The sequence below is a fragment of the Stegodyphus dumicola genome, chromosome 5 (genome assembly GCF_044657685.1).
Source record: "Stegodyphus dumicola isolate Sdum_Otavi_A_Nest chromosome 5, ASM4465768v1".
NCBI classification, from domain to species: domain Eukaryota; kingdom Metazoa; phylum Arthropoda; class Arachnida; order Araneae; family Eresidae; genus Stegodyphus; species Stegodyphus dumicola.
In genome coordinates, this window is record NC_140772.1 from 194992514 (window position 1) to 195277579 (window position 285066).

At 34.2% G+C, this 285066-nt stretch overlaps 1 protein-coding gene across 1 annotated transcript; it reads right to left on the minus strand.

The window, feature by feature from the left end:
* Positions 1–80210: 80210 nt before the first annotated feature.
* On the minus strand, positions 80211–234098 carry LOC118197063 (uncharacterized). Its single transcript, XM_085817858.1, has 10 exons — positions 233710–234098; positions 229511–229753; positions 194156–194299; positions 189455–190903; positions 186092–186223; positions 175933–176142; positions 118394–118537; positions 101921–102214; positions 93512–94507; positions 80211–84860 (listed from the first exon to the last, which is right to left on the minus strand). The coding sequence occupies exons 2-10, from the start codon at positions 229722–229724 to the stop codon at positions 84712–84714; spliced, it is 3732 nt and encodes a 1243-aa protein (XP_085673984.1). The 5' UTR covers positions 229725–229753; positions 233710–234098; the 3' UTR covers positions 80211–84711.
* Positions 234099–285066: the final 50968 nt, after the last annotated feature.

Below are 285066 nucleotides of genomic sequence, written 5' to 3' on the forward strand. Positions count from 1 at the left end.
TGTCAACAATAAATGCTATGTTTAAACAAGACATTTATTTAGAGCATAATGCTTCAAAAATGTATGCTGGGATCCCTAGACAAAAAATATCGCCGGAAAATATATCTCCGAAAAAATATTTAATTATTCATATTCTTATGATTAATTATTAAATAATTAATAACTTTTATAATTATGAAATGAAATGCTTATTTATACTTTACCAAATGTACAGCAACACTCTTTCTTTACAAAAATACCATATTGAATAAATTATATTGTAAGCTAATAAGTAACAACATTGCTTTGTTTAATTAAGATACAATAACAAGCCGAACAAACATTAAATTGGAAGTCAAACAACAAAAATCAGCGTTATATTTTCAAATTTTCACAATGTAATTTTCATTATATCTTATCTCGTTCATTTGCGCTTTTGCAGCTGAAGATGATGGTTCGGTAAAACCATCGAAACTAGTCCTGTGAAAATTTGAAAATATAACGCTGATTTTTGTTCTTTGACTTCCAAATTAATTGCTTTGTTTGTTATTAATATGTCTCATCCTTCCTATTTCAGATAAAATTTACTAGTGTTTCTTGGACAGAAAAGCAAGAATTTTTAATTTGAATCCATAAATTTATGATACACTGAAAACAGTTTCATGTTATAATTCCCTTTCTGAATATCTTGAATGTATATGAAAAAGTAAACTGCAAATTTAATATTAATATTACCACCCTTAAAAACACCCAAATATTTCGTTTATTACTCTCTTAAAACTACGTAATAATTAAGGAAAAAAGAAATTATTTAAAATAATTATTAGTTACCTGCAGTTGAAGAATATAGGAAAATGCAGAAGGTTTTAAAGATTTTTAATTAATGACAAAAATACAGAAAATCGGAAATAATACGAAATGTTTCAGCAATATCTCAGAAGGAATGAAAATTGCACCAGATATTTGTCAGAATATAATTTTAGTGATAGCAGTTTAATCAGTCTGCATTGAAATTCCGGTGATAATCAGTGACATACAGATTTGGGTTACTTAGGGTTATTTGGGTTAAAAATGCGTAATAATTTGAAATTTAATCGGGTAAATTTTAAAACCAATTTATTTGAAAACTATCAGCTTCGCTGCGAGCCTTCGTCTGGCTTTTAAATGTACCGGAAAAATGGCTGAAGGGAACTCCAAACGTTAAATTTAAAAACTGTGTAGGATTTTACTCTGCAGAACAACTTCATAAGAAAAGTTATTACGTATAACAAAATTACAATGAAATAAGCAATGTCCTTTAATACAAATATTAATTATCCTAATAAATAAATTAACCAAATTCCCTTTGCAAAATCTTAAGAACTCAAATGGTATAAAGGAGGTTAATAACTTTGTTTCCTAAAAAAATCAGTCAAAACTTTTCAATATCTTAAAAACAGTGAAATGAGCAATAAATAAAATAAAGGAATGCAAAAAACAAAAAATTCTGAAAAGCAAAGTATAATTAATGATATTTTATCTTATGTTTTCAAGGGAAAAAATTACAATGAAATAAGCTATATCCCTTAATACAAATATTAATTATCCTAATTAAAAAATTAACCAACTTTCCGTAGAAGAACAAAAATCAGGTAAAACTTTTCAATATCTTATAAACAGTGAAATAAGCAAAAAAAATGACATGAAAGCTACTCAAAAAACATAAAATTCCGCGCAGAATTTTACTCCACAGAACAACTTTATCCAAAAAAAAAAAAAAAAAAAAAAAAAAAAAAAAAAAAAAAAAAAATCAATAAAAATATATTATATTTATATAAAAATGACAATGAAATATGCCAATCTTTTAAAAACAGTGACATAAGAAATACGATGAAAAATTGTTGCCAAACCCATATTTCTAAAAGAATGAAACTATTCAAAATGATGCGATTTCATCAAAAATCTATCAACAACAATAAGACAGGAAAATTGTTGCCAAAATCACATTTTTAAAGATGTGAGATGTGAGAAATGTACTCGGAAGCTTCATTTAAAAAATCTTTTAAAAATACAAAATATTATCATTTTTCCAAAATTCTTTTTGTAAAAGCATTCGCAAGGATGAAAGTTTAAGGTGTCCAAAAATGAAAGAAAAATAATCTGTACATTTTTAAAAAAAAACTTTTTTAGAAAAAATCCCATTGAAAAAGTATTAAGCTCCCTTTGTTAAATAAATTCGTATTTAATCGATTTATTGAAACACGAAATTTATTTTAAGTTCGTAAAATAGCTAAGTGCCTACGTTTCATGACGATTTGAAAATGGAGTCTGTAGAGTAAAATCTCACTTTCCTATAGCCCATTATGTTTCAAAATGACACGATTTCGTTACAAAACATGAAATAAAAAAAAATTCGAATTCGAATTTCGAAAAAATTGCTTCGAAGTGCACTGGCTCTTGTGTAGATGTACCTATGTACCAAATTTCGTAGCCGTGGGTATATTAGCTTACGCGCAATGCGAACGAAAGGCGCGCACACACAGACAGACTCTTTCTTTTATTATATGTTGAGAAGATATGTAGAGATAAGATTGTTTAAGGGAAGGAAACTTTCAAGTTTCGCAGCTGTACCCCCTGCGTCATTAAGACGATCATCACGGAGAGTCTAGCCTTTTGCAATTCTCTTGAGAGCTCACAGGTGCTGAACAATATATAGCAATCAATCTCACTTAGCGGAATCATTGAAGTAAAATTCTGGGAAGGATGGGAAATAACAAAAGAACTGCTTGACAATTTTCAGAGGTTTAGGGTTATTTTCGCGACATTTTACGGGAAGTTCGGTCCAAAACTAGCGACAGTTTTAAAGAGATTCGCAGATAATCACTCGACAGGCTAAGGGTTAATAAAATAACCGTTACTAGTCTGTTCATGTTCATTTTTACTGCGATCTGTATATATCCTAACAGCTCAAAATGTATTTTCTTAGAGATTGCAGTTTTAAGTATTCAAGACGTTAAGAGGGTTTATTAGTTACGAACCCTGTCTGAAGAAACACACTAGGCAATGAGATGAGTCTGTAATAGATGTGAGAGGTGTTAAAGAATTAAATTCAACACAAGACTGCCCTACTTCCAATTTTTTAGAATTTCTCAGGGCACTGTTCTTTTTCATCTTTGATTTCTTCTCCTATCATTCAAAATGTTAAGAGTATGATGTTCATGACGAAAATTAGAGATCTTGCTAAAATATATTGTAGGATTAAAGATACTTCCCAGCTTCAGGCATTGTAAATCGGATTGGTAGAGAAAGAGTTCAGCTGTAGTAGTCTTGGGAAGTCGCTTAACAAGGTGTGCTGCAGTCAGTTGTAACGTTTCCAATTTTAAAAAATTGGAAAATTCTTTTAAAATTTATATCCGAGGCTACATGTAGGATTTGTAAACCATATTAGAGAATCGGTCTAATAGATTTAAGAGGATTAAAACTGAGTTTTGATCACCAGCAAAATCCTGAATATTCAACATTAATTCGTTGATACTGAATTCGATATTGTCAATGGTAGGAACACTGCACCAAAGTTGAATATCGTCAACAAGTAAGCCAATTATGAAATCACGAGTAATAACAAATTCCAGTCCGGAAATGTATGATGCAAAGTTGCTGGGACTAAATACAATGAAAATTTTGTTTCGACAACTAGATTCCGCCATCTTCTCTGAATTTCTTCCTCCTTTCATAGACGCGTGATGTTTTAAATTTTCACCGCACTTCTTCAATTTCAAGAGTTCACTTCATACCAGATTTTCGTGCAACTGTCCAGCTCTTCCAATACCTACGGGTTCTTCATGGCACTATAGCTTTGTGAGGTTTTCGCCTTTGGTTGACCTTCTACTTAAGAAATTTAAATGGAGACATAGTTTGAAACTACAATATCACACTCGTCATTTTGCGACTAATAGTGGAAATGACTCTTTTCGAAGTTACACAGTAACAATGGAAGAAAACGCCACTCACATACTTTCCAATATATTGCCTGATTCTGGCGATAATTTCCTTAAGAAAGACAAACATGAATAGACTGAACGAAACTTAAACGGTGACGAAGGACAAAATAAGACGGATCTTTCTGTCGACAAATATCTGCAACAACCAGAAACTGACCTATCGACAACGAAAGGTAAAGGGAATGTTCCAAATGATTATTAAGTTACCTCTCTGAACAGAAGAAATAATGTTATTTTTAAAGCAAAAGAAAGACATGCACCTCTAGTTCTTTCTCTGTATATCACTGGCATTTGAATTTTAGGATTTAGTAAATAGGTCTTATTGCTGCCATTAATTTCAAATAAATCAAACTGCCACTCATGTTTTATTATCTGAGAATCGTTCATTCTCTTCTTCTCAACTACATTCCATGTTGGAAAAAATATCGTGTTCATCCTACAACTTTTTCGCGAATGCTGATCATACTGGTCCTGTCCAGGCATATTCTTCTTTGCCGCCGATTTTCGCTATCTTTCTGTGTTGTGTGGAGCTATGGAACTATTCTTGGGAAGCTATTGCGTTCTTCTTCTTCTTTCTACTAATCCCTCTTATCTGAACAAGTTCAAATCCCAGAGTTCATTTGTCTTCATAACTTCCAACACAAATTTATGTCTCTTGAGCAGATCTTCACGCACCAATGCAGTACTACTAAATGGACCTTAGGCAGTAGCTTGCTGATTTTCTACATTTGACGCATCAGGCTAAAAAAATACCCTGAAAACAACCAAATAAGAGCTGTTTTATCCTACCTCTCGCAGGTGAAACCAAGAACAGTACCAGGACCTGCATTACGATACCATGAGTCTGTCGGAACTTGTCTGGAAGAATTCTTAATTAAAGTATGTCTTTTAAAGCATAGTTCAAGGCATGTCAAACCTTCAGCATAAACCTGAGGCTTGAAAGTCCCCTCCGTTTCTAGTCTAAGAGCTATATTGTTATATTGTAGATTTACATGAGATGAAAACCACTGTAGATGGAGGAATATGGAATGCGACAAAATCTTGACTTTTCGATACCTCTAAATCATTTCAGCTCTGTAATACTTTTCCAACTATGTAGGTATTAGATTACACTTCGGCTGTCCAGATTTCCCTAGATAAATATCGGTCTAAAACACAATCCAGACCCATAATAACAGCTATCAATTCACATCTGAAAACGAAACAGAATTTGTTATTTCCGCCCTTGAGAGATATTACCTGCCCGCGAAAATTTAATAAGATAACCGTTACTAGTCTGTTCATGTACATTTTTACTGCGATCTGTATATATCCTAACAGCCTCTAAATGTATTCTCTTAGCGATTGCAGTTTTAAGTATTCAAGACGTTAAGAGGGTTTATTAGTTACGAACCCTGTCTGAAGAAACACACTAGGCAATGAGTCTGTAAAAATGTGAGAGGTGTTAAAGAGTTAAATTCAACACAAGACTGCCATACATCCAATTTTTTAGAATTTCTCAGGGCACTGTTCTTTTTCATCTTTGATTTCTTCTCCTATCATTCAAAATGTTTGGAGTATGATGTTCTTCACAAAAACTAACGTTTCCAATTTTTGAAAAGTTTTATTCCTGCCTACGTGTAGGATTTGATAACCATATTAGACAATTGGTCTTATAGGAATGATACGTTCTCTTTAGGATATCAGGACTTGTGTTCCTGTTTACTTGCTTTGGAAACATTAACTGTCCTGACTCGGAACAGGGAGCTTACTAAAGGCATGTTCAAAAAATTGTGAAGTAGACAATACACACAGGAAGGGTATACGAAACCCTTTATTTTTTCTATCTTTACAGAGATTTCCGGACTTCGGAATACAGAGACCAACCACTTGTGGTCTGAATATAAGAATATAAAAATATTAACTAAAACTCTAACTAAACTAACTTTGGATTAATAAACAAGTGCCTAACTCCAAGATTGGCCGTTAATTAACAAAAAGCCGTATGTAGTACAGAGAGCTGCTAAAACTACGATACGTTCAAAATTATAAAGAGGATTAAACCTCTGGCCTTGAAGGCAACCAGCAAACGAGTAAAACTACTATGGCAAACCGGCCTGCTTCTAATAACTCCTTCCTCTCTCTTGCTTGGCAAAAAACCACAACTTAAGTACTTGGCGTTAGCAAGACAAATTTGCATAAATAAGTTAAAGCTTTTAATTTTGGCCGGAAGTAGAAAATAAGAAGTGATAGTAAAGATTTAAAATAAAATAAACGTTAGTAAAACTTAGGATCCTTACAAGGATCTTGTCGTCAGTTTCAGCCAACAGTAAATTTCAAAATATTTACTCCCTTTCTAGTTTTACATAAAAGTCGATCAATGGGCTTATAACACGCGATTTCAGAGTCAAGGGCAAAACGAAGGATTTTGGAATTCCTGTCGGCTTGTAAGATGTGACCATTTAAGGAAATGTGTCGGACTCTAACTATATAGACGTGTTTTTGTTATAAACAACCCAGTAATAGAGTTAAGAGGATTAAAACTGAACTTGTGATCATCCAGAAAATCCTGAATTTCCAACATTAAATTGCTTATACTGGACTCGTTATTGTCAATGTTTGGACAACTACACCAAAGTAGAATGTCGTCAGCAAGTAAACCAATTATGAAATCACGAGTAATAACAAATTCCATAATTCCATAAGTATAATACAAAGGTGCTGGCACTAAATAGAATGAAAATATTGTTGCGACAACTACATCCCGACAACTTACGGCTAAAATTCTTCTTCCTTTCATAGATGCGTGATGTTTTAAATTTTCATCGTACTTCTTTAATTTCAAGAGTTCACTTCATAGCAGAATTTTTTGCAACTGTCCAACTGTTCCTATACCTACGGGTTCTTCATGGCACTGTTGCTTTGTGGGCTTTTCGCGTTTCGTTGGCCTTGTACTTGAAGCTTCCTTGGCCTTGATTTGAATGGTTTTGAGTGGATTTGAGTGGGTTTGAATTCCTTGGCTTGATTTGAGTGGCCTAGATTTGAGTGGTCTGCTAAGTACTTGCTCTTCCCTCTGAATCCTTGAACCTCGTTTGGAGCCTTTCATGCTCTCTTTGACATCTCCACCTCGTCTGAAACTCCATGACTAAATATACGGTATATCCGTTACCTATTATTGAAGAAATTCTAAGGAACATAACCTCTACCAAATACATGACGACTTTAGACTTAACGACTGGTTATTTTCAAATAGGGGTTAGACCAGAGGACGTGCCTAAGACTGCTTTTATAACAAAGTCTGGCACTTATGCATTCCTGCGTATGCCGTTTGCCCTTTCAGGGGCACCGGCAACATTTCAGCGATGTATGGACATTGTGCTAAGGCCTGTTCTTGGAATGTTCACATTTATCTATTTAGACGATATCATTATTACTAGTGATAATCTGGACCAACATGTACAGGATTTAAGACAGGTGTTTTCATTATTAAATGAGGCCGGTCTAAAAGTTAATGTCGAAAAGTGCAAATTTGCAGCCCCTGAATTAAAATATTTAGGTTACAAAATATCTCAGAAAGGAATCGAGACAGACGAATCAAAAATAATCGCTGTGGAAAAGTATCCGCCGCCAAACACGGCGAAGAAGCTCTCTTCTTTTCTAGGAATTTGTTCATATTATAGGTCCTTTATAAAAGATTTTGCAGCTATTGCTGAAACATTGTTAAAATTAAAAAGGAAAAAGGCAAGATTCTCGTGGACGGCCGAAACCAATAGTGCTTTCGAAAAATTTCCTGAAAAGGATGAGAATTTAGAAATTTCAGCGGATGCTTCGTATTATACGGTAGGAGCGGTACTTTCGCAAAATCAGCAGCCCGTGGCGTTTTTTAGTCGAACTTTAAATGAAACACACAAAAATTATTCCGCGACCGAGAGAGAGGCACTTGCAGTTCTGTTAGCAGTGCAAAAGTTCCGAGTCTATTTAGGAAGGGCGCCAATAACAGTGTATTCTGATCATGCGGCGGTAACTAGATTGTACTCAGGGAAAAACTTATCCCCAAGGTTAATAACATGGGCACTCAAGCTACAAGAATATAATCTGGTAATCAAGCATACCCCCGGAAAGGAAAATATCGTAGCAGATGCCCTATCCAGAATAAAAGTAGATGAAGAAGGTAATACTGTAAAGGTGGCAATGCTCACAGCATGTACAATAAATTCCCGAGAAACTGTAATAACCGAACTGGGTAAGGATCCTGAGTTTGGAAGCATTTATGAGTATTTAAAGGATCCTGAAAATTTTAGCCACCAAGATATTGTGGCGATAAGAAATGGGGCGGCCCATTACGAACTAACAGATAATCTATTATTTTATGCAAAAACTACAAATTCCAACAACGAATTTCGACCTGTTATCCCAGCTAGTCTTAGATTAAATATCCTGCAGGAGTTACACGACAGCCCATTAGCTTCACATGCTGGTATTCGAAAAACTATCCAACGCGTACGCGAGGCAGTCTATTTTCCTGAACTGCAAAAGTTAACAAGGGCGTATGTCCAGTCCTGCCCAACATGTCAAGCAGTTAATTATATTAATTTCCGCCCGGCCGGGTTTCTAAATAGTATTAAATCCGAATTTCCAAATGAAATAATTGGCATCGATTTATTGGGCCCTTTCCCTAAAAGTCAGTTAAATAAAAGTCGGTATCTCCTTGTTATGGTTGATCATTTTAGTAAGTGGACCGAAATTATTCCCTTAAAACGAGCCTCCGCGAAATTAGTTACTGATTCTATTTTAAATAAATATATTTTAAAATACGGGGCGCCCCTAAAAGTTATATCGGATAATGGTCCTCAATTTGTAAGTAATATATTTGAAGACATGTGCCAAAAACTGGGCATACGTCATTTAAAAATGGTCCCGTATCGGCCGCAATCAAATATAGCGGAACGGGTCAATAGAAATATAGTGAAAATTATCCGTAGTTATGTTAAAAATTTTCATAAAAGCTGGGCTATGTCAATGAATTAGCTTTCGCCCTTAGGATCGCAAAACATGATACAACGGGCAAAACTCCTGCTGAGTTATTTTTAGGCAGAAAGATTATAACGCCGTTAGATAAATTATTTTATGTTCAACAAAGAGCCCAGAATTTAAAATGGGTGATATAGAAAAATTAATTAAAGAAGCAAAAAAGAACACTGAAGTAGCACAGAGAAAACAAAAGCTCTATTATGATATGAAACGACGGGGAGTAACTTATAAAGTAGGAGATGTAGTATTAAAAATTAAGCATTCACTTTCTTCAGCACCAGAAGATAAAACCGCCAAATTTTTTCCACGATTTGAAGGACCATATGTCATAGAAAAAATAACTCAGGCTGTAGTGGTGTTAAAAGCCAGGAATGGTGAAACATGCTCCGCAAACATTGACCAGATAAAACCATACTATGACCGTAATAAAATGCAAATATTTAAAGATCTTTTGCAGGATCCGGCACGGCAGGCACGGCTGGCACTGCAGGCACAAGCTCCAGAGGTGGAACAACGACAAGCACAAGGGCAAGCCATTAGGACGCAGGAGCAATTTAAAAGAAAGTTTCCCCGTTGGAAAATTGAAGGTAACAAAAAAAAGAAGCCGTTCCACCGACCAGAAAAGAGAGCGCACGACCACCCCCAGAATGAAGAAGGGAGAAGTACGACGAATGCAAAGAGGGTCAGGAGAAATAACGGCAACTATAACCCGGCTCCCAAACCGAAGACCTACCCATCGGACAGGACTCTACGCAGCAAATGTCGACGAATTGCGGAAGGAACACCAGCGGCGGAGGCAAAGATACAAGGAAAATTTGAACGGCCAGCAACGAGATCCAACCAGGAACGAGAGAGAAGTGTCCCGGTTCCGCCAAGACCACAGGCAGAGGCGATAAAGAAGGTATTCAAGGGTGACCAAACTGGAGGGAAAAGAAAGCTCCTAGAGCAAGGTACTGAAGGGCGAGCCCGCACAAGAAGGAAGATAAATCAAACACGAATCTTCGCTACCTTCCAGGACTGGGCAGAAAAAAGAATGTCCGAATATCACAAAGATAAGTAAAACTTTATGTTACTTTGCAAACTTAAGTTAATCTTTCATTCTTACTGCAAGTGGCAGATTTCAAGACGTTTTACCTCATGTGATGTTTACCTTTATCGCCAAAAAGGCGAGAAATGAGTTGTTACCTATTTTGGTATTATGTTTTTCAATTACTCGCGAGTAAAACTAAAGTTGATGTATAATAGGAATGTGTAAATACTTGAATGTTGTAAAAGTTATTGTATAAATTTTATTTAAAACATTCTGGCAAGAAAGAAGTTTTAGTCTGAAAGACTTTTGAAATGTAGTATTTCAATGTAGAAGAATTGGCACTTGCTTGGAAAAGAATAGAAGTTAACAATGTACTACTAATGTATGTTTTAAATTGCGTAAAATTAACGGCATGTTAATATGTCCTTATATACAATGTGAACTGTTATTTTAAATGTTAAGAAATACTATGATATGGTAAAAGTGAAAGTAATGCCAAAAATTTTAAACTGATTCGTGTGACTGTAAAAAGAGCCAAATTATTGTGAATATGTGTTAAAGGTTGATTGAATGTAGTTAGGCTCTCTGACGCTACACTTCAGAGTTAGCCACTTTCAGAATAGTACCTCAGGGTTTAGAGATGAAGATAAGGTGTGTTATGAGGTCTTGTTATGTTGAATTTTAACACGTTAGTGTTTTGATTGAAGGCGGTAGTGTTGAACACTTGTACATAAACACCTACGTGTTTGGTGTTTTCTTTTACAACTCATGTCAGAGAGCACGGAGAGAGATAATTAAATAAAGTCATGAATGAAATAAAAATGTTAATAGAAATATAAATATTCATGTTACTTGCCATTTAATTGTGTAACATTTCATTAAACTAGTTTTCCTTCCAGATCACTTGAAGGAACCAGATTTGAAATAATAGCTCCTGTTTAGATGCAGTACAGATGAAAAGTAATTGTCCATGGAATTGACAATGTAAAAAAACGATTTTTTTAATTTCTAGTTTCTAGTGAGAAATGTTTGTAAAAGATTGGCCTCTTGTAGATTCTAGAGCTAAAAGTTTTCAACAAGGTCGTTTTAGACCTCAGTTTCAAACTAATTAACTCTGGCGGGAAGTATGCGAGGAACTTAAGTTTTACTAACGTTTATTTTATTTTAAATCTTTACTATCAGTTCTTATTTTCTACTTCCGGCCAGAATTAAAAGCTTAAAATTATTTATGCAAATTTGTCTTGCGAACGCCAAGTACTTAAGTTGTGGCTTTTTGCCAAGCAAGAGAGAGGAATGAGTTAGTCGAAGCAGGCCAATTGCCTTAGCAGTTTCACTCGGTTGCTGGTTGCCTTCCAGGCCAGAGGTTTAATCCTCTTGATAATTTTAAACGTCTTGTAGTGTTAACAGTTCTCTGTACTACATACGGCTTCCTGTTAATATACGGCCAATCTTCACGTAGGCCCTTGTTTATTATTCCAAAGTTAAGTTAGAGTTTAGTTAATATTTTTATATTCTTACGTTCAGACCACAAGTGTTTGGTCTCTGTATTCCGAAGTCCGGAAATCATTGTAAAGAGTGAAAAATAAAGGGTTTCGTATACCCTTCCTGTGTACCTTGTCTGCTTCCCACATTTATGGAAAATAGCTTTAGTAAGCTCCCTGTTCCGAGTCAGGTCTTTGAATGTTCCCAAAGCAAGTAAGGCGGAACATTGAACCTGATAAACTTAGGATCCTTACAAGCATCTTGTCGTCAGTTGCAGCCGGAAGTAAAGTTCAAAATATTTACTCCCTTTCCAGCCTTACATAGCCTTCCCTTTCTAGCCTTACATAAAAGTCGATCAATGGGCTTATAACACGCGATTTCAGAGTCAAGGGCAAAACGAAGGATTTTGGAATTCCTGTCGGCTTGTAAGATGTGACCATTTAAGGAAATGTGTCGGACTCTAACTATATAGACGTGTTTTTGTTATAAACAACCCAGTAATAGAGTTAAGAGGATTAAAACTGAACTTGTAATCACCCGGAAAATCCTGATTTTCTGACATTAAATTGCTTATACTGGACTCGTTACTGTCAATGTTTGGACAACTACACCAAAGTAGAATGTCGTCAGCAAATAAACCAATTATGAAATCACGAGTAATAAGAAATTCCATGAGTATAATACAAAGGTGCTGGCACTAAATAGAATGAAAATTTTGTTGCGACAACTACATCCCACCATCTCGGCTAAAATTCTTCTTCCTTTCATAGATGCGTGATCTTTTAAATTTTCATCGTACTTCTTTAATTTCAAGAGTTCACTTCATAGCAGAATTTTTTGCAACTGTCCAACTGTTCATATACCTACGGGTTCTTCATGGCACTGCTGCTTTGTGGGCTTTTCGCCTTTCGTTGGCGTTGTACTTGAAGCTTCCTTGGACTTGATTTGAGTGGTTTTGACGTCTGCTAAGTACTTGCTCTTCTCTCTGAATCCTTGAACCTTGTTTGGAGATTTTCGTGCTCTCTTTGACCTCTCCACCTCGTCTGTAGATTTTCTTTTGAAATAAATCAAATGTTGAATTTTTGCTCTATTTACTTCCCTGGCCAACATTTTTATTTCTCTAGACGGTTTCTATAGACATAGTTGTAACTACTGCGGCCACCGTTTAGATAATTTGTTACATAATGGCAGATGAATTGTAACTATATCTCTATGAACGGGCTCTGTAATATTTTCCTGTGATCGAGAAGGGAATCATTTGGTCAGTAACCAACTGTTGACCGTTTACGGAAAAAAATACATTTGAATTCCGAAGTCAAATAGAAATTTACTTAAAATGAATCTGGAACAAGTTTCTCGGATGCCCTTCAAAGAAATCCTAATTAACCACTTTCAGAAATGGCAAAGTAGCCCAAAATATAAAGGCCAAACTAAACATATCCCGATAAAAAAGTCTAGGACCAAATAGCCGATGACAAAATAACCGATAAATTTAGCATAAGTCCAAGCCTTCAGAATTTGGTTCGGTGAATAAATTTTAGATTGTTTTGTATCTAAATATATGCCGGCGATATAAAAACGTGCCACGACCTCTCTGCATAAATCAGAAGTTATATCTTGCACGAAAATACATCATAAAGTAAACTTACGTGGACAACACACAACTTTCTAATACGGCCTACTAAATTTTACACCTACTTTGCTGTACTACACTTTCCTCGATTTGCTGGAATTAATTTAAATGTTCCTTTGAGGCAAGTTAACAATCAAAACTATTGAATACACTGTTCCACTTTTCTCGCAAGGTGGTCAAAAGTCTTGGCAGTTTTTATTTATAATAAACAGAGTAAATTTCCCTGGGATAAAAATACAGGTACTGCGAGACTGCATAAAAATCTAGACATTTCAGCAGTTTTGAAAACATATTCCTGATTTCTTAGAATTTTCAATTCAGCCCTGATTTACTACTTGATGAAGAGAGTTATTAGCTTTGGCTAAAATGCTATTTTTACAAAATACCGTTCTAATGAGATAGCTGTTTAAGATTCTGATAAAACGGTTTATTAAATTTTCAAGAAGCCTGAAAATGTATATTTTATTATTCAGTGACAGAGTAAAATATACAGTCACACTTTTAAATTTCTCTTTTTTTTATTTTGATAAATATTTATGAAAGAGATTTCTTGTTTGCGTTGTCTTGAAAAACATCGTAAAGTATTACATCAACGAATGTGAAATGTGTTTATAATCTAACTATAAAATTCTAAAATAGCTTTGTAAATTTTCATTTCCTGGTTACAGGTATAATTCCGGATTTATGTACTTCTGCACCGAAAAGTTTCGTATAGCAGTAACATATTAAGAAAAAGGCATTAAAATATTAATTAATTATTATTATACATTAAAGGCTGCAACAAACCAAAGGGATTTGTTTATGAAGTTTCCAATTTTTCAACAACTCTAGCTTTTTGCATTGTTAAAGAATTCTTGGAATGAAAGAGATCAATATTGTTGGAAAATTATTCTGAAGAATACATTTAAAATAAAGATTTATTTTCTTTCTGGAGTGAACTGCTTTCAGAAAGTGTTTTAATTTGCTAATTTAAAGCTTTATAGAAAAGCGATTTGATACTTAGAAACTGTGTTAGGTGGTAAGAGAGAGCCGTAAAACGGCGATTGCAGTGCATAATGCATGATCTGAAAAGTAAAATAATTTTCGTATTTTTTTTCTTGATACCAACAGCGATTGTGGTTTTCGTGCCAACGAATGCTTTGGCTCCCAGCGTTTTTAACTATCTTGGATTGAAGGCAAGTTGTATGCTTATATTGTTTTATATGGCAATGTTTTATGTATTTACTTATGCAAATAGAAGTAATAAAACTTATACATATAATTTTAAACCCAATGCAAATAGGAATTTTGATGCAACACACAATATTCTGGATATATCAATGTTTTCAACTAAGAAACGTATTAGACGAGAAAACGATATTCTTCTTAGTAACATTTCTACGGAATGTGATGTATATTATCAAGATAGAAAAATCTCACAAGAAATTTCTGCTGTTAATGAAAATGAAGACAATTTTGATAAAATACTCTGCGGGAACGAAATGAAAACTGATGAAAGTGCAAAACTAATTAATGTCGATTCAAATGATAGCATTAGAAGCTTTTTGATGGAAACAAGAGAAACACTTGTAGGCCGATATCCAGAAATTTCGGATGAAAAGAAATCTCGTATCCAATGTAGGATTCCATTGGGGTATAAGGAGATAAGCATGAGCCCAATCTGCATTAGTAAAATGAACCAGCAAGATGACAATTATTTAATAGATCTATGGACAGAATGTGATACAACTCTTTCCTCTGCAAACTGTCCAATTCCTCCAAATAGCAAGATTGGATGTTCTGAAAAAAGCGTATTAACAACGATTAAAGAAGACATTAGACGTGAAATCTAGAATGATCTACCGGACTTTAATGAAAATGTTATCAATGGCGAAGGATTGAAAAATAATTCATTTGTTGGATCTGACTATACTGAATCGCAAGAAGTCGCTGATATAGATGCTGAAAACTGTGAAGTACCAAATAATCAAGACGCACAAAATGAAACATCCACTGAGAGTGAATCTGATAGCACAGGAGAGAATTCCCTTGAGAAATGTGAGAAGAGCATCAACACAAATAGTGGTAATACACACAATCAAATTTCTAGTAATTTAGCAGATCTACCGACAGATAACGTTAGAATGGATTCCTGTGACACTAGTCATTTTACGACCAATAGTGGAATTGACCCTTTTCGAAGTGGCACAGTAACAATGGAAGAAAACGTCAATCACGTAATTTCCAATATATTGCCAAATTCTGGCGATAATGTCCTTAACCATGAAAAACATGAATACACTGAACGAAACTTAAACGAGAACGAAGAACAAAATAAGACGGATCTTTCTGTCGACAAATATCTGGAACAACGAGAAACTCACCTAGCGACAATGAAACGTAAAGGAAATGTTGCAAATGTATATTATGTTTCTTCTCAGAACAGAAGAAATAATGTCATTTTTAAAGCACTAGAAGGACACGCACCTCTACTTCTTTCTCTGTATATCACTGGCATTTGTGCTGGATACTGCATTGGAAGCTTGTTGAAGAAATGAAATGACTTTTAAACTACCATTTTTATGTACATAAAATACCTCTCATTAATACTTTCATAGCGAAAAAAAAAACAAATTCAAGAAAATAAACTTTTTAAAACATACGTATTGACGGAAAGTTTTAACTTTTAATGTAGTTTTCTTAAATATATTAGAATTGTTTTCTCAAAATTAGAAAGAGTTCGGAATAAATGCATTTATTAATAATTGTTCGAGATTGTTATTTACGTATTTGTGTACCTTGCTCAATAGAACATAAAATTACATTTCATTTAAATTTGTCTTTCATAAAAAAGTAGATGCATATATGGTTTACACTATTTCTCATTAAATTCACAACTTTCTTCTCATTTTACAGAAAGAAACGTTTTGGTCAAGAATAAGTATAAAATATGTGAAATACAAATTTAGAAATATATGAGGAAAAATGTCTAATATTTTAAGTGCTAATTTAAATAGAAATATGTTATGTTTAGGAAAACGGATTTCAAACTTAGCGGATCTTATTTTCAAATTTTAAACGGATTCAAATTTAAATTTATTTTAATTTCAAAGTTAAAATTATTTAACCCTACTATTAAGATTTAAGCGAAGTTTCGCTAAATCTGTGCATTAAATACTTAGAAGGTTTTAAATAACCTATTTATTAGAGCTTAAAATAATGTACAGATTGCGGCTTCAAATTTAATTCTCCGCCATTTGTATGATTTAAATAAAAGAAATATAAATTAAGAAATTTAAGTGGAGACATAGTTTGAGACTACACTATAACATTAGCAAAGGCAATGCAAATATGCGTACATTTCGTGTCATTATTTTCAAAAGCACTCGTGTTTTATTATCTGATATTATTTTATCCTGTTCTCCACAACTACATTAAATGATGGAAAAAAAATACCGTGTTCATCCAACACCTTTTTCGCGAATGGTGATCATAGTGGTCCTGTCCAGGCATATTCTTCTCTGCCGTTCCATGCCTGATCCGCACCGATTTTTCGCTATATTTCAGTGTTTCGTGGATCTATGGAACTATTCTTGATAAAATGTTGTCTTATTCTTCTTCTTCCTACTAACCCTTCTTATCAGAATAAGATCAAATGCATAAGTTCATTCGCCTTCATAACTTCCAATACGAAATTATGTCTCTTCAGCAGATCTTCACGTACCAATGCAGCACCATTAAGGGGACCTTATGCAGTAGCTTGATGGTTTTTTACATTTGACGCAAGTTGGAGATATTTTAGTACTACGGAAATACCTCAGGCAAAGAAAATACCCCGAAAACAACCGAGTAAGAGCTGTTTTGTCCTACCTCTCGCAGATGAAACCAAGAACAGTACCAAGACCTGCACTACGATACTGTATATTAATACTACAAAACTGTGGGAACTTGTCTGGAACCATTTTTAACACTAGAACAGCCGAATTTCAAACTAACCGAAAACCGCTATTAGGGGTCAATTTGACCCTCATAAGAAATGTAAGTAGAAACACAGCAAATGATTAAAATGATGCTGAAATGACAACGTCTAAGTGTTTTAAGAGATTTTATTTATTTTATATACTTTAGAATTTTTTTCGTGTAATTATTCCGAATTAGCACATGTCTTTCAATGTAAGATTACAAAAACAAAAACAAAATCTTTGAAAAACAAACAAAAGATACAAATGCAAAAAGAGGAAAATAGAACATGTGAAAAAAATTACAAAGAAACATAAATTGGGAATAAACATGCAATGTTTTCCAAAGTTTGTTATACATTACCGCAGGTGATACAATATGAACGCTTGACAGTGACAGCAACACATTTACCACAAATTTGTTTCTGGCATCCCTTACAGCTGACAACAGTCTTGTTTTGTCCCTTGCAACTTTAAAATGCACATTTCTTTCCTTTAAGTGTCTGTATTTGAGCAATTGGGGGGCATCTGCTGCGTAGTGCACCAACTCGTAGTTCTTCCACGAGTGCAAGAATAAATTCTCGACGGCAAATAGAGGTGCCCAAGGATTCTTTGAATATAATCCAAGCATTGAGTTCAGCAATGTCAAGGACGTTGTAAAAAACATGTACAGGCCACCTGCGACTTCCACTACTGGTACTATATTTCCTCAGCATCTGATCTGCGACATCAATGCCACATTTTGTACTGTTGTAGTAAGTGACAGTGTTCGGTTTTTCTTTATGCTGTCGTCAACAAACACGTTACGGTGCGTCGTGCTCAGAATCATGACATTCGTTTTGCTCTTGCACCTATATACTGTGAGTGTTTTGTCTCCATTTTTCACTGCAAAAGATGAATATCGTGCCGAAGAAGTTTCACGAGCAATGGGGGTAATTCTCGCTTATTCAGAAGCATCGTCCCCTCAATTGTGGTTTATTTCGCTGAAAGTTCATCTACAAGTTTCACAGAAGTAAAAAAATTGTCAGTCCGGAGTTTAGATGTGGTTGCAGTAATTTGAGAACTACACTTTCTCCAAGTTCTAAATTAGTTGGTCGTTCTTCATCCTTGCCCAGATAAGGATAACCATTCAAAACATATTTGGATTTTACATCAGTTGTTAGCCAGAATTTGATGCCAAACTTGTCCGGTTTATTCGCCATATACTGAATAAATCTACATCTTGATTTACAAGGCAACAATTGTTCATCAACGGTTATTTCTGATCCAGGATTATAGCATAAATAACAGTTTTCCATTAGCTTGTACCAGGTTACAGAAGCGAGAGCAAATTTTTTAGTGGCGAGACGATCAGCTCTGGTGCTTCGGACATCTGAGAATCTGAGATACCGCATTATTTCACGGAACTGATTGCGTGACATTGTTTCTTTGAACACAGGTGGTCCTCAATTCTTGTTCCACAAATCATCTGCACAAAGTTTTGAATGGCCTAGTGCTCCTAGTGTCGTTTTTCTTATGAGGGTCAAAATGACCCCAGTTGGCTGTTTTAGGTATATCTGCGATTACTTGTTTAAATAATTAAAGTACAAATATGAAAAATTGGCATAGTATACTTGGAAACATTTTAGAAAAAATTAAAAAAATATCAGCTTCGAAGGTCAGCTGTATGTTAAAAAAAAACGCGTAAAATTCGAAAAAAAGATCGAAATGACCCCAACGGCGCTTCTGGTGTTAATTAAAGCATGTCTTTTAAAGCATAATTCAAGGCATGACAAAGCTTCAGCATAAACCTGATTCTTAGAAGCCCCTCTGTTTCTAGCCTAGCAGCTATATTATTATATTACAGATTTACATGAGATGATAACCATTGTAGATGGAGGAATGTGGAATGGGACAAAGTCTTGATTTTTCGATACCTCTAAATCCTTTCAGCTCTCTAATTCGTCTCCAACCATGTAGGTATTAGATTACACTTTGGCAGTCCGCATTTCACTAGATAAATGTCGATCTAAAACAAAGCCATATAAATAAAGCCCTATAAATAGCATTCAAAAGCGATATCAATAGCTATTATTTCACATCTGAAAACGAAAGACAAATTGTTATTTCCGCCCTTGAGAGATATTACCTGTCCGCGAAAATTTAATAAAATAACCGTTACTAGTCTGTTCATGTTCATTTTTACTGCGATCTTTATATATCCTAACAGCCTCAAAATGTATTCTCTTAGCGATTGCAGTTTTAAGTATTCAAGACGTTAAGAGGGTTTATTAGTTACGAACCCTGTCTGAAGAAACACACTAGGCAATGAGATGAGTCTGTAATAGATGTGAGAGGTGTTAAAGAATTAAATTCAACACAAGACTTCCCTACTTCCAATTTTTTAGAATTTCTCAGGGCACTGTTCTTTTTCATCTTTGATTTCTTCTCCTATCATTCAAAATGTTAAGAATATGATGTTCATGACGAAAATTAGAGATATTGCTAAAATATATTGTAAGATTAAAGATACTTCTCAGCTTCAAGCATTGTAAATCAGATTGGTAGAGAAAGAGTTCAGCTGTAGTAGTCTTGGGAAGTCGCTTAACAAGGTGTGCTGCAGTCCGTTGTAACGTTTCCAATTTTAAAAAATTGGAAAATTCTTTTAAAATTTATATCCGAGGCTACATGTAGGATTTGTAAACCATATTAGAGAATCGGTCTAATAGATTTAAGAGGATTAAAACTGAGTTTTGATCACCAGCAAAATCCTGAATATTCAACATTAATTCGTTGATACTGAATTCGATATTGTCAATGGTAGGAACACTGCACCAAATTTGAATATCGTCAGCAAGTAAGCCAATTATGAAATCACGAGTAATAACAAATTCCAGTCCGGAAATGTGTGATGCAAAGTTGCTGGGACTAAATAGAATGAAAATTTTGTTTCGACAACTAGATTCCGCCATCTTCTCTGAATTTCTTCCTCCTTTCATAGACGCGTGATGTTTTAAATTTTCACCGCACTTCTTCAATTTCAAGAGTTCACTTAATACCAGATTTTCGTGCAACTGTCCAGCTCTTCCAATACCTACGGGTTCTTCATGGCACTATAGCTTTGTGAGGTTTTCGCCTTTGGTTGACCTTCTACTTAAGAAATTTAAATGGAGACATAGTTTGAAACTACAATATCACACTCGTCATTTTGCGACTAATAGTGGAAATGACTCTTTTCGAAGTTACACAGTAACAATGGAAGAAAACGCCACTCACATAGTTTCCAATATATTCCCTGATTTTGGCGATAATTTCCTTAAGAAAGACAAACATGAATACACTGAACGAAACTTAAACGATGACGAAGGACAAAATAAGACGGATCTTTCTGTCGACAAACATCTGCAACAACCAGAAACTGACCTATCGACAACGAAAGGGAAAGGGAATGTTCCAAATGATTATTAAGTTACCTCTCTGAACAGAAGAAATAATATTATTTTTAAAACGAAAGAAAGACATGCACCTCTATTTCTTTCTCTGTATATCACTGGCATTAGAATTTTAGGATTTAGTAAATAGGTCTCATTACTGCTATTATTTTCAAATAAATCAAACTGCCACTCATGTTTTATTATCTGAGAATCATTCATTCTCTTCTCCACGACTACATTCCATGTTGGAAAAAATATCGTGTTCATCCTACAACTTTTTCGCGAATGCTGATCATACTGGTCCTGTCCAGGCATATTCTTCTTTGCCGCCGATTTTCGCTATCTTTCTGTGTTGTGTGGAGCTATGGAACTATTCTTGGGAAGATATTGCGTTATTCTTCTTCTTTCTACTAATCCCTCTTATCTGAACAAGTTCAAATCCCTGAGTTCATTTGTCTTCATAACTTCCAACACAAATTTATGTCTCTTGAGCAGATCTTCACGCACCAATGCAATACCACTAAATGGACCTTAGGCAGTAGCTTGCTGATTTTCTACATTTGACGCACCAGGCTAAGAAAATACCCTGAAAACAACCAAGTAAGAGCTGTTTTATCCTACCTCTCGCAGGTGAAACCAAGAATAGTACCAGGACCTGCATTACGATACCATGAGTCTGTCGGAACTTGTCTGGAAGAATTCTTAATTATGTCTTTTAATTATTATTAAGTATGTCTTTTCATGCATAATTCAAGGCATGTCAAACCTTCAGCATAAGCGTGAGGCTTGAAAGTCCCCTCCGTTTCTAGTCTAAGAGCTATATTGTTATATTGCATATTTACATGATATGAAAACCACTGTAGATGGAGGAAAATGGAATGCGACAAAATCTTGACTTTTCGATACCTCTAAATCATTTCAGCTCTCTAATACTTTTCGAACTATGTAGGTATTGGATTACACTTCGGCTGTCCACATTTCCCTAGATAAATGTCGGCCTAAAACAGAATCCAGACCCATATTAACAGCTATCAATTCACATCTGAAAACGAAACAGAATTTGTTATTTCCGCCCTTGAGAGATATTGCCTGTCCGCGAAAATTTAATAAAATAACCGTTACTAGTCTGTTCATGTTTATTTTTACTGCGATCTGTATATATCCTAACATCCTCAAAATGTATTCTCTTAGCAAATGCAGTTTTAAGTATTCAAGTCGTTAAGAGGATTTATTAGTTACGAACCCTGTCTGAAGAAACACACTAGGCAATGAGTCTGTAATAGATGTGAGAGGTGTTAAAGAATTAAATTCAACACAAGACTGCCATACATCCAATTTTTTAGAATTTCTCAGGGCACTGTTCATTTTCATCTTTAATTTCTTCTCCTATCATTCAAAATGTTTGGAGTATGATGTTCTTCACAAAAACTAACGTTTGCAATTTTTGAAAAGTTTTATTCCTGCCTACGTGTAGGATTTGATAGCCATGTTAGACAATCGGTCTTATAAGACTGATACGTTCTCCTTAGGATATCAGGACTTGTGTTCCTGTTTACTTGCTTTGGAAACATTAACTGTCCTGACTCGGAACAGGGAGCTTACTAAAGGCATGTTCAAAAAATTCTGAAGTAGACAAAAGCCGTATGTAGTACAAAAAGCCGTATGTAGTACAGAGAGCTGCTAAAACTACGATACGTTCGAAATTATCAAGAGGATTAAACCTCTGGCCTTGAAGGCAACCAGCAAACGAGTGAAACTACTATGGCAAAGCGGCCTGCTTCTAATAACTCTTTCCTCTCTCTTGCTTGGCAAAAAACCACAACTTAAGTACTTGGCGTTAGCAAGACAAATTTGCATAAATAAGTTAAAGCTTTTAATTCTGGCCGGAAGTAGAAAATAAGAAGTGATAGTAAAGATTTAAAATAAAATAAACGTTAGTAAAACTTAGGATCCTTACAAGGATCTTGTCGTCAGTTGCAGCCAACCGTAAAGTTCAAAATATTTACTCCCTTTCTAGCCTTACATAAATGTCGATCAATGGGCTTATAACACGCGATTTCAGAGTCAAGGGCAAAACGAAGGATTTTGGAATTCCTGTCGGCTTGTAAGATGTGACCATTTAAGGAAATGTGTCGGACTCTAACTATATAGACGTTTTTTGTTATAAACAACCCAGTAATAGAGTTAAGAGGATTAAAACTGAACTTGTAATCACCCGGAAAATCCTGAATTTCCAACATTAAATTTCTTATACTGGACTCGTTATTGTCAATGTTTGGACAACTACACCAAAGTAGAATGTCGTCAGCAAGTAAACCAATTGTGAAATCACGAGTAATAACAAATTCCATGAGTATAATACAAGGGTGCTGGCACTAAATAGAATGAAAATTTTGTTGCGACAACTACATCCCACCATCTCGGCTAAAATTCTTCTTCCTTTCATAGATGCGTGATGTTTTAAATTTTCATCGTACTTCTTTAATTTCAAGAGCTCACTTCATAGCAGAATTTTTTGCAACTGTCCAACTGTTCCTATACCTACGGGTTCTTCATGGCACTGTTGCTTTGTGGGCTTTTCGCCTTTCGTTGGCCTTGTACTCGAAGCTTCCTTGGCCTTGATTTGTGTGGTTTTGACGTCTGCTAAGTACTTGCTCTTCTCTCTGAATGCTTGAACCTCGTTTGGAGCCTTTCATGCTCTCTTTGACCTCTCCACCTCGTCTGTAGATTTTCTTTTGGAAATTATATCAAATGTTGGATTTTTGCTCTATTTACTTCAATGGCCAACATTTTTATTTCTCTAGACGGTTTCTATAGACATAGTTGTAACTACTGCGGCCACCGTTTAGATAATTTGTTACATAATGGCAGATGAATTGTAACTATATCTCTATGAACGGGCTGTGTAATATTTTCCTGTGATCGAGAAGGGAATCATTTGGTCAGTAACCAGCTGTTGACCGTTTACGGAAAAAAATACATATGAACTCCAAAGTCAAATAGAAATTTACTTAAAATGAATCTGGAACAAGTTTCGCGGATGCCCTTCGAAGAAATCCTAATTAACCACTTGTAGGGTTTATATTTATTTTAACTAACATTTATTTTAAGTTTAAACTATCTTTCCTGTCAAGCCTTACTTTCCCCTGGAACTGCCAATGCCAGAATATGTAAATTTGAGTAGAACGCGCAAGGATTCAAATTATCAGCGGAAGTATTCTGATTTAAATAGAAGGAAACGAGTTCGGTGAGAGATATTCTTACTTAGCGAGCGCGGAGGTAGTTAGCGAGAATTGAAGAACCCCGCGTTGCGGCCTATGTGCTTGGCGGGAAGTAGTGGAAATTGTTCCAGTGAGCTTCAAGTCTGCTGAATTAGTAGCGGTATTGTAAAACACGGTGAGTTAGTTATTTTAGAGAGCCTCGTAGTTAGAATCTTGTCTTTACTTTCTTTTCAGGTTATTATTTTTATTTGACTGCCAAGTAGGCACAGTCTGTAAGCGTCAAGAGGACGCAATTGTAATTTATTACGTTGAATAAAAAGGGACTTAAACCTTTCATAAGGCTTATCTTTTATACAAGTTTTCACAGTCACCTCTTGGTTGCGTGCAAGTTGGAGGCGCGCAACGTTATATTGGCGCCCGAACACTTATCGAACTGAAATGGCCGAAAATTGGATGGAAGCCGCTGGACAACACCAAGAAATGACAACGCAGTTAGAAGGATTTGGATACCTGGTCCAGACTTTGACAGCATCAATCAAGCCAAACGTCTATTTCGACGGAAAAAATTCGGTGTCCGTATTTTTAGAAGGTATAGAAAACCACTTTCAGCTCTACCCTGTGCCTGAAAGACAAAAAGTTGCCATCGCCACATCAGCACTAAGAGGACAGGCCGCGCTATGGTGGAAAATATAGGCAAATTTCTTGTAGGTGAAGTTGGAAGCCCGACGTATACATTTGAAAATTTCAAAAAATCGTTAGTAAAGGCCTTCCCCATAGTGAAAGATCGCGCACGGCTGGAAGCCGAACTATATACTTTCTACCAACGGGATACAGCAGAATTGACGGACTTTATTTTACGAAAAATCAAGCTAACAGATATGCTGTATGGAAAAAAACCCGATGCGGAGATAATTGAAATAATATTACCAAGATTGTTACCCGCTGTCCAAGACTACTTTGAAATTAGAAACCCAAGCACATTGCAGGAACTTTTCGAATTGGCGGTGAAGTTTCAAAATCGCAGAATAGCGGAAAAAGCGAGAGGAGAAACATATTCTCAACATACCCGAAGGAAGGAGGAAACCAGAATTGGAAATCGCTCATACGGGGGAAAGAACTATCAAGCTAACGCATCGAAACTCGAAGGTCAAGGCCCAAAAAGAAAATTTGAAAATAAACATCCGCGCACCCAGAAGACACAGATTGAAAGGAAAGCTTTAAATGACTAGAGGGGCCTGTGAAAGGGAGGGTCCAGACCCCGGAAGTTTTAAAAAACCCTCAAATAGACATTTAAATACAGTCATCGTAAAAAACTCACAGCTACCAATTATACAAGTCCTGGTTGGCGATGTACCAGTAGAAGCCCTCATCGATACAGGAGCAGAAGGAAATTTCATGAGTGAAAAGTTCTTCAAAAAGAATTTTTATAGGATACGACTCTTTAAAACCAGAAATACGGAAATTATAGCGGCGCAAGGAAAAACATGTCACTGCATCGGGAAAGTATCATTAAACGTACAGGTAAAAGAGGAAAATCTCAAAGTATTAATTTTTGTGGTGAAACACCTGCAACACTCTCTTATTTTAGGTATGGACTTTTTAAGGGCCGCGAGGGCCAAATTGAATTTTCAAGATAGTTCCGTGGTGCTGGAGATGGACCAGAGGGTGGTGGAACCTGTGGAGACACCTGAATTGGACCTTAGCCATTTGAATGACCAGGAAAGTAAAGCAATACAGCAAGTGGTGAGTAATTTTTCTCATTTGTTTTCAGAAAAACCAGGAAACTGTCAAATCGTGACTCACAAGATTCAATTAAATGCCGAAAAACCTTGTAGGACTAAACCGTATCGCTATGATAAACAAAAAGACTTAATCATCGAAGAACATATTCAGGAGATGTTAAAGAATAAAATAATAACGCCCATAAACAGTGAGTACGCGAGTCCAGTCGTACTATGTAGGAAAAAGAACGAGTTTCCTCCTTCGGATAAAAGGGCTTGGAGGTTTGCTATTGATTACAGAAAACTAAATAGCATTACTAAATTTCCAGTTTACCCTTTGCCGGTTATAGACGAGATCATTAGACAGATCAAATCGACAAGATATATGTCTACTTTGGACTTAACGTCTGGCTACTATCAAATAGCTATGAGACCCGAAGATATACACAAAACCGCGTTTATAACAAAATCGGGCACTTACGCATTTTTACGCATGCCCTTTGGGTTGTGTGGGGCCCCATCAACTTTCCAGAGAGCTATGGACATTGTTCCAAAGCCTGTCCTAGGAAAATCAACTTTAATTTATCTAGATGATATAATTATAACGAGTAGTACGTTGGAACAACACATTAATGACCTCGAACAAGTTTTTAAATTATTAAAAGAGGCCGGTCTTACAATTAACGCCTCAAAATGCAAGTTCGCAACTAAAGAACTTAAATATCTCGGTTATAAAATTTCGCAAAAGGGTATAGAAACGCAAGATTCAAAAATAAAAGCTATTAAGAATTTCCCACCGCCCAACACCGCCAAGAAACTTTCGTCTTTCCTTGGACTATGTTCTTACTATCGATCTTTCATAAAAGATTTCGCTAATATTGTTGAACCACTCTTAGTAATCAAAAGAAAAAAGAGTAAATTTACGTGGACAGCGGAAGCTAACACAGCTTTTGAAAGATTAAAAGAAGCGCTTATTAATGCCCCTGTTTTAAAATTCCCTGAGGGGGACGAAAACCTGGAAATTGCGGCAGATGCGTCAGACTATGCGGTGGGTGCGGTTCTTATGCAAAATAACCATCCGCTGGCATTTTTTAGTAAAACATTGAATCAGACACAAAGGAATTATACAGCTACAGAAAGAGAAACATTAGCCGTATTAATGGCTGTACACAAATTTGAGTTTATTTCGGCAAATCTCCAGTAACAGTCTTTTCGGATCATGCGGCTGTTGGTAGACTTTACTCGGGAAAAAACCTAACGCCCAGGTTAATAAGATGGGCTTTAAAACTCCAAGAATATAATATCACAATAAAATATAAACCGGGTAAGGAAAACAATGTAGCTGACGCACTTTCTCGTATAAAATTGGACGACGAAGGAAATGAACTTAAATGCGCTCTGTTGACTTCAAAAATTTTAGATTCTAGAGATACGGTTATTACTGAACTGAAAGCTGATCTTGAATTTGGAAATATCTATGCTTATTTGAAAGACCCCGAAATCTTTGAGCACACAGATATCGATGCGATAAGAAATAGAGCAAAAAACTATGAAATAATAGATAATTTATTATTCTATACGAAACCAACAAACGAAAATCTTGAGTATAAGCCAGTCATCCCAGCCTCGCTTCGATTAAGCATTTTGAAGGAGTTGCACGAAGAAAAAACAGCGGGCCACCTCGGGGTCAGAAAGACTATAAAAAGGGTACGCGAGGCGGTATATTTCCCGCAATTATACAAAATAGTAACGGCGTATGTCAGGTCCTGCAATCAATGTCAGTTAATAAATGATATTAATTACAGCCCGGCCGGGTACTTAAATAGCATTCGTGCTACATTTCCGAATGAAATTTTAGGAATAGATCTCCTTGGTCCCTTCCCCCAGAGCGAGTTAAATAAAAATCGTTTTCTTTTAGTAATAGTAGATCATTTTTCAAAATGGATAGAAATTGTTCCTCTTAAACGCGCGTCAGCCAAAACAGTCGCAGATGCATTCTTACACAGATACATTTTAAAATACGGTGCACCGATAAAAGTCATTAGCGATAACGGAAAACAATTCATTAGTCAAATATTTGAAAACATATGCAATGGACTTGGCATACGCCATATCAAAATGATTCCGTATAGACCACAGGCTAACATAGCAGAAAGAATTAATAAAAACATTGTAAAAATAATTCGTAGTTACGTTAGCACACATCACAAGCGCTGGGATGGCTACATAAATGAATTAGCTTATGCTTTAAGAACGGCACATCATGATACTACGGGAAAAACTCCAGCAGAATTATTTTTAGGCAGAAAGTTAATTACGCCTTTAGATAAATTATTCTTTGTGCAACAAAGAGAGCAGGAGTTTAAACAACAAGATGTGCAAAAGTTGATTGATCAGGCGCTTAAAACCTCGGATACGGCAAGAAATAGACAAAAGTTATATTATGATAGAAAACGCCGTGAAGCAGATTTTAAAGTTGGGGATAAAGTATTGAAGCGGAAATTTTCTTTATCAAGTGCCCAGACAATTTTATGGCAAAGCTAGCTCCAAAGTTTGAAGGCCCCTATGTAATTCAGGAAATCAAAGGGGTAGTATTATATCTTAAGAACGACAGAGGGGAAATCTGTAAAGCAAGTCCCGACCAGGTGAAAAAATACTATAATCCAAATGATTTTGAAATCCTTAAAAGTTTCTTGCAGGACTCAAGTCTAAACGAAATAGAAGGGCCAGAGACTGCAACAACTATTCCACCACCCAAGAAACGGAGAACTGAAGAGAGACCTAGCACTTCTACAACCCGGACGTCGGTATCAAAAAGAAAAAATGATTTTCAAACTCCGGCGTTTAAGAAAAACAAAAATACAGATGAACCGGGTAAAGAAACCGTGGTAAAGACGAAACCACCACCTACAAAGGATGGCAGGAGAAATTACACATCAAGGAGAACGCGCACACGGCCACAGAGTCAGGTGCCAGCAAGGCCGCCGTTCCGGAAACTGAAACGCCAACACGAGGCACAAAAATACGACGAACAGAAGAAATTCACGAAGGACTCCAGACCGGAGGACGTCAAGACCAGCCGTCCCAGGCAGAAACGCAAAGCCTAACAACCAGACGATTACTCCGTCAAGAGGCCAGCATGTAGAGGACGCAAAAGAAAAAGCAACGGGGACGACACTCGGAGATCAATAAGGAGAAGATTGACATCCATGACACCTCTAACTTGGGATCAATTTTGCCAAAAACGGATGACGGAATTTCAAGCATCGAAAACTCAAAGATAAGTTAAAACCTTCTATAAATTTTTTTTCTCTTTTGTTCCGAAATGTTATGCATAAGTACGAAGTTCTATGTTTTGACGAAAGTCAATATGTCTCGGTTGAGACTTAGTTTTGTTTTACTTTATTTAGCTAAGGCAAAAGTATTATTTTCTTTAAGTGTAAAAGCTAAAAACAAGCATTTTCTGTTGGTCGAAAGACTAATTCTGTTATGTTAAAGCCAAAATTTGGCCGAAGATAAAAATAACTTCGTATTCTTGTATTAATAAGAATTTTACTTTCAGTGCCGCCAGCTTGGCGAAGAATGAGTAAAGTAAAAATTTATTTTCTCTTATTCATTTTATGGTAAATTGTAAAAAGCATATGTATTAAATTTTGTAAATATACGTAAATACTTGAATATTATGTAAAAGCAGAATTTAGTCTAGAAGCATAAAATTGTAGATGCTAAAAGTGAATGCTTAAAAGCAATGAAGTCAAAATTTAAGCAGTAAATTGTAGATAAAGTCATGCTTTAGAGCGAAAGCCTGCATGTTTAAAGATGAATGAGGGGGAAGTTAGAATGAATGTGTTTTGTAGGGTTCTCCACCTACATTTGAATTTTTAAGACTATTAAAGTAGCTCATTGAGTTGTAGAATGTCGAGTAAGGTGTGTCTATTTGGTCGTTGAATTCTAACAAATCATGGTGGTTAGGGGAAGTGTTGTAAGACTAAAACACGAATATTCCCGTTTGACACCACACATGGTGGAGAGCCAGGGTAAAGTTAAATTAATGTTTGAAAAATTGAATGAATGTGAAGTAAGCAATAACTAAGAAAAACGAATCGTTTAAAAACAAAAATTTATTGTGTCAAGAAAGTGTAAATTATAATGTATGTAGAAAGATACTGATACTTATTCCTTCCAGATGCTGGAAGGAAAGACCAAGATTGATTGATGAAGTCCAGGAAAAGTTGCTGTAAGAAGAAAGCTTTGTAACGAGTAACAGAATTTTAATATATAATTGTTACATAAAATTTTTTTTTTGTGTAAACGAGGTTCTCGCCAGTTAGTTCAGAATTAGATAAACTTACAGCAGGTCGTTTGTAGGACCTGCTTCCAAGTTTTCCAAATTCTGGCAGCGGCAAATGTAGGGTTTATATTTATTTTAACTAACATTTATTTTAAGTTTAAACTATCTTTCCTGTCAATCCTTACTTTCCCCTGGAACTGCCAATGCCAGAATATGTAAATTTGAGTAGAACGCGCAAGGATTCAAATTATCAGCGGAAGTATTCTGATTTAAATAGAAGGAAACGAGTTCGGTGAGAGATATTCTTACTTAGCGAGCGCGGAGGTAGTTAGCGAGAATTGAAGAACCCCGCGTTGCGGCCTATGTGCTTGGCGGGAAGTAGTGGAAATTGTTCCAGTGAGCTTCAAGTCTGCTGAATTAGCAGCGGTATTGTAAAACACGGTGAGTTAGTTATTTTAGAGAGCCTCGTAGTTAGAATCTTGTCTTTACTTTCTTTTCAGGTTATTATTTTTATTTGACTGCCACGTAGGCACAGTCTGTAAGCGTCAAGAGGACGCAATTGTAATTTATTACGTTGAATAAAAAGGGACTTAAACCTTTCATAAGGCTTATCTTTTATACAAGTTTTCACAGTCACCTCTTGGTTGCGTGCAAGTTGGAGGCGCGCAACGTTATACACTTTCAGAAATGGGAAAGTAGCCCAAAATATAAAAGCCAAACTAAATATCTCCCGATAAAAAAGTCTAGGACCAAACAGCCGATGACAAAAAAACCCATAAATTTAGCGTAAGTCCAAGCCTTCAGAATTTGGTTCGGTGAATAAATTTTAGATTGTTTTGTATCTAAATATATGTCGGCGATTTAAAAACGTGCCACGACCTCTCTGCATAAATCAGAAGTTATATCTTGCACGAAAATACATCATAAAGAAAACTTACGTGGACAACACACAACTTTCTAATACGGCCTATTAAATTTTACACATACTTTGCTGTACTACACTTTCCTCGATTTGCTGGAATTAATTTAAATGTTCCCTTGAGGCAATGATAGAATGCATCTAAAATGATAGAATGCAAAGACAGCTAATATTACTTATTGGAAATGTGTTAAGAACTTTATTCCATTTACAGAAAAAAAAAACGCTTAATATATTGAGTAAAAAAAATTTTAACTTAAAAGAGTGAAGCGATATGAGTTACACATCACGTTTTGGACATATCCTATTTTTACAAAATACCGTTCTAATGATTTAGCTGTCTAAGCTTCTGATGAAACGGTTTATTAAATTCTCAAGGAGCCTTAAAATGTATATTTTATTATTCAGTTACAGAGGAAAATATACAGTCACAATTTTAAATTTCTCTTTTTTTTTAATTTTGATAAATATTTATGAAAGAGATTTTTTATTTGCGTTGTCTTGAAAAACATCGTAAAGTATTACATCAACGAATGTGAAATGTGTTTATAATGTAACTAAAAAATTCAAAAATAGCTGTGTAAATTTCCATTTCGCGGTTACAGGTATAATTCCGGATTTATGTACCTCAGCACCGAAAATTTTCGTATAGCAGTAACATATTAAGAAAAAGACATTAAAATATTAATTAATTATTACTATACATAAAAGGCTGCAACAAAGCAAAGGGACTTGTTTAGGAAGTTTCCAATTTTTACAACAACTCCAGCTTTTTGAATTGTTGAAGAATTCTTGGAATGAAAGAGATCAATATTGTTGGAAAATTAATCTGAACAATACATTTAAAATAAAGATTTATTTTCTTTCTGGAGTGAACTGCTTTCAGAAAGTGATTTAATTTGCTAATTTAAAGCTTTATAGAAAAGCGATTTAATAATTAGAAACTGTGGTAGGTGGTGAGAGAGAGCCGTAAAACGGCGATTGCAGTGCATAATTGTGAGAACAGTGTGACTACATCGATTCTTGTATCGTTATCACTTGCGTCGAAAGGTATAAATACTGGAAGGACTGGTTTGTCTCTCTTTTTCGTTTTTCCCCTCTTGCTGCCTGACGTCGAGTTTAGCGAGTGTGTGGCCCTCGGGCCACACACACTCAGCAGTCGCCATTTGTTCCTGTCTAATTTTGCCGAGAAAGAAGCAGAATGAAGAAATCCAGTACTTAAAGTAAAAGTTTGATTTGTGAATAATAAAATATACGCGCAAGTGTGTGGAATTTGTGAATAAAATAAACGCGCAAGCAGAATATAAGTAACTGTTCGACTTCAAGATGTGCTTGATCAGCAATGTGTCACCACGTGCGATGTGTGTAAAGATCATATGAATGTAAAAGGAAAAAAGAGGAGCCTATAAGTGTGTAACCAGACAGCACGATAATACGAAGACAAAAATGGACCACGTTTCAACCGCAAAATTATTCGATGGAACAGGATTGCGCGAATAGTCACGCGTCGGCACTCCACGGACATTCCATTTGAGTTATCGCATTGCGAGTATCTAAGTTATGATATTTTAGTATGTATATGTGTGTGATAAATGTGTCTTATTTAATCCAGAAAGTATGTGTATTGAAATAAATGTGATTGGAAAAAGAAAATAATCGGCTCATGCATGCATCAGTGGGTAAGTCTTGTTAATCTATTTAGTAATGATTAAGCAATGTACTAAACACCAAATTTTAGTTTAAGTATTTACGCAAAATTAATTTGTACTTGATATTCTTAGTATCGACACTTTATACGATCAAGGCCAGAAACACCACATTTATGGTGCCGTGACCAGGATTATAATAATAAAGGCACATTATGGTGCCGTGACAAAAAAAAAAAAAAAAAAAAAAAAAAAAAAAAAAATGGGAAATTCAGTTTTAACTGTTTCATTTCAGGTAGAGAACCATTTTATGCTTATGCCTAAAAATATAACTACACATGTGATTCCAGTTTGATAATTGCTTAAATATTTTGAATTTTGTGATGATGTCTGATATCAAATAGGTGAATATTAGTAATGATTGGATAAAATTTTGAATTTTGTGTTTATCTGATATGAATCATTAAGAAAAAGTTGAAAATTGCATATGTAAAAATATATATATATATATATATATATATATATAGAATTCCATATGACTGTTTCCTGCTAATGTGAAATAATTTAATGATAAAAAATAGATATGGGAAAATGGTAATATCAATTCAAAATTGGTCGGTATTTAGGAGATTATTCCTGAATGTATATCATATTGTGTAAGGAGTATGTAATAACTTGTATCCATGTGAAAAATTTCGATAAGTTACAATAGTATATTTATGAATGTACTATACATTAGAAATAATAATAATAGTAATTTAGAGTGGTACTAATGTATAGTAAATTGATTCAGAATGGCTAAGAAAAATAATGTAATGAATATGAGTCTGGCTACTGCTCTGCCTACTTTTTCAGGGGAGCATGACGAAAATATAACATTTTTTTTAGATCAGTTATGCCAAATGGCAAATTTAGAGAACTGGAATGAGAACAGAAAAAGTTTGGTGTTAAAAATTCAATTGAGGGGTAAAGCATTAAAATTTGTAATTGATAATGAATCGTGTAAAGATATGTCATTTGATGATTTAAAAGCATTACTAAGTAAAAAATTTGCAAAATCTCAGTCATTTGACACAATTCAAAATAACTTTAACTCAATTAGACAGACCCCAGATCAGTCAGTCGAGGACTTAGCGGAAAAAGTGAATACTTATGCCACAAAATATTTTGGGTGCTATCCTAGTTCGAGTGAAGAGGTACATAACCTCACTCAAAAAGCAATGCTTTCAAAATTCTTAGAAGATCTCAGACCAGATTTAAGACTGGAGGTTAAAAAACTAGGACCTATTGATTTTGCTACTGCTGTTAAACAGGCAAAGAACATAGAAAAAGCATTGGAGGATTCTGGTAATAGCTCACAGACACATGATTTTTCACCTGAATTAAATACATTAATTATGCAACAAATGCAAAATAATAGAGCCATTGAGGATTTGTCAAAAAAATTCAATGAAATTTTACCTAATGGTAGTGTAAACAATGTAACTAGCCTAGAAAATAATGCTACACAAAGTAGTAGTAATAGAGAGTCTTGTCATATTTGCCAACAGAATCATTGGACTACAGAGTGTCCTTATTTTCCTTCAAACAATAATTTTCAATATTATAGACAGGCTAGAAACAACCAGAGAAGAAATTTTTATTGGGGTAACTTTATCAATAGAAGGAATAAATTTATCAATAGAAGGAATAACTTTATCAATAGAAGGAATAGATATAATAGTCGGTATGCTTTCACGCAAGGTAATAGACTACAGAACAGTGATAGAAATAGGCCACAATACAGAAGATACAATACTCGTACAAATAATTTAAACTAATGAAGGGTACTTGCAGATCTCCCAGATACACAAAGTATTACTCAAGTGCCCATAAAAAAATTTGGGGGAAACAAGACAAAATAAAAAAAATAAGGAACTCAAATAGGCCAAATACACATGAAAGATTCCGACACAAAATTAAAGAAAGTAATGAACAAAAATTGGTAGCTTCTTGCCAGACTAATAGTATCACAGAATTACCAGTAATAGAAATCAAATTTGGCAGCTTTGTGATAGAAGCATTACTTGATACAGGTGCAAATTTAAGCTTAATACAGCCAGACACCTTGCAAGTAATAAAAAATTACACAAAGATTCATTACTTAAGCAGATCTGTAAGAATACATACGCTAAATAATGCTACTATCCCATATGTATCTGCTGTAAACTTAAAATTTCGTTTAGGAAATAAATGGCTTGCCAACCAATTTTTTGTTACACAACATAATTGGAACACAAATTATCAAATGATTTTAGGGTATGATTTCATTCAAAAAAATAAGATACTTATAGATGCAGATAAAAGTCAGTTAATCATTGATAACACATATTTTGATCTTTTGGACAAAAGAAAAAACTGTACTAATATTAATGCAAAAAAGGTAGACAAGAATAGTAGACCAGAGGAGTCGGGTATTGTAAGAGTAGTATTGAATACCAGAATTGCGCCAAATACAGCAGAGATAGTAAAGTTAAGCATTCCAATTAATATGCAGAAAGAAAAGCAAATAATGTTCTCACCAGACAGGCGAAAAGTGGGCAAGATAGGTGTGACTGATTCAATTCATGAGATAAGTGACAGGCAATGTATATTCACCATAATTGAAAACAATTCCAATTCCACAATTATTCTAAGAAAGGGTGAAAAGATTGGTAAGGTATATAAAGTCGAAGAAAAACAATTTGAAAAACCTAGAGAGCAACAAAATTTGCAGATTAACCATATAACTTTAAAAGAAATTAAACAATTAAGAAAGGAGGATTTAAGCCCAGATGATTTTGATTTAAGTCATTTAGAAGCAGAACAAAAAAATAAGATGATTGAAATGCTCATGAAAAATTTAGCTGTGTTTTCAAAATCTTACACCACTGGTGAGACTGATGCTGTCGTGCCACAATTTAATTTATGACATAACTTTCCAATTCAAACTAGACCATACACCATTCCTCGCATTGCTAAAAAATATGCCCAAGAGGAGATAGCCAAATTGTTAGAAGCAGGTATTATAGAGCCATCGACATCGAGTTACAGTTTTCCAGTAATTTTTGTCAAAAAGAAAGCACCACCTAATACTGATCCTAGCAAATTAAAATTTAGAATGGCAGTAGATTATAGATTGTTAAATTGCATAACTGAATCATATCAAATATGTCTACCTAAGATTTCAGATATTTTGCATAATATAGCAGGTAAAAGTTATTATTGTGTGCTAGATCTTAAGTCAGCATTTTTTCAAATAAAGTTAGATCAGAAAGATAAAGAAAAATTAGCCTTTTGCACGGAACTTGGCAATTTTCAACCAACTCGGTTACCTTTTGGTGCAAAAAATTCATCTGCTTATTTCCATACTCTAATATCAAAATGTTTAGGTGAATTGCAGGGTCCAAATTTACAATATTTTCTAGATGACATATTTGTTGCAGCTAACAGTATAAATGAACTAGCAATTATTTTACAAAAGGTGTTTCACAAGTTAAAAAAATTTAATTTAACATTAGACCCAGCCAAATTGCAGTTATGTAAACAAGAGATTACGTATTTAGGTTTTTCGGTTAATAAGAATGGTTTTACTCCTTCAGAGGAGAATATTCAGAAAGTAGCCAAATTTCCGAGGCCAAGAAATGTGAAAGAGGTTCAAACATTCATAGGCATGGTAAATTATTTTCGACACTTAATTTTTAATTATGCAGAAATTGTCAAGCCAATAGTAAATTTAACAAGAAAGAATATACCATTCGTGTGGAACGAGAGATGCCAAACTGCATTAGATAAAATACAAGAATTAATTTTAGAAAAACCCACAATAAAAAACATAGAAAATGATAAACCTTTATATTTAGTAACCGATGCTTCTAGATCAGCCATTTGTGGCATATTAATGCAAAAAACTGATGAAAAGTTTTTCCCAGTACAATTTTACTCAAAAATTTTAACACCTGCTGAGGCTAGATATCCTTCAATTAGGAGAGAACTTTATGCAATCTTCAGATCAGTAAAGCAATTTCACGAACATCTGTATGGGAAAAAATTTATAATATTAACGGATGCTAAACCTCTGACTTTCCATATTAGTCTTGACAAACAGCCAGATATTGTAGCACGTTGGTTGTTATATTTACAGGAATTTCAATACACGATGGAGCATATTCCTGGTTTAAAAAACCCAGCAGACTACTTGTCAAGAGTTTCAGAGGATGTAGTGGTAAACAATGTAAATATATTTAAGACCAATGATAATTTGTCTATTCAAAACATAATTAGTAAACAGCAAAGTGATCCAGACATAAAATCAATCATAAAAAAATTACAGGATAACCACAAAGAAAGTGTAGAACAATATTTTATTGATAGTCATACAGATGTAGTAATGATAAAATTAAAACCTGTAAATATGAGAAAGAAAGACAGAAGTATCCAGAATAAAATTCTAATTCCTAAGGCATTAATTAAAGATGTATTACAGACAGTTCATGCTCCTCACTTTGGTATTCAAAAGACATACGAGTTTGTAAAGGCAAAGTATTATTGGAAAGGTATGTACAGCGATACGAAAAGTTTTGTAGAAAATTGTTCAGATTGCTTACAAAATAAGTCTAGACCTCACAACACTCTGCCACGTCTAATTCCTAAGAAAGATCTTGCTCCTAGAGAGATGATAGCTATAGACATAGTTGGTAAACTGCCAAGATCCATAGATAATAAGTTTTATGTACTCACTATCATTGATCATTATTCCAGATATTTGGAAACAGTTCCGTTAAACAACTGCACTTCTCAATCCATCATAAAATCTTTAAATGATTATTTTGCCAGATTTGGCATTCCAAAAATTTTGTAATCAGACAACGGTTCCTATTTTTGTTCCACAGAATTTACTCAATTTTTAAAATCGCTTAAAATAGAACACAGAAAAAGTTCAATTTATTATCCACAGTCCAATGGGTTGATTGAAAGAGTTCACAGGGTAATGAAAGAATCAATTGCAGCAATATCAAACAAAATATTTGAATGGCCACAAAAAGTACTGATGTTTAAACTGTACTATAATAATGCTAAACATTCTGTAACTCAATTTTCACCAGCAGAACTATTTTTTGGTAGAACATTAAATACTCCCATAGATAGCAATGATCCTCTTAAATTAGCAGAAGATTTTCAGGAATATTCCAAAAGGATAAAGGAACAATTGAGTAGAGATAAGCAACAAGTAAAATTAAATGAGGATGAATACTTTAATTGTGCAAAAAAATATTTGAAAGGGAGAAAAATTCCAGAATTGAAATCAGGGGATAAAGTTTTTATGCAGGAATTTACTGATCGAAGGGTACTACATCCAAAATACAAGGGGCCATATGAGATCATTAAAAAGCTACGAAATAATAATTATATAATACAATTAGAGAATAAAACCACTAAAGTTCACGTAAGTAAATTGTTTTTACAAAAGCCTTCAAGAGTAGATTCAACACAAAATGAGGATTAGGAGTGTAACACAATTGTAAATTGTCGATCAGCAAATCAAAAAAAAAAAAAAGTGTAAAGAAGTTGTGATTATAATAAGAATGTTGTATGTGTACAAACTAGATAATGGATGATGATCATGTGTGGTATGGATCAATTTAGTGTAATAAAGCGCTAATTGCACGATTTTGGTAGTGTTGGCTGGTCCACATACCAGAAGAATTGAGTTATACTATGCAGGGTCTCATTGATTACTAGGTTGCAGATTCAAAAAAAAAAGTGTGGTTCAAATCTCCTTGTCTTACTGCTGAATCAAATTGAAGGTATGTAATTTAGTAGTGGATCTAATACAAATGTAGCTGTAGCTTGTAACAATGTCATGACATATTGGTATATGTAATGTATATGTAAAATGAATATGATCAAATGATAAAAGTAGCTATGTAATGAAATAATGAATGTGATTCTAAAATGTAAAGAATGAAATAAGGTAAACAATGGTTAAGAGGAGTTCCATCAAAATTGATAATGCAAATGTTCTTAGTTTAAGTGATTGATTGGATATTTAATCATATGTGAATTGTAAATTATGTGTCTTAAGTGCCAAATTTTCATTGCCTGGAATCGCATCTGTGGTGATATTTTAGGAAAGTAGACATGCATGAGTACGTAAAAGAATAATACTAATGTAAAAAATATATATTACAAAATCTTTAATATGCTGTTTTTTTTCCCAAGCAATGTGAAAAATTAATGTCAATTATGTGTGTATAGTGCATACAAAGCTCAACTATGTTCATAGAATGAGGAATGTATGGAGTGCCAACGAAATGATAAAGTGCAGTGCCTTTGCAAATGATGTAAAGATTGGTGTGAATGTCTAATGCAGACGAAAGTTCAAGTGTGTCCAGCAGAGAGGGATTTCATTTGTCCAGTGATGGGACAAAATTTTTTTTTCTTCGGCCGGAGGGAATGTGAGAACAGTGTGACTACATCGATTCTTGTATCGTTATCACGTGCGTCGAAAGGTATAAATACTGGAAGGAATGGTTTGTCTCTCTTTTTCGTTTTTCCCCTCTTGCTGCCTGACGTCGAGTTTAGCGAGTGTGTGGCCCGAGGGCCACACACACTCAGCAGTCGCCATTTGTTCCTGTCTAATTTTGCCGAGAAAGAAGCAGAATGAAGAAATCCAGTACTTAAAGTAAAAGTTTGATTTGTGAATAATAAAATATACGCGCAAGTGTGTGGAATTTGTGAATAAAATAAACGCGCAAGCAGAATATAAGTAACTGTTCGACTTCAAGATGTGCTTGATCAGCAATGTGTCACCACGTGCGATGTGTGTAAAGATCATATGAATGTAAAAGGAAAAAAGAAGAGCCTATAAGTGTTTAACCAGACAGCGCGATAATACGAAGACAAAAATGGACCACGTTTCAACCGCAAAATTATTCGATGGAACAGGATTGCGCGAATAGTCACGCGTCGGCACTCCACGGACATTCCATTTGAGTTATCGCATTGCGAGTATCTAAGTTATGATATTTTAGTATGTGTATGTGTGTGATAAATGTGTCTTATTTAATCCAGAAAGTATGTGTATTGAAATAAATGTGATTGGAAAAAGAAAATAATCGGCTCATGCATGCATCAGTGGGTAAGTCTTGTTAATCTATTTAGTAATGATTAAGCAATGTACTAAACACCAAATTTTAGTTTAAGTATTTACGCAAAATTAATTTGTACTTGATATTCTTAGTATCGACACTTTATACGATCAAGGCCAGCAACACCACAATAATGCATGGACTGAAAAGTAAAATTATTTTCGTATTTTTTTTCTTGATACCAACAGCGATTGTGGTTTTCGTGCCAACGAATGCTTTGGCTTCCAGCGTTTTTAACTATCTTGGATTGAAGGCAAGTTGTATGCTTATATTGTTTTATATGGCAATGTTTTATGTATTTATTTATGCAAATAGAAGTAATAAAACTTATACATGTAATTTTAAACCTAATGCAAATAGGAATTTTGATGCAACACACAATATTCTGGATATATCAATGTTGCCAACTAAGAAACGTATTAGACGAGAAAACGATATTCTTCTTAGTAACATTTCTACGGAATGTGATGTATATTATCTAGATAGAAAAATCTCACAAGAAATTTCTGCTGTTAATGAAAATAAAGACAATTTTGGTAAAATACTCTGCGGGAACGAATTGAAAACTCATGAAAGTGCAAAACTAATTAATGCCGACTCAAATGATAGCATTAGAAGCTTTTTGATGGAAACAAGAGAAACACTTGAAGGCCGATATCCAGAAATGTCGGATGAAAAGAAATCTCGTATCCAATGTAGGATTGCATTGGGGTATAAGGAGATAAGCATGAGCCCAATCTGCATTAGTAAACTGAACCAGCAAGATGACATTAATTTAATAGATCTATGGACAGAATGTGATACAACTCTGTCCTCTGCAAATAGTGAAATTCCTCCAAACAGCAAGATTGGATGTTCTGAAAAAAGCGTATTAACAACGATTAAAGAAGACATTAGACGTGAAATCTACAATGATCTACCGGACTTTAATGAAAATGTTATCAATGACGAAGGATTGAAAAATAATTCATTTGTTGGATCTGACTATACTGAATCGCAAGAAGTCGCTGATATAGATGCTGAAAACTGTGAAGTACCAAATAATCAAGACGCACAAAATGAAACATCCACTGAGAGTGAATCTGATAGCACAGGCGAGAATTCTCTTGAGAAATGTGAGAAGAGCATCAACACAAATAGTGGTAATACACACAATCAAATTTCTAGTAATTTAGCCGATCTACCGACAGATAACGTTAGAATGGATTCCTGTGACACTAGTCATTTTACGACTAATAGTGGAATTGACCCTTTTCGAAGTGGCACAGTAACAATGGAAGAAAACGTCAATCACGTAATTTCCAATATATTGCAAAATTCTAGCGATAACGTCCTTAACAATGAAAAACATGAATACACTGAACGAAACTTAAACGAGAACGAAAAACAAAATAAGACGGATCTTTCTGCCGACAAATATCTGGAACAACGAGAATCTCACCTAGGGACAATGAAACGTAAAGGAAATGTTGCAAATGATTATTATGTTTCTTCTCTTAGCAGAAGAAATAATGTCATATTTAAAGCACTAGAAGGACACGCACCTCTACTTCTTTCTCTGTATATCACTGGCATTTGTGCTGGATACTGCATTGGAAGCTTGTTGAAGAAATGAAATGACTTTTAAACTACCACTTTTATGTACATAAAATACGTCTCATTAATACTTTCAAAGCGAAAAAAACCAAATTAAAGAAAATAAACTTTTTAAAACATACGTATTGACGGAAAGTTTTAACTTTTAATGTAGTTTTCTCAAATATATTAGAATTGGTTTCTCAAAATTAGAAAGAGTTCGGAATAAATGCATTTATTAATACTTGTTCGAGAATGTTATTTACGTATTTGTGTACCTTACTCAATAGAACATAAAATTACATTTCATTTAAATTTGTCTTTGATAAAAAAAAGTAGATGCATATATGGTTTACACTTTTTCTCATTAAATTCACAACTTTCTTCTCAATTTACAGAAAGAAACGTTTTGGTCAAGAATATGTATGAAATATGTGAAATACAAATTTAGAAATATATAAGGAAAAATGGCTAATATTTTAAGTGCTAATTTAAATAGAAATATGTTATGTTTAGGAAAACGGATTTCAAACTTAGCGGATCTTATTTTCAAGTTTCAAACGGATTCAAATTTAAATTTATTTTAATTTCTAAGTTAAACTTATTTAACCCTATTATTAAGATTTAAGCGAAGTTTCGCTAAATCTGTGCGTTAAATATTTAGAAGGTTTCAAATAACCTATTTATTAGAGCTTAAGATAATGTACAGATTGCGGCTTCAAATTTAATTCTCCGCCATTTGTATGATTTAAATAAAGGAAATATAAATTAAGAAATTTAAGTGGAGACATAGTTTGAGACTACACTATAACATTAGCAAAGGCAATGCAAATATGCGTACATTTCGTGCCATTATTTTCAAAAGCACTCGTGTTTTATTATCTGATATTACTTTATCCTGTTCTCCACAACTACATTAAATGATGGGAAAAAATACCGTGTTCATCCAACACCTTTTTCGCGAATGGTGATCATAGTGGTCCTGTCCAGGCATATTTTTCTCTGCCGTTCCATGTCTGATCCGCACCGATTTTTCGCTATATTTCAGTGTTTCTTGGAGCTGTGGAACTATTCTTGATAAAATGTTGTCTTATTCTTCTTCTTCCTACTAACCTTTCTTATCAGAATAAGATCAAATGCATGAGTTCATTCGCCTTCGTAACTTCCAATACGAAATTATGTCTCTTCAGCAGATCTTCACGCACCAATGCAGCACCATTAAGGGGACCTTATGCAGTATCTTGATGGTTTTTTACATTTGACGCAAGTTGGAGATATTTTAGTACTACGGAAATACCTCAGGCAAAGAAAATACCCCGAAAACAACCGAGTAAGAGCTGTTTTGTCCTACCTCTCGCAGATGAAACCAAGAACAGTAACAAGACCTGCACTACGATACTGTATATTAATACTACAAAACTGTGGGATCTTGTCTGGAAGCATTTTTAACACTAGAACAGCCGAATTTCAGACTAACCGAAAACCGCCATTAGGGGTCAATTTGACCCTCATAAGAAATGTAAGTAGAAACACAGCAAATGATTGAAATGATGCTGAAATGACCACGTCAAAGAGTTTTAAGAGGTTTTTATTTATTTTATATACTTTAGAAATTTTTCGTGCAATTAGCCCGAATTAGCACATATCTTTCAATGTAAGATTACAAAAACAAAACCAAAATCTTTGAAAAACAAACAAAAGATACAAATGCAAAAAGAGGAAAATAGAACATATGCAAAAAATTACAAAGAAACATAAATTGGGAATAAACACGCAATGTTTTCCAAAGTTTGTTATACATTACCGCAGGTGATACAATATGAACGCTTGACAGTGACAGCAACACATTTACCACAAATTGGTTTCTGGCATCCCTTACAGCTGACAACAGTCTTGTTTTGTCCCTTGCAACTTTAAAATGCACATTTCTTTCCTTTAAGTGTCTGTATTTGAGCAATTGGGGGGCATCTGTTGCGTAGTGCACCAACTCGTAGTTCTTCCACGAGTGCAAGAATAAATTCTCGACGGGAAATAGAGGTGCCCAAGGATTCTTTGAATATAATCCAAGCATTGAGTTCAGCAATGTCAAGGAAGTTGTAAAAAACATGTACAGGCCACCACCTGGGACTTCCACTACTGGTACTATATTTCCTCAGCATCTGATCTGCGACATCAATGCCACATTTTGTACTGTTGTAGTAAGTGACAGTGTTCGGTTTTTCTTTATGCTGTCTTCAACAAACACATTACTGTGCGTCGTGCTCAGAATCACGACATTCGTTTTGCTCTTGCACCTATATACTGTGAGTGTTTTGTCTCCATTTTTCAGTGCAAAAGATGAATATCGTGCCGAAGAAGTTTCACGAGCAATGGGGGTAATTCTCGCTTATTCAGAAGCATCGTCCCCACAATTGTCGTTTCTTTCGCAGAACGTTCATCTGCTAGTTTCACAGAAGTAAAAAAATTGTCAGTTGTGACATTGAGTCCGGAGTTTAGATGTGTTTGCAGGAATTTGAGAACTACACTTTCTCCAAGTTGTAAATTAGTTGGACGTTCTTCATCCTTGCCCAGATAAGGATAACCATTCAAAACATATTTGGATTTTACATCAGTTGCTAGCCAGAATTTGATGCCAAACTTGACCGGTTTATTCGCCATATACTGAATAAATCTACATCTTGAATTACAAGGCAACAATTGTTCATCAACGGTTATTTCTAATACAGGATTATAGCATAAATAACAGTTTTCCATTAGCTTGTACCAGGTTACAGAAGCGAGAGCAAGTTTTTTAGTGGCGAGACGATCAGCTCTGGTGCTCCAACCATGTAGGTATTAGATTACACTTTGGCAGTCCGCATTTCACTAGATAAATGTCGATCTAAAACAAAGCCATATAAATAAAGCCCTATAAATAGCATTCAAAAGCCATATCAATAGCTATTATTTCACATCTGAAAAGGAAAGAGAAATTGTTATTTCCGTCATTGAGAGCTATCACCTTTCCGCGAAAGTTTAAGAACATCACCGCTACCAGGCTGTTTATGTTCATTATTACCTCTATCTCTATATCTCACAACAGCCTCAACAGGTATTTTATTAGCCATTTCCGGTCAGAGGTATTCAAGATGTAATGAGAATTTATTAGTCCATAATCCTGTATGAAAAAACTCACCAGACAATGAGTCCATAAGAGTTGCGATAAGTTTTAAAGAATTAAATTCGACAGAAGATGGCCATACTTCGAATTCTTTATCGTTTCTCAGGAGACTGTTCCTTTAATCTTTGATTTCTTCTCCTATCATTCAAAATGTTAAGAGTATGATGTTCATAACGAAAATTACAGAGCTTGCTAAAATATATTGTAAGATAAAAGATACTTCTGAGCTTCAAGCATTTTAAATCGGATTGGTAGAGAAAGAGTTCAGCTGTAGTAGTCTTGGGAAGTCGCTTAACAAGGCGTGCTGCAGTAAGGTGTAACGTTTCCAATTTTAAAAAATTGGAAAATTCTTTTAAAATTTACATCCGAGGCTACATGTAGGATTTGAAAACCATATTAGAGAATCGGTCTAATAGATTTAAGAGGTTTAAAACTGAATTTTGATCACAATTAAAATCCTGAATATTCAACATTAATTCGTTGATACTGAATTCGATATTGTCAATGTTCGGACCACTGCACCAAAGTTGAATATCGTCAACAAGTAAGCCAATTATGAAATCACGAGTAATAACAAATTCCAGTCCGGAAATGTATGATGCAAAGTTGCTGGGACTAAATACAATGAAAATTTTGTTTCGACAACTAGATTCCGCCATCTTCTCTGAATTTCTTCCTCCTTTCATAGACGCGTGATGTTTTAAATTTTCACCGCACTTCTTCAATTTCAAGAGTTCACTTCATACCAGATTTTCGTGCAACTTACCAGCTCTTCCAATACCTACGGGTTCTTCATGGCACTATAGCTTTGTGAGGTTTTCGCCTTTGGTTGACCTTCTACTTAAGAAATTTAAATGGAGACATAGTTTGAAACTACAATATCACACTCGTCATTTTGCGACTAATAGTGGAAATGACTCTTTTCGAAGTTACACAGTAACAATGGAAGAAAGCGCCACTCACATACTTTCCAATATATTGCCTGATTCTGGCGATAATTTCCTTAAGAAAGACAAACATGAATAGACTGAACGAAACCTAAACGAAGACGAAGGACAAAATAAGACGGATCTTTCTGTCGACAAATATCTGCAACAACCAGAAACTGACCTATCGACAACGAAAGGTAAAGGGAATGTTCCAAATGATTATTAAGTTACCTCTCTGAACAGAAGAAATAATGTTATTTTTAAAGCAAAAGAAAGACATGCACCTCTAGTTCTTTCTCTGTATATCACTGGCATTTGAATTTTAGGATTTAGAAAATAGGTCTCATTACTGCCATTATTTTCAAATAAATCAAACTGCCACTCATGTTTTATTATCTGAGAATCATTCATTCTCTTCTCCACGACTACATTCCATATTGGAAAAAATATCGTGTTCATCCTACGACTTTTTCGCGAATGCTGATCATACTGCTCCTGTCCAGGCATATTCTTCTTTGCCGCCGATTTTCGCTATCTTTCTGTGTTGTGTGGAGCTATGAAACTATTCTTGGGAAACTCTTGCAATATACTTCTTCTTTATACTAATCCCTCTTATCTGAACAAGTTCAAATCCCTGAGTTCATTTGCCTTCATAACTTCCAACACAAATTTTTGTGTCTTAAGCAGATCTTCACGCATCAATGCAGTACCACTAAAGGGAGCTTACGCAGTAGCTTGCTGATTTTCTACATTTGACGCATCAGGGTAAGAAAATACCTTGAAAACAACCAAGGAAGAGCTGTTTTATCCTACCTCTCGCAGGTGAAACCAAGAACAGTACCAGGATCTGCATTACGATACCATGAGTCTGTCGGAACTTGTCTGGCAGAATTCTTAATTAAAGTATGTCCTTTAAAGCATAGTTCAAGGCATGTCAAACCTTCAGCATAAACCTGAGGCTTGAAAGTCCCCTCTGTTTCTAGTCTAAGAGCTATATTGTTATATTACAGATTTACATGAGATGAAAACCACTGTAGATGGAAGAATATGGAATGCGACAAAATCTTGACTTTTCGATACCTCTAAATCATTTCAGCTCTCTAATACGTTTCCTACTATGTAGGTATTAGATTACACATCGGCTGTCCACATTTCCGTAGATAAATGTCGGTCTAAAACACAATCCAGACCCATATTAACAGCTATTTTTTCACATCTGAAAACGAAACAGAATTTGTTATTTCCGCCCTTGAGAGATATGACCTGTCCGCGAAAATTTAATAAAATAACCGTTACTAGTCTGTTCATGTTCATTTTTACTGCGATCTGTACTGAGAAACACACTAGGCAACGAGTCTGTAAGAGATGTGAGAGGTGTTAAAGAATTAAATTCAACACAAGAGTGCCATACATCCAATTTTTTAGAATTTCTCAGGGCACTGTTCTTTTTCATCTTTGATTTCTTCTCCTATCATTCAAAATGTTTGGAGTATGATGTTCTTCACAAAAACTAACGTTTCCAATTTTTGAAAAGTTTTATTCCTGCCTACGTGTAGAATTTGATAACCATGTTAGACAATCGGTCTTATAAGACTGATACGTTCTCCTTACGACATCAGGACTTGTGTTCCTGTTTACTTGCTTTGGAAACATTAACTGTCCTGACTCGGAACAGGGAGCTTACTAAAGGCATGTTCAAAAAATTGTGAAGTAGACAATACACACAGGAAGGGTATAGGAAACCCTTTATTTTTTCTATCTTTACAGAGATTTCCGGACTTCGGAATACAGAGACCAACCACTTGTGGTCTGAATATAAGAATATAAAAATATTAACTAAAACTCTAACTAAACTAACTTTGGATTAATAAACAAGTGCCTAACTCCAAGATTGGCCGTTAATTAACAAAAAGCCGTATGTAGTACAGAGAGATGCTAAAACTACGATACGTTTAAAATTATCAAGAGGATAAAACCTCTGGCCTTGAAGGCAACCAGCAAACGAGTAAAACAGGTAAAAATAAAATAAACGTTAGTAAAACTTGTAAGGATCTTAAGTTTTACTAACGTTTATTTTATTTTAAATCTTTACTATCACTTCTTATTTTCTTCTTCCGGCCAGAATTAAAAGCTTTAAATTATTTATGCAAATTTGTCTTGCGAACGCCAAGTACTTAAGTTGTGGGTTTTTGCCAAGCAAGAGAGAGGAAGGAGTTAGTAGAAGCAGGTCGCTTGCCTTTGCAGTTTTACTCGGTTGCTGGTTGCATTCCAGGACAGAGGTTTAATCCTCTTGATAATTTTAAACGTATTGTAGTGTTAACAGTTCTCTGTACTACACACGGCTTCCTGTTAATATACGTCCAATCTTCACGTAGGCCCTTGTTTATTATTCCAAATTTAAGTTAGAGATTAGTTAATATTTTTATATTCTTACGTTCAGACCACAAGTGTTTGGTATCTGTATTCCGAAGTCCAGAAATCATTGTAAAGAGTGAAAAATAAAGGGTTTCGTATACCCTTCCTGTGTACCTTGTCTACTTCCCACATTTATTGAACATAGCTTGAGTAAGCTCCCTGTTCCGAGTCAGGTCTTTGAATGTTCCCAAAGCAAGTAAGGCGGAACATTGAACCTGATAGTTGCGCCCGACGAAGAAGAATAACCATGGCCGAGTTTCAAGAACAACCTGTGCTGCCTGCAGAAACGGCTCAGAATCCAGAAATGCCAGCTGCCACCGTGGAAGGATTTGGTTACATCGTCCAGACCATGCGCGCAGCGATGAAACCAGAAGCAACATTTAATGGAAACCCACCGGTAACCAGTTTTTTTGGAAAAACTAGATGACCACTTCAAGATGTATCCCGTGCATGAGTTCCAAAAAGTCACCTTAGCTACCAGCGCTTTGAGGGGCCAAGCGCTTAATTGGTTCAAATGCATAGGCAGAAGTCTCTTGGGTCAAGTCTCTTGGGAAGTCCCACCTATACTTACGAAAATTTCAAGACTGCCTTAGTAAAAGTTTTCCCTGTCGTAAGGGATAGTGCGAAATTAGAAGCGGAACTTTTCAGCATATACCAGAAACCAAATGAAAATCGCTCAAGCTTTATTTTAAGAAAAATTCACGTCTTCAAACTTTTGTATGGAAACCGTCCGGATCCTGAGATAATTCAAGTCGAAAGTCGAAGAACGGCGGACATTGAAAGAAGACGCCAGTATGAAAAGCGAAACAAATTTGGTGCGCCAAGACCACAGCAAAGTCAAGAACACGGCTACGGAAGCAAAGCGAATCAGTGGAAAAGGAAACCCGAGTATCAAAAAACAACCGGCGAACGTCGGCAGTTCAATAGTAATCCAGGAAAAAAGTCTGAAGGCCAGTGGAAAAAGAAGGAAAGCACGGAAAGGAAAAAACAAGATTTAAACTAAAACGTATTTCTGCTGACGGGGGGGGTGAGGAAATCCGAAGGCCAAGAAAACCCCTCTTCCTTCAAGTTAAATACAGTAAAGGTGAAAAATTTGACTCTTGCAAAGATCGAAGTGTTGGTGGATAACATCCCAGCCACCGCACTCCTGGATACAGGCGCGCAGTGTTCCTGTGTGGCAGAAGATTTTTTTAGGAAGTATTTTCGTAAATATCGCATATATAATTCGGATAATACGACAGTGTTAGCTGCGCAAGGAGAAAGATACAAGTGCATAGGTAAATTACCGCTATACGTCCGTATCAAAGACGAACAAGTAAAGGTTATGTGTTTTATAGTAAAGAATCTGCAAGCACATATTATCTTAGGGGCAGATTTTCTTTCAGAGGCAGAAGCAACGTTGGACTTTAACGGAGCGTCCCTTAAGCTGACGATGAAACCAGTTCGAGAATAGAAAACAGAACCGCCAATGTTAAACTTTGACCACCTGCCTAAGGAAACGCAACGAAAAATTCGACAAGTGGTAAGTGAATTTGCATCGTTATTCAGTGATATTCCAGGATTTACTCAAGTTACTAACCATAGTATCGACACCGGAGATTCACTGCCAGTTCGCCACAAATCATACCGGTATGATAAGAATAAAGAAAAAATTATAGAATGGCACATTAGCGATATGTTACGTAAAAAGATTATAACGCCCATCTCAAGTAGTTATGCTAGCCCGGTGGTTTTATGTAAGAAAAGCAATGACTATCCATTAACACATCCAAAAGGGTGGCGTTTCGCGATTGACTATCGTAAATTAAACTCCATGACTAAATATACGGTATATCCGTTACCTATTATTGAAGAAATTCTAAGGAACATAACCTCTACCAAATACATGACGACTTTAGACTTAACGACTGGTTATTTTCAAATAGGGATTAGACCGGAGGACGTGCCTAAGACTGCTTTTATAACAAAGTCTGGCACTTATGCATTCCTGCGTATGCCTTTTGGCCTTTCAGGGGCACCGGCAACATTTCAGCGATGTATGGACATTGTGCTAAGGCCTGTTCTTGGAAAGTTCACATTTATCTATTTAGACGATATCATTATTACTAGTGATAATCTGGACCAACATGTACAGGATTTAAGACAGGTGTTTTCATTATTAAATGAGGCCGGTCTAAAAGTTAATGTCGAAAAGTGCAAATTTGCAGCCCCTGAATTAAAATATTTAGGTTACAAAATATCTCAGAAAGGAATCGAGACAGACGAATCAAAAATAATCGCTGTGCAAAAGTATCCGCCGCCAAATACGGCGAAGAAGCTCTCTTCTTTTCTAGGACTTTGTTCATATTATAGGTACTTTATAAAAGATTTTGCAGCTATTGCTGAACCATTGTTAAAATTAAAAAGGAAAAAGGCAAGATTCTCGTGGACGGCCGAAGTCAATAGTGCTTTCGAAAAATTAAAGCAAGCATTAACGCAAGCCCCTGTGTTGAAATTTCCTGAAAAGGATGAGAATTTAGAAATTTCAGCGGATGCTTCGTATTATGCGGTAGGAGCGGTACTTTCGCAAAATCAGCAGCCCGTGGCATTTTTTAGTCGAACTTTAAATCAAACACAAAGAAATTATTCCGCGACCGAGAGAGAGGCACTTGCAGTTCTGTTAGCAGTGCAAAAGTTCCGAGTCTATTTTGGAAGGGCGCCAATAACAGTGTATTCTGATCATGCGGCGGTAACTAGATTGTACTCAGGGAAAAACTTATCCCCAAGGTTAATAAGATAGGCACTCAAGCTACAAGAATATAATCTGGTAATCAAGCATACCCCCGGAAAGGAAAATATCGCAGCAGATGCCCTATCCAGAATAAAAGTAGATGAAGAAGGTAATACTGTAAAGGTGGCAATGCTCACAGCATGTACAATAAATTCCCGAGAAACTGTAATAACCGAACTGGGTAAGGATCCTGAGTTTGGAAGCATTTATGAGTATTTAAAGGATCCTGAAAATTTTAGCCACCAAGATATTGTGGCGATAAGAAATGGGGCGGCCCATTACGAACTAACAGATAATCTATTATTTTATGCAAAAACTACAAATTCCAACAACGAATTTCGACCTGTTATCCCAGCTAGTCTTAGATTAAATATATTGCAGGAGTTACACGACAGCCCATTAGCTTCACATGCTCGTATTCGAAAAACTATCCAACGCGTACGCGAGGCAGTCTATTTTCCTGAACTGCAAAAGTTAACAAGGGCGTATGTCCAGTCCTGCCCAACATGTCAGGCAGTTAATTATATTAATTTCCGCCCGGCCCGGTTTCTAAATAGTATTAAATCCGAATTTCCAAATGAAATAATTGGCATCGATTTATTGGGCCCTTTCCCTAAAAGTCAGTTAAATAAAAGTCGGTATCTACGTGTTATGGTTGATCATTTTAGTAAGTGGACCGAAATTATTCCCTTAAAACGAGCCTCCGCGAAATTAGTTACTGATTCTATTATAAATAAATATATTTTAAAATACTGGGCGCCCCTAAAAGTTATATCGGATAATGGTCCTCAATTTGTAAGTAATATATTTGAAGACATGTGCCAAAAACTGGGCATACGTCATTTAAAAATGGTCCCGTATCGGCAGCAATCAAATATAGCGGAACGGGTCAATAGAAATATAGTGAAAATTATCCGTAGTTATGTTAAAAATTTTCATAAAAGCTGGGCTAACTATGTCAATGAATTAGCTTTCGCCCTTAGGACCGCAAAACATGATACAACGGGCAAAACTCCTGCTGAGTTATTTTTAGGCAGAAAGATTATAACGCCGTTAGATAAATTATTTTATGTTCAACAAAGAGCCCCAGAATTTAAAATGGGTGATATAGAAAAATTAATTAAAGAAGCAAAAAAGAACACTGAAGTAGCACAGAGAAAACAAAAACTCTATTATGATATGAAACGACGGGGAGTAACTTATAAAGTAGGAGATGTAGTATTAAAAATTAAGCATTCACTTTCTTCAGCACCAGAAGATAAAACCGCCAAATTTTTTCCACGATTTGAAGGACCATATGTCATAGAAAAAATAACTCAGGCTGTAGTGGTGTTAAAAGCCAGGAATGGTGAAACATGCTCCGCAAACATTGACCAGATAAAACCATACTATGACCGTAATAAAATGCAAATATTTAAAGATCTTTTGCAGGATCCGTCACAGCAGGCACGGCTGGAACTGCAGGCACAAGCTCCAGAGGTAGAACAACGTCAAGCACAAGGGCAAGCCATAAGGACGCAGGAGCAATTTAAAAGAAAGTTTCCCCGTTGGAAAATTGAAGGTAACAAGAAAAAGAAGCCATTCCACCGACCAGAAAAGAGAGCGCACGACCACCCCCAGAATGAAGAAGGGAGAAGTACGACGAATGCAAAGAGGGCCAGGAGAAATAACGGCAACTATAACCCGGTTCCCAATCGGAAGACCTACCCATCGGACAGGACTCAACGCAGCAAATGTCGACGAATTGCGGAAGGAACACCAGCGGCGGAGGCAAAGATACAAGGAAAATTTGAACGGCCAGCAACGAGATCCAAGTAGGAACGAGAGAGAAGTTTCCCGGTTCCGCCAAGACCAGCTGCCATCAAACGGCCAAGACACACAGCCAGAGGCGATAAAGAAGGTATTCAAGGGTGACCAAACTGGAGGGAAAAGAAAGCTCATAGAGGAAGGAACTGAAGGGCGAGCCCGCACAAGAAGGAAGATAAATCAAACACGAATCTTAGCTACCTTCCAGGACTCGGCAGAAAAAAGAATGTCCGAATATCACAAAGATAAGTAAAACTTTATGTTACTTTGCAAACTTAAGTTAATCTTTCATTCTTACTGCAAGTCGCAGATTTCAAGACCTTTTACCTCGTGTGATGTTTACCTTTACCGCCAAAAAGGCGAGAAATGAGTTGTTACCTATTTTGGTATTATGTTTTTCAATTACTCGCGAGTAAAACTAAAGTTGATGTATAATAGGAATGTGTAAATACTTGAATATTGTAAAATTTATTGTATAAATTTTATTTAAAACATTCTGGCAAGAAAGAAGTTTTAGTCTGAAAGACTTTTGAAATGTAGTATTTCAATGTAGAAGAATTGGCACTTGCTTGGAAAAGAATAGAAGTTAACAATGTACTACTAATGTATGTTTTAAATTGCGTAAAATTAACGGCATGTTAATATGTCCTTATATACAATGTGAACTGTTATTTTAAATGTTAAGAAATACTGTGATATTATAAAAGTGAAAGTAATGCCAAAAATTTTAAACTGATTCGTGTGACTGTAAAAAGAGCCAAATTATTGTGAATATGTGTTAAAGGTTGAATGAATGTAGTTAGGCTCTCTGACGCTACACTTCAGAGTTAGCCACTTTCAGAATAGTACCTCAGGGTTTAGAGATGAAGATAAGGTGTGTTATGAGGTCTTGGTATGTTGAATTTTAACACGTTAGTGTTTTGATTGCAGGCGGTAGTGTTGAACACTTGTACATAAACACATACGTGTTTGGTGTTTTCTTTTACAACACATGTCAGAGAGCACGGGAAGTGATAATTAAATAAAGTCATGAATGAAATAAAAATGTTAATAGAAATATAAATATTCATGTTACTTGCCATTTAATTGTGTACCATTTCATTAAACTAGTTTTCCTTCCAGATCTCTTGAAGGAACCAGATTTGAAATAATAGCTCCTGTTTAGATGCAGTACAGATGAAAAGTAATTGTCCATGGAATTGATAATGTAAAAAACTATTTTTTTAATTTCTAGTTTCTAGTGAGAAATGTTTGTAAAAGATTGGCCTCGCGTTAGATTCTAGAGCTAAAAGTTTTCAGCAAGGTCGTTTTAGACCTCAGTTTCAAACTGATTAACTCTGGCGGGAAGTATGTAAGGATCTTCAGTTTTACTAACGTTTATTTTATTTCAAATTTTTACTATCACTTCTTATTTTCTACTTCCGGCCAGAATTAAAAGCTTAAAATTATTTATGCAAATTTGTCATGCCAACGCCAAGTACTTAAGTTGTGGCTTTTTGCCAAGCAAGAGAGAGGAATGAGTTAGTCGAAGCAGGCCAATTGCCTTAGCAGTTTTACTCGGTTGCTGGTTGCCTTCCAGGCCAGAGGTTTAATCCTCTTGATAATTTTAAACGTATTGTAGTGTTAACAGTTCTCTGTACTACATACGGCTTCCTGTTAATATACGGCCAATCTTCACGTAGGCCCTTGTTTATTATTCCAAAGTTAAGTTAGAGATTAGTTAATATTTTTATATTCTTACGTTCAGACCACAAGTGTTTGGTCTCTGTATTCCGAAGTCCGGAAATCGTTGTAAAGAGTGCAAAATAAAGGGTTTCGTATACCCTTCCTGTGTACCTTGTCTACTTCCCACATTAATTGAACATAGCTTTAGTAATCTCTCTGTTCCGAGTCAGGTCCGAGTCAGGTTCCCAAAGCAAGTAAGGCGGAACATTGAACCTGATAAACTTAGGATCCTTACAAGCGTCTTGTCGTCAGTTGCAGCCGGACGTAAAGTTCAAAATATTTACTCCCTTTCTAGCCTTACATAAAAGTCGATCAATGGGCTTATAACACGCGATTTCAGACTCAGGGGCAAAACGAAGGACTTTCGTATTCCTGTCGGCTTGTAAGATGTGGCCATTTAAGGAAATGTGTCTGACTATAACTGTATAGACGTGTTTTTGTTATAAACAACCCAGTAATAGACTTAAGAGGATTAAAACTGAACTTGTGATCACCTGGAAAAATCCTGAATTTCCAACAATAAATTGCTTATACTGGACTCGTTATTGTCAATGTTTGGACAACTACACCAAAGTAGAATGTCGTCAGCAAGTAAACCAATTATGAAATCACGAGTAATAACAAATCCCATGAGTATAATACAAAGGTGCTGGCTCTAAATAGAATGAAAATTTTGTTGCGACAACTACATCCCACCATCTCGGCTAAAATTCTTCTTCCTTTCATAGATGCGTGATGTTTTAAATTTTCATCGTACTTCTTTAATTTCTAGAGTTCACTTCATAGCAGAATTTTTTGCAACTGTCCAACTGTTCCTATACCTACGGTTCTTCATGGCGCTGTTGCTTTGTGGGCTTTTCGCCTTTCGTTGGCCTTGTACTTGAAGCTTCCTTGGCCTTGATTTGAGTGGTTTTGACGTCTGCTAAGTACTTGCTCTTCTCTCTGAATCCTTGAACCTCGTTTGGAGCCTTTCATGCTCTCTTTGACCTCTCCACCTCGTCTGTAGATTTTCTTTTGGAAATTATATCAAATGTTGGATTTTTGCTCTATTTACTTCCCTGGCCAACATTTTTATTTCTCTAGACGGTTTCTATAGACATAGTTGTAACTACTGCGGCCACCGTTTAGATAATTTGTTACATAATGGCAGATGAATTGTAACTATATCACTATCAACGGGCTCTGTAATATTTTCCTGTGATGGAGAAGGGGATCATTTGGTCAGTAACCAGCTGTTGACCGTTTACGGAAAAAAATACATATGAACTCCGAAGTCAAATAGAAATTTACTTAAAATGAATCTGGAACAAGTTTCGCGGATGCCCTTCGAAGAAATCCTAATTAACCAATTTCAGAAATGGCAAAGTAGCCCAAAATATAAAGGCCAAACTAAATATATCCCGATAAAAAAGTCTAGGACCAAACAGCCGATGACAAAATAACCCATAAATTTAGCGTAAGTCCAAGCCTTCAGAATTTGGTTCGGTGAATAAATTTTAGATTGTTTTGTATCTAATATATGCCGGCGATATAAAAACGTGCCACGACCTCTCTGCATAAATCAGAAGTTATATCTTGCACGAAAATACATCATAAAGAAAACTTACGTGGACAACACACGACTTTCTAATACGGTCTATTAGATTTTACACATACTTTGCTGTACTACAATTTCCTCAATTTGCTGGAATTAATTTAAATGTTACCTTGAGGCAAGTTAACAATCAAAACTATTAAATACACTGTTCTACTTTTCTCGCAAGGTGGTCAAAGGTCTTGGCAGTTTTTATTTATAATAAACAGAGTAAATTTCCCTGGGATAAAAATACAGGTACTGCGAGACTGCATAAAATTCTAGACATTTCAGCAATTTTGAAAACATTTTCCTGATTTCTTAGAATTTCCAATTCAGCCCTGATTTACTACTTGATGAATGGAGTTATTAGCTTTGGCTAAAATGCTATTTTTACAAAATACCGTTCTAATGAGATAGCTGTTTAAGATTCTGATAAAACGGTTTATTAAATTTTCAAGAAGCCTTAAAATGTATATTTTATTATTCAGTGACAGAGGAAAATATACAGTCACAATTTTAAATTTCTCTATTTTTTTATTATTTGCGTTGTCTTGAAAAACATCGTAAAGTATTATATCAACGAATGTGAAATGTGTTCATAATCTAACTATAAAATTCTAAAATAGCTTTGTAAATTTTCATTTCGCGGTTACAGGTATAATTCCGGATTTATGTAATTCTGCACCGAAAATTTTCGTATAGCAGTAACATATTAAGAAAAAGGCATTAAAATATTAATTAATTATTATTATACATAAAAGGCTGCAACAAACCAAAGGGGCTTGTTTATGAAGTTTCCAATTTTTACAACAACTCTAGCTTTTTGCATTGTTAAAGAATTCTTGGAATGAAAGAGATCAATATTGTTGGAAAATTATTCTGAAGAATTCATTTAAAATAAAGATTTATTTTCTTTCTGGAGTGAACTGCTTTCAGAAAGTGTTTTAATTTGCTAATTTAAAGCTTTATAGAAAAGCGATTTGATAATTAGAAACTGTGTTAGGTGGTGTGATAGAGACGTAAAACGGCGATTGCAGTGCATAATGCATGGACTGAAAAGTAAAATAATTTTCGTATTTTTTTTCTTGATACCAACAGCGATTGTGGTTTTCGTGCCAACGAAAGCTTTGGCTCCCAGCGTTTTTAACTATCTTGGATTGAAGGCAAGTTGTATGCTTATATTGTTTTATATGGCAATGTTTTATGTATTTATTTATGCAAATAGAAGTAATAAAACTTATACATATAATTTTAAACCCAATGCAAATAGGAATTTTGATGCAACACACAATATTCTGGATATATCAATGTTTCCAACTAAGAATCGTATTAGACGAGAAAACGATATTCTTCTTAGTAACATTTCTACGGAATGTGATGTATATTATCAAGATAGAAAAATCTCACACGAAATTTCTGCTGTTAATGAAAATGAAGACAAGTTTTGTAAAATACTCTTCGGGAACGAAATGAAAACTGATGAAAGTGCAAAACTAATTAATGTCGATTCAAATGATAGCATTAGAAGATTTTTGATGGAAACAAGAGAAACACTTGTAGGCCGATATCCAGAAATTTCGGATGAAACGAAATCTCGTATCCAATGTACGATTCCATTGGCGTATAAGGAGATAAGCATGAGCCCAATCTGCATTAGTAACATGAACCAGCAAGATGAGATTAATTTAATAGATCTATGGACAGAATGTGATACAACTCTTTCCTCTGCAAACAGTCAAATTCCTCCAAATAGCAAGATTGGATGTTCTGAAAAAAGCGTATTAACAACGATTAAAGAAGACATTAGACATGAAATCTACAATGATCTACCGGACTTTAATGAAAATGTTATCAATGGCGAAGGATTGAAAAATAATTCATTTGTTGGATCTGACTATACTGAATCGCAAGAAGTCGCCGATATAGATGCTGAAAACTGTGAAGTACCAAATAATCAAGACGCACAAAATGAAACATCCACTGGGAGTGAATCTGATAGCACAGGCGAGAATTCCCTTGAGAAATGTGAGAAGAGCATCAACACAAATAGTGGTAATACACACAATCAAATTTCTAGTAATTTAGCCGATCTACCGACAGATAACGTTAGAATGGATTCCTGTGACACTAGTCATTTTACGACTAATAGTGGAATTGACCCTTTCCGAAGTGGCACAGGAACAATGGAAGAAAACGTCAATCACGTAATTTCCAATATATTGCCAAATTCTGGCGATAATGTCCTTAACAATGAAAAACATGAATACACTGAACGAAACTTAAACGAGAACGAAGAACAAAATAAGACGGATCTTTCTGTCGACAAATATCTGGAACAACGAGAAACTCACCTAGCGACAATGAAACGTAAAGGAAATGTTGCAAATGATTATTATGTTTCTTCTCAGAACAGAAGAAATAATGTCATTTTTAAAGCACTAGAAGGACACGCACCTCTACTTCTTTCTCTGTATATCACTGGCATTTGTGCTGGATACTGCATTGGAAGCTTGTTGAAGAAATCAAATGAATTTTAAACTACCATTTTTATGTACATAAAATACGTCTCATTAATACTTTCAAAGCGAAAAAAAAAATTAAAGAAAATAAACTTTTTAAAGGTACGTTTTGACGGAAAGTTTTAACTTTTAATGTAGTTTTCTTAAATATATTAGAATTGTTTTCTCAAAATTAGAAAGAGTTCGGAATAAATGCATTTATTAATACTTGTTCGAGAATGTTATTTACGTATTTGTGTACCTTGCTCAATAGAACATAAAATTACATTTCATTTAAATTTGTCTTTCATAAAAATGTAGATGCATATATGGTTTACACTATTTCTCATTAAATTCACAACTTTCTTCTCATTTTACAGAAAGAAACGTTTTGGTCAAGAATAAGTATAAAATATGTGAAGTACAAATTTAGAAATATATGAGGAAAAATGGCTAATATTTTAAGTGCTAATTTAAATAGAAATATGTTATGTTTAGGAAAACGGATTTCAAACTTAGCGGATCTTATTTTCAAATTTTAAACGGATTCAAATTTAAATTTATTTTAATTTCTAAGTTAAAATTATTTAACCCTACTATTAAGATTTAAGCGAAGTTTCGCTAAATCTATGCATGAAATACTTAGAAGGTTTTAAATAACCTATTTATTAGAGCTTAAGAAAATGTACAGATTGCGGCTTCAAATTTAATTCTCCGCCATTTGTATGATTTAAATAAAAGAAATATAAATTAAGAAATTTAAATGGAGACATAGTTTGAGGCTACACTATAACATTAGCAAAGGCAATGCAAATATGCGTACATTTCGTGCCATTATTTTCAAAAGCACTCGTGTTTTATTATCTGATATTATTTTATCCCGTTCTCCACAACTACATTAAATGATGGAAAAAAATACCGTGTTCACGTACCAATGCAGCACCATTAAGGGGACCTTATGCAGTAGCTTGATGGGTTTTTACATTTGACGCAAGTTGGAGATATTTTAGTACTACGGAAATACCTCAGGCAAAGATAATACCCCGAAAACAACCGAGTAAGAGCTGTTTTGTCCTACCTCTCGCAGATGAAACCAAGAACAGTACCAAGACCTGCAATACGATACTGTATATTAATACTACAAAACTGTGGGAACTTGTCTGGAAGCATTTTTAAGACTAGAAAAGCCGAATTTCAGACTAACCGAAAACCGCCATTAGGGGTCAATTTGACCCTCATAAGAAATGTAAGTAGAAACACAGCAAATGATTGAAATGATGCTGAAATGACCACGTCAAAGAGTTTTAGGAGGTTTTTATTTATTTTATATATTTTAGAATTTTTTCGTGCAATTAGCCCGAATTAGCACATATCTTTCAATGTAAGATTACAAAAACAAAAACAAAATCTTTGAAAAACAAACAAAAGATACAAATGCAAAAAGAGGAAAAAAGAACATATGCAAAAAATTACAAATAAACATAAATTGGGAATAAACACGCAATGTTTTCCAAAGTTTGTTATACATTACCGCAGGTGATACAATATGAACGCTTGACAGTGACAGCAACACATTTACCACAAATTGGTTTCTGGCATCCCTTACAGCTGACAACAGTCTTGTTTTGTCCCTTGCAACATTAAAATGCACATGTCTTTCCTTTAAGTGTCTGTATTTGAGAAATTGGGGGGGGGCATCTGTTGCGTAGTGCACCAACTCGTAGTTCTTCCACGAGTGCAAGAATAAATTCTCGACGGGAAATAGTGGTGCCCAAGGATTCTTTGAATATAATCCAAGCATTGAGTTCAGCAATGTCAAGGACGTTGTAAAAAACATGTACAGGCCACCTGCGACTTCCACTACTGGTACTATATTTCCTCAGCATCTGATCTGCGACATCAATGCCACATTTTGTACTGTTGTAGTAAGTGACAGTGTTCGGTTTTTCTTTATGCTGTCGTCAACAAACACATTACTGTGCGTCGTGCTCAGAATCACGACATTCGTCTTGCTCTTGCACCTATATACTGTGAGTGTTTTGTCTCCATTTTTCAGTGCAAAAGATGAATATCGTGCCGAAGGAGTTTCACGAGCAATGGGGGTAATTCTCGCTTATTCAGAAGCATCGTCCCCACAATTGTGGTTTATTTCGCAGAATGTTCATCTGCAAGTTTCACAGAAGTAAAAAAATTGTCAGTTGAGTCCCGAGTTTAGATGTGGTTGCAGTAATTTGAGAACTACACTTTCTCCAAGTTGTAAATTAGTTGGTCGTTCTTCATCCTTGCCCAGATAAGTATAACCATTCAAAACGTATTTGGATTTTACATCAGTTGCTAGCCAGAATTTGATGCCAAACTTGTCCGGTTTATTCGCCATATACTTAATAAATCTACATCTTGATTTACAAGGCAACAATTGTTCATCAACGGTTATTTCTGATCCAGGATTATAGCATAAATAACAGTTTTCCATTAGTTTGTACCGGGTTACAGAAGCGAGAGCAAATTTTTTAGTGGCGAGACGATCAGCTCTGGTGCTTCGGACATCTGAGAATCTGAGATACCACATTATTTCACGGAACTGATTGCGTGACATTGTTTCTTTGAACACAGGTGGTCCTCAATTCGTGTTCCACAAATCATCTGCACAAAGTTTTGAATGGCCTAGTGCTCCTAGTGTCGTTTTTCTTATGAGGGTCAAAATGACCCCAGTTGGCTGTTTTAGGTATATCTGCGATTATTTGTTTAAATAATTAACGTAGAAATATGAAAAATTGGCATAGTATACTTGGAAACATTTTAGAAAAATTAAAAAAATATCAGCTTCGAAGCTCAGCTGTATGTTAAAAAAAAACTCGTAAAATTTGAAAAAAAGATCAAAATGACCCCAACGGCGCTTCTGGTGTTAATTAAAGCATGTCTTTTAAAGCATAATTCAAGGCATGACAAAGCTTCAGCATAAACCTGATTCTTAGAAGCCCCTCTGTTTCTAGCCTAGCAGCTATATTATTATATTACAGATTTACATGAGATGATAACCATTGTAGATGGAGGAATGTGGAATGGGACAAAGTCTTGATATTTCGATACCTCTAAATCCTTTCAGCTCTCTAATACTTCTCCAACCATGTAGGTATTAGTTTACACTTTGGCAGTCCGCATTTCACTAGATAAATGTCGATCTAAAACAAACCCATATAAATAAAGCCCTATAAATAGCATTCAAAAGCCATGTCAATAGCTGTTATTTCACATCTGAAAACGAAAGACAAATTGTTATTTCCGCCCTTGAGAGATATTACCTGTCCGCGAAAATTTCATAAAATAATCGTTACTAGTCTGTTCATGTTCATTTTTACTGCGATCTGTATATATCCTAACAGCCTCAAAATGTATTCTCTTAGCGATTGCAGTTTTAAGTATTCAAGACGTTAAGAGGGTTTATTAGTTACGAACCCTGTCTGAAGAAACACACTAGGCAATGAGTCTGTAATAGATGTGAGAGGTGTTAAAGAATTAAATTCAACACAAGACTGCCATACATCCAATTTTTTAGAATTTCTCAGGGCACTGTTCTTTTTCATCTTTGATTTCTTCTCCTATCATTCAAAATGTTAAGAGTATGATGTTCATAACGAAAATTAGAGAGCTTTCTAAAATATATTGTAAGATTAAAGATACTTCTCAGCTTCAAGCATTGTAAATCGGATTCGTAGAGAAAGAGTTCAGCTGTAGTAGTCTTGGGAAGTCGCTTAACAAGGTGTGCTGCAGTCAGTTGTAACGTTTCCAATTTTAAAAAATTGGAAAATTCTTTTAAAATTTATATCCGAAGCTACATGTAGGATTTGAAAACCATATTAGAGAATCGGTCTAATAGATTTAAGAGGATTAAAACTGAGTGTTGATCACCAGCAAAATCCTGAATATTCAACATTAATTCGTTGATACTGAATTCGATATTGTCAATGTTCGGACCACTGCACCAAAGTTGAATATCGTCAGCAAGTAAGCCAATTATGAAATCACGAGTAATAACAAATTCCAGTCCGGAAATGTATGATGCAAAGTTGCTGGGACTAAATACAATGAAAATTTTGTTTCGACAACTAGATTCCGCCATCTTCTCTGAATTTCTTCCTCCTTTCATAGACGCGTGATGTTTTAAATTTTCATCGCACTTCTTCAATTTCAAGAGTTCACTTCATACCAGATTTTCGTGCATCTTACCAGCTCTTCCAATACCTACGGGTTCTTCATGGCACTATAGCTTTGTGAGGTTTTCGCCTTTGGTTGACCTTCTACTTAAGAAATTTAAATGGAGACATAGTTTGAAACTACAATATCACACTCGTAATTTTGCGACTAATAGTGGAAATGACTCTTTTCGAAGTGACACAGTAACAATGGAAGAAAACGCCACTCACATAGTTTCCAATATATTGCCTGATTCTGGCGATAATTTCCTTAAGAAAGACAAACATGAATACACTGAACGAAACTTAAACGATGACGAAGGACAAAATAAGACGGATCTTTCTGTCGACAAACATCTGCAACAACCAGAAACTGACCTATCGACAACGAAAGGGAAAGGGAATGTTCCAAATGATTATTAAGTTACATCTCTGAACAGAAGAAATAATGTTATTTTTAAAGCAAAAGAAAGACATGCACCTCTAGTTTTTTCTCTGTATATCACTGGCATTTGAATTTTAGGATTTAGAAAATAGGTCTCATTACTGCCATTATTTTCAAATAAATCAAACTGCCACTGATGTTTTATTATCTGAGAATCATTCATTCTCTTCTCCACAACTACATTCCATGTTGGATAAAATATCGTGTTCATCCTACAACTTTTTCGCGAATGCTGATCATACTGGTCCTGTCCAGGCATATTCTTCTTTGCCGCCGATTTTCGCTATCTTTCTGTGTTGTGTGGAGCTATGGAACTATTCTTGGAAAGCTATTCCGTTATTCTTCTTCTTTCTACTAATCCCTCTTATCTGAACAAGTTCAAATCCCTGAGTTCATTTGTCTTCAAAACTTCCAACACAAATTTATGTCTCCTGAGTAGATTTTCACGCACCAATGCAGTACCACTAAAGAGACCTTAGGCAGTAGCTTGCTGATTTTCTACATTAGGCACATCAGGCTAAGAAAATACCCTGAAAAGAACCAAATAAGAGCTGTTTTATCCTACCTCTCGCAGGTGAAACCAAGAACAGTACCAGGGCCTGCATTACGATACCATGAGTCTGTCGGAACTTGTCTGGAAGAATTCTTAATTAAAGTATGTCTTTTAAAGCATAGTTCAAGGCATGTCAAACCTTCAGCATAAACCTGAGGCTTGAAAGTCCCCTCCGTTTCTAGTCCAAGAGCTATATTGTTATATTGCAGATTTACATGAGATGAAAAACACTGTAGATGGAGGAATATGGAATGCGACTAAATCTTCACTTTTCGATACCTCTAAATCATTTCAGCTCTCTAATACTTTTCCAACTATGTAGGTATTAGATTACACTTCGGCTGTCCCCATTTCCCTAGATAAATGTCGGTCTAAAACACAATCCAGACCCATATTAACAGCTATCAATTCACATCTGAAAACGAAACAGAATTTGTTATTTCCGCCCTTGAGAGATATTACCTGTCCGCGAAAATTTAATAAAATAACCGTTACTAGTCTGTTCATGTTCATTTTTACTGCGATCTGTATATATCCTAACAGCCTCAAAATGTATTCTCTTAGCGATTGCAGTTTTAAGTATTCAAGACGTTAAGAGGGTTTATTAGTTACGAACCCTGTCTGAAGAAACACACTAGGCAATGAGTCTGTAATAGATGTGAGAGGTGTTAAAGAATTAAATTTAACACAAGACTGCCATACATCCAATTTTTTAGAATTTCTCAGGGCACTGTTCTTTTTCATCTTTGATTTCTTCTCCTATCATTCAAAATGTTTGGAGTATGATGTTCTTCACAAAAACTAACGTTTCCAATTTTTGAAAAGTCTTATTCCTGCCTACGTGTAGGATTTGATAACCATATTAGACAATCGGTCTTATAAGACAGATACGTTCTCCTTAGGATATTCAGGACTTGTGTTCCTGTTTACTTGCTTTGGAAACATTAACTGTCCTGACTCGGAACAGGAAGCTTACTAAAGGTATGTTCAATAAATTGTGAAGTAGACAATACACACAGGAAGGGTATACGAAACCCTTTATTTTTTCTATCTTTACAAAGTTTTCCGTACTTCGGAATACAGAGACCAACCACTTGTGGTCTGAACGTAAGAATATAAAAATATTAACTAAAACTCTAACTAAACTAACTTTGGATTTATAAACAAGTGCCTAACTCCAAGATTGGCCGTTAATTAACAAAAAGCCGCATGTAGTACAGAGAGCTGCTAAAACTACAATACGTTCAAAATTATCAAGAGGATTAAACCTCTGGCCTTGAAGGCAACCAGCAAACGAGTAAAACTACTAAGGCAAGCGGCCTGCTTCTAATAACTCCTTCCTCTCTCTTGCTTGGCAAAAAACCACAACTTAAGTATTTGGCGTTAGCAAGAGAAATTTGCATAAATAAGTTAAAGCTTTTAATTCTGGCCGGAAGTAGAAAATAAGAAGTGATAGTAAAGATTTAAAATAAAATAAACGTTAGTAAAACTTAGGATCCTTACAAGGATCTTGTCGTCAGTTGCAGCCAACCGTAAAGTTCAAAATATTTACTCCCTTTCTAAAGCCTTACATAAAAGTCGATCAATGGGCTTATAACACGCGATTTCAGATTCAAGGGCAAAACGAAGGATTTTGGAATTCCTGTCGGCTTGTAAGATGTGACCATTTAAGGAAATGTGTCGGACTCTAACTATATAGACGTGTTTTTGTTACAAACAACCCAGTAATAGAGTTATGAGGATTAAAACTGAACTTGTGATCACCCGGAAAATCCTGAATTTCCAACACTAAATTGCTTATACTGGACTCGTTATTGTCAATGTTTGGACAACTACACCAAAGTAGAATGTCGTCAGCAAGTAAACCAATTATGAAATCACGAGTAAAAACAAATTCAATGAGTATAATACAAAGGTGCTGGCTCTAAATATTTCATAGATGCGTGATGTTTTAAATTTTCATCGTACTTCTTTAATTTCAAGAGTTCACTTCATAGCAGAATTTTTTGCAACTGTCCAACTGTTCCTATACCTACGGGTTCTTCATGGCACTGTTGCTTTGTGGGCTTTTCGCGTTTCGTTGGCCTTGTACTCGAAGCTTCCTTGGCCTTGATTTGAGTGGTTTTGACGTCTGCTAAGTACTTACTCTTCACTCTGAATGCTTGAACCTCGTTTGGAGCCTTTCATGCTCTCTTCGACCTCTCCACCTCGTCTGTAGATTTTCTTTTGGAAATTATATCAAATGTTGGATTTTTGCTCTATTTACTTCGCTGGCCAACATTTTTATTTCTCTAGACGGTTTCTATAGACATAGTTTTAACTACTGCGGCCACCGTTTAGATAATTTGTTACATAATGGCAGATGAATTGTAACTATATCTCTATGAACGGGCTCTGTAATATTTTCCTGTGATCGAGAAGGGAATCATTTGGTCAGTAACCAACTGTTGACCGTTTACGGAAAAAAATACATTTGAATTCCGAAGTCAAATAGAAATTTACTTAAAATGAATCTGGAACAAGTTTCGCGGATGCCCTTCAAAGAAATCCTAATTAACCACTTTCAGAAATGGCAAAGTAGCCCAAAATATAAAGGCCAAACTAAATATATCTCGATAAAAAAGTCTAGGACCAAACAGCCGATGACAAAATAACCCATAAATTTAGCGTAAGTCCAAGCCTTCAGAATTTGGTTCGGTGAATAAATTTTAGATTGTTTTGTATCTAAATATATGCAGGCGATATAAAAACGTGCCACGACCTCTCTGCATAAATCAGAAATTATATCTTGCACGAAAATACATCATAAAGAAAACTTACGTGGACAACACACGACTTTCTAATACGGCCTATTAAATTTTACACATACTTTGCTGTGCTACACTTTCCTCGATTTGCTGAAATTAATTTAAATATTCCCTTGAGGCAAGTTAACAATCAAAACTATTAAATACACTGTTCCACTTTTCTCGCAAGGTGGTCAAAGGTCTTGGCAGATTTTATTTAGAATAAACAGAGTAAATTTCCCTGGGATAAAAATACAGGTACTGCGAGACTGCATAAAAATCTAGACATTTCAGCAGTTTTGAAAACATTTTCCTGATTTCTTAGAATTTTCAATTCAGCCCTGATTTACTACTTGATGAATAGAGTTATTAGCTTTGGCTAAAATGATAGAATGCAAAGACAGCTAATATTACTTATTGGAAATGTGTTAAGAACTTTATTCCATTTACAGGAAAAAAAACACCTAATTTATTGAGTTAAAAAACGTTTTAGCTTAAAAGAGTGAAGCGACATAAGTTACACATCACGTTTTGGACATATCCTATTTTTACAAAATACCGTTCTAATGAGATAGCTGTTTAAGATTCTGATAAAACGGTTTAATAAATTTTCAAAAAGCCTTAAAATGTATATTTTATTATTCAGTGACAGAGTAAAATATACAGTCACACTTTTAAATTTCTCTTTTTTTTTAATTTTGATAAATATTTATGAAAGAGATTTTTTATTTGCGTTGTATTGAAAAACATCGTAAAGTATTACATCAACGAATGTGAAATGTGTTTATAATCTAACTATAAAATTCTAAAATAGCTTTGTAAATTTTCATTTCGCGGTTACAGGTATAATTCCGGATTTATGTACTTCTGCACCGAAAATTTTCGTATAGCAGTAACATATTAAGAAAAAGACATTAAAATATTAATTAATTATTATTATACATAAAAGGCTGCAACAAACCAAAGGGGCTTGTTTATGAAGTTTCCAATTCTTACAACAACTCTAGCTTTTTGCATTGTTAAAGAATTCTTGGAATGAAAGAGATCAATATTGTTGGAAAATTATTCTGAACAATACATTTAAAATAAAGATTTATTTTCTTTCTGGAGTGAACTGCTTTCAGAAAGTGTTTTAATTTGCTAATTTAAAGCTTTATACAAAAGCGATTTGATAATTAGAAACTGTGTTAGGTGGTGAGAGAGAGCCGTAAAACGGCGATTGCAGTGCATAATGCATGCACTGAAAAGTAAAATAAATTTCGTATTTTTTTCTTGATACCAACAGCGATTGTGGTTTTCGTGCCAACGAATGCTTTGGCTCCCAGCGTTTTTAAGACTTTCAAGACCAAGCGGATAGCCGTGCTGGGCAGCAGTGCACCTGTTTTCTGTTATCCAGAATTAAAGTAGCTTCGTCGTTATGGAAACCAGTTACCTGCGTGTGTGTTTCGCCAATAGTGCCAGGACAGGACGATGTCTTCTGAAACTTCCATTTGTGACCGTAAAAATGAGCCCCGCCGACGTCAACGCTTATTAGGATACGAGTCCTCCACTTCAAGACCAGATAAGTCAATTTTTTTTTTGTGTTTGAACTTCAAGTAAGGTTTCAACGATTTCCCTTGGAATGCAAATAACAACGTTGAATCTTAATTTAATTCACAAGCTTTCAATTGTTTCCCTTTCCCCTTCTAAATTACCAAGACAAACCTTAAGGTTTTTATATGAATTTAAATGTAAAAAAAAAAGTAAATGACAAATTGAAGAATTCCCCTTAGACTCTCTGATGAGGATAAGATTTTAATATTTAATATGTTTTTCCTATATATCTTGTATATGTTTTCTTATGTTTACGATCCTCTCACGGCGCGGTCCCGGGATGCAATTTTTACAACGCAAATGCATTAAAAATTCACTATACGATCACTAAAAGTTTGGTAATTAGCAAATTCTTAAGAGTTTAGTTTCCTCCCTAAGAGGAAGTAGAAACCTCTCACGGCAAGTAGTTTCTTATTTAACAATGGGGCCGTGAAGTAAGCATCATAACAACACAAACTACAGGTCTTTCAGAACAAAATATTCAGACAAATTGTTGACTCCCCATGGTTCGTACGTATAAAGAACTAAAAATAAGACACATAGCTGATCAAATTCTCACCACGAGCCACAATTTCTATGCTAAAATAGAACTTTCTCAATATGCACATATCCGTGATCTGATAAATTACGATCCTACTATAGAAATTGCAGCAAAGCGCCCAAGAGGCATCTTCCATAACAGCAAATGGTGAAATGTGTATATATTGTACATAGTTATATTATCTTTATTTTATCTTCATTGTGTCATTTTACCAGTGTCTTTGAAACTTTATAGGCTTATGGACATGATCCGTGTACCTGGATCTTCAAAGCACTGATCTTATATTTGTCATTTTCGTAATCTTCTTATTGTTATATCAGAGATTTTGTAATATTGTGGACTTATGGACATGATCCGCGTACCTGGATCTTCAAAGCTCTGATTATTTATTGCTAGTGTAAAATGTTTTTCACCATTTGACACGTCGCTCAAATACCGCCGTCGTCCCTATATATACATAGTGTATAGTTTCAGTAACTCATGTGCCTCAGTGTTGTACAACAACTTTAGTGTTTAATTTCTCAGACCAAGACTTCACTGAATTGTGATATCTACTATTTCAAGATGCATTGGCTGTGGACAGTTCACGGGAGGGTGACTCCCACGTGACTACCACTGTCCAATCTGTGTTTTACAGAAAGGATGAATTTGAATATTTTGTTTAGCTAATCTGTTGCACTTAGTTGTGCCATTTGTCTTCATTTAGATCGCCATATTAGTTTAATTATTCCAATCTGGATAGCCTGTTTCAAAACTTGATAATTATTAATATATCCAATATTTCTCATTGCACGCGTAAGCTGCTTTGCTCGGAGTCTGAACTTGGGTGGGTGACCACCCACGTGACAGGCTCCTGCCAATCATCTCCCTCCACTCCACCTACATTTCACAAAATTTGACAAGTTTCACCTAGTTGGCGCGGCGTAAATCGCCTTAATTAAAAACTTAAGTACCAACGCCTTAGGGCAATTTACCAACAGAGACGGTTAATGTAGCGGTTAGCTACTAATTGCCGCCTAGCCATTCACTCGATTTCGATTTCGATTTCGATTTCAATTCAGTTAGTTAGATGATTAGTTAGTTTGTTGTTTAGAAAACTGCTCTTGTTGACTGTAGCGAATTCGCGGATTAGCTTTCTTTAGCTGTTTTGTATTAAGTTCTACATCAAGTATTACCAGATGTTATTAATATCACAAATGACTATTGCTCTCCACTATTTGAAACGCTTTGTGAAGAAATGGGTTCCCAGTATACTCACCTTCTTCTTCACACTGAAGTGAGATGGCTTTCGAGGGGCAAAATACTGGCATGACTGTTTGTCCTGCTCGAAGAAATCAAATTATTTTTCAGCAGCAAAATTATCCGTAATTTCAAGAACTCTTATTCGGCGATTTGAGTGGGTATCCAAGCTTGCATATCTGGCAGATAGTTTTCCTCTGTTAACTGAACTAAGCATATGCAAGGACAACTTAAAAGCACGTGTTTACAGTAAGAGTGAAATAGATGCTTTTCAAAAAATATCACTGTGGCAAACGCCGTAGGAGGAAATCTACAAATGCTTATAAACTTTAATGAAAATATGGGAGAGAACGATCTCAATCAGGGATGCCTCTCTATAAAAAATACCCATCACTGAGTGGAAAAGCTATGACAACTTTAATTTAATTTTCAGCAATATATTTGTGCGAAAGGGCATTTTCTTCTGTAACAGCAGTTAACACTCGGTACAGGTCTCGACTTGAATGAAACGTGGCTCTTCGTCTTGCAGTGATATCACTAGAACCAAAAATCCAAAAATGATTTCAAACGAACAGGAATAAATATCTAAAACTAAAATAGTGTAATATTATAAGCCTAAATTTTTTTCTTTAAATAATTACTCTATAAATCTATCATTAATAAAATAAGTTTTCTGATTATTATTATTATATAAATGTATACAAATTATGAATCTAATGATGCTGGAGGCCCGGAAAGGTCACTGATTGGCCGGCCCGTGGGTCTGGCAAGTTCTAGAGCTGAGGGCTCTAGTAACCAGGGGTGGCATCCCGGGTACGCTGGGTGATGTCCCTCTGCAACGGGCAACCCGAACGACTGGCAGGTAGCACATCATAGTCAACGATTGGTGTTGCAAAAGTGATGCGTCCAAGGTGTGAGGGCAGAGGTTGAAACTCTGAGCCTAGTTATGCGAGGTAAGGGGTCTTACAGTGCGGTTTAGTCTCGTGGAGTGAGAAATGCCGATACTCTGTAAAGAACTTTAAAAAAATATAAAACAAGCCAATATTTTTGCTTTTATTTTTCATGAATTTTTTCTGCATCGTTTTGTCTTACGGCATTATTTTCTCCGATGTAAATAAAATACAAAAATGAAGCTTCGTAATCATGACAAAGCCCTACAGCAACATAAGCACTGTAACATCGTTTAATATAGTGCAGTTTTAAAACTGGTAGCTCTGTGAAATCTCATTTAATTCTTCAAGAGTACCTTTTTCACAAGTCTGTGTGATATCGAGTATCTCACTGGAATGCAACTTGCAGCAAACAGCTAATTTTTAAAGCAATTACTGATCATATTTGATGAATCTTCATTCTGTACTTCTCTGTCAAAATCATTGCATCAAAAAGTCATACTTAAGTAATGCAATACGAGATTTCCTTCAACATTCTGATTTTTCAATTCATGTTACAGAATTATTCCTGTATAGCAAGGTTATAGTTGCCATGCACAGTTTTGCATGGAAGAATAACTTTAAGTCGCCAAACTATTTACCATTCGTAAGCAGGTATCGTCTCCCTACTAAAGATGAACGATCCGCTCCGGAACCGATTCACTTTACTGAACGAATGTTCGGCGCTCCGGCGAAAACAGAACGGCAGTTCTTTAACAGTTCACAGAGTGCTGTTGTTGGAAAGCATGGACAAAAGATTTTACTCCTCTTAATGTAAACGCTAGCATTCTTTCCTTTATTATCTAACGGAAACGTATTTAACCCATTTTTATGTGTGTAACAATAAATTATATTTTTATTTATTTACTTATTATACTTTTATTTATTTGCTTATTTTGCTAGAAAAATTATGCATGATCTTCATTTGGTAAAGAAAACTGTCAAATCTGGCTGTTCTTTCTATGGAGCATGGATTAAGTAATCAAGTAGGTTTTAGCAGTGCAGTACGCTATATACTCATTACATGACTATTTGTACTTCTTTTCAATGTTACTTGATATTTATCAAAAAGGTATTTTTTAATTCTTTCATTAAAAAACTGTTAAGTATAATCAATGTTGTTTTTCTGAATATATAATGTTGCAATTTAAAATATTAGGATTTAAAACAACTACCTTTAATGAATATGATATTGTATAAATATAGTTAAGTTGAATTGCAAACAGAGGCGCGCATTTACCTCTTAGACTAAGATAAAAAAAAAGTATGCATGGGTCTGAAGAAAGCGCTGTTCTTGTTATGGTAGCTTAATTTAATACAATAACGTGGACTAACAAAAAAATAAGCCGATTTATAAAAGAGAAATTTAATCTGACCTAAATTTGAAGTTAAGCGTATTGTTTCATAAACAGATTCACGATCATGATAATGCTTGCTTTATAGAATGTAAAGTATACTTGACCTAAGAAAGGAATAGTTTTATTTCTCCCTCCCTCCCTCCCCCCAGAATATTAATTTTACTATAAGGACTGTTGCAAAAAATAATAATTAAAAACATAAAAGGATGTATGAGAAAAAGCAACTTAAAGTAAAATAATAAAATAATAATTTGAAAATATTTTCCGATGCATTAGCTATACCACCTCGGCCAATGATTAGCTATACCAATATTAACTATCAGGGCTTAATTTCTAAAAGTAGAAGTGCCGGAGCCCTGTGGAAGACCGTCAGGATAGAGCCGCAATAAAATAAATATATTAAAGACTATTAAAGTGAATAAAATGACTGCTAAAATCATTAATAATTTAAAAATTAAATTATTAATATGTATCAAATTAATTAATAATCATCTAATTGTATTAACAATTAATATTTATTAATTAGTATTTGGTTTATAATTATTATTTAATTAATTCACAATTAATTTATTAAAATAATTAAAGATTAAAAAATTAAATAAGTAAAATTAAATAAAATGTAAAGAGATAAATTTAAATTTAATAAGCGATTTTTTATGTAATTTTATTGCTAAAATTAAAATTTTTTAAATCAAATTTCTGCTGAAATAATTGTTCAGTTACATAAAAAAGGTGCCGGAGCTTTCTTATTTAGGGTTCCGGTGCGCTCCGACTAGAATTAGAATATATCCCAAAAACTAAGAGGTACTGGAGCTGGGCTCCAGTGGGCTCCGGCGCAATTTAAGCTCTGTTCACTATTGATAAACCGTATTAAACTTTAGTAGAGCCTTTTGGGCTAGCGTTAAAATCTAAACCTTTTGAGCTTTTTTTATATTTAATTGTATTAACTTTTTTGCATCTTATTGAACTTAAATTTAATTATTTGTTATTTTATTTATTTATTTACTTTCTACCCCCTTTCTGACAGCCTTCCATAGGGTTCTGACACTTTTAGAAATTAGGCTTATTTTCACCTATATTTGAAGTTTTACTGCAAATTGGTGGTAGAAAAGGATATAATCGTGCCGCCGTCTAGCGACAAGAAAAAGAGTCTCCCCAATTCCATTAATTTTGGAAATAAAATCATCTGTCATGATGTCCAGCTGGAGACGTGATCTTCATCTAATCTTGTTCTCTCGATATCATAACTATTTCAGCTGCGTTGAAGATAATAGTCAATATTTGCAAGAGATCTGGCATTCTTTATTTCTTTTTAGGATCAAAATAGTTGATCAATGCTAGTGAAAGAGTTATTACTTGGAGAACTTGTTGCATCTTGCTTTTCAGCAGAGGTGTTATTTCTCAATATGTCACTTTGGGTTTGATGGCTAAAAACTGTTCCTTATGGAATTTTCATGAGTGCAGGGAAATTTTCGTTAGTCATCTGTATCTTTTTTATCATCTTCAGCCCATATTTTCGTTGTTTAGGTAAATTCTTTAAATACCCTGCAGCTCTTTATGCGAATCCCACTGTAAAAAAGGCAGACGGGTTTTTTCTCTTTCTCCAAGGGACGTTTTCCACTTTTAAGGTTTTTACCACAAACAACATATTATGTAGCATTGAAGCATGAGCGTGGCCAACCCTCTGGCATTTAAAGCACTGGATTGGGGCCTATTTTTCGGCTTAAATTCTTTTATTAACACATTAATTGTCGTGATGGGGTTAACATTGTATTGTTAAAAATGCTATTTATGAGTCTTCACTTTTCCAAATATAGGAATCTGGCAACAGAAACTGATTTATAGTTCTGTGTTAGGCCCACCAGCAGCGGAGTCCTAAAGTCGCTCAACACGGATAGTTCGTTCGGGTTTGAATCCCGACGAACGAGCTGGCTGCATGGGCGATTTTGTGGTTCTTCCCCACGTGTGACGTGTATACGAATCCGTTTTTCCTAGAATGTCCTTCACGAAGGCATCCCTTACCTTAGGCGGATAACCTTCGTATGCTTTGCCATAGTTAAATAACATAAACTAATTCTGATTTAACTTTGTATGTTTATATCGCCTTAAAAAAAAGGGTGCGTGTTTTCATTGAAATAAAGCTATCTTAGGTCCAAATGTGCAGCGCGCTATTTGGAAAGCAAAACATTTGCGATATTATACCAGATATTGAATACAAATTAAGAAAATACATGTGATATGATAACGACGTATCAGAAAGAGCTTACTTATTTACAAACTTTATTTGTATTTCAGTATTTAATTGAAAAAATGTTTTTAAATGAATTTTTAAATGAAATTAGGCTTAAAGGGGAAAATCGCCCCTTAAAAAAAATAAATAAAAATATATTATTTTCAAAAAAATTATTCTGATTAATTTAAATAACAATTCATTTAATTCATGTGTATTTTTAAATAAAAACATTAAATATTTTGTACTTTTTTCAAATATACAAAAGATATGCAACATTTCCTATTTTAAGCTAAATGTATATTCATCTTGTACACTATAAAATGTTTTGCTGTTCCCCATGGGCGATCTCTAGGATAACTCCTACTAATAAACCATATTAAACTTTGATGATTATTGAAGAAATTAATTTTATCTTGATAAACTTAATGAACCTGAAATGGAAAGGGATGATCTTATATGAATATGAACAATCAGATCTTAACAAAAGGAAAAAGTATTCATTACGTGGCTTAAATTAAAAAAAAGAAAGAAAGAGAGTTTTTCTAAACATGAATTCAATTTTAAAAAGAAACTCTTTAATCATTTATTTCCGATGATCTTACTGCTCAGACGGTAGAGTGGTTACAGGAGCCTGACTGCGATACCAAAAAGGCGGGTTTGAATCCCGGAGAAGGCATGGATGTAAAATTGTCTGTCCCTTTACAGGAGGTCGTGTGGCCGTTTATTAGGTGCCTCCACAATAAAATGGCCACCACTTCTGGCCTTAGTAGTGTCCAATGCCAATTTAGAGAAGTGTCCGCCATTGTGAAAAAAAAAATCGGTTATTCACCTTGAAAAATCACCCATTATCCTCCAGGACACTTACTCCTTAAGCAAATGCCCAATCATCAAAAGTGGGTGAACTCATTGGTCATTTAATTGTCTCATCACCAAGAGCATTTATTCAAAATTTATCATAATTCCAAAGGTAAAGGCTTATATTACATTCAGGAAGACGGTGTCTGTGTGTGTGTGTGTGGAGGGGAAGATAACACATACACCCAAGATTTAACGGGGGTCAAACCCATATTTTTAGTTTCAGTTTGGCAATCAACCTCCGCTAACCACTTTACCGTCCAGAATGGCTTACTCAAGAAGTTGATTAAATACAATTAATAAGAAAATATATAGAAAATTGCCCAATTCAACGACATTTAGAAAAACTTAAGAGCTGCTATAGCTGTAACTTTTTAATTCAGCTTTTTAATGTGTGAAAATATCTACTAGTTTTACTGTCATCATTTTCTTAAGTTTCACTTACTACTTTTATTAGTACTGTTGAATGTTTATAGTTTTTTAAAAATGAAAGTATTTTAATTTTTTATATTTTTAACTTTAGTTTTATTAATAAGTATACGTTTATGATATTTAAGCAGATTTGCAAGACCAAGTTTAGAAGAAAAAAAGGTTTCTACAGTTACATTTTTTATTACAGCTGGGCAAACATTTAAAATATCTAAACCGTTTAAAATATTTAATGGTTTATATTAATTTATTTAAACTATTATTCATAAACGTAATCAATAAAATTAATTTAAAAAAAAATTCGACTTGATCACGTATTTCTTCATATAAAGATATGTGATCCCCTTTTTAAAAAAATGAAACTTGGAATTCATTGAAACATATATTTATTGGCGATTACAAAAATTTACATTTTTGTCAGGAAAAAATTCATTAAAATTGCTGTAAAAAATCTTTCATAAAAATTTGCAGCAGAGAAAAAAATTAAAAACTTAAAAAAAGGAACAAACATCCTCAGTCTTCCTTTCGGCTAACAGTTGGATGTGTTAAGACTTCTGGAGTCATTAAACTGTTTTTATTTATATTTTTTCTTTACTGCACAGTAATGACTCAGTAATTACATATACGAGGTCTTTCGAGTTTTAATTTTTTACACTGTGTACTGCTTTGGCACAAAAATCAAGAGAGAAGCGTGTGCATCAAAAGAGATGCGTCTTATTTTACCGTGGTGGAGAAGAGGAGTTCATAATTCTATAATTTAGAATTTATAGTTTATCCGTAATTTTTCTTCTAATGTTTTCTGTTAGTCGTCTCGGTATTGTAGTAATACTAACGATTCATTTTTTCTTATGCCAGTGAGTCACTGTTTGCACTTCGTAGTTTAAAAAAAAAATTTTTTTATTTATTTATTTACTTTTTTTTTATCAAAATGGAAAGGTTTCTATTTTTTTAACAAAACAAATTTTTTTAACTAAATTTTAAATTCTTATTTACTAAATCTGCATCAAAACATACATAAATAATAATAATAATGACGCAAAAGAAAAATTTCAGTTTATATTTATTTCCTACGTTGATATCTGCAAGAAATTTCTGTTGTTTGCACTTTTCAATTCAAGCGTACTACAGCTGAATATTAAATTTTCATACTGACATTCATTCATTTCTAGTAATTCCAATATGCCAACCATTAAATAACTTACTTAAATAAAAAATAAACCAATTACGGAAACTTTCCAAATGGGTCAGAACTTAAGGATATATAATGAAAACCTATTTTCATTCTTTTATTTACTAAATGTTTTGGATGCATTAATCGATTTATTAACCATTGTAATAAAAGTGCATGCGTTAAATTCTCACTCTAAATTATTTAACTGATAGCGATATGATAATTTGTTCCTAAACCTGAAAAGGCGGTATATGTTGGATGACTATCACTTGGAGGATTTGTAATTAGTGCAATTACAAAATTGTATATAATGTAAAAAATAATTGTTTTCAGACTTTTCAAAACTTTTTCAGACTTTAGCATTAAAAAAAAATGCTAAAGCCTATTTCATACTCTTTAGTCTGTCAAATAGCTCGTTGACAGTGAAAATTACTTTTTTCTCATTCTTCTTTTCTTCCTCGTTCCGACACGGCAATATGCCAGAAATTAATTTCCATTTACTAGTTAGTATATTCAAAATTTTAACAGACGTTTTCACTCACATAAGAACTCCGCAACAAACGTCCCTCAAACATTCCTATTCCCTCCCACGTCCCATAAATACCTTCTCAAAAGTTTCACCGCCTGTAATAATTCAAAGTATCCCCACTGCCGATAACGGAATTTCGGACACACACTTCTGAGTAAGACACAGAAGAAAACACTTTACCGATATCCCACTAGAAAGAATATAAGTTAATTAATGCATTTTCTGGCCTTTATATCTTCATATACATTTCACATTTTACTTTCTTATTATATATATTTCAATTTTTCAATTTTTATTTGATTTGTTTTTGCAAAGATAGCATTGTTATGTTCCTTATTTTTCTCATGTTTATTTCAATTACTTTGAGTTCTATTTAGTAATTCCAATTAAGATTACTACTGTTTATTATGTTTATTTTTATAAAAATAGTCTTGAATTAACATGCATAAAAGCGAAAGTGTCGGGGGACATTTACTCAAGTATTTTGTAAATTTTACTACATAAGTTGGCTTTTCACTCAAAATTTCTAAAGAATCATGTATTAGCCAAAATGCTTCATTCAGAATGAGTTCTTTGGTACTCTGGTTATAAATCCCATCACTTCACGGAACTACAATTTTGGCCTAACTTAATTTGACAGTTTGGCATCATCATACTTTTTTACTCAAGTAAAAGACGAAAAACCTTCGTATTTATTAATTATTGTTCATTGAACGGGAGTAGGTTTGTTCCCCTTGAAAAGTCAACTAATTTCCGATCAATAGCGATGATTACTTGTTTTTTACTTTCTTTTTCAAAATTTGAAATTTTGTTATTTATGATTTAAATTCAAGTCACCTTAAAACGTTTTTTTTCATGATTTACATTCAAGTTACTTTAAAACACAATTTTCGGAATTAAACTTCCTACATATGGGCTTCCTCTTTTTTGATACATTCTACTAAATTTGTGTTAGGAGATAATATAATCAATATTTCTTTGTAAATAATTTATTAGTATCTTACTTTGCAGCTATTGCGCAAGTATTATTAGAAAAACTTGTTTTCGAACTCAGTGAATTTTAGATCATTCAATATATATACATATATATATATATATGTATATATATTGAATAAAAAAGTATATAAGTACTTTAAAGTATATTTGATGCAGCTAATTCCGAAGTTGACATGTAACACCAAGTTATAACAATTACATTAAACAAAAGCAGTTACATTTTTTACGAAAAATAACCTACTGATAATACTACAAAAATTAATAAAACCTATGCAACAAAATCAAAAATGGTACATTAAAAAACCTACTGAAAAAACTAAAAATTTTATTAAAACCTATACAACAAAATCAAAATTGGTTCGTTTAAAAAAACCTACTGAAAATACTAAAAATTTTTTATATAAAACCTATAAAACAAATTAAAATTGGCTCGTTAAAAAACCTAAACTTTTTACAAAATACTGAGAAATTTTATAAAACAGGTTAAATTTAATAAATAAAATATTTGAAAAAAATTATTATAAATAAATTAATAAATACATTTCATATATTAATAAATAAAATATGTAAAATAAATGAAATTTTATAAATAGGTTAAATTAAAAAATTTGACCAAATAGGTCTCGCAACCTTTTAATTTACTTTCTACTTATCTTATTTCTTTTCTATATTATATATAAGTTTATGCGAATACTTGTAAACTTCTTTATTTCTTGCTACAAATTTCAGCTACAAAATCTCATAGCGTTCCGATTTTGATAACGATTCTAACCTTGAGAGCCCACCAGCGGCCGAGCGGTAAAGACGCTGAACACTGGTAGTTCGGTCTGAGGTTCGAATCCCGCGAACGGGCTGGCTGCATGGGCGTTTTCGTGGTTTTCCCCATGTGTAACGTGTATACGAGCCAGTTTCCCTTAGAAAGTCCTCCACGAAAGGCATCCCTCCCTTTAGGCAGATAGCCCTCGTGTGCTTTGCCATAATTAAATACACACCATCTAACCTTGAGAAGAAAAATTACAGAAACTATTTTCATCACGAATTGTAGATGATCATCGGTCAATGTGGTTTTTTTTTTTATTAATTTTTAACGATGTTAGCTGTTCATCTATCCAAAAAGGTGATTATTCTTATTACAAAAATTCGCAATTATCTTTTAGCAAATACGAAAAAAATTAATCAAATCTATATCTTCAAATCTTTAAATAAGATTAATACTGCTTCATATGTAGATTTTCTGAAGCGTAACTCAGAATTGTTTTAATGGTAATTAAAATAATGTAAAATTGGACTCCAAAGCATTAAAATCTTAAACATTTTCTTCTGTTTCTTTTCATAATAAGTGCGTCATAATGATGCTATGTATTTTACTGGAAATGCATTCGGGAACCGTATAAAATTGCTTCAGAGACCGCATGCGGCCTTCGGGTCGCCAATTTGAGACCACTGGTTTACGCAATTCATAACACTGCATACTGCTTAAGCAATGATTATTAGGAATTTGTTTCAATATTTGATAGGTTTACGTACATTTGTTTCGAAGTTTAATGCAGAATTTTAGTTTAATATGCTTTCATGAAATAGATCAATTTTGAAAACAGAATAGATGGAATGAGTATTAACAAAGCAATGTAATACAATGATTCGTCAAATTTAAATACTCGATAAACAAGGAGAATCTTGCCAACGTCTCTAACATACAACATAACCAACCAGACATCGCAGTGAACACGCACTAGAGCATTATGAAAAAGTTCAGGAAATTGAACAAAGCTCTTAGGTAATTACTTTTCCTGAGGAAATATTGCTCTAATCACTTTCATAAAGATCTTTATCTACAGCATTAATTTTTTTAGGAGTTATCTGTACAAAATCTAAACTACTTCACATTTTGTACTTATATTCAGTCTTCAACTGAATACATATTTTCAGGAGTTTGACTGCTTTTGTTGTTTGTTCTTACTTGATTAATCATAAACTCGTTCTTTGTTATAAAATGTTTAATTAGAACGAAATTTACTTCTAACGTGAGCGTTTTCATTCTAACGGTCCGCTAAACTAACAATAAAATCCAACGTAACCAAGAAAGTGAGGTTCTCTTTATGATTAAACTAAATTAATCTGACCTATTAAGGAGACATCGCAAATTAAGCATTAAAAAAGTTAACTAGAAAATTATATTTTTTTAATACAAACAGTTTTCAATAATACAGGCATAATGCATGCTATGCGAAAAGACGTAAAACTAAAAATAATGTTTCAAGTTGTTAACACTTGTCCCGCTGTTAAACTGAAACACTTATGGAACTTACGAAGGGCAAATTTTTATGTAAACCAGTTTCCTGATACTTCTATAAGACTGAAATTTTTTAATTAACATATTTATACAATTAACTCTTGAAATGACAACAATGAAAAAAATGTCATTTCCGTTTAATTACAATCAATCATGTCAATCATCAAGTAAAAGACAAATGTAATTAAAAATAAAAATTTATTAAAGATAGTTACAGAAATAACTTGGATGAAGCAAAGAATAATTTAAATGCATACTTCAATTATTAAATTCTTCAAAGTTTTATAAAACTTTTAAACATTTTAAGGACGACAAAAGCTAAATAAATAAAAGAAAGCTAAGCTAAATTCGTTCAGTAGCACGTTGTAAAGTTGCATTGTACTGGTAAAGCTATTTATATAAAGCCGGTATAAATAGCTTTAAAAGAAATTCAGATGAATATTTACTTTAGGCCAAAACTTTATTGAATTTTTATTGAAATTTCTGAAAACTAAGCTACAGCCAAAAAATAAAACAATTTCTTGAATTAATAAATTAATATATATCTCTTGTTTATTTTCTTAATCCAGGATTCCCGCGGTTTACAGCTAAGGCTTCAAAACGAAACTATAATTAGAAAATAATTTATCAGTCCATTATTTTTTTAACATAAGTTCCGTATCACAAGAAGTTTGATTCCAAATCAAAACTTTCTAGTATACGCCAGAAAAATACTTTGTTTATCAAAGAATAAAGGACCGTAGAAGAGTTTGTCATCCAAGACTTGCAAAAAGAAATGCTCGGTGCAGGTATTCTAAATAACTTTGTGTCTGTCTCCATTTACATAAGACGCTTTTCACAAATTGAGAGCAAAAATGGTTGTACCACAATTTTGTGAAACTTTGAGCAAGTAATAAAGGCACATTTTAAGCTCCATGTTATTAACCAAATACAGAAAAACCTCGGATCACGAATGCTTCAAATCACAAACAGATCGATTCACCAATCTGGAAAAAAAAAAAAAAAAAAAAAAAAAAAAAAAAAAAAAAACTGTCTCGGATAACGAATATTGGTCTCAAGTTACAAAAGCTCGAGTCAGCAACAAATAATTTTCAATAGTGTTTTGAAGTAATCCTCTGACAAAGAATGGACACTTAGGAATTTCTAGAAACACTATTTTAATATCTTACGTTGCTTAGCTCTCAGCAACAAAGCCTGGCAGTAAATGATTTGCAGGACTATCTATGACTATGGCCTGAAGGAAATTATGGACAGATTTTGAGGCAGAAATTTTGAGGGCTTTAACACTAAGGGGTTTTTGTTCCTAGGATACAAGTCTCTAGCAAAAATCAAAAATATGGAAGTTAAAAAATGAAGATGTGGATCACAAAATTGGGGTTCTAAAAGCAAATTGTGGAGGAAGTGTCTCTAAAGAAAGAGGAATCAAAGTAAAATAAACCTAGCTTTTGGGTCTGCGAAATTTGTGCAAAATTGAGATCACATCACCCTAATATACCAATTACAAGCTACAGCAAAGCACTTTAGTGACAATGCCGTCTCAATTTACGACCCTTTTAAAATACCTACAACAAATTATATTGAAAATATTTTGAGTGAGACGGAGGCTTAGTTAATCTCAAGCCTCCGTCAAATGGCGCTCAGAGCCAAAAAAAAGACAGAAAGATAAAAGACTATATCTCAGAAAGACTTTTAGTTACATGATGATTTTATGGAACAAGAGTTTTCATCCACAAAAAGAAATCTGTCTTCTTTATCGCTTTCCATTTATGCTATCCACTCTCCTTCTTATGAACGTAGTAAAATTAAATTTTTACTTAGTTTACCTATTTTCTTCTGTGTTTACTTTTCTGGGCCTTAGATTTAATGACTTCAATTTTTTTTGTGCTATAAATTTGCACGCAAAATACTAGTGCAAATTTTAAATAAGCGATTATTTGTGGTTCAGGAATGCATTAATCTGTCTTACACGAATTCCTTTGACGAAAAATGACTTGTGAACATTTTGTATGATGAACGGTCCTTAAGAACGAATTAAATTCTAGAACTGAAGCTTCACTTCACTTGAAAATACTTTTTTTTTTTCCATTCACTTATTATATCTTCTGATAAAATCATGTTTACTTCCCTTCTAAATATTTTTTCTCAGTGTATACTTACTCATACGATCGTCGTGTATAGCACATTTTAAAAGCATTGCTACAGGCCTTATTTCCTTAAATACTGGTCTTAGACGTATAGAATAAAAATTCTAAAACTTCGATAGCGAATTTTATATAAAAAAAAGTATTTCAACGCTGTCGAGGGGCATTCTGTGAAGCCTAACATTTTATACTGCTCCCATAGAGCAAAATTTCATTACTAGTTACATATCTCATTAGGTAAGGTGCAGGATGTTATAATGACTTTCTAATAGTATTGAAAATATTATTCACTATTTAGTGCAAGATTTCTTGAATATACTTAAAACATCAAAGCATACAATGACGTTTTCTAATGAATCATAGCCACCAAACTATTTCTCAAATAATTCAAGTTAAATCGCCTCATGTATATTTAAGCTCATGATCACTGTACCTGTAATCACTCACTGCTAAGTTTGTCGAATGTATATTGCATTGGGATTTTTTTCGGCCTGCTATACAGCTAACATGCACTCTAAAAGAAGATTTTTGAATAATATCGGAAAATTCTAATTGGCTAAAATCCGATAATTGTAATGATTTGATATCATGTTTGGCAATATTTAAAACATTTTAGGTTCAGAATGTTGTCAAATTCAAAACGATGTCTTTTTCTAGCAATGGGTATAAAATTTAAATAGAAAAATGCAACAAAAAGGAATTTAAAAAGTCTTGTTAAAATTCTTTTGCGTAAAAATTACTTAGTAATTTGACTGGATTCGAATCTGGGTGGAAAGGGTGGATGAATAGATGTTTACGTTGATTTTCTCATATATAACACGAATACGAGACAGTTTCCTTTAGTGTCTGTCCTCCGAAGGAATCTCTCCTGCTAATAAGATAGTCTATACGTACTTTGACATAAACAAGCAACAAATTAATTTGGCTTTCACTTAGTCTTTAAAGTAATTTTTTAACATAAAAGGATAATTTTGGTAACTAGCAAAAATTCAACTTTAAAAAATACAAAGTTACGGTTTTTAAAAATTTTTAATTTTAAAATAAATGTTTTAAAATTTATTAATAAAAAATTGAATCCATGAGCATTAAATTATGAATGAAAATTTCATTAAGTCATTAAGAAAATCATTTCCTGAGCCAGATTCTAAATCCAAAGTGCTAAATGCAACATTTTGCATTGAATTTCAACATCGGTTTCATTAAATATTTTAATTTTAAATTTGCCTTTTCATATTAAGGATAAATATCTAATATTCCCTATAAGGGGCGATATTTCATTTGCATTATGGTGTTAACGATTTGAGGCGATATTAGAAATAGCTATAAAAGATGATGCAAAGAATCTTTTGGTATATGATCTTAAAAATGTTTTTTGAAGCTCGCTTTGATCATCAGTAATTCCTTGTAATTCAAATGCAAAATTCTTTAAGACCAAGTATTTAAAAATGCAATTTATAATATACGACATTTAAAAGGTATTGCACTTTCGGTGCTAAAAGTATATACTTCCGTCAATATTGTAAAAGTTCCATTAAAATAAAAAATGAACAGCATGTGAAATATCATATACACCATATAAAATGCAACCAAATGATTAGCATTCTATAAATATGAATTAGAAAAATTTCTTGTTTCTCACTACAATTCTTCTAATAGCTGACTATTCAATGGTCATAGATAGCCCAAAATAACAATTTAGACTGATAAGCAACTGGATAAAATAGAAGGATCTGAATGGCTATGTAATTAGATAAAACATCAGAATAGAAAATGGCCCGCGAATATCAGGAAATGCTCTAACATAAACACAGAACCATATCGCACTTTTGGAAGAGGACAATTGAAAAGGATCAATCAACATTGCACTATATTAATGGAAAAAACACTTTAGTACACGAAGTTTTAGTCATTATTTCGTCGGCCAACAGGGGCTTTATTCTCGACCGTATCAAAAGTTTTTCGTTAGGACCCAGCTTTAAGAAGTGGCTTATGACAAAAAGCTTTGAATTCTGGAACAATTAAAGTTTAAGCCAGAAGAAGCTGCGAGAAATGTTTAAGCACAAACTTCAAATAGCTAAACATATTGTGCAAAGACTGAAAGCTTGTATTGAGGAAGATGATGTCTATTTTTGCCGTTTATTGTGCCTATTTACGTATGCAATACGTTTATTCATGTATACTTTAATCTTTAAATATACGTAACTTTAAAGGATAGGCTGCGTTTTATATGGGGAAAACTTATAATTTCTATAGCTTATAATTTTTATACCTACTATTTATACAAAATGATAAAAGTTTCATTCTATCAGCCATTAAATTCGAAATATTACGCCAACCTGAAAATGTTTCTTTTGCCATAAATAAATGATGCACTATAAAATGCACTTTGGGGCTCGGATTTTCACTTTACCCTTGCCAATAGTTTAGAAGGATGTTAATTATTTTATTAGCTGCAGGCACGTCTCATTAGATGACTGCATCATTGAAATTAAATGCAGATATTCGTCAATACAGTGGAATTCAATAAAACTGTGTTTTTGATTAAGATGGTTCTTGCTCTTCAGTATTCGAATGTTTCTTGCAGGTGCGGTAGATGGGTTCTAAAAACCATAAGAGACCACACAAGACAGCTGCACTTCCCAAAAAGTGGAACAGATGATCGTAACTGCCCATGGTGTCGCGGAAATAACCTGTAAACAAAAATAACATGTACAGTAAGTTAAAGAGATGATGAATACGTCATTCAGTGTATATAATACATAGCGATATTGAAACTGGTTATTATAAGGAGCAAAAATACATGCAGTTTTATTATTTTAGGATCATATCTAACAGTCATAAAAACACAGACTGGAGCATTTTTGACTAGCCATTTTGAAAGTAATATAGTCCGCACTAGAGACATTAAAACTCTTAATATTTTGTATTACCTTTTTCGTTACACTTGCCCATTTTCATACGTGGTACGTGGACTTAAGCACTGTGCTTAATGTGCATTTGTTACAGTTATTTGTGAAATACTATGTGTATCAAATGACCACCTCGTTTAGCAATGCACTGCACAAGACAGTTGCGGACACTGCATAACACGGTTAGGTATTATTTGTGATTATGCATTCATTTACCTCCTGATTAGTTGCTTCAGTTTTTACAGGCTTTCCACTCTGGTTGCATAAATCATACCATTCAAGTGTCACCAAAGGAAAAAAACGGGGGATCTGGCAACTGAAATATCAGCAAAACGCAGAAGTCTGTTTCTAGAGAACTTCTGTCATTTTCCAGCCACGCATTGTAGCCAAATCTCAATTTGCAAAAATTATTCAATTGACAGTTTAGTGCTTCACCAATAACTGCAGCAAATGCACACAGAACGAAGTTCTAAAGCCTGCGTGGCATATACAGGGTGTTTCATAGATCATGGGACAAACTTGAAGGGGTGGTGGAGCGTAATAAAACATGCATTTTTGTATAGGAATGTAGGGTCTAAAGTGACGGGTTAAGGCAGGAACGAAAAAAAAAAAAAAAAACCACTACAGGGAAAATGTGTTTATGTACAAAATCAACGCAAAGTGATTCTTTGTAGCAATACAGTATTCACAATAAATGTTCAAAATTGCGACCACCAGCAGTAACGTCGCAGAAGGGATTGACGAACATTTTGAAAAACGACAGGCATTTCGCGCACGCTTGCAACTGCAATGGATAGTCGTGCAACGAGGTCCTCCAGTGAGTCAACGGGAGTTTCGTAAATGATGCTCTTCAGATGGCCCCATAAAAAAAATTCCAAGCTGGATAAATCTGGCGACGGGGTGGCCATCGAACGGGTCCACCATGGCCAATCCATCGGCCCAGAAATGTCCCATCCAAGTAATTGCGTACCCGCACGTGGTTATGGGCTGGTGCACCATCATGCTGGAACCACATGCAATCACGAACGACAGCCGGAACATCCTGCAGCAATCCCTGTAGCACCTCTTGCAGAAAAATATGATAACATAAGCCATTTGTAAGTATAGGTAAGAGGTATGGGCCTATGAGGTAGTCGTTAAGAATACCCGCCCTCACATTCACGGAGAACCGGATTTAGAATGCACGTGGACGTGTGCCATGTGGATTATGAAGTGTGGATTATGAGTTGCCCACACGTGCATGTTGTGGTTATTGAAGATACCGTCCTGTGAGACAGTTGCCTCGTCCGTGAATAGCACATCCGATGGGAAATCCGACTGCGCCGCACACTGCTGCAAGAACCAATGACAGAAATGAACTCGAAGAGGGTAATCTGTCTCTTGCAAGGCTTGGACTCTCTGCAAATGGTATGGGTGCAAACCATTTTCATTCAATACTCTCCAAACGGTGGAATGACTCAGCTGCAGACGGCGTGCAATAGCTCTTGTACTTGTCTGAGATGATTCATGCACAATGTTCAAGATGGATTCTTCAATGCGAGGTTAACGTGCACTTCTTCTTCCACTCCTAGTGTCAGAGGTGGCTTCAAATGACCCGTTTTCACACAGAAACCAATTCAACCTCTCGAACATTGTGTGCTTCGGCATACGCCTGTTCGGAAACCGTTCCTGGTACAACCGTAGCCCTGCTCTGCCGTTCTCATTAGCAGCGCCATACATGAGATACATGTCAGCTTTTTCCCTGTGCGTAAACTCACCCATCACGCTCGACATCAGAGTTGCGAGTGATCCTCTGATGCATCGGATCGTGGTTAGTCCGGCTCACTACCGCTCTCTACCGCTGCATTGCCAGCCAATCACAGCTGTAGTTCCTATAACTGTTTGTGTTCCCTTTTTTGAACATTTATTGTGAATACTGTATTGCTGCAAACCATGTGACTGTGACGCTACCTGAACTTTATAACCATCCTGCATACCCTGGTCACCTGCATAATTCCTTCGCTTAAATATGGCATACGTTTATTGTATAGCGTATATCGTAATGTATGTGTAATTCCAATGTATTTATAATGTAAGAATATTGTAATGCATGCGTATTTACAAAGTAACTGTAATGTATGTGTAATTGTAACCACGTAACATGTGATTATAACGTTACCTGTACTGTAAACTACCCTGCATACCCTGGTCATCAGCATAATCACTATGCTTAAATATGGCATACGTCTTTTATATAGCGTACATTATAATGTATGCGTATTCCTAATGTATTTATACGATAAGAGTTCAGTGTGGACTGTGCAAAACCATGTCATCAGCATATTCATAAGGCATAAATAAGCCATTTGCACATTGTAATGTGCATATATCTATCAGTGGACACCTGTGGCGCATTATGCACAACAATGTCATCTGCACTGTAAACTGGAAACGTCTAAGTCCTTTGTAACGTTACTATATTCTACACTCCTTCCTCTGGGCCGCTCCAGATAATGGTGGACGTGATGCTGTACTGATTAACCATTATGGTAAAGGGACAGTGCCGACGTCCTCCGTTGCTTGTCGCTTGTATTGCTGCAAAGAAGCACTTTGCGTTGATTTTGTACATAAACACATTTTCCTCTGTGTCGTTTTTTTTTTCGTTCCTGCCTTAATCCGTCACTTTAGACCCTACATTCTTATACAAAAAAAATGTATGTTTCAGTACGCTGTACCACCAAGTTTGTCCCATGATCTATGAAACACCCTGTATGTAAATGGGACAAAGATAGCGAAAAAGATGGTATAAAATATTTGGAGTTTCATTAGCTATGTGGCAAAATATATTATTTTCAAAATGAGTGATCTAAAATGCTCCAACCTACGTACCGGGCTAGAAATATTGTTTATTTTCAGTTTTAAGCAAAGAATGCTATTGGCTTTATTGAAGTGCCGAAGCCTGCCATTGTTTTCAAAACACAAATTCAATAAGTATCTCTCTAGAATAGTATCTCTCTTTTAGAAGAGTTTTTATTGATCAAAATGTTTTTCGACGTATATACAGCTATGCCCGTCACTTTATTCATATCAAAAACCTATTTCGAAACTGATATTTTATTTTTAGTTACGTAAAATTTAAATATTTCATTTTTCAGTTTTGCCAGGACCCCTGAATTGATTTTGAACTTATCCCCTGAATTCCAGTTTTGCCAAGGACCCCCGAATTTAAATATCTAGGTTAAACTTATAGCGTTTCATTTTTCAGAATAAATATAAACTTTTACTAATTATAACTACAGGTGAAGGGTAACTATATAAAAATTACTAGATTTTGCAATTATTGTAAAACTAATTTTTAAAATTTACATATACCACAATATGAATATTTTCCTTGTGTCTGGAAATGTAATCCACGATCAAGAGTTATTAAAAAAGAGACTGCTTAGTGACTGAACTCATATGGACACTGTATAAACACACAAATTAATTTTCAAATCTACGATTTTGTGCTATGAGATATGGCTTGGGAAGTTGTTTATTTTAGTTATCTATTATCCTGATAAATGTAATTCAAATAATATTTTCATATGCTTGTAGAGATATTAAGTTATTTTTAAGCAAGAGACGTGAAAAATAAGCAATGCCCTCGCCGGGACTCGAACTTGGACCTCTCGAATACGCGCCGAATGTGCTACCTCTACACCACGAAGGCATGCAGGAAGGAGGGGGAAAATATAGCATTATTACTTCTTTCGTTTTGGTTTCAGGCAGAATAACAATTTTTCATACTCATTTTATCAAATTCAATTACTCATCGTTATAGCCATTAGTACGGTAAAATCCTCTCGCGGCGACCATTTACACAACCACCTCTAAAAATGACTAGTATATTTAAGAACATAAACATCGGCATTAATAATTACACTACTATTCTTTCTAACCCAAAAGAGATCATGGGATACGGGTTAAGGCGATGCATTAGTTTTGCCATAAAACTGCTTTATGCATTAAAAATATCAATGAGCTACATTATCAGTTTTTACTAAAACAGATTAACTATTTTTATATAAAAAATTTCTTAATAATTTCTAAATCATTAGTTTAATCTTTTTTATTTCAGCCCGATGTATAATTTATCATATAAACTTCATTCAGCGATTGTGATCAGTATTCTTCAAAGCAGCCATCACATTTCTAATTTGTTTACACTAATTATTTCATTCTCTGTCTTTAAAGCTGCCAATAAAAAATTACTCTTTAAAGTTGGCAATAACAAATTACTGTCTGAAGTTGTGCCCAGCAGGTCCTTAATGTTACTGTAATAGGTCGCCGCCTTTCATTCGAAATTGAACATTTCGACGCATGTACGAGTTTATTTTAAATTTTGTCAATCTTAGGAGATGAATCTTGGATTAAAATCTCAGCAAAGCAGAAAAACAAATAAAAGCATAGAATTTAGACATAAGATTAAGAGTTATAGAAGATACTGCTTACGGTATGCAGAAAAAGAAGTTGGGAAGGGAATACGACTGATGGTTGATAGTATTAAGATAATTAACTCACTTTGTGAAGTTCGCTTATAAGGTATTTTCTTCCTTTTTTTTTTTTTTTTTTTTTTTTTTTTTTTTTTTTTTTTTATGTCTTCGTGGTGTAACGGTACCACAGTCGGCGCGTATTCGAGAGGTCCAGGTTCGAGTCCCAGCAAGGGCATTGCACATTTTTCATGTCTTCTGCTTCAAAATAACCTAATGACGCTACACGTTTACAAAAGGAAGCGATTAATGAAGAAAAAAAATAAAATAAGCAGACCTCATTGGATGAATATTTTTATAATCAGTGACTATGTTAATAATTAACTCACTTTGTGAAGTTCGCTTATAAGGTATTTTCTTCCCTTTTTTTTTTTTTTTTTTTTTTTTTTTTTTTTTTTTTTTTATGTCTTCGTGGTGTAACGGTACCACAGTCGGCGCGTATTCGAGAGGTCCAGGTTCGAGTCCCGGCAAAGGCATTGCACATTTTTCATGTCTTCTGCTTCAAAATAACCTAATGACGCTACACGTTTACAAAAGGAAGCGATTAATGAAGAAAAAAAATAAAATAAGCAGACCTCATTGGATGAATATTTTTATAATCAGTGACTATGTTTCAAATACTTAGCAAATTTATATTGTAAGTTCCTTGATTTTTTTTTAACACATGTAAGATCTGTTTCTTGTGGAAAAATAAGCGCTGGGAGAAAGCTTAGATTCGTGCAGCCATTATACAAAACTCAAGTGAATTTTACGTAAAATTTACTCCAAAGAGAAATGCTTTGCCAAGGGGAGGAGTAGCCTAATTTTATACTTAGCTTGCCGTATAGCTTTTACATTTGTCTACGTCATTTAAACTTTTATTCACTTAAAATATTTCATAGTTTTATATAATTAATGTAATGGTATTAATAAAATGATATATTAACATACTTTAGAATTCGTTTTAAAGAACTCTCAAATTCTCGACTAGGGTAAATTAATGCAAATTCATAAATATCATTACCGACAATCTCTTCTCACAAAAGTCTAAAATCACCTGGACATTTAATGGATCATAATAGAGAGGTTTTCAGTTGTTCATTTGCATATTCGTTTTTCAAATGACTGTCACTGTACACTAAAGGATAAGTACATATATTACATATTTTCTGATTTAGAACTCGTCTTCAAAAACTTTAAAACATCAATCCGTTCAAGAAACACAGCATAGCCAACAACTCTAGCTACAATTTTGTAAGAGGTCCTTATGAAAGAAACTATAGTTTAATGTCTGAATAACATATTTTATTTCATGGGAAAATGCGTTTTTTGTTACATCAATCACAGTTCAGCTTTATTATAAGAATTAAAATTTCTGTTTTTAATTCTATTCTGTAATCGTGAAATGAGCATTTCTTAGTGTTAAAATATATACTTATGGTAAAATTGTATAAGCCAACTTGTATACGGTCACTGAACCTAAAAGAGAAACAGTCAAAATTTCACCTAGCATTGAAACCGGTTTTAACATTAATCGAAGGATTCAAACTTCACTAAAATTTATTCATTTGTATCTATATATACATAGAAATAGAATACGTATTACCATACATTTTTAACATTACACACTGCAAAGCTAGGCTATTTATTTTGAACTATATAATTTTAGTACCCAAAACTTTTAACACTAGACTGAAATATTTTATTGCCACTGATGGGCTTTTACGTCGATGTCTAAGAGTATTAATTGTAAAAGAAAAAAAAAATGTTCTTTTTCAAATTTTTCACAGTGATTATCATGATAGTATAGTCTCCTTCAGCCGCATTTTGTGCTTAAGACACCTAAGCTCTTAAAATATTGTGATATGTTGCAGAAAAAAGAAGATAGAAGTACGTTACGTATTTTATAGAATCATAAATTTTTATTTAACCTTGTAATTTTTGTACGTACGAGTTTATTTGTGACAGAAGTAAAAACAGCATCAATCGACGTTCGTATCTAGCAGGCCTTCTGCATTATTTTAAAAGCAATTTATATCAATATGTTTCTTGAACAGAAATTATATATTTATATTTTTTTTTACCTTAAAGAAAACAGTATATCTGTCATAAGGTTTGATCGATATATTGCGAGGAATACCCCGGAAGGTAGGAATCCGCTATATCTCAGCCGAGATCTATTGGAAAAGCCAAACTTCAGCAATTATAAAACAAAAAGGTTATCAGATAAACAGTTCTAGAATGCCGAAGAAAGCGAGACAATTTCTGAAGTGGCCAGAAGGTATAAGCTGGGTAGAAGATTTTTCTGCCGAAAGAAAGTGAAGTAAACTATGAAATTCAAGACCGTAAAATGGGTTTTATTCAGCTCAAGAGATTAAATTAGCTTCACATCACATTTGAAAATTATGGTTAAATGCAGATTGCCATTAAGCAAAAGGAAAGTAACAGAAGTAATTCCTGAGTTTATTGAGACTAATGGAACTGTAGTACGATCAAGGAATAATGTGCTTGATCATCAATGGTTCAAGAGCTTTTATATGCGTAATCGAATTAAGCTTGAATATGCTTGATCTTTGGAGCAAGGAAGAGGAACGAATCTAGAGACTGGTTGTTAGAATACGGATTTCAAGACATGTACCAACACGGCTTGGTTAAATGTTAAAACTATTCAAAGACAAGTGGAAATGAAAGTTGTAGAATGGCAGTGTCTCAGTCGGAGTTAAAATTCGTTGAAGATTTTGTCAAAATACGAATTCATTGCTTTGTTCGTAACATTATTGACTAAGCCTGCAAAATTTAGCACCCTGCCTTGAAATGAATACAGTTTCAAATTTTCGTGTCATTGGAATTTTTCCATTTGCCAGAAGTCGATATTAAAAAACAGATTAGATCCAGTTAAATTAAAGAAATAGAACTTAGACAGAGAACTATAAAAGACTGGATGCATCATTCCCTTGAGATTTCTTCTGAAGAAAATGATACTGCTGCTGACATGACTGTCGAATCCTCAAACGCTATTCTTGGTCCATGATATGGAAATGCAAGAGCATCCAGCAGTAACACTTTATTTGAATGAATCTTGTAAATAAAATTAAAAGGCCTCCTTTGAAATGGAGAAATATACACCCAACCAGTAAAGTAACTATACCAGAAGATCATATTAATATGATCGCATAGGAGGAAGAAGCAAATTAGGGAAGAAACAACAAAGTTGAGTCAGGAAATGAAGAAAAGAAAGATGTTAGTGGCAGAGATTATACAACTGGATAGTGTGTCAGTGATTCACAAGTACAGAAACGGGTATCGAAGTCTTTTAAGAACTGTTATTTTTCCCAGTTTATTTTGCTGTTGAATGTTGTTTTCAAATCGTAGAAATTAAGTCAATAAAATTTAGCAAAAGTTAATACTGAATCATACTGTCTCACGTATATTTTCTAATGCCTTAAATGCTACTCACTTTGTTTATACAGTTTTTCTACCATTTAAAAACATATAACCATAATTCCTCAGTTTTACGGGTAGTGTGCCTCATACTCGTATATTGAAGAATTTATCTTTAAGCATGAGACACGGTCTTTATCCCTTATCACATTTAAAGATTATATCATTATGTCACTGTTTATCTTCATTGTACTGACAGATAAATATTTTCATTTGTTATCATATAACACCTAAAACACAGAAATAGTCTTAATTGCACTTGAAATGTTACACAATTTTTAAAATGCGTCATTTTTAGGTTGAATGACTATACACATTTTGTCAATAAATTAGCCCTGATTCTGAAAACAGCTTGTAAATTTTTATATTCATTTTCCAGAAATGAATATTTAAAATTCTTCAACTAGCTTTTTTGTTGATCTATCAATATTGTAGTAGAACTAAGGAAAAAATTGTAAAAAATGCTTTTTGTAAAAGCAAAAGATTGTGATAATACTTTACCTGTTAGGACAGGTGTGATCAAGGACACAACACCAATGGAGAAATTCATGAGTCCAATGGCCATTGGTAGTTGCTTCAGCCCCAAATACTCTTCCAGAATAGCGTAGAAGATAATTAAGTTTATGCCTACTAGTAAGCCAGTGACTGCAGATACTGCCGTCACTGCTGCATAGGAGGTTGTGAACGAAGTTGTTATCAGAAGACCACCTACGGCTAACATGTTTCCCATCATGAGATGCTTCCTTTTCAGAATACCGCTATCTGTGATCCACCCAGATCCTAAACGTCCACAGAGATCTGCTATTGAGAAAGTGGACACTAGGAAAACTGAATCTGTCCTGTCTACGCCCAAATCCAGCGAATAGTCCACTATCACAATTAAGTAAGTCATATAAGATAAAAAGAAAATGCAGTAGTTGGTTGCGATGATTAGGAACATCGGATTCTTCAAGATTTCACCAGCAGCTCTAAGCGGTTCGGTCAAGCTACGAAATTTCCTCTTAAGTTTTTGCTTTTTTTCAGATTCACTGGCTGTCAAATGAAGATCCGGATGTCGCTCCGATGCAATATTCTTTTTTGAAGGTCCATGAACTTGCTGAATGTTAATGTGAGGGTCATACTCTGATTCAAGGAATTGGAGTTTACCATACTTTTGGGCATTAGATGATGATGATGATGACTGCAATACCACAGCATGCTTATTGCTCGAAATAAAAGCCACCGCTTCATCATCCGTGTCCAGGTCTCCATTAGGTGAAATTAAATGTTCATCCGGTACGCACACAGAAATAAGTTCATCTCTCTGACTGGAATGTGCTGCGACAAGAAGACCGTGCGTTACAGTTCCGTTTTCTATACTTTTATTACTTTCTTCTGAGACATGGATTCCATTAACAGAGGCTTTACCATCTTTAGCACCACCAAGAAGACTTTTGACTTCTTCCATTCCCAAGATATTCGTATTTTTTGAAGTCAAGAAGTTTAAATTTTGATCTCCTGAAAAAATAAAAACAAAATATTATCATTCGTATCATTATACGAAAACAGAAAGAATGAAAAACCTTACAAAACAGGTGGCATTAAATTTCGGCAATAAATAATGTTTTACCGAACGTCTAGAACAGTGTTTCCAAACCTTTCTTGTGCTATGCCCCACTTAATCCTCTCTAACATTCTTATGCTGCCCCTAACACATACATAATTTTTAATATAAAAAATTGAAATTTTCACGAAAGAAGCATGAATGATGGGATTTAGGAAGAAATCACTAGGAAATTTTGTGAGCAGACCAGTAAATAAACTTTCAAAAAATATAATGGAGAACTGAAATTCAAGTACAAAAACATTTTAATGGAAGTTTTTTATGTATTATTTTTAGTAATTATTTATTATTTAAATTTAGCGAGACTTGATGCTTGCTGCAAAGAGATTTTATGTCAGGTTGCAATTTAGTTAACTTCAGCATCTTGTCTCTCCGTTTTATTTTATCCAACCGATTTTTTTAGCAGCAAATCATTTATGACACTAAATCCGCATTCAACTAAATATGAAGATAGAAATGGTAACAATAGTTCTTTTGTACATTCTGTTGCATTTGGATATTTGATTTCTGTTTCATCACAAAGCTGTGTCATCGCTCCTTTTACATTAAATAAAGTTTTAATTGACTCATCATTTTGCATTTCAGCGAGTCTTGATACTGCATATTTGAAACATCAGCCAAATCCAGTAACATTGGCTGCATCATTAAAAATGGAAAATCAATTTATTTCAAATCAGAAAATGTTTTTTTTTAAAATAAGCCGGTAAAAATTTCAAATGATCGACAATAACATGTATAGCGGCATCAGTCACTTCACATTTTTAGTGCCAATGAAATTTTTCAAAATTTTTGCTGTAAATAGTATATGCCTGACATAATTCAATAAAGGTAAAGGTAATGAAACCAAATAACTTCGCTTTTGCATCAATAAATTTTATTTGATCCTTGAAAGTTGCTTATTTAATATACTTAGTTTCTCAAAGATATCAGCTAAATAACTCATAAATGCCTTACCATCAACAGTTAACAGATTTTTCTTTTCAGGTTGGTCACTTAAAAAATAACTAAGATATCAATCAGTTCCATAAATCTTTACAAGCAGTTCCCTTTCGACAGCCATCTTACTTCAGTATGAAGTCTCATATAGTCTTCATTTTGTTCTTCACAAAATAACTTGAAGAGACGTTCACATTTGGTGCTAGCTTCAATAGCATTGATACACTTTATAACTGAATTTAGAATAGGCGAAATGTTTTTAGTTATCAGGTTTTTTTCCCCATGAATAGCCTAATGCACAAGAAGCATTTCTTCCATCTTCCATCAGTTTTAAGCAATCCTTTTTTTCCCAATATATTAGAAGCACCATCTGCAGCACAAGATGTTATATTTTCCACTATAAATATCTTTAGAGGCAGTGATACTTTCTAATGATTTACGGAACAACATTTCTTCGGCAAAATCACTTTTATCAATATATCTTACGTAAGTACGGTCTCACTATCTCTCAAAGTTGATTCATCCATTTGCACCGAAATTTTTCCTGTTTTCAGCTTTTCAACAAGTTGTATTTCAATATCCTCACTCATTTCATCTATTCTTCTGCTAACATTATTGTTGTTTAGTGGCATAGCTTTAACGTCTCTGTCATCGTTTTCTAGAGCCGTTTTAAGAAATGTTGATACTGATGGTTTGATTAAATTCTCTTCTATAGTATGACTTTTCCCAGATTTAGCAATGAGTAATGAAATTTGCTAACTAGTCTCAAGAGCACGAGTAACAGCTGATTAACGATTATGAGCAGTAAATAGAGACTTTAATGTTATTTTTCTTTAACGTTTGAAAATAATTCAAATCTGAATGAATATGAGCATTATGTTTCGTCTTCAAATGTGCCTCAAGACGACTTCGTTTCATTGATTCATTGGTCAGGCATTTTTGGCATAAAAGACAAAAAGTTGACCGTTCATCGTGTACAGCGGGTATGTGTGTGTGTGTGATTATGGCAAAGCTTCGAGGGCTATCTGCCAAAGGGGAGGGATGCCTTCGTGGAGGACTTTCTAAAGGAAACTGGCTTGTATACACGTTACACATGGGGAAAACCACGAAAACACCCATGCAGCCAACCCGTTCGCGGGATTTGAACCTCGGACCGAACTACCAGTGTTCAGCGACTTTACCGCTCGGCCGCTGGTGGGCCCCTACAGCCGGTATGAAACCAAATTTTAAGTCTTCTAAACACTGATGAACTTTTTTCTTGCTTGCACCATTTATTTGACTAAGGACTGAAATAAATAAATAAAAGATCAATTAAACTTCCTCACACAGATAAATATAAACAAAGCGGAAAGCAGCTGCTGTTGCCATTCAAGGGAAGAATATTTGTTGCAGTTTCTGCAATAAAAATAAAATGAATTCGTTCGATTTTTCTTATGATGACAGTTGCTTGTACTCAGTGTTTAAATTAAAAACTGCATAACACTTGAAAACTTATGATTACGTAAACTGGTCTGAAAAATATGTTTTCGGTATTAATATTTAAAAGAAAAATTTTAAACACTTGAAATAACGAAGTTAAAACAATCATTCTGAGATTTTCTTTTAATTCAACAGATTTTATTCAACTCTTACAGATCGTATATGTCATTTATCCAGCAAGAATTATTCATCTTACTCTGCTAATAATGAAGAAATGTTATATGCAATGATTATTTCATAACATACTTGTAATACAGAAATGTCAAGTTCAGAACAAGTCCATGATTTTTATACGTCGGACCTAAAAGCATCCAGTGATATTCCAGCACAAAAATGGCACCCAGTGACATTTACCAATAAATGAACTCATTAAAAATTTCTCAGTGACATTTACTAATTAAGAGAACTTATTGAAAAGTTTTTAAATTCCGTTATTTACTAAAAATACTTTTTTAATATTCTTACTCTGTTTAACTTAGAAGAAATGAAGGAGTTCTTTGGTACTACAGCATGTTCAAACATCTTGTGATTGCTATTCCAGGTTAAATAACATATTTTTCACTTCATCACAACTGGGAATTTCCCATCTTGATTATTACTTGATGAGACATCAGCAGTAAAAATATTACTATACTATATTGTGCAATATGGTACACTCATTAGTTATCTTCATGTCTGTTTGATTGATCACAGAAAAGCAAACGAAGTCCATCAGCCTCAGGAAAGATGCTTTTGTGGAGGACTTAGTACGCCTTTGAACTGTGTGGAACAGAATCTGAGACGGACATTTAGTGTTTCAACGATCTTCGTCCCTCGGCTAACAGATACACCTGCATTAGTTATTTAGAATGTTACTTGATATTCAGAATGTTTTAAGTTACTATATTGCTTAAATTTCAAATTAATAGGTAATTTTTAATTAGTATATTTTTCGACATTTCTGTTTGAATTAGTATGCAACATGCTTTTTTAATAATTCTAGAATTCCTTTATAAAGAACGTTCGTGATTCTACATTAAACTTCGATATAACGGAACAGAAAAAAGGCTTACAGAATATGCTCATTTACATGAAAAACGCATGTCCAATATGAATAGAAAAATGAGGTATAAGGGAATAAACTAAACAAAAATTTAACTGTAAGTAAGAGTTATTTTAGCAGATTCTATCGATTTCGAGAAAATCAGGCAACGCAATTATTACACTAGGCAGATTACTTTTGTTCTTTAAAGGAAAAACCTCTTTTTTTGGGAGGGGGCAATGAAAATGCTTTCCTAAGTAAAATATTTTTTATTCTTAGAAAGTTTTCCAATCTTGAACACTCAATTTTTCTGAAAAAAAGTGCATATGCGCATATTCATCTATAAATACATAATAGTAAAAGAATTAACTGCTAATATTCTATAGATATAAAAGTTAAAATACTGCAGATCTATACTTGACAAAATTCAAAATTTTCAAAAGTTCAGTTTTGAAAATTTGGTTTATAGTTTATAGTTTTGCAACAAAACTATGAAACATTGAATGAAGAGATAAAAGCGAAAGATTAATATTTTGGCTGTCAAAAATAGTAATTAAAAATGGAAAAAATAAACAGATCTAAAAATTTAGGATATCATTCCTTTGTGGAAATTTGACTGGAACATCCATTTTTAGTAAATCTAGATATTTTAGCACGATACAGACATTACACACTTTAACATTATAATAGATGCGCTGATTTAATACTAAATATGTAATCTGTTCTACAAAGTTGCAATTAACGAAATAAGTTTCAGCAATACAAGCTTACTGGTGATCGAGTGGTATAGTTCGAAGAGAGTTCAAATCACGGTGAACATATTCCCGAAGAAAATGCTTTCGGGCTTAGCACGGCTAACATCAATACATTTTAATTTCTCCCAATAAAATGTGCTGCAAATTTTTTGACCTGCCTATATTCATTTTGGACACATTGCACACTATATTTTTCTTTGTGGGGGAAGGGTTCTTTCTCACAGATTCATTTATGATGAAACACCCGTGAATTCTCTTTCAGATGTATTATATAATTCATTTACAGGTTGATAAAGCGAGGTTTTTAAAGTTAGGATTAGTTAACCTCTACAGTGGTTTGATGGGAAAACAAAAATTAAAATACTATTTGAGGTGTGCGCGATCCAAGCACAGACAACAATGTTTGAAATGGCAAAACTTTGTGAGAATATTTTCTTGATCCAAGCTTATCGGACGAAAGTAATTCTTAAAACTGGAAAATCTCTACATAAAGATTGCCTTTCGTAGCTAAAAATGTTCTGTTTCTTTATTTTATTTCATCTACAGGAAATCATTTGTTAATGTTCACGCAATAGCTTTCTTTCTGAACGCAGGAAATCCATTGCATTCTTTTCCAAAATAGGCTTCATGTAAGTGCAGATTGCAGTTTTACTGAAAAATAAGGAACCTTTTCTATAAAAACAATTGTAATTATTGGAAGTAAAGGAGTACATAAAATAACTAAAAATGATTTTCCTCAATTAAAAGTATATAATATTAAAAAATTTGACTGCTAAATCAATGTGAATGGGAAATGAAAATGTATAAGTCTTGCAGCGCTGTCTATGACATTTCATGAAATTTTAAACGTTCGTTGGAATGCTTTCTACTGGTGATCAAAAATCCCATCTTTGACAATTTATTTTGGATATTTTTATAGAATTTTAACAGATAATTTTTTTACTGTAACGTATTTTTTGAAATCTTTGAAAAGTACTGAGATTTTAAGATTCAGCATTTATTCAAAACGGTTAATTCTGCTAATTTTCTTGTAATATTTAATAAATAAATTTTTATTTTATAAAAAAAAAACTTACTAAATATATTTCTAATTCGTGATAAAATTCACTTTTTATTTTCTGACATCTTCATACTATTAACTTACATTCTCCAAACTGATTTTTCAAAGTCGTTAAGTATTGTATATTACCTATTTAAAAAACATGTTTTTAGTTTGCATAAACTATTTGCTTAATTGAAATGACTAATTTCGACAAAATACTTTTGAAATAGGGGTTTATGAAATATGTTGTTAAAATTTTGAGCACAATAGATATTAAATTTTTAAAGCATTTCGTTAATAATTCCTATAAAAAATCTAGTATTAAATTTTATAGATTCTTCAGTTGAATTATTTGAATGAACAATAAGCTTTCACTTTCTTTTGTCTCTTTCTTCCATAACCCAAATAATTCTTCTAAGCTAAGCACACTGCTTTCTTTTCTTTCTTTCATAATTACTTAACTGAACATTAAATATTTTAATAAGAAAATTTTGTCAGAATGATACACCAGACACCATATTCTGGGCAGCCCTGTAACCTTGTTTTGATATTCTTATAATGCAATTGAAATTCATGGAGCTAAAACAAATTGTGTGAATATATTATAATAACCGAATGAGTCTTGAAATGTTAGAATATTTATGTATTGCATCGATAAGCTACAACATTCAAAGATTTAAAAAGAGTTTTTTGGCATTGCAAAAAGAAGCTGGTACTTACGTGTTATTGCAACCACCTCAGTAGCGTGTTATTGCAACCACCTCAGTAGGAGTTGCCAAATTTTCAGAATGTGCCAAACTCTGGCAACCATGTCATTTTCAGGCAACCATGCTTATAACACTCTTTCAATCAAGAAACGTCGCCATTTCGCATGCGTATTTTTTGTTGTATTTTAACGGCTTGTATAAACAAATGGTGGCAGTCTACGCCTTAATTTTAAAATATGAGATTGTATAATTTACCAACAATGGAAGAAACTGCGAGAAAATTCCTGCAGGAATACAGAATTTTTCCCCTCAGTATCTCTAAAGGGACCAACGAGGAGATGCATTTAGTAGATAGGCAGTGATGTCGAGATTTGAGCGATGTCAAACCTTTGTAATTCTCCGATGTTTGTTCAAGCGAAAGCAAATCACTGTAATTTCGAGGAGAAGAACAATGTAAAAAAATTACAGAAAGATTTAGAGACGAATGTAAAGTGTTTCATTTTTTAAATATATTAAGTAAGCCTTATTTAAAAATTCAAATTTTAATTTTAAATGGCTAAAATATGTTGACTTTTCATGTGTTGATAATGCTTGCCGACTTACAGTAATCATCAGTACTTCGAAAATCATTTTGAAAAAAGTCGCGAAAACAACTAGCACGCACCCGATAAGTAATTTATACCTTTTCATCCGTAAAAAATCGCGAAATTGCGCAGTGGTTGCGCTAATATGTAAGTATCCGGAGATTTTTCGAACCTGCGGTGAACTAGATATAAGCTTAGTTCATATAATAAAAAAATAAATAAATAGACTGAAATGATATTGCGAATGGAAGATGAAAAAAAAAGGTGTTTTCATTCAAAGCGACTAGCATCCGAATAACAGGCAAACTCAAATTCAGGTAGGATGGCTGACTTGAGAAAGACACTACTGTTCTCTGCGCCACAGTCCTTCAATTTTTGTAATCAAGAACTGGAGAACAGTGGCTAAGAATACATCAGCTTGGATTCAGAAAGCCGTGGTCTACCTCGCATAATCACACAACGTAAGGTTAGTTTTTAAATTATTGAAGACACAAGTCTAGAATCAATATCTAAGAAAGAAATATCTACTACGAAAAAGTTACCTTTTTGCAACAGTCTATATAATTTAAAAGTCAAACAACAAAAATGTTATTTTAACCTAAATCTATATAATCTCAAACTATTTGTTTAATGCTGATATAAATATAATAAAATATACAGCATGTGTATGTAGGCAAATATGCTCACTTGAACATTTTGGATATTCATTTATAAAATCGTACCATTTAAAAGATTTACATCATAAAACATATGTCAACTGTCAAGGTTTTAATGAATAATTACCGCATTTGTTTTCTAAAGCAGGTCTCTTGCTATTTTTTCGTCCAATCGTCGTCAGCCAGGCTGCAGGTCGCATCAAGGCACCACCTAGAACACCATGAAGTGTGATACCTGCCATCATTAAGAACGCACCCCTTAGTCCAAATTCTTCAACAGCTAACTCGACTATGGGAGGCAATGCAAAGGATCCCGCTGTGGCACCAGCGCAAGCTATGCCAGCGCCGGTGCTCTTGTATTGCACGAAGTACTGGTTGATGATGACTGGAACTAAGGTAACAGCCAAACCGACTCCGACACCTAGACACAGAAAAAAAATTAATTGGTAGGCAATTTTTATTCGGGGGGGGGAGGAATAATCAAATATACTTTTAAGTAAATTTTAAAGACAAATGAATATTAAAATAAAACTGGATATTGAAAACTCGCCCTCGTAACCTCGTTGTTAGCACTTAGAAGCAGCGCCGTACTATATAGGAATCGAAGACATAACTTTATTTCGTTAAACAAGAGCGAGGTCAGTAAGAAATGCAGTTTAATAGTTTTTGCCAAACTGAATGTATGAGTATTAATTGCTTCTCTTTAAGAAACTAACTTTCCTCCTTGAAGACATCTTCCCAATGGCCGTTAGCTTTCATATGAAGTTACTGTACTTAATTAATTACTTATGTACTTTAATGGCATGCTATGTACGACATGTACGGCCTTACTATGTACGGTATTGCTAATAATGTCAAGTTGAATAGTATAATCGCCAACTAATTGATAATATCCAGTTTTAGTTATACAATATATAATTATTTCTTCCAATTCGAAAATCGATATGTACTATCTAGACCAGAGGTCCTCAAACAATTTTGCCCATTGTACCCCTTTAATCATCGCTAGAGGATAATTCTTCTCCCTCTTTCCAAAACTTGAGAAATAAATATATATATTTATCAAGATTATTTATATATTATTTAGATGATTTTTTAAATGAAACAACTACAAAAAGAAACAAATTGTAAGAAATGTTGATAAATACCAAAACTTTATCAAAATTAGTAATTTTTGTTCAAGAACAAAAACTAAAACTTCACAAATAAGTAAAAGCTTGAGCTCATTCCTCTTAAACTATGAAATTCTCCCCAAGGCGGGAATTCCTATCAGTTTGAGAACCTCTGGTCTAGAAAGTTCTATTAAAAATTGTGGACATAAAGATTGTTGAAGACGGTTTAGGAATTTTTACTTTAAAAATATATCTATTGCAGTTCTTAGTAAATTAATTTTTTATATGATTTCGTCTCTAGAGTAACTAAAAATATGCATCTTCATTGGAACAACAAAGCAAGGGCTTCAGCATATCAAATGATTTTTAACCCTTCAATAACTGTAATGTACAGTGTAGATACGCTTTTGCAGAAATTTTTATAAACTGCGCATAAAATTTCGTTGCAAATATCCACAATTATTGAAGCAAATAGTTTATTGCTTCTTTTTTAATTGAATGTCTATCGCAATTTATACTATTAAAAATACGTGCGCGTCTGTTTGTTTGTTTGCGGCATCGTCTCCTCTGGAGTGGCGAGGAGTTGAGTTTTGAGAGAGGTACCCCCGTATTCCAAAAATTCGTGGGAAGTCATTTCGACGATTCTCATCTTCGTACGATTTTAATAAGCCGGGATATTAATTAAAACCTCTGAAAATGCTAATTTTAGCACTCATTTTTCCGAGTGGCAACAGTCTCGCGTGCTGGAGATAACTTGTTTCATTTAAAAGTGTTGCCATTTTCAAATCGTAGAGTTTATTAATGAAAAATTAATTAATTATATTATTATTTTATTAATGAAATAAAAATAGCATTGCCAAACATTAAACATATTATTATTATTATTATATAATGTCATATTCTGAAGTAGAAGAAAGCACGCGATTGCATGTGACGTCATTGCATGTCGAACATGGACTTTATAAGAGATAGACTAACCCAGTGGGCGGGGCGCACGTCATCGACATGTCGGCAAGAAAGAGTAGGGACGATCTGGTTTACTTTAACACTGAAACCTATGGCGTTTGTATCATATAACTCTTTTTAATTATTGTTGTATAGTGATGAGATTATGAAAGCCAGAGTTTTTTCCAAATAAGATTTAATATATCTCATTAAAGCACTTTTTACTGCATTTCGCGCATTTTTTTCACGCGTAATTCTTGTTTACTTTGGTAAAACGGTAAAAACTCTAAGCACAAAATTTATGAACTTAATTTTGCGTACAAATAACGTAAAATTAAATAAGTGTGTGTGTGTGAGATTATGGCAAAGCCTCGAGGGCTATCTGCCTAAGAGGAGGGATGCCTTCGTGGAGGACTTTCTAAGGGAAACTGGCTCGTATACACGAAACAAACCGCCATGCAGCCAGCCCGTTCGCGGGATTCGAACCTCGGACCGAACTACCAGTGTTCAGCGACTTTACCGCTCGGCCGCTGGTGGGCCTTAAAATTAAATAAGATTGATAGTACGTGATGCTTTGAAATAAATAAGGTAAAAATTAAACAAGTTCTGATTTTTTTTAACTTAATGACCATTTTCAGGCTGTGATTTTCAAAACTATAATAACATTACAAAACAATAATTTATTTGATTATATCATCATTAACTTATTAACATTAAAGTGGAATATTTATTTTAGTAATTTATAAAATTCGGAGCATAAAATTTTCTGAGTGTAATGAAGGGAGAAAAAAGGTAAAATAAAATCTAGAAGCACCCATTCTATATTACGCTTAAAAGGAACCTTTTTTTAACATTTTATGTGCTACTTATATTTATTGAATATCATGTTCTTCGCCAGTAAACCACATACATTTGAAAACAGCATATCTTTAGAATTTCCGCACTGGAGATAAAACTGTTATTTTCCGTACAGTGCTCGCTCTGAACTCGTTGAGTTTGTTAATCGAAAATTCGTTAAAGTTTTACAAAATATGAAATAGATTAAAACAAATTCGAAATTCGGCCGTCCAGATGCCAATGTTCGGGTGGAGGATTACATTATTCAAAATTTGATGTCTCTAAATACCGTCATTTTTGTCACAGTGCGAGAAACATACATGTATTCATGCAGATTCTTCATTATTTAATTTCTTTAAATATAATACAGGGCGATAGTATTTGGTAACAACAATTTGCAAGGAGACACACATTTATAGTAAAACAGCGCAAAATGCCGCTTCGAAACTAACAGCCTTTCTAGGCTACCGCCCCTTTGGGCTAATAAATTAAATTAACAGTAAATAAAAAAAAATCTTATGCAGAACTAAAAATAAATTTAAAAAATAATCACTATAAAATACAAGCAAAATTAATTATTACGGTTAAATACAATTTTAATATTAGAATTAAATGTATAAAAATTTTTAAGGAGGCAAAAGTGTTATCACTATGATGTATTATAAAATATAATTGAAATAAAATTCCTTTACAGAAATTGTGCTATAATACTCATTTATAATTTTGAAAAAAGCAGCACAATTTAGAATTTTAAACAAAACTTTCAAAAATTCGTTTTTAAATATTTTAGTATTTTTTACTTATTTACACCAATAAAAGCATAAAAATTGCAAGGGAAAATTGCTTGTTTGAAATTTTCTATTAGATCAGATTAAAAATATTATTTTCTAAAAGAAGTAGTTACAAATTTCCTTACAGAATAAAAAAGCTAAAAATTATCCAGCCCTGAAAGCATGCAATAGCTTTATAATTATTTGGAACGTTAATTATGCTTGATAAATACGCTAAATTTTTAAAAATCAATCTTAAATTCAAAAATAAAAATATGTAGAAATTCTAATTTGTGAAATGAGGCGTTACAACCAGCTTTTTCTGGACAATTATACACGCTGCAATAGGTAACCACTGTTAAATTTCTGCAAGTCGTCCCTACTCCTCCGGATGTGATCAAGGTGACATCCGGGAACGCCTCAGACGAGGGAGGAAACCCATTTGGGTTAGTCTATTTCTTATAAGGTCCAATGATGTCGAAATGTTTTCGTTAATATCAGCGTTTTAAATAAATAGTTGCTGTCGGCAACACCTTTGTTTCAGGTTAGGATAACTGACACGATATCAAATATATACTGCCACGTTATTTCTTTTATTGATACTGAGAAAAAGTTGTTATATTACATTAAATTTGAATCAAAATATACAATCAAGATATCATACATATATGATAAATACATTATTGCCATAGGTCGTACATCACAAATTTATTCAACAAGTGTGAAAAGTTTTTGTTTCCTGGTCTGTCAACGAAAAAATTACTTACGAATTGGTTGTTGCTTGGAAAGACTGAACTGATTGCATTCATAATGAAATGCTTTTATACATTTTTTTTTTCGTGTATACGAGCCAGTTTCCCTTATAAAGTACTCCACGAAGGGATCCCTCCCCTTAGGCAGATAGCCCTCGAGGCTTTGCCACAATCACACACACACATTTTTTTTCAGGTGAAGGTAGATATTATAAATTTTGCTTTGGCCATAGCCCGCTAGTTAAATGATAAAACCGTTTAGTCCATGCGTCAAAGAAGAATTAGATCGAAAAATCCTATAATTATTATCACGTCTATTTCTATAATACGAAATTCACCAGCAAACATATTTGCAGTTAAGCAATCGCTGTCTCTTTTGATAAATAAATATTATATAATTTAAGCTTGCAGACATTAACAGATTGTTAACTTTTAAATGCATTTAACTTTTTTTTTACCCTAAAATATATTTCTAAAGATCATTTCCAGAATTAATTTGCATAAACATATACATGCTATAAAATGTTTTAATAAATTAAAAAATTTGGAATAATCCATTTAATGCATATTGTGCATAAGGTAATTTACTCTAAACAGTTATTACGCTATACAAATTAAATCTCTTTAATTCATTTAAAGCATAATATGTATACCAGATTTATAGCAAGCAAGGTATTCCTTTTGTAGCGGAATTTTAAATTATTGCATATCGCCTCTGTTATTGCAATAGGTCATACATCACAAAATGCCTTCTTTTAACATCAAAAATACACTCAACAGGCAAATAACGATATCTAAGATATCTTCAGCTCTTGCAAGAACGTCATGTGCATCAGGAAATTAAGAGAATAAGTACGAACATGCACTAGTGTTTCAAGTTGGCTAAACACCTTTTATTTATTGATAGTCATAAATTATGAACAGCCTTTTACAATGTTATTGAAATTTTACATTTATTCTTCCTCCTTTTTCTTTTCTCGTTCTTTCTCTCTATCTGGTTGTTATCAAGGTTTTTGATTCTGGTGAAACCATCTGTATAAAACAAATAACGGTACAGAAACATGCCGCAATTACATATAAACTATAAAAAACTCTGACAGCTAGTGAAACTTGAGGACATTGAATATTAAACAATTATTTAATGTGCTAATGACAGTTTTTTAAATAACATTTTATACTGTTTTGCTTTATACTCTGTTGACACCAGTAATATATACTGAAAAAAGTTGTTTTTTATGCAGTAAAAATATCCTTGAAACAAGTGAATTAACTAATTTTGAATAAACAAGATAAACTTTTAATGACAAGAAAATTTAAGTTTTAATTACTTTTTTTGTATTTAAGGAAGAATGTAAAATGATGAAAATATTTTCAAGATTTTATACAAGGTTTGTAAATATACATCTAATTACTTAATAATTAATTATTTGAAGTATTGTTATAGATTTGGGAACAGGCTATGTGATATTATAAAAACAATTAAGTGTAGAAATATTGTGGTTGTACACTTGGCGGTTTATAGTTCGACGATTTGAAAAACGCCCTCAAACTACAGATTTTTCTAGAATTTTATATATTCTACAAAGACAATCAGTCAGTCTTAGAGTATATAAAAGCTTTAAACCATAATCAAATGTGAAGGTTACTCTGATTAAAATAAAATTAATATTAGTGGTAGTAATTATAGAAATAATATTATTGTTCATTCGGGCATATTTCTGAGTTTTATAGAAGTTGGAGATTTTACTTTTAAACGGTTACAGGCAATTAAGTCCTATTTCCAGAAGTACGATATCTTCAAAGCTGAGTTATTCAAAATTGCTCAAAATCAGCATTTGTTGAGCGCCTGATTTAAAGTGCCCTTAAAACAACATTAAAGGTAACTGAAATTGATTGAAAAAGGAAAAAGTATTACCGTATCCCAGAGTTTTAACCCCCTTTTCACCTTTCTTGTCAACTATGCAATATAGAGAGTATTATTCACTTTTTTGTTCGTATTAACTGTGACTTTTCTGTGTCTTAACAATCTTCCTCTTCATCACTGTGTAATAAGTCTATAGCGAAATCTACAGCATGCACTGTAGCTTATTTATTATCTATTTTCGTCTGCCAATATACTTTTTATGCTGTTAGATTTTCTTGAACCTTTTCACATTCGCAAAAAATTATCTTGTTTAGTCAATGGCTTTAATTCCAATGCAGTCCTTCCTAATACTTTTAAAATTCTATTAAACTAATTTTTCAGTTTTCAGTATTATTTCTGCCGACACATATCGCTACGTTTGCTTTACTTTTTCGGGTATAAATACAACCGTGGCTTTCGTTGCAAGGTTCTTTGCTCCTGATGAAGAGGAGCCTGTACCTATTTGCCCTCGAAATTGAGAGTCTTGAGATCTACACCATACAGAAGGTTGTTGCTTTGCTAGTTTTATTTTAAAACTGTGCATGAACATCGCTTATATTCAATGATTAAAATATCAGTTTTTATTTATTTCTAAATAAAAGCATTATTATAGGGTGACTAATACTTTTGGCTGTGTATGTCTACAAATGTATAATTGTCAGCATGTTTACTTTTATTCAATGATTAAAATATCAGTTTTTATTTATTTCTAAATAAAAGCATTATTATAGGGTGACTAATACTTTTGGCTGTGTATGTCTACAAATGTATAATTGTCAGCATGTTTACTTTTATTCAATGATTAAAATATCAGTTTTTATTTATTTCTAAATAAAAGCATTATTATAGGGTGACTAATACTTTTGGCTGTGTATGTCTACAAATGTATAATTGTCAGCATGTTTACTTTTATTCAATGATTAAAATATCAGTTTTTATTTATTTCTAAATAAAAGCATTATTATAGGGTGACTAATACTTTTGGCTGTGTATGTCTACAAATGTATAATTGTCAGCATGTTTACTTTTATTCAATGATTAAAATATCAGTTTTTATTTATTTCTAAATAAAAGCATTATTATAGGGTGACTAATACTTTTGGCTGTGTATGTCTACAAATGTATAATTGTCAGCATGTTTACTTTTATTCAATGATTAAAATATCAGTTTTTATTTATTTCTAAATAAAAGCATTATTATAGGGTGACTAATACTTTTGGCTGTGTATGTCTACAAATGTATAATTGTCAGCATGTTTACTTTTATTCAATGATTAAAATATCAGTTTTTATTTATTTCTAAATAAAAGCATTATTATAGGGTGACTAATACTTTTGGCTGTGTATGTCTACAAATGTATAATTGTCAGCATGTTTACTTTTATTCAATGATTAAAATATCAGTTTTTATTTATTTCTAAATAAAAGCATTATTATAGGGTGACTAATACTTTTGGCTGTGTATGTCTACAAATGTATAATTGTCAGCATGTTTACTTTTATTCAATGATTAAAATATCAGTTTTTATTTATTTCTAAATAAAAGCATTATTATAGGGTGACTAATACTTTTGGCTGTGTATGTCTACAAATGTATAATTGTCAGCATGTTTACTTTTATTCAATGATTAAAATATCAGTTTTTATTTATTTCTAAATAAAAGCATTATTATAGGGTGACTAATACTTTTGGCTGTGTATGTCTACAAATGTATAATTGTCAGCATGTTTACTTTTATTCAATGATTAAAATATCAGTTTTTATTTATTTCTAAATAAAAGCATTATTATAGGGTGACTAATACTTTTGGCTGTGTATGTCTACAAATGTATAATTGTCAGCATGTTTACTTTTATTCAATGATTAAAATATCAGTTTTTATTTATTTCTAAATAAAAGCATTATTATAGGGTGACTAATACTTTTGGCTGTGTATGTCTACAAATGTATAATTGTCAGCATGTTTACTTTTATTCAATGATTAAAATATCAGTTTTTATTTATTTCTAAATAAAAGCATTATTATAGGGTGACTAATACTTTTGGCTGTGTATGTCTACAAATGTATAATTGTCAGCATGTTTACTTTTATTCAATGATTAAAATATCAGTTTTTATTTATTTCTAAATAAAAGCATTATTATAGGGTGACTAATACTTTTGGCTGTGTATGTCTACAAATGTATAATTGTCAGCATGTTTACTTTTATTCAATGATTAAAATATCAGTTTTTATTTATTTCTAAATAAAAGCATTATTATAGGGTGACTAATACTTTTGGCTGTGTATGTCTACAAATGTATAATTGTCAGCATGTTTACTTTTATTCAATGATTAAAATATCAGTTTTTATTTATTTCTAAATAAAAGCATTATTATAGGGTGACTAATACTTTTGGCTGTGTATGTCTACAAATGTATAATTGTCAGCATGTTTACTTTTATTCAATGATTAAAATATCAGTTTTTATTTATTTCTAAATAAAAGCATTATTATAGGGTGACTAATACTTTTGGCTGTGTATGTCTACAAATGTATAATTGTCAGCATGTTTACTTTTATTCAATGATTAAAATATCAGTTTTTATTTATTTCTAAATAAAAGCATTATTATAGGGTGACTAATACTTTTGGCTGTGTATGTCTACAAATGTATAATTGTCAGCATGTTTACTTTTATTCAATGATTAAAATATCAGTTTTTATTTATTTCTAAATAAAAGCATTATTATAGGGTGACTAATACTTTTGGCTGTGTATGTCTACAAATGTATAATTGTCAGCATGTTTACTTTTATTCAATGATTAAAATATCAGTTTTTATTTATTTCTAAATAAAAGCATTATTATAGGGTGACTAATACTTTTGGCTGTGTATGTCTACAAATGTATAATTGTCAGCATGTTTACTTTTATTCAATGATTAAAATATCAGTTTTTATTTATTTCTAAATAAAAGCATTATTATAGGGTGACTAATACTTTTGGCTGTGTATGTCTACAAATGTATAATTGTCAGCATGTTTACTTTTATTCAATGATTAAAATATCAGTTTTTATTTATTTCTAAATAAAAGCATTATTATAGGGTGACTAATACTTTTGGCTGTGTATGTCTACAAATGTATAATTGTCAGCATGTTTACTTTTATTCAATGATTAAAATATCAGTTTTTATTTATTTCTAAATAAAAGCATTATTATAGGGTGACTAATACTTTTGGCTGTGTATGTCTACAAATGTATAATTGTCAGCATGTTTACTTTTATTCAATGATTAAAATATCAGTTTTTATTTATTTCTAAATAAAAGCATTATTATAGGGTGACTAATACTTTTGGCTGTGTATGTCTACAAATGTATAATTGTCAGCATGTTTACTTTTATTCAATGATTAAAATATCAGTTTTTATTTATTTCTAAATAAAAGCATTATTATAGGGTGACTAATACTTTTGGCTGTGTATGTCTACAAATGTATAATTGTCAGCATGTTTACTTTTATTCAATGATTAAAATATCAGTTTTTATTTATTTCTAAATAAAAGCATTATTATAGGGTGACTAATACTTTTGGCTGTGTATGTCTACAAATGTATAATTGTCAGCATGTTTACTTTTATTCAATGATTAAAATATCAGTTTTTATTTATTTCTAAATAAAAGCATTATTATAGGGTGACTAATACTTTTGGCTGTGTATGTCTACAAATGTATAATTGTCAGCATGTTTACTTTTATTCAATGATTAAAATATCAGTTTTTATTTATTTCTAAATAAAAGCATTATTATAGGGTGACTAATACTTTTGGCTGTGTATGTCTACAAATGTATAATTGTCAGCATGTTTACTTTTATTCAATGATTAAAATATCAGTTTTTATTTATTTCTAAATAAAAGCATTATTATAGGGTGACTAATACTTTTGGCTGTGTATGTCTACAAATGTATAATTGTCAGCATGTTTACTTTTATTCAATGATTAAAATATCAGTTTTTATTTATTTCTAAATAAAAGCATTATTATAGGGTGACTAATACTTTTGGCTGTGTATGTCTACAAATGTATAATTGTCAGCATGTTTACTTTTATTCAATGATTAAAATATCAGTTTTTATTTATTTCTAAATAAAAGCATTATTATAGGGTGACTAATACTTTTGGCTGTGTATGTCTACAAATGTATAATTGTCAGCATGTTTACTTTTATTCAATGATTAAAATATCAGTTTTTATTTATTTCTAAATAAAAGCATTATTATAGGGTGACTAATACTTTTGGCTGTGTATGTCTACAAATGTATAATTGTCAGCATGTTTACTTTTATTCAATGATTAAAATATCAGTTTTTATTTATTTCTAAATAAAAGCATTATTATAGGGTGACTAATACTTTTGGCTGTGTATGTCTACAAATGTATAATTGTCAGCATGTTTACTTTTATTCAATGATTAAAATATCAGTTTTTATTTATTTCTAAATAAAAGCATTATTATAGGGTGACTAATACTTTTGGCTGTGTATGTCTACAAATGTATAATTGTCAGCATGTTTACTTTTATTCAATGATTAAAATATCAGTTTTTATTTATTTCTAAATAAAAGCATTATTATAGGGTGACTAATACTTTTGGCTGTGTATGTCTACAAATGTATAATTGTCAGCATGTTTACTTTTATTCAATGATTAAAATATCAGTTTTTATTTATTTCTAAATAAAAGCATTATTATAGGGTGACTAATACTTTTGGCTGTGTATGTCTACAAATGTATAATTGTCAGCATGTTTACTTTTATTCAATGATTAAAATATCAGTTTTTATTTATTTCTAAATAAAAGCATTATTATAGGGTGACTAATACTTTTGGCTGTGTATGTCTACAAATGTATAATTGTCAGCATGTTTACTTTTATTCAATGATTAAAATATCAGTTTTTATTTATTTCTAAATAAAAGCATTATTATAGGGTGACTAATACTTTTGGCTGTGTATGTCTACAAATGTATAATTGTCAGCATGTTTACTTTTATTCAATGATTAAAATATCAGTTTTTATTTATTTCTAAATAAAAGCATTATTATAGGGTGACTAATACTTTTGGCTGTGTATGTCTACAAATGTATAATTGTCAGCATGTTTACTTTTATTCAATGATTAAAATATCAGTTTTTATTTATTTCTAAATAAAAGCATTATTATAGGGTGACTAATACTTTTGGCTGTGTATGTCTACAAATGTATAATTGTCAGCATGTTTACTTTTATTCAATGATTAAAATATCAGTTTTTATTTATTTCTAAATAAAAGCATTATTATAGGGTGACTAATACTTTTGGCTGTGTATGTCTACAAATGTATAATTGTCAGCATGTTTACTTTTATTCAATGATTAAAATATCAGTTTTTATTTATTTCTAAATAAAAGCATTATTATAGGGTGACTAATACTTTTGGCTGTGTATGTCTACAAATGTATAATTGTCAGCATGTTTACTTTTATTCAATGATTAAAATATCAGTTTTTATTTATTTCTAAATAAAAGCATTATTATAGGGTGACTAATACTTTTGGCTGTGTATGTCTACAAATGTATAATTGTCAGCATGTTTACTTTTATTCAATGATTAAAATATCAGTTTTTATTTATTTCTAAATAAAAGCATTATTATAGGGTGACTAATACTTTTGGCTGTGTATGTCTACAAATGTATAATTGTCAGCATGTTTACTTTTATTCAATGATTAAAATATCAGTTTTTATTTATTTCTAAATAAAAGCATTATTATAGGGTGACTAATACTTTTGGCTGTGTATGTCTACAAATGTATAATTGTCAGCATGTTTACTTTTATTCAATGATTAAAATATCAGTTTTTATTTATTTCTAAATAAAAGCATTATTATAGGGTGACTAATACTTTTGGCTGTGTATGTCTACAAATGTATAATTGTCAGCATGTTTACTTTTATTCAATGATTAAAATATCAGTTTTTATTTATTTCTAAATAAAAGCATTATTATAGGGTGACTAATACTTTTGGCTGTGTATGTCTACAAATGTATAATTGTCAGCATGTTTACTTTTATTCAATGATTAAAATATCAGTTTTTATTTATTTCTAAATAAAAGCATTATTATAGGGTGACTAATACTTTTGGCTGTGTATGTCTACAAATGTATAATTGTCAGCATGTTTACTTTTATTCAATGATTAAAATATCAGTTTTTATTTATTTCTAAATAAAAGCATTATTATAGGGTGACTAATACTTTTGGCTGTGTATGTCTACAAATGTATAATTGTCAGCATGTTTACTTTTATTCAATGATTAAAATATCAGTTTTTATTTATTTCTAAATAAAAGCATTATTATAGGGTGACTAATACTTTTGGCTGTGTATGTCTACAAATGTATAATTGTCAGCATGTTTACTTTTATTCAATGATTAAAATATCAGTTTTTATTTATTTCTAAATAAAAGCATTATTATAGGGTGACTAATACTTTTGGCTGTGTATGTCTACAAATGTATAATTGTCAGCATGTTTACTTTTATTCAATGATTAAAATATCAGTTTTTATTTATTTCTAAATAAAAGCATTATTATAGGGTGACTAATACTTTTGGCTGTGTATGTCTACAAATGTATAATTGTCAGCATGTTTACTTTTATTCAATGATTAAAATATCAGTTTTTATTTATTTCTAAATAAAAGCATTATTATAGGGTGACTAATACTTTTGGCTGTGTATGTCTACAAATGTATAATTGTCAGCATGTTTACTTTTATTCAATGATTAAAATATCAGTTTTTATTTATTTCTAAATAAAAGCATTATTATAGGGTGACTAATACTTTTGGCTGTGTATGTCTACAAATGTATAATTGTCAGCATGTTTACTTTTATTCAATGATTAAAATATCAGTTTTTATTTATTTCTAAATAAAAGCATTATTATAGGGTGACTAATACTTTTGGCTGTGTATGTCTACAAATGTATAATTGTCAGCATGTTTACTTTTATTCAATGATTAAAATATCAGTTTTTATTTATTTCTAAATAAAAGCATTATTATAGGGTGACTAATACTTTTGGCTGTGTATGTCTACAAATGTATAATTGTCAGCATGTTTACTTTTATTCAATGATTAAAATATCAGTTTTTATTTATTTCTAAATAAAAGCATTATTATAGGGTGACTAATACTTTTGGCTGTGTATGTCTACAAATGTATAATTGTCAGCATGTTTACTTTTATTCAATGATTAAAATATCAGTTTTTATTTATTTCTAAATAAAAGCATTATTATAGGGTGACTAATACTTTTGGCTGTGTATGTCTACAAATGTATAATTGTCAGCATGTTTACTTTTATTCAATGATTAAAATATCAGTTTTTATTTATTTCTAAATAAAAGCATTATTATAGGGTGACTAATACTTTTGGCTGTGTATGTCTACAAATGTATAATTGTCAGCATGTTTACTTTTATTCAATGATTAAAATATCAGTTTTTATTTATTTCTAAATAAAAGCATTATTATAGGGTGACTAATACTTTTGGCTGTGTATGTCTACAAATGTATAATTGTCAGCATGTTTACTTTTATTCAATGATTAAAATATCAGTTTTTATTTATTTCTAAATAAAAGCATTATTATAGGGTGACTAATACTTTTGGCTGTGTATGTCTACAAATGTATAATTGTCAGCATGTTTACTTTTATTCAATGATTAAAATATCAGTTTTTATTTATTTCTAAATAAAAGCATTATTATAGGGTGACTAATACTTTTGGCTGTGTATGTCTACAAATGTATAATTGTCAGCATGTTTACTTTTATTCAATGATTAAAATATCAGTTTTTATTTATTTCTAAATAAAAGCATTATTATAGGGTGACTAATACTTTTGGCTGTGTATGTCTACAAATGTATAATTGTCAGCATGTTTACTTTTATTCAATGATTAAAATATCAGTTTTTATTTATTTCTAAATAAAAGCATTATTATAGGGTGACTAATACTTTTGGCTGTGTATGTCTACAAATGTATAATTGTCAGCATGTTTACTTTTATTCAATGATTAAAATATCAGTTTTTATTTATTTCTAAATAAAAGCATTATTATAGGGTGACTAATACTTTTGGCTGTGTATGTCTACAAATGTATAATTGTCAGCATGTTTACTTTTATTCAATGATTAAAATATCAGTTTTTATTTATTTCTAAATAAAAGCATTATTATAGGGTGACTAATACTTTTGGCTGTGTATGTCTACAAATGTATAATTGTCAGCATGTTTACTTTTATTCAATGATTAAAATATCAGTTTTTATTTATTTCTAAATAAAAGCATTATTATAGGGTGACTAATACTTTTGGCTGTGTATGTCTACAAATGTATAATTGTCAGCATGTTTACTTTTATTCAATGATTAAAATATCAGTTTTTATTTATTTCTAAATAAAAGCATTATTATAGGGTGACTAATACTTTTGGCTGTGTATGTCTACAAATGTATAATTGTCAGCATGTTTACTTTAATGAAACGAATATGACACTGGTGATATTAATATTTACACTATACAGACATGCACGAAAAATGAAAGCATTTAGCTTGTTTCCTCAATGTGGTAATTGCAAGAAGCATACATATCAATATTTTTTATTACAACATATAGAGAATAATTCAATATGTACTTGTTCTTCAATACTACTTCAATTTGTTTCGTTTGGTTTAGTTAATTATAACAAAGGAAGCTACGGCTATCTGCCTAAGGGAAGGGATGCCTTTGTGGTGAATTTTCTAAGGGAAACTGGCTCGTATACACGTTACGCATGGGGAAAGCCACGAAAACGCCCGTGCAGCCAGCTCGTTCGCCTGGATTCGAAGCCAGGTCGGAACTACTAGTGTTGTTTGGAGACATGTTGAGATTTATACGAACCTACATTTTGATTTGAAAACAAAATTCAAGCAGATATGAGTTTTTTATACTTTTTTCTTTTCAGGACAAATCTAAAGATGACAAATATCTGAAAATGCGAAACTGCAATTATCTAGGCTTCAGAAATTTGAAACAATTATTCGGATACTTTGCCCATTTTTTTTGCAGGCCTAGTAAAGTAAGATTGTTGCTTATTTATCTATTCGCTTTTAATTTTAGATTAACAGTAATGGTTTGTTTGTTATCATGTTTATAAAATTATTTAAATTTTACAGAGTAAAAGTAGCAGAAACAAAATAAAGTATGCAATTTTAGAGCTAATTTCATTGTCTATTTTAATTCAAACAGAAATAAGTTGTGTGCTCAAGAATATGGAATAATTTCATGAGTTTTTTAAGTGGGACTTTTTTTTTGTTAGACTTTTCAAGTGCACTTTTTACTTACATAATCTTTAGTGAAATAAAACAAAGAAACGAAATAAAATGTCCTTTACTTCAATGCGGATATTTGAAATGCTGCACTACTTCAGTAGCAAAAGAAACGCATGATGATGTCTTCCTTACAAGACTATACACCTTCTAAAAACATGTAGTCGTCGAGTGTTTTAACTTATCTAATTTAATTTACACTATACATTTAGTTGCGATTAAAGCTGAGATGCATCTAAGATATACATCTAAACTACTGAGTATCGACGATTTAGCTTAGCCTAATACAAAACCTATACAAATGTGTTCAGAAAATTTGCATCAGCCTATAGCCAACAGTATCTCATGTAATTTACTGAATATTCCAATGAAAAATGAAAGTGGTATGTTTGTTCGGGTGCTTACCATCTATAAGTTGACTTAAAGAATTTTGTACGCATTAAAATTAAACTAATTTTTGGATTGCGAAGTTGCTACAAGATCACGAATTGATACGTCTTTAAAAGCTGTTTACAGAAACTTCTTAATGATACATAACTGTCATCCTGCTCTCTATTAAGACATCAAATTTTCAGTTACTTTCAGCTAAATTTATTTCTTCTTTTCGTCATGTAGTTTTCTAAAACAACTCCCTAAGCATTCTAAAGCAACTTATATTTACTTGCTTGTGTTATCTCCTTTACACTAGTAAATGCTGCACAAGTCATATCAGTTCTGTTCGTTTGCCAAGACAAAAAATATCAAAATTTAAAGTAGTAAATGAAATTTAATTTTTTAACACAGTCGCTTTATATCACGATATGAAATTATTGTTCTCAAAGACGATGGCATAAGGACTCTATGCTGCACTGCCTAAGAATTTCTTCTTACCTTGCAAACCTCCTAAAAAGAGAGTGACCATATAGATATCTGAAGCGAACCAGCAACACATGTTTGTCAGAGTGACTAGCAAAACTCCCATCATGGTGATCGTACGAATACTCCATCTGTAGCTAAGAGCACCAGCAATGGGACCTGAAAGAAAACCATCTCAGTTAGCACTTTTCATATATCAGGATCTGGATATACTGGGTAAACCTTAAATGTTGCGACAAACTTTTGGCGGCGGTAGGGCACATCATAAGGATTAATAATTGCATTGGAACCCCTGTCCAGAAACGTCACTGTTCGCCGCCAGAGGGTGTTGTACAGGAGAGTGCTATTGGAAAATGAGAATTGCCTCGTTCGACCGGTAGGCACCATACGAAAAGCATGGAACGCTATACCAACGGAGAGCTTGTGAACATGTGGTTCCAATATGATGGGGCTACTGCTCATTTTGGACTCGATGTTCGTAGCCATTTGAGTAGATCATTCCCGCATCGATGGAATGGGCGTGATGGGACCAGTTCCCTGGCCTCCATGCTCACCGGATTTAGCGAGCCTTGATTTTTTTTTTTTTTTTTTTTTTTTTTTTTTTTTGTGGGGAGGCATCAAAAGTGTCTTGCATCAAGATCCTGTTGTGTCTGAAATGGATCTCGTGGCAAGACTCGCCTGCGCAGCTGCTACAATCAAGAAACTCCCGGTGTGTTTGAACATGTCCGGCAATCAATGATCGGTCGGTGTCAGGCATGTTCGGCATCTGATGGTGCTAACTTCGAGCATCTGTTGTACCCGTCAAGCTGTAGTACACTATTTGTATTACTGCCCAATACATGTTTCAAATTAATCACTCTCTTGTTTCCTTTCCCATCTTCCACCTCTCTTCCACTTGCCCTGATATTTTCGGGCATGGGTTTCTACGCAATTCTTAATCCATATGATGCGCCCTACCTCCCCCAGAAACTGTCCGAACATTTACGGGACATCCTGTATATATGTATATATACAGAATGTATGAATACATATATATAGTATAATATATATATACATGTTATATCACAGGTCATTACATAGCTTCTTTACATGTATTAACATAACATAAGCTAGCATTAGAATAGAATCTGTTATGACGCCAAATTTCAATTTGTAATTCAATAAACATAACAATAACACACAGAATATTATTTATTGTTTTACAGCTCCTATAAATCATAACCAAATACATAACACAGTTTTTAATTCAAAAAGGAAATATCATATAACATTCCCAATATATAAATATGCCTTTAACAGAAACAGTTCTGTAAAGAGAACTGTTTTGCTATGCTATGACTCATTCATCAGAATGTAAAGACATTACTTAAAAATCTTGCCTACAGATATACAAAAAATATATTTAGAATTTAATTATAAACTCTGTGATTTGTTCCCAATCCCATCAAGCTAATCCGAAGTTAAAAAAAGTTACTGCAGTTTGAACATTTTACATCAAAAATTGCTTAAAATACTTTATATGTGAACCACTTCATATATAATTTTTGTTACCTGCTTGAGTATTCGTTATTTGCATTTAACATCTGTCTTGAAGAAATGAGAGAGTGATATCATCAAATAGATTAAAATTAACACAATGAAATTTGCTGGCCACATCTGGCAAATAAAGTTTTCTTCTTAAATATTTAAAATTTTGAAGTATACACCAACGGGAAAATTACTCTAGAGAGAAGTCCAGGTTTCGATATCTGGACTACATTCCATAAAGACTTTAACATTATTAAACATTATAATATTATTAAAATTGCCAATAGAGAAATTCTAGCTAATAGCAAAGTGGAGTGAAAGAGAGTTCTACGACAGGCCATGGCCCACCTAAGCTGTAGTGGCAATAAAAGAAGCAGCAAACATCTAAAGCCAAATAAAATATATAGCCATAACTCTTGAGAAGGGAGATCTTTTAACTTGAATTTCAGTTACTAGTGTATCCATATTCTGGTCTTTCCAATTATTATTTTCCTAAACGTCGTTTTGATCAGCTGTTCGTCAAACGAATCAATGTCAGTAATTATTTTTGCTGAAGCTTATATAGCGAGTTGTTAGTTTTTAAAGCTCCATACAATTCGCATCCAATACCAGTTTAACATTTATAATAAAAAATCCGAGCTTATACCCTGGGCAAGTGGTCAGCTTGTCGCGGGACCCGCGGTGTTTAGACCCCAAGTGAGCTTGGTACTTATTTTATCGACTTACTTAAGGGATGAAAGGCTGAGTCAACTTGCCCGGAATCGAACCCCAGACCTGTGCTTCAGCAGAGCGACACGCTAGCCACTTTGCCACTGGGCGGTCAAGATAACATTTACAGTTTGAATATTTTCAGTATTTTATTTGCATGATGAAAACTTAAAATTCACTGAAAGCAAATCATATCTATTCAAACAATGCTAAATTAGACGGTATCCGTTTTAGTTTCTTTTATAGTTAGTACTTCTGTTTTAGAAAAATCTAAGATATCATATAGCCTACAAACACTTTTAACTGCTAACTTCATTATTTCTTTCTTTCAAAGGTAATAATTGCTGTGTCCCATATTATCAAATCTTTCCCAAGGCAACCAAAGCAGGAAATTGTAATTTTTTTTTTATTTCTAATATTTTCGCCATAAAGAGATGAAACGGAAAAAAAATAAAAACCACTTAATTTGTTCAAAGGAAAAGAATGCACGTTACACTTCGGAAAGCGGAGCACGTTACCTTCCTAACGTGTGGCTTTCTTGCCCAAGGAACTTCGAACGCAGAATGAACAGGAATAATAAAGAAATTAAAAAATACATGGCACTTTTGTCTGCCATTTAATTCTACACCAACAAGAACTACACAACCAATAATATCTGCTTTCTGACGAATCATATGCAACTGTCATGTAAATCAATGCAAGCAGACTATAATTACGAAACTTTCTTTCCGCGAATAGTAAATAAAATGGTAGTATTAAACACTTTTTTTTTTGGTAATCGTCTGCAGTAGTTGCATTAGTCACGTGATTCAAGAATTAAGTTACTTTTCTGAGAAACTCAGATCATTGAGTAGCCAGTGAAACAGTTATTACAAGGGCGGTTATGACGTAAGAATATTGCGAAACTGCCATAAAAGTTCCTCATTCGTTTTCCACTTTTCGGGGTATCATTTTTACCAAAAGTAACACATTTTAAGCTCTCATCGCTATGTCTGATCATGTCATACAGGTAGAAACATTCATGCTTTATCCAAGGTTCAATCGGAACCCAAAAGAGAATCATTCAGTCTGTACTAACATAATACCATCCTAGAGCAATATTATTAAATGAAACAATAAGTTTTGAATTACGTAAAACGCATTCCCGTGCATATTATACAGTCGATGCTCGTTAAAATGAACGCTCATTTTAGCAAAAGTTCCATGCTAAAAATTCCTAACTGATGAGAGACAGATACTAAATTCACTTCATTATAGCGACCACTCACTTTAAAATTCGTTTTTCTTCCTTGTACGGCATAAAGGAAATAAACTGGGGTAGTGGTTAGCGACGCTGACTGCCGTACCGAAGGGCCCAGGTTCGAATGTGCGGCATGCGGATACTTCTAAATATTCGGCGAGCCGAAAGTCCTCTCGAGAGGCTGAATTGTAGGGCAAGAGGGGTGGGTGACCGAAACGCCGTCGCATGGACCTCCAGACCCTTGGACCCGTCCCCCGGGATGCTCTTCTTCTAAATTGGGGGGTGGAAGTGAGCAAAGTCGCACTGCCACCTATATGGTGGCCAATACTCTAGCCAACGACAGGCGCAAAACTTGTCTCCTTGCCACCGATGAAATTCGTGGGCTTGCTCTGATATCAGAGACCTGATCTGATGTTACTATCGATGAGGTGGAGATAAGCCACAATAAAAACACAACAGTAAAGGAAGTAGTATTTTCACCGCGAAAAATTTCGGGTATTTTATTTCAACGGAAATGTCCATTTTGACTGTTCTCAAATCCATTTGGACGATTTTTTTTTTTTTTTTTTTTTTTTTTTTTACGTACATAAGGACAGAATTAAGGACTCTTCTCCCCAAAAAAAACAAATTGCAAAATGGACTCAAAATGGAATTTTTTCGAGACATCTATATATATGTACCTATGTATAATCTTGCATAAATCACAAACGATATGCCGTAAAGCATTGAAATTTTGTATACGGCTCCGCTATAACATATAGTTGTGCAGCTTCCTTTTTTTTTTTATTGAAATCGGCAACACCACTATATATTTATATACCCAAATTACCCGGCTTAAATGTTTCCTGTAGATATTTCCTATATTCCTTTCTATAGTTTCCTATAGAAACTCTTTCACGAAGGCATTCTTCCTCTTATGAGGATGTAACCGATTATTGTAACCATTATCTAATGAATTCGAATCGCTAATTTAATTTATGATGCCTTTATCAAAACACCATTGCGGCCTAAGAGAAAGGCTGGCTGTACATTACAAATCTGTGTAATAAAATGCGAGATTTAATACATATATATTTCTTTATATTTTGTATCTCTGTTTAATTACCTTATCTCTTCTTAACTGTAATATTTATACCATCTGTACCATCTCTAGATTAACAGTTTGAGTACCGCAGAGTCTGCTAAATATTTATTTTATTCGTTTGCTGTTTTTATTTTTATCCGGCCTTTATTTTCGCAATTGTTCGTCGTAGTCATAAGCTTCCAATCGCAGAAGTGTTTTAAATGACGAAAATGTTCATGTTTTGACAATGTCAAATTTTAAAATATGATTTTCGACAAATAATGAAATCTAATTCTTGAAGTGGTCTCCCGGTTCCTGTACTTATATTTGAGAAAGTTTTACATTCGTTATGAAAAATCCAAAGCAGCTTTTGATGTCATTTTCAACTTCGGTTATTTAAGTGATCGGTTATTTAAGTCAGAAAAATTCGAGGAAGTAAGTTTAAATCAAGTGCAGCAAAAAAAAATGTGTAAAATTTAATAAGTCGTACAAATCATGTGGTGTCCACAGCATATTTGTTTTTCTCCTAAAGATGCGAGGATCCTTCAAAGAAACATCAGCTACGTGATTGATTCGTTTTCCGCACGGCTACCGACGGCTAAGAACATAGCCGTTGTTAAACGTATAACAAATAAAGCCGTGTAGTAAAATGTGTACATAATAACAATAAACACTGGTAATATGATCCGAGGTCAAATCCGGGCAAATAGCCTGGCATCGAGGAAAGTTTCCCCGACTTGTTACATGAATAAGAGCCAGTTTCCTATAGAAAGTCTTTCACGAAGGCATTCTTCCTCTTATGAGGATGTAACCGATTATTGTAACCATTATCTAATGAATTCGAATCGCTAATTTAATTTATGATGCCATTATCAAAACACCATTGCGGCCTAAGAGAAAGGCTGGCTGTACATTACAAATCTGTGTAATAAAATGCGAGATTTAATATATATATATATATATATATTTCTTTATAATTTGTATCTCTGTTTAATTACCTTACCTCTTCTTAACTGTAATATTTATACCATCTGTACCATCTGTAGATTAACAGTTTGAGTACCGCAGAGTCTGCTAAATATTTATTTTATTCGTTTGCTGTTTTTTTAAAACTTGCTTACTGTTTTAGTTTTAGATTTAGTTTTGGTATCTGGCAGCAGAAACGAAGTATCTCAGAAGAGAAGTAAACGAATTCTTTTAGAGGGAAAAGTACAATGGAAACGTTTCAATTTTATGTTATTGTCATGAACTGAGGAAAAAAAAATACTGACAAAAGCTTTGCCGTAAATCGAATGTAATAAAACGTATAATATTTAGTCAACTGTGTCATTTTATGGAAGGAAAAAAATATTTCAACAAAATGTATTATAAAAGGCACCACCCACTTGTATTTGTGAAGCTATAATTTGTCACAGTCTAATGACTGAAAATTTAAAAGTTAGTGTTACTCACACAGCACTGCGCTAGCGACGACAGAGGTACAAGCCCAAGTATAACAATTACAATAATAGCAACAATAATAATTTTACACTTGACATATTTTGAAAAGCCGAAATCAAAAGATGATATAATGTAATGTTTTAAGAAAAATACATATCTTCTGAATACATATTTTTCTTTGAATATTCAATTTCATTTTTTGAGTGCATTCTTTTACATTCTTAGTGCAGAGTTTCTTAAACTGTGGGTCACGACCTTTGGGGTCGCGGTATCTACAGTAGGGGTTACCAAATATTTTAGCAATTTTGATATTTCTTTAACTTATTATACTAATTTTACAAACCAAATATTTTTTCAAAATGTATCTGAAAATAGATAAAGACAATGCAGACAAAGAAAAAGCGAAAACTTTTCTAGTTTTCGCTTAAATTAGAGCTTTCAGAGTTTTTTAATTAATATCTCGGCTGATTAAAGTCGTACGAAGATGGGAACAGTCAAAATGGCTTCCCACGAATTTTGGAATCTGGAATAATGTATTTAATGTTTGAGAAAACTTTTTTTATTTCATTTTAAAACTTAAGAAATTTTTTTTATTAACAAACGCAACGATTTGAGAGCGAGCAGTGGTAATACTTCTCGAAATAAAGCAAATTTTTTATCTCCAGCTTGCGAGACTGTTGCCACCCCCAAAAATGAGAGCGAAAATAAGCGTTTTCAGAGTTTTTAATTAATATCTCTGATTTTACCTCCTTTTTTTTTTTTTTTTTTTTTTTTTTTAATGTGGATGTCAACCTTTTCCAGGACCGAGGAAAAAATTGTAGAAAGTTTGGGAAAGATAGCTATAGTAGTGACTGAGTTAATCACGAACAAGCACACAAGCAGACATTCTTCTTTAGATTATATAGTATTTCCAAATAATCATTGACACTGCCACACTGCCATCTGTGTATTATACTCATAATAGTTAGAACTTTCTTTAGCTTCTTTTGCTTTAAAAATCAAATTGTTATAAATGAGGGAAAAAAGTTTCGAATTTAAACTTCCGGAAATAATATACATACATTTCATTGTTAAAAATTAAATTAATGGACTCAAATACTCGGTGACTACTGAACTAGCATCAAAGGTACTTTCTTCTTCCAATACGTTGTTTCTCCTTTTAGTAAATGAACTCCACCTGGATGCACGTAAGTCACCCCACTCTGCTACCTGTGTATTTGGACTGATATTTAAAAGGTTTTTAACTGATGAGCCCATCTCGTTTTCTTCCTCTGTTCTTTTTTGCGATAGTTGGCACTCTTTCGCAAGCTGTAATTAGTTTTCTCAGCATTGCTTTGCGTTTCTTGCTTAGAGTAAAAGCCTGCCGGCTTATGTAAGTGGCACGATTACTAACGGGGTCATTGAGCGCGAATCTCCTGTTGAGACACAATGAAAGTGAAAGGTAGAGAGTGAAAACGCCCGTAGAATCGTCGGACCAAATCTGTTGGAATTGTCCGAAAAGTAGGTCGGCTTTTCGCTGTCAATTACCTTTGTTTAACAGCCATGCCTCGAAATTTTTACAAAATAGTTGGACTGTTAGTAGCATCACGTGTTTGGTGAATCACCGACAGACAGTGGTCAAATTTTTCAGTTGCGCAGTTGATTCCTCCGTGGGACTGTCATCAAATTAAAAAATTAATTCAGAAAACCAGTTGTATATATTTACATAATTTAAACAAATCAGATAATTTTTAAGAAACAACAAATTCAATATTTTTGACTTGCAACTGTTCTGCCGATATGTATCATGTGTATAGAAAAAAAGTAAGAAATTTAGAACCTAATTCACAAATAAATTCAAAACCAGTAACCCCCCCAAATATCAGATTGTTTTCAAACTAGTGATACTATATATATATATATATATATATTTTATACAGGGTGATTCTAAATTATAAATTAAGAGGGGTGATAGTACTCATCCAGATTAGCAATAATTACCATAGAATATAGGGTCGCATTCCACTCTGAGAGGCAGAAAAGAAGAATATTAGAATACCAATCTGAAATTACAACAGTGTTGGGAGAGCGAAACGACCCCAAATGTTGCACAATCAGTTTAGTGACAAACTCACAGAGAGTGCACAAAACGGTTAAGCCGAAAACGTGGCGTTCAAGTGTTAATTCGAGCTCGGACTCTGATGGCAAACATTCAAATGCACATCTTTGGTTGGCAAGGTCTCAACCTCGCGAACGATTGCAACGGATTAATTATGTAATCAAGGGCTGAATATAATCAACTAACTCCAACGTCCGCTGCATGCCGAGGTTAGCATGAAAAGCTCATGCTGCGTTCTGGGTGTCAGAACTTCGTACCCCATAGAAGGGTGCTTCAAGTAGAATGATCACATCAGAATAAGTCCAGGATGACAGGATAGAAGATGGCTAAGAGAAAAACAACTGCTATCTTGATACTTGATATTAAGGTAGTTTCCCCTTTAATAGATAATTTCCCCCTAATGATTTGGGTTGAGACCTTGCCAACCAAAGATGTGAATTTGAGTGTTAGCCATCAAACTCTCAACTCTAATTAACACTCGAACGCCAAGTTCTCGGTTTTATCCGTTTTGTGCACTCTGTGTGAGTTTGTCACTAAACTGATTGTGCAACATTTGGTTTCGTTCATTCGCTCTCCCAACACTGTTGTAAGTTCAGATTGGAATTCTAATATTCTTCTTTTCTGCCTCTCAGAGTAGAATACGTACTAATTAAGAGGGGAGTACTAACACCCCTCTTAATTTGTAAAAGTAATTTAGAATCACCCTCTATAATAAATGGAATTAAAACTGCCTCGACTACCGAGTTCTTAGGCTTTACGAATTCTACGTTTTAATTTTCAAGTATCTTCGCAATCAGCATTTATACGCATCTACATCTCAGTATTCTTCCATCAGTGCTTCCAAAATTGTGCTAGCATTACATATATATATATATATATGTGTGTGTGTGTGTGTGTGTGTGTGTGTGTGTGTGTGTGTTTGGTTCTGCCGACTGAATTTAAAAAGAAAGAACAACTAGATGTTTGATTCCTGTTCGAGTAAAACTGACCAGGCTATTTAATTTCAAAATTTGAAATTTCTGATATCATTTTCAACTTGTGTTGAGAGATCAGTTTTAACTGAATAAGAATAATTCGAGGAAATAAGTTTGCAAACAATGTGTATTATTTGATATGCTGTGCAATGAAGTCATATGGTGCTCTAAAGTATGGTGCTCTAAAGTTTTAAATTTTTAGATTTGTTTTAAAAAAACTATTAGGAAATTTAAATCGAGTTATCATTAATTCATACATTTCTGCCCTAAAGTGAAATTCGATGGCATCGGTTTTAATAATTTTAAAGTTGACTATTAAACTCTGATAAGCAGTAAATTTCTTTTTTTTTTAATGTTCCCCGTGCCATCCAAATTATCGGCATGAATATGATTAAAATACGTACATATATGTACGTTTATGTGAATTTAATAAACTTACCTTCCTGAGATGGGGTGAGGAAAGAAGCCGTTTCTTAGAACTAATTAAAAATAAATTTAAATGTAACTGTGCATAATATAACAAAAAGTGAAAATGAATAATTTAACAGGTGCTTAGGAAATAGTTAAATTTGTACGTTATATACATCCATACAGACAGGAAACATTTTAAAGTGTTTTTTAGTTAAATTAGTAAAACAGTTTACAGGTCTTCGACTTTGTACTTCAGATATAAACTGCTACAGATTGGTATCTTTTTTCCAGTTACTTGATAAATTATTATTATTAGAATTTGTAGCATTAATTATTATTATTGTTCATCTCTGAATTATAATAATCAATGTATTTGGAGCTTGGTTATAAATACGTTTTATCACTCCAAACGTTTTCTTTGACTATCCATTGCTCATGCTCCTTAGCTCACATGAAGCACTGTTTATGATATCTAAGCATCATATCGGTATACTTAGGTGTCCCTAGAGATAAACTCTAAGAGACACAAAACGCGGCCTACTGTGCACCAAGAAATATGTCGGATACATATACAATTGTTGTCATGCCAAGTGACTTCTATAATTTTAGCAATCCTCTCAGATACTGATCATAACACCCATCTAGGATCAAACATTTACAGCTGACCATATCAAGCTCTCTGCCACGTGGCCGCTAGTAAGTTATTTCAGTCCTGGAAAGCTTTTACTGTAGTGTTAATGAAACAGCCAATAGGTATCAATATTTTTGTAATACTCATACACATACTCCTAATTTCCTGCTATCGATTACGGTTAAGAAGTTTCCTTTTCCTCTTAGTGTACTAGTGTTGCCACTGCAAAGTTAATTGTTAACATATGAATCGGAAAATAGAAAACGTCACTGCATATAACTATACTAACGGTTTTGGTTTTTATTTAACACTTTACTTTACAAATGGTACATTGGGTAAATAATTGTTCAAATAAAATGAAACGCTTTCCATGTCCTTTGAGACATAACAAGTCAGGTATTTCTGCGCTGCAAATTACTGTCAATCTATGATTTACTTAAAAGACATAAAAGCAAATTATAATTTACGCTTATGAAAAATAATGTAAAAGACATGGCAGTTGGGTAAGAATCACTTATGGGAGACAGATAGCCGGCATGCACAATTTATAGTAATTGCACATGCAGTTCATTGATACCTTGCAGAGGCATCAGGATTTTTTGGAAGGAGACTTGAAAATGAGCCCGCCTTGAAAAATGCCTTCGCCAGGAATCGAACCACGGACCCCTCGAATACGCGCCGAGCGTGCAGACCACTACAAGACGAAGGCACGCTAAGAAGGCGGGAGAAATGCCTTATGTACTCCCATTTTTAAAGGGCGAATGGGGATTACAGGACCCAATCGCCAAATCTTGGTGGTGAAGAATTGTTATCCACCACCTTTTTTAGTTCGAGTGCCACTGTAGAGACATTAGTTGAAAAATGAGCAATGCCCTTGCCGAGACTCGAACCACGGACCTCTATAATACGCGTCGAGCATCCTAACCATCACACCACGAAGGCATGCTAAGATGGCGGGAGAAATACCTTATAACCTAACTTAGTATTCCTTTAATTTTTTCGAAAATTAAAAAAAACGCTTGATATAAAACTCATATATTAGTTGATATATATTTGAATATATATAGCTGGATACAAACAATGCATTGCTAACAATCGAATTAAAGTGTAAAATTGAATAAATTTATACATTTGCGTATCAAGTGTTATCAGTTTACAGAAGAATGAATCATTTTAATTTTCAAGATGATTTGCTTTTTCTTTAAATAATTTAAGGGGATTAATTTTAAATTTTATTTTCAACACTTTCACATAAAATTTGTAAAGTTTCCTAATCTTCTTAGCTAACATGAACTGGAATCAAACTTTAGATAGACTGACAGCGAATTATCGAGAAGTCTAAAAGTTTCTGACAGAGTCTTAAGAATTTTTTAAAACAAACATTTTTATTAAATCAGAAACTAAAAATAAAACTACTTCTGCTTGTGGAGATGTAACAGTAACAGAAAAATGTAACAGACAAATGTAAAAGTAAAATGTCTGGTAACAGACAAATGTAAAAGTAAAATTTAAATAAACTACTAGTGAGGGGCTATTACGGATCAATAACTCGAAGTTGACTTGCAAATCCAACCGAAGTAGATATTCAAATATCGGTAATTATAATGCTAGGCAAAAGATTACAAATCATATCTCAGTAACGCAGTAACGTGGAAATGCAGAAGACACTCTCTTACAATGTCTAAAACCTCAATCTGTGTAAAAACCTCAGTTTAAATACTCGCTAACTAAGGCAGACACCGGAAGGGAAAAGTGACAGTAAAGATCCCAAAGATAAAATAGCTGATTAGATTAACATTATAGAATTCTGCAATTTTACAATGAATTAAACACTTTGTAATAACATAGATTGCTGGCTATTTAAAATTAAAGTTTTGCACGTTTAAAATGTTCATTCAAATGAAGCACACAGATTTATATCTTAGAAAGATCTATGTCTTGGTAATCTAGAAGATTAAAATTCATGAAACCGTCTATGGATTGTCATATATTGCGGAAATTCGTCCATGACCGTATTTCGACAATTTGCATGTGAAATGAGAAAGGAGTAACTGCCAAATGGTGAGAGAAATCATATTAAATCTATTTCCCAATTTTCTAATCTAGATTTTATTATTCTTAATATATTAACCTGTTTGCTTAGTGATAACCAGAAGTCGGTTCAAAAGACTGCTCTTGGAACTTGCGTCGAAATAGCAAGAATATAAGTTCGTTCAGGTTGAAGAAGTCATTGAACAATTAATGTATTTTCATTCAAGGATATAAATAAACGAACTTTTGGTTCCATTATATCGGCCTTGGATATATTTAGAAGCAAAACATGTTTTGAGAAATTAGTAAAGACTTAACCCAGTAATCTTTCTAATTGTAGAATCACACATGGTTATTTACTTAATTAAAAAATTTTACAATTGAAAAATTTGAATGACATTTACATTTTCTTTACCTATCATAATATAGAGTTGAAATGGACTTAGGAACCTTGAAATTGGTTTTTTGAAAATTATAGTGTCCTCTACATCTGAATTTCACGTTTAACTAACCTAGATCCGTTATCAAAAGAAAAATATTCGCAGTTTTGATAGATATAACCTTATTCGAGCCGCCCAACCGGCACAGTGGTTAGCTTCGCTGACTGCCGTGCTGTAGAGCCCGGATTCGAATTCTGGAGAAGGCATAAATGAATGTTTCTAAATGTATAATTAACTGTGCAGCATGGGAGGACTTTAAATTTGCGACAAGTCCGCTCGAGAGGTTGATGGTAGAGGAAGAGACCCTCGGACCCGTCTTCCCCCCCGGGGTGCGGGGTGCTTTCCATAAAAACTGGGGGCGGATCTGAGCTAAATCGCACTGTCACCCGTAAGGTGCTCAAGGGTGTTGCCAACGACCGGCGTAGCTTGCGCTCCGTGACACGAGGAATTTTGCGGGATTGGGCTGACTATAGGTCAGACAAGTGAGCATTCGTCAACAACAACAACCTCCTTATTGCAAAATGGCGATGACTGTAAGAAGATCCCGACATAATGTATGTAAATTCTAAGAAAAAAGCATTTCGGAAAATTTGGAAATACCTTCTTCTACTGCTCCTAAATATGTGAATTAGACTCACATCACATAAAAAAAATTACAGAATTTAAATTTAATGAGCTGTGGTTTATTACTCGTGGTCTTATCCAGCTTTTACTCTTTGCGAGGCATTTAAAGGCATAAATGACAATGCGTCTTTAAATTAGCATTTTGCTAAAATTTCCATACATTATGACAATTCTCGTTGCAATTTTCCAATTTGATTTATTTAAAGTGCTGTTTTCAATCATTCATAAATTAATTAGTTAAGATTACCTTTCCTGATTACAATTTAATAGAAGCCCTAAAGTTTTGTTAAAGACACTTTGATTCAAAAATAAATTTGTTGATTTCCGCACTGGTATTTTGTGCAGTTTTAGAACAATTTTAATACTAATTTTACCAACATAAATTAATTAATTTAAAACATTGCGAAAGAATCATCTGGCAACAAATGTTACCATGAAACGAATTAATAACCTATTTTTAAAATAGCATATATATAAACAATTTAAATCGCAGATCATATTTTTCCCTTTTCCTAATACACTTATTCTGCGATTAAGAAAAAACCATAAAAATAAGAGTTAAAATTTATAAATGCCAAAGTAAGGAATGTTTCCATTGTGAACGGCAATCTAACATTGTCTTTAATAAAGGACAGCTAACAAATAGCCAGTGGAAGTACTTACAACAGCTATTTTAGATGTATAGTCTTACTTTCGAAAAACCCTATGGCTCAAAAAAATTCCTACGGTTTCTAAATAGCTCTGCGTCAAGAGAAAACAAATTGCCACACAAATATTTAAAGGAAGGAGGCTAACCGATTATCGGCATGTCTTGTCCACGCACATTATGTTGCATACAGAGCACATTATTAGTTCAAAGGGGCAATTTTGCCCATAAGGAGTATTAATTTCGTTTTGGCATTTTGCGTTGATTCACTACAAGCGTTGTTTCATTTTTCAAATTGTTGCCACCGAATACTATCGCCCTGTATTATATTTAAAGAAATTAAATAATGAAGAATCTGCATAAATGTATGTATGTTTCTCGCATTGTGATAAAACAACGGTACCTAGAGCCATAAAATTTTGAATAACTTAATCATCCTGAGAATATGGGCATCTACAGGCCGAAATTTGGAATTTGTTTTACTATCGATTTCATATTTTGTAAAACTTTAACGAATTTTTTATTAACAAACTCAACGATTTCAAAGCGAGGAATGGCAACACTGTACGAAAAAAAAGTAATTTAGTTGTTTAGTTTAATTGGACGTAATTTAAAATCTGAAACCTTTCATATTTTGTTGTTGTGACTTATCTCGCTTCTTTGACAGTAATATCAGAACAAGCCCACGAAATTCACCTTGGCAAGGAGCGTAAGACTGCGTTTGTTGTTGGCAAATCTTGAACACCATGGAGGTGACAGCACGACTTTGCTCAGTTGCGCCCCCAATTTATGGAGATTTTTAAATAGTTCTGCGTCAAGAGCAAACAAGTTACCACACAAATATTTAGATTTAAAGGGGGGGGAAAGGCTAACCGATTATCGGCATCTCTTGTCCACGCACACGCACATTATGTTGAATGCAGAGTATATTATGTTGTTTTTGCTGTTGTTGTGACTTATCTCGCTTGTTTGGCAATAATATCAGAATAAGCCCATAAAATTCACCGCGGCAAGGAGTGAAAGACTGCGCCTGTTATTCGCGAGAGCCTTGAGCACCATGGAGGTGACAGTACGACTTTGCTCTGTTCCGCCCCCAATTTTGATGGAGGAACGGATCCGAAGGTTTGCCACCCCTCTTTCCTTACCACAACCTCTTGAGATGACTTTCGGTTTGCCGCATATTTAGAGTGCCCCCATGCCACACGGACACTATACTGACTACCAATAAGTATTTGGACACCTGTGATAGAAAAGAAAAACTAATTTTATTCAAAATCAATAGTTGGTAGAGCCTTCACGAGAGGTAATTACAGCGTGGACCCTCCGGGGCATACTTTCCACAAGTCTTTGTATGACAGCTAGTAGTATTTTCTTCCACTCGGCTTGGAGAAGACATAGAAGTTCCTTCACCGATTTTGCACGGATAGTGCACCCCTGAATTCGGCTATGCAACTCGTTCCATAGGTTCTCGATAGGGTTCAGGTCTGAACTCTGGGCAGGCCAGTCCATTCGATGAACTCCATTGGCACCATACCAAGCCTTGGTTAACGTCGAAACATGACAATTGGCATTGTCGTCCTGAAAGTAACAGGGGTCCAACCCGTAAAACTGCCACAACGTAGGAAGCACATTGTCATCCAAAATTGTGCAGTAGGCATCGGAGTTGAGCTTACCATGAATGGGGACCAAGGGTCACAGCCCATACCAGGAGAAACACCCCCAGACCATAATTCCACTTCCGCCGAACCTGACTGTTGGCACAATGCATTCTGGCAGGAGACGTTCTCCAGGTAGACGCCAGACCTAGACCCTGCCATCCGAACGGTAAAGGGTGAACCTTGATTCATCACTCCAAAGAACCCGTTTCCACTGATCTACGGTCCAATTTCGATGTGCTTTGCACCACATTAACCGAGCAGCACGGTTGGACTTTGTGATCAAAGGCTTATGGGCAGCAGCACGACCATGAAAACCAAGCAGATGTGCTTCCTTAAGGATGGTATTCATTGAAACAATACTCCCGGATGCCTGTTGAAAATCCTCGCGGATGAGGGCTATCGGTTGGGTGCGGTTCTTCCGAATTTCCCTGAACAGCACTCGTCGTACTCTATCCCCCAGTTTCGTTGGTCTGCCGACTCGGGGCACATTCCGACAATCACCGCTCAACTTCCACTTCTTAATCACATAGGCTACTGTCCATATTGGGTACTTAAGCTCGCTAGATATGTCCCTTAAGGATCGGCCACATTTGTGATACCCGATAATTATGCCTTTCTCGAAATCAGAGAGCTCCGAACTGCGAGGCATCTTGCATGCGACTAAAGCCGATGCTGTTTCCTACACGATATATACCGGCGGAGTTCGTGGCGTACCTTGGGGCCGCAGATATTGTCATTTGCATAGGTGTCCAAATACTTATTGGTAGTCAGTGTATACATTTACATACACCGATGCCTTCTCCGAGATTCAAACCTGGACCCTTCGCTACAGCAGTCATCATGGCTAACCACTATCCTGCTTACACATTATAGAACTCTTAACACAAGTCATTAAAGAAAAATATAAAAACTCGTTGGGCTCATGACAAAACACGGGTACACCTAAATGGCTGCGTCTTAGAAAGAGAAATAGATTTATTGTTTCAAATGTTCAGAAAAAGTGTGTAAATTTAAAATGTGATTCCAAGAATCTAAATGAAGTTTGAGTAAAAGATTTATGATTATTACTTTACATAGCGATTCCTTCTCCTGAAACAAAAAATTACAGTTACGAAAATTCGAAAAAGAGGGGTAAAAATCAACCCTTTGTATCATCAAACTAGTGTTTCATTTCCTTGTTTTCTTTGATAAAAGTAAACCCGTCTCTTTTTTTCCACAGATCCGTCAGGAATATAGCTCAGTTCATAAATACACTGGTGAAAGGAATTAAGATAATTTTCATATTTGATCTACGATCTCCAGAACTACTGGACAGATTTTAATAAAATTTGGTGTGAACATAGGTTGATATAATACAAACAAAATAAACATTCAACAGTTTTAATAGACACACATGTTCGTGTGTAACACTCATGGGACTCTAAAGGTCTGAAACAGCGGTTACAGAAGACACAAAAGGAATGGGTTAATAGCTGGCATGCTCCCCTCTTACAGCCATACAGGCCTCGCAGCGTGATGTCATACTGGAAATAAGGCAATAATTCCTGAGTGTTTGTGGCAATTGGCCCCACTCATTGAGCAGCGCTGTTTTCAGTTCCTGGATGGTTCTAGGAGGGGGGTTTGCGAGTTGCAATTGCCTTCCCCAGAGCGTCCCAGACATGCTCTATCGGGTTGAGGTCTGAAGACCTGGCTGGCCAATCCATCCGCCGAATATTCTTACTCTCGAGAAATTCGTCGACCAGAAGAGCTCTATGTGGCCTCGTGTTATCGTCTTGTAAGATGAACTCGGGGACCACTGTATCCCGGAAAAGGTGAACATAGAGCTCCAAGACCTCATTCCTATACCTCACACCAGTCACAGAGCCTTTGTCAAAGACGTGAAGAGGTGTGTGGCCATCCAACATGATGCCTGCCCAGATCATTACACCGCCACCGTCATAATTGTTGATTTCGCGGACATTGGAGGGTAGGTAGCGAGTCCCTGGTTCTCTCCATATGAAAGTAAGGCGAGAATCGGTGTTTAGGTTAAAACGGGACTCGTCGGTGAACAGAACGGTCGCCCATTGCTCCGTACTCCAATCACTATGCTACCGGCGCCATGCTAAGTCCTGTCCGTAGACGTGAGCGGAACGCAAACAACCCTCTCTCATTCAGTCTTTTGGAAACATTCACCCTTGTTACACGGGTTTCTGTGGCTGCATACAGGTTCCGAGAGCTGAGAAGCTGTATACCGTCTGTTACGCCTCGCTAAAATGGACAAATAGCGATCTTCTCTGGCCGTCGTGGCTCTTGGACGATCTTGTCCAGGCTTTTTCTCGATGGATCCAGTATCCTGAAACTGTTTCCATAAGTTACACACGACGCTGGGCGTTAAATTAAACTTCTCTGTATATCTGGACTTGCGATTGGCGTGCTTTTAGGCTCCTCACATTTCGCCACTTAATTCCATCATCTAAATGTTGGTGGTTACTAATTTTTACTGTTCTGATATGAATTTAACGGATTGCTGCAAAATAACACCAAGAAATTTGCCGAGGTGTGCTAGCGAACGAAATTTGTCTTACCCTCCACACGCTTATAAAGCCTGTTTTTTTGCTGGCTTCGCCTACACGCATATGTACGCTTACGTATTTGCCGTACAAGATTTGCATTTTTATCTAGAAGCACTGGTTTTTCCTTCAGTTCAGTTCTTTTCATGCAATTCGATAAAATATGCAAATTCTCTTAATTTATTTCACCAGGTAGTTTTTTTTTAATAGGGCAAAGCACAAAGCCTATCTGCCTGATGGGAAAGATGCTTTTGTGGTTGACTTTCTAAGGAAAACTGTTTTATATTCACATCAGACATGGGGAAAACCACCGTAAACACCCATGGAGCCAGCCGTTCGCCGCTATTGAACTACCAGTGTTTAGCGATCTTACCGCTTTGCCGCTCGTGGCTTCTTCAGAAAAAAACATAAATATCATTCATTTCGATAAAATAGAAAGCGGCAGCACAATGCAGCAGTTGTGAGGACACACGAAATTATTGAGTTAAATGTAGTTAGTTATCGGTATGTGTTCATCTAATGAGTCAGTTTCATTTTTTTAAAAGAAGGTACACGAAGCTAAATATATATAAAAACATGTACAGAATAATGCTGTAGCATGGTTAGTTTCTGAATCGCATGTATAGAGCATATTTTAAACATCTATCAACTATACTATCACTTGAATACTTTCTGTGGGAAAATGTAGCTTACCTCAATATGGATCTCTAAATTGCACAAAATAAATGGATTCCTCAAAAAATAATCTGTACGTGAAAAGTACTGGTAATTAAATGTATGTTATTATTACAAATCTAAATTTTAAATGATGATGTTAAAATGGAAAGCATTAGTTATTGTCTTAGAACAATGATCTAGGATAGGAACTGATACTCCAGAGGCAGACTGATTACAAAATTTCCATTATAAAACAAAGTCTATTTATTTATGATAATTAACACAGTACTTAAGAAAGGTACTACGTTTCAAAATTTAAAATAGATAATAAAACATTTTTAAATCGGAAAAGTAAATAAATTTCTCAAATGTTTAAAATAAATTTAATGTAAGTAGGATTCTTTTACATCTAACTTTTCAACGGATCTTACAACAAATAACAAGAACAGCAGAAAGTCAGTAATATTCAAAAAGGTCCTTAAAGACCTATTCTTGTATTCCTCCTCCCCCGGAAATAAAAAAAGATCGTGGTGACGGGGCCAAAAACCAAGAAAGACAATTTAATACCTTTTTTATACCTTTGCAATCATTCTGCAAACCATTTTCAGGACAATCATATGTCCTCGAAAGAAGGTTTATTCAGACCAATGAATAAATATACTTCTTCCAATTCATGCTTTTTGGAATATATTGTGCACTTATGGAAAGTAGTCTTCATGCTTTCTGCAATGTATTCTGAACAATCATTGCAAAATAAGAGACACTCCAACGTCGTCCAAATTCCGCAGACATATTCTTCTGCGTCTTATATTTGGGAGAGCCAAAAAGTTCCATGCACTAATATTAGCACACGTAACCTCACAAATTTTCAAAGGTCTTGTATTTCGGTATTATAATGAATGATTTACGATATGGTCAATTTCGTACTGGTTCAGAAAGCAGTTTATGGTATTTTAAATAATCATGGTTGACCAGTTCGTTACGGTATTTAAAGGCAATGAATGAACGTTCTTTTCTTTCACGCTTTCTTTAGCGGCAAGTTGTGCGTTTGTTCATTAGAAGATGATTTGTTTACTTTCCGGTAGAGTGACAATGAAACTCTTTACTTATTACTTCAAGTGTTCCTTATAGCATTAGTATTCTAAGAAGGTTTTATAGAAAGCATTCGAGCTTTCACACTAGTTAGTTCCGAAATAAGTTCACTATACTCATTTCAGTTATTTACGCATGTTTTTGATTGTAATATTAGAGCTAAATATCTTTATTTCTTTGCCTTCAGTCAATTCTTACTTGAAAGACTAGCATTATTCGTGTCGATTGCATGACACGTCAGCGCGTGGTCAAGATCGAAAATGGAACAGTGGTTCTAATCGGTTCTTTTATTGCCTCGAAATGAGTGCAAAGAAATTCTGCTTACGTTTATACGTGTTTCCCTAAGTCTGATTTAAATCAGCTTTTGTGAAACAGCGCACGTTAGTTCTTGTCTTGGAAAAAAACACAGAATAAGGCGATTATATAATGCCACGTGATGAGAATAATTACAAAATAATGGTAATGAAAAAATCAAATAATTACTTCTAATGTTATTAACATCTATTCATATGTTCCTGTTAACCTGCTTTATTTTCTCTTTATCCCTCTTTCTTAGAAATACTCCTCGCTATTTCAAAGTAATCAATGCGCAAATAATAATGAGAATGAAAAATTAAGAAAATAAGTATGAAGATTTTATGATATATTAAAAAATATTCTGAAAGGTTTCAAGTTTTAACGGTCGCCCAAAAGTGTTTCTTAAGGTTTTTTATGCTCTCGCTGACCTTGCAGATTACAAGCCTGCTGTTACACTCACTCTTACTAACCTATTTTTTTTGTCTTTTTAGCTTTATTATTACGCATAATTTTCTTCGCACTTACGTTATATACAATTCAACAACAAAATTAAAAATTTTAAAAGCAGCGTAGCAGTCAATGTTTATATTTCCCGATGCAACCTTGAGTTTTTTTTTTTTTTTTTTTTTTCCAAGTCTTTTCTCAGTTTATTAAACGAGGGATAGCTTTACAAAACAAATTTTTTCAACAGCAAAATCACAAAATATTTTAAAACAGCATTTCTTTAGAATTTGATAGACAATCCCGCGCGCTGGAGATAAAAATATTTTATTCCGCACAGTGTTGCTACTGCTCGCTTTGGAATCGTTGAGTCTGTTAATCAAAAATTCGTTAAAGTTTTACAAAATATGAATTAGATAATAAAACAAATTCGAAATTCAGAATTCGATCTTCCAGGGGCCCATGTTCAGGTGGACGACTACGTTATTCAAAATTTGATGGCTCTGAGCACCGTCGTTTTTATGCAATGTGAGAAACATATCCATGCAGATTCTTCATTATTTAATTTCTTCAAATATAATACAGGGCGATAATATTTGGTAGCAACAATTTGAAAAGTGATTCAACGCTTTTAGTGATTCGAGCAAAATGCCATTTCGAAACTAATAGCCCTTCTGAGCTTTGGGCTTAAAAATAAGTTGTCATTATGAAGTAACGCAAATAACAATCTATTATTTATAAACGATAGGTATTGCTTTAGAACGTGAATTTTATTAAAACTATGCATTATTTGCGATCAGAAGTTTAATTTTATCCCAAACTATAGACAGGACAGCTTAAACTTTTGACTTTTTTCTTAAAGTTTATGAAAATATGCACATAATGTGATTTCTATTTATATTTAGACGTATGTAATAAAAAAAGATCATACGCTTTTAGTTTTTTTGTACTATCTAATATATTTCGACTTTTTATTTTAGTTGCTGCTTTTTGTTTGTGTAATTAGCTAACCAAAATGCATGAAATTGCTGAAATTCGCTGTTAAATAAGTAACTAAACAGTTCCCTGATATTGTTCAAACTGTCCCCTCATTAAAACCATTCAAGAAGTAGTTTAAATTTTGGCTTCAACTTTAGCATAAGAAAGCATTGTATTATGATTTTGAATATTCAGTTTTCAAATTTTATATTTTAGTCCGTCTTTCTACGCTTTTAGTTTTTTTGTACTATCTAATATATTTTGACTTTTTATTTTAGTTGCTGCTTTTTGTTTGTGTAATTAGCTAACCAAAATGCATGAAATTGCTGAAATTCGCTGTTAAGCATGGCACTGACATTTCATGATAAATTCTCATTTCTATAATTGAATTCTTATGCTTCTTATGTGAAACCATCTTAAGTGAAGTATACCTTCTCTATGGGTAAGATGGAAGCCGAAAAAAAGAAGTTCGCCACATGTTTCTGCAGATGCAAATGAATAAAAGCAACGTTCTGAAGGTAGTCATACGGCTGCTGTAGCTGTAAGCGCTGTTCATGGTATGAGTGCAATTGGCTCAAGATTTTTCAGATAATGTTTTGGGGAAGATCGAAGCGAGTATTTTGACACGTGGAATGTCTTCTGCATGATGACGCATCATCTCTGTGACTTTCAAACGTCCATGTTATTCATCACCAAGTCCTGGCTCATCTATTGAAGAAATCCGTTTCATATGACTTTTGATGCAGCCGAGCAAAAGTCTGAGGGTTCGGAATACGACTTATCGGATAGTGCTTCTTTCACAGAGCGGCTCGTCTGTTACAATCAGTAGCTCCTTTTGCTAGATGCATAAAATCCGCATTTATGAAATATTTCATCTTACTATCTGTTTGGCCGATTGTCGAATGACGGTTTCTTGTGCGGACGGTTTTCAGGTACCTTTACAGCGTTACAATTGCGTTTCCAGCCCTGCATTACTTAATATGGAATAATCTGCCCCTCTCAGAAGTTGGCGCATGTGGTAGCGAACTATCCTGTATATTTCTAGTCGAGTAGTAGTACCATGAGAACTCAGTAGTAGTACCAGATGGTACTTATCGGGAGAAAAAGGCCTATTTTGTATCTCAGACATGGTAATGTCTAGACATGTCTAGACTTGATTTTAAAAATATTTTTCATTTCCCTCCAAATGGTATTTAACCGTTTTATGTTTGATTTTGTTTTTTCAGTTTTTAGCTTTCTGTTAATTCAATCGATCTGCATTCTATTACTGTGTAAAATTTGCATTTTATTTGCCCCTTTTTTGCTTTTGATTTGCAGTTTTATCGTTACGTAATATTACTTTCTTCCTACTGTTTTACCATTTTATTATAGTTTACTGAAGAAGTGAAAACCTGGGAATTTTCTTTAAGCTTTCACTGTTAACGTGATATTGAAAGGAACTCTTCAATATTAAGAAAGCCTCTTTGCCATCTCACTTCTTTGGATAATTTAGAATATTGTCATATACAATTATGCTTTCTACTTTAACTCATATTTCAGGGAACTAATATGCGGAATGTTTAATACAATATTTTTGTGTTACATTGATTGCTGTTGAATACTGGTATAGCCAATAATGCGATAAAACGTAAACCGTTTTTTAAATGAGATAGCAAGGAATTCAATATTCATCGTAAAAATTACTTCCGACACCAGTGGTTGCACAGAAGAGCCCTAAATATTAGAATTGATTAGAATACATGTTCATTTGATAATTAAAAAATTCTGATTACCTGCGTGATCTTTTTTCTGTTGGTTAAATACATATGTCTATTCTAACGCTTGTGAATTTTTTATTGCACTTTATTTAAAAAAGTATACAGTTAATAAGTAGTCATATATACAACTATCTCAACAAAATTATACAGTTAATAAGCAGTCATATATACAACTATCTCAACAAAACTAATGCAAATTAAAAATATTTTTACCTCTGTAAAACAAAATATAGAATATAAATATTGCAACAAAATTAAACAACGGAATTACTTTTGCATGTCTGTTTTCATATTAACCTGCCCTTTTATTCATAACTAGGCTTGAGTAAATTGAAATTGAATACAGAAACTAAACACATTCTTTCTTCTTTATTTATTTTTTAAAAATTTGCGGGAAATTAAACTGAAAAAAATCACACTTTACCTTCAATACTAAAAAAAATCCTATATAAAAGTCAACGTCCGTACGTTAATAAAAAGTAACTATGACTGTTATGTATCCAAGGCAATAATTCGGTGCAAGGAACTGGTATAACTTCATCGCATTAATTAGTTTAGCTTATTTTCCAGTTAGTTGATTAATTATGGTAAAAAATACGAGAACTATTAGAGTTAGGGAAAGGATGCATTAGCGCACAGCTTTCTGAAAAAACCTGGATCGTACTCATGTACACACCGGGGAAAATACAAAACATCCCGAAAATAAATAGGATTCGAACCCATATCGAATTACCAGTGTTCAGTGATCTTATATACTTAACAACTGGTAATCTATTTATAGGAAAGAAGCAACTGAACAAGTAGGTGAACAAATAAGAAGAAAAAAAGACTGTGTTCGATTTGGATTAGTTGATTAAGGCAAAGCACACTAGGGCTATGCCTAAGGGGAGAGATGAGTTCGTGGAGGACCTTTCTAAGGGAAATTAGCTCGCGTACACCTTACACATGAGTAAATAAAGAACTAGACTTTTATACAGTACACAGCTATAATATTTAATTAATATTTATTGATTATAAAGCACTTACTGAACACTGCAGGCTTTTTACATTCATTTAAATTAGATCTTATTTTCTTTAAAATACATATTATGCTGTTATAATTACTTATATTATTGAAATAGAAAAATTAAAAACAAATAGAAAATTTAAAAAACACGAGTAACATTATTTTTCTTAGAACGAACAAGTTATTCGACAAATTGTGTGTTATGGATTGTTAAAGTTTTAAACCACATCCCCATTTCCTTCGGCAAAGGTCAGACACGCTATTAATTTCCAACAACTAATTAAGTTTGGAGAGCTTTCAATGAAAAGAAATTAATTACTGAACTATCAACATTTCTTGGAAACATTTATTTAGAAATGCACTTTTAATAGGAAAGGAAAGGGGACAAGAAAATTGCCGAAGCGGTGTGAAAAATGTTATCAGTTTCAAGGGAGACAGCATAAATCTCCACTCTATTTATGTCTGCCAGCCTTGTCTGTCTTTGACATTTATGCCAACCTTGGTAAATGAACCATCCAAGGTTTGTAACGGAAGCACTAGAAAGAGCAACAGTCTAAAGGCCCCACTAGTGGACAATTAAAATTTCCTCGCCTATCCTAACGGAACTAATCTTTAATATATCGTAATCTTATTTACTTCGGCTAAAGTTGTTTCATTTCTGTCTGCAAGTAACTTAACTTTTATTTTAAATACCAAAATTTCTATCAGCTATCCGCAACCAGTTTAGATAATGTCATTCCGAAGGTTTTCTTCCATTTAAGAAAGGAAACGAACGTAATGTATTATAAACAAATTTCGCTTTCGTCGGAGGTTACTACGCTCCAGCGAAGCGATAGAAAAAGAATGTGTTCGATCTGTTGTGGTTCGATGTCTATAACCATGACTGAATGCCTGATTGGGTAGCCGTAATGGCCACTGCTCAATTTCTTATCGCAGGGCTTGAGTGTAAGCATGATTTTGATTGACAGTTGCGGTGATTATCTGATAACTCTTTTAAAACCATCCTCTAAAATTATCCCAAATAAATATATTTTAATCAGTATTTCAGTGGCACATTATCTAAAACTGAAAAGAATAACTCTCTACAAAACGTATTATCCTGTTTAAAATATTTTTTCCTAAAGTTGAGAGGAAAAAAAACAATTTTTGAGATCCCAGGAAAAAAATATTATTTTTTATTCATGTGTTGATATTTAAAACAGAAACTAAAGAAGCATTTCATTAATAACCATTAGAAAATATTATATAGTAGATGTGATGCAAATTCTAATTTTAATTAATTCTTCACAGCATTTTTATTTTAATCATTAGAAGACTTGCTTATTTTGCGTCACAAATCTAGAATTTGTGTTTACAATATTAACTTTTGTAATAATTTATCATGGTAACCAATAAAGCATATAAATCACAATAGTGTTATAATAGTTAATTTACTATTTGGTAAATGTATTGTATATATTATTGTAAAATTCTGTTAAATGTAAAAGACTAATTTCCCAACAGTTTTTTGACTCATTTTAAGTAACTGGGCATTGGTACATAAAATCTGTATTTTTCATCTTTAAATCTCCTCAGTTATCGTTTTATATTTTCGGTGCGTGAATCGTTCAACCCAAATTTTCAAAACAATGTTTCGAAAGTTTTAAAAGTCACCAAATAGCGCTGTATCGTTAAATCTCGTTACTTTCAAAACTTTTTGAACTACCTATCTGTAGATTATTAGCAACTAACTATTTTTTTACTGTTATGCATTTTCGCATGAATAGATTCATATATATATATATAAATTGAGAAAAACTGAGAGTTAAAGACTTTCTCGTAAAGGATAAGAATATTCTCGTAAGGGACAGATGTTGCCGGAAAGGAATTTTTATAATCAGAAACTGAATGCTATTCACATTACACGTAAGAAAAGCCGTAAAAAGGCCCATGCAGCTAGCCCACTTGCCGGAATTAGAGCCACCGGTGTTCAGCGGTCTTATCAACTCCGACATTATTAGGCCTTTTTTACCAAGGTCAGTAGACAGGCAAGATAAGGCTTTTACTACGTTGAAACATAATGCCTGTACCCATTACAACAGATAACATCTTGAAAACATGCACCTTTACAACTATGTATATCATGTAAATGTAATCCATTTTATTTTAGCTAATTTAAAGCTGAAAGGTAGGAGTGTCGTTAATGTCGCCTGCGGTGGCAGAACTTCAACTAGGTAGCAAATCAATTACTGGGTAGTGTTTTTGGCTGATGCCACATTGTCCATCACGACTCGAACTAAACGATGCGGAATGTTGTTAGTTTTCTAGTTAGTTGTGTGGGGCTAATACCTGCTTACTTAGGGTAAATACTAGGTGGCCTCTTCACTTCTAAGTAACATAACATAACATAAGGCTCGAGGTCCACGACGTCGCTTCACTTATAAGCGGAAGAAACGAAGACACATTTTTGGAGTCGACGATGAACCAGTGACGTCAAAGAATTCTGACCGGGAAGAGCAAACCTTGTACTATAGTAACCTTGTTTTTTACTTTACAAAATAGTTTTAAAAATAGTTGCGTTTCAGATGTCCTCTAAGCTTGCAGCTGTTTCGCGTAAGAGAAACCTCTCTGATATACGGCACTTGAAAGTATAATGATCCAACTCGCTCAGTATCTTCACAGATACTCTCACATCTTTTACAATTTCTCAACAAAAACTTTGCGAATTATCGATTAGATAATGCTCAGCTAGGTAGCAAATCAATTACTGGGCATCATTTAATGTCCATAAAAGAGTTAGGAAATTAAAATATGTGACCTTCTGCAGATTACAAGCTACACATAAGTTGCCATTAATACATAACAGCTTTTTAATGAAAACTTTTGAGATCTGAGGAAAGCTAGAAAATATTTAGTGCTCTACAGGAATTTCACACCTTGCCTAACTAAAGTATTAGAAAACCAAATATTCGCGTGAATGACAAAATCCAGCACAACATTGGTTTTAAGCAGCTGGGTGTCAAAGGTAAAAGTTCCTACACGAAAAGAGACTTATGCAATTATTGCAGTTAGAAATAAAGTGCAGTCGCATAGAATAATGCTTTCTAGTGGAATTTTGACAGAATAAAAAAAAGGGCTTCTCTGGCTGTTATAAATTTGTCTGAAAAATGCTATTTTTATTATCTAAACGACATATCAGCTATAAATATTCACAGTTGCAGAGTGTAAAACATGAACTTTCTGAAGGAAAAGTCTGAAATCAGAGATGCTATCTATTGATAGTCTATATTCTAATCCAGTGATTGCGTATCTAAACACAAAATTTACAGCCAGTCTGTCTACTGCTGTCTGCATGATTAAACAAGACAGATCCTACAGATAACGTTCCAATTAAACATAATAGTAACGATGATACGCAATAATGCCTACCAGTCTGGTGATGAAAGTGAATTAGCAATCCTGAATGATAAAATACTTTGCGATGCTTAGGGTCGGATGTATATTTAGGTCACGGTTTAAGGTTAAGTAGAATATTATTCATGAGAAAATATACGACAGCGTTTGCCTTGAGGCGGTTCCCTTACAAAGGATATTTAGAAGACAAATGATTCGCATTAATGTTTTTCACGACGGTCTATGAAAACATTTATGCAGTCAAATCAAACCCGTTCGGCCGCCTGGATGACGTAGTAGTAGGGGAGTTGGCTGCGATAATCTGGACCCCGGGCTCGATTCCGAGAAAAGACATGCATGTCCGGAAGTGTATAAAGTATTTAAGGCATGGAAACCCTTAAAATACTGTCGAGCTGAAAGCCCTCTTGAGAGGTAGACCTAAGGAACGAGGGGATAGGATAGCCATTAATCCATCCTCCAGGGAAAGGAATCTATATCAGAACTTGGAAAGCGGGCTCAGTAGTCTACTGCCAGAACCGTAGTTGACAAATTGCCTTGTCGTTGGTGGAAAGACGGATCAGGTAGATCATATCTTGCAAAACTAGGTAATATTTTTTCATAGACCAAACACCTATTTTCAGTGTAAGGCAAAAGAAGAAATTTAATTTTTTCTTATTTTTTCAACAAATTGTATAGTGTTAAAAGCTAAAATAGACTGTGTTGTCAAAAACAAATATATATATGCACCCAGAAAAATTTGAGCCACAACTACGAGCATTTCAAGTCACGATTCAGAGCTCACTGAATAAATGTTCTATCTTTTTTTTTCTTCTACATCATGTTCACCCCATTGTGGAAGCAAGTCATGCATTTTCCCTCTCAGTCTCCGAACAGAACACTTTGAACATCTGGGAAGCATTACTCCGATACAGAAATCTAGAATAGTACAGCAGTATCGCAGCATTGACCAGCATTTACAACTTTGCTGATGGCTTGGATACAAGACATTGTAACGAAAGATGCCCTTAAGACGGTTTCGACGGCGTTACGAAAAGTTGTCAGACTTTGAGAGGGATCCCGTCATAAGGCTAAAGGAGGCCGGTTATTCGTTGAAGCGATATGCTCGTTGTCCGCTGTCGGAACCAGAGGCTCAGCGAAGGTATAGTCAGCCACCATAGTGGTTCGGGATTCCTCGGGCCACCAGTGCACAGGATGAACGAAGAGATTAGGAGACTACTATAGTTACATTACAAGTTACACTATCATCGATTCAACGCCATCTGCAAACTCGCAGAGATCCGGGATATCCAGGGATACGATTCGCAGAAGACTAGGTGACGCTGAGCTCAGATCTCGACGTCCATTAAGAAGGTTTGCCATTGGAGTGTCAATGGTAAGCGTCGTCTTTGCATGGTGTCGCTTTCCCTCAAGCTGGGCAGTGCCCGACTGTGATATTCAGCGACGAATCATGTTTTTCTCTCAACGCTAATGACCGCAGTATACGTGTCTGAAGACGGAGAGGTGAGCGGCCCAATGCACCATTCGTTACCAAGTGGCACATAGCCAGAATACAAGGTTTGGCATTCTGGGAAGCGATCAGCTGAGACAGCCGTTCACCATTAGTCATGCTGCGAGGTATTCAGACTGCTCACGATACGCTGAGGACATTTTGCTGCCGATCGTACTGCCTATGCTAGCAGGTCGTCCAAATTCTGTTTTCCAGCAGGACAACGCTCGGCCACATACAGCGTCATAACAACGTCTTTGACGTGTTTATGTTCTCGACTGTCCTGCCAGAAACAGTGGCCCAATACACAACACCTTAAAACACCCTTTTAACATGCCAAATGATATATTGCTGAAAATTTACATATTTGTCAAACGATATATGATTACATGCTATAGAATAAAACGAGACGAATTGTATAGCATATGCACAGACTTCCAAGAAATTACACTTTTATAGCAGGCTAATAAATATGCCAAATATATTAATATAAATTATTTTAATAGCTCCAGAAATATGTACACTATATATACTCTTTCACTGTTTTATATTATTTAAATCAACTAAATAATTAAAATCACCACAACCTCCTGAAGAACAAGTGATCTGGATAACTGCAGTTCTATTTTACGTTCTAGTTATTAATGGTTTTAACATCTTGGCCTATGTAGATGCCACATGAAGTTTATGCAGCTTTATGAGATTGAAAATTATAAGTATGCTTATTTAGAGAAAGACGTTACAAGATTTATTTTTCTATTATGTTAATCATTTGTCTATTACTGGCCGAGTGGATAAGATCGCTCAATTGCGGACCTTGTTTAGGTTCGATTCTACGCGAACGGGATAACCACTTTCATTAGAAAGTCCTCCAAGAGGATATCACTTCTAACGCACATAGTCCTCTTATGCTTTACCATAAGCAGTTAACCAGCCATCCGATCTGGCAATCAGTGAATGAATCTTTTATGTAATTTAATTTCAGAGATTAGTTTTATCACTCTTTAATGACACAATAATGAGATACTTATATACAATAGTGAGATACTTATATATTATGATTCTGTAAGTAAAAGTAACTGTCTCAAACACCAGTCTGTTTGATGATAACGATAAGATATACTGAATAGTTCTGACTACGATACAATGTTATTTTAATATTAAAGTAGTGTTTGATCTTTGTTACGAATATTATGCAACGTTTTCATTTCAACGCTTTAGTCTGACGATTCAGCATTCTGCTTTTTTATGCAGTGAGCAGAGATTAGAGGAGGAGATTAATAGAGAGATTGGTAGAAGAGAGGAGGCTATTCCTACCAGTTACATTATGCATATGAAATGGAAAAGTTATTCCTTTAATTTTTGTGATACTATGTTTTTAAATAAAACAGAATAGCTAAATACCCAAGATTTTATTCGCCATTCACAGTAATATTTGTTTAATAGCTTATTAAAATATTTGTTTTAAAGTTAAGATAAAAGAGACTGTGGAACAGTGCACCATTTTATTAATCGTCAGAGTCATTAAGCAATTACAATATTAGCCTTTGCTTCTTCGTAACTTGCTTATATATTATTGGCTAAATATTATTTGGTAAGAAAAATATTGTGAAAGAATCAATGACTGCCATTCTTTACTCGACCTTTCTTTCATGAAAAAGGATGAAATTAGCAGCAAAATCGAATTTTTAAATATCACGATACACCCATTTCTTTGTAATGTAATATTTAAATAAAATTTTCATCTGGAAAATTTCCCGCTGAAGTATTTCCTTAGTGTTTGTGCACACGAAAATGTTCAGGAAAGACAATGCAGTTTTGACGCTATAAGGAACTATTTTAACAAGCATTTGAAAAACAAAAGGAGTTCTAGTATATTTGAGACATTTTCTAAGATCTTATTGAATAACGTTATTCTTTATTCTTTACCCTTTCAGTTTTAATAGGCTCTCAATACAAAGATCATCAAATCATTTTGTTGCAAGAGCGTATTCGAAATAACCTCTTTTCGTAACTGTAAAACAATGACAGGGAAAACAAAAGAGAATTTTCACAATATCAGTCTTGATAACTTCTTTCAGCCCTTAGACCTTTCCTTGATGGCTCATACGTAGGGTCGTAAATTTACCAATACAGATTATCACATATTCTACAGAGGGCTCATAAGTTATAAGAAATATTAATTTTAGATAATTTTTCTTTATACGATGAATTATTAGCGAAAGAAATTCAGAAATGAAATACATGTTACAATAATAAAAGTGGCAATTGTGACAAAAAAAAAAAAAAAAAAAAAAAAAAAAAGACTCATTTTCTAACTTTTCTCTGTGCCTGGAGATGTTTTCTCGACGTTGAGTTTTTTTCTGTATGACTAGATAAAAGAAGAAAGTGTGCAAGTGAATTATGTGTGGTTAAAAAATTACAGGGTTTTGTAGCGACAGGTGTCTTTTTAACCCAAACTTCCTAGTATCTTCTTAATGCATTTAACCACAACTACACATCCAGAAAATAAAAATGTTATGCATGTTTACGTTGGTTTTAAGGTTAACTAGTTCTGTAATTATCCCTCTCACTCTTTGCTTTAGGCAGCCTACAAAAGAAAACTCCAGGAGTAGGAGTAGAGAGTTTTGGGGGGTTACAGTGTAACTCAGAATAACGCAAGTAACAATTTATATTGTTGAGTAAACATTCTCAACTGTTCTTGAATGTGAAAAATTATTCTGTTTCTGTATATTATGTAATTAATTAAGTTTAGAAATTAGGGCTTCCTTGTTTATTCCTCATTAAGCGATACACAACGAACAAAAGAAAATGCGTAAACATCCATGTTACAAAGAAAGGTCCCACATTGTGTATTTACGTTTGTCTTCAGTGAAATGGACATGCTCGATTGAATAAAAGTGATTGCAGTTACATGGCAGAAAGTTAGAAACTTTATCAAATTTTACTCTGCAGTGAGACTATATATTGTATAAAAGAAAATGCCAGTTACAGAGTTGTACAGCATCAACTAGATATTATGAATCGAAAAGCATATATTAAAAACAGTTAAATTTGTGTGTCATCGAATACATCATTTAACATACATCGATTACAAACTGAATTGCATTAATACAGTTATAGACGAATTTCTGTCATATTTGATGATATTTCTAGTATCTGCTTGTTGAAAATCTATTGTGTTGTGTGCCTTTTTATCACGTTTATGTTCAGGCTTGGAAGCCAAAGACATATCTTAGATCTAGCCTTTGAAATCACTTAAATACCTGATTATCTAAGCTGCCAAATTAAGACCTTTTTGCTGGCTATAGTGCAGCCCTTACATAATGAAATATATTGATCATACCACATACCAAAGTTTTTGATGCATAGCTGTTGTCCAATCAGCACTGCGAGATAACAATATTTTACGACAAGTGCAATCTTAATGCCGCTTCTAAAACATTTCCGATACAATTCATCGCCTCAAATCCTCTCACGACTACTAACAACTACTTGAGATTTGAACTTACCACCAAGCGTATATAAGATTTTAAGCGGGGCAGCAGTTATTGACCGTGTGACAAGTTAGATGGCAGACAGTCGATGTTAACCCAAATTCTCACATACGGTTACAGCTATTTCTCTAACTTTACACTGACCTGCTTGACACTCAAATCTGCACAAAGTTCTGAAATAAGAGAGACCGTGAGGAAATGATGCAATATAAAAGATGTAAACTAAAATTAAGTTTGGTTACTGAAACTGAAATATAAAGACATAACTATATGCTTTTACATCTACAGATTCTATTTTTTAATTCAGATCTTCGGTAAGTAAAATATCACTGGCCTTCAATTGTTGGCCTTCATTTGTAGGTGTAAGATATTTTGCAAATTACTACACATTAAATCAAATAATTCGATCCTTATAAGAGTAATGTGAAGAATTTTCTTTTAAAAAGCAACTTGAATGTGAAGAATTTTCTTTGAAAAAGCAAAAAACAACTGCAATTTCTTAAAAATCTATTTAAAATTTTCCCACGTCTTGAAACCAGCACATCAGGATATGATGCATCGTTTAGTTTAGCAATCTTCAACTTTCCCGCCCAAGGGCCAGATCACTAAATTCACAAAGATCCGCGAGCCACATGTCTGTCAAAAAATAGAGTAGTCAGAAAATTTATGTAAAAAAGGTAAGTTTGTTTTACAAGACTACAATTGATTCTAAGCATAGAGATGGTGTTACCAATTTGCATATATATACATTGGTTCCAAAAAGTCAAATGGAGATCGAATTAAAATGTTTTAAACGTTTTTTTAAGCATGAAAAAAATTATGAAGATGATTGCACAGAACGATGTTAAAAAATGCATTTACAATAAAAAAGAAAAAAAAACTTACATTACTGGTGGGAGATGGTACTTACTTTAGTTTAAATGTGAAATTTGACATTTTTTTTTTTTTTTTTTTTTTTTTTTTTTTTCTTCAATATTCGGTTTAATCTGTGTTGTTGCAATTCGTAAAGTTTCCTTCAAATGTCTGTCTGCCAGCCGTGTTCTTGTTTTTGATTTTAGGATTTTCATTTTACTAAAAAGAAGTTCACATATGTAGGTACTGCCAAATACATGAAGAGTGCATGTTTACAAATTCCTGGATACTTGTCTTCGGTCACGTACTTCGATAAAAATTAATTAATGCAGGAGTTTCAAGGAACTTGCATTTTACTGCAGAGTCACACTGTAGATCTATAAATTCTAACTGAAGTTCAGGTGGAACACATATTACATAAGATAAAGTGAAATTTTTCAAAATTCGTCATTTTCAGAAAATTTTATCTCAAATAATATCAGGCATGTCAATAAAATGTTTTAAATATCAATAATAATAGAAAAAAGGTTTTTTACGACAAAAGCTGATAAGGCAATTCTTCTTGAAATCAAATTTTTAAAAAAATTCTTCAAATTCAAATGTGGGGCCACTAAAATGCCTTCAGCGGGCCACCTGTGTTCCGTGGGCCAATGGTTGAAGATCCCTAGCTATTTTGATTACGACAAAACAACCTACCGGTGAGGGTTACCTGTTTAATAGAAGGGATGTTTTCATGGGCTACGTTCTAAGGGCTGGCTCATATCCAAGTTACTGGCTCGTATCCAAGTTACACATGTGTGAACACCATGAAGATATAGATAGCCTGTTCGCCGTGATTTAAATCCAGTTAAAATTACCAGTGTTCAGTAACTTTGGAGTTCAGCCATTATTCAGTCCCATTATGTTTCTCATTGTGAATTCCTGCTGCCAAATCTGTTCTGTAACTCGATAACTCTAATGACAAAGATAATATCGTAAAACTCGCGTGCAAATCATTGAGAAAACAATGAAGTTTAAAAGTTTTATAATTTTATTTGTAGTATTTTTTCAATAATTTTTTTATTTGTTTTTGTAGATTAATTGCATGTAACGAACAGTCTAATGTAAATACACACTTCTAGTGGTTATAACACATGAAACGCTAGAAATGTTTTCGAATATGCAGTATGTGAAATACATAAAATATCACTGGCCTTCATCTGTTATCGGATTTGATGGGGCTATCGTTACAGCAGGTTTACCACGCTTAATTCTAAACAAAATTGATAGTAACAAAAAGAGAAAATATACCTCATATGCAGACAAACACATGCGCAGTTATAGGAAACAAAGATGAAAAACACTAGACTTTTGAAAATTTTGACAGATTTAAAAACAAAATGCAAATAAGATGCAAAGACATATTCCCTTTTATTTAATTTATTTTCGTCTACCTTTGATCTAACCGCTTGAAATTTTCGTTATTAATGAAGACTAATAAGAAAAAATTATTATTTTATTCTGATAAACTCACTAAGCACTCACAACCATGCATGGACACATCGTATTTGATATAATGAAGATTCACAATTTTCAACAGAACGTACTAAGCGGAATATGAAACAGTTTTACGTATAAAACAACTCAACTTTCCTGAATGTGTAAGGAAAAAAAAAAAAAAAAAAGAAAGTTTTAATTCCAGATAGTGTTCCAAATATAAATTTGATATGTTCAACATATTAAGTTTGACGATATAAAGATAATTAATGTTTGAATACTATATCTTTAATAATAATGTGAATCTTTAGGTAACCTGTGATTAGATCTTTACGTAAAACTAAGCAAATATAATTTTCTTTCTCTAATGAAATTAAAGGATAATTTATAAATTATCTCACAATATATATTTTTTAAATATTAGATTAAATTTTAATACGGGTATGGTTTCCAGAAGGGCACTTTAAAGCTCAAAAAGCATCATTTTATATTCGAGCGATTAAAATATTTTTATTAAAGTCTTATTAATGCCTAGGCATTAAAACCGGCCTGTATCTCAGGCGTCAGATTTTTAAGGGTTTTCAGTCAGGTTATACTACCACAAAAACCGTTTAATATTATTATTATTATTATTATTATTAAAACTTGCTACAAACAAGAAAGTGAGCGTTAGCTGTCTCTAAGTCAACGTTTTGAGCTTAGGATCTTAGAACTTTTTTAATTGTGACCTGTTCTTTGATATGTTACTTACTTTAAACATAACGAAGCTATTTTTAATATCATTAGCAATGAAGGTAGTCTTGTAAATATTTAAATTAATATCATGCGCATCAAACGAAAATGGTTGCTACATGCTATATTTTCTTAAATATTGATAATTTCTTAGTTTCTCAAAATAACCTACAGAATCTTATAATAGCAATTCTGAACGCAGATAAGTGAATATAAAATATATATGGTCCTCAAGAAGTAAAATTTCCAGTATCAATTATTTATTACGAAATAATTGCGGAGATTAACTGTGAACGAACTGATTGACTCAGACCTCTTAATTTCAAGGCGCAATAATATAGTAGAAGGTGTTATAATGATGAACGATTCCGTTTTAGTTAAAACAAAATTTCATATCACATTTGTAATTAGATGCTGACTTCTTCGTTCAAACATTTCCTGGAAAATGCTTCCAAGGTAGTTAGTTCTGTTTAGAAATGTTAGCTATTGTTACGTCACTTTCTAAGTAATATTTATCCGCACACACAAAAAATTCCGCCATATTTCATTACATATCTGGACACATCGGTAAAATACTCTTTTTTTAATTATTTCTTATCGATAAACTACATCATTGTTTTGAATAGAATGTCTGAAATGTCTTGATACGACAGACTTAAGATCTGGTAAATAGAAGTTGGTATTTATCAACCACTAATTTTCTAATTTAATTATTATTTCTAATTTAAAAAAAAATCTTTGCTCAATTCAGTTTTACTTAAAATGCGACATTGTTCCAAATGGTAAAAATATTCTTTAAGGGGACTCATACACCTTAAAACCCATAAGATGTTCGAATAGATGACTGTTGCAAGAATTGGGATAACTTATTTGTTTTAAAAGCAATTACTACCAACTTTTTACAGCTGACTACATAATATAGCTGCTTTCTGAAATAGTCATCAGAAAGTTTGTGTTGCCACAAATATTTTTATAATTTAATACGCTTTGTGACAACATTTTTCGTCATGTTTCCAACTTGCGCGCACAGTCTAAAACATTCTGTTTCACAATTTAATTCCATATTTAATATATAGCTTTTATAACATTTGGAAACAACTGTGAACCTAAAATTCTAAAAATTTCATATTAAATTTTTATTTTATTTTGAGTTGAGTTTATAAAATGTATTTTATTAACAAAATTTGTAATGTTTTCGTCCATAAAATTTTTCAGTATTAAAATATTCATCAGATTGTTGGTTCAGTTAGAAAATAGTGCCCATATAAAGAATTCCATCAAGTTTCAAGTATGTACCATTAGCCATTTTTAAAATATCATGCGCGCAAGGTGGAAACATGGCGAAATATTTTGTCACAAAGAAGATTAAATTACAAAAATATTTGTGGACACACAAACTTTCTGGTTACTATTTCAGAAAGCATCTATATTATGTAATCAGCTGTAAAAAGTTGTAAGTAATTGCTTTTAAAATAAATAAAATATCCCAATTCTTGCAACAGTCTCATATTCGAAGTTCATAAGGGGTTTAAGGTGTATGAGTCCCCTTAACTCTGTTTATAAACGACACGAACTCATCTGTCCTGCTTGATGCCATTTCATACACTTCTTCCTATAACTAACTCCCTTTTGCAGCTAAATTAAATTATTTGCAAGAAATAACTACGCAAATTAATTAAACGTTAATTATTAAATTTAATAAATATTAATTAATTAAAAATATTAATTAATAAATTACGTTACTTACTGAAAAATTTGTATTAGTAGGGCATGTTTCTTTTTTTAATTGTAAAACAATGAATATTTTACTAAATGAATTTTGTCCACGGAAACTGCATAAAAATATCACAACTCATTTCCACCCAAACTATTTTCATAAAATTTTCTACCTCAGTTATGAAATTTTGTAATTGGCAGTACATGTCTAAAACCAATGTTTAAGGAAAAAAAAAAAAAAAAAAGAAAGTTTTAATTCCAGATAGTGTTCCAAATATAAATTTGATATGTTCAACATATTAAGTTTGACGATATAAAGATAATTAATGTTTGAATACTATATCTTTAATAATAATGTGAATCTTTAGGTAACCTGTGATTAGATCTTTAGGTAAAACTAAGCAAATATAATTTTCTTTCTCTAATGAAATTAAAGGATAATTTATAAATTATCTCACAATATATATTTTTTAAATATTAGATTAAATTTTAATACGGGTATGGTTTCCAGAAGGGTACTTTAAAGCGCAAAAAGCATCATTTTATATTCGAGCGATTAAAATATTTTTATTAAAGTCTTATTAATGCCTAGGCATTAAAACCGGCCTGTATCTCAGGCGTCAGATTTTTAAGGGTTTTCAGTCAGGTTATACTACCACAAAAACCGTTTAATATTATTATTATTATTATTATTATTAAAACTTGCTACAAACAAGAAAGTGAGCGTTAGCTGTCTCTAAGTCAACGTTTTGAGCTTAGGATCTTAGAACTTTTTTAATTGTGACCTGTTCTTTGATATGTTACTTACTTTAAACATAACGAAGCTATTTTTAATATCATTAGCAATGAAGGTAGTCTTGTAAATATTTAAATTAATATCATGCGCATCAAACGAAAATGGTTGCTACATGCTATATTTTCTTAAATATTGATAATTTCTTAGTTTCTCAAAATAACCTACAGAATCTTATGATAGCAATTCTGAACGCAGATAAGTGAATATTAAATATATATGGTCCTCAAGAAGTAAAATTTCCAGCATCAATTATTTATTACGAAATAATTGCGGAGATTAACTGTGAACGAACTGATTGACTCAGATCTCTTCTGTCTGTTTTTATTTTTTCGAACACCTTGCAAATGTATTGTATGTCAAATAAAACAATAAAATAAGAATTGTGTATAAATATTCCCGACATAATATTCTGCCTCACATTCGTTCATGTAATTTTTGGTAATCATATTCCCTATATATATAATATATATAATTTGAGGGATTATTAGGATTCTATAACTGTCTTCACCATGCCAACATTTTGTTTCAACTGAGTAAATAAAACAATGATCCCGCCTTTCTTTTTCTCTTTCTTTTTTTTTTTTTTTTTTTTTTTTCTTTCTTTTTAAAGTTACTGAGACATTTAATTTGGAAGGTAACTTCCAAAGGTGCTTCCGTACTAGCGACAGCAACAGTAGACCTTGGGCTTTTTTGAAAGTTGGCTTTAACGACTTTCTCTTGAAAAAGCACCAAGCTTTGATGTTAAAAAATTCTGACAATGCTAGATTTACCATTTACTTTCTGTTCGCGTTTCTCAGTGATTAACTATGAACTTGTCTCATAAAATTGATTTAATGCTAACTGCTGTTCGAGTATTATCAACTAAACAAGAAAGCTATTACGTAACTGTAAGGCGCCACAAATGAAATTTTATTGAATAACGCATCTATTAGATACCATTTTATGTGATCATTCTGATATTATTATCAATTTGCCTAAGTCCCGATAGTTTATGTACGAAAATAAGAAAAATGCATTGTTTATTGTGATCAATAATGCGGTTAATATGATCAAATTATTATAAAATAAATTGTTTAAAATTAAAGTCGCCAAATAAAAGATAAATTCGCCAAATAAAATCAAAATTGACTAAATTGACAAGTTGACAAATTGACTAAATTGACTAAATTGCCAGGTGAAGGGCTAAGTTGCCAAACAGATTGGTTTGGATTCCAGTCAACCATTTTAAAATAGGGAAAAAAGCAACCTTAGTTTGATGTATGTTTTGAAAAATTCTGTCGATTTTGAGGGCGATGAGACATGCGTCTGCCTTCTTCTGGATGAAAAGAAAAAAAAAATCTACAGAACTTCTTTTGCCTTGGGAGAAAATCCATGAAAATCTCTATAACAAAATAATGCTGATTTTTTTCTTCCGAATTTTTGAAGATTAGGGGTATAGCATCGGTCAAATCATCTCCTGAAATGTTATGAACAGTTCATGAATAAACGTTTGCATTTTTGTAATTAAAATGCTGCGAAAATAATTCATATGTTCTTGATATTTTTGTATAAAATTAATTAAATTCCATTGTTATTTTGAAGGATATTTTTTCTCATTATTTAACTTTATCAAAATTGCCGTGATCACATTAAACGGCGCCTATGGAAGTGTCATTTGGACGGTTCCGTTCAGACGGTGGTATAAATTTCACAGAAGCATAAAATGCGGAATTCCCTTCACACCTGTGACACACGGTCAAAGCCGTATTCAATTAGAGAAGCTAAATTTTGCGCATGCGTGATGTGCCTACAGATTTCTCACTCAAATAGTGTGTGTGATTATGGCAAAGGTTATCGAGGGTTATCTGCCTAAGAGGAGGGATGCCTTTGTGGAGGACTTTCTAAGGGAAACTGGCTCGTATACACGTTGCACATGGGGAAAACTACGAAAACGCCCATGCAGCCAGCCCGTTCGCGGGATTCGAACCTCGGATCAAACTGCTAGTGATCAGCGATTTTACCGCTGGGCCGCTGGTGGGCCTCACTCAAATAGCTTTCGTGGGTTCGCTCTGATTGGCCGACTCTTATCGCAAGTCGGCAGAAAGTTGGAAATTTCAAACTTGCCAAAATCCCTAAATCAGTTTTTGTGACGTAGCAAGGTCTAGTTACCTAGTAATGAAGCTCAGCTTAAACCAGTTATGACATGTATACTACCGTTTGAACACAACCTAACTGATTACACCTGTTACTTTTTTTTATTTTACAGATGCCAAATAGTAGCCGCTTAAGCCATTAGTTCACGGGCTCTGCAGTACTTTTTAACAATGTCCTCATACCGAGAAAGTGCAATACAATGATTTAAATGTTTAAGAATCATACGCTGATTGGAGTCACACAAATTGGGAATCCAATACTCCAGTTCTGTAGAGGTGGTCTTGCAAACAGTCATGTCCGGTCAGATGTCTAAATACAGCTACTGCTGTCTTTCTTGGAAAACTAGGAATAAAAGTTGTTTCTTCCCCCCAGAGCCCGTTGAATCGTATACTGCTTAAGAATTTTCTTAAAGAGTCAGGTCAACAAACAATTTAGTCCTATGAAATGAAAGCGGTTGATTAATGCGTTGCATTTATGAAAGATCCTTTCTTAGACAATGTATGAGCTTCTTCACTCCTGTTACTAAATAAGGCTGACTGTTTCTGGCAGGCTGTGCGAAAGTGCCACTTGTTGTCAATATATATTTATACTTGTTAGACACTTTAATGTTCCTGAACGGATGATGTGCGCCACTGTGTGCCATGCGCGCAATTGTCACATCACCCTTTTGAATTAGATCTCTCATTACGTTTCTTTCCCTTGCGCCCACAAAGAAAAAGAAGTTTTATACTGTGTTATATCTATTTCTGGTTATGAACAGCAACATCAGGAGAGAAGTACTTAAATCTCCGATGTATTTTATTAGCGTACGCACCTTGACAGGAGGTTAAATTGAACGCAACGGAAACACAGGAATGTAGAACACGCGGGTCGGCAAATTTTTTTTCGGGGGGGGGGGAACAGATGGTAAAAATGTTAGGCTAAGTGATTCAAAAATATTTAGCAAATGATATTTTTGCATAATATTTATATATATTTCCCTGACACTTCTAAAACAAAGAATAAAATATTTTTATATATTAATAAACGTAGTTTAGAACAAGTTTTATTTCATACTAATATAATGAATGCAACTGATTTTTTTTCTCAGATAATATTTCCTAATTCTGGAGTTCGAAGTTCGTACTTCCTGGCATTAATATTGTTTGTAAATGGTAGTCTCATAATAATGATCGATATTGCGACTTTACTTCATACAAATGGATTAGATACCTATCTTCAGGCATAATTTTTACCTTTTGCAGAACGCTTCTAATTGAAGGTCTGACGGAAGCTTCTGAATTGTACAGTTAAACGGATTTTGAAATGTGGATATATCTTTTGAACTTGCATCAAGTTCCGAAAGACGCTGTTGTAATTTAAGTTCAGAAAATGTACCTGTTGCGATTTGGGAGGATGAGGAATTTGGTAATATTCGAAAATTTTTACACTGCTGAAAATTATCAAACTTGTTTAAGGTGATTTGTGTTTTAAGCAATGCAAATTTTCAGCGATATGATTTTATAATAGAATACGTTTAATATATAAGTATTTGTTTTCTCAATAATTTTAAAATTAAGATATCTCACGATTTCACGATGATTGTCCTGATGCTGTTGTTCAGTCTGTTATTACAAATCACGAAACTAAAAATGGTTAAGTCTAAGACAGCGAATGAAATTAACCGCTGGCACAGTTGGTTCAATAACACATGACGTGTTAAACTGCTTCCCGAAGGGGAAAAAAATTAACACAATGAATGACCAGTGGTTATGAATATTTAGTTTCTTGACAAGCTTAAAAAATTGTCCAATTAAACCTTTTCCCATTCCACATAGATTTTTTACCACAAGCAGTTGTGATACATTTAAACTGATTTCATTGCAAATTGTACTGGGTTAGCGTTTTCTTGATTTCTTTGAAGATATCTTCCCCTTGGTTACCTTCTTAGCATGCCTTCGAGATATAGGGGTCAGCACGCTCGGCGCGCAATCGAGAGGTCCGTGTTTCGAGGACATTGCACATTTTTCATCTCTCCTGCTAACCCAATGTCTCTACAGGGGCGACCGAATTAAAAAAAAAAAAAAATGATAGATAATGATTTTCCCTCCGCCAGGACTTGGCGATTGGGTCCTCTAATCCCCAGTCGCCTTTAAAAGGGGGAGTATATAAGGTATTTCTCCCGCATTCTTAGCATGCCTTCGTGGTGTAGTGGTCAGCACGCTCAGCGCGTATTCGAGAGGTCCGTGGTTCGAGTCGAGGCGAGGGCATTGCACATTTTTCATCTCTCCTGCTTCGAAATAACCTAATGTCCTTATAACAATTGTTTTCGCCGAACGACTGATATTTAAACAAATCCATTTTCTGTTAACATATCTCTTTGGTTACAACAAGCAAACATGGTTTAATTAATTCATTCTCAATAAGTCCCTTTCGTAGCTAATAAATGAGTTATTCGTAAGCTGACTTGAGTTACTGCCATATTATCATTTTTGATGCTTACGAATACTTTGCGCTGTATGAAACACTGATTTAAATTTTCGACTTCCAAAGATCGTTCATTTTCTGCGAGTTTTAAATACTGTATCGCGTGCTTACTTTGGTAATGACGACGTATATTGCATTCTTTTAGTAAAGCTATTACGTTATTACATTATAAACATTCTAACTTTGTCATTTAATTTTATGACAAAAGAATTTACACTCATTCTGCTAAAAATTATGACATTCGAAATTCACATCTCTCTTCTTGCCTGATCTTCAGAGTGATATGATAACAACGGGTAATAATACAGCTGCGATAGTCAGTAAGCACTAGTGACATCCAGTCTATCAGACGTGCATCGCTAAAGAAATCTGAGAAAACTGTCAACTCTTGCTTATGGTAAAAGCAAAGAACAAAATGCGAATAAGTGAAGAGAGTAGCTCCAAATCCGATCATTATATACAACTTCTTAACTCGACTACCGGCAGTTGCTGTAGAGCTCGTATTTTGATTTACTTAAAATGTTTGCATGTAAAAAATAATATTATGTTGCGAGCCAGATTAAAACAATAGAATTTGGCCAGCGGGACGTAGTTTGTCGACCCCCTTAATAATATTACAAAAATTAAAGAAAATTTTACGCCACAACGGGCATTTTTTTCATTTACAGACACATACACGTTTCGAGAGCATTTGGGTTAACTCCACTTTGGGTTAAAATATTTAAAAACAGCATATCTTTTAGAATTTCCGATAGATAGACTCGCGCACTAGAGATAAAAATGCTTTATTCCTTACAATGTTGGCACTGCTCCCTTTGAAACTGCTGAGCTTTTTAATGAAAAATTCCGTTAACATTTTACAAAATATAAAATAGACAATAAAGCAAGTTCCAAATTCGGGCTTCCTCGTAGCCATGTTCGGGTGGAGGACTATGTTATTCAAAATTTGATGACTTTGGGTACCGTTGTTTTTTCACAATGCGAAAAACGTACGTACATTCATGTATATATTTAATTATTTAGCTTTAATTAATATAATACAGGGCAATAATACTTGGTAAAGTGATTCAGCTGTTTGTAGTGATTCAACGGAAAATGCTGTTTCGAGGCTGATGGTCCTTGTGGGCTAACACCCATTTGGTCTAATAAATAAATAATCTGCACTCTTTCTCGTGTTTTCCTTAATGCGAGTATAAACGCGGTTTAGAACTTCTTTTATTAAGAAAGTTTTCTTTATTTTTTATATTCATTGTAAATGTCAGTGCTATCGTTATCAGAATTGAACAAGATGAGCTAATTTTCATTATCAGAATCTAAATAAGTTGCCATCTCAATGAAGCTATTTTCTCGAAGTGACAATTTATTTTTCACTAAGTAAATAATGGATAACTGCTTCGTTTGCAATAGCAAGCAAACACCGCAGCAAATAACCGGCAAAGACACGGAAGTATTTATTTTATTATTGGGAATGGTAAGTGAAGTATTTATGCACTAAAAATTCTCTGAATATTGTGAAGTCATCAAGGTCAAACAACGAGGAACTCGAAATGACTAATGCGTAATAAAATGCGCATTTTGCTTTCTAAAGGTTAATTCGAGAATTCAATTCTTGTTCAGCATATTAAGCTTACAAACTAAATTAGACATATTATATTTTATTTCAATTTTAATGTTGTTATTGTACTGAAATTCACTGAAAAAGGAGAGAAAAACTCTTGGATAAAAACGAACGGATTTGTGTCTGGTCGACAAAGTTTTATTCTATTTATTAAGTCTACGCTGTAAACTGAAGTTGCTTTTTGTCTATTTTAAATCAGGGCTAACTACTAAGGGGAGGATGTCTTCGTAGAGGGCTTTCTAAGGAATTCTATTTTATATATTACATACGAAGAATACCGACATAACTACAGAGAAGCCAGCATGTTTCACCAGAATATGAATGCAGGACGACTTATCAGTGCTCAGCGGTTTTACTGTGGTTTCTATCTGTGGAATGGCAACAATGTCTGGCCGCATAGATGAGCAGATTGCACATGGTTAATTTTACGCATGTTTGCGTTGAGTGGCAAGTTTTGTGGCGTGGCAAAATTAGTTTCAACTTTAATGTATAATTAATAAGCAAGGGTCTGCTGAAACGTACTATTGCGTAAGGTGGAAAATTTTCCAAGGAAGGCTCTGACTCTGACAGCCACTTAAGGTAACTTATATTTGCTTAGCTGGCAATGATTACATATTTATTTAGTGTAAACAAATATCCATGTGGCAGCAGTCGCTAGGTTGAAGGACAGAAGTCATAGAACCACAGGACCCAAGACACAGAGAGACATACGGGAAACATCGACGCATTTGAAGCAAATCTAACGCAACCTTCGATTTAATTTAAGGATAACTATTGTCTACTTTTTGGTTGTGAAGTAAAAATTGTAATACTTACGATAAATGGGTGCAAATCCTTTACAATGTGATGCGTTTAGTGCACTCAATAAAAACTATTGTACGATTTTTTTCTTAATACAGAAAGAAAATTTACAATCGTCTTATTTATTGAAAAAATTTAAAATGAGCTATTTATTTAAAAAACATTTCGCGTTTTAAAAGGGCTTGCTATAGAAGTTATAGGGTTCCTCACTTTATAAACGCTAAGTTACTGTTGAACGTGAAGAAACTTAAGAATCGATAAGCGAATAATCGCTTGAGTTCGTTTGGCAAGAAACAACAAGATGGAAGGGTAAATAACCCTTTATTATTCAAATAAGATTTAACAAAACTCCATCTTGGAGTGTACAATAAAAGACGACATTTGGGCTTGAACTTAAGAGGCTAAGAAATAAACTAAAACTAATCTAAACCAAAGAGATATAGCCGAAGCTATCAGGATTCTAACCGAGTTGGCCCCTTAACGCTAATTGACTGTGAAACTATCAAGGGCCTGAGTACGGTCGAGCATAATAACAGCTTACGAGAGAGAAGCCTAAAAAGGCGGACGCGCGCTAATCAGAAACTCTGATTCTCCATAACTCAGCAAGCAGAACTTCGCGGTTAAATACCGCTCTTCGCCCACCAGCGGCCGAAGCCGTTGAACACTGGTAGTTCGGTCCGGGGTTCGAATCCCGGCGAACGGGCTGGCTGCATGGGCGTTTTCGTGGTTTTTTCCCCCATGTGTAACGTGGATACGAGCCAGTTTCTCTTAAAAAGACTTCCACGTGGCAACCCTCCCTCTCCGTGTAGTGCCTAAGGGCGGAGCACGTAATAAGCAAATAATAAATACCGCTTTTCCTTTTCATTATGTATTCGGACGTGAATCTAAAACTACATTCTGGTCGGAAGAAGCAAGTTGAAGTTAATAATTTGACAGGAAAGAAGTTTAACTCAAAATTTAACTGTTAATAAAATTAACATCATCCTTACAAAGTATTGAAAAGAAAAAACTTTCTCCGATTGTAAACGTTCAAATTGTAATTTGAAATGCTTGTTTTCTCCTTTTAAAAATTTAATGTTTTGTTGTTTCTTTATAAATAAATTTGTTTTAGTAATAGACGCGAAATGTAATAGTCAGTTTTACTGTAGCATGTTTACCTATAAAAAAGTTTTAAACAAATTATAACCAACTGATTTTCTAAATTCTTCCAACCATTTACAAGAATCTTGGAAGAAAAATAATTTCATAATTACATCAATTTTCGAAAAAGGTATTCCACGCAAGTAAACTAAAATTTGGTCCCCTCTTTAACATGGTCTCTTAATAGGTGTATATATATATTGTTGCGCTTTTCTTTTCTGACACCAGTTGTTACGTTATTTTCTTCCTTCACGTTCGTACGGGGTTTGTAGATTTGGAGTGAATAACGACGACACTTTATGAAGTATCGAAACACACTTTATTTAGCCAATACTGATCAGGACAGCTCTAAACTCACGTTTTACAGTCGTCGAAGCTCTACTATAAACACGCCGACACGATCAGCGACACAACCTTCAGGTTATCAGGCTATCACGGTGAAGACGGCTTCACTGCGAAGTACCAGAGTACAGCTCCCGACTCTGCTTTCGTCGTTCTCGGAACTCCACGTACTCTCTAGACTCTCCACGCAACAACTCGCAATGCACTCGACGATACACAAGAGTACAGCTCTCGACTCAGCACAGCCTAAGACAAAACTCGACGGTGCACTAACTCGCGATACACTAAAAGACTCTCTCGATGCACTCGACGACGAACTCGGCGCTAGACTTCAAGACACTCGCTCAATGACTGACTATCAGCTCGCTAGACGAGATACATTCTATCAGCTCGCTAGGCGAGGCACACACATTAACTGACTGCGGGCCAGCAGGGTTTATATAGCTTTCGGCTTGTCTTTGAGAACATTCTGGGCTAAACCGGTAAGAATTCGTTCCAAAAGGTTCTCCATCCGTCCATGGTATATCGCCAATTTTGTCGCCAAATGGGCGATTTCTCGTCAAATGTGGCAACCCTGCCTTCTTTTGCCATTTTATGGCAACCCTAAAACTGCTTTGTTGGGAAGCCATCTTACTGCGCCTGTATATTTCGTAACACTATCTTTCGAAATGATGGCAGCAGATTGTTTATCTTCTTCAAAATTTTCTTTAGGAACTTATTTTATCTATAACAAAATCTTTAATACAAAAGCAGAATACTTGAAAATTTGTAATCATGCAGAGAGGCGTCTTTGGTCAGAAAAAAACTAAAATCACGAAGAGTGAGGTCAAACGTGTTCGTAGCTTGAGTTAAAGTTCTTATCATTAATACTGGCATCATACTGACGAACGCGAAATGCAGCATACAGTTTTCCCTTGAAATTCCTACAGCCAGTTTAAATGACAGATTTTATTTGCAATTTTTATATCGCGTTTGAAAAGTTGCATTCGACGATGTGGTGCGTGTGTGTCAAATAATCAAATACGAAAGATGTATCTCACGAGGTAACTGCATGAAAGTTTCGGAAGCAAAGATTCATCAAAATGATGCTTTCTGATCGGACGTAGCGGTAATTTTTTTTTGCGATCTAATAGCAGTTATCTGAAACACGAAACACCCACTCAGCAGAAGCTTTGTTTTGAAAGAGTACAACTACAGCCATTTCATGTCTTTTTCCTTGCAATTCTGGAATTAATCTGGAACTGCATCTAAGAATTGAGGCGTAAGTGAATCGTTATATACCCATCGTCTGGCGATGTCTGCAGACCAGTTGCTGTTCAGTTAAAATTATGTGCACGTCGATCCATCCCGGTGGATCTACGTGCAAGAATGGAATCTTTAAAGTTTCAGTCATCGATATTTGGTAGATTAGAATATTAATCCATTAAAATGTGCTTATTAACATCCCACAGAAAGGAAATAGCATCTAATGTGATTCTTACCTTTTCAATAAGAATAATTGCACCACGAACCTCTTAAGCTAAATCGCTTTTTTCCCCCCTTCTCGATTTGTCCATTAACTCTTCATCATTGCTGACAGTGCCGTATTTATTCTTCAGCGAGTTCTCGTATAGTTATTTTTTGCTTTACAACCTTGCTTGGCTTCTGACATTTCTGAGTGTTTCGTCTATGATGATTAGATTTTTCTTCGGGTTTGGTTCTTGATTGATGCTGGCATCTTCTTATAGTAGTTCCAGCATTCCTTTTGCACTGGCTGCTGCTATTTATCTCGGGATATATAAACTGGTTTCGTTGGGTAGTGTTAGCCAATACCTTTGAAGTTTTCGACAATAACTACTTGCAATGCTTTGAAGTTTTCAAGCACTTACTCGTACGCTTACTGTGGTCGATTCCCTGTCTCGGCGATTTTTTCCAGTAAGATTTTTTATCTTAGACAAAAGTTTTCAAATAGTTTTAAAGGTTCAACTAATGCTGCATTCAATACTGACTGTCAATCAGTGCTTTCGCATAACCATTTCCGTCACTCGGGAAATCAAACCAGTCCAATTGTGCAGCTAAAGTTTCTTTAGTCAACTTTCCTTCGAATTTCGGCCTTTCTGAACTATTGTCCAATTAATGGGCGCACATTTTTCATATTCACACAGCATATCTTATACAATCGCGCAACGACTTTTGAAGAACTTCTTATCATGAAAATGAAGAAAGTTGTTTGTCTGTTTAATTGAATATACAGCACCCAAGGCTAAGGGAATTCATACCTTTGTGGGAAAATTTTCTAAGGAAAACTGGCTCGTATTTATGTTGCAAAAACAAACCATGGAAAAAATAAAAAACAGTAACGTGCCATTTTCCGGCCGCCATCTTAGCATCGCAAATGTGTTCTCCGCAAGATGATCCTATAAAGCGAATCGTTCTGCAATCTGGCTCATTCAACCTTAATGAATAGTCGCGTAATTTAAAACAATTTTCAAATATTTGCATGCTGTCATTTCTCACAAAAATTTAGATAAGTAACTTACAGCCAAAAAATTTCTCATATTTATAGGATATTATAATTTTTTTCTATTCAAGTTCTAAAAATGTTGCTTTGTTTCATAAAAATTTAAATTTTTAAATGCAGCGTTCAATCATTTTCAAGTACTATCTATGAAAAATAGTTTAACAGGTTAAAAATAATTGCAATAAAATTTTGAAATTATGAATTTCAGCACTTTTTTTTTCCGAATTGCAAATGCTATCTTCATTTATGCGTTTGAAATGAAAATTAAAAGTTTAAAAGTAAAGTTATAGAACTTACTTTATGCAAAAATGTATTTAAAAATAATAATATTGCCTAAACAGATACGTACGAGAATGCGCCATCCAATTTTTTTAAAGTTCGCTGATAATGAAAGAGAGCCCCAGTGTAAGTTATCTGAAATGTTGTCTGTTCAAATGAACTTGGAAGAACGGGGTTTAGTGCATTCGGTTAAATCAAGGTTTTATTGGTGTATGAGCTTATCTTAAAGCTGCATTTTTATTTATTTGAAAGCACTGAGTCTGCGTATTTTTTAATATGCAGGTTATTGCTGTTATAAAACCTTCTGCGCGGATATTTTTGATTAATGCATATGATTTATTGCATCGTAACTTGAATAAATGACTTATCTGTACTATCTGTTTGCAATCTTTTCTCTGCGTTACAGAAACCGGTCACAAGCAGTTGGTTGTAAGAGGATTTGTAACGTGAGCTGTTTTATGCAATACCTCTTAAATCTACGGAAATTTCTCAGATTTAACTGTGCATAAATTAAAGCAGCTTACAGATCCCGAAACGGTTAATTCGTTGAAACAAACCGACAAACTTTCAAACTTCTTATGCATACTTATTTTGTCTTTAAACAAGAGTATTGTAAAACTTCGTTTATCCGAACTAAATGGAGCGAAAGCATTGCAAGTAGCATTTTTACAGATAATCGATGGTCAGTTTCTTTATTCGTAAAAAGCAGAAATGTCTTTTTCAGCAAACCTTTATGTGTACATTTTGTATTAAATACACTTCAAAATTTCTCTTTTGAATTTTTCTGAATTTAAATCTCATAGTATGTGTCTGTAACTGCAAAAACATTACTGGCGTATTTTCATTACAATTTAAGCTGATGCCTCATAGACGAAGTAGGAAAACGCATATTAAAATTATAAGTATTGGAATTCAAATGCTGGATAATTTACGATGAAATTAAAAGGCTTACCTTAAATAATCGTAAATTTCCATTTTCAGAAATTCTCTTTTTGAATAACAACTACAACAATGATACTCTGCAGGAGAATGCCTTCCCAAATTTGCAAAATTTTAGATGGAATGTATCTCAAACATCCCCTCCCCCAAATAATTTATTTGAATCGTCATCTTGTCGTAATTTCAGACCATTCCTTGGAACATCTGTTTACGAGCTACCACAGAAATATTTTAGTAGATTTTAAGTGGCGTTGTGATAAATGAAGGCAGATATAGAAAGTTATTTCTTGAAATGCGATGCCACAGTACACTTTGCATATAATACAAATACCATTCGTTTACGTCATAAAGTATATTTTTGCCTCTAAATAAATCAGACGATAAACAAAGGCGAATAAATTGAAAATGATCATGTTTCTGACTTACTGATTCAATGCTATTTTCTCCCAAAATAAAAATTTATTATAACTTCGGAAGTACACAGCGGAACCTTACATATTAATTCTGCTCCTATTCGTATTCTATGATTAAAATGCCGTTTGCATGCATGCAAACATGTTTTTCTTTTTTTTCTTTCATAATATTGTTAAGCTTATAATGCTCTACTTTGAGTTTGCTCTTAAAAATACGGAAAAATTCTTAAAATTTTAATGATACTTCCATTAATAAATGCAACTTTAGCTTGCATGTATTTACTGAGCAACTTTTCTTTTCCTCGAGGAAAAGGAACTTGAATCTGATTCTTTTTTAAATACATAAAACTTAAGCCAATTAGAACTTGAATAGTGCATAGTTTTAAATGAAGAGTTTTACTAAAATTAATTAATTAGTTAAGTTAATTAAAGTAGAGAATTATTAAAATTATTTAAAAATTACTTAAATAAAATTTTCTAGTTAAAAAGTTTTAAAAATAAAATTATCACCAATTTAACACTGAAAAATACTTTTTACTGATAATATTCCTTTCATTATTATGATAATAATTTTTTATCTCAACTGTTTTCCTTATTGAATACTGAATTTTAAAATTTGCTGCAGATAGCTTCTGTAAAATTTTAAATAACTTCTATTTTTTGCTGATGGAAAGATAGTTTTTGGTGGTTTTTAAAACATTCAACATCCACTCTGAACATCCTAGCCGGCTTATTGTCCTTATCTATGCAAATTCAAAACGAAAGTAAGGCAAATTATTCAACACTGCATCGAAACACTAGTAGCAACAAATTATTAAAATTTGTGTGTCCTGTGCCGAAAGACAAAATTTAAAATATATACAAACTGCAAAAATAACAGTATTAATTACAGAGGTATTACAATCTTCACAAACGCATCTGAAGGGAAAAAATGGGACAAGGAGCTGGTATTCAACGTTTTCCTTATGTGCTCTGTTAATGATATGACAGAGACTTGAGTGCGCAAGCTTTCCGAAAGACTAGCCATTTAATAATATTTTATATCTTGTATTTTACATTAGTCAACGGTATTCTGGACGAAAACAAGAGAAGTAAATAATAAAGCAATGACGAAGATTAAACAGAAAAATTCTTACATATTACGTATATTCCAGTGTAACTTATGGAAACCACTGTAAGAGACCACATTTATTGAGGATTTGAGAAAATTAAATCAAAGTAAGATAAATTATTTCCAATTTTTACTGTAATTGTATTGTAGAAGCTAATATATCAGGTTGAATATTAACTGCAAATTAAAGAAAATGGTGCATACCCAATAGCACCTTCACCTTCAGATTTCCTACATGATTTAATTTGTTAACATTTTCTAAAGTATTTTAGAAGTTCTGAAATAAGCAGTAAATCACAGAAATTTATACTTGAAAATGAATGATTAGGAAATTTATATCTCACGGAAGAATATGGTCAACTATCTGGACTGGAAAGTATCTTGACAAATGGGCTGGCTTTATCTCATAAAGTTTATTGTAATTTATTATTTTATTTTGTAATTTATTTATTGAAAAATTACAGTATATAAGGTATTTCTCTAGTCTTATCTCATAGAATACGAATAGTTTTTTGTAGTTTTCCCTATGTGTCACGTAAATACGAATTAGTTTCTATCAGAAATTTCTCCACGGAGGTATCTCTCACTTTAGACATGCAGTCCTCATACGTTCTGCAGTATAAAGCAAATTTTGATTCGGAAAACAGTAGTCTAAAAAAAAAAAAAATAAAATAAAAAAATAAAAGCTGAAAAATAAAAGCTAAAAGAATGCTCTTTACCGCAAATTTATGGATCCAGAAAAATAATTTTATTCCATTTGCCTATTAAATTAAAATTGCTGAACCGATCTGCCAAGGCCTTTCCGTAAATGGTGACTGTTTTCAATATTTGATTTAATGCTTTTTCACATTATCAAAAGTAATATAAAAGAAAACGTGTTTGCTGTTTTAGATGTAAGCGCTAACAAAAAATACAAGCTTCGAAAAACAAAATTATAACAATAAATGAAGAAAATGAGTTAACTTCAGAAATATCATTTAGAATAATTTTCTTAGCAAAACAAAACTCTAATTAAACAACCACTATGGGAACGACACTGCAGGAATTGCGCAAGAAATCATAAGAATCAATGATATAATATGATCATAAAATTTCATTTCCTGCATTTTCACCATGATTATTTTTTCTCAGATTATTGACGTGCTAAATGAAGACCAAGATAAATAATTTCACGCATTAAGAAATATCAAATGTAAAGAAACAACATCAAGGTTTCTGTAGAATGTGGACTATAATAGTAGATAACTGCTGAAATTTAAAAGAAACACTACATCGATTTCAACATAAAATATAGACCTCAGGCATTTGAAGGAAAAATAGAATAATTTTCAGAAAATTAATGTTATTTTTGTATTTTTATTTTATTTATTAATTACTAATTACCTATTTTCTATTGAATAAATTGTTTAATGTACATTTTCAATATATTCAGTTGATTATGGATTGTATATGTTCTCACGTAAAGTGAACACGTAAGGATTTCACGTAAATCACATTTATGAAAAATTATTTCATGATATAAAAAAGCCATTATTTTTTACTTCAACATAAATTATTTCAATAGATTCTATTTTAAACAATATATAAGGTATTTCTCCCGCCTTCTTACCGTCCCTTGGTGGTGTAGTGGTCTGCATGCTGGGAACGTATTCTAGAGGTCCATGGTTAGATTCCCGGCGAAGGCTTTGCTCATTTTTCATCTTTTCTGCTTTCAAAAAATACTTAATGTCTCTACAGTGGCGCCCGGACTAAAAAGGTGGTGGATGATGATTCTCCACACCCAGGATTTGGCGATTGGTTCCCTTAAAATTCCAAGTCGCCCTTTAAAAGGGGGAGTATATAAGGTATTTCATCCGCATTCTTAGTGTGCCTTCGTGGTGTAGTGGTCTGCACGCTGGGCGCGTATTCCAGAGGTCCGTGGTTCGGTTCCCGTCGAAGGCGTTGCTCATTTTTCATCTTTCCTGCTTTTAAACAATACCTATAGTAAGTATATTGTTTGTCTTTTCTTAAAAGCATCCTGAAGTTCTTTTTTGTATTGTAGCATAGGCTATTTTTTAAATTAACCATGATTCCCACGCACTAAATAGTATTGTTCAGTGCATAATCTTAACTGATACGTTCATATACAGACAATAGTGAAAAAAAAATTCTTTCGGTAACTGCCTCAAATAAGTACTATGCTTACAAATGTAAGTTCTTTCAAAATTACATCCGATAAAGAAATGATAGGCAGTGTAAACAGTAGCTGTAAGTTCGGTCAAAACTGAATGTCAAGCTTTCTGCAAACTATAGATCTTGTATTCCCCCTTTCGTTTTCCGCATACGAAGTACAAAGGTCAGTTTATTTATAGTATGCAAAGGGCGTTGGGAGATGTGGCAGTCCAGCAATCACATGATGCCTTAAAACAACTGATAAATTATGGCCATTTTCGTTTTAAAGAGAATGCTATATCTCATTTCCTTGATAGATATATAGGATGGGTCTAAGGGTTATTAGCTAACTTAAAGACAGTAAAAGAGACGTTAAAATTTAATAATGAATTAGTGCTCCTGATCATCGAAAAGTACATTATTTCAATACGGCAACCACACGAAGATTACCTACCTCACAGAAGGGATACTTTCGTGGAGGAGTTGGTCTTTGAAATAATCATAAGTTCCAACCTTTGTTTGTTGACTTGTACAAAATAAAAAAAAATACAGCAGCAGAATAAAAGGTTTTAAGCGCACAGCAATATAAAGTATACATATAATACAACATAGACAGAATTTTAAGACGCTAATAAATAAATGTAGATGGATTTTTTTGACATGATCCCCCGACAGTGGCTTATATGCAATTTTAAAGTGGTTACCCATAACGTGCCTTTATAGGCTTACTTTTGTTTGCTTAGACAAAAGTATGAAAAAGTTTTAACTTCAATATTTTTTTAGTACCTAGAAATGGATTCTGAGTTCAGGCAAATAAAAATTTCTTTATTTTTTCTGAAACAAGAATATTTTGGCTTTCTAAGGAAATAAAAATACTTCACGTTGTATGCATTTCATTTTCAAAATAAATATGTTAACGAAAAATTTAATTTTCCTCATTTTCATTGCAAGTACATATCTGCGCTCGAATATCCGGAATATCTAATCCGGACAGTCTAATAACCAATCTGGATATTTGAAAAATCCGGTTTTTGGGTTCCTTCTTTTCTTTTCTTTTTTTTTTTTTTTTTTTCCTGTAATGCACTTGAAGGATTTTCATTTTTATTTATCATATTTTATTTTGACAAAGACAACGCTTTCGACAACGTTTCTTAAGACAAAATTGTCTTGTACTGAGGTAAAGTTGGCTTACTTACTAAACATTGTCGATACAAATCATATTGTGATAATTTATTCAGCAGTTTTTAATCTGAATTTAGATTGTTAGACAGCTGCCCAGACGGGATAATGTTTAATGAATCTGACTGCCGTACCGAAATACCAGTGTTCGAATCCCGAAGAAGGCATATATTTTTGTAAATTATAGTGTCTTTGCGGCACGGGAGCACTCTAAATATCTGGCTAGCCAAGAATCCTCTCGTGTGTTTTGCTGGTATTGAAAGGTGTAGGAGACGTTTCAACCACCCTGCGGGGTGCTCTTCCTTAAAATTGGAGTGGAAGTGTAAATCCAACGTCCTTGAGGCTCTCAGAAACCATTCTTCCATGAAATATAGGCTGAACAACAGTGTATACAGAATATAATTACATAATTCGTACGTTAATTACAGCAGTATTACATAATTCATACTGCAGTTTCGTATTGTCATTAAAAAATCCAAAGTTTAGGAAAACTCGTAAAATTTTCAAATTTGAGCCGCCTTTTTTGCGTGTATACCATAATTTTTCTGTGTATGATAAAAAATTGCACATAATGGCATGAAATATGAATTTGAATAAATTTTTCTGAATTTGAATAACATTTGAATAACTCTCAAATGAAGTCCCAGATTTCAACGACATGGACGTCACGTGTTATGCAGTACCGCTTGCTTAATTGGAAGGTAACGTGTAATCCTTGTTTAATTCATTATTGCAGAGCAAACGAAGGTTCTCTAGGTACAAGAAGGAATGTCTTCTCAGAGGATCCCCTAAAGAAAAGTGTATAAAACTACAAAATATTTATGCAACCAACTCATTCGTTCGGAATATAACCCGTGAGGGGAATACCAGCGTTACCCGGCTCCTCAGAAGCGGCCGAACGGTAAGGTCGCAGTGTACTAGTTATAGTTTAATCCAGGTTCAAATCTTGGCAAAGAATTTCGCTGTATGGGAGTCTTCGTGGTTCTTCCCATGTGCAATATGAATGTAAGTCCATTATTTTAACAGTAGCCTCCAGGAAGGCCTCCCTCTCCTTAGTCTGATAGTCATCGAGTGTTTAGCCATGATTCAACTAATCCAATCTAGAGTTATCCACTCGGCCACTGATGGGCTATGCACGCTTCTGCATTTTAATTACTTTCAGAAAATATAGCTTAATCTTTCATTTTTCGCTCAGCTAAATCACCGCCCCATTTAACGTAGATACTTAAATTAGATAGACTTTTAGATAACCATTTAACTATCTACGTAAAATGGTTATCTAAAGGTATATATGCCAGTTCTGAGAATTTTTTCTGTAGCACGGGTCATAAGATTTTTGGACACGTTTTCCAGATTATAATGATGCATAGGAATAATATGACAATTTGTAAATAAAATTACTAACCTTTATACTATTAGTATACATGAATTAAATTCATTTCAAATGTAATGCAATATGTACTTCCATTACAGAATATTTAGTTATGGCAAATGTGTATTTTCAAAAAGTTTATATTCAAAGAGATTAAAAGAACGTAAAAATGCATTGTATATATTACATAACTATAAAACAAAATTCCTAGCTTCCGTATGTTCTTTAAATCTATTTAAATTGATTTTTCAAACATTTGTGAATTTAAATTAATAGAACTTAAATTTAAAAAAAAACTGTTTTTATGTATTAAAAAATAACTTCATTTTTCATCTCTCTCAAAACTCAGTTAGACCTGCACTTAAAAATATTAAATTTTTAGTGCTACGGTAACATCTAAACGATTAAATTTTAGCTTTAATTAGCATTTACATACATAAAATATTAATTACTTCTTAGTTATTTAAAAAATTATAGCACCCTACCTAAGTGAGGGCAAAAAGTTAAGTTGATTCGAGTTTTCTCAAGAACTGTTCGCTATAAATCTCTCAACTTCCTAATATATGCCTATTCGTTAACATCAGTTAGTGTACTTAACAGAAGATCACATAACAGGACCATCAAGAACAGTTCGTCCGATATTTTAACCCTCCTTCATTCCAACAGGTGTTCCCTTGTTTGCCTCGCTTACATAAGAATTAAGGTAAAGTCCAGTTCACTGCTCTTAATCAAAGTCCAGTTCACTGCTCTTGAAAATAATTGCTATTCTTAATATTGGTAAATATATTCTGATACTTAAATACCTCAGAGAAATAAATAATTCGAGCCATCGTGACGAAATTCTACTAGGGATAATACAATCTTATTTAAAATTATGAATAAAAAAAGGCTTACCGCTGAGATTCCAAATGGCCATCCGTAATGTAAAAGGCCAAGAGGCCTGGGCCCTGTTCACCCCATAGGCATCGATGAGGGCCACATAGACGACCCCACTACATCGTACCAATCCCTGTATTACAAAGGTCACCCAACAACAAGCGCCGGCAATCACCCAACTCCAGCCGCTGTCAGTTACTTTCGTTGCCATAGTGACAACTAACTCAGCTGTTTTGCGAGGAAGCTGGGGTGATATTTATCCACTAGAGGGCGCTCTTATTTTGTAAATAAACTCTTCCGAAATGTGTTCCGCTCACCGCATGGAAATTTCACCCTCCTTTGCCAAATATTTTTGTCGTTTTGCCACTTATTGTTACATTATTACAGAACCGTTCCTAGGCCATTGGCTGCCGGCGTACTTTCCTAAGACTGACACCATCAAATTTTTAGAAAAATGCTCAGTGATTAATAAAATGTTCATTTCATACTAAGTATTTACATATGACAAATTGTATAAAATGTACTTAGATATGACAAATACAATGAATTTAAAATATTTAGGCGTGGTATCGCGAGAGTCCGGCCGCCCGCGTACTTTTACGCTCTACATCCCCGCTAGGAACGCTTATTATTTGAGTGATATAGATAATCCATCATGAAACATATACATAAATATAAGCGCTTAAATAGATAATATTTACATTCAAACAAAAAATAAAATAATAAAAAAAAAAAAGATCAGGAAAAAAGATGTTAGAATTTAATTTTAACAATTACCAGCAGATGGCGCTAGTTTTAATAATAGTTTCTGATATTAGTTTTGGGAAATTTGTGCTTTCTTAGCGAAAACCCCGGCCGGTCAGAGGGTTAAACCTATTTGTCCAAAATACCATAGCACACAGAGGGATAAATATGCTTTAATTCAGTTTACACTGCAACACGAACCGCGCATTACGGATAATTTCATTTCTTTCATAGCTTCCATAGAAAGTGCCTTAACGCCTTCTAACATTTAAATTCAGTTATTGAAAGTTTCACACACGAGACATAACTTTTCCGCGAATTTTTCAAATAGAATATCTGAAACTAATTCTAATGTTTTCTTAGCATTGCGGGAATTTGTTGTTGGAACAAAGTCTAAATTAAATCTTCCGCATAATTGTCAACGCTGAAGCTTAAATGTTTGAGATTTCTTTCATCTGCAGTTGCAGAATTTGTCTTGCAGCATTTCCATGTAAGCGAAATTTATAAGGTGTGATACGAAGGCTATGCAACTTATCTCATCATTAGCTTATTTTTAATAAAGTATGCTAGCACGTAATATTGATGCTGGATACTTTCTCAACAGAAATTTTCAGAACATGATTGTGTTTCCGTTTGAAATAATTATTTTACCGTTTATTTAGTTATCACTGTTAATTTTAATTGTGAAAAGTTTTAGAAAAGGATGTATACAATAAGTTTGGAATAAAATAAGTGTATACTTATTTGAACCTGCGTATCTTTTGTGATTAGCACTGGAATTCCAAGCTAACAATGAAAAACACATTTGAATCACATTGTTAATTTATTTGGGCTTGTGTGATTATGGCCTCTAGGGCTATCTGCCTAAGGGAAGGGATGCCTTACACTTGGGGAAAACCATGAAAACGCCCATGCAGCCAGTCAGATCTCGGACCGAACTACCAGTGTTCAGCGACTTTACCACTCGGCCGCTGGTGGGCTATTAATTTATTTATTGCTGGAAAAAAACATTAGCAAGTATGACACACTTTTAAAAATTTTCAAGTTGGATATGTTAAATAATTCAGAATAATATTAATAAACGTGGTGCGTCGCTTAGGACCCTTTTTAATGGTTCTGTTCTAGCTGCCTAAGCGGCCAGTATTAATTCTGGCATGTATTCGATATGACAAGTTACGTTAACAAGACTTAAAAAAATAAAAATAAAAAAAAAAATTACGCAATTTTAAAGCTATTTTTAGGAAGACTTCTATTCTAAGCAGTTTTCAAAATTTAACTCTAGTTGCTCAAAGCAGAAATGTGCGTTCATAAATAATATGTGCAATTATTTCATTAATCTTTTTTAAATATGCAGTTCTCTAATTTCGTACAAGACGTAGGATAAATTGAAATAATAATAATAAAAAAAGATAAAAACCTGAAAGGTTTCAGATTTTAAATTACTTCCAAAGATTTTTTTTTTTTTTTTTTTTAACATTTTGTCTGTTACCTTTATTTATTAAGTATCACGTTCTTTGCACTTAAACCATAAAATTCAATTCAAGAGTAAGATCGCAAAATAGTTTTAAATTGAGCGTATCTTTTGAATTTCCGATACGCAATCTCACACACTGGAAATAAAAATGTTTTTTTCTGTACAACGTTGCTCGCTTTGAAATTCTCGAGTTTGTTAAAGAAAAATTCGTTAAAAATTTACAAAATATGAAATCGATGATAAAACAAATTTCAAATTTGGTCTTCCACATGCCCATATTCGCAGTAGGATTACGTCATTCAAAATTCGATGGCTCTATGTGCCGTTGTTTTATCACGATGCGAGAAATATACATACATGTATGCAGATTTTTCATTGTTTAATTTCTTCAAATATATTGCAGGACTCTAACATTTGGTGGCAACAGTTTGAAAAGTGAAACGGAGGTTTATAGTAAACCACCGCAAAACGAAAACAATAGTTCTTCAGGGACAAAGCCCCTTTGAACTAAAAAGAATTCTGCTTCAGGTTTCAGAATCTTAAGATCTGAAAGATTTCAGATTTTAACGGTCGCCCAAAAGGTTTGTTAGGTATATTACGCCCTTCATGTGTTAGCAGTCTACTGTTACACTTACATCTACTACCCGATTTTTTTCCTTGTCTTTTTTATAATTAAGCATTGTTTTCTTTGCACTTATGCCACATGCAATTCAACAGCGAAATTACAAAATAGCATAGCAGTATACGTTTAGAATTGAAGCGTTAAGCGTTGAAATACACTTTTCTATATTTCTTCCCTCCCCTAGTCTTCTCTCAGTTTATGATATAAATGTTCAATTTCTTTACTAAGATGACTTTACAATTTCTTTAAAAAACTTTTTATTATTAAAATTTTGTGTGCTTATCGTATTTATTAAATATCACATTCTTGGCACTTACGTCATATCAAATGTGGTTCAACATCAAATTCACAAAATATTTAAAAACCTCATATTTTTAGAATTTTCGACAGACAGTCTCGCACGCTGGAGATAAAAATGTTTTATTCCGTATAGTATTGCCGCTGTTCGCTAGTTTGTTAGTCAAAAATCCATTACAATTTTCCAAAATATGAAATAGATAAGAAAGCAAATTATAAATTCCGGGGTTCCAGGTACCCATTTTCAGTTGGAAGACTGCGTTATTCAGAATTTGATGGCTGTAGGTACCGACGTTTTTTCACAGTACGAGAAACATGCATACATTCAGGCAGATTCTCCTTTCATTTAATTTCTTTAAATATAATATAGGGCGATAATAACAATTGTGCAATACGAAAGTATATACGAAACTCATAAATTTTATATTATATTCCTGGTGGAGAAAAACTTAAAAAATAGAAGGAGACTTTAGAATGAGAAAGCGGTTTAAAAAATTGCGACAGGCGGTCGTAACCTTAACCATTAAATGGATGAAGGTGAACTACCGAATTTGACTACTTTCCTTTTAAGCAAGTTGTTAGATATCTGTTAAATGGGTCGTCTTGTTACTACATTTTAATCTTTTAACTATTTTATTTTTACTATCTAACAGTGACTAGTTATTTAACCCTATGATAACCATGCATGCTCTTACAAATTCTCATTTATAAAACTGTGGTTCTTTACAGAATTATATTTAATATCATCGTCGAGTAGTGAATTGAATAGATATTTATTTTAAACTACCAAATATAGATTTCTATTAATCTAGCTGGAAATAGAAAATATATTTAAAAAGAATAGAACTAAAAATATGACAGAATATTAATCCAACGTTTTACTGTTAGCTTGTCGTTTTGAGTTTGAAATATTTACAAATATTTTTGCTTCTATGGTTATAGCTCCAGTTTCTACATTGTTAAATTGGAAGACGCGGACCTCTTGGTGGCCTCTACTGTCATTGACCTCACCCGTCATACCTAAAGCAACTTGATTTCATTCTCGGGGGCCCCTAGAAAGGCAATTTCTACCTGAAGGAGATGTGTGACATAACACGAACCGTACATTAAAGCGGTTTAACGTGGTGAGTCAACGCGCATTCATTCCCATCGCCTCATCGGAGCGGGCGGGATGTCCTTTGGGGCAAATCCCGTTTTTGTTATGTAAAAACTAAAAATGGGTAATGAGATAGAATTAATATAAAGTATGCAAAAAAACTAAAGTTTGAAGTCATGTCATGCATTAAGAGTAATACTTTAAGTTATTTATTTTTGACTTTCAGTCAATGTGTTTCTTAAACAAATATTCAAATTTATATATACTGAAAACTCTAAATACGAGGGAAGGAAATAACCACGAGTAAAATGTATGAGAACCATAAAAAATAAATAATACTTTCCAATCCGTTTCCTTCACACTAAATAGCGGCTGAGCGGTAAAGTTGCTGTAGTTCGGTCCGAGGTTCGAATCCCGCGAACAGGCTGGCTGCATGGGTGTTTTCGTGGTTTTCCCCATGTGTAACGTGTATACGAGCCAGTTTCCCTTAGAAAGTCCTCCACGATGGCATCCCTCCCCTTAGGCAGATAGCCCTAGTGTGCTTTGCCATAATTAAATACACCACACACCACCTTCACACTAAAATAATAAATTAAATGTTTAAAACATAGATGAGTAAAAGCCAGTTAAAGACTTGCTTTTAATTTTTCTGAAACAATATAATTTAACAGCACAGAACAACATGTAAGTTAACACAGATCTTTATTTATGTATTACATAAATAATATAATGTTACGAAATGCCCGATTGTGGTAAGATAGCTTCCCCGCAAAGTGGGTTTAGGGTTGCCAAAAAGTGGCAAGGAAAGGCGTTGCCAGATTTGGCACGAAATCGCATATTTGGCGACAAAATAAGCGATATGCCATAGACAGAGAGAACATTCTGGAACGCTTTCTTACCAGTTTTCCCGAGAATGTTCTCGAAGGCAGGTCAGAAGCTATATATACCCTGCGTATATGCAGTGTAGCAGTGTATTGAATGCATGTTGAGTTCAGTAGTAGTGCTTGAGTTCAGAGGTTAGTTCGAGAGCTATCGACCGAGCCGGGAGCTGTACTTCAGTGCTTTGCCATAAAGCTGTCCTCACCGTTAGAAGCCTGAAAGACTGAAGGCTGTGTATCTGACTGTTTCAGCGCGTTTGCCGTAGTTTTTCGACGACTGTAACGCGTCTTTGGAACTGTCGGGTGTAAGATTACGGCGAATAAATTGTGTTTTGATGCTTCATCAAGGGTTGTCATCAGTCATTTCAAATCCACGAACCCGCAGAACGCAACAATTATAGACATCTTCGAACAGTTTTTTTGTATTCTAAGTATTTCAGATGCACACTTTTGGCAGTGATAGTACAAGGTCTATTAAATACTTCGCTGTACAAGTAAACTGCACCATGTACCGCTACCGCCCCACTGGCATAGTGGAAGAATAGCGAACTGCCATTTCCATTTAAATCCCATAGAAGGCATACTTGTAGTTAGTTGTCTTTTCCCTTCTATAGGTGTTTCCTCTGCGCAGTGTAGTCCAACCTTCTGCGGTACGTTTTAGACAATGTTTTCTCGGTGATGAAACTACCAATGGATTCGGCACTTCCTGACCAGTCCTTACCCGGCTATTCAATTAAAAAAAGGCCATGTAAATAAATTTTGTTGAGTGTATTCATCACTTTGATACTCCAAAACAAACAAACAAACAAACAAAAAATAGCCTATTACTTTAAAACAGGAGTTTCAAAGTCATTTCTTCCCCCATCTACAATCGTCATCACCGCACAGATGGGGACTAAGGGATTAAAAACAAACAGGTGAGTTTGGCAGTTTTCAACTGTCATTCGAATCAGACATTACCTACAAGGCAAGCCAAAAAGGCACGCTTTATAGAGTTAAATCATTTCTGAAAAAATATTAAAAAATTAGCAATATATTTATTCAAGCAATAATTATAATTAATTGCTAGATATTTATGATATTATATTTAGATAAGTAATAATAAACAAGTATACGTGATAAACTCTAAACAATTCATATTTACATCTGCTTCTACTTCAGAACTGGGCATCTCAGAGATAAATAATGAAATCAAGCAAAATATTTCAGCCTATACTAAGCTAAAATAAACGTTCTGAAAAATATCTGAACACCGAAGAAAAATTTAATTTCTAAAGAACTGTTTTCTTTAATTTTTGTCTTTCTGAGTTTTTTATGTGTACCAAAGCGATAGAGACCTTGCAGAATAAAAAATTGCATATTTTTGATCATTTATGCATGTCATAATCAGACTGTTGGGCTAACGACTGCGCGCGAGGCTGAAGATAAGTCACAACCTTGAGATTTAATTTTTATTCTTAAAAATGGAAAATCTTATTGATGGGATACTTCTCAATCCCAAGGACTCACTTCCAACACAAAACAGCATTTCTTTCACCGCAGAATCACCCATCCCGAACGCCTTTGAGAACTGTAAATTCTCTGAACTGCAATCCGATAGAAAAGAAAAATCATTCTGTTACGTTGGAGAAGTAATTACCACTAATATCACCTTTCCAATTTTTTTGGAAGCTACTTCCTTGAAAAGAAATGAAAAGAAATTCTTGCAATACGTGTTGAAATCTTTAATAGATTTCGGACAAATTTATAGATAGAAATGAAGCACCAATTACATTTAAATTTCCGTAATTCTTTCCTCTGAGGGGTCCCTTCATGTACCTTGTATACGTCATGTGCATTATTTATGATAACAAAGCTTGTGGTCGTGTAACACAAAGTTATCAGTTATTTCTGATTCAAAACGAAAACATTAATCGTAAAAAAGAGGATCATTTAACAGAAGAAAAGCCTTTGGGTGTATTACTTACAGCACTTAGCGTACACTGCAATCCAAATCAATAATTTTCTTTTTATCTGTTGCTTTATGTCTATAGAAAATGCAACAGGCGACAGAAAATGGGAAAACATAATGAATGAAAACGATATATTGTCAACGATGACTGTGATGGCTATTATTCTTTCTCAGCAGTTACGTACTTTTCATAAATACCAACAGTCAGAGCCGTGATGATTGATTCATTGACTGGGCTATGCAAAAGCACTCGAAGTCTTTATTTGCCTAAGAGAAGGATTGCCGTCATGGAAAACTTACTAAGCGAAACTTGCTCATGCTGACGTTCCATGCGAGGAAACCACAAAAACTGTCACTAAGCTAGCCTGGACCCAGTTACCTTAACCGAAGTTAGAACTCGGATGCTCAGCGCTCTATCCGTTAGGCTGCTGGTGGGCTGAAAGTGTGGTGAGATGCTTGACTCTTGGGGAAAATCATAAGGGGAGCAAAATTAAATTGGAAGCGTCATATATGTAACTGTAAACGCTGTACAGAATCATAGCTGGTCATGTAGAGTAAATAATGTTTTGAAGTCAGCAACGATAACCACTATACCGGTTGGGCGGCCTTTTTATAACATAAATGTATGTATAATTCTTCAAAAAATATGTTTGAGTGTAGTTTTTAACGCAGCACAAAATGTTTGTATAGCTAGCCAAAAGATAAAATGTAATTTTTTTTTGGCTTTTTATATATTATTATGTTAATAATGCTTCATTTTAAATGTTAACCATAAGTAATGTCTCTTTAATATCGCCACTACATAAAGGCGCTCGCTAGACATTTTGCACGACGGCGTCGATTAGGCTTGGCGCGGACCTGCGTACAAGCTCTGACAGTCAGATCCGAACAAGCCCACGAAATTCATCCTGGCTAAGACAGCAAAGCTGGCAAGACCCTTGAGCACCACAACAGGTGACAGTACGACTTCGCTGACTTCTGCCCACAGTTTTGATGGAAAGCACGTCGGGGAAGACGGGTTCCAGAGTCTCCCACTAGTCTCTCGAGAGGACTTGAGGCTCGTCATATATTTAGAGTGCTCCCATGCCGCAAAGACGCTATACATTTACAAATAACCATACCTTCTCCGAGAATAGAACTCGGGGCCTTTGGAACCGCGGTAAGCTACCTAACCACTACACCGTCTGTGCGGCCATGAAGAAGCGCGAAGAGGTTTTGTGAATGAAAAAAAATTAGATGCTTTTATTGAACTTGTGTTCATATCATCAAAACTTTCCACGGCAAATTTTATACTAAAATCGTAGTAAATGATCTATATACGTAAATGATATATATCGTGTAATTGATCTATATACTAGAAATAAGTTGCTTCTAGCCACCTCAATTTATAATGTCATGATCAATTTTTACGTACAAATAACAATGTACTGCTAGACAATAATTTAATTTCTGAAAATCAATTAACACAAAAACATACGTAACAGCACATAATGAATCGTCAAAATTGAGCTGTTAAAGTTTCCGCACAACTTTACAACAGTACTTAAATGTAAGCTTTGTAAACAATTTTATAATTCTTAATTAATTCTGATAGTAAACAGATTATGTTTACAAAAATGATTTGTAACGTGGGAACTTCCCGCCTGTTTCTAATGCAATACATAATGTTCTGGAAACATGTTGCCTGTACCCACTACAATAGATCACATCTTCAAAATATGCACCTGCACAGTTATGTATTTCGCAATGTATAACATGTAATTTAATCCCTTTTACTTGAGATAATTTAACGCTGAAAGGAAAGAGTACCGTTGATGTCGCCTCCAGTGGCAATACTTATAGTGCTCACTGGAGTCACATTTTCCATCACGACTCGAGGAATGATGCCAGAATGTTGTTAGTTTTATAGTTAGTGAGTGGGGCTAATACCTGCGTACTTAGCGTAAATATTAGGTGGCCCTCTCACTTTTACATAACATAACATACTAAAATCGTATAAAGATTTCAAGTTTTAGGGATATATCTATCTTCGATGACAATATAATGGTAATCCAATATATTGTCACTTTTCCTTCTATGCATTTTCGAGTTTGAGTTTAAAACTGTTGAACCAATGCTTTTCGATATGAACATTTGCGCTCAACGTTCGTCAAAGAATTTCTAAGAAAATAAGGCGATAAATTAGCACAACAAAAGGCTTCAGATATCAGGTATGAACGATATGTTCCTAGAAAGCAAATGAAAGAAAGAATGGAATGTTACTACATAAGACACAGTTATTTTCACTATGTGAAGCTATATGAAGCTTTTATTAAAAGAATAATAATACATTTAACGTTTTATTGTACATTTACAGTGCACTGACTTTCTGTCTCTCTAGTACGGAGTCCTTTCGCTTAGCTTATCCTCAAGAACAATAAAGACTAAATAAAAATACATTTTTGCTGTGCGACCTTATGTTGAATTTCATATAAAACTGAAAGAACAATAAAAGTGAAGCTCTTTTATTAAAGCATTGCGTAAGCAATGGGACAAGCAATCCGTATCGCTCATATATATTTTTATACATACATACTGAGATATAGAAAGGAAATAAGCTAATATTAAGTTTAAAAATAAACAAAACTCAACAACAAATAAGCGTTTTTTTTTTTAATCTGCATAAATGTATGTCTATTTCTCGCATTGTGATAAAACAACGGTATACAGAGCCATCGAATTTTGAATGACGTAATCCTCCTATGAATATGGGCATAGGTAAATAATGGAGAGGGAAGTCAATTCGGTATTACATGTATTTTTTAGTATTTTTTATATATTGTTACAAAATGTCACAGTTAATAGACTTGACACACAAATGTATTACTAATTGATGGCAGCCAGTTATTTTTTTATCCTGTATTGAAGGAATCTGATGAATTTCAGTGTTTTTTCCTCGAACTAACAAAATAGAAAAGTCAAGTGATATAGGAATTTTTTATGAAAGAAAAACCTCTTTTTACAGTATGATTCTTATTTTCTTTTTTCTCTTCAGATTTCCAGATCGAACTAGCAAATTTACGAAGAAACTATCATCTTTTTTTAATTGCTTGTACAATAAAAGAGAGTTTTCTTCATGGGCCCTCTTTGCTGTCATTTTGGCGAATGAAGCACTTTTCTAGAAGCCAGAGTGAAGATGCAGTCACTGATATGATTCCCAACACGAAGAACATATTGCTGTACGATCCAAGAGTATCGCGAAAGTAACCTTTAAGAAAAATAAAAATTTAAGTTATGGTACATATCCAATCAAAATACAAATTAATAAAAATTTTATTTACATATAATGTTTAACTTAATTAAAAATGTTACTTATAGTTCAGCAAGAAATATAAACATAAATGTTAATCATGTGCAAATTCATTCATTTAACATAGGATTGATTCTTAACCTCTTTCGAATTTCATAACCCCACAATAATTTTCAATAAATTAAAAAATTATTTTCTGTTACTTCTTCTTTGAACTTATTTTATTCACTAATAATAATTTTATTCACTAATTAACTAAACTAAACTTCTGGAGGAGGTAGAGCACAGCATAAAGATTAAGAATTACATAGGAACCCATGCCCAGAAATGTCACTGTAGGCCGCCATGGGGGGGGGGCTGTACGGAAGGAGTGCTAGTGGAAAGTGAGGATTGCCTCATTCGAGCGGTAGACACCGTACGAAGAGCATGGAACGCTATACGAACGTAGAGCTTGCAGACATGCACTTAGTGTACGGCACAGCTGAGGGGAATGGACGAGACGCTGCACGCATTTATCGGAAATGTTTCCCTGACAAGCATCAACCACACCACAGTTTGTTTGCATGTCTGCATCAGAATTTGTGCGACTGCGGGTCGTTAAGAAATGGCAGGCTACGATCAACTCGCGCCGTCGTTAGGAAAGAAAGTGTGTTGGATACGGTGGAGAGTAATCCAAGGACCAGCATACGTACTGAAGGACCAAGGACCAACATACGTACCAAGCATACACCATAATCCAAGGACCAGCATACGTACCAAGGACCAGCATACAATTGACCTCTCAGTTAAGAATGTCCTGTACCAGTGTCCAGCGCGCCTTGAACGCCGAGTCCTTCCACGACTTTCGTCTCCAAAGGGTTCCGGGATGACTATCCTGAACGTTTCCCTTTCGCATAGTGTTTTCTGCAAGAAAGTCTTATCTTAACTTCCCAGCTTATGTGTTGTTCACGGATGAGGCCATATTCAACAGGGATGGCGTTTTCAATCATCACGATCTTGTTGTGTCTGAAATGGATTATAGCAGCGTCTGCGCAGCTGCTACAATCAAAGAAATTCTCGGTGTGTTTGAACATATCCGACAATCAATGGCCCACCAGTGTCAGGCATGTTTGGCGTCGGATGGTGCGAGCTTCAAGCATCTGTTGTAACATTCAAGCTGTCGCACACTATTTGTATTCATGTACAATAAAGGTTTCAAATTAATCACTCTCTTGTTTCCTTTCCCATCTTCTAGCTCTGCTACCACATACCCCTGACATTTCCGCGCATGAGTTCCTATGCAATTCTTAATCTTTATGATATGCCCTACCTCCCCATTCGTCGCAACATTTACGGGAAACCCTGTATATTATAATAGGACTTTACGTTTTATTCTAAAACATTTCATAATATTTTTTTAAAAGTTTTTATAATAATAACTAAAAATTTTCATAAACTTGTTGCGGCACCGTACTTTTAGAAACGCCATTAATAAAAAACAAAGATTCTAAGAGTGTAAATGATAATTACTATGAATTAAAAGTTCGACTATTATCTCATGAGTTTGCATTACAGAATTTTAAATCTTACATTAATTCAACTTTTTGACGGGAAAATCTTCGTAAATATGTATACTGTTATAGTGAACGACCCTTCCACATTAGCCTAGTGTACTGCCAACTACGAAATACGCAGCAGAAAATGAGGTCGGTATCATTTTGTAATACTAGTTGGTTATATCAAGTCTTTGCAAGTGGTCAGCTTTCCAATCCAATGATTTAAAATTCACTTTTCGACAAAGTTATTTTTTTCATTTAGCACATTCTTTTACGGTATTAAACGTAGTCTATAGAACTGCTCTCAACAATTATGTGTTTAATATTCAAGCACATTTAATGTTCTATGCATTTAATATTCAATAGTTTTAGTATGTTAACAGAATTAATTATACTAAATAATACCAGTTCTCTGAGCTGTTAACTATGGTTTAAATTGTTTAACTTAATTCGTGAATGAAAGAAATAACGTAAATTAGTTTACTTCTGTTTAAGAGAGCAATATGTTTTCACCAAAAGCTTGCAGTATTATGGTGCTGAATCCACTGCAACAAATTAGTACGTTTTCAAATGTCGCATACGAATTAAATGGTATATTAGGAGAATCAGTATTGAAGAAACTCTAATCATCGTTACTCGATTATTATGGAAACTTATATTTTCTTAGTATTTAGGCAGATATCAGAATTTGGTATGCTAAGTTATATAAATGTAAGGAATGAAAAAGGGTAGAAAACATGTCAACATATAATGTTGCAACGGAAACTTCCCGACGCTGCAGATAATTCTGGTCTCCTGCAAAGACGGTAGTTTCAAAGAATAAGACTATTTAAAACACTTTCTTGAAAATATTGGGGCAGAAGCAGTGAGGCTTTTCAATGAAAAAAAAAAAAAAAAAAAAAAAAAAACTTTCTTTTATGGAGACTATTTCTCTAGATAACAACCCTGAAAATGACGAATATTTTTTTTAAACGTTGTTTAAACGGAGTAAACACCGATATCAAAAATCACGTCTCTAAGGTAACTACATCAATGGAAGATTTCACTAGTGGGAACTATGCATGATCATCGTAAGAAGTGTTGTTGTTTAGAAAGACCGGGAACTTGCACCTACGTTGCTTCTTCATTCTGTTCTTGCATTCGTTGGAAATGGCCAGTACCTATCGGTCATTTAGTTGTCTCATCACCGAGAACGTCGGCCACGGAAGGCGACCGATTTTGCGCTTGCGAGATCAGGGAAGTCATGTCCCAGTTTTGATGGAGAAAATCCGGGAAAACGAATGCGAGGGTCTTCCATTACCTCCAAACTCCTCAAAAGATTATCAGCTCGGCAGTAGTTTTAAGCGATTTTATGGCGGACAGACATACTTAAAAATATTCATTGATTTTTCAGGATTCAAACCACGGAGGAGGATGAATTTGTGTGGTTTTAATTTAATTTTTATTAACGAGATAACATTTTAAGTTGCTTTCCTGTTTCTATTTTAAATTTTCGTTTCGGAAGTATATGAATTAATTTAATATTAAAAAAAGATAAAGCGTGATGATATAGATAGCTATTTAGATCTTTCGATAAGATAGCTCTTAAGGCCGCGCATATGTATGGATAAATAATCAACGGCTAAGGATAATAAGCAATTTGAAATATTTTTACCAATCAAAAAAGGTCTTGCAAAAGAGGTTATTCCATTCATGAAGCACATGCATCCGTAGGCGACTGCGTGTAATTCGGTTCCCAGGAAATCTACAAGAAGTATGGGAAAGACAACCATCGTGGTGCCGAGAAGGAGTCCATAGCAGCAACTTGCGGCAATAAGCGACCAATATGAGTTGGCGAAAGGGAAGCAAAAGAACACTAGTCCGATAATGGCCATGCATCCCATCACAAAGTGCGATCTTCTAAGAAATTGTCGATCGGTTATCCAACCTAAACATAAACGGCCAAATAAGTCAGATATAGAAAAAGCAAAAATTATGTACTTAGTATTGTCCTCCGGCACACTTCTATCCAGAGCGTAATCGACTATAATAACGACATACATATGGTACAGAAAGTAAAAACTCACATTTGTCACTGCAGTAACATAGAACATTGGACAGGTGAGGATGGCGATGAAAGAGTCTAAAACAGTGAAGGACGATTTTATATGGCAGTTCGCACGAGCATTATAAAGAAACTCTACACGTTCAGTTTCTTCCAAACATTCGTACTTAGAATCCGTCATAGGGATTTCCACATGCCGAATATCTGATGTATTATATTGATGTCCATTGCTGTCAGAATCTAAAGAAGGCAACTTTGAACAATTTACAGTTTTATCTTTCCGACTCAAGCTTTTTCGTAATACAGCTTTCCTTTCATTAGGATAAATTAATGCTTCCATATTTTGATTTAATGGCTTAGTTTCATCAAATTCGCATTTTGTAGTCAAATTTTGAAACAATGACATGTCTTTTGTTGGTATGAATTCCTTATTTCTGCATTCAGACATATTATTTGTTCTGACGGCTTGGTTGTAGGGTATGTTTTCTAATGAATTATGATGCTCATTATGTAGGCTCTCTGATACATCACATTCTGCTGATTTTGGTTCAAGAATATCATCTGGATCTGTCTGATTAAGCTGTGCTTCATACTGTGCGCCTGAAGAAATCTTAGCGTTAAGGGAATAACTAAATAAATTGTTCTTTTCGTGACTCCTAGTTCCATTTTCCACACTTGTCGGTGTCCGTATTATATCTGAATGGCTGTTATATGCTGGAACGTCTCGCATTTGTTGACAAGAAACATCTCGATTCATAGCTTCTTTTCGGTAGAAAGAGGCAATCTGAAAAGATCTGGTCTCCTTTCTACTTCTTTCCAGCCATGGTGGCGGTCTGAGTAGTGCACTTGCAATAGCAATATGTAGGACCATCCCACCAGTTAGAAGGAAACAGCCAGAAAGACCGTAAGTTGAGATAAGAAGTTCAAAAAGGGGAGGCAAGATGAGAGATCCGAAGCAGGAGCCTGAATTGGCTATTCCATTCGCAGTTGCTCTAAGATTCAGAAAATAAAAGTTCACTATGACGGGCATAAGGGTACTGATAAGGCCATAACCTATACCTGCAAATAAAAAGAAGATATTAAAAATTATTTTATAATAAAAGATATATTATTAATACTAAACGCAAAAAATCTGAATCAATTAACTGGAATTTCCTTATGGGAGAAGATTTTGAGGTCCTCTCTCGCCAGAAAAGAAGAGTGAGCAATGTTTTTTTTTTTTTTTTTTTTTTTTTTTTTTCTCTTTGTTTCAGGGTAAAATAGATCGCATGTATAGAATTCCGTGATACACTCGCAAAATAAATAAATATATAAATAAAATAAAAATAAAATACAGTTCTAAATCTCCCGTTCTACTGGGCCGATTCGGTTTTATTTATAATCACTCTTGTGTATTAATGGTTCTTCTTTCAGACCTTCCCAAGGGCGTATAGGTAACAAGTACTTGCACGTTGCCCATAATGCAAGGCCCGCCTCATGCTTCCATGTGGATGTGTATTAATGGTGTCTTTGTCTGAAATTTAAGTCATTTACCGCCCTGGAATAAGACATGTATGTTTGGAATACAGAATAGCCATTCCTACAAAATTTCTGATCGTTTAAGATATTATTAGTTACTATGTTGGTCATTCAGAAAGTACTGACAAGAATTTCTGATCCTTTAAGACATTATATTAGTTCCTATGTTGGTCATTCAGAAAGTACTGACATTCTTTTTACATGAATGAAAAGTGTAATGTAGAGCTACACTTACATATTTTTGAAGAATTCTTCCCTTAGCAGAATGCAGCATTCCCAACTTTCAGTCTGTTTTTCGAAAGGAAAAATCATAGGTTTCACTAATATGACTTTCAGGGTACTAATGTACCATTATTCACTCCAGCAATTGATTAATACAAAGTTTACGAAGCTGCTTTCTTTACTTTAGAAACAGATGAAAGTCACAGAACAAAGTCGATGAATAGTCCCAACTCCTCCTGTAGGTCCTTATTTCAATGTTCAAATCGTCAGTAGATTTCTTTGTGTGTGTGGAAAGGGGGAATGGAAACATGCTGCGCAGAACTATTTTCCTCATGCACAATAAAAGCCACTTATCCTGAATAATCTGGGAAAATGTTCATTTCTTCAAAAGATTTCTTAGCAACTTTCTTGATGATCATTCAGTTTTCCAGAAATACAGCTTTACTGGTATTAACATTATTCCCTGTAATATACATCGAAAACCTACTGGTATTCTAGGCACTTTTTTACCATTCACAAATTCCTTCTATCATTAAAAACTCTAACATTGATCTTCATCGTGTATTTCTTGCTTCATTATAATCATTAGTATGGTTCTGTAGTGTAGTAGTGTTATTATGTTGCTTTTAGTTTTATTTAAACGCAGACCAAATTTCATAGCTTCTATTTTTTTGTGCTTTAAATCTTGTTAGATCTCAGAAAGATATTAGCCTTCTATTAGAGATTAAAATTCACCGATAAATGACTGATACAGGAAATCATGTAGTTATGACTTACTCCCCTTTATTTTTTCTTAATATGTATCTAAAATTCTCAGTTAGTAGAATTTCTCAAGGTTAGAAAGAAAGGGGAAGTAATAGGATGTACTCTGACCTAAGATTTAAATTACATAAAAATGCATTCGAAAGTACAATGTTTCTACAATTTAAATGTTGACCTTCTTATAAGACTTGGTAATTCTAACGTATTCAATATGCGTAAGTACTTGTGAGGGAGGTAAGAATATATTTATGTAAAAAACGTTGTGAATAAAAAATGTAAATTAGATGTACAAGTGAAGCTTTGTTTTTTCTTAACGGTTTACCGCATGTATGGAACAGCGTAGTTAGTTGCCTTGAACTAAAAAGCATCAGCTTTGTATAATAAACTTTATTGCTATTCTAAAACATGAAATATTTAAGAGAAAACTTGCCTGCAGCGCAGTGCGGCTAAGAACGTTATTCTACTGAAATATAAACATGAACAACTGTTGCCATTCACACAAACGCAATGGTAAAACAAAAGCAGGTTGCCAGTAACAAGATTATTGTAAATCATAACAGAAAATTAAACAGTGAGAAAATAAATAAGGCAAAGAAAAAAAGAAATGCAAATATTAAATATACATCTAAATAGTAGTGTTGTAATGGCAGGTGACTATAAGAGCTAGTGTATCAAAAGAAAAATCTGTAGTTTTCTAATAGAAAGATATTTCGTATTAGGATTCTTCCAAATCCGCTTATCTAAAAATACACAATAGTAAACATTTAGCTGCCAAAAAATTAGACAACAGCTTTAAAAAAAACTAGAAATTAATGATATTTCACGAGACAGCTCTATTTTGCGACTTTTATAAAATTTCCAAATGCTGTTTTTCGAGCTCCGCATAGTTTAATTTCGGAATGAAAACATAAAAAATATATGCATAAATACATGCGTAATCTTAATTTGTATGGTTTTTTACTAATTTTATTTATTATTGATGATTATTAAATATTTGTTTTCAGGCAGCATTTGCTTACACGTTTTAACGATTCACATAAGAATTACACTTTGTTTTGACAACACGAACTAATATTAATAAGGCAAAAAATTACAAATTTCGTTGCTCATTTAAAAACGCATAATCTTGAAAAAATCAGTTGTCATATGGGTGTCAATAGACAGCTGAAAATACGTACATATTTGAGGGGTGTTTTGCGACTTTCTAAAATTTCAAAATGCTGTCAAATTTTGTGAAAAAGTTTGCTTTCGGCGATCAGAAATTTCACATCTGATAATTTTTTTCTGGATTATTGACAAGAAAATCAGTATTTAATTTACCCAACAACTTTCCTGTTTCAATGTATGAAATTAGATTAATTTTTTTAACTAATTTAAAAAACGTTTGTTAAATGTATTTTTGTTTTGTTGCTGTATGTTAGTCTCGTACAGTTTGAATGATAGTCCTTTAATCTAAGGAATTAAATGGAGTGTCCTTAACGCAATCTTCATTCCTGAAAGAAGTCACTTACCATTCCATTAACATAAAAAGTATTACATTTCAGTATCCTTTCGTAATATTCCAATTACTTTATTGTTTATCAGAAAATTCCTCAGTACTTTTATTACAAAAAGTATTCTCTCCGTGGTTTCTTTTGCATTCCTGAGAAAATCTGAGTATTAGAAATTAAAAAAAAAAAAATAAATATAATTTTTCGCATTTCTAAAATTTTAAAGTAACCTCAAGAGAGAGAAATGACTTTTTATATTTTGAAGGTAAAGTTCTACAGATCCGGAAGAATAGAATGAAAATAAATATAACAACGTTACCGAAAACAACTCCGAAGAGAAGAGTGATTATCCTCAGAGAAGTAGTGAAGTAACAAGATGATATTCCAATAGTGGCAATCAGAGCCCCGGCCATTGCTACAGGACGAATTCCATACTTCTGCCCCAACAGTCCCGAAAAAGGGCCTGGAAAAAATATTTAATAAGATTGTATCCTTTATGTTCATTTAACTAGTAATACAGTTAGGCCTCCTACAACGCGGTAGATACGCTCCTTGAAAATACCGCGTTGTCGGAAATTGCGTTATAGGAGACACCAACTTAATATAAAAACTGGAATTCAGTTCTAAAAATAGAAAGAGTGTCTTCTATGCTGTATATTTTCATAATTTTTTTAATTTATAAGTAGTAAATTATAATAGTTTTTTTTAATTTATAAAAAATCTCATAAAAAATTTAAATAAAATTCAACATCAAATAAAAACTAAAATGATTACGATTTCAAGTCAAAATCGAAAAGAAGTAAACTTATTCCTCCTCGTTACTTATTGTAGTTGTTCGAAAGGATTGCTTCATCGATAAAGCTTGTTTCATTGATAAGTTCGACTGCACTTCCGGCAGGTTTAGGTTTTAAAAAATCTGTCATTAGATATTGTTTGTTCTTGCTTTGCAAACCTTTATAATTACTTTGATATGCAGATACGCAGTTTTGAAGTTTACTTTTAAATATTTCCGCTCTCTCCGGCAGACGACCGTTCTCTAAAAAGTAAGATTTCATCTGTTTCGCCATGTCCAAACATTTCAGGGTGAAGGTTCACCCTTTCAAATACAAACAAATGTTTTGAACAAAAACTGTTTTTGGTTTCTTTATAGTGTGCGTGACAATGAATAATACACATTTATGGGTGCTCGGCCCACTTTAATAAAAGTCTTCGTTGGGTTGTATTCTTGCATGGAATTACTTCTTCGCGCTTAAAATGTCTACATATGATTACAATGTTACTAAAAGAGCGAAGCCCCCAGCTCCCCCCGGCCAATGATTCAGCCATAAAGCGTTTAGAGACCAGCCCGACAAGACAAAAATGAACTGAGAAAAAATAAGAATAAACAGTTAAGAATGTAATAAAACGACACATCAAGAAAAGAAAACAGATACATATCATTTGCAGAGACATTAGATTTATTTTTTGGAAGAAGGCAAGATGAAAAATTAGCAGCCGCCTTCGCCGAGAATCGAAACGCGGACTTCTGGAATACGCGCCCAGCGTGCCGACCACCACAAAGGCAGGCCAAGTAGGTGGGAAAAATACCTTATATACTCTCTCTTTTAAAGGGCAACTATGGTTTTTAAGGAAACCCAATCGCCAAATCCTGGGTGTGGAGAACCATCATCCAACACCCTTTTAGTTCGAGCGCCACTGTAGAGACATTAGGTATATTTTTTGGAAGAAGGCAAGATGAAAATTTAGCAACCGCCTTCGCCGGGAATCGACCAGCAGACCTCTGGAATACACGCCCAGCGTGCAGATCACCACACCACGAAGGCATGCCAAGAAGGTGGGAGAAATACCTTATACATTCACATATCTACTCCAGCCAAATATCTCTGTGATAATATTCATTATTTACCTGGAATAAAGCAGCATTTTACTATAGTCCTTAAGATATCTTGGAGATTCAATTTTCATTTTGCCTCTAATACTAGCAATCAGGCCACAGCTTTCAACGAAGTGAACATTATCACCTCCTCTTACTCTACATAGCTGACAAAGATTGTTTTCTCGCAAAGCAAATCTATTCAAGTACACGGGAAAGCGTCCATCTCCCGTCAAATCCTGATTCAGATCTTTATCATTATACCACTTTCTTCCTTTATAAATCTGTATCCTACACATATAATTTTTCTATTTCTCCGAGGATTCCCAATTATTTTTTCATTTTTCATATATACTATTGTATAAAAATCCAATAATATTTCTTCTAGCGCCCTGCAGTTTAATTTCTTCACTGTTGCCAAGTGTGGCTTCTTTTGCCAGTGTGTAAGTCCTCTCATTATCATGGAACCCACATGTGCCTTACTCCAATGTATTTTAATATTATATTTTGTACGTAGATTTCTATATTTCGTTTTAATATTCACAGGTATCTATAGGTAGAGAAGTAAAGAAATCATCATCAGATTTTTTGTTCTAATTTTATACACTCTTAGACAACAACAACAAAACAAAAACAAACAAACAAACAAACAAAAACAATGCACCACGACGCACCAAAATATAAAGCAAATTGGACACAAATTGATATGCATACAGGTTTCGACGGAAAATGCAAAATTTTACATTTTGGCTGCCAATGAATGAAGGGTTGTCGCTACAGCGCATCTGATCTGCGCAACTGGCAGGATATTTGAGAGGAAAAATTACGATTCCAGGTCATAAATTCTTCACGAATTTCATTCCGTGTACTCTGGTAGACAGTAACTATGCCTCGCATATAGCTGCGCGAACGATATGCGCAGATGTCAGAATTTTAGAGAGGTCGTGTAGTTGTTCTCAAAGAAACCGGTTGGTCGAATAACTCGACATTTGAGCAAGGGCGATGCCACTAATAGACGATGTTGGCAGGAACGGCTGAATCATGGCCGCACAAAGCGTCAAGAAGGAAGCGGTAGGCCTAGAGAAACGATAGAACGTGAAGACCGAGCAATCGTCAGAGTGACACTCACAGCCTCAGATGCATCATTATCATCGATTGTACGTGCAACTAGAGCTTCAGTGACCGCAAGGACTATTCATAGACGGCTCATAGAAAGGGGGCTGAGATCACGACGCCGCTTGCGCCGACTACGATTGACCTCTGTAGAACGTCAAGCCCGTTTGCAGTGGTGTCGGGCTCATTCACACTGGAATATATCTGACTAGAGTAGAATAGTCTTCAGTTATGAATCCCGCTTTGAACTGAGCCCCGATGGCCAGCGAAGGCGAGTCTGGAGACGCCCCGGACAGCGGTTTGATACCAACCTAACTTCTTCCGGCAGACAGGCCGACAACCAGAAATGATTGCCTGGGGTGCCATTTCATTTCATAGTAGGACTCCTTTGGTTGTCATCCGTGACAACCTTACAGCACAGCGGTACGTTGACGAAGCTCTAAGGCCCGTTCTGTAGCCCTTCATGCCACGCCAACCTGGTCTCACATTTCAGCAAGATAATGCTTGCCCCCACACTGCACATATTTCTACTGCTTGCCTTAGTGCTTGTCGAACATTACCTTAGTCAGCAAGGTCGCCGGATCTCTCTCCTATTGAGCACGTTTGGAGCATTATGGGCAAGGCCTTCCAACCAGCTCGGGATGTTGACGATCTAACGCGCCAGTTGGCCAGAATTTGGCACGATATCCCTCAGGAGGACATCCGCAACATCTATCAATCGATGCCAAGCCAAATAACGCCTTGCATAAGGGCCAGAGGTGGACAAACGCGTTACTGACTTCTTAACTTTGTGAAGCTGTATAAATCATCCAATTTTTCTCAAACTGCAATCATTTAGACTAGAAGAGAAACACGCTAATGTGACAATCAAAATTGTAAAAAACAACCTTATATTTAGCGTAGGTATAATGAAACACTCAATCGATTTCGAGGGCAGCTAAAGGTCCCTCCTCATCAGGAGAAAGAAATACATAGAAAGAAGAAAATAGGAATCACAGAAACACGTGGTGCTTATCAGCACTGCACGTGGTTATAACTAGATTTTTAATCAGAGTTGCACTGGCCGCCTACTTTTACTAAGCCAGGCTGTCTGATCAAGCATAAAGAATTATTAGCGAAGTTAAAATAGGGAGCGAGGGGCAAATGCACATTACGCTCAAAATCTGAACTTCAAATAATGGAAAGCAACCACTGAACGGATTTTTATACCCTCTGGTAGTACCAAGGGCGAGGAGGTAACGCCATCTATCGGCAAAAATAATTGAATTAAGACTGTAGAATTTTAAAGGCATTAGGAAGGACTGGATTGGACTTCAAATCATTAACTAAACTTTCTAAATCTTTGTGAATGTGAAAAGCCTCAAGAAAATCCAATTCGCCTATGGAAGAAGCCTTTTGGATGATTTTTGCAGACCCTAAATCAAAATTATGGTTAAAAGTCCAGCTATGATACGCTATTGAAGACTTGTTAATTTCCCCTTTTTTGACATAAGATTCATGTTCCTTGATACGAAACTTCAACGCTCTTTTTGTTTGGCCAATATATCTTAAAACACAATGACATGATATACTATAAATTCCCCAAGAATTCAAGACAGAAACGCAATCTTTTAGAATCGAAGGGTGAATTTTATTAATAGGCAAAAAACAGACTTGAAAATTGAATTTCGGGAGAATCCGTGCAATTTTATAGCTAACAGAAGGATAAAATGGAAGCACGACAAGGTCATTGATATTATTTCTAACAGTGGAATGTCTTCTTTGATGGGAATCTGAAAATTTTCTGAAGGCTTTATCAATAATCACGGGAGAAAATCCACGGTCAATCGCAACTGCTCTCAAATAATTAAGTTCATTGGTAAGCAAAGATTCAGAGGAACAAACTTTTAGCGCGCGGAAAACATAATAGTAAAAAGAAGCCATTTTTTGCTTAACAGGGTGGCATGACTTGGCATGGGGTGGTAAACAAACTGCAAAGGATTTACGGTACACAGTGGTGCTAAAATCGGTTTCATTGCGGATTATAAGAATATCGAGGAAGAGGAGGGAATTGTTGGATTCAATTTCAAGAGTGAATTGGATGGCTGGATCAATTGAATTCATAATAGATAGAATTTCGGATAAATCCTCTTTATAACCGTCAAAAAGTGCGAAAGTGTCGTCAACATACCGAATCCAAAGACGAAAAGATAATTTATCAAATAATTTCATCTCAAAATAGTGCATATAAATGTCAGCAAGTACCGGACTGAGAGGATTACACATAGCCAATCCTTCAACTTGACGAAAATATGCATTTTGGAAAACAAAGTGGGTTTGACTTAGAGAAACTTTAGTAAGCGAAACCAACTCATTAATTTCAGTATGTGTGAAGTGAAATTCCCGAAGCCTAGTTTCAAGACAATTTAGTGCTCCTTCGACCGGAACATTAGTAAAGCATGATTTGACATCAAATGAAACCATAATGGAACGAAGTGGGGAAATATTTTTAAGTTTATCAATGACTTCAACAGAATTTTTTACAGTGTGAATATTGTTATCAAGTAGAGGAGAAAATCTGGAAACTAAATATTTGGCCAGAGGATATGAAGCAGTACCTATATTGGAAACAATTGGTCGAAAAGGAATACCGGTTTTGTGGACTTTTGGAAGAGCATAAAGTCTAGCGCAATTAGTAATAGGCGGAATAAGTGATTTCTTCAACTGAGTTGGCAGAATGTGGGAAGATTTAATAGCACTTTTTACTTTCATGAGGTTCGAAGTTGAAGGATCTTTAGGGATCGAGCAGTATGGGCCTTCATTTATCAATTTAGAGACTCCAGTAATATATGTGTGTTTGTCCATAGATTTTAGCTCCACTGTGTACCGTAAACCCTTTGCAGTTTGTTTACCACCCTATGCCAAGTCATGCCACCCTGTTAAGCAAAAAATGGCTTCTTTTTACTATTATGTTTTCCGCGCGCTAAAAGTTTGTTCCTCTGAATCTTTGCTTACCAATGAACTTAATTATTTGAGAGCAGTTGCGATTGACCGTGCATTTTCTCCCGTGATTATTGATAAAGCCGTCAGAAAATTTTCAGATTCCCATCAAAGAAGACATTCCACTGTAAGAAATAATATCAATGACCTTGTCGTGCTTCCATTTTATCCTTCTGTTAGATATAAAATTGCACGGATTCTCCAGAAATTCAATTTTCAAGTCGGTTTCTCCCCTATTCATAAAATTCACCCTTCGATTCTAAAAGATTGCGTTTCTGTCTTGAATTCTTGGGGAATTTATAGTATATCATGTCAGTGTGGTTTAAGATATATTGGCCAAACAAAAAGAGCGTTGAAGTTTCGTATCAAGGAACATGAATCTTATGTCAAAAAAGGGGAAATTAACAAGTCTTCAATAGCGTATCATAGCTGGACTTTTAACCATAATTTTGATTTTGGGTCTGCAAAAATCATCCAAAAGGCTTCTTCCATAGGCGAATTGGATTTTCTTGAGGCTTTTCACATTCACAAAGATTTAGAAAGTTTAGTTAATGATTTGAAGTCCAATCCAGTCCTTCCTAATGCCTTTAAAATTCTACTGTCTTAATTCAATTATTTTTGCCGATAGATGGCGTTACATTCATTGTAATAGTTCATTGGTAAGCAAAGATTCAGAGGAACAAACTTTTCGCGCGCGGAAAACATAATAGTAAAAAGAAGCCATTTTTTGCTTAACAGGGTGGCATGACTTGGCATGGGGTGGTAAACTACCTGCAAAGGGTTTACGGTACACAGTGGTGCTAAAATCGGTTTCATTGCGGATTATAAGAATATCGTGGAAGGGGAGGGAATTGTTGGATTCAATTTCAAGAGTGAATTGGATGGCTGGATCAATTGAATTCATAATAGATAGAATCTCGGATAAATCCTCTTTATAACCGTCAAAAAGTGCGAAAGTGTCGTCAACATACCGAATCCAAAGACGAAAAGATAATTTATCAAATAATTTCATCTCAAAATAGTGCATATAAATGTCAGCAAGTACCGGACTGAGAGGATTAACCATAGCCAATCCTTCAACTTGACGAAAATATGCATTTTGGAAAACAAAGTGGGTTTGACTTAGAGAAACTTTAGTAAGCGAAACCAACCCATTAATTTCAGTATGTGTGAAGTGAAATTCCCGAAGCCTAGTTTCAAGACAATTTAGTGCTCCTTCGACCGGAACATTAGTAAACAATGATTTGACATCAAATGAAACCATAATGGAACGAAGTGGGGAAATATTTTTAAGTTTATCAATGACTTCAACAGAATATTTTACAGTGTGAATATTGTTATCAAGTAGAGGAGAAAATCTGGAAACTAAATATTTGGCCAAAGAATATGAAGCAGTACCTATGTTGGAAACAATTAATCGAAAAGGAATACCGGTTTTGTGGACTTTTGGAAGAGCATAAAGTCTAGCGCAATTAGTAATAGGCGGAATAAGTGATTTCTTCAACTGAGTTGGCAGAATGTGGGAAGATTTAATAGCACTTTTTACTTTCATGAGGTCCGAAGTTGAAGGATCTTTAGGGATCGAGCAGTATGGGCCTTCATTTATCAATTTAGAGACTCCAGTAATATATGTGTGTTTGTCCATAGATTTTAGCACCACTGTGTACCGTAAACCCTTTGCAGTTTGTTTACCACCCTATGCCAAGTCATGCCACCCTGTTAAGCAAAAAATGGCTTCTTTTTACTATTATGTTTTCCGCGCGCTAAAAGTTTGTTCCTCTGAATCTTTGCTTACCAATGAACTTAATTATTTGAGAGCAGTTGCGATTGACCGTGCATTTTCTCCCGTGATTATTGATAAAGCCGTCAGAAAATTTTCAGATTCCCATCAAAGAAGACATTCCACTGTAAGAAATAATATCAATGACCTTGTCGTGCTTCCATTTTATCCTTCTGTTAGATATAAAATTGCACGGATTCTCCAGAAATTCAATTTTCAAGTCGGTTTCTCCCCTATTCATAAAATTCACCCTTCGATTCTAAAAGATTGCGTTTCTGTCTTGAATTCTTGGGGAATTTATAGTATATCATGTCAGTGTGGTTTAAGATATATTGGCCAAACAAAAAGAGCGTTGAAGTTTCGTATCAAGGAACATGAATCTTATGTCAAAAAAGGGGAAATTAACAAGTCTTATATAGCGTATCATAGCTGGACTTTTAACCATAATTTTGATTTTGGGTCTGCAAAAATCATCCAAAAGGCTTCTTCCATAGGCGAATTGGATTTTCTTGAGGCTTTTCACATTCACAAAGATTTAGAAAGTTTAGTTAATGATTTGAAGTCCAATCCAGTCCTTCCTAATGCCTTTAAAATTCTACTGTCTTAATTCAATTATTTTTGCCGATAGATGGCGTTACATTCATTGTAATAGTTCATTGGTAAGCAAAGATTCAGAGGAACAAACTTTTCGCGCGCGGAAAACATAATAGTAAAAAGAAGCCATTTTTTGCTTAACAGGGTGGCATGACTTGGCATGGGGTGGTAAACTACCTGCAAAGGGTTTACGGTACACAGTGGTGCTAAAATCGGTTTCATTGCGGATTATAAGAATATCGTGGAAGGGGAGGGAATTGTTGGATTCAATTTCAAGAGTGAATTGGATGGCTGGATCAATTGAATTCATAATAGATAGAATCTCGGATAAATCCTCTTTATAACCGTCAAAAAGTGCGAAAGTGTCGTCAACATACCGAATCCAAAGACGAAAAGATAATTTATCAAATAATTTCATCTCAAAATAGTGCATATAAATGTCAGCAAGTACCGGACTGAGAGGATTAACCATAGCCAATCCTTCAACTTGACGAAAATATGCATTTTGGAAAACAAAGTGGGTTTGACTTAGAGAAACTTTAGTAAGCGAAACCAACCCATTAATTTCAGTATGTGTGAAGTGAAATTCCCGAAGCCTAGTTTCAAGACAATTTAGTGCTCCTTCGACCGGAACATTAGTAAACAATGATTTGACATCAAATGAAACCATAATGGAACGAAGTGGGGAAATATTTTTAAGTTTATCAATGACTTCAACAGAATATTTTACAGTGTGAATATTGTTATCAAGTAGAGGAGAAAATCTGGAAACTAAATATTTGGCCAAAGGATATGAAGCAGTACCTATGTTGGAAACAATTAATCGAAAAGGAATACCGGTTTTGTGGACTTTTGGAAGAGCATAAAGTCTAGCGCAATTAGTAATAGGCGGAATAAGTGATTTCTTCAACTGAGTTGGCAGAATGTGGGAAGATTTAATAGCACTTTTTACTTTCATGAGGTCCGAAGTTGAAGGATCTTTAGGGATCGAGCAGTATGGGCCTTCATTTATCAATTTAGAGACTCCAGTAATATATGTGTGTTTGTCCATAGATTTTAGCACCACTGTGTACCGTAAACCCTTTGCAGTTTGTTTACCACCCTATGCCAAGTCATGCCACCCTGTTAAGCAAAAAATGGCTTCTTTTTACTATTATGTTTTCCGCGCGCTAAAAGTTTGTTCCTCTGAATCTTTGCTTACCAATGAACTTAATTATTTGAGAGCAGTTGCGATTGACCGTGCATTTTCTCCCGTGATTATTGATAAAGCCGTCAGAAAATTTTCAGATTCCCATCAAAGAAGACATTCCACTGTAAGAAATAATATCAATGACCTTGTCGTGCTTCCATTTTATCCTTCTGTTAGATATAAAATTGCACGGATTCTCCAGAAATTCAATTTTCAAGTCGGTTTCTCCCCTATTCATAAAATTCACCCTTCGATTCTAAAAGATTGCGTTTCTGTCTTGAATTCTTGGGGAATTTATAGTATATCATGTCAGTGTGGTTTAAGATATATTGGCCAAACAAAAAGAGCGTTGAAGTTTCGTATCAAGGAACATGAATCTTATGTCAAAAAAGGGGAAATTAACAAGTCTTCAATAGCGTATCATAGCTGGACTTTTAACCATAATTTTGATTTTGGGTCTGCAAAAATCATCCAAAAGGCTTCTTCCATAGGCGAATTGGATTTTCTTGAGGCTTTTCACATTCACAAAGATTTAGAAAGTTTAGTTAATGATTTGAAGTCCAATCCAGTCCTTCCTAATGCCTTTAAAATTCTACTGTCTTAATTCAATTATTTTTGCGGATAGATGGCGTTACCTCCTCGCACTTGGTACTACCAGAGGGTATAAAAATCCGTTCAGTGGTTGCTTTCCATTATTTGAAGTTCAGATTTTGAGCGTAATGTGCATTTGTCCCTCGCTCCCTATTTTAACTTCGCTAATAATTCTTTATGCTTGATCAGACAGCCTGGCTCAGTAAAAGTAGGCGGCCAGTGCAACTCTGATTAAAAATCTAGTTATAACCACGTGCAGTGCTGATAAGCACCACGTGTTTCTGTGATTCCTATTTTCTTCTTTCTATGTATTTCTTTCTCCTGATGAGGAGGGACCTTTAGCTGCCCTCGAAATCGATTGAGTGTTTCATTATACCTACGCTAAATATAAGGTTGTTTTTTACGATTTTGATTGTCACATTAGCGTGTTTCTCTTCTAGTCTAGTTTGTGCTATCAACCGGCATTTTCGAGAATATTTTACTGTTTATTGTTTTACCACGTGCACCATTTTATTCTTCTTTCCACGTGGCCATCATTTTTTCGGATTTGGTTTATGCTATCAACCGGCATTTTCGAGGTAATTCTATATTTTTTCGGTTTACCACGTGCACGATTTTGACTTTCGTTGCTTCTTTCCACGTGGCTATTGGTTTTCAGTATTGGATGTTTCTCTCCTTTTGGAATGTTTTTGTCATTTGTTGATGAAAATTGTCTTCATTATTTATTGGTGTTTTTTTCATGTTATAAGTAATTACTTGTTTGGACTTTCGGAATTACATTTCTTTTGTTCACTTGTTTCTTGCTTGTGCCCTTTTCACAATATGTCCACTGACAGGAACCGATTTTGTAAGTTACGCCTGAAGCGTACGAAATTCTTGAATCATCTACAGTTTCTACTTAAATGCAAACATCAAAATTTCATTCCCAAATTTATACATGTGAAATGTAGCCTTAAAGCTTCCGTTCACGTTTCAAAAATTTTGCATAAATTCAAATTGGCACTTCTTCGTCACATTATAAGGGACACACGCAAACGTTTATCTAAAATTGAATTTGAATTATATTACCTCCATTTAAAAATTGCTAATTCCACTGAAAATTTTTCCTCATTTGAACATACATCCTGGTCTAGAACCGATACCGTTTGTCAACGGCATAAAAATGTGCTCATTTCTAAATTCCAAAAACTCACACACCAGTCGGATAGTCCCAATTATCTAGCTGATCTTCCCACTGTAAACGTTAACTCCATCGTTAATATCTCCAATAGGAATCTTTCGGAGGATCAGTTAAAAGTATTAAAATATAATTTCAACTTTTCAAAGACATCTAAACCTTCAATTCCTCAAATCATCGCCCCTATAGAGAAAGCCTTTAAATTCTCCAAAATTTCGGAAACGCAGAAGGATACAATCCGCCACCTAATTACTCATAACGTTAATTTTAACAATAAATCTTTGGGTTCTAATCTTAGCAAAAAGGAAAATGAGATCTTACGTGAAATTCATTCTGATACTAATATCATTACCTCTAAAGCTGATAAGGGCGGACAGATCGTTGTTATGGACAAACACACATATATTACTGGAGTCTCTAAATTGATAAATGAAGGCCCATACTGCTCGATCCCTAAAGATCCTTCAACTTCGGACCTCATGAAAGTAAAAAGTGCTATTAAATCTTCCCACATTCTGCCAACTCAGTTGAAGGAATCACTTATTCCACCTATTACTAATTGCGCTAGACTTTATGCTCTTCCAAAAGTCCACAAAACCGGTATTCCTTTTCGACCAATTGTTTCCAACATAGGTACTGCTTCATATCCTTTGGCCAAATATTTAGTTTCCAGATTTTCTCCTCTACTTGATAACAATATTCACACTGTAAAAAATTCTGTTGAAGTCATTGATAAACTTAAAAATATTTCCCCACTTCGTTCCATTATGGTTTCATTTGATGTCAAATCATTGTTTACTAATGTTCCGGTCGAAGGAGCACTAAATTGTCTTGAAACTAGGCTTCGGGAATTTCACTTCACACATACTGAAATTAATGAGTTGGTTTCGATTACTAAAGTTTCTCTAAGTCAAACCCACTTTGTTTTCCAAAATGCATATTTTCGTCAAGTTGAAGGATTGGCTATGGGTAATCCTCTCAGTCCGGTACTTGCTGACATTTATATGCACTATTTTGAGATGAAATTATTTGATAAATTATCTTTTCGTCTTTGGATTCGGTATGTTGACGACACTTTCGCACTTTTTGACGGTTATAAAGAGGATTTATCCGAGATTCTATCTATTATGAATTCAATTGATCCAGCCATCCAATTCACTCTTGAAATTGAATCCAACAATTCCCTCCCCTTCCTCGATATTCTTATAATCCGCAATGAAACCGATTTTAGCACCACTGTGTACCGTAAACCCTTTGCAGTTTGTTTACCACCCCATGCCAAGTCATGCCACCCTGTTAAGCAAAAAATGGCTTCTTTTTACTATTATGTTTTCCGCGCGCTAAAAGTTTGTTCCTCTGAATCTTTGCTTACCAATGAACTTAATTATTTGAGAGCAGTTGCGATTGACCGTGGATTTTCTCCCGTGATTATTGATAAAGCCGTCAGAAAATTTTCAGATTCCCATCAAAGAAGACATTCCACTGTTAGAAATAATATCAATGACCTTGTCGTGCTTCCATTTTATCCTTCTGTTAGCTATAAAATTGCACGGATTCTCCAGAAATTCAATTTTCAAGTCGGTTTCTCCCCTATTAATAAAATTCACCCTTCGATTCTAAAAGATTGCGTTTCTGTCTTGAATTCTTGGGGAATTTATACTATATCATGTCATTGTGGTTTAAGATATATTGGCCAAACAAAAAGAGCGTTGAAGTTTCGTATCAAGGAACATGAATCTTATGTCAAAAAAGGGGAAATTAACAAGTCTTCAATAGCGTATCATAGCTGGACTTTTAACCATAATTTTGATTTTGGGTCTGCAAAAATCATCCAAAAGGCTTCTTCCATAGGCGAATTGGATTTTCTTGAGGCTTTTCACATTCACAAAGATTTAGAAAGTTTAGTTAATGATTTGAAGTCCAATCCAGTCCTTCCTAATGCCTTTAAAATTCTACTGTCTTAATTCAATTATTTTTGCCGATAGATGGCGTTACCTCCTCGCACTTGGTACTACCAGAGGGTATAAAAATCCGTTCAGTGGTTGCTTTCCATTATTTGAAGTTCAGATTTTGAGCGTAATGTGCATTTGTCCCTCGCTCCCTATTTTAACTTCGCTAATAATTCTTTATGATTGATCAGACAGCCTGGCTCAGTAAAAGTAGGCGGCCAGTGCAACTCTGATTAAAAATCTAGTTATAACCACGTGCAGTGCTGATAAGCACCACGTGTTTCTGTGATTCCTATTTTCTTCTTTCTATGTATTTCTTTCTCCTGATGAGGAGGGACCTTTAGCTGCCCTCGAAATCGATTGAGTGTTTCATTATACCTACGCTAAATATAAGGTTGTTTTTTACGATTTTGATTGTCACATTAGCGTGTTTCTCTTCTAGTCTAGTTTCTGCTATCAACCGGCATTTTCGAGAATATTTTACTGTTTATTGTTTTACCACGTGCACCATTTTATTCTTCTTTCCACGTGGCCATCATTTTTTCGGATTTGGTTTATGCTATCAACCGGCATTTTTGAGGTAATTCTATATTTTTTCGGTTTACCACGTGCACGATTTTGACTTTCGTTGCTTCTTTCCACGTGGCTATTGGTTTTCAGTATTGGATGTTTCTCTCCTTTTGGAATGTTTTTGTCATTTGTTGATGAAAATTGTCTTCATTATTTATTGGTGTTTTTTTCATGTTATAAGTAATTACTTGTTTGGACTTTCGGAATTACATTTCTTTTGTTCACTTGTTTCTTGCTTGTGCCCTTTTCACAATATGTCCACTGACAGGAACCGATTTTGTAAGTTACGCCTGAAGCGTACGAAATTCTTGAATCATCTACAGTTTCTACTTAAATGCAAACATCAAAATTTCATTCCCAAATTTATACATGTGAAATGTAGCCTTAAAGCTTCCGTTCACGTTTCAAAAATTTTGCATAAATTCAAATTGGCACTTCTTCGTCACATTATAAGGGACACACGCAAACGTTTATCTAAAATTGAATTTGAATTATATTACCTCCATTTAAAAATTGCTAATTCCACTGAAAATTTTTCCTCATTTGAACATACATCCTGGTCTAGAACCGATACCGTTTGTCAACGGCATAAAAATGTGCTCATTTCTAAATTCCAAAAACTCACACACCAGTCGGATAGTCCCAATTATCTAGCTGATCTTCCCACTGTAAACGTTAACTCCATCGTTAATATCTCCAATAGGAATCTTTCGGAGGATCAGTTAAAAGTATTAAAATATAATTTCAACTTTTCAAAGACATCTAAACCTTCAATTCCTCAAATCATCGCCCCTATAGAGAAAGCCTTTAAATTCTCCAAAATTTCGGAAACGCAGAAGGATACAATCCGCCACCTAATTACTCATAACGTTAATTTTAACAATAAATCTTTGGGTTCTAATCTTAGCAAAAAGGAAAATGAGATCTTACGTGAAATTCATTCTGATACTAATATCATTATATCTAAAGCTGATAAGGGCGGACAGATCGTTGTTATGGACAAACACACATATATTACTGGAGTCTCTAAATTGATAAATGAAGGCCCATACTGCTCGATCCCTAAAGATCCTTCAACTTCGGACCTCATGAAAGTAAAAAGTGCTATTAAATCTTCCCACATTCTGCCAACTCAGTTGAAGGAATCACTTATTCCACCTATTACTAATTGCGCTAGACTTTATGCTCTTCCAAAAGTCCACAAAACCGGTATTCCTTTTCGACCAATTGTTTCCAACATAGGTACTGCTTCATATCCTTTGGCCAAATATTTAGTTTCCAGATTTTCTCCTCTACTTGATAACAATATTCACACTGTAAAATATTCTGTTGAAGTCATTGATAAACTTAAAAATATTTCCCCACTTCGTTCCATTATGGTTTCATTTGATGTCAAATCATTGTTTACTAATGTTCCGGTCGAAGGAGCACTAAATTGTCTTGAAACTAGGCTTCGGGAATTTCACTTCACACATACTGAAATTAATGAGTTGGTTTCGCTTACTAAAGTTTCTCTAAGTCAAACCCACTTTGTTTTCCAAAATGCATATTTTCGTCAAGTTGAAGGATTGGCTATGGGTAATCCTCTCAGTCCGGTACTTGCTGACATTTATATGCACTATTTTGAGATGACATTATTTGATAAATTATCTTTTCGTCTTTGGATTCGGTATGTTGACGACACTTTCGCACTTTTTGACGGTTATAAAGAGGATTTATCCGAGATTCTATCTATTATGAATTCAATTGATCCAGCCATCCAATTCACTCTTGAAATTGAATCCAACAATTCCCTCCCCTTCCTCGATATTCTTATAATCCGCAATGAAACCGATTTTAGCACCACTGTGTACCGTAAACCCTTTGCAGTTTGTTTACCACCCCATGCCAAGTCATGCCACCCTGTTAAGCAAAAAATGGCTTCTTTTTACTATTATGTTTTCCGCGCGCTAAAAGTTTGTTCCTCTGAATCTTTGCTTACCAATGAACTTAATTATTTGAGAGCAGTTGCGATTGACCGTGGATTTTCTCCCGTGATTATTGATAAAGCCGTCAGAAAATTTTCAGATTCCCATCAAAGAAGACATTCCACTGTTAGAAATAATATCAATGACCTTGTCGTGCTTCCATTTTATCCTTCTGTTAGCTATAAAATTGCACGGATTCTCCAGAAATTCAATTTTCAAGTCGGTTTCTCCCCTATTAATAAAATTCACCCTTCGATTCTAAAAGATTGCGTTTCTGTCTTGAATTCTTGGGGAATTTATACTATATCATGTCATTGTGGTTTAAGATATATTGGCCAAACAAAAAGAGCGTTGAAGTTTCGTATCAAGGAACATGAATCTTATGTCAAAAAAGGGGAAATTAACAAGTCTTCAATAGCGTATCATAGCTGGACTTTTAACCATAATTTTGATTTTGGGTCTGCAAAAATCATCCAAAAGGCTTCTTCCATAGGCGAATTGGATTTTCTTGAGGCTTTTCACATTCACAAAGATTTAGAAAGTTTAGTTAATGATTTGAAGTCCAATCCAGTCCTTCCTAATGCCTTTAAAATTCTACTGTCTTAATTCAATTATTTTTGCCGATAGATGGCGTTACCTCCTCGCCCTTGGTACTACCAGAGGGTATAAAAATCCGTTCAGTGGTTGCTTTCCATTATTTGAAGTTCAGATTTTGAGCGTAATGTGCATTTGCCCCTCGCTCCCTATTTTAACTTCGCTAATAATTCTTTATGCTTGATCAGACAGCCTGGCTCAGTAAAAGTAGGCGGCCAGTGCAACTCTGATTAAAAATCTAGTTATAACCACGTGCAGTGCTGATAAGCACCACGTGTTTCTGTGATTCCTATTTTCTTCTTTCTATGTATTTCTTTCTCCTGATGAGGAGGGACCTTTAGCTGCCCTCGAAATCGATTGAGTGTTTCATTATACCTACGCTAAATATAAGGTTGTTTTTTACGATTTTGATTGTCACATTAGCGTGTTTCTCTTCTAGTCTAGTTTGTGCTATCAACCGGCATTTTCGAGAATATTTTACTGTTTATTGTTTTACCACGTGCACCATTTTGTTCTTCTTTCCACGTGGCCATCATTTTTTCGGATTTGGTTTATGCTATCAACCGGCATTTTCGAGGTAATTCTATATTTTTTCGGTTTACCATGTGCACGATTTTGACTTTCGTTGCTTCTTTCCACGTGGCTATTGGTTTTCAGTATTGGATGTTTCTCTCCTTTTGGAATGTTTTTGTCATTTGTTGATGAAAATTGTCTTCATTATTTATTGGTGTTTTTTTCATGTTATAAGTAATTACTTGTTTGGACTTTCGGAATTACATTTCTTTTGTTCACTTGTTTCTTGCTTGTGCCCTTTTCACAATATGTCCACTGACAGGAACCGATTTTGTAAGTTACGCCTTAAGCGTACGAAATTCTTGAATCATCTACAGTTTCTACTTAAATGCAAACATCAAAATTTCATTCCCAAATTTATACATGTGAAATGTAGCCTTAAAGCTTCCGTTCACGTTTCAAAAATTTTGCATAAATTCAAATTGGCACTTCTTCGTCACATTATAAGGGACACACGCAAACGTTTATCTAAAATTGAATTTGAATTATATTACCTCCATTTAAAAATTGCTAATTCCACTGAAAATTTTTCCTCATTTGAACATACATCCTGGTCTAGAACCGATACCGTTTGTCAACGGCATAAAAATGTGCTCATTTCTAAATTCCAAAAACTCACACACCAGTCGGATAGTCCCAATTATCTAGCTGATCTTCCCACTGTAAACGTTAACTCCATCGTTAATATCTCCAATAGGAATCTTTCGGAGGATCAGTTAAAAGTATTAAAATATAATTTCAACTTTTCAAAGACATCTAAACCTTCAATTCCTCAAATCATCGCCCCTATAGAGAAAGCCTTTAAATTCTCCAAAATTTCGGAAACGCAGAAGGATACAATCCGCCACCTAATTACTCATAACGTTAATTTTAACAATAAATCTTTGGGTTCTAATCTTAGCAAAAAGGAAAATGAGATCTTACGTGAAATTCATTCTGATACTAATATCATTATATCTAAAGCTGATAAGGGCGGACAGATCGTTGTTATGGACAAACACACATATATTACTGGAGTCTCTAAATTGATAAATGAAGGCCCATACTGCTCGATCCCTAAAGATCCTTCAACTTCGGACCTCATGAAAGTAAAAAGTGCTATTAAATCTTCCCACATTCTGCCAACTCAGTTGAAGGAATCACTTATTCCACCTATTACTAATTGCGCTAGACTTTATGCTCTTCCAAAAGTCCACAAAACCGGTATTCCTTTTCGACCAATTGTTTCCAACATAGGTACTGCTTCATATCCTTTGGCCAAATATTTAGTTTCCAGATTTTCTCCTCTACTTGATAACAATATTCACACTGTAAAATATTCTGTTGAAGTCATTGATAAACTTAAAAATATTTCCCCACTTCGTTCCATTATGGTTTCATTTGATGTCAAATCATTGTTTACTAATGTTCCGGTCGAAGGAGCACTAAATTGTCTTGAAACTAGGCTTCGGGAATTTCACTTCACACATACTGAAATTAATGAGTTGGTTTCGCTTACTAAAGTTTCTCTAAGTCAAACCCACTTTGTTTTCCAAAATGCATATTTTCGTCAAGTTGAAGGATTGGCTATGGGTAATCCTCTCAGTCCGGTACTTGCTGACATTTATATGCACTATTTTGAGATGACATTATTTGATAAATTATCTTTTCGTCTTTGGATTCGGTATGTTGACGACACTTTCGCACTTTTTGACGGTTATAAAGAGGATTTATCCGAGATTCTATCTATTATGAATTCAATTGATCCAGCCATCCAATTCACTCTTGAAATTGAATCCAACAATTCCCTCCCCTTCCTCGATATTCTTATAATCCGCAATGAAACCGATTTTAGCACCACTGTGTACCGTAAACCCTTTGCAGTTTGTTTACCACCCCATGCCAAGTCATGCCACCCTGTTAAGCAAAAAATGGCTTCTTTTTACTATTATGTTTTCCGCGCGCTAAAAGTTTGTTCCTCTGAATCTTTGCTTACCAATGAACTTAATTATTTGAGAGCAGTTGCGATTGACCGTGGATTTTCTCCCGTGATTATTGATAAAGCCGTCAGAAAATTTTCAGATTCCCATCAAAGAAGACATTCCACTGTTAGAAATAATATCAATGACCTTGTCGTGCTTCCATTTTATCCTTCTGTTAGCTATAAAATTGCACGGATTCTCCAGAAATTCAATTTTCAAGTCGGTTTCTCCCCTATTAATAAAATTCACCCTTCGATTCTAAAAGATTGCGTTTCTGTCTTGAATTCTTGGGGAATTTATACTATATCATGTCATTGTGGTTTAAGATATATTGGCCAAACAAAAAGAGCGTTGAAGTTTCGTATCAAGGAACATGAATCTTATGTCAAAAAAGGGGAAATTAACAAGTCTTCAATAGCGTATCATAGCTGGACTTTTAACCATAATTTTGATTTTGGGTCTGCAAAAATCATCCAAAAGGCTTCTTCCATAGGCGAATTGGATTTTCTTGAGGCTTTTCACATTCACAAAGATTTAGAAAGTTTAGTTAATGATTTGAAGTCCAATCCAGTCCTTCCTAATGCCTTTAAAATTCTACTGTCTTAATTCAATTATTTTTGCCGATAGATGGCGTTACCTCCTCGCCCTTGGTACTACCAGAGGGTATAAAAATCCGTTCAGTGGTTGCTTTCCATTATTTGAAGTTCAGATTTTGAGCGTAATGTGCATTTGCCCCTCGCTCCCTATTTTAACTTCGCTAATAATTCTTTATGCTTGATCAGACAGCCTGGCTCAGTAAAAGTAGGCGGCCAGTGCAACTCTGATTAAAAATCTAGTTATAACCACGTGCAGTGCTGATAAGCACCACGTGTTTCTGTGATTCCTATTTTCTTCTTTCTATGTATTTCTTTCTCCTGATGAGGAGGGACCTTTAGCTGCCCTCGAAATCGATTGAGTGTTTCATTATACCTACGCTAAATATAAGGTTGTTTTTTACGATTTTGATTGTCACATTAGCGTGTTTCTCTTCTAGTCTAGTTTGTGCTATCAACCGGCATTTTCGAGAATATTTTACTGTTTATTGTTTTACCACGTGCACCATTTTGTTCTTCTTTCCACGTGGCCATCATTTTTTCGGATTTGGTTTATGCTATCAACCGGCATTTTCGAGGTAATTCTATATTTTTTCGGTTTACCATGTGCACGATTTTGACTTTCGTTGCTTCTTTCCACGTGGCTATTGGTTTTCAGTATTGGATGTTTCTCTCCTTTTGGAATGTTTTTGTCATTTGTTGATGAAAATTGTCTTCATTATTTATTGGTGTTTTTTTCATGTTATAAGTAATTACTTGTTTGGACTTTCGGAATTACATTTCTTTTGTTCACTTGTTTCTTGCTTGTGCCCTTTTCACAATATGTCCACTGACAGGAACCGATTTTGTAAGTTACGCCTTAAGCGTACGAAATTCTTGAATCATCTACAGTTTCTACTTAAATGCAAACATCAAAATTTCATTCCCAAATTTATACATGTGAAATGTAGCCTTAAAGCTTCCGTTCACGTTTCAAAAATTTTGCATAAATTCAAATTGGCACTTCTTCGTCACATTATAAGGGACACACGCAAACGTTTATCTAAAATTGAATTTGAATTATATTACCTCCATTTAAAAATTGCTAATTCCACTGAAAATTTTTCCTCATTTGAACATACATCCTGGTCTAGAACCGATACCGTTTGTCAACGGCATAAAAATGTGCTCATTTCTAAATTCCAAAAACTCACACACCAGTCGGATAGTCCCAATTATCTAGCTGATCTTCCCACTGTAAACGTTAACTCCATCGTTAATATCTCCAATAGGAATCTTTCGGAGGATCAGTTAAAAGTATTAAAATATAATTTCAACTTTTCAAAGACATCTAAACCTTCAATTCCTCAAATCATCGCCCCTATAGAGAAAGCCTTTAAATTCTCCAAAATTTCGGAAACGCAGAAGGATACAATCCGCCACCTAATTACTCATAACGTTAAATTTAACAATAAATCTTTGGGTTCTAATCTTAGCAAAAAGGAAAATGAGATCTTACGTGAAATTCATTCTGATACTAATATCATTATCTCTAAAGCTGATAAGGGCGGACAGATCGTTGTTATGGACAAACACACATATATTACTGGAGTCTCTAAATTGATAAATGAAGGCCCATACTGCTCGATCCGTAAAGATCCTTCAACTTCGGACCTCATGAAAGTAAAAAGTGCTATTAAATCTTCCCACATTCTGCCAACTCAGTTGAAGGAATCACTTATTCCGCCTATTACTAATTGCGCTAGACTTTATGCTCTTCCAAAAGTCCACAAAACCGGTATTCCTTTTCGACCAATTGTTTCCAACATAGGTACTGCTTCATATCCTTTGGCCAAATATTTAGTTTCCAGATTTTCTCCTCTACTTGATAACAATATTCACACTGTAAAATATTCTGTTGAAGTCATTGATAAACTTAAAAATATTTCCCCACTTCGTTCCATTATGGTTTCATTTGATGTCAAATCATTGTTTACTAATGTTCCGGTCGAAGGAGCACTAAATTGTCTTGAAACTAGGCTTCGGGAATTTCACTTCACACATACTGAAATTAATGAGTTGGTTTCGCTTACTAAAGTTTCTCTAAGTCAAACCCACTTTGTTTTCCAAAATGCATATTTTCGTCAAGTTGAAGGATTGGCTATGGGTAATCCTCTCAGTCCGGTACTTGCTGACATTTATATGCACTATTTTGAGATGAAATTATTTGATAAATTATCTTTTCGTCTTTGGATTCGGTATGTTGACGACACTTTCGCACTTTTTGACGGTTATAAAGAGGATTTATCCGAGATTCTATCTATTATGAATTCAATTGATCCAGCCATCCAATTCACTCTTGAAATTGAATCCAACAATTCCCTCCCCTTCCTCGATATTCTTATAATCCGCAATGAAACCGATTTTAGCACCACTGTGTACCGTAAACCCTTTGCAGTTTGTTTACCACCCCATGCCAAGTCATGCCACCCTGTTAAGCAAAAAATGGCTTCTTTTTACTATTATGTTTTCCGCGCGCTAAAAGTTTGTTCCTCTGAATCTTTGCTTACCAATGAACTTAATTATTTGAGAGCAGTTGCGATTGGCCGTGGATTTTCTCCCGTGATTATTGATAAAGCCGTCAGAAAATTTTCAGATTCCCATCAAAGAAGACATTCCACTGTTAGAAATAATATCAATGACCTTGTCGTGCTTCCATTTTATCCTTCTGTTAGCTATAAAATTGCACGGATTCTCCAGAAATTCAATTTTCAAGTCGGTTTCTCCCCCATTAATAAAATTCACCCTTCGATTCTAAAAGATTGCGTTTCTGTCTTGAATTCTTGGGGAATTTATAGTATATCATGTCATTGTGGTTTAAGATATATTGGCCAAACAAAAAGAGCGTTGAAGTTTCGTATCAAGGAACATGAATCTTATGTCAAAAAAGGGGAAATTAACAAGTCTTCAATAGCGTATCATAGCTGGACTTTTAACCATAATTTTGATTTTGGGTCTGCAAAAATCATCCAAAAGGCTTCTTCCATAGGCGAATTGGATTTTCTTGAGGCTTTTCACATTCACAAAGATTTAGAAAGTTTAGTTAATGATTTGAAGTCCAATCCAGTCCTTCCTAATGCCTTTAAAATTCTACTGTCTTAATTCAATTATTTTTGCCGATAGATGGCGTTACCTCCTCGCACTTGGTACTACCAGAGGGTATAAAAATCCGTTCAGTGGTTGCTTTCCATTATTTGAAGTTCAGATTTTGAGCGTAATGTGCATTTGCCCCTCGCTCCCTATTTTAACTTCGCTAATAATTCTTTATGCTTGATCAGACAGCCTGGCTCAGTAAAAGTAGGCGGCCAGTGCAACTCTGATTACAAATCTAGTTATAACCACGTGCAGTGCTGATAAGCACCACGTGTTTCTGTGATTCCTATTTTCTTCTTTCTATGTATTTCTTTCTCCTGATGAGGAGGGACCTTTAGCTGCCCTCGAAATCGATTGAGTGTTTCATTATACCTACGCTAAATATAAGGTTGTTTTTTACGATTTTGATTGTCACATTAGCGTGTTTCTCTTCTAGTCTAGTTTGTGCTATCAACCGGCATTTTCGAGAATATTTTACTGTTTATTGTTTTACCACGTGCACCATTTTATTCTTCTTTCCACGTGGCCATCATTTTTTCGGATTTGGTTTATGCTATCAACCGGCATTTTCGAGGTAATTCTATATTTTTTCGGTTTACCACGTGCACGATTTTGACTTTCGTTGCTTCTTTCCACGTGGCTATTGGTTTTCAGTATTGGATGTTTCTCTCCTTTTGGAATGTTTTTGTCATTTGTTGATGAAAATTGTCTTCATTATTTATTGGTGTTTTTTTCATGTTATAAGTAATTACTTGTTTGGACTTTCGGAATTACATTTCTTTTGTTCACTTGTTTCTTGCTTGTGCCCTTTTCACAATATGTCCACTGACAGGAACCGATTTTGTAAGTTACGCCTTAAGCGTACGAAATTCTTGAATCATCTACAGTTTCTACTTAAATGCAAACATCAAAATTTCATTCCCAAATTTATACATGTGAAATGTAGCCTTAAAGCTTCCGTTCACGTTTCAAAAATTTTGCATAAATTCAAATTGGCACTTCTTCGTCACATTATAAGGGACACACGCAAACGTTTATCTAAAATTGAATTTGAATTATATTACCTCCATTTAAAAATTGCTAATTTCACTGAAAGTTTTCCTCATTTGAACATACATCCTGGTCTAGAACCGATACCGTTTGTCAACGGCATAAAAATGTGCTCATTTCTAAATTCCAAAAACTCACACACCAGTCGGATAGTCCCAATTATCTAGCTGATCTTCCCACTGTAAACGTTAACTCCATCGTTAATATCTCCAATAGGAATCTTTCGGAGGATCAGTTAAAAGTATTAAAATATAATTTCAACTTTTCAAAGACATCTAAGCCTTCAATTCCTCAAATCATCGCCCCTATAGAGAAAGCCTTTAAATTCTCCAAAATTTCGGAAACGCAGAAGGATACAATCCGCCACCTAATTACTCATAACGTTAATTTTAACAATAAATCTTTGGGTTCTAATCTTAGCAAAAAGGAAAATGAGATCTTACGTGAAATTCATTCTGATACTAATATCATTATCTCTAAAGCTGATAAGGGCGGACAGATCGTTGTTATGGACAAACACACATATATTACTGGAGTCTCTAAATTGATAAATGAAGGCCCATACTGCTCGATCCCTAAAGATCCTTCAACTTCGGACCTCATGAAAGTAAAAAGTGCTATTAAATCTTCCCACATTCTGCCAACTCAGTTGAAGGAATCACTTATTCCACCTATTACTAATTGCGCTAGACTTTATGCTCTTCCAAAAGTCCACAAAACCGGTATTCCTTTTCGACCAATTGTTTCCAACATAGGTATTGAATTTGAATTTGAATTATACACGCAAACGTTTATCTAAAATTGAATTTGAATTATACTGCTTCATATACTGCTTCATATCCTTTGGCCAAATATTTAGTTTCCAGATTTTCTCCTCTACTTGATAACAATATTCACACTGTAAAAAAATTCTGTTGAAGTCATTGATAAACTTAAAAATATTTCCACACTTCGTTCCATTATGGTTTCATTTGATGTCAAATCATTGTTTACTAATGTTCCGGTCGAAGGAGCACTAAATTGTCTTGAAACTAGGCTTCGGGAATTTCACTTCACACATACTGAAATTAATGAGTTGGTTTCGCTTACTAAAGTTTCTCTAAGTCAAACCCACTTTGTTTTCCAAAATGCATATTTTCGTCAAGTTGAAGGATTGGCTATGGGTAATCCTCTCAGTCCGGTACTTGCTGACATTTATATGCACTATTTTGAGATGAAATTATTTGATAAATTATCTTTTCGTCTTTGGATTCGGTATGTTGACGACACTTTCGCACTTTTTGACGGTTATAAAGAGGATTTATCCGAGATTCTATCTATTATGAATTCAATTGATCCAGCCATCCAATTCACTCTTGAAATTGAATCCAACAATTCCCTCCCCTTCCTCGATATTCTTATAATCCGCAATGAAACCGATTTTAGCACCACTGTGTACCGTAAACCCTTTGCAGTTTGTTTACCACCCCATGCCAAGTCATGCCACCCTGTTAAGCAAAAAATGGCTTCTTTTTACTATTATGTTTTCCGCGCGCTAAAAGTTTGTTCCTCTGAATCTTTGCTTACCAATGAACTTAATTATTTGAGAGCAGTTGCGATTGACCGTGGATTTTCTCCCGTGATTATTGATAAAGCCGTCAGAAAATTTTCAGATTCCCATCAAAGAAGACATTCCACTGTTAAAAATAATATCAATGACCTTGTCGTGCTTCCATTTTATCCTTCTGTTAGCTATAAAATTGCACGGATTCTCCAGAAATTCAATTTTCAAGTCGGTTTCTCCCCTATTAATAAAATTCACCCTTCGATTCTAAAAGATTGCGTTTCTGTCTTGAATTCTTGGGGAATTTATAGTATATCATGTCATTGTGGTTTAAGATATATTGGCCAAACAAAAAGAGCGTTGAAGTTTCGTATCAAGAAACATGAATCTTATGTCAAAAAAGGGGAAATTAACAAGTCTTCAATAGCGTATCATAGCTGGACTTTTAACCATAATTTTGATTTTGGGTCTGCAAAAATCATCCAAAAGGCTTCTTCCATAGGCGAATTGGATTTTCTTGAGGCTTTTCACATTCACAAAGATTTAGAAAGTTTAGTTAATGATTTGAAGTCCAATCCAGTCCTTCCTAATGCCTTTAAAATTCTACTGTCTTAATTCAATTATTTTTGCCGATAGATGGCGTTACCTCCTCGCACTTGGTACTACCAGAGGGTATAAAAATCCGTTCAGTGGTTGCTTTCCATTATTTGAAGTTCAGATTTTGAGCGTAATGTGCATTTGCCCCTCGCTCCCTATTTTAACTTCGCTAATATTTCTTTATGCTTGTTCAGACAGCCTGGCTCAGTAAAAGTAGGCGGCCAGTGCAACTCTGATTAAAAATCTAGTTATAACCACGTGCAGTGCTGATAAGCACCACGTGTTTCTGTGATTCCTATTTTCTTCTTTCTATGTATTTCTTTCTCCTGATGAGGAGGGACCTTTAGCTGCCCTCGAAATCGATTGAGTGTTTCATTATACCTACGCTAAATATAAGGTTGTTCTTTACGATTTTGATTGTCACATTAGCGTGTTTCTCTTCTAGTCTAGTTTGTGCTATCAACCGGCATTTTCGAGAATATTTTACTGTTTATTGTTTTACCACGTGCACCATTTTATTCTTCTTTCCACGTGGCCATCATTTTTTCGGATTTGGTTTATGCTATCAACCGGCATTTTCGAGGTAATTCTATATTTTTTCGGTTTACCACGTGCACGATTTTGACTTTCGTTGCTTCTTTCCACGTGGCTATTGGTTTTCAGTATTGGATGTTTCTCTCCTTTTGGAATGTTTTTGTCATTTGTTGATGAAAATTGTCTTCATTATTTATTGGTGTTTTTTCATGTTATAAGTAATTACTTGTTTGGACTTTCGGAATTACATTTCTTTTGTTCACTTGTTTCTTGCTCGTGCCCTTTTCACAATATGTCCACTGACAGGAACCGATTTTGTAAGTTACGCCTTAAGCGTACGAAATTCTTGAATCATCTACAGTTTCTACTTAAATGCAAACATCAAAATTTCATTCCCAAATTTATACATGTGAAATGTAGCCTTAAAGCTTCCGTTCACGTTTCAAAAATTTTGCATAAATTCAAATTGGCACTTCTTCGTCACATTATAAGGGACACACGCAAACGTTTATCTAAAATTGAATTTGAATTATATTACCTCCATTTAAAAATTGCTAATTTCACTGAAAGTTTTCCTCATTTGAACATACATCCTGGTCTAGAACCGATACCGTTTGTCAACGGCATAAAAATGTGCTCATTTCTAAATTCCAAAAACTCACACACCAGTCGGATAGTCCCAATTATCTAGCTGATCTTCCCACTGTAAACGTTAACTCCATCGTTAATATCTCCAATAGGAATCTTTCGGAGGATCAGTTAAAAGTATTAAAATATAATTTCAACTTTTCAAAGACATCTAAACCTTCAATTCCTCAAATCATCGCCCCTATAGAGAAGGCCTTTAAATTCTCCAAAATTTCGGAAACGCAGAAGGATACAATCCGCCACCTAATTACTCATAACGTTAATTTTAACAATAAATCTTTGGGTTCTAATCTTAGCAAAAAGGAAAATGAGATCTTACGTGAAATTCATTCTGATACTAATATCATTATCTCTAAAGCTGATAAGGGCGGACAGATCGTTGTTATGGACAAACACACATATATTACTGGAGTCTCTAAATGGATAAATGAAGGCCCATACTGCTCGATCCCTAAAGATCCTTCAACTTCGGACCTCATGAAAGTAAAAAGTGCTATTAAATCTTCCCACATTCTGCCAACTCAGTTGAAGGAATCACTTATTCCACCTATTACTAATTGCGCTAGACTTTATGCTCTTCCAAAAGTCCACAAAACCGGTATTCCTTTTCGACCAATTGTTTCCAACATAGGTACTGCTTCATATCCTTTGGCCAAATATTTAGTTTCCAGATTTTCTCCTCTACTTGATAACAATATTCACACTGTAAAAAAATTCTGTTGAAGTCATTGATAAACTTAAAAATATTTCCCCACTTCGTTCCATTATGGTTTCATTTGATGTCAAATCATTGTTTACTAATGTTCCGGTCGAAGGAGCACTAAATTGTCTTGAAACTAGGCTTCGGGAATTTCACTTCACACATACTGAAATTAATGAGTTGGTTTCGCTTACTAAAGTTTCTCTAAGTCAAACCCACTTTGTTTTCCAAAATGCATATTTTCGTCAAGTTGAAGGATTGGCTATGGGTAATCCTCTCAGTCCGGTACTTGCTGACATTTATATGCACTATTTTGAGATGAAATTATTTGATAAATTATCTTTTCGTCTTTGGATTCGGTATGTTGACGACACTTTCGCACTTTTTGACGGTTATAAAGAGGATTTATCCGAGATTCTATCTATTATGAATTCAATTGATCCAGCCATCCAATTCACTCTTGAAATTGAATCCAACAATTCCCTCCCCTTCCTCGATATTCTTATAATCCGCAATGAAACCGATTTTAGCACCACTGTGTACCGTAAACCCTTTGCAGTTTGTTTACCACCCCATGCCAAGTCATGCCACCCTGTTAAGCAAAAAATGGCTTCTTTTTACTATTATGTTTTCCGCACGCTAAAAGTTTGTTCCTCTGAATCTTTGCTTACCAATGAACTTAATTATTTGAGAGCAGTTGCGATTGACCGTGGATTTTCTCCCGTGATTATTGATAAAGCCGTCAGAAAATTTTCAGATTCCCATCAAAGAAGACATTCCACTGTTAGAAATAATATCAATGACCTTGTCGTGCTTCCATTTTATCCTTCTGTTAGCTATAAAATTGCACGGATTCTCCCGAAATTCAATTTTCAAGTCTGTTTTTTGCCTATTAATAAAATTCACCCTTCGATTCTAAAAGATTGCGTCTTGAATTCTTGGGGAATTTATAGTATATCATGTCATTGTGGTTTAAGATATATTGGCCAAACAAAAAGAGCGTTGAAGTTTCGTATTAAGAAACATGAATCTTATGTCAAAAAAGGGGAAATTAACAAGTCTTCAATAGCGTATCATAGCTGGACTTTTAACCATAATTTTGATTTTGGGTCTGCAAAAATCATCCAAAAGGCTTCTTCCATAGGCGAATTGGATTTTCTTGAGGCTTTTCACATTCACAAAGATTTAGAAAGTTTAGTTAATGATTTGAAGTCCAATCCAGTCCTTCCTAATGCCTTTAAAATTCTACTGTCTTAATTCAATTATTTTTGCCGATAGATGGCGTTACCTCCTCGCACTTGGTACTACCAGAGGGTATAAAAATCCGTTCAGTGGTTGCTTTCCATTATTTGAAGTTCAGATTTTGAGCGTAATGTGCATTTGCCCCTCGCTCCCTATTTTAACTTCGCTAATATTTCTTTATGCTTGTTCAGACAGCCTGGCTCAGTAAAAGTAGGCGGCCAGTGCAACTCTGATTAAAAATCTAGTTATAACCACGTGCAGTGCTGATAAGCACCACGTGTTTCTGTGATTCCTATTTTCTTCTTTCTATGTATTTCTTTCTCCTGATGAGGAGGGACCTTTAGCTGCCCTCGAAATCGATTGAGTGTTTCATTATACCTACGCTAAATATAAGGTTGTTTTTTACGATTTTGACTGCAATCATTTGTTTTTCTGTATATGTACATCATTTCTACCGATTTTCGTCCCATTCGGATAACTCTTTCTTGGTGCATCGTGTTTTCTTTTCTTTTTTTTTTTTATATTTTTTTTCTAAGTTTATTCTAAAACTTATTGCATCTGAAGTTACTGCTGTGAAATTAAATGGACTTTCGTATTTTCCCATGCATAATGTATCAGCACTTTCACAATTACGTAAGACGTATGAAAGAAATAGAATGGATTTGGATGAAAAAAAAAAAAAAACTTTCAAAAACCATTCATACACTTCTGGGCATACAAATCAGAACAGCATTTATAAATTCTATAATTATATCAAAAGCGGACTTATTTACTAATGTGCTGTTTGGCTCGAAAACTGCTTTCGTTATTCTTGCCTCAGATATAATGCTGTTTAAGTAAAAATCAGTATAGCATTCGCCATTCGCTTGTTCTTACACTTTTTTAGCCTAAAGAGGCAATTTGCTGTGAAGGCCTATTAATTTCGTTTTGGCATTTTGCATCACCCACTATAAAACAGAGTCTCACTTTTCATACTGTTGCCATCAAATATTAGAGACCTACAATATATTTCAAAAAAAATAATAATGAAGAATCTGCATGAATGTATGTATGCTTCTCGCCTTGTGAAAAAACAAAGATATCTATAGCCATCAAATTCTGAGTAACGTGGTCTTCCAATTAAATATGGGCGTCTGGAAGGCCAAATTTGAAAAAATTTTTATTATCTATTTCATATTTTGTAAACCTTTAACGAATATTTGATAAACAAACTCAATGATTTTGAATGAAAGCGAGTAATGGCAACGTTGTACAGAAAAAACATTTTTATCTCTGGTGGGGGAGACTGTGTATCGGAAGTAAGATATGCTCTTTAAATTTTTGTGATATTTCTGTTGAACTGAATTTTATGGTTTAAGTGCGAAGAACATGATATTTAATAAATAAAAGTAACACACAAAACTTTAAAAAATCGCCCCTTTGGGCGTAATATAAAAACTGAAAGATTTCAGATTTTATATTTTATATATATATATATTTAAATACTTAACGTAGCAAACCGTCTTGTGCATCTTCTGGTAGGCAAACAAATTTTTCATTACGTTCTTTTTGATTAGAATGTTATATGCAACACTGAACCTATCATATATGCAATACTGAACAGTCATGAGATGCATGTTATCAAAGTTTAGCTTTCAAGTGAGGCAGACTCAGTCTCATATAAAATGCTGACGATGGGAAAGAAACGTGCGGTTAGTTTTATAAGTATAAATACTCGGAAAAATAAGAAAGTATTTTAGAAAATTTACATACATTGGATATCTTGCAACTCAAACAGCACTGAAAAAAACAAAATGAATTTTTAAAAGGGAGATTGTATTCCTGTACACAGTCTGAAAGAAAACATAAAATTTGCTAATAATATGTAACGGTTAAAAAAGAGGTATTAATAGGGGTATAGCGACTTCCGTGATAGTATGAATACCCAAAATATTACGTAACTATGAAAAGTGTAACCATTTTGTTGTTATTCCCCAGTGCGTGTGATTAAGAAAGAGCCACTGCACATCATAACTGAATTCAGTTTAAAACTAAAATTCGTAAGAGATAAAGCCGCACGACACATTTAGAATTAGAAAAGTTGCACAATACAGTTAGAATGATTTTATAACCAGACTCGGTGTTCTTAGAAAACGATCAAATACCAATATTTTTTATTTATATATTTTAGTTTATATAAGAATTATTTTTTCCTGAATTAAAATTTTAAAAGTGCTTTTAAGCTGTGACACATCTCTGCACGTACAGAATGTTTTGCTGATTTTGAACAATGATGTGAGCTATCCTACCTTCATTCAACAGGCCTGAATCTCTGACTTAACTACCTCCCCCTCCCCTCTATCCTACGAATAAAATCACGTAACCCACGCAACGAATTACGATTACCTACTCCGCTTTGTTTTTTACACGTGACTTTAAGCCTGAGATTAGTTTACTGTGATTTAGTGCTGCCATCTACTGTTCTAAAATGAAAATAATTTTAGAATCTCTTTTAAGTGAAGATTGCATTAGTGTTGTGACTCGATAGATAAACGTTTTCTTCCACAATAACATTACTTTTAATAACAAGCAGCAAATAAATGGTAAAATTATCCTTTGTTTTCTGTAAGTATCTCAATTCTTAAATAATAATTACTCTTGAAATAAATTAAACTATTAAAATTACGCATAACAATGTAGGTGCTTATAGCTCCAGCTAGAATGCCATCTGCTCCTTTTCTATTGCCTGTGTGCTTTAAATACATTTACGGTAATCCAAGTGAGTTAATTACAAAACCACAAACATATTTCTACATGATTTTGAGCAATTATTTGTTAATGGTAGATGGCTGCAGTTTGGGAATCGTTAACTGACTCTTTTCGCTTAATGTGTTTACCCCCATTCATTAGCCAGATTCGAATACTCATTGAAGCGAGAAATTTCCAATTCGGCAATTAAAGGCAGAAAAATAGTTTTTAATAAAGCTATTCAATTTATTTCCTAAAACTCGAGGCAAATAGTTTTAAAAGGGAACAAAACTCATCTTTTGCTTACTTATTTAATTACAATTGCTATGTTCTTTAATTTATGTATTTAAATTTAAATGTTCTGAAATTTCTTTCTTCCCTTCTCCCTTTTCTTTTTTTCCTTCTTTTTCTTTTTTTATGGCAACATCTAAAATTAGGCAGTATTGTTTTCCTTATGTGAATTCATTATCATGGGAAATTGGTGCCACTTAGAAATTGGTGAAGATAAAATATTTGTTTTCACCATCGTGCGCAAGTGCATGTGAGTGTAGGAGCGGGGGAATTGCATAGCTACATTTTTGGATAATGGAATTTTCTTTATCAAATAAATGCAATAGTTTCCACTTAGCGTTAATTTATGGCGGCAAATATCACAATAAATTTTATTTGCTGCCATCTAGCACTGTTATTTTGAACAGCTTATTTTAAACACAAGACTTTATATTCTATGCCTCGAATTTCTAGGAATTAATTTTTAAATGTGTAGGTTTATTGCAATTGTTCATCGTCGTTCTTTTGCGTCAGCAAAAAGACAGATTAGACATTCGATTAAACTAACGAACAGGCTGTACATACGTAATATGTTAAGGAGACACTTTCTGGGTTTCTTACGGCTTTTAATAAGATTTTCCTATTAATAAATCTCACTTAAGATGTTTCCTAATCCCGTGGAACTAGAAAAATGTCTAGGGAAAGTATGTAAAAATGTACTTGATGATATTTTAATTTACATACCTATATATGACTCCCTGTATTTATGTTCTGTGCATATGTATTCTGTAACACTTTTCTTTCGCACTTTTCTTTTTGCATGCATAATTATTGAATGAACGACACAAAAAGAATTTTGAAACTCACTGCTATGAACAAGTACATATATTTTTATACTTCATATTACTTATAAAATGTTTTGTATAAGATAGTGGATTCGCTGTAGGTTGATTTTTAGTCCTGCCTACCACGTTAGAATGATATTGCATTTATAAAGTAAAGTAAAATGTAATTTAAATGTTATCAAACTTTTGTTATCTGACACTCGGACATTCCCAATCAGGGCATCTAAAGATATGGTTTGTTTTTATAAAATTATTCGATTGGTTGTGTCCTATATGCGATCTATTCAGAATTAAAAGAAAGAACTTTGGGAAAAAACAAATCTGAAAGCTTTCAGATTTTACAAAGGGACTTTTTTTAACGTTTCGTGTGTTACCTTTATTTATTAAATATCATGTTCTTCGCACTTAAACCATAAAATTCAATTCAACAGCAGTTTTGCAAAGTAATTTTAAAATGAACATATCTTTAGAATTTCTGATATGCAGTCTCGCGTTCTAGAGATAAAAATGTAATGTTTGACAAAATATGAAATAGATAATATGCGACAAATTAGTTATCGAAACCCTTTTAACTGTCAGTTTGCTTAGAAATAGAGGAATTGATATCCGCTTTGCTTATGTGCGTGCTCATCATGGTTGTTATGGGAACGAAAGAACTGATTTCTTAGCTAAAGATGCCTTAAATTTACCCATTGATATCAACATTAGCATTCCAAAGAGCTATTGGAAGTCCTTTCATTATAAGAAGAGATAGCCCTAGTGTGCTTTGCCGTATTCTCAATACACACACACCATTATAAGAAGCTTTTAGCTAAGTAGGATGAGGAATTTATTTCATCTTGTAAAGGTGAGGTCACCAAAATGTTCTTTCCTTCTATTTACCATACATTGCATTCCGAGTCTTTCCTCTCTATAAATTTGGAAGTGTCTCAGTTTTTGTCTGGTGACGGTAAATTTGGAAGTTACCTGTTTCGTTTTAATTTAAGATCAAACAATTTATGTCAATGTTCAAAAAGATTACCTTAACATGAGAAACATTTGGTTTTCTCATGCCCTACATTTGATGGTCCTAGATTATGCTTGCAGAACGATTTGAAAAGATTCGGAGTGACTTAGCAATGAACTTATCTGTTTTCGTGAAGTCCTGCTTGCTGCTCTCTGATTTTGTTCGTTTTATTTATGCATGTATTTTTTAATTTTTTAGTTAACTTGCTTCTGTAAGCCCTATGTTGTACATATGTGGTGCGCGGGGATGTATTCAAATTGTATGTTTTCAAATAAAAAAAATCTGATGTGCACACCACATGACTTCCTTGTATGGAACATTAAATTATACGCATTTTTCTTGCATTTCATTTAAACTTATTGGATTGAATTAAATCTACTTCGCCGACAGCGCATAAACCACAATAGAATAAATGCATTCTTTAAAAATCATTCGATTTGTTTACCATAGCGACACTCTGGCGCTAGGTTCACTTACCAGCGTTACATTTAGTTCATATTATAACTCAGAATGCACAAAATTTATATCATTTGAAGAATTATCCAATCGTTGCCACATGTTCTATTCAAATACTATAATAAATCTAGATCGATGTATAAAAGGAATTAAGCAAACAAAACAAAAAAGAAACAATTTTTCACAGAAGATTCAGTATTTCTTCTTCAATTAATTCAGTTCTCACTTCGCGACAAGGCAAAAATACATAAAAACTCAAAATATCTATATTAAAAACTACGAAGTAAATCTTAAAGACTTTTTACCTCGAAAAAATTCCAGAAAGGATTAAGCATGATTTAATTCGCAATAATAAATGAAGGCGTGATCTTTGTTGTTGCGAAGCTTAGTCTCTTTAGATTGGCAACAAACTATTCTGCTGTTTCAAATGTAAACAAACATGTCCGCCATGTTATTTAAAAATTAGGCTTAACCGCACATAATCAGCTTTTAAATTGTTGATAATTGTACAAATATTGCTTCCAGAATTACTAAAGGCATAAAAACCTTAACCGGAAGATAAGAACAACATAATTCAATCATTTTTAAAGCAAAAAATGTACAATTTACAAACATATAAGAGTAAAGAAACTGAGATCACTGAGGCGGGTAACAGAGTGGATATATATATAAATATATTTATATACGTTTGGTGCGGGCGATTGCAACCAAAATACGGGGTGCACATCTACATGTTATAAAAGTCCTATATTCAAAATTTCAACGTTCTGAGGCTACTCGTTTTTGAGTTATGCGAGATACATACGTACCTACGTACGTACAGACACCACGAAAAATTATCTTCAGAATTCATTTTAAAGCAGTTTTATAATTTTTTTTGGAGGAAAAGAGTCTGTCTTTACATACGGATGTCACGCAAAAACATCGTTAAATTGCATTCGATAGCGGTCAAAAGGGATATTTTCGTCGAAATATGTTGCTTGAAACTTTTACAATACTTCCTTTTTATTTCATACAAGGAAATAAAAATAGAGCTTCTAGATGCCCATATTCCCTGGAGAATTACGTTATTCAAAGTTTGATGGCTGAAGGTACCGTTGTTTTATTACAATTCGAGAAACGTACATGCATTTATGTAGATGCTCCAATATTTAAATATAATACAGGGCTGTAATAGTTGGTGGCAACAGTTTGAAAAGTGAATCAACTCAGAAAGTGAATCGACACAAAATGCCAAAACGAAATTAATAGTCCTTCTGGGCTAACGCCCTTTGGGCTGAAACGTACAGAAACGATAATTTATTTTTATAAAAATTTTTAACGTGAGAGAATATTTTATTTTGAGTCAGTCGCTAATGGGTTAAACAACTTCGACCGTAACTGTAAAATATCAGCTTAGAAAGCTTTAGTTGGAACGCTACCTGTGAGATTGAGAACCGAGATGCAAACGACAACCGGCCAGGAAGCCTCTTCTCTCGTCACTCCAAAAGCGTTGATGAATGCTACGAATAACACTCCAGACGTCCGGAATATTCCCGCCAAGACAAGGCTGTTGAAACAGGCAGCGAACGCCACAACCCAACTCCAACCTCTGTCTGGGCCTGTCTGTACGCTGTTGTCTGGAAATTGAGTCATTTGATAAAACTGGGAAATGCTGATGAAACCTGAATGTAAATAAGTATGAAAAATTGAAAACCACATCTTCGCAGGTAGTATATAAGATTTTATGCAATTATGAAAATATAAAAAAAATACAGAAAGAATACGAAATAAACAAAAGAACAAAAAATATTTAAGTTCATTGAAGTTCATTTTTGTCTAAGGTTTGCAAGCCCTTTACATTTGGGAGGTATTTATAGGTATTAGTAGTAATATCACGGGAAAATATATTTAATTTTGAAGCAAAACCGTTCGAATATTGAAAAAGGTTCAAGCACTGTTTGACCCTTTCCTTGCAACTCTTAGTTCATTGAGATGTTTAGTTATATCAGTTAGAAAATCAATTTGCATAACCATTCTTTATCGTTCAGTTCAGGGAAGTATTGATTTTTCTCATTAAGAAAAACTTTAATGTGTTCCATGCACAACACAAACGTATTCAAGACATTACCTCAATTAAGCCAATGGGCATGGCTGTATATGGGAAGATCCACATATTCGCTTTCCATTTCTTCTAAAAGAGAATTAAATTTCTTGTACACCAAAGAAGAACCAGACACTATAAATTTAACTATTTTATCAACAGTGTTCATTAGAAAAATTAAGCGCTGTGACGAAATTTTGGCAACTAAACTTTCCTGATGTCGCAAGGAGGAGAGACAGGGTGATTTTATCTTTGTCTGATAACTTTGTAGAGTGCCACTGAGAATTGTACTACGTGCCAAATCTAGCACCCGTGCAACAGGTTGCCGATGCCTGCTGTAGCCTTCATTTTGAAGATTTTGCTGTTCAAAACGTATACCGTCAAATTCTAAATTATAAAGCAACAAATGCCACGTTAATAATTTTACAGTAAATTATATCTTGATTCTAAATGTAAGCAATATTTTAAAAATATTAAAATTATAAAAATCGTGGAAAAAACATAATTAGAGATTTATTTCAAAGTAGTAAATGGTTGAAATACAAATCAAAAGCAGGAAATTTCAAATGAACATTGTAGCAATATCAGCTTGGCAAACATTCCTTGTGCTGCAACTGCTATATTATTCATCTAAGCAGGGTATGATTTGAGGGGGAAAAACGCTACAGCGAAGCTTCAGTGTACTCCAGCTGAAACTGAGCATGGGAAGGTTGTCTTGCTACGGGAAATGTGCCAGCAATTTACTGCCAGAAAAATTCCTTCTCGTAATTATTACCATGTCACTGTTTTCTTTTCTTTCTTCCCCATTCTAGCGTTAACGTGAATTTTGATGAGAATTACAATGTACCTAAAGAGTGACATCAAATTTATCACACACAGTTGTTCCGGGTTGTTGGTTGCTCGCCTCAGATTTATAGCTTTTTTTCCTGAGCGTCTTTTCCTTTCTTTTATTTTCTTTCTCTCTTTTAGTAACTTTTTTTCTTTTAAAGTGAATCACAGTGTAGTAGATTTTTCAGATAACCGTTCTCTTTATGAATATTTGTAAATTTTTATGTTTATCAACCCATTATATTATTATGGGTGATATCTTACATATTCACCGGCAGAAATAAACGTAATTTTTTTAAAGTCTTCATAAGCTCTTATTTAAAAATAATTTATCATATATTTTAACAGAAACAAACGGTTATATAATTCACATTGCAAAAATTCATCTACAACTCTATATCACGAAATAATAAAAGCATGACACGCCTTTGATAAAGACAATAAATTCTGCTTTTAACGATATAATTTAACTAATAGGTTTCGTAATTTAAGCACTCACATTGTTATTTTTCATGATATAAAATTGTAGTTGAAATATGTAAAGAGAATTATTTAATTGTTTGTAGCCGTTAAACTATTCGACATTTATTTTCTTCTTTTAGGTAATAAATTATTTTTATTATGAAACTTACTTTTTTAATAAATAAAAGCTTATTTTATTAAAAAAGTAATTGTTTCCTCATTTTCATCTTTTTAGTTTCAGTGATTTGTTACGAAGTTAAACTATTCAATCGAAAAAACTTCATTTAAAAGATTTTATTTCGCTCTATCCGATGGTGCAAACACGAAAACTCTCAGACTTTTAGTTTGCTCATTAAACGAAGATATGGGAAAAACTGTTTCAATAATAAAATTTAAAAACTCTAAATCAGATTTTGAAAAAAAAATGCTTAACCAAATTGTATTATACATCTCTAATGAGTGTATGTGTCAAGTTTGAGCTCCATAGCTTGTCTGGAAATAGTTTAAAAATCGACAGTAAAGTTTTGACCATAGAAAACGCGTCTATTTAAAAAAATACATAAAATCGCCTAATAAGTATTTTTAATCATTCTTATAAAGTTGATTCTTAATAATCATTCTTATATTGAAAATTTAAATCTCTGTAACAGATACATTTTTTAGTGTTAGAATTTTGAAGTATTATAAAAATATATAATATTTCGTACCAGAATAAAATGAACAAAATAAACTTTTACAATGAAATGCTGAGAAATATATATATAAACTTTTGAAGTGGAAAGAGGTAAGAGTGACGCGATAGATTTCATTAGTATACAGTATGACGTAACGACATCATAAACTTGAAACAGTTTCCAAGCAAAAGGAAAAATGCTTCATAGCATGATTTAAAAAAATGTAGAAAACCTCCCAATTAAATATTTCTTTATCATTGGTTTTTAAAAGAGAGCGCGTTTGTATTATAATCTGTAAAAATTTTAAATCAAAAGTTTGAGATGTTGAAATTTTAAAATAATGAATTTCAAAGAAGGGGGGGATAGAACAAATTTCAGAAAAATTCACCCAAAATTTAGAAATTAAGTTAAAAATTTTACAATTTCACTCAAAAGATTTTTCCCGATTCATCCAGTGGTGCAAACAATAAAATTCTGCGACTTTTATTTCGTTCGTTAATTGAAGATATGTGCGGAAAAAAATGCAAATCGAATTTTGGAAAAATTGAAAAGATTGGAAACGATTGTATTGTCATTTACAAACAGTGTGTGTACAAAATTTTAACTCGATAGCTTATCAGGTAGTAGTTCAAAAGATAAACACCAGTTAGTTAAAATTCCGATAAAGGTTTCAGGCTTAGATTGAATAAATAATACTATCAGACGGGGACTGATTAAACGGAAAGGGAAAACGAATAATCAAGCAAGAAGAAATATTTAAGCATTTTTCAGATTGTGTTATTTTTAGATTTTCTCCGGTTAATCCTTATCAAACTTTCAATATTCTTGTATACTATGTTTAATCCTATCGATAATACGACTATCGGTTGAACCTGTCAAGAAATGAAGGCGGGGGAGACGGGAAAAAGTCGTCCGTCTTCAAAGGTTTTAATCCCGTGATCATCGGCCAAACCCGAAGATATACAATTTCATATATATAAACAATTATATAAAAAGTAACTATATAAAAAATAAAGCTAGTTGAAAAAGCAATATGTTTTACATTAACTTTAAAAAGTGTGAGACAAAAATATCTTAGTATTTATTACTTGTCTCGTATTGTTAAAGGAATGACGACTTAAAAATTTTAATTATTTATCGACAAATATTATAAGCTTTTTTACACGTAATTTCCCAAAATGATATTAAAAAAATAAAATTCATGCATGAAATAATTAAAAGTGCCGTTAAAGCATGTTGCATAGTATAACTGACAAACTTGTTTTAATGAATGTAATTTATTTCCAACAATTTTTTTAGTGAATGTGACTTGCTAGCTTAATCTTTTTTTATTTTAATTTAGCTGATGATGATTTTGAGAAATATTTAAGTATACATAATAAGAAGTCCATACACATATTCTGTATATTTGCAATTTTATATCAGCATTGTCTCATATTTTTCAGGACCATATTAAAAAATCAAAATATATAATATAGTCCTACACTGTCAGTTTCCATGCAACATAACTAATATAAGTAAAACAGGTGACAGATCTACAAAACATATCCTTATTTTTTTAATCATTACTCACCTTTATCTGTAAGAGTTCTATACACTAGTATAAGATCTACTGATAGCCATCAAAAGAAATTTTCCCAATTAATATAATGTTAACGGCTTAGCCTCTGTCTAACTGGAGTGTGAATTTCATACTGATAAAATGTAGCAGCACCAAAGTTATGCTTCAACCAATATATATTTGAACATCCAGTAATTTCAAAGGCTAAAAATTGATTATTAATAAATACATCGCATTGCAATCATTCTATCAGAAATCTGGTTCGAGAAAATATGCCTGCACAAAGTTAAAAAAATTAATACAACGCTTTGCAATGACTGTAGCTGCAATCTGGTTTGAAAAGTATGCCTACACTGGAGCAAAAAACTAACTTATCCTTGTCGCTTCAAACGAGAATGTTTACGAAAACGATCGCTAAAAAAATCCTCCCGCCGCGACTTTCTTCACCCGGAAGTGACGTAAAGCTCTACTTTCTATCCAACAGAAAACATTCGTTCCACAGCGTGAAAATAAACCCTTTACCATATGGCTGCAATTTTTTCGCATTGTGTGAATGCCAGAGCACACTGGTTTCTAAAGCAAAAATCACCATAGCGATTTTCAAAAATACGTGGATATTTATGAAGCTTAGAAAAATTATTGAACAGCTAAGAGTGTATAACAGGATACAAAACAAAGACACAAGAAAATTATTTTATTTTGGTTGCGAAATCGCATGCACTGTGTGTGATATAACGTTGTCGTCCTACGGAAGAAAATTTTCGCCAGTCTTAAAATTAAAGCAATTGTAACAATTATAACACACCTGCATAGCGGTGTGTATAAACATAAAAAAATGCCGTGTATATATATGTACGATATAAAATATGAAAGAAAATTAATAACTTTATTTTGGAAATAGTCCCTTTTATTTCTCATTTTAATTTGGCTACTTCCCCTTCCTGCCCTAAAACTACTAATTGTTTATGATATATGAAGATATTGCAGATATTTTTATGCAGTCACAGACCAAAATTTCAATAAAGGACCGATACTATAAATATCGCTGCTGTTAAATGCGCACTTGCTTTCCTGTTACTCTGTTCGCATGTAACATGCGACACTTTGTTTCATCCTTTGTCTAAAGATGGGAATAGCTCTACAAAATTGTGGGCTGCATATCGCATCCATAATAATGATATGCGATTAAGAATATGTACTGAAAGAATTAAGTGCTCAGAAATGAATTTTTTCACGTTATCTTCAGCCACGCGTGTCTATGAATGCCATTTTATGTATTTATAGAGCTATGTTCTAATTATCCAGATAGTTAATAATTTTAACATGTATTTTGTGTATGTATGTAAAAATTTAGGAGCGAAAGAGAGAGCACAAATAATTTTAATAACCGATTATCGTACATGAAGCTGGCATATAGATTGCTTAATCGCGTAGTTGAAGGATGGAACTTGCAGACAAATGTAGCCGTAGCTAAAACACATTTTATTCCTCAAGAAAATAATTCGTGAGTCGCATATTCTGATTCATACATCATTATGGGCACCCAATCTTCATATTTGTATAAGTTTACGACATGTTAAAAGACACAATTGGTGATAGAGAGAAGTGAGGTGCTACGTGGAGGAAAGCAAGCGGGAAAGTGTGACGCATTCAAAAGAAAATCTGGGCTAGAGTCAAAAGGTTTTGGGTTTCCAAAAAGTTTTGATTTCAATTCAGATCTTATTCGCTAATTGGCTAAAAACATACCAGCACTGGGTTATGTTAGGTTAGGTTTTCGCGGGATTCGAACCTCGGACCGAACTACGAGTGTTCAGCGACTTTACCGCTCGGCCGCTGGTGGGCCCATACCTGCATTGAACCGTTATGTGAGATAGTATGATAGGGATCAATTTAAAATGACGCAATTTAAACTGATATATTATAAGCTCTCTGTTACTATTTTCAGGGCAGAAAGGCGAAAGACCCAATTTTAAATGAAGATTAAAAGGGGTTATTGTCAATTAAAATAGAAGTTTGCTTACATATTTTTATCTTACATAAACATGTAAGATAAAAATATGTAAACATAAATTATAATTTAAATTACCAGTTCCTCCTTAATTCTTTTTAATTTGGGTACTTCTTCTCTTTATTCTAAAAATAGTAAAAAATTTTTTTAAAAACTGCGTCACTGAAAAACTTACCCGCATTATGTAATCCAAATTCTAGATGATACTATAATGCAGTTTTTTTCCAGTGATCAGAACTGAAATGAATGACAAAAGAATTTCCAAAATTTCAGTTTTGGCTCTCTCTTTTATGTGCAGTGTAAAAAAAAATAATAATAAAATAAAATAAAATATGGGCAAGATGTATCTTACAAAGTCTTCTTGACGGAAGCGATTTTCATAAAACTTAGCGGGCTTTACCACTATTAAATGATATAATCTATTATATTTCAAAATTTTAAGTAGCTGTTTCATTACCTCCGAAGTCATGTTTTCATACTGGGCGTTTGTTACCTATATTCACAAAACAAAAAGGGGGGCAATATAAACAGCATTTAACACGGAACCTCACCTTTAACGCCTCATTCCAGTCAGACTGACAGAAAAGAGTAACTTTGAAACACATGTTGTCATTTCTGTCCTGCAACAGAAGCAGCACATTTTACTTCAAAACGCGTCAAACAAGTCGTCATTTCTGATGTCACTTCTGTCCTGTCAGAGAAGCAGCACATCTTCAAAGCATCACCATTAAGCATTTGCTATATGCAGATTTATGAAAGAAAATAAGTTGCATCGACATTGCAGCTGATTGGCTCATAAAGGTTCAACAGAAAATCAACCAAAATAATGATTTCTTGAAGGCCATATGATGGATTACTCAGATCAGGAAATGATAGATATGCATTTAATGTATGGTCAAGCAACTGGAGGTGAAAACGAAGAAAAATTATTGTCACTTGAGCGGAAGTCGTTCCATACCATTCTACCTTCACCAATGTTGACAGAAATTAGGCTGAAATCGGGTCGTTTGCTATCTCAAAATAATAATAATAATAATAATAATAATAATAATATATATATATATATATATATATCAGATATAAGCAGATATAAGCAAAGCGTGAAAACGGAAGAGGTATGTTTGCAAGATTATCGGCGGTTTTATTTCAAGTATACGAGCGATAGAATCCGATATTGGTGCTAGTCTCAAAATGGCGTGAAGTTGCACATGAGGCAAGAAGGCACCCTTTTCGCATGCAGTAGGTCCAGTCTTAAAATATAGATGACTATCGCCGCCGCATAGAGATGGTGAGGTGGACGCTGTGGATGCTTGCAATTAATAATCCATAAATAATATCGCCCCCTTGATATTATTATCAGAGGGGAGCTATATTTACCCAAGAAAACATTTTGAGAATTGACAACAAACACGTGTGGTCTAAAAGCAAGTTCCATGCCACTGCTACTCATAAACACTAGCTATAGATTTGCCATAAACATCTGAAAAATTATTTTCAGTGATTAACTGGTAAGTCCTTACTTGCTTCTAGAACGTCTGATTGGTGCAGCGCAACGTGTCTTCCTCTAGCTAATGGTTGCCAGGTTAATGAAGGTTGTTCCATTCATCATGCAGAAGAACATGTGGTTTTTATGCATGATTGAGGTCAAGGAGTTTGCTAATATGTCCCGATACTTGCTGAATGCAACATGTCACTGATAGTGGATTAGATAATGAAGACCTGCGGCTTAACTTTCACGCTAACCTGACCTATGTCCACTGGACGTTTTGGTACTGCATGAAATTACTCGTATACGAGATACCTGTGGACTCCGTGAAAGATCTCGTTGAGTAAATCATTGTAATAGCGGATAAAATAATACACACCAGGCGCCTACGAAAGTGTGCGTCAGTAATAGCTGGAGTGAATCGTGTAATGGCAGCTTTGGACAGCACTCTGAACGTTTACTTTGAGTCTTTCTCTTATCTAAATGGTATTGTACAAATTATGATTTCGTTTATTTTCAACTTTGTTGATCATGTTCAACATGCATATTCAACTTTACGCTTTTCTGACACTCTTTATGGAATGCGGCGTTAGGCTTTATTCTGAATATTGTTAGTCTTAACGGGTACTACAACACCTTTAATCCTATTGAAACAATTTACGAACACCCTGTCCTTTGCAGACTATTATATTCTTTTAACCCTTATAATATTTTTTCTTCTTCTTTTTAATTTAATAACCTGTCTTGTAATGAGAGCTTGTAAAGACATTATATGTGTTTATAGCCGCAAGACAAGCCGTGTTTTAGGATAAAAAAAGTGTATAATCGAGTGTCTCTTTGAAGTTTTCAAATTGAATAAAAGATTTAGCTTAATTGAAAATAAGAAATTATTATTTACAGGCTTAAACATTAGAAAACTAAACTAAATACCAAATAGTAACAACAGTTTATTGCAATCGTGTGTACTTAATAAGCAACAACTAGTAAGCAGTCTGTTTATACCTCAGTTTCAAAGTATGGACTACATATTTTTTGCCATGCTGACCAAGCGTTTTTAATATATTGAAGCCTCCAATAAGATATGGCATGCTTTGAGTTATGAGAATGCTTTTAGAATTCAAAACGAATGAGAATTTAGAACATAGTATTTGCAAAATAGTGACTGTCAGATGAATTCTACATGCGAATTTTGCGGAAACAAGACAGCGGCTGCATTTATAACACATTTTGAATCACCTAATGTAACGGGTCATGCATAAATGTGCTCCATGGGGTATGGGGTTGAAACAACGTTCTTTTGAGTTACCATTGCGGTAATTTATTAAACACGAAAAGCTAGACTGCTTAGCATCACACTTCTGCTTTCGAAACTTATTTCAATAAAATATGGTTTTATAATTTTATCTTCTATGTCTTCAAGAATAATGATTTTATTATATCTGGCGCCCGAACAGGGACGCCAGCGCCATAAAAAGACACCTTTCATCGTTGCTCTTGTTTGCGCAATTACCTCCGGCTCGACGGACCAGATGTCACATTCTTGCCACTAGGTGGCGGGCATCTCTTCCTTTACTTTTGCTGTGATTAAGTCCGGAGAAGCAGTCGAGATTGGAACCGCTCTGAGGAGCGTAAAGACTCAGAACTAAAAATGTACTGTTTTAAAATAATTATCACCTACCTTGTAAATAGTGTATATTAGCTTTTTATTTCAATAAATAATTAAAAGACAAGATGGCCTGCTAATTGTAATAGAAACTCTTACTGGAAAACGTGATTATTAGAAGCCTGGCGTCGAGAACACTGAAGATGCAGCAGGTAAGGAATTTTACATTAATTTTATTGTAAATAGAAGAACCTGATGCAACATTTTTATGGCGCCCGAACAGGGACGCCAGGTTTTTTGAAAAGTTCTAATAAAGTGAATTCAAAAGCTGAATATTAAAATTGAAGATTTTAATACTTGTTCTTGAAGTATTCAGCAAAAGAATAATTTTGTTTTCTAAGTAAGAGTTAAATATTTGTTTTTCATGAGACGTATATTTTTTGTGTAAGTGTTTGAATCTAAGAAAGATAATGGCTGAAGTAGATAAATTAAAAAAGAAAAGAAGTATCTTAAGAACTGCCGTTACAAAACTATTTAAGAAAATCGAAAGTGAATTAAATAAATCTGAAGGTAGTATTAATGAGCTCGAAGAATTGTTAGAACAGCTTAATGCTAAAACCGAAACGCTATCTAATGCCGATGTGGAAGTTGAACCAATTCTGAGTGTAGATGAATTCGAAAATGAATTCGAAATTACAGAACAATATCGCGAGAAGATAACGTTATGGAAATTCAGGCTTAAGAAACGGATTAAGGAACTTAATCATGACTTAAATGCACCGAACACACAGCAAAATATAAAAGATACACCTAATGTTAAATTACCAAAACTTTCGATTCCCGTATTTTATGGGAACAGTAGTCAATGGCTTACTTTTTGGAATAGTTTTGAGTCCTCAATACATAATAACGAATCATTGAACAAAGTAGACAAATTTAATTACCTGAAAGCGTATTTAGGAGGAACAGCTGCTAATTGCGTTCAAGGACTTCCGTTATCGCCGAAACATTATGATTCAGCAATTCAAATCTTACACGACCGTTTTGGAAGGAGAGACATTCTTATTAATGCGCACATGAATAATTTGCTGAATATTGAATCATTAAAAAATGCGAATGACATAAAAACATTTCGTAACCTGTATGATAAAGTACAAACACAGATTAGATGTCTCGAAGCGTTAGATGTTGTATCGGAATCTTACAGCGCTTTGCTGTGTCCGATGATTTTGAAGTTATTGCCTTCAGAATTAACGCTTGAATTTCATAGAACACAAAATGTTGGCACAGATTATAACATAAAAGATTTAATGTCATTTTTACACGCAGAACTTTCATCCCGTGAACGCACAAGGTCAACGGTTTCGCAACAGCAAAAAGTATCAGATCGGCGACAGTCTTCTTCCCCCCCTGCAACGAAAAGCGCATATGGTCTCTCAAATAGACATAATAAACCAAAGATTCCGACCGCTACAGATTTGTTTACAAAATCCGAATGCAGAGAGGAAAATATGAACTGCGTCTTCTGTAATCAATTTCACAAGACTTATGACTGTAGTTTCGTTTCCGGCTTATCATTACAAGAAAAAAGGGACATTTTAAAAAGAAAATGTGCTTGCTATAAATGCCTAAAATTACACCATTTGGCTCAAAACTGCAGAACAAAAATAACTTGTTCTATTTGTAAAAAACAACATGCAACTATTATGTGTAATAAACAAAATCCTTCTGTCGAGGTTTCGGAAATTAAAAAAGACGAACAGATAGAAAATAAAGTACTTTCAAATCAAGCAGGATGTTCAGAAGTATATTTGCAAACTTTAATTGTTCGCATATATGGAAGAGGGAATAACCAATTTGTTCGAGCGATAATTGACACCGGAAGTCAAAACTCATACATAAGCAGGTATGCAGCAGAAAGGTTACAATTAAGAAGCTTAGGTGAACAAAGTGTAACCCACGGACTTTTCGGTGGCATAGAAGTTTCGGAAAAACATAAACGTTATAGAATAAAATTAGGTAGCGTAGATAAACGGTATAATTGCGAAATCAATGTATTGGATGAAAGAAAAATATGTTCTTCGGTCCCTAAAATCAAAAAGATACACTGGATTGGGGAACTTAGAAGAAGAGGAATTTACGTCAGTGATGTTTTTGAAAATGGAAATTGCAGATTATTCCAGGAGAACCCCCAAGAGATTCATTTGTTGTTAGGGGCAGATGTTGCTGCAAATTTATTTACAGGTAAAATCGAAGTTCTTCCTTGGGGAAGATTAGTTGCTGTAAGTACAAGACTTGGGTGGACAGTCATGGGGAAAGCGAACACTGACAATTATGAAATAGAAAATTCCTTTTCCACGCTTTCGTTATCTTTACATATTTCTGATGCCACTCTGTCAGAACTGTGGAGGCTTGATGTTATCGGAATAAAAGATCCAGTTACAAAGAATGCTAAAGAGGAAAGGGATTTGCAATCAAAATTGCAGTTCGAAAATTCTGTATCTCTAAACGAAGAGGGGCGTTATGAAGTCGCACTTCCGTGGGCGGAGAATCATGTACCACTTTCCACCCACAAGGATTTAGCGTTGAAACGTCTACAATCTACCACCCACAAACTTTTATCTCAAAATTTATTTTCTTCATACAATGCAGTTTTTAATGACTGGTGTAACTTAGGAGTGATCGAAGAAGTTAAAGAAAATATTGCGGTTGACTATGGACATTATTTACCGCATAGACCGGTGATCAAAGAAAATAGCTCAACACCAATTCGACCGGTGTTTGATGCGTCTGCGAGGAAACAATCGTCTCCTTCTCTAAATCAGTGTTTGGAGTGTGGACCAAATTTGACAGAACTAATTCCATCTCTTTTGTTGAGATTTCGGGAAGGCAAGTTTGCTGCTATAGCAGACATTGAAAAGGCTTTCTTACAGATCAGTGTAAGGCCTCAAGATAGAGACTGGCTTCGGTTTTTCTGGTGGAATGATGTGGAAGAAAGGAAAACGAAAATATTTCGTCATACTAGGGTAGTATTTGGGGTTAAGAGTAGTCCTTTCCTTTTGGCAGCTGTTATAGAATTCCATCTACAAAAGTACATGAAAAATTCTTCATATGATGCGGAGATAATAGCTAAACTCTTGCGTAGCTTCTACGTAGATAACGTTGTTGCCAGTTTTGACAAAGAATCCGAGATGATTCAGTTCATCGAAAAATCTCGAGAAATAATGAATGAAGGAAAGTTTAATCTTCGAGGTTGGTTACATAATGGAGATAACCTGAAACAGGAAACTATTTCACCCGTATTGGGTCTGTTATGGAACTGTCAGAAAAATAATTTAACTTTGAATCTGAATTGGCTAGAAGATTTTGAAATGGGTATAATAACGAAGAGAACAATTCTCGCTGTAACACACAAAATATTTGATCCTATTGGTATTGTGAGTCCTGTTCTCTTGTATCCTAAAATATTGTTGCAGAACCTATGGAAAACAGGAATTTCTTGGGATACTGAAGTTGACGAGAGTACAAAACAAAATTTTGTGAATTGGTATAAAAGCCTTTTTCTCTTAAAAGAAATATCCCTCCTACGTTGGATACATTCCAGCAAGGACAATAGGAAGTTTTGCAGCATTCACACATTCTGTGATGCCAGTAGTAATGCGTATGCTGCTGCAGTTTTCTTGAGAACTGTGACGAATTCTGAAGTTCATCTGTTGGCATCGAAGTCTAGGGTAGCTCCCGTGAAATCTATTACGATCCCTCGTCTGGAATTGATAGCTGCCACGATAGGTGCCAGACTATGCTCTTCTGTTTTAAATGGTTTGCAATGGCAAAATATGGAAACGCATTTTTGGACGGATTCTACAACAGTTTTGACATGGATTCAAAGGGAAGAGATTGTCTGGGCTGTCTTTGTGGAAAACAGAGTCAGGGAGATTAGGAAACTGACGGATCCAAAAACGTGGAAACATATTGCTGGAACAAAAAATCCAGCTGACCTCCCATCAAGAGGTTGCACCGCTAAACAACTTTTAGTAGTTAGATGGTGGGAGGGCCCCGACTGGCTGAAGAAAAATCAGGAAGAATGGCCTATACAAAGGGAAATACCGGACATGGAAATAGTGAATTCAGAAAAAAGGAAATCAGTCATTTCTGCACTAAATACGCAAAGGGTAGAACATTTTTTTGAGAAATATTCATCTTACCATAAAATGTTAAGAATAACTGCTTGGATATGCAGATTTATCAACAACTGCAGAAGACCAGATTCTAAACAATCAGGATAACTCACGGTCCCTGAAATAGAAACTGTAGAAGAAGAAAATTTTCTCTGTCCAATTGTATTGCCCTCAAATCATGACTTAGTTCATAGGTTAATTTTAGATTACCATTTGCGACTATCCCACGCTGGTGTGCAATTCGTACTAGCCAATATTCGACAGAAATTCTGGGTCCTGAGAGTAAGAAAAACAGTACGTAAAGTTCTTATGAAGTGTGTTCGCTGTAGAAGATATAGCGCAAAGAATATAGAGACTGTTCCAGGACCTCTTCCTGAAGATCGAGTTCGAGATGCTCTGGTGTTTGAAGTGACCGGAGTCGATGTAGCCGGTCCTCTTTATTTAAGAAAAGAAAAAAAGGCATGGATCTTGCTCTTTACTTGCGCAGTCTATCGCGCGATACATCTTGAGCTGATAGAAAGTTTATCAACAAATGCGTTCATCTTGGGATTAAGGAGATTTATTGCCAGATGAGGTCGTCCAAGTATTATTTACAGCGACAATGGCACTAATTTCGTTGGAACTGAAAATCTTTTAAGATCGATAGATTGGAAAGAAATAGAATGTAATTCAACTAGTATGAGAATACAGTGGAAGTTTAATCCCCCAACTGCTTCATGGTGGGGCGGTTGGTGGGAGAGGTTGGTACAAACAGTGAAGAAGATGTTGAGAAATGTTCTCGGCAAGTCCTGTGTCTCTTATGAGGAAATGTTGACTATACTTTGTGATATCGAATCAGTAATCAACTCAAGACCCCTTACGTACCTTTCAGAAGATCCAAATGATCTTACGGCACTAACTCCTTCAATGTTTCTACAAGATGTGCACGACGTCGGAGTACCAGACTTAGACTACCTGGATACCATCAATCTGACAAAAAGATACAAGTTCTTGCAGAACTTAAGAGAACATTTTCGCAAAAGATTTCGTGATGAATATTTAGCTATCCTAGTGCAAAAACCATGTAAACGATCTACTCGGACTATCAACAAAAATGACTTGGTGTTTGTCGGCAGCGACAACAAGAAGAGAATAGATTGGCCAATAGGTCGTGTTGTAGAACTATATCCTGGGAAAGACAACGAAGTACGTGTTGTCAAAGTGAAAACTGCAACGGGTGAACTCCTAAGACCTGTGAAACGTATTTATCCTCTCGAACTTGATAGACCTAACTTGTTTAGTGACTTCACCATGAACAGAAAAAACTCTGCCGATAAGTGTGACAGTGATATGAACTATCAAACTAGATATGGACGTAAAACTGTAAAACCTGTTACATATTTTTAAATTGCTATACTAATTTTTGTTTCTTTTCAGTATTTTAGAAATTTAATTGTCCTAACAGTAGTCAATTGGAACATGTTATCTGGATATGGTATGAATATAATGCAGAAAATGTTTAGATGTGTAATCCTTCTTTGTAAGTATTAATTTTAGAGCATTAGTTACTTTTCATATTTGTGAAAGTTGTACTTGAATTTTTGTTTGATTATTGATAAATTTTGTTTTGATTTTCCCATCTTATCGAGGTAAAATCAAAAGGTGGGAGGATGTCACATTCTTGCCACTAGGTGGCGGGCATCTCTTCCTTTACTTTTGCTGTGATTAAGTCCGGAGAAGCAGTCGAGATTGGAACCGCTCTGAGGAGCGTAAAGACTCAGAACTAAAAATGTACTGTTTTAAAATAATTATCACCTACCTTGTAAATAGTGTATATTAGCTTTTTATTTCAATAAATAATTAAAAGACAAGATGGTCTGCTAATTGTAATAGAAACTCTTACTGGAAAACGTGATTATTAGAAGCCTGGCGTCGAGAACACTGAAGATGCAGCAGGTAAGGAATTTTACATTAATTTTATTGTAAATAGAAGAACCTGATGCAACAATATCTAATAATGGTATCTCAAACAAGAAATTTTCTAAACATGTTGTACAATCATACCAAAAGGCTGCATTAGACTTACCGTCACCAGTATCCTAGATTATATGTTATGACAAATAATGACAACAGTTTTCAGCATCACTTAGAAGAATGTATGGGGTAACGGGGTAATTAATGGAAAGGGATCATATTCAAACAATGATTGATAAATGACATTTATGTAACTCTTGTTAGACATGCAAAATAGTAGATAGAAAACGGTTGTTCTCTTTTAATAAGCGAATAACGCTGTACTATACAGCTGTATTATAAAGTTGAGAAAATGAAACTGAAAATGGTTGCTTATGGTTGATATATCATGATAAAGCATATTAGAGCTCTTTATTAAGGAGAGAGATGCTTTAGAAGACTTGAAGCTGGCTCGTTTTAAAATTTCGCACTTTTTACGGAAACTTCTATATAGCCAAGTTCGTAGTAGCTGGTAAAATTTGTTGAAGACATCAAGGTTTCATTGGCATTTCTCATCATGATCTTTGTTCTTCCGCTGATGACAAATGCCGCGTCATCAGCAAACGGCTATGTCTTTGGTATGGTTAAGCCATTTTATCTATAGCCGCTTTAATCTGCAAAAATTGTTCATTATCTTTTTCAAAAAATATCCGCGTATAAGCGAAACCGCACATTTCAAAACCGTATTCTGCTGTATACGTGATCGGAATGAATGTAATTATATTAACCCTCAAAATACTGTGTAGCATATTTTCATTTTCCATTTAACATGTAAAAATTTTAAATAGTAATGGGCCAACTACAAGTTATTCCTACTAGACAAATGCAGTTTGTCACTTTCTGGGCAAATCAGTTCGTAATTTCTGGTTTAATAAAATGCCTAGGCAGTTGAGAAAGAAATAATGTTTCAATGAGACTGATAGTGCTGTTTATATTACATAATAGATAAATCTAAATTTTGACAGAAAATGAGCTGGGTAACGTGCATTATGTTTTGGCTTATCTCGTCAATCGCTCACTTACATAGTGCGCAATGGTCATTCTAAAGTTCAGGTCAGGGTTACCAAACTTTGCGATGACAGGAATAGATTAAATATATATATACAATTTGATAGAAGCAAAGGAAACACAATGGCGATTTCTCTTAATGTTTAAAAAGATAGCGATACTACATTAGTAATTCAAGTTTACTTAATTTCTTACATAATTACAATTATCTAAGTATAAAATTTCCTCCTAAGAGAATAAAAGTATATAAACGTATTTCATTTCAGCCTCAGTTTATATAAAATGGTATGCAATATTTAAAAAATACATGTTTCTAAGTTGCATTAATTAAAGAACAGTGCATCTTATTTAAATAATGAATTTTTTTGAAAAGCTGAACCTGGTCTTTTCTGAAAATACACTGCATAGTCAATTTCATAATCTAATTTTTGTTCGGTAAATTTTGCGTTGAAAAAGATACGCTTCTCTAAAATATTCTTTGCAGTTTTAATTATTTTAAGTTCTATATTCATGATCTGAATAGACATGCTTTAAAGTCATTTATCTTCAGATTAAGTTGTTATGCAGCGAAATATAATATTTTCACAGCGGCAAGGAAAACGTAGTATGAAAATATACATTAGAATGCAAGACACCGCAATATTACCAATTAACGTAGTAATTCGGTTTACTAAGTAAAATAATTAATAAATAAAGTTAATAGAACGTAATTAAAATTTAAAAAAGAATAAAATTAATAAAATAGCAATTAAGAGCAAATATTATTTTTTGAAATATTATCAACATGCAATTAACATGCTTATAGTAAAAATTTAACGAGAGATTGATGTACTTGTACCATAAAATTCCTAATACTTAGTCAATACAATTCTCAACTTGCATCATTAAATACTCAAAGTGATCTGGAACATAATCACAGAGAATCTTCAGGACCTTCATTAAAGTGACCACACGTCCCGATTTGGGAGGTTGGGCGGGACAATCACCCTTTTGGAAGACTGTCCCGCGTCCTGCCGATTTTTAAAAATGCCCCGCTTTTTAGAAAACATGTGCATTTCTAATTTTAAATGTACTGTAAAAATATATTACCTATTGTTTATTAATTATTACAGTAAATATAAAGAAATCAAAAATACATAAATAAAAAACAAATAAAATGCATGCAGGGTAAACTTAATTAGGCGATGTAACGAGTTAGATTTACTCGGTGATCTTCGATCATTAGCGTTACGTCTCGTCAAGGAATATGCATTGTTAACGGAGGAACAGCTAACACTAGCTGAAAGGCTATTTACTTTCCACACCATAAACCACAATCAAAGTTTCAGATCAATTGACTGTATGTCGCAAATGATCAAAACATTGTACGACAAAAAATTTGCATGTGCAAGGAATTATTGCCGAAGCAATTATTTGTAATGTTTTTTCACTATATTCGTTTTCACAATTGCAGAAAGAATTAGATTTAAATGAGCATTTATATCCATATATTATGATACTTCCAACCACAAAAATTTAATATTATTTTCCACAACTGTTAGACTTTTTGATTCAGAAACAGGAATTAAAATTAGAATATAAGATTTTGTTTCATTGCCGGGTGAAACTTCACAAATAATTTTTTATTCAACAAGTAACTATTTTAAAAAATAATAGTTTGAACAATAAAATGATTACCTATTGTGAGGAAAACACTAACGCAAATTTTGTCGGAAAAGCTAGAAGAAGCATCAATAACGTTTTTACGAAACTTAACGAACATTTGAACCAATAAATTATTGGGGTAGGTTTTGCAGCGCACATTCTACGCAGTTCTATTCAAACAGCATCTGACTTACTTCCAGTGGATCTTGAAAATATTAATGCAAAAATTTATTCGTATTTTTATATATATACACTGTGCGTGTTGAAAGTTTGAAGGATTTTTGTGAAAGCGCAGAAATCGAATATAAAAGAATTATTGGTTACAACAAAACACAATGTCCAGCTCTTTCACCAGCTGTAGAAAATATTTTAAAAATCTACGAACCATTAAAAAAATCATACTTTTTATCACAAGATAAATGTCCAAGAATATTGCAGCTCTTTCTTGAAAATGACACATCTCAAATTTGGCATTAGTTCATCCACAACTAAGCTACATTATTTCACAATGCTGTGAAAATTATTGAAGTGGACAAAATTTCAATTATGGAAATGTCATATGAAACAATTTAAAAACAAAATTGCGAGAAAGAATTGATAACGATTACGTTCCTTTAGTTATTCGAAAGGACATCACTAGTTTGGAAGAACAAGGTGCCATTAAACGACCTGATTTTCCGAAAGAAGTCAGAAATTTTTATAATAACTGCTTGGAATATCTTGAATAACAGACAGTTCAATTCGAGGGTATGAAAAATTTTCATTGGGTTGTAAGGATCTTAAGTTTTACTAACGTTTATTTTATTTTAAATCTTTACTATCACTTCTTATTTTCTACTTCCGTCCAGAATTAAAAGCTTTAACTTATTTATGCAAATTTGTCTTGCGAACGCAAAGTACTTAAGTTGTGGCTTTTTGCCAAGCAAGAGAGAGGAAGGAGCTATTAGAAGCAGGTCGCTTGTCATAGTAGTTTTACTCGGTTGCTGGTTGCCTTCAAGGCCAGAGGTTTAATCCTCTTGATAATTTTAAACGTATCGTAGTGTTAGCAGTTCTCTGTACTACATACGACTTTTTGCTAATATACGGCCAATCTTGGAGTAGGAACTTGTTTGATTAATCCAAAATTAAGTTTAGTTAAAGTTTAGTTAATATTTTTATATTCTTACGTTCAGACCACAAGTGGTTGGTCTGTATTCCGAAGTCCGGAAATCATTGTAAAGAGAGAAAAATAAAGGTTTTCGTATACCCTTCCTGTGAGTATTGTCTACTTCCCAAATTTATTGAACATAGCTTTAGTAAGCTCCCTGTTCCGAGTCAGGACATTTAATGTTCCCAAAGCAAGTAAGGAGGAACACAGAACCTGATAGTGGCGCCCGACGAAGAAGAATAACCATGGCCGAGTTTCAAGAAGAACCTGTGCTGCCTGCAGAAGCGGCTCAGAATCCAGAAATGCCAGCTGCCGCCCTGGAAGAATTTGGTTACATCGTCCCGACCATGCGCGCATCGATGAAACCAGAAGCAACATTTAATGGAAACTCACCGGTAACCAGTTTTTGGAAAAATTGGATGACCACTTCATGCTGTATCCAGTGCATGAGTTCAAGAAAGTCACCTTAGCTACCAGCGCTTTGAGGGGCCAAGCGCTTAATTGGTTCAAATGTATAAGCAGAAGCCTCTTGGGTCAAGCGGGAAGTCCCACCTATACTTACGAAAATTTTAAGACTGCCTTAGTAAAAGCCTTCCCTGTCGTAAGAGATCGTGCAAGATTAGAAACGGAACTCTTCAGCATATACCAACAACGAATCGAAAATCTTTCCACCTTTATTTTAAGAAAAATTCACGTCTTTAAACTCTTGTATGGAAACCGTCCGGATCCTGAGATAATTCAAGTGGTTTTGCCGAGGTTACTTCCCCAAGTACAAGACTTTATTGAATTAAGGAATCCGACTACACTGGAAAAGTTATTTGAGCTAGCAATCCAGTTTGAAAGTAGAAGAACGGCGGACATTGAAAGAAGATGCCAGTATGAGCAACAAAGCCAAATTGGTGCGCCAAGACCACAGCAAAGTCAAGAACACGGCTATGGAAGCAAAGCAAATCAGTGGGCAAGGAAACCCGAGTATCCAAAAACAACCGGCGAACGTCGACAGTTCAATAGTAAGCCACAAAAAAAGTCTGAAGGCCAGTGGAAAAAGAAGGAAGGCATGGAAAGGAAGAAACAAGATTTAAACTAAAACGGATTTCTGCTGACGGGAGAGTGCGGAAATCCGAAGGCCAAGAAAACCCCCTCTTCCTTCAAGTTAAATACAGTGATGGTGAAAAATTTGACTCTTCCAAAGACTGAAGTGTTGGTGAATAACATCCCAGCCACCGCACTCCTGGATACAGGCGCGCAGTGTTCCTGTGTGGCAGAAGATTTTTTTAGGAAGTATTTCCGTAAATACCGCATATATAATTCGGATAATACGACAGTGTTAGCTGCGCAGGGAGAAAGATGCAAGTGCATAGGTAAATTACCGTTACACATTCGTATCAAGGACGAGCAAGTAAAGATTATGTTTTTTATCGTAAAGAATTTGCAAGCACATATCATCTTAGGGATAGACTTTCTTTCAGAGGCAAAGGCAACGCTGTGTTTTAACGAAGCGTCCCTTAAGCTGACGATGAAACCAGTTCGAGAAAAAAAAACAGAACTACCAATGTGAAACCTTGACCACCTGCCTAAGGAAGAGCAACAAAAAATTCGACAAGTGGTAAGTGAATTTGCTTCGTTATTTAGTGATATTCCAGGATTTACTCAAGTTACTAACCATAGTATCGACACCGGAGATTCACTGCCAGTTCGCCACAAACCATACCGATATCATAAGAATAAAGAAAAAATTATAGAGTGGCACATTAGAGATATGTTACGTAAAAAGATCATAACGCCCATCTCAAGTAGTTATGCTAGCCCGGTTGTGTTATGTAAGAAAAACAATGACTATCCGGTAACACATCCAAAAAGGTGGCGTTTTGCAATTGACTATCGTAAATTAAACTCCATGACTAAATATCCGGTATATCCGCTACCTATTATCGAAGAAATTCTAAGGAACATAACTTCTACCAAATACATGACTACTTTAGACTTAACGACTGGTTATTTTCAAATAGGGGTTAGACCGGAAGATGTGCCTAAGACTGCTTTTATAACCAAGCCTGGCACTTATGCATTCCTGCGTATGCCGTTTGGCATTTCAGGGACACCGGCAACATTTCAGCGATGTATGGACATTGTGCTAAGACCTGTTCTTGGAAAGTCCACATTTATCTATTTAGACGATATCATTATTACTAGTGATAATCTGGACCAACATGTACAGGATTTAAGACAGGTGTTTTCATTATTAAATGAGGCCGGTCTAAAAGTTAATGTCGAAAAGTGCAAATTTGCAGCCCCTGAATTAAAATACTTAGGTTACAAAGTATCTCAGAAAGGAATCGAGACAGACGAATCAAAAATAATCGCTGTGCAAAAGTATCCGCCGCCAAATACGGCGAAGAAGCTCTCTTCTTTTCTAGGACTTTGTTCATATTATAGGTCCTTTATAAAAGATTTTGCAGCTATTGCTGAACCATTGTTAAAATTAAAAAGGAAAAAGGCAAGATTCTCGTGTACGGCCGAAGCCAATAGTGCTTTCGAAAAATTAAAGCAAGCATTAACGCAAGCACCTGTTTTGAAATTTCCTGAAAATGATGAGAATTTAGAAATTTCAGCGGATGCTTCGGATTATGCGGTAGGAGCGGTACTTTCGCAAAATCAGCAGCCCGTGGCATTTTTTAGTCGAACTTTAAATCAAACACAAAGAAATTATTCCGCGACTGAGAGAGAGGCACTTGCAGTTCTGTTAACAGTGCAAAAGTTCCGAGTCTATTTTGGAAGGGCGCCAATAACAGTGTATTCTGATCATGCGGCGGTAACTAGATTGTACTCAGGGAAAAACTTATCCCCAAGGTTAATAAGATGGGCACTCAAGTTACAAGAGTATAATATGGTAATCAAGCACACCCCCGGAAAGGAAAATATTGTAGCAGATGCCCTATCCAGAATAAAAATAGATGAAGAAGGTAATACTGTAAAGGTGGCAATGATCACAGCATGTACGATAAATTCCCGAGAAACTGTAATAACCGAACTGGGTAAGGATCCTGAATTTAAAAACATTTATGAGTATTTAAAGGATCCTGAAAATTTTAGCCACCAAGATATTGTGGCGATAAAAAATAGAGTGGCCCATTACGAACTAATAGATGGTCTATTACTTTATACAAAAACTACAAATTCCAACAACGAATTTCGACCTGTTATCCCAGCTAGCCTTAGATTAAATATACTGCAGGAGTTACACGACTGCCCTTTAGCTTCTCATGCTGGTATTCGAAAAACCATCCAACGCGTAAGCGAAGCAGTTTATTTTCCTGAACTGCAAAAGTTAACAAGGGCGTATGTCCAGTCCTGCCCAACATGTCAAGCAGTTAATTATATTAATTTCCGCCCGGCCGGGTTTCTAAATAGCATTAAATCCGAATTTCCAAATGAAATAATTAGCATCGATTTATTGGGCCCTTTCCCAAAAAGTCAGTTAAATAAAAGTCGGTATCTCCTTGTTATGGTTGATCATTTTAGTAAGTGGACCGAAATTGTTCCCTTAAAACGAGCCTCCGCGAAATTAGTTATCGATTCTATTTTAAATAAATATATTTTAAAATACGGGGCGCCCCTAAAAGTTATATCGGATAATGGTCCTCAATTTGTAAGTAATATATTTGAAGACGTGCCAAAAACTGGGTATACGTCATTTAAAAATAGTCCCGTATCGGCCGCAATCAAATATAGCGGAACGGGTCAATAGAAATATAGTGAAAATTATCCGTAGTTATGTTAAAAATTTTCATAAAAGCTGGGATAACTATGTCAATGAATTAGCTTTCGCCCTTAGGACCGCAAAACATGATACAACGGGCAAAACTCCTGCTGAGTTATTTTTAGGCAGAAAGATTATAACGCCGTTAGATAAATTATTTTATGTTCAACAAAGAGCCCCAGAATTTAAAATGGGCGATATAGAAAAATTAATTAAAGAGGCAAAAAAGAACACTGAAGTAGCACAGAGAAAACAGAAACTTTATTATGATATGAAACGACGGGGAATAACTTAAAAAGTAGGAGATGAAGTGTTAAAAATTAAGCATTTACTTTCTTCAGCACCAGAAGATAAAACTGCCAAATTTTTTCCACGATTTGAAGGACCATATGTCATAGAAAAAATAACTCAGTCTGTAGTGGTGTTAAAAGCCAGGAATGGTGAAACATGCTCCGCAAACATTGACCAGATAAAACCATTCTATAATCGTAATAAAATGCGAATATTTAAAGATCTTTTGCAGGATCCGGCACGGCAGGCACTGCAGGCACAAGCTCCAGAGGTGGAACAATGACAATCACAAGGGCAAGCCATTAGGAGGCAGGAGCAATTGAAAAGAAAGTTTCCCCGTTGAAAAATTGAAGGTAACAAGAAAAAGAAGCCGTTCCACCGACCAGAAAAGAGAGAGAACGACCACCCCCAGAATGAAGAAGGGAGAAGTACGACGAATGCAAAGAGAGCCAGGAGAAATGACGGCAACTATAACCCGGCTCTAAAACGGATAATCTACCCATCGGACAGGAGTCTACGCAGCAAATGTCGACGAATTGATGAGGGAACACCAGCTGCGGAGGCAAAGAAACAAGGAAAATTTGAACAGCCAGCAATGAGATCCAAGCAGGAACGAGAGAGAGTTGTCCCGGTTCCGGCAAGACCAGCTGCCATCAAACGGCCGAGACCACAGGCAGAGGCTAAAAAGAAGGTCTTCAAGGGTGACCAAACTGGAAGGAAAAGAAAGCTCATAGAGGAAGGAACTGAAGGGCGAACCCGCACAAGAAGGAAGATAAACCAAACCGTAATCTGCGCTACCTTCCAGGACTGGGCAGAAAAAAGGATGTCCGAATATCACAAAGATAAGTAAAACTTTATGTTACTTTGAAACCTTAAGTTAATCTTTCATTCTTACTGCAAGTGGCAGAATTCAAGAAGTTTTACCTCATGTGAGGTCTACCTTTATCGCCAAAAAGGCGAGAAATGAGTTGTTACCTATTTTGGTATTATGTTTTTCAATTACTCGCGAGTAAAACTAAAATTAATGTATAATAGGAATGTGTAAATACTTGAATATTGTAAAAGTTATTGTATTATAAAATTTTATTTAAAAGATTCTGGCAAAAAAGAAGTTTTAGCCTGAAAGACTTTTGAAATGTAGTATTTCAATGTAGAAGAATTGGCACTTGCTTGGAAAAGAATAGAAGTTAACAATGTACTACTAATGTATGTCTCAAAATGCGTAAAATTAACGGAATGTTAATATGTCCTTATATAAAATGTGAACTGTTATTTTAAACGTTAAGAAATACTGTGATATGTTAAAAGTGAAAGTAATGCCAAAAATTTTAACTTATTCGTGTGACTGTAAAAAGAGCAAATTATTGTGAATATGTGTTAAAGTTTGAATGAATGTAGTTAGGCTCTCTGACGCTACACTTCAGAGTTAGCCACTTTCAGAATAGTACCTCAGGGTTTAGAGATGAATATAAGGTGTGTTATGAGGTCTTGTCATGTTGAATTTTAACACGTTAGTGTTTTGATTGCAGGCGGTAATGTTGAACACTTGTACATAAACACGTTCGTGTTTGGTGTTTTCCTTTACAACACATGTCAGAGAGCACGGGGAGATAATTAAATAACGTCATGAATGAAATAAGAATGTTAAGAGAAATATAAGTATTCATGTTATTGCCATTTAATTGTGTAACATTTCATTACACTAGTTTTCCTTCCAGATCTCTGGAAGGAACCAGATTTAAACTAAGAACTCCTGTTTAGATGCAGTACAGATGAAAAGTAATTGTCCATGGAGTTGATAATGTAAAAAACGATTTTTTTTTAAATTTCTGGTTTCTAGTGAGAAATGTTTGTAAAAGATTGGCCTCGCGTTAGATTCTAGAGCTAAAAGTTTTTAACAAGGTCGTTTTATACCTCAGTTTCAAACTAATTAACTCTGGCGGGAAGTATGTAAGGATCTTAAGTTTTACTAACGTTTATTTTATTTTAAATCTTTACTATCACTTCTTATTTTCTACTTCCGGCCAGAATTAAAAGCTTTAACCTATTTATGCAAATTTGTCTTGCGAACGCCAAGTACTTAAGTTGTGGCTTTTTGCCAAGCAAGAGAGAGGAAGGATCTATTAGAAGCAGGCCGCTTGCCATAGTAGTTTTACTCGGTTGCTGGTTGCCTTCAAGGCCAGAGGTTTAATCCTCTTGATAATTTTAAACGTATCGTAGTGTTAGCAGTTCTCTGTACTACATACGACTTTTTGCTAATATACGGCCAATCTTGGAGTAGGCACTTGTTTGATTAATCCAAAGTTAAGTTTAGTTAAAGTTTAGTTAATATTTTTATATTATTACGTTCAGACCACAAGTGGTTGGTCTCTGTATTCCGAATCATTGTAAAGAGAGAAAAATAAAGGGTTTCGTATACCCTTCCTGTGAGTATTGTCTACTTCCCAAATTTATTGAACATAGCTTTAGTAAGCTCCCTGTTCCGAGTCAGGACATTTAATGTTCCCAAAGCAAGTAAGGAGGAACACAGAACCTGATAGGGTGTCATTAAAAAAGGAGGTTTTATGGGAATATGTGGAAAAATATTTTTAATATATTAATAACGATTTTCAGAAAATAATTTTTGCGAAATTGATCTTTTTGATGAGGTGTCATTTTTAAAAATATATGTTACTGAAGAAAAAATTAAATTTTCGTTGTCTGCAAATGTGGAAACAGACAAAAAAAAAAAAAAAAAAAAAAAAAAAGGGACGGAGTGATTCCTTCATTTTAAACAGAATAATATTCTCTATGAAAATATTTTGTAAATTGTAGAACATACGTTCTCCCTTCCAGGAACAAATGCAGCAATAGAACGTGTTTTTTCTAGTATCAATAAAATATGGACAATTGAAAAAACGCAGTTGAAAACTTGATGTACATGTAAAAATATGTATTAAGCGTAAAATATAATTTGACCAATTCATGTGAGAAATTTTACGACATTTTAATAAATGATCCGAATCTATTGCAAAGTATTCACTCCGATAAAAAATATGACCGTGAAAGAAAACCATAAATTTTTTAAAATAAAATTTTAAATTAATTAAAAAGCATAATATTCAAATTATAGTTTTTTACAAATATTTTTATAGTTACCAATAGTTAAAAATAAATATATTTTTGTATATTTATAGATAAGTAAATGAATGTATGCAATAAAATACATTTTTTGGAATTATTGGTTTGCTTTCATAACTAAATTACAATTCTCATTTCATTCCATTTGTCTTGCTTTGTCTCGATGAAAATGTGGTCTCTTTAACCTTCATCAGTCATTTTAATGCATGTTTCATCGTCGAAACAAACTGTAACTACTTTTTTGCATTAGCATTTAGTACTTCTAATACTTAATACTGAGTAATTTGCATTATGAAGCTTTTGTCGACCTTTATCCATATAATGTAAGCATTTATCATATGAACAAATATTATCAAAACTTTGCTATTTTTTGAAATAATTAATGAGTTTGCTATTGGGATGGATCGTAAATAGGATTAGCAAATTTATCAAAGCTCATTCTGTCAAAATCTGATGATACCCATGCTGGATATAAAACATTATAATTAAACAGGTGGTCTTATAAACATGATCGTATTTGAACATTTTATATTCCCCGCTTCGGATAGTATGGTGCTAAGATCGGCTGTCAAGCCGACAAGTTTTTTTCAAATCTTCGATAAGTCACGAGCGCATATGGCTGCAGTATATTTGCGGAAAATGGGCGCACTTAAAAGTCGTTGATCAGAAAGTGCTCTCGAAACGCCAGTTGCACAGGAAGAAAGGGAATGTGTTCTATCACCAGTGGCTTTCGATCAAAATTAGGATGGAGCCAGACTCGTCCTATGACCACTGGCCTTGTAGGCCTAACCCATCGACAGATGCCTCCTCTGATCCACATGAACAGCCTCCAAAACCTGGATGTTGAATTTACAACAACAATAATAGTAAGAAATATCGTATTAAGACATTCATTTGAAACGGCAAAAAAATTCAATATGATAGCAGTTTCAGAGTAAGAATAGAGCCAGGAAACCAAATTTGCAACAGAAGATTCAATTTGCTTGCCTTTGCTTTAAACAAGGACAAATTTTGCGCTGTTAACTATGCCATCATATAACGCGGGATTGAAGCATCATATAACGTGGTATTGAAGTCAGTGACCATTTGAAATGTCTCAGACTGGAAACACCAATCCCAAAGTGTCAAAAACTTCAAAACTGACTACTGTCTAAACTCCATCTTTTATATGCGACTTTCTTTTTTCTCACTGATGAGTGAGAGTTTTTATGTTCTTAAATTACATTAATACAACTTGTACAAAGATTAACTCTGGAAATATGATCATGGCAGCAAGTATTATATGGTTTTGTTTTGATAGAAATGCATCACTATTCAAGTAAACCTACAAGTAATTTGACCGATACTTTTTACACTTCTTACCCTTTCTATATTATAGATATGCATATGTTTTAACATATGTAAACAGTCCCCTATGTTCTTGTCATAGATGATAGCAGATAGACCACACACTAGTTAGTATTCTGTATTTTTAAATTTATTAATACAGTTATATACACTTATACAAGCAGCTGCATGCTGGGAGATTTTTTTTTCACGCAGCATATCGCAATTACATGCGTTTCCACTTATTCACATTTCTCACTGCACCCCCTAACAGTGGCTCTCTTGCAATGGCAGATTGCACTCGGCTGTTCTGACATAATTATCGTCCTTATTTTTGGAAGTCAAATTCATTTTCTGATTATTGCATATTTCTGCTTTAAATTGGTATTTTTACATTATCTAACGTACTCATCACCTTTATATTAATTTTATAATAGACAGTACACATTACCGATACATTAATAATATATATATATATATATATATATCATTCTTAAATCGGCATAATAATGAATATACTTATATTCATATGAATTGTTTAAATGCACTAGGATAGCTAATAAAATGCAAGCCCTCTCTAAATTGAAACTAAATAAATAACCAGTTTTAAATATCAATGATGCATTATCAGTTTAAAATGTCCATAATATAATATTACTTATTTAGGTTATTAATTACATGAAATGCAGGATAAGTCTTTCAATGTTCTGAAATATCAAAGTCTTTTTGAGCCTTTGTCAGTTATCACTGGGAAATACTTTTGTTATTGCAAATGGTCTTCGATATTTCGGCTGCGTTTTGGTAGGTTTGCATGTAGCTTTTGCATGCATCTGATCACAACAATTTCTCCTTGTTTATACATTTTACTGTGCGGCGTCTCTTTCTATTGAATGCCTACTTCATTTTCGTTTGTTGCTCTTCGATTCTTTCTCGTGCTTGTGCTTGGATTTCCCGCGGGTTATTCCATGGGTCTGCATCTTCATTTGCCAACTTCGTAAGGATACCAACATTAATCTGGACGAACATAAATGTAAAATTTCAAACAGTATTTTATTTGTTCATGTTGTAAAGATTTCTTTCTTCTTTGAATCTCCTGGATCGCATGCATAATGCATTATCCACCAGCTACCGTATTTTGGCCATTTTCTCTTATTTACTATCTCGCCATGTATGTAAAATCTTGATAGAAAAAAAATACAAGTAGATTTTGGATTGGATCCAACAATTGCCTTCCCGCATGACTTGCCACTCTGACCATTTTTCGCCTTCGGGCGCGGTGCTCATGCACCTTTGAGTTTTAAAAAATTTACGAAAGGCCTTAGGCACACCTGAAATATTAGTAAAAACTCTCAGTAGTTGAAACTAAAAATGAAAATGAAGATTCAGATTCAGATTCAGTTATCTGGTTTTGGTTTTCTTTCCATTTTTTTTATTTCTCGGTTTTTGTCTTTTCTTTCTTCTTCCGTTTTAATCTTGCAGCATCCTGTATAATTTTCTTCTGGGCTATTTTCGCTGTTTTTCTTTTCATGTAGGGTTATTATTCCTATGATAATAACTAGGATTATCGTCTCGCCGTTATTAAAAGCATCGCTTACTTTCCAGTAAACCACGCTTGAAAAAAATGCTCCTATGATTAAATCTTATGGCTGCGCATCATCTTTCACTATAAACAAATAGGCAGTTGTTATAGCATTATTAATTCGCAGTCGAACGTTAACTTTCCCAAGGTCACGGCAAATGCGTGATTTATGTTTCCAGTTCCATATAATTGTTTTATTTCTGATTATACAGGCAACTGCTAATTCGAGGATATTGAGGCTCATAACAGATTAATACTACTATGTCTAATATATACTTCCTGACCTATTAGATGTTTTCTTGGTTCGCTGTCAAAAGTTATCGCTTTCTATGATTCATCGTAAGACTATTTTGATTTTTTTTCCCACCATCAACTATACGAAATTCTCAGTTTGTATTTCTGCATCATAAATCAGACTAGAATATTTACGTTTGCATCAACATTTGATTTTAATTTTATGAGCCCGAAGGGCGTTACCTCAGAAGGGCCATTAATTTCGTTTTGGCATTTTTCGTTGAAAACTTTAAATGTCCGTTTCATTTTTCAAATTGTTGCCACCAAATATTATCGACCTGTATTATATTTAAAGAAATTAAGTAATGAAGAATTTGCATGCGTGCTTCTCGTATCGTGATAAAACAACGGTACCTAGAGCCGCGAAATTTTGAATAACGTAATCTTCCACGGGATAGGGGCATCCGGAATCCCTAATTTCGAATTTCGAATTTGTTTTATTACCTATTTTACATTTTATAAAGAATTTAGGAGTTTTTAATTAAGAAACTCTACGATTTCAAAGCGAGCATGGAACACTGTACGAAAAAAACACTTTTATCTCCGACGCGCGAGATCGCGTATCGGAAATTCTAAAGATATGCTGTTTATAAATTATTTTATAACTAGCGGAAGTACCCGATGCTAGTTAAGTTAAATTGAGAGTAATGTATTATTTTACTCATGATGTCGTTTGACAATTCGTATCATAGCATATTACACGTCATAAGGAATATGATGCGTCGTTGTAATGCACAAAAAATGCCAAAGGAAAAATGTAATATTCAATACATGTACCACAACTGACTACGTAATCATAGAATCATATAACACTATGACATATGGAATTGCCATTTGGATCACCAAAAATCAAAACAAATACATCATTATTTTGAGCAAAAAATACGATTCATAGTCATACCTTTTTCATTCTGATGCGATCTGGAACTCGCATAAAAATTTCCATAGAAAAATAAAACTAATTATCTCAGCAACAATGGCACGCAGTCACTGTTGCTGATATCAGCACTGTTGCCATTCGGAAAAATGAGGGCGAAAATTAGCGTTTAAAGAGTTTTTAAGTAATATCTCTGATTTTAGCTTTTTTTCAGAAGAAAAAAAAAAAAAAAAAAAAAAAAGAAAAGTGGACGTCGACCTTTTCCAGGACCGGAAAATGATTGTAGAAGGTTTGGTGACGATAGCTGTAGTAGTGACTGAGTTAGTAGCGAACAAACAAACACACACAGATTTCCTCCTTCATATATATAGACATTGTTGTTAAATTGAATTTTATAGTTTCAGTGCGAAGAACGCGATATTTAATAAGTAAAGGTAATACACAAAACGTTAAAAAGACGCCCCTTTTTGAGTAATATAAGACTTACAATTTTTCTTTTCTTTTTTCTTAAAAATCTCCATGATTCAGTTATTAATTCGTACCTTAAAAATATCATCAACATGCTTTTATAATTTTATGTTTTATCGTCACTCTGAACAAGATGGAATGGATTCATCAAATGTTTGGCACATTATAACTTTCTAAGTCATTCCCCATAAAACTCATTAACCAACCAACCTAGTATTTTTCACAAATTTTTGCGATAATTCTTAACTGTTAAAGTGATATCAGGGCAAGCCAGCAATGTGTAATAAACACGCGAGCGTAGAATTTAAAATTAGTCAAATAAGCTATCTCACGATAGACTAAATGTTGAATAAAACACGATCGATGTCGAAGATCATTAATCACAGGTTCCTTTCTTTCTGGAAAGAAAGTGGTTCTTTTGGGGGGAAGGAGGGAGGGAATTTTTTTGCGAAAATACATTTTTTTTTCTTCTGAAGAAGAGGGATCTATATCTTATCAATTTTGAAATGCATAGAGTTTTATTTAACACCTACGCCAAATTAAGATCGCATTTTCCCCTAATTTTATTATATATGAATAACGTTCTTACGAAAAATCATTAATGTGTTTCTTCGTTATAACTAGTGCAATGGTTTTTCAAACATAAAGAAAGCAAGCGTGCATGTTTTAACAACTGAATAATTTATGTTACAAATATATATCTATAGCCGTGGGCATTGCTGTCTAGACTGATTGCAACATAAGCGTCCGCTTTACTATTTGAAGAGTAAACCGTTGATAGCGTTAAGTGGCAAAATGCCATTCCTTTGAAAAAGTAAAGAAGATTTCGTAAATGCGACAGTGAATTTCTCCACACGACACAGATAAAATTCTTTTTAATTAGCCGTTTAAAATGTTACAAAATATGGCGGTAAAAATATTTCCATTTATTTATAATTAGTCAAAAATGTTATTTTATTAAGAATAAGAAAATGACATTTAATATTTAAGTTAACAATAAAACTGTATACGCTATTTCGGCAGCAGAAAGTTTGCTGTCTGTAATTCATCGAAAATTATTTTTGGTAAAATTTCAAATTAGACCTTTGTCTAGACGCCTTTGCTTTTTTTCTAACAGCTGTGTGTCATTATCAGTGCAGTTTTTGTAACTTGAGGCGGTGGCAGTAATTTAACGTCATTTGAGCTAAGTTTCGTTTTCAATGATGTTTCACCATGACGGCACTTCCCCCGTTAAATGAAATTTCCTCTTTGTGATTCCTGCATTAGAACCGTTCTAAGCTAATTTTCTCCCTCCAGCATGCCTACGTGGTGTAACGATAGCACACTCGGCGCTTATTCGAGGGGTTCAGATTCGAGTCCCGGCAAGGGCATGGCACAATTTCCACTTCCCCTGCTTTTTTTAATAAATGAATAAATAAATAAAATAAAATCATAAAAGAAATCTGAAAGGTTTCCGATTTTAAATTACATCCAAAGGGGCGTTTTTTTTAACGTTTTGTGTGTTACCTTTATTTATTAAATATCACGTTCTTTGCACTTATACCATAAAATTCAGTTCAATAGCAATGTCGCAAAATAAGTTTTTTTTTAAAATGAGCCTATCTTTAGAGTTTCCGATACACAGTTCTGCGCGTTGGAGATAAAAAGGTTTTTATTTTCGCGTAGAGTGTTGCTATTTCTCGCTTTTAAATCGTTGAGTTTGTTACTCAAAAATTCGTTAAAGTTTTACAAAATATGAAATCTATAATAAAACAAATTCCAAATTGGGTCTTCCACATGTCCATATTCGTAGGAGGATTACGTCGTTCAAAATTTGATGGCTCTATGTACCGTTGTTTTATCATACTGCGAGAAATATACATACACTTATGCAGATTTCTCATTATTTAATTTTTTCAATTATAATATAGGACTCTAACATTCGATGGCAACAGTTTGAAAAGTGATTCGCCGTTTATCGTGATTCAACGCAATAGCAAAACGAAAACAATAGGTATTCTGTACAAAGGCAAATATAATGGCTGCACAACACAAAGTGAAATGACCGAAAAGTTTATGCTTTCAAATCCAAGTGAAATTGTAAAATTAAGAGAAGAAATGTTGTCAAGGTTAATTAGGGTTAGTTCCCCCCCTTCGTTTTTTTCAGACTTAGTGAAAAAGTGAGAACACCTTTAAAATATTTAATAAAATAATCAACTTCATGGATTTTTGAGACATGTATTGTATAACAAGTAACATACCCAACTGACATTTTCAAAATGCATGTCATGAATGCAACAGACATTCTCAAAACGGCCGAATTTCAGTTTAAAACAACTGCAGTTTTAAATTTATTACTACTATTTTCATAAATATAAATCATAATGATTCTGAGGCGGTAGTTGAAATCAAAAGGCGAATTTTTAAAGCAGATGGTACATATGATACATATGAAACGTGGTTTTTAAATTTTGCTTTTGGCTTTAAAAGGTAGATATAACATCTTTTGTCTTAAAACCGCTATTTTAGGAATTGTGAGCTAGATAGAAGCAGATAGTACTGTAATGTAATAAGTTGTCACAGGAAATACTGTTGCTCTGTTGGTTGACATAAAACGTCCGATTGGCGTCACATGAATGACGTCATAGAAGACCATTGACAAGTGCATTAGTGACCCTGACTGCCATGGCAATGGGCCCGGGTTCAAATCCCGGAGAAGGCATGATTATAACTGTCCGTCCCTTCATAGGAAGCAACGGTGACCACCATTAATAAATGGCCACCTGCTTCCATTATGAATTGGCAATTACTTCCGGCCCTTGAAGTGGCGCAAGGTTAATGGCTATTAAATAAACCCCCTAACCATTACAAAAAAAATTAAATTATAATTAGAAGACTATCAGGTACTAGACCAAAAGGTAAGATTCTCAAGATGAAAAAAATCCATATTTAAATTAACAATACTACGCACATCAAGAAACTAGCATAGGGCGTAACAGGATCAATGGCTGCTTGAATAATGATAGAAGCAGGATTCTGAGAGAGTTACTTGACATAATTTTTTTAATTCATAGGAACTATATTTCTCCATCTGAATGGAAGAATTTCTGCTGTTAAGAGTTTTTTTTCCCCCTTCCTCTGTTGTTTGTGTATGATATCTGGAAATAAAATAGTCAGACTAGTAACACATGCCCTACACGACGAGTAAAAGTGGCTGCCTTTCACAAATCACCAAGTTCAAACTCTCATACAGCTTCGGTTCAAGCAGCTAGTTCGCAGAGTTCATATGCGCTATGTTATGGCATTTTACGTGAGGTAAGTTTTTTTCGTGAGTCACAAAAATTAATGATCTGAGTTTTGATCTGAGTTTGTCATCTGATCTGAGTTTGTCATCAAGTTTTTTTCCAAATTAGGGCACAATACCATAACTTTTACCAAATTTCAAAGAAAAGAGTGGATACTCTGTTTTACCTAGCGCACATATTTTTAGATGACTTAAAGATTTTTCAGGAAACTGAGAATCAACTAAGGACAATCCTCGTTCCGAATTGCCTTCAGCAAAAACAGTCAACAAAAATGTAAACTAAATGAAGAAATTTGGGGGGTGAGACCGTCGTCTGACTGGGAACTTTAGCAGAGTGCGGAAATGGGTGGTTTGCATAATGCCGGCCATCAAACAGACTTGGATGCTTCTTTATGAGAATTTGCCTTGTCACACGGCACTTTCCTTATTGGAAATTTTGGCTCGAAAATGCATCTATGTTATCCCTCAGCCCCATATTCGAATGAACTCTGTTTCTATGACCTTTTTTCCTGTTGTCCAGACTGAAAACCATTTTAAGAGTTTATACACTTTGGAACCACTGAAAAATTTAAAGACGCCTTGCCGATTGACCGTCTAGCAGTTTTGGAATTCCAACTCTACTACGAACAGTGACAACATCCCAGAATATGCTCGGCTTCCCAATGGAAATACCTTGAAGGAATCGTGTCAAATTGTAATTTAAACGAGAGGGGCTGTCGTGAAGGACCTTTTGAGGGAAACCTATGCGTATCCACGTTTAAGTATAAATAAAAGTGTTCCTTGAAAATGTCTCGTTGATTTATTTACAGAACTCAAAATGCTTTTTTTTAAATTTTCACTGTTTTATGATTAATAACTTTGCTTCCTGTAGAGTAAACAGAAAGCTTTTTCTCATGATTTTTCACTAATACCCCTAATTTCTCAAGCAATGTCAAACTTCGAAACTTGGAAAAATCAATAGGAATCTTGGTAACCTCAGTCGTTTTTCTTTGTTTTTTCAATGTGTATTTTCTATATTTTAAAAATTCGATTAAATACTAAGGGTTTTCAACATCTCCATTCGAGTTTCATCATCTCCACGGTTTCCTCTACAGAATAAACACCAAAACCGATTTTCTTCAATCTTGACACATGATTGTCAGCCGCTTAACATATCTAAATTCTACTTCTATTTTGAATCCTATTTAAAATACTCTTTCAAATTAAATATAAATATTTGCATTTGGATAAACATAATATTTTCTATAAGCATATAAAATAACAAAACGTAAACATTTTCAAATAGGTTCATTATTTGGCCAACATTTTAAGTATGCAGACAACCCTCCCTCCACTCCTTCGCCCCAAACAGAAACTAAGTTTAGAGGTGGTTGTAGTTCGGCTTTTCCATTTTTATGTCTAGACATCCAGAGGACTCTGAACCCAATATGGTAAACCCAAACTCGAAGAGCGTATCTACTGTGCTACTGACACCAATATATTTCAACATTTAATATATCAAACTTGAAGAGAAATACCCTAATTTTAAATTTAAAGTAAGGCAAAAAAAAAAAAAAAGCCTTAGTTTCGGGTAGATTTTGAATAAAACTCTATTGATTTCAACGGCGATCGCATATAGGTCCCTCTTTTTGAAAAGGCAGCATGTATATAATCCTGCCGCCCCGGTCGGACGCACCAGTTTTAGCACCGGGCCTGGCACGTATTCACACACATATGATATGTGTTACATCTAAACTCCGAACTATCAGCGCCTCCACATCTAAACTCCGAACTATCAGCACCATTACATCTAAACTCGAGAATAATCCTACAGAAGAACGTAGTAAGAACTCTGAACCCGAACTTGAATGACTGTTAGCTGGAGAGCGCGTAATTTCACGTAATCTAATAATTGTATATAACTGTATCTAAATATAATATCTTTATTTATACAGAAGGGTCAGTTTTTATGCAAAAGCTTGGAATTATTTAGATATTTCATCGAATAAGAATTAGAATGGAACAAGCTCGGCTCCCGGGTGAAAGAAAAGGTAAGAGATTTCTTTTTACCTTTTAGAATTCTATTGAGAGATACAACAACAAATTTTGGCATCCCTGCCGGGACGCCCGAGCTAAGAATAAGAATTTAAATTAGACAATAAAGATTAAGAATACAATTATTGATTACATTTTGAATTTTTGAACTGTTAAGAACATGTCTGAAGAGATTTTAAATAAATTAAAAAAGAAGCGCGCAGCTCTCCGAACATCAGTAACGAAATCGCTTAAAGATTTGGAATCGCAGCTTTCGGAAATTGATCCGAAAATCCATGATTTGGAAGAAAATTTAGAAATATTAAAGAATAATTTCGAATCGCTTAAAAGTGTCGATACAGAATTAGAACCTCTTTTTAAAGTCGAAGAATTTGATGCTGAATTCCAAAAATCTGAAGAATATCGTCAAAAGGTCGTTAAATTCAGTTTCCGTACCTCCAAAAGAATCGACGAATTAAAACGCAAATCTACTGAAACGGTAGTAAATAACCAGTTCAGTACTGATAGTCAAAGAGAACCAAAACATAACGAGTCTGTTCGAATTAAATTACCTAAGTTAACTTTAACGAAATTCTACGGAGATATAAACAACTGGCTAACCTTTTGGAACAGTTTCGAGTCTGCCATTCATAAAAATGATTCATTAGACAAAATAGACAAATTTAATTATTTGAAAGCTCATTTAGGTGGTTCTGCTTTAAATACAGTCGAAGGATTACCGATTACTGCTGCTAATTACCATTCCGCAATTGATCTTCTAAAAGAAAGATTTGCGAAAACAGATGTGCTCATTTACACTCACATAAATAACATTTTGAACACTAAACCGTTGAAAATCTCGAATGATGTTCGCGCCTTTAGAAAATTTTATGATAATATTTCTATCGAATTAAGATGTTTAGAAAATTTGGGTCAGTCTCTCGAGAATTTATCAAGTGTGTTATGTCCAATAATTCTGAAATCACTTCCCCAAGATATTTTGCTTGAGATTAACAGAATGAGTAATGGAAGTGCGTATTGTAATATTAAAAACTTGTGCTTGATTATAGCTCAATGTTTAGATTCACGCGAAAGGGCGGAAGTCATAAATAAGAATTCAGAGCATTCGACAGCGAATAGTGGGCGTCGTCAGTCTGCGTATGCAGTCCAGAAAATAAACACTCGTCATTTCAGTGATGGAAAGAGCAATAAATTAGAAACGAAAGCTTCTTCTGCTTCTGATTTAGTGTCCACGGGTATTAAAGAAAAATTGATTAAGGCATGCGTTTTTTGCGGAGATTTTTCCCATTCAAGCCATAAATGTCCTATTGCCCAGAAACTAACTAATGACGAAAAGGTTGAAATACTACGCAAAAATGGCACTTGTTTTAGGTGTTTACAAAATAAGGGTCACATCAGCAAATTTTGTGATTCTAACATTTTTTGCACCCATTGTCACTCTAAGCATTCTACGATTATGTGCAACAGAATTAATTCCGAGAGTAAAAAGGGAACGATCAAAACTGTCCAGGAAGTTGAAAATAAAGTACTTTCGAATCAAAGCAACCATTCTGAAGTTTATTTACAAACTTTGGTCGTAGGGGTAGCTGGGAAAACCTTAAAGGGTTATTTAAGATTGCTAATAGACACCGGAAGTCAGAACACGTACATAAGTCAATATGCTGCTAAAACGTTGAAATTAGAAAAGATAGGAACTGAAAGAATTAAACATGGGTTATTTGGGGGTGTAGAAGTTTGGGAAGATCATAATCGTTATCAAATAGATTTAACTAGTTTGGATGGAAAGTACAGGTGTAAAATCGAAGCACTAGACCAGAGGAAAATTTGTTCGTCACTGCCTAAGATCAAAGACGAAAAGTTGATTGAAATAATGGAAAAAAGGGGAATCCTTATCAACGACAATCATGCGAATGGAAATCTCTGTCTGTTTCAAGAAAATCCGGAAGAGATTCATATGCTGTTAGGAGCGGATACCGCAGCACAATTGTTCACTGAAAGAATTGAACATTTTGCGGGGGATTACGTAGCCTTTGAGACCAAGTTAGGCTGGACTTTAATGGGCAAGATTAAAGAGAATGCGAATACGTCGAGTTCCCTGTCCCTTCTTTCTTTATCCTTACATGTTTCCGATACAAATTTGTCCAATCTTTGGCGTTTAGACACCTTGGGGATTTCAAGTGAGGAAAACAAAACGAAAAGTGTCTTGGAAGAAGAAACTCGAAAACATTTCTTAAAAAGTGTAAAACGAGATAGCTCAGGGAGATATGAAGTAACATTACCCTTTATTTTAGATAAATCCGTCTTATCCAGTAACCGTACTACGGCAGAAAGACACCTCGTCAAAACCGAAAGTAAACTAATTAACACACGCAGAAGGAAAGATTACGAAGAAATATTTGATGAGTGGGAAGCGAAGGACATTATTGAGGTAGTAACTGAGGAAAAGGAGGAAGGAGTGCACTACTTGTCACACAGACCTGGAATAAAAGAGTCTAGTGAAACTACAAAGATACGGCCTGTTTTCAATGCATCTGCACGTTCTAAGAATTCACCCTCTCTCAATGATTGTTTGAGTAAAGGACCAAATTTAATAGAAATTATTCCACGTATATTGAATCGTTTTCGAAAATATCGCATAGGAGTGTCATCTGACATCGAAAAGGCCTTTTGTCAAATCAAAATAGCAGAAAAGGATAGAGATTTTTTAAGGTTTCTATGGTTCGATAATCAACATAAGTTTAAAATTTACAGACATAACCGAGTTGTTTTTGGACTCACATCAAGTCCGTTTCTGCTAGCCGCTACACTTAGTCACCTTTTGACTACAGTCCCAGAAAAATTTGTAGAAACTTCTAATATTTTGAAAGATTCATTTTACCTCGATAATTCGTTAATTAGCTTAAATCACGTAGATGAAGCCGAAAATTTCGTTCAAGAAGCAAGATTGATTTTGGCTTCAGGGCATTTTAATTTGAGATGTTGGCGATCAAATTTTCGCATTGACATGATCGATGAGATAGAGAACAAGACGAAAGTTGTCCCAGTATTAGGCTTAGTATGGGATTTAGAGAAAGAGAGTTTGAGTTGCAAGATCGAAGAAATATTTAACTTGAGGGAACCTATTACCAAAAGAAAAGTTTTGTCAATTACCCAGAAAATTTTTGATCCCATTGGCTTTGCTGCACCGATAACTGTAATTCCTAAGCTAATTTTGCAAGAAACATGGAACCAGAAGATTAAGTGGAATGAAGATCTTCCTCTTATCCTAAGTGAGCAGTTTGGGACTTGGTTGAACCAATTGCCTCTGCTATCTCAGATTGAAATTCCTCGTTGGTTAAATATTGATTACGAAAACGAAGATACCGTAGTGCTCCACGTTTTTTCGGATGCTAGTAAAAGAGCCTATGCCACATGTGCATTTTTAAGAGCTGAAACCATCGAAGGTGTAAAGGTTCAGTTAGTAAGCGCGAGAAGTCGAATAGCCCCTATTAAAGAACTTACGATTCCACGGCTTGAACTTCTTTCCTGTCTGATAGGTGCCAGGCTTGCCAAAACAATTCTATCAGATTTGAAACTTAAGAATTGTAGAACAGTGTTCTGGAGTGATTCTTCTACAGCTTTGGGGTGGATAAGAAGGGATCAAGCATGGGGTACGTTTGTTAACAATCGAGAACAAGAAATAAGATCGCTTACCAGAATATCTGACTGGAGGCATGTACCTGGAAGTTTAAACCCAGCGGATCTCCCATCGAGAGGATGTACTATTGAGCAGTTACAGAAATCGGCATGGTGGGAGGGCCCATCGTGGCTTTACTTACCAGAAGACGAGTGGCCCCATGTAGAAGAAAAGCCTGATGAGGAACTTATAAACAAAGAAAAAAGGAAAACGATTCTGACTCTTCTAGATAATGAAGACCATTTGGACCGGTACTACAAATACTTATCTTCATATAGAAAAACCGTGAGAATGATCGCTTGGATTTTCAGGTTTTATCACAATTTAAAGAACAAAGATAAAAACCTCACTCCTGATGTCTCAGTTGATGAATTGGAGAATGCTGAAAAGGCACTTTGTAGATTGGTACAGAAAGAATCATTTACAGGCATAAACGATCCCGCTATTCGTGCGCTGAGACCAATCGTAGACAAAAATGGAATTTTAAGAGCCAAACCGAACGTCCTACAGCGTCAAGATAATGAAAATTTCCGATATCCTATAATTTTACCTTCAAAACATATTCTTGTTGAGAGACTAATTTACGAGAAACATCTAGAACTCCAGCATGCTGGTGTCAGCACTTTGATGACAAATCTTAGAGAAAAATTTTGGATATTAAAATCCAGGAAAAGTATTCGAAATATTATCAGAAAATGTGTAAGATGTAAAAGATTTGTTTCACAAAGAGTGGAAGTCGAGCCAGGATTTCCACCCGAAGATCGAGTTAGAGAAGGGGCGACTTTTGAAGTCGTCGGTGTAGATCTAGCGGGTCCTCTCTATCTCCGTGAGGGGTCTAAAGCGTGGATAGTCTTGTATACATGAGCCATTTATAGAGCCATTCACCTCGAACTAGTTACTTCTCTATCTACAGAAACTTTCATCCAATCTTTACGTAGATTCATTGCCAGAAGAGGTAGACCTTATGTGATATATTCCGACAACGGAACTAATTTTGTAGGGACTAACAGTGTTCTTAAGAAAGTTAATTGAAACGCTATATGTTCAGCTGCTTCTATCCAAAGGATACGATGGAAGTTCAACCCTCCGACCGCCGCCTGGTGGGAGAGGCTTCTGCGAATGGTGAAAGAAAATTTAAGAAGAGTGTTAGGTCGAACGTCCTTAAATTATGAAGAATTATATACTATATTATGTGACTGTGAACAAGTGATTAATTCGCGACCTATCACATACGTATCAGAGGATAATCAAGATCCATCACCACTGACCCCTATGATGTTTCTGCAAGAATTGCCGTCATCTGGAGTTCCTGATATGGACTACGTAGATTCCAAAGAACTAAACCGTCGAGCCAAATACCGACAGAGAATAAGACATGATCTACGAAACAGATTTCGTAATGAATATCTTGGTCAGTTGAGACAACAGGCAATAAAGAAAGGAAAATTTCAACAATTGCAAGTAGGCGATGTCGTTCTGTTGGAAGACAGCCAGAGACGACGCATACATTGGCCTTTAGCCAAGATAGTCGAGCTTTTCCCCAGTAAAGACGGAATAGTTAGACTAGCGAGGGTCAAGACAAGAAATGGTATTCTGCTTCGTCCAGTGCCCCGGCATTTCCCGTTGGAGATTTCTACTTCCGAATCCGTTGGCCCTCCGTTCCCCGACAGAGCACCTCGAGACAGAAACGACCATGCAACTGGTCAGGCTGATCAGGCTGCTAGTATTCCAGAACCTGCCTCAAGTCCTCGAGTGATGACAAGAGCTGGACGAGTTGTTCGGCCTCCTCATCGACTGGACCTGTGTGTATTGAGTTCCTCCGCATAGTCGGATCTCAATGGTGGGAGGTGATGTTACATCTAAACTCCGAACTATCAGCGCCTCCAGATCTAAACTCCGAACTATCAGCACCATTACATCTAAACTCGAGTATAATCCTACAGAAGAACGTAGTAAGAACTCTGAACCCGAACCTGAATGACTGTTAGCTGGAGAGCGCGTAATTTCATGTAATCTAATAATTGTATATAACTGTATCTAAATATAATATCTTTATTTATACAGAAGTGTCAGTTTTTATGCAAAAGCTTGGAATTATTTAGATATTTCATCGAATAAGAATTAGAATGGAACAAGCTCGGCTCCCGGGTGAAAGAAAAGGTAAGAGATTTCTTTTTACCTTTTAGAATTCTATTGAGAGATACAACAACAATATGTACATACACACATATATATTATATATGTATATGCACACACACAATGAGCCTTAAAGTTAGCTCCTGAACACTGGTGTGAACCAAGCAAGATTTTTAGTGTTTTAGATTAAGTATATCTACTATAACTTCCAAACCCCAGTTGGAGGTTGATCTATAGTTTACACAGCATTCGCTTATCTAAATATAAAAGATTTTTTCATCGGCATACATGCTTGTTATTCAACGCACAATTGAAAGTGTTACGTAGGAATATACGGTTACTCAAACTACATTATCATATACGTATATAGTTATTAAAAACTTTAAAATAATTTTGTTTTACAATATTCTTATTATTTCCGAATACTTTACATGCTGTAGAGTAAATGTCAAATAACTATATGTACTTTAGTTTATGATTATGAACATTGAATACTCTTTTTGCGATTAAATACACTATACAGAGATACACTACTTCATGTTTTCAAAACACAAATATACTAATCCCCTGGATTTACCAATATACTAAAATCGCACTATTTAATTTACATTAAAAGAATACACATTGAATTTACATTATTACAATGAGACTCAATAATTATTAACTATATAATGACCTACAATTAATGATATATTAAATGCACCAATGGCACAGTTTGCAAAAGGAAATACTAACACTAGCATATAAAATGCAAGAGTAATGTTGTCCTAAATATATAACTGGGAATGGAATTGGTCCTCAAGCTCTGAGTTTGTAAAATTAATATACTTATAAAATAAAATGAATGCAAATAATACTCGGTACACTAATATAATTAATATTCAGCATGCAAATACTATCCGTACTCTAATGTGTCACTATACTAATATAACTAATACACAATATTAAGAAAATCTGAATGAAAAAAGTTGCAAAATCAGAATATATTAATGCACCAGCTTTTTGCAATGCAAAATTATGCAAATAAAAATTAGAAGAATACAGTACTATATATGTATATACTATTGAAAGAATGCAATAATGCTAATACCGTACAATTAATAACATGAAAATACATGAGAAACAGAATTTGCTATATTGCCTGGGATGCAATAGTGTAATTGCTAAATTGTCTATAGCTGTCGATAAATTACTTATTCTGAAATTATAAGCTAGTAAGTCTGTACTGTCCATTGATTTTGTCCCCCTAAAGTGCCAGCTCCTATATTCTTCGAGGATCGTCGACGTCGCTAGGGCTATTTTATATTCATTTGGCCCTATTTACCTTTCTGCACTAACTTTTGGATAAAACAACAGTAACAAGTCTGTACTGTTACGTTACTGAAAGTACGGAGGTATACATATACATTTACTGGAAATACAGGAAAATTACAATAAATGAAGGCATTAATACAATACAATAAGAGAAAAAAAATCAAGAATATCAGTGTTGTCCTAAGTATGTACTTGGAACGCACTTAATAATAAAGTTATTATACATTTGCATTTGAATTTGATTTTCAGTCCTAGATACTTCTCTAAATATACACACGGGGACCCACTTAATATCTCTCTCTGCATATAATATATGTATTCCTCCTGAAGATGAGGGATCTGTGTCTTATCATCCTCGAAACTGATAGAGTTTATTCAAAATACACACCAAACTAAATTTGCTTTATATCCTAATTTTAAATCCTTAACATATACTGAACTTCCGTTGACTAAATGCTCCTAAATGCAGTTATAGTCCACAGCTCAAGCACAGCTCAAGTAATTCACCGTTAAATTCATAAAGATGAAAGTTTACATTTTTCATGATTCTATTATTTATTTTTAAAAGGAAATGGAAATGCTAGTAAGGCTAGGTAAGTGACTTCGGATAGAAACATTAACATAATGCACTTAAAATGGTTATAAAATTATTCATTCAAAATGATGAAAAATATATTTCATTTAAAGAAGCATGAATCTATAACTTCCAGCTAGTATCCTATTTGATTAATTTGATTATTTGATAATACAAATAGGATATAGAAGTTGCAATATGCTGAGTAGCAATTATTCTCTTCAAAACATGCACTAATCATTGCTTTTGAATGTGTAGTGCTGCCATCTTTTGATTGTAATAGTAACATAAAACCTCCCTTTAGTATTTCAATTCTTTAATTCGCGAAGTGTTGTCATAGATGAATCAATTTAAGGAAATTTAGCCACCTGTAAAGATGTCTGTTTGAGCTTTACATATGAATCTCTTTCTAAGATCCTATGCAAGGTCTCTTTTTAGAATCATATTTTCTATTACCTATTCTGAATATTAACACAGCTTATTATTACCAACTTTTTGTTTCGAGGAAAAAAAAGTCATAGCTATTTAAGTAATATTTTTTACAGGTTAACAGCTTTCAATATGACTTCCTTTTACTTAACCAATTAAATTAAAAGCATATTAAAAACATTAATGAAACATTTGTTTAAGTTTAATAAAAATATATTTTAATTTGAACGGAACCTAAATTGTGTGCATATTTTATCTTAACTCACAATTACACCACATTTACTGATTTCAGAGTGCAGAATTTTTTAACGTGCGGAAAAGGAATTAATTCTAATTTATTACAATTTGAAGCAAAATCTTCTGCAACCATTTTTTGATTTACAATATTGTGCTTTAAATCTTTAATTAAAAGCCAATAATTTGATTTATTTTAAAAATTATTTTTGATCACATTTCCTTGTACTTTCACAGTTTTGTTACTAAATTAAAAATAGCATAATTATTGCTTTACTTTCCTAAGCTATTTTCTTTTTAAGTAATCCTCTCCCCCCCAATTTTCTGAACTTAAATTTCTTATTCAACTTGCTTTGTTTCTTCTTTTGCTTCTTATTGAACTTGCTCTTTATTATACTTGCTTTTTGAGAAGCAAATACCGTAATCACCTTCTAAAGCTGCTTTTACAGGAAAAACACGCAATCCTCCTCCATTCGATTACAAATAACTAATTATATAAATTACCTTCAGAAAACTACATCCTGGTGAGGCTGAAAATATACTGGCACGCGCAAGAGATTCGCCATGCAATTAATTCAATTAAAGAAAATGACTTCAAATTTCCTTTTTATAATTGTACGACAGTACTGTTAGATGACTGTTGGTAATATGTTTTGCTATAGGGGACAAGATGTGTAGTTCATTGGCAAAATCCCTTACATTTATATCTCTTGATTCTGTTTTGCATATTTAAATCTGTAAGTTTTAGTTATTTTCTGAAAGGCTGGTATATGTAAAAAATTCCTGTTGGCTAGTTTGTGATAAAACGTATCGACATATAAATATTAAATTTTCAGCCTGACATCTACATTGAGTTCCTTGAAAATGTCTCGTTGATTTCCTTATTTAGTGGGTAACTCAATAATACATTGAGTTACCCACTAAATAAGATAAGTTTATTGAGAGTACAAATAAGTCTTCACCGTTTGAAAAAAAATGGCGCCAGCAGTATGTATGGTTAAAATTGTCTGATGTAAAACGTCATATCATAAAGATGGACACATGCTAACAACATAACCTTAAAATATTAGCGATTTTGTATCAGCATAATATATATTTTTCGTTCGAAAATGTCACGTTTTGAGCCCAAGCAGCGTTGTTTGCCGGAATTTTTTATTTACTTCTTTAATTTGAAGAAATCTGCAGCCGAGGTACATTGATTGCTTGTAGAAGCATATAGTAAGGCTGCCTTAAGTTGTAAGGATCCTAAGTTTTACTAACGTTTATTTTATTTTCAAACTGTACTATCACTTCTTATTTTCTACTTCCGGCCAGAATTAAATGCTTTAACTTGTTTATGCAAATTGTCTTGCTGCCAAGAGAGAGAGAGAAGGAGTTATAGGAAGCAAGCCGCTTGCCACTGTAGTTTTACGAGTTTTTACTCTGTTACTGGTTGCCTTTAAGGCCAGAGGTTTAGCCCTCTTGATATTTGCAGACGTATCGTAGTTTTAGCAGCTCGGCGTACTACATACGTACCTTTTTTAAATAAAGGCCAGTCTTAGTGCTAGGCATTTGTATATTAATTCAAAGTTAGCTTTTAGTTAGACTTTTAGTTTAGTATTTTTTATATTCTTACGTTCAGACCACAAGTGGTTGGTCTCTGTATTCCGAAGTTCGGAAATACCTGTAAAGTATTGAAAATAAAGGGTTTCGTATACCCTTCCTGCTTGTGTTGTCTACTTCACACCTTCTTGAACATAGCTTGAGTAAGCTCCCTGTTCCTATTCAGGACCATTCATGTTTCCAACGCAAATCAAGAGAAACACAAGTCCTGACAAAGTGAGAGAAGTTGTCGTGAGTGGTTTTAAAAGTTTAAGAAAGACAAATTTGACGTCGAAGACAAAAAACGAAGCAGAAGGATGAAAGTGTACGAGGACTAGGAGTTGGAAGCATTATTAAATGAAGATTCGGTGTTAGACGCAAGTAGAATTTACATTTACATTAGGAATATTTCAACAGGCAATTCCACAACAATCGTTTAAAATCATTGTGAATGATTAAAAAGCATAGAAATTGGGTTCCACATGAACTGAAGCCGAGAAACGTTAAACGCCGATTTTTTACATGTGAAATACTGCTAGGCTGAGACGAAAGAGGGTTTTGCATCGCATAATAAGTGATGATGAAAAATCGATCTCCCACGATAACTAAATATTTTCTAAAATATATTAGTGTGTACAGAAAATATATTTGTAAAATAGTCAATTTTTAATTTTTTAATCATTTAAAATTTTTTCTTGAAAATGTATTTTTTTTTCAGATTACGCATATTATTGAAAAGAAAATATAATTTATATTATTTCGCGTATACAAAAAAAATCTAATTGTTATTTACTCGAAACCTTCGATCAATTATTTCAGATAATTAACCTTAAATGAACCAAATATTCAAATATCCATTTACGATAGCAATAGACAATTACTTTACTTCCATAAAGCTCGTCAGGAGTTGTCAGATCCTGGATTTGCGGTTGTAGATAGAAAAAGAGAAAATAGGATTGGAAGCTGTCCAGTTGAAACTTAAAAATCTGACAAAGAAAAAGAAAGAGGTGCTATGGATTACAGGAAAGACATGCCATACATTGTAATAGTTGTAAGTTGGGAAGACAAGAGTGGTGCTACGACAGTTTCAAACTGTACTAGAGTAAATCCACTATGTTGAGCCAAACGCTGGGGGGCTTCTGAGAAACAGAAGATCGCATTGCCGCAGCCTCATGTAATTATGACTTACAACAAGTTTATGGGAGGCACCGATCAAATGGACGAAACTATTTCAAATTATCGCACTGGATTCCGTGAAAAGAAATGATGGTTTCCACTTGCCCTGTTCTTGATTGATGTTTTTTAATACCATGTTTTCGATTAAAGATGATGTTAAAGATTCAAATAGAGGTGTATTCAATTCAAAATGCGTGGCCCCTCCATCGCATGTTTTGCAAGAAACAGGACGCAATGGATCAACTAGAATTTCGCCGCAATCTCAAACGAACTGGAGTGCTTCCCAAACCTGGAAGAACAGTCGCTTCAACAGAGATAAGTAAGCGTTTGACTAATGAAATTTGATTTGACCAAACTGGCTACATAAATTTTATAAGCAAAACACAATTGCGATGTGCTCAGTGTGTAGGTAAGACCATCAGAAAATGTGGAAAACATAACGTTGGATTGCATGATGAATGCTTTCAACAATCTTATGAAAAATATTTGTTTTTAATTTATTGTTTTTACATTTCCCTTGTTCATAGTATGTAAAATCGTAAAATGTTCTTAAAATTACTATCCCTTTAAATAATTTAATAGAATTCAATTATATTTACCATTACTAATTATTACTGATTTGCAACACTGAAAGTTTCAAATACAGGTGTACTTTACTTACAAGTATTCCCAGTGTCCCATAAACAGGACATTCATTTACTCAGCAACTAAGGCAATCGTGGTCAAGTTGACGCCTAAAGTGTATTTATACCTTTCATATTAAGCGATATAAGTTCATTAATAATGAATAAAATTGCCAAAAAATGTTTGAGCATAAACAAGTTAGAGCATTAATTTTCAGTTCTGGACTATCATATGTAATATTTTTTTTCATTTGGACATAGGATATTATATCATTGCGAAATATTTCATAGAATGTTAAGAATATGTATAATTTTTAATTTGCATTGGAAAAAGCTAAAGATAAGTCGAATCATGAATTTCTTCGATTTGTATCCGAATCCTGAAAGTTTCGGAGTTTGAACGAGGCTGCATCGTTGGTATGCGAGAGGTTGGACCCTCCTATCCAGCAAACGCAGCCCGCACGTAGCGTAGTGCCACAACACTGATGCGTGTTTGGGAGAAATGAACAGAAGAGAACTAAGCAAAGTGAAATCTTAACAGCGGGCACGCAATAGCAACATCGGCGTGGGATGATAGACGCCTCATCTGCATGGCTGTGACGGATCGTACAGCGCCCTCTCGTGTGTTACCACAAAGTTAGAGCAAGGCCACAGGTGTTGTGTTGTTTACCTCCACGGTTCGTCGCCGTCTATTGCAGCATGAACTACGTGCAGTCGTTGCTATACACGAGATTCCATTGTCATTGAATCACAGACTACTCCGACTTTAATGGGCACAGCAACAAAGCGTGTGGCGTATCCCATGGCACAGAGAGTAGGAACCTTTATTTCATTCATGCCTGTTACCAGTTGTTTTCTCCTATGAATCTCGCTACAGTCTGGAGTACAATGATGAAAGAGTTACGCATCAGAGTTACAGAGGGGCACGTCCGCTCCCAAAGAATGTTATCCAGCGTCATGCTGCACAAACGCCTGGTATTATGGCGCGGGTAGCTATTGTGTATAATTGTCGATCCCATCTAGTGCAGATTGCGGGCAGCCTCAACAGTGATTGCTACCCAAGGAAAGTTGTACAGCCTGAGGTCCTCCCCCTCCGTGGGCTGTATTTCAGCAGGATAATGCCCGTGCATATGTTTCTCAGACAGCATAATCGTTCAGGGCACAACAGGTTTAGCTTCTTCCACAGCCTGCTTATTCCCCGGATATGTCGCCCAATGAACAAGTCTAGAATTCCATCGGTTGGCGACTTGCTTGTACAGCTGGTTGGGCACAAACTAAGAGTGAACTTTAGGATCGAGTCGAAGCCATATGGAACGCTATTCCCCAGGATTACATTTAGAAACTGTAGGATTCAATACCACGACGTGTACAGGCTGGCTCTCATCGCTCAGCATGCCGGACACACAAAGTACTGACTTCCGACACATTCTGTTTTTTTTTTTTTTTTTTTTTTTTTTTTTTTTTTTTTTTCTTTCCCTGTTTTGTAAATTTGATCGGTTATTTGCACTACTATCAGTAATATGTGAAATAAATTTCACCCATTTCCGATAAAAACCTTCGTGGTGTTGCATTTTCGCGAACATTAGTGTATATAGAATAAAAGTTCGAGTTTTTTTATGATTCATGTTTTTTGAGGATTTGAGTGTTTCTGAGGATTTGAATACTTAGAAAACATAAAATATAATTGATAATCCAATTTGTATCTAAAGAATTAAATCAAATAGAGTTAGGTTTGATCTCAGTATATTGGTCTTTGTATTAATTGAAACTAAACTAATTATTCATTAATTAGTTTATTAGTAAATTAATTATTCATTAATTGAAACTAAACTAATTAAACAGAATCTTTAAAAGCAACTCTTCCCTTCATAAAATAGTCCTTAAATGCCTTGCCTAATTTAAAAAACCTTTCTAGAACATCAGTTTCTTTGTAACGCGCATTCTCGTTTTATGTATTTTATTTTTCCAGAGGAATGTGGGTAAATTAAAGAACAATTATCAGATTTATTTTTCAAGTTAGTTCTTTAGTCTTCACGAAATTTCTTTTTCACGAAAACATGTTTTAGTACTTTATAAACATTTTCTCCCACTTTTCCGCGTGCTTTCGTGGTGTAACTAGAAGCATACTCGACGTGTATTCCAGAGGTCCAGCGTTCGCGTTTCGGCAAGGGGATTGCACGTATTTCATGTGTCCTGCTTAAAAATAAATAAATAATAATAAAAATCCTCAACACTCTAGGTGGTGTGGACAATTCGTTCCCACCAGGATTTGGCGATTGGGTTACCTTATCCCTAGGCACCCTTTAAAGGGGGGAGTATATAAGGTAATTTCTCGCTCCTTTACGCATGCCTTCGCCGTATAATTGGCGCGCATTCGAGAGGTCTAGGGATCGAGCCCCGGCTAGGGCATCGCTCATTTTTTATCTCTCCTGCTTCAAAATAAGCTAATGACTCAACAACTTTTGAAGCCGTGTAAATAGGAAGTTATATATCTTAAAAATATCTAATTGCGGTTCTTGAAATTTTCTGAATCGAAATAAGCGGCTACTAATGTCCTGAAGTTTATTCACCCCTGTGATATACTAATTCAACTTGATATATGAAAAGGGGTATAGAATAAAATCCAAATTTTGAATTAAGTGTATTGTGGATATCATTTACCGAAAAATGAATAAAGGATATAGTAAAAAGCAATAAAGAAGGCATTTAATAAGAAGTAATGAAAAACATCCGTAATACGATTTCCTGCCATATCATATTTAAAAATATTACTTTTATTGCTTTATTATTCGAAATCTTGCAATATAATTATAGATTTGCAATAGAAATCGCATCCAAAGCTTCTAATTACATATCAAATTTCAGTTCATCTGATGAAATAAATCAGCGATAGTACACGTCAGCTAGATTTCGTCAGGGAAGAAGGAATTCCATGAGCAAAAAGCGTAAGTTATAGTTATTTTTTAAACAAATGTGTAGTCATGAATCGGTATGGAATCTTTTTGACTGTCGAGTTTTACTTGATTTGGAACTGGTTATAACCTCAACGGACGCGAAGAGAATGATCACTTTGTTTTAAAAGTACGAGGGTAAGTTGAAAAATAAGTTTCCCCTGTCGTCTGTGGTCAGAGTTAGGTATGAAAGTCAAAAAATAGAATGAGACATTAAAGATATGACATACCTTTATTTTTCCACATAGGTACAAAGTACATTGAGACATTTGTCATATCGCTTGATAAGCTTCAAAAAGCCCTCCAGGAAAAAATCAGGGCTTTGCATATGGAAGAAGCGTTGAACGGCTATGGGCGAAAGGCGACACAGCAGGAAAACGCGCAAGTCACCGATACACCATTGGGTAGAGGTCGCTGCAAATCAAGCAGATGGCGCTGTTGCAGTGCCTGCGCAAAGCGGAGACCAGCCTCTCATTTGAGCCCCGGTAGGTATGGAGAGAAGGTGCGTTTTGAATTCGTGGTCAAAGGAGGAAGTGAGAGCGGTTATCCGCTATGAATGGGCACGTGGAGTATCAGGAACAGAAATTCATAACCGCCTCGTGGAAGTCTATGGGCCAGGTGTGATGTCGAAGCAAATGGTGCGGAGATGGTGTCGCACATTCAGTGATGGACGTCAGCAAGTGGAGGACATACCGAGAGCTGGACGGACGCGCACGGCCACTACAGGTGCAAATGTCAAGAAGGTGGATGACATGATTAGAGCGAACCGGCGTATCACCATCGATGAAGTAGCGGAAGAACTTGGAATCTCACATGAGCGAGCTCAAAACACCATCCACGATATTCTTCGATACAGAAAAGTGTCAGCACGATGGGTGCCCCGACAATTGACCTCGACACACAAGGAACAACGCATGGGGGTCAGCCTGGAACATCTCGTGCGTTACCATGAAGATGGCAATGATTTTCTGTTTCGGATTTTGACGGGGGATGAAACGTGGGTCCACCATTTCACCCCAGAATCGAAGGCCGCATCCATGGAGTGGAAACATCCGTCATCACCTGTCCGAAAGAAGTTCAAGACAACTCCCTCTGCAGGTAAAGTGCTACTCACAGTTTTCTGGAACGGTCAATGCTACGCGCTACTGTGACACCCTGTCGAAATTGAAAGAGGCGATTCGGAAAATGCGGCCTGGCCTTCTCACATCTGGCGTTCTGCTGTTGGATGACAATGCCATACCACATTCGGCGACGGCAACGCAAAACCATCTCTTGGTTGGGAGCGCCTACACCATCCGCCATACAGTCCTGATCTCGCACCAAGCGATTTCCATCTGTTTCCGGCTTTGAAGAAAAATCTCGGGGGAAGGCGCTTTGGAAGCAATACTGAAGTGAAACAAGCCGTTCAACGCTTCTTATGCAAAGCCCTGATATTTTCCTGGAGGGCTTTTTGAAGCTTATCAAGCGATATGACAAATGTCTCAATGTACTTGGTACTATGGGGAAAAATAAAGGTATGTCATATCTTTAATGTCTCATTCTATTTTTTGACTTTCATACACAACTCTGACCACAGTCAACAGGGGAAACTTATTTTTCAACTTACCTAAGTAACTATAAAGTTGCGAGGAACCTTAAATAAACTTTTTATTAAAACAGACTTTAGAATATAAATGCACTTTTATGCTAACAATGTCACCCATAGCTCGTGGTGATGCAACTAAAAGAGCAGTCAAATTCAAGTTAGATGTGGATCAATAGGCAAAGCCTACACAATTTTGATAATATTCGAAGCTGGCCCCTTTAATTATACCAGAACTTCAAAATCAAAATGCCGGCAACGAAGTAACGCAAAGCCGAATAATTAAAGCTATTCAAGCTATCAGGATAGTGTGTACGCGAAAGCAAAAACGCATCTGTCTTAAAACCCGCAAACTCTCAGTTAAATACTCTTTATCTCATTTGCTTTCTGGTGAAAAAGGCAGAAAGGAAAAGTACAGAGCCAAATCATAATAACTGGTTAGTTTAAAATAATAACCTTACATGGCTTTTGCTAAATGGTACAGGAAAGAAAGAGACCCAGTGTTAGTTGGTAGCTGTCTGAATTTCTAACATTAGTTTGAAGCTGTTCAAATTTCACTTTTCCCGTCTGGCTATAGGTAAACTTTAATGTTTAAGGCAACGGCACGCGATAGCTATTTGGCTAAGGGAAGCGAGGCTTCGTGGACTACTTTCTTATCTGCTTTCTTGGTCATATTCACGTTATTCATGAAACAAAATTACGAAGACATAACCTTACATGGCTTTTGCTAAATGGTACAGGAAAGAAAGAGACCCAGTGTTAGTTGGTAGCTGTCTGAATTTCAGTCTGAATTGTCTGAATTCAGGCAGTCCATCCGTCGAGATTTGAATCTAAGTCAAATTATGGTATTCAGTCAGATAAGTCAGATTAGGTGAAATATTTGTTTCTATAAGAAGTCTTCTAAACTGAAAAGTATCTTTTTAAAACTTTTTCGTGTATCAGTTTTGCAGGTTTTTATAGTTTCTCAAGACTTTTTAAAGAGGAGTAGAACAAGTCTTGTTGATAAAAAGTGCAGGAAAAAAAGAATCTCGCTTAGTGCTACTATTACTATTAACGTTATCGCCTATCTCGTCCGCTGATATTTGCATTTCTAACTCCATTTTAAATATTTTGTATCCACATTTTATTTTAAAATATTTAAGAAATTATGTATGTTTCAAAATATATAAGGAAGTACTCATTCCTCTCTGATATAAGAAGCTATCGCATCGAAATGGCTACCGAAAGATCCATGGCTCGAAACTCGGTGAGGCTACAGTCGATTTTTTATGTTTTTTATTCCGGATTCTTCACCATCTGGACAGTGACAGAGCTAAAGGGAAGCGGAGGTTGTCCGCTCCAGGCAGCCGTTTTTGGGGGCGTTATTTCTCGAGTGAAAAGCTATTTTATAGCTTTTATACACGTCGAACTTTGAGACTGCTGAAAGATAACGAGATTTTTAATTTCCGTTCGGAATTAAATTGAGAAGAAAAATAGTTGTTACTCTAGATATGTTATTCAAAGAAATCAGCACGAGATTTCAACAACTACATAATTTTCTATTCCTTTTTTATTCATTCGAAACTTTTCAATGAAAATTGCGAATACCAACTAAATTATGATCATGGTGATGTCAACAAGGAAAAATTCCAAATTAAAATAAATTTATTTCAGATTTTTATTTAATTTATTCCTAAGAAAAGCAAATCATGAATGTGAAAAATGGTTCTAAAATACCATGCCCAGAACAAAATTTCAAATATTGTAATACCACTTCTAACTTTTCTCAGAACTCGTGTATAACTGCTGTTAGATGTGAGATGAGTGTCCAAAATAAAAAGCATTTAAAAACCAAGGAAAATAATAATAATTGTAAAATGTTGGAATTGAAATGTTTCTTTAAAAATAAACTTAGAGTCTTAGTATATTTCTCTACATGTCATTTTGACTTTTTTTTTAGTTATTTTTTTTGTGTACCAAAATCGGAGAATTCAGAGATTCATTCTCTTGTGCGTGTTCTCGTAGTGTAAGTGATTAGTATGTTCAGCTATCAATTAAAAGAACAGTGGTTTTTATCCGGAGGAGAACATAATTGATTTTTAACATTCGTCACTTTGAAAGGTTAATGCGTCCCATCATTACATCATTAAGTCATGAAGTGTAATTTACCTTCAGATTCACAACATTTGAGCATTTATATTTGCTGTATCTCTGTATAATACGCACAGTGAATATATTTAGGCTGTTATGCTTTTCCAGACGCTTCGGATGGATTTGTAGAATAAGAACTAATGTCAATTATAATGTACAAATTTCAATTTTGTTTTGGCTAACTAATGTATTCTCAAGAAGAAAGATTTAAACACAATATTTTGTTCGATATTACGCAGCCAGTGTGTGCTGTTGTGTATTCAAAAGCTGAAAAACGAAAACTATAAGGATTTGATTTAAAATAGCAACAATAATCCTGTATGTTTTAAACAAATTATTATTAAAACGTATTACTAAACTGTAAATTCACAGTCATCTGCATGGGCCATGGAAAAAAATTCAGAACTTTACTTTTGACTAAAAGAAATTAGCCCGTGAAAATGTTTCAATTAAATGAAGAAAGCCAATGGATCCTATGTTTTACAAGAAGCAGTAGATACGACTTCGGAAATTAATTCATCGCCAAAAATGGCCAAAAATGGTTACAGGTGACCTCCCTTTCCGCTTTGTATAATGCAATTTTTATGAAGAGTTTTTATTGCAAACAAAATTATATCTGTTATTCATTATCGCTTTATTTATCAAATTTGGCATCTGACGAACCGTTGTCCGTCCAAAAATCAAATCTTTCTTAAGAGAGTACAGTTTTGATAGCATTTTAAAAATTCAGGAAAGTACAATGAGCGAAAGAGCGAAAAAAAAAGGCTGAGTAACTGATTTAGAGCCTTCAGACGGCGAACCGGTAAATATAGCGTTAAAAGGAATGTATGTAAAAGGCTAACAACAATCATATTCTTGCCTTCAG

Bases quoted from the DNA above. Each gene is read 5' to 3' on its own strand.
- LOC118197063 (XM_085817858.1), bottom strand. From the start codon at position 229,724: ATGACTCAATTTCCAGACAACAGCGTACAGACAGGCCCAGACAGAGGT. The intron at 194,300-229,510 runs GTAGCGTTCCAA...TATTTTTTCCAG, and splicing joins CTCGGTTCTCAATCTCACAG to GCCCTTTTTCGGGACTGTTG. The intron at 102,215-118,393 runs GTAAGAAGAAAT...TTCTGTGTCTAG, and splicing joins CTTTTTAGGAGGTTTGCAAG to GTGTCGGAGTCGGTTTGGCT.